Here is a 288358-nt window from a genome sequence, read left to right on the forward strand (position 1 = left end):
AGGCCATCAAAAAATAACACCAAAAACTTGGACTACTGTATAGGAACAAATGATTCCTCACTACTGCCACTAAATGCACTCTTATGCAGACATTTCTCTTACCTAGTCTTCTATATGCTTCCCCCATCCTTACCAATATCCAAACTATCTCAATGCAGAAACTGGAACAAATATACAACAAAATTGCCAGATTTATTCTAAAGCAATCACTCTCTTCGCATCACTGCCTTTCACTAAACGAACTTCAGTGACTGGAATTTCTGCACATTCTACAATTGCAACTCCACACTACCTTTTCCATACTCAACAACCCCACTGTCTGCCCTGCTCTCGCCTCTCTTGTTACTCTCTACCCCCCCGGCTTCTCCGGAGTGCTGATCAGCATCTTCTCTCAGTTTATAAACCCAAAAGAAATACTGGCAAACTACTTTACAAACACTCTGTCTCACTAAATTGGAACAAACTCCCTCTCCATATTAGATCCAACCTTTCCTTTCCCTGTTTTAAAAAGGAACTTAAATCCCACCTACTAAACTTGAAATTATGCCGTTTCCTTGACCACACGTAGCCTTAGTTTGTCCTACTGTATAACCTGTTGCATCTACTAACTTTCTTGCTCTGTTAATAACGTCTGCTTTAACTAACCTTCTAAACCCTCAGCTCTACTACTATAGCCTGACTATAGCCCCCTCCTTTCTCTCCCCCCTCCCATTCTCCACACTATTTATTTATCTTTTCCCCCCACTTTTTATCAATGTTTATACATTGTCCTTCTTTTGAACAACGATTATCTTTTTGCTTTTACTCTCATATGTACTAATTTTTAACTATCCAGTAGAAGTCCTTTTCCCAAAAATCAAATGAATCTTTAATATATGAATCTAATTTCACTACAAACTTCACTAAATATGAATGTAACATTATTCCAATATTATGTAAAAAATGCTTCTCTGCTGCCACTATTGGTCGACCTGGAGGAGAAACTAAACTTTTGGCAAGCAGTGAATTTTAGCCAGCTCACATCCTTCCACATTAAAATTCACTTCGATATCCTGTTTAGATAAGTAAGCTAACCTAAACCCCTACCCAATAATTCCTGAAAACTATTTATGGCTTGCTGATATTCCAAAAAACTAGAGATTTTATAAACTTCATTAGTGAAATGGTCCATACACATTTTCAAATAATAGTTAAAGTGTAATACCACTATTTTATGGCCTTATCTGATGGTTTACTTTTATCCCAAAATTTAAGTATGACATAGGTAAAATCCTGATTAATCTTAGACTGTATGTCAGATTGTTGAACTTGAAAATGTTTTTTGCTAATAACATCAGTCCTAGGACAGACGATGGATTATTGACACTAAAAAGAACAAGCACCTTATAAGCACCTTTATACCCCCGCAAAATCTCATGATACATTTATTTGAAATATTATGTGAAACACAAATATGTAGATGTGTTAGAAAGGAAATCACTGCACATGATAATTTAACCTCAGCAGAAAGATTCTGTCTAAAGGAATTAATCTCCACAGATAAATATAGAGTAATGAAAGCCGACAAGGGGGGGGGGGGGGTAGTGGTTATGTCCAATACAGACTATTTGAGCAAATGTCATTTATGTTAAGTGACAACAACACGTATGAAAAGGTTTCCAAGTTTGAGGTTTATAGGGCCTATACCAAACTGGATTGGCAGTTACATGAATTTTTGATGGAGGGTGTATTGAACAAAGATGAATATGATTATCTCATGGTTGAGATACCGACCACACCATCTATCTTTGGTATCCCCAAAATCCACAAAGATGTGAACAATCCACCTTTTAGACCCAAAGTTTCAGCCAAAGGTTCCAAAACAGAAGCCATGGCCTCATATGTGGATTTTCACTGCAAGGGTATTTTGAGTCAGCTACCCCATATACTCAAAGATTCCTGGCACTGCCTTGACGTTATGAGACAACACTCATCTGATATTAACTCTAATACAATTATGGTTACAATAGATGTTATCAATTTATTTTCTGTTATACCACACGTCTTGGGATTAGAAATGTTTGAAGCATGTTTATCCAGATTTGGAAACATGCACAGTTAAATGCAAGCTCATAGTGGAACTTACTGAAATGGTTTTAAACAATAACTTTATCTTTCTTGATGGTGAGTACTATAAACAGAGCACAGGAGTGGCTATGGGTGCTAGATGTGCCCCCATATATACAAATTTGGGTTTAGCATTTTGGGAAACACAGTTCATTTTCACTTCTGTTCATTGGTCCAGAATAGCATTATATTTACGTTACCTGGACAACATACTCATTTTTTGGAAAGGTAATAAAGAAGAAATCCAGGAATTTGTGGAGTTTTTAGGTATGACCACCACCTTTTTGAAATTTACTAGTAGGATTTATGACAACAGATGTGAATATATTGATATAGTATTCTATAAAGAAAAGGATAGATTTGATTCTAATATATTCTGTAAGAAGACTTACTCGAACTCATTCCTACACTATGAGAGTTGCCATCCCCAATTTCAAAAAAAGAACTTCGTGAAAGGGCAGACGGTTAGACTATCTAGAATAGTGAGTGATGACTGAGTATTTCAAGATGAAATTGGTAAACTAATTAACATGTTTTGTGGCAGAGGATATCCTCAGGAATTATTGAATAATACTAGAAATGAGGTGATGGCTAAAAGAAATCAAATTTATAAACCCATTATTAAATTTGGAATGGATAGCATTACATCAGTTAATGAAAAGAGAAAGAAAAGGGATGCTTTGATAAAACAGACTCACCGACTCACCGACATTGTTGGTAGTTACTCTGAGATAACATATAGTAGGGGAATGAACGTGAAGCAACTATTGGAGACAGGCACCAACAAGAACATACACAAAATGTCAAAAATGAGTAAATGTGGCCTATGTAGTACTTGTAAGTTTATAAACGATGGACCCTATGTAGTAGTTCAGAACTATAGGAGAACTATTAGATGTCCTGGTTATTGCAATTGCAATACCAAAATGGTGGTTTATATTGCGACGTTCACAAGTTGTTCCACCTATTATGTAGGGAATACCATCAGCAAACTTAGGGAATGAATATTGGAACATATAAGGGACATTAAAAATAAAAAACAGTGAGTTCATTATATGCACACAACCAGAAATGTAATCAATTTAAGAGATTTATATTCTTTGTGATTGATAGAATTCCAAACAACATCAAAAGGGGTGATGATAAAAATTTATTGGAAGCTAAAGAATGTCTATGGCAATTGAGATTGGATGCCACCAATCCACCTGGAATTAATGACCACATTTCTATTTCAAGCATATTAAAACACAAATCGTACTGCATATGATTAATTCGATAGCAGATAAGTCTTTGCTACATCTGTAATGTTTTGTTTTATGCGGATATACACACATTTATATATGTGTTTAATCTTTAATGGTTAATAGTGTTTTATTATTATATCAATTTTTGCAAATATTCACTAGTTTCAAAATGTTATATGCATGGTGAAACAATATTATTATATTATACATTTTCACACAAAGTAGGTCAAGTCATTGTTAATGTACATAGGTTAAAATGTCTAGCTACTGTATTTTAGATTATTTTATTTTATTCTATTCTATTCTATTTTAATTAAGAATAAGTTAAGTTTAATTAATTTACTTAATTACACTAAATTAATTGTAGTCATTCATTGGTTTCAGCATTAGGGCGTTGTGTTTCTTACTGTGTATATTAGGAAGTTGCTTTTTATGACAATTGTACTCTGAAGATGCCCACTATGGTTATGGGTGAAAGCGCTTAGTATATTTTATTTATTTTTTTTTACTTTTTAAATTAGTCTGAATAAATGGGACCCTTCTTGACACTGTGTTGCCTTCATTTGTGTTACTAGTAGTTGTTTTTCAGTGTCATTAATTACTATGTCTTGCCTTTTACTCAGATTTTGTAGGGCCTTCCATTCCTGTTTAGTTAAATTAAAACACACTTTGCCTCTCTTTTTACAAAATTCTTGAAAGCTGTTATCCACCACAAAATTGACCATAGATGAAAACTGTTGTATCCCTTCATGCACCAAGGCTGGAATAAATTTACTTTTACAAAGAACATTAGAAGTGTCAAGTAAACAGTATGCATTAACATAATTTGTATCATAAGAATTCTCAAATGAAGAATTACAAGAAAAGCCATATCCCCTGCATCACTTTACTAGTAATAAAATTCCTGTTTGCATTTTATTTGGACTGCTTCTTTTTCATCATTGGTCTTGTTGTGGATTTTTATAACTTGTATGCCAGGCAAAGATCACAGAACTCTGTATGATACTATGTAAAGAAGGGGCTTTGAAGCGATCAGTGTAGGACACTGTGTTTACTTCCTGTATTCTTCTTGTAAGGAACCTTTGTGGATGTTCCAGTTGCTGCATGTGTCTAGTCAGGCACATACCAAAGGGGGCATTCTACTCTATGATGGGCCTGATGAGGGACAAGTACAGTGGTTTGATGACCTGTCTGAACTTAGATGCCATGCCATTGATTATAAGTTGAGCAACACAGAAGGATTGTCTTATTTCCTTGGACATTTGGTGGTCAAAGGCTAGGTTACTATCTACATTAGTTTCTAGATCCATGAGTACTGAATCAACTTTTAGGGGTATTTTAGTGATCACTTAGTTACCCATGGTGACAAACTTCCAAAAAGGTACTATAATGCATTTTTTGATACTGAGTTTTAAGCCATGGCTTTGGTACCAACGGTTGTCTGTATTACACCTTCCTGAAGGGTGTTCTCATCTTGGGGGAGTTCAGTGACTGCTACCAGTTTGCAATCATCTGCAGACTTGTTTAGCCAAAGGCCTTTGACATTGGCTTTGACATCCAAGAAATAGATACCAAAGTGGAGTGGGCCTAGCACATAGCCCTGGAGGACTCCACTGGTGACCAGCCTCTTTGTTGAGGTGGCCTTACCAATTCTAACCTCCTGGATCTTGTCAGTGAGCCATCTAGCTATCCAGTGTGTTATAAAAAGGGTCTAGACCTAGTTCTGTAAGTTTGTTGACAATGCCCAAGTGGGGTATTGTAGCAAATGTCTTAACTAGATCTAGGTAGGCAGTATGCACAGTCTTCCTCTCATGCATTGCCTTAGTGATCTTCTCAAAGAAGCTCACCAGATTCAATAAGCATGACTTTCCTTTGACAAAGACAAACTGGGATGGATCCAGTATCTGGATGTTTCTTTGTCCTTGTTGATAATTTCCATGATAGTTCTTTATATGGCTTTGCAAATAAGACTAGTCAGATTAATGAGTCTGTAGTTTCTCATTGAAGATCCTCCCTTATGAAGGGGGATGACTGTCACGGTCCTCCATTGAAGTGGCACAAACCCTGTTTTAAGACTATAGTAAAATAATGACTACATGGGTCCTAATAAATCATATTTTAGACTGTTCAGATAGCATCTGAGATGTTACCAGGGCCTACGGAGGCTGTATTCTTGGCTTTAGTGAGTGCATCCAGTACATGCTCCTTAGCTATAGCTGGACAGGGAGCTAAAGTTGGAGCTGAATTTATCAGCTAACAGGTTTGCTATATCTCCAGGCCTGATGAATGTGGCAACATTAGCCACTAGTTCAGCACATTGTTGTGTGCGGTCCTTGAGGTTTCTGACATAGCTGTAGAAGGCCTTTTAGTTATATTTCGCCTGGGAGGATATCTTAACCTCAAAGTTGGTTTTGCTTGACCTAATTAGCCTTCTTAGTTGCCTTTTTACTTTGATGAGAGTTTTTATTCTTATGGGAATTACCCTTCCTGATTTTTTCCATATTTTTTTCCTTTTATTGTATGTCCTAATTAATGTGGGGTGCCACCAGGGCAATTTGTTTCTAGGGCTAATTCTCGGCTTACTTCTGGTAGGTACAGCAGCCTCTATGAAGCCATTGGTCTGGTTGTACAGAGTTTCTGTGAGCAATTCAGCATAGACTGATGTGTTTTCTGTGTTTGGAGGGACATAACATTTAAAAAAACATCACTTATAACAGGTAATTTGCCTTGGAATAGTTCTGTTACTGACTTTAATGGGATAATGGAGTTGATTGTGATTTTGAAGGTGACAGCTTCATGGTTGGACTTTACCAGAGAGGATGAGACATTGGGGATGCAGTGTTCTCCCATATTTGTGAGCATGAGGTCCAGTATGTTGGAGCCTATACTAGGGATATTCACGGTCAAAGGAGTGCATATTTTTTATAAAATCCAGGGATCTCTGTGCCTGAAGATCTGAGGCTGTGTATGAGTCCTAATCTACAGAGGGATAATTAAAGTCACCAATGAGTAGGGTGTTAGGTTGGATGGTAAGTGTCTCCAGTAGGTCCAAGTATGCATTGTGAGCTTCTTGGGACATGGAGGGTGACCTATTGCTGACTAGGATATGGTACGGGATTTTGATTATGATGATCTGCACATGGAGGAACTCAAGTATATAATCCTGTTTAACCACCCTAGAGATATGTTTGATGTTCTTCGTCTTCCCTTGCTGCAGTCCTGACAATTGGGGTATAGTCCGCGTCCCAGTCGGCCCGAATACCAGAGTATAAGGCTGACGTCGGTCATGGCGCGCATGACCAACGTCATTTCCTCAGTCTTTTTTGCCGCATGGTCCGATGCAGAAGCAGTTTTGCGAGTGCAGGTTGGCGTTCTGAGATTTTCAGTTTCAGACCGAATACAGAGTTGGCTAAGTAACCCGTTGGGGAACATTTTGGTTTTCTTGCCTCAGTATTTAAGCGGATGTCAGAAAAAGTGAATAACTGTATTTCTTGTGGGAAGCAGATACGCATAAGGATTTTCATACATTGTGTATGCGTTGTTTAGGGCCTGAGCACGACGTTGTTGGTTGCCGCTCTTGTGCTAGATTTAACAAGCGCACTATTAAGAGGAGGCTTGATTGTGCTAGGTTAGTGTTTGGGAAGCGTTGCAATTATAATATGCCGTCGGATGCTCTGACGCCTGCTTCATCCAAGAAGCGCAAAGATAAAACAGTGAAGCCTAGGGAGAGGAACCGGCAGCCCGGATGTCGGTCCTTTGGAAGGCTCAGGGGCGGAGGTTTTGCCAGGAGTTTCAATGGAGTCTCAGGCAGATACTTTACTGTTACAGGATGTGCCCTCTCAGGAGGCAGGCCAGGCTGACGGGGCTTCTCAGGCAACTGTTCTTCCCTCTCTTCCCAAGGTAATTAGGGCCTCTCCTTCTGTTGCCAAAGCTTCTTTTAGAGGTAGGCCAAGTTCAGTTTCTGTGGGGGCTTCTCCTAGCATTTCGGGCTCTGTGCCTAAGAAACATATGCTCAAAATGGCAGAAGATTTGATTACTCTGATTAGAGGTTCTATGCCCCCACCTGATAAGAGGCCTAGGGTGGAACAGGAGTTTGATAGTTTTGAACAGTGTTCACAGGCTTCGGAGTCTTCTGGGAAGACTTGCAAGAGTTTCCTACTTATTCTGATTCTGATGTGGATGATTCCACCCTTGACTTCTCCTCCTGAGGATTTTTCATTTTCAGAGACTCTTCACTCCATGAGGGAGCACTTTAAATGGGAAGGCCAAGATTACTCTGACTCTAGAAAAGGCTTAGGGAATTCTTGTTTTGCCTCAGCATAGGCCCTTAGCTATTCCTCCTGTGTTGAATGTGGTGGAGGATGTTTTGCAGAGGCTTCTCTGAACCCTGACTCCTTGCCTCCTGCTCCTGTTAAGCCTGATAGGTATTATAGGGTGCCCAAGCTCATAAGTATTTGTTTAAGAGTCCCAGGGCGGACCCGAAACTGTTTCTCAGGGGCCTAAAGGTGTTAAAGCTTCTGTGGTTAAAAATCCTGTACCCTCTGATAAAGAGGCAAGGGCTTTGGATAGGTGGGGTAAGAAAGTATATACTTCTTCCACTTTGGCCATGAGGCGTTGAATTGTCAGTTTCATATGCTGAAATATCAGAATTATCTCCTTAATTGAAATCTAAGGTGGATGCTTTGGCGGAAGGTATTGAGTGTAAAGAATTGCTGGATTTGGTTCATGTGTCTGAACAAGTGGGTAAGCATTCTTTGCAGTGTGGTTTTGATGCTGTTCAGGCCTCCTCGAGGGTGGCTGCTACTAGTTCTGTTCTTCGCAGACATGCATGGTTGAAGGATCAGAATTTAGCTGAGCATGTTAAGACCAGGATTTTGGATGCTCCTTTACAGTCTGATGTGTTGTTTGGACAGCCTGTGGAAGCAGTTTTAAAGAAAATGGAGGACAAAGCTAAGTCTATGCAGACTGTTAAAGATTTTGCAGGTGCAGCCTCCGAAGTTTAGTAGAAATTGGCCTGCTAAGGGGTGGACATATCCTGCTTATGGTGCCCAGTCTAGGGGTAGGTCTAGACGTGGTAGGGGCAGGGCTCAAGGTTTGTTTAGGCCTAGATCAGACAGTTCACCTGCTCAGACTTCTGGTGAGGCAGGGGTCAGTCCTTTCGTAAGCAGAACCAATGACCTGCCTTTTCAGCTGCCAGTGGACTCTCGTCTGGCAGCTCCTTTAGGAGGAAGATTGTCTCTTTTCAAAGAAAATTGGGATTTAATCACTCAAGACAGATGGGTGCTGGATATCATTCATCACGGTACAGATTTTATTTCCACACAATGCCCCTTTCAAAGGCATGCCAGATGTTCCTCCTCCACAAAGAAAAGAGGCTCACAAGCAAGTTTCTCAGTTACTCCAGATAGGGGCTATTCAGCCAGTCCCTGTGTCAGAAAGGGTTTTATTCTCGCCTGTTCCTAGTGCCAAAGAAGGGGAACACGTGGAGACCAATTTTGGATTTATCTATCCTCAACACTTATCTGGACAGTCCCAAGTTCAAGATCTTGGCGTTACACCAACTGTTACCTCTGCTGGGCAAGGATCACTCGATGGTAACTTTGAATCTCAAGTAAGCTTACCTTCATGTGCCTATAAGGCTAAGTTGCAGAAAGTATCTAACTGGAGATTTTCATTATCAGTTCTCTGCATTGCCCTTTGGCTTATCTACTGCCCAGAGTATTCACAAAGGTTCTGGCTCCAGTGATAGCTTACTTCAGGCTTCAAGGCATTCAAATTTATCCTTACTTGGACGACTGCCTGATTCTGGCTCAAGAAAAGGAACACCTTCTACAGCATCTGGAATATGTCATAGCAGTGCTAAGATGCCTAGGGTATTCTGTGAACGAAATAAAGTCCAGTCTAGTACCCTCTCAAGACATGTGCTTTCTGGGTGTGAGACTGAATACAGCAGCCCAGATGGCCTTTTTAACCCCGGACAAACAAAAGAGTCTGTCACTTTACTTCCATCAACTATCTCATCAGTCCGTGCTGACTGCAAGGACAGTCCTTCAAGCATTAGGGTTCATGGCATCTTGTATTCTGGTGCTTCCCAATGCCAAACTGCATATGAGGAAGCTGCAATGGTATCTCAAAATGTATGGACACAGCACTGCCAAGATTTGGACACTGTCATTCAAATAATACCTTGCCTTCAAAAGGAATTCTTGTGGTGGGCTCAGGAATGTCACCTAAACAAGGGACTCTCTGTGACCCGGCCAGAGGCGAGTCAGATTTTAACGACAGATGCCTCGGACACTGCTTGGGGAGCTCATCTAAATGGAAAGTGGATACAAGACAAGTGGCCTGCCAGACTACAGCATCTACATATCAACATGAAGGAGATGTTAGCAGTCCAGTTTGCATTGATGGCGTTCAAGGAGTTACTTCTTCCAGGGCAGGTGTTGATTCTGACAGACAACACAACTGTCATGTGGTACATCAACAAGCAAGGGGGAACACATTCTTATCCTCTATGCAGGCAAGCAATGATTTTATGGGAGACTGCGTTAAGCCTGCAACTGACTCTTCAGGCAAGGTTTCTGCCAGGAGCACAGAACTCCCTAGCAGATGTATTAAGCAGACATATCATGGATCCCCACAGTGGAAACTGGATCTTCATGTATTTCAGAAATTGACAGTGTCATGGGGAACTCCAGACATAGATCTGTTCGCTTCTCCACTAAACCACCAGCTGCCAAAGTATTGCACAAAGGGGTTTCATCACACAGCTTGGAAAGTGGATGCTCTGTCTTTCAGTTGGAAAAACCTTCATGTCTATGCCTTTCCACCTCTACCTCTTCTTCCAAAGGTATTACTAAAGGTCAGACAGGACAGGCCAAGGATGATTTTGATAGCTCCAGATTGGCCTCGGCAACACTGGTACCCACTTCTAAGGAGTCTTGTAAAGAAGCCTCCATGGCCTTTACCTCTGATTCCTCATCTGTTATCTCAGAAGGACGGTCATCTGCTCAATGTCAAGCTTCAATCTCTTCATCTCACAGCTTGGCATATTCTGTGTTGAAGCATGGTAGGTCTCAGCTTCCTCAACAAGTTTTAAATGTGATTATGGAAGCTAGAAGGCCTAGTACTAGGAGAGTGTACGAGAAAAATGGAAGAGATTTTTATTTTGGAGTACAGCAAAGAATTTGGAGATTTCAGAGCCTAATTTGAGTGTGGCTCTTCAATATCTTACTGAATTATTGGACAAAGGTTTGTCTTTCTCTTCCATAAAGATTCATGCTGCAGCAATTTCAGCTCACTATGATTGTGACCCACCTTTGTTTTCGCATCCTTTGTTCAAGCAGTTTCTTAGAGGGGCAAAGAATATAAGACCCGAGCTCCTACTCCTGCTTGGGATCTCAATTTTGTGTTGGAAAAACTTACTCTACAACCTTTTGAGCCTGCAGCTACTGCTGAATTGAAATATTTGTCATGGAAGACTGCTTTTCTGTTGGCTATTACTTCTGCAAGAAGGGTGTCTGAGTTGCAGGCCCTTATGGCAGTAGAGCCCTTTTGATTTTCCATAAGGACAGGGTATCATTACGTACTAATCCTTCCTTTATGCCTAAGGTGGTTTCTAGTGTGGCTTTAAACCAAACTATTCATTTGCCTACTTTTTGCAGATCCTCAAAATAAAGGGGAAAAGATTTTGCACACTTTAGATGTACACAGGCAATTGCGTTATTATTTGAGCAGGACTAAAGATTTTAGGCAGTCTCAGCAGTTACTTGTTTCTTTTGCTTTGAGTTCACAGGGCAAGCCGGTGTCAAAACAAACTATTTCTAGGTGGATTGGCTTTGCATTGCATTTTGTTATTCCCATCATGGCAAACAGGTTCCAGCTGGGATTAGGCCTCATTCCACTAGGGCTACTGCCACTTCAACAGCATTTCTAAGGGGTGGCAACTAAGGATATTCTGGAAGCAGCTACTTGGAGTTCAGTGCATACTTTCTCTAGGCATTATCACCTGCCTATATACTCTAAGTCTAGAGCTGGTTTTGCCACAGCTGTTTTACAAGGCATGTTGACAGCTCCTGCTACTTTATAATTTGCCAGCCACCCTTACCTCTGCTTTGGGATTCTACAATTGTCAGGACTGCAGCAAGGGAAGGCGAAGAACATAGTACAGTTTTGTACCTACCATAAATGTAGATGTTCGAGGATTCCCTCCCTCCTTCCCTCTGTGTTTCAGGGTGGTTGTGTAGGTGAGTTTACATGCTTATATTTTTGTATATATTACTGTATATATTGTACATGTTTTTGGTGCAGGTTGTTTTGGGACTTGTCTTTTGGGTCTTCTGACATCTGGGGCAAGAAAAGACTGAAACATCTACATTTATGGTAGGTACAAAACTGTACTTTATTGATGTATATTGCGACACTTCCACCTTTAGCCTTTGTCTGTGAAGCTACTCATCTGAAAGTGTGGAAGGCACTGAAACCTTACACAGCTGGAGTATTCATTGCCAGTTTAAATTATGTCTTGGTAACTGCAAATATCTGTATTCTTGAGTGTGAGGAGGGCTTGGAGGCAGTGTAGTTTATTTTATTTAGGCTCCTGGCACTGAGCAGTAACACCTTGTAGTGAGTTGATTTTGCTATGTCGATAGATTAATCAATTTGGCATTGCCTAAAAAAGGCAATATTAGGGTGGACAAAACCTTAGCCAATATTCAAAAGCCTAGAGGGGAAAGGTGCAGACTAACCTTGGCAAAGCAATGTGGTCTGTTGACCATGTCCTCCCAAGCTGACAATAACTGGATCCCCTTCAAATAACATCAGAAAGACAGGCAATCGAAACCAGTGACTTTTTGCCCATATTGAAGCATCATCCTTGGTGATGGTAATATGCTGCACAGTGTCAGCTCATGCCAGCCTGAGACACATAATCAGAAGGCACCATAAAGTCGCTCTCTACATATAGTCTAGGGAGATGCATTTCCAGTCATTTACAACTACGTGGATTATGATGACATAATGGCTTGAATGCATGTGTGATTTGGTGGATCATGGTTCTAGATAAACAACTAACCAGTCTCTTCTCCTCGTTCAGCCTCGTTAGAGGGGAAGCAGTATATCTTACAATGGAGTCCCCTATGATGGTAATACTGGGGAGTGTGTTTTGCTTGCTGTAGGGGTTTAGTGTTTGGGGCTCCAATGAAAGTGACAGTATGTTTAGCGTTGGGTGTTTTTTATTTATTTATTTTTTTTTTTTAGTGCCTTTGGGCTTGCTGAGGCATAGCTTTGAGAGTGGGTGGCCTAGGTGAACATTGTTGTTTAGTATGATTGCTTTTAAGTGCCTCAGTATATGACAGTCTGTGTGTGTGTGTGTGCTATGTGTGGTCTGCATTGCTCTGAGTATCACTCATCTCTGCATTTAATTTTGATTTGAAGCTCTTTATTTAAGGTTTGATCACTTCTATTTTGTATCTTATTCTAGTATTACATTTGTTTTGTTTTAAGTTTTCTGTTCTGCTGGAGTTTTATATAAATCTCATTCTGGGCACTCCTCCCAGTCCCATCTCAACTTATTCGACTGAGTAGAGTGAGATCATTTGGGAAGGCCCACCCCCTTAGTTTCTCAACCTTAAATTATTGTGTTCATCCCTTCCCACGTAACTTAAAGATAAATCACACTTTATTTATTTATTTATTTATTTATTTCAGTTTGGTGACCGGGGAGGTCCACTGGGCGCCCGTTTTCAGTGGAGGCCCGGGGAGAAAAGCTCCACAGTACAATGGTAAGTCACATAATTAAAGATAATAGTAAAAATACACTGAACTATTATTACAATCAAAAATAGGTGGGAATTCCACAAAACAGTTAGAAAAACATGTATGAATTCATTTAAAAAACAAGCTATTAGGATTTTCAAGAGGAATTGTCCTGGAGGGTGAAAGGCATAGAACATAGGTTGAAAAAAGAAAAAGAAAAGGTTTGTTAGCTATAATAACAATGTGTGAGTAAGTGGCAGAATAGAGGGGTATGAAGTTTAGCCAGGAGAGAAGGAGGAGGGGAGCTTGGGAGGTATAGAATGAAGAGTACAGTTACATTTTCTTTCAGATTGCAGGTAGCAGTGGAGTTGAGTTTTGAAGGAGTGTAGGTTGTCACACGTCTTTAGTGTAGCGGGCAGGACATTCCATTTTTTAGCTAGGGTAAAGGAGATTAGAAGCTGACCAGCTGGGCGCTTAGGTTTGTGGATGGAAATAAGATTTTGGTGGGAAGATCTGAGGGGTCTGGGGGGGGTATAAGGTTGAAGAATATTTGATAGTGCAGGGCAGCTGCTAGGTTGGAATATAAGTTTGTGGGCTGAGACAATTTGGAGGTAGTCTAGTTGATTAGGGAGTTCAAGCCAATTTAAAGTTTGAAGGGAGGTGCAGTGATGAGAGAGGGAATTTGACTTGGTGGCGAATTTGGAGATTTTATTGTAGCATATTTCCAGTTTGGTGGTTAGGGTGGATGATAGATTTGTAAGTAGAGGAGCACCATATAGAAGAGATGGGAGGAGATAGGTAGTGGCCAAGGTCTGTCTAGTAGAGGGGGAGAGAAATTGATTATTTATGTATCGTAGGCCATGTTTTATGTGGGTTTTTTTAATGTTAAGTTGGATGTGGGTATTGAATTTTAAGTGTTCATCAATGGTGACCCCTAGGAGTTTTGCAGAGGGAACAATGTCAATGATGGAGTTGTTAAGGCTTGTAATTTGAAATGAGTTTTTGACAGAGGGGGGTGGATTTAGAGAGAGTGAATTGGAGAATCTTAGTTTTGTTAGCATTTAGTGAGAGGTGGTTTTGGTGCATCCATTTTTCAGTGGTTGAGAAGGCGGTTTGGGTTAGAGATTTGAGTTCTGTAAGGTTAGGGGCATAGCAGATCAAAGTAGAGTTGTCTGCTTATTGGACAATTTTGGTATTGAGAATAGCTTTGTGGAAGTCGATTACAAAGATGTTGAATAGCAGAGGGCCAAGTATGGACCCTTGGGGAACTCTTGTGGGGGTAGGAAGGAAGCTGGAGGAGGCTTGGCCCCATTTTACAGCTTGGGACCTATCTGAAAGGTAGCTGGAGAACCAGGTTATAGTTTTTGGGGAGATGTTAAGGTTAGAGAGATGGTTTAGTAGATGGGAGTGGGAGATGGTATCGAAAGCTTTAGATAAGTCTAATAGGACTGATGAAACTAGATTCCCAGAGTCTCGAGCTGAATTGACAGAGTGTAGGAAGGAGATAAGGGCTGTGTTGGTATTATGTCCAGGGCGGAAGCCATGCTGGGTAGGAGAGAGCAGTTGGTGTTTGGTTAGGAATGGCATGAGTTGCAGGTGAATGCATTTTTCAAGAATTGTTGAGATGGGTGAGAGGATGGCTATGGGGCGGAAGTTGGAGTAATTAGAGTTTTTGCCACCTTTATGGCGTGGAAGGATGAAAGCAGAGCACCATAGTTTGGGTACATAGGATTCGAGTAATGATCTATTTATCAGGATGCTGATGGGGAGAGCAGTACTTTCGGAGGCAATTTTTAAGAAGGAGGAGGGGATATTGTCAGGGGCATTGGTGCAAGGTTTGAGTTTGGACAGGAGTTTTTATGAGGTAGGTAGACACAGGTTCAAGTTCAAAGAGAGGAGCTGAGAGAGGTGTGTTGGAGGAAACTTGGGCAGAGGGGGGTGGGGGGTTGTTGTTGGGGGAGGTTTTGGTTAGCTCGGCAATAGTAGAGGTGAAAAAGGTATTGAATAGTTTGGCAATGTCTTGGTCAGATTTGCTGGTATCAGGGCAGGGGTTGTTGGTTGTGCCAGGTTTAAGGAGAGAGTTAATGGAGTTCCAGAATTGTTTGGGGTTTTTAGCATGATTTATTTGTAGATGGTTGTAGTAGGACTTTTTATCTATTATAACTTGTTTTTTGGCTTGGTTTCGTAGTTGTTTATATTTAAGTAAGAATACAGGTTGCTTATGATGGAGATAGCTTTCCAGGATTTATCTCTTTGCTGCATGATTTTCTTAGTTAGCCAGGGGGCAGTCTTGGCTTTAACTCTTTTAGTTCGTATTGGAGCTAGGGAGTTTAGGATAGTAAGGAATTTGGAGTTGAAGAAATCAACGGCTTCATCTAGGGGTAGTGTTTTTAGTGGGTTCCAGTTGGTGGCATTGAGGGAGTCAGAGAAGGTAGAGGGGTTAAAGTTAGATAAATTGCGAGTATGTAGGAGTTTATGGGAGAATGGGGAAGAGGAAGTAGTTCTATGGGTGAAGGCAGGGAGGTGGTCTCCTAGTGGGTTGGGAGTGAGTTGGTAGTTCTGTTAGGGTGTGACAACAGGATCCAGTCTAGGATGGAGCTGGTGAGGATGGTTTTGTTGGGCCTGGTGGTAGAGTTAATAAGTTGTGTGAACTTGAAGAGATTGATTGTTAAGGTGGGATCATGATTAGAGATTTTTTGCCAGTCAATATTTACATCTAAATAAAAAACAACCACCAGTACAACCAGCAAAAAACACAAGGCTGAAGATAGAGAACTCCGTTGGTTGTGTCAAGTATAAAAATGCAAATTACAGCTCCAAACAAATAGCGTAGTGTCTTTATTATACGCTTTCGTCGAATGACTTCATCAGAAAACACATACAAAAATATCAGGGCTCAATATATAGTCCAACACAAATCAATTAGTCAGTTCATCAATCATTCAATTACCTAATTAAGACCATTTTGGTAAAAAATATTTAAAAACAACAATATGGTGCCTAAACAAAAAAATTGTTAATGACACCTTTCTTAATACATAATCTACGATCCTCTAAAAAACACTTGATATTAATAGCGTCATTAAGACCAGGGGGTTGGTCAGCCCTTAGTTTAATCTGCCATAGAGTTTCTCTTTGTTCTATGTAATTTTTAAAATTACCCCCTCTTAGGTCCAAATTGCAAACCTCGAGGACATAAAACAAGAATTTCTTAAAGTTTTGACATTCCTTTGAGTGTTTGTATAAGGCATTGGTCTCATCCTGCCTTTTAATACTGTATAAATGTTCTCGAATTCGAGTCTTTAAGCTCCTTGTTGTCATTCCTATATAAAACCTAGGGCATGAAATACAGGAACCTATATAAACAACACCTCTAGTATTGCAATCAACATATTTAGGGACCTCAAAAGTGGTATCAAAATTATCAATGGCAATATAAGGACCAACCGCTATAAATCTGCACATGTTACAATTATTACATTTAAACATACCTTTAGTATTATGCCTACATGTAGTGCCAACAAAGTTCTTTCCTTGATATTCAAGGGCTTTTTTGAAATTGTAACTATTTCTAAAGGTAAATTTTGGTCTATCACCTAGTGCTTTAGCTATTTCAAAGTTACCCTGTAAAATTTTCCAGTTATTTTCTAATATACGTCTTATAACTGGGCTGTTTATACTCAAATCTAATGAACAAACCAACTCATTGTCACTTGGGTGACTACCATTCCTTTTGTTTAAAAAAGTCGCTCCGTTTAAATCAACCATGTTTAGAATGGCTTGAAACTGTATCGTACTTTTGTTTTTAACTTCTTGTAAAATATTATTTAGTAACAATTCGTCATAACCTCTATCAATAAAAAGTTTGATAACAAAATCAAATTCTAAACTAAGGTCACATTCCCTAGAGGTCATCCGACAAGCCCTGACTAGCTGTCCTTTGGGGATGTTCCTGATTGTGTGTTTACAATGTCCACTTCTGAAGTGGAGATAGCTGTTAGTGAAAGTACTTTTACGGTGTATACGACTGTGAAACCTGTGTTCACTGATATCCCACCACAGTTGTATATCTAAGAAGTTAACCTTTAGGCCAGTATCGCCAATAGTAAATTTCAAAAATTCAACTGTGGAGTTTAGTTCAGAAACAAAGGAATGTAGAGTGTCATTATTCCCCTCTAGGATAAAAAACAAATCGTCCATAAAGCGACAATAAAAAACAATATGAAACCTGTTTCTTAATGTTTCCAAGTGTACTCTTTCCCACCAAGTCATTACTAAGTTAGCATATGCAGGTGCTGTAGGGGAACCCATTGCCACCCCTCGTTTTTGTCTGAAAAAAGTTTCATCAAATAAAAAATAGTTATTATAAAGTACAATGTCCAATAGTCTACAAATTATTGATACACTATTAACACCATAATAACCATATTGAGTTAATAATGCTCTAATTGCTTCAATTCCTTCCTCGTGGGGAATACTGGTAAAAAGAGATACCACATCTAAGGTTAGAATAATGAACTTGTCAGGGTCAAAAACTGAAGTATCCATAAATTCCTTTATTCTTGCCAAAAAATGCCAAGAGTCCTGAACAAAGGGTTCTTGAATAGAAACTAGTGGACCTAAGGTAGCGTCATTATAGATTATATATCGTAGATTATGTATTAAGAAAGGTGTCATTAACAATTTTTTTGTTTAGGCACCATATTGTTGTTTTTAAGTATTTTTTACCAAAATGGTCTTAATTAGGTAATTGAATGATTGATGAACTGACTAATTGATTTGTGTTGGACTATATATTGAGCCCTGATATTTTTGTATGTGTTTTCTGATGAAGTCATTCGACGAAAGCGTATAATAAAGACACTACGCTATTTGTTTGGAGCTGTAATTTGCATTTTTATACTTGATACAACCAACGGAGTTCTCTATCTTCAGCCTTGTGTTTTTTGCTGGTTGTACTGGTGGTTGTTTTTTATTTGGTACGTTTTTATCCACCATGGCCGAAGATGGTGATGAAGCTCTGTTAAACTTATCTATTCATCCGACCCCAGGAGCGACTGTAGAGGGTCTTGAGAACGTTTTCCTATCCACTTTAATGGACATTAAAAACTCTTTGAAGTTTCTCGTAAGCAGGGCTGAGACTGCTAACAACGCGGCGAATGCCTCTAGTCCAACCGGGTCCTTTGTTGAAATGGACACTGTGGTCGACGTAACTGAAGGGGGACGGGTTAAACAACAACATGATCTTCGCACACAACATCCCGGTGGTGTTTATCCAACCCGTCTGATGCGGACAAACAACGGCGATGTTCCGGACTGTAATTTCAAATCTTTTTTAGACAACTTTCCTAATCCCTTCAGTGATGTTAAACAGTACCAGTTTGCACTTAATGAAGAGGGAATCAACAAGAAGAGAGACGTTCTGGTTAAGCTTCTAAAAAGGTACCGTTCCATCCATTTGGAAAATTGTTATTTCCAAAGATGCATTGAATTTAGAATTATACCTAAGGGGCTTAGATTTTTCAAATGCCCCAACGGCGTCAACAAAGGAGACGCTATGTTTAAGTGTTTAGTCGATTTCTTTAATGAAACAGGTTTAAAGTTTTTACAATTATTAATCGACAACAATATAGCTAAGTTATGTTTACTAAAAGATGAGATTGCTAATTTAGAAAATGACATCAATGGGGCTTTAATTGATAACCAGAGAGCCGATTTCTTTTCTGCCTTAACCGATGAAGTGGAAAAACATTCTATGGATGTCATTAATCGGAAGCACTCTAAACTGCTTCGCGATGTTACTGCATACGAACAAGGTACTGCCTTTGATAACTTCATCAGTGGTTACAATAAAAACAACAGTAACTATTCTACTAGTAACCAAAGAGTTTATACACGGAATTCTGGGGCTAGCCACGGTCAGAATTCCAAAGCGGTTATTCTCACGGGGGGTTTGGGAATTCATAGCAACAAATCGACTACAACTAAGGAATCCTTGTTCAGTAAAGGAACACTAGCTGATAAAGGCCATGTTTTTTCTGGACACAATACAGAAACGGCGACAGACAGTGGTTCTGTTTCTGTTCAAGCTGATAAGGACTCGACTGGAAATGATACTGATGACTGTGTTAATGTTCACAAGACTGATACTGTTTCACGAGGGCCCACAGCAGAATTTCCTGTTTCTTCTTTTTTAGGCAAGAAGAACCCCCTTCCGCCCAGAAAAACAGTATTCACCAGGAGCAGGACCTTCCTTTCATCCAACTCTTCAGGGGAAGAGATATGAAACATTCATTGTCCACTGCTAATGACAGCAATTTTGATATTATTAATTTAACTAATACAGTTTTTACTGACAGTGAACTAAACATTCTAAGGTTAGGCTTGAACTTTGTTCCTACTACTAGAGCTAACTTTAGTAGAACTGTCGTTGATATAAAAAAATATGTCAGAAAACTTAATTTATCCTATTTAATGCAAAGTGTTCCAGAGGTTAACACTGTTTTAAGAAAACCATCTACTTATAATCCACAATTAATACATACTTTGAAAGTTTTTGAGGATTTATGTTTAAAAGAGCTAGATAAGGTTTTTCTTAGTAAAAGACACTTTAACCACAATTTGACTTTTAATGAAAAAACAGCATTCCAACAACTTTGTGACAAAAACCATCTACTAAGATTTATGAAGAGCGATAAAGGTGGTAATATAGTGATAATGGAACAAAGTTTGTATAAACAAAAAATGTTAGATATTCTTAACAATAACGAAGAATATGAAGTTATTCCTCTATTTGAGATTAAGAAAAGACACCGTCTGATTCATTACCACCTATATGAGGCATTTATGTCAGGGGAAATTACCCTTGACATGTATAATTTTTGTGTCAATGAACATCCTAAGATTGGGGTCCTTTTTGGGATCCCTAAAATACACAAAAATATTACCAATCCACCTTTTAGACCTATAGTCTCTTCACCTCAGTCCATTACAGAGGGTATTTCTCTTTTATTGGACGCTACCTTAGGTCCACTAGTTTCTATTCAAGAACCCTTTGTTCAGGACTCTTGGCATTTTTTGGCAAGAATAAAGGAATTTATGGATACTTCAGTTTTTGAACCTGACAAGTTCATTATTCTAACCTTAGATGTGGTATCTCTTTTTACCAGTATTCCCCACGAGGAAGGAATTGAAGCAATTAGAGCATTATTAACTCAATATGGTTATTATGGTGTTAATAGTGTATCAATAATTTGTAGACTATTGGACATTGTACTTTATAGTAACTATTTTTTATTTGATGAAACTTTTTTCAGACAAAAACGAGGGGTGGCAATGGGTTCCCCTACAGCACCTGCATATGCTAACTTAGTAATGACTTGGTGGGAAAGAGTACACTTGGAAACATTAAGAAACAGGTTTCATATTGTTTTTTATTGTCGCTTTATGGACGATTTGTTTTTTATCCTAGAGGAGAATAATGACACTCTACATTCCTTTGTTTCTGAACTAAACTCCACAGTTGAATTTTTGAAATTTACTATTGGCGATACTGGCCTAAAGGTTAACTTCTTAGATATACAACTGTGGTGGGATATCAGTGAACACAGGTTTCACAGTCGTATACACCATAAAAGTACTTTCACTAACAGCTATCTCCACTTCAGAAGTGGACATTGTAAACACACAATCAGGAACATCCCCAAAGGACAGCTAGTCAGGGCTTGTCGGATGACCTCTAGGGAATGTGACCTTAGTTTAGAATTTGATTTTGTTATCAAACTTTTTATTGATAGAGGTTATGACGAATTGTTACTAAATAATATTTTACAAGAAGTTAAAAACAAAAGTACGACACAGTTTCAAGCCATTCTAAACATGGTTGATTTAAACGGAGCGACTTTTTTAAACAAAAGGAATGGTAGTCACCCAAGTGACAATGAGTTGGTTTGTTCATTAGATTTGAGTATAAACAGCCCAGTTATAAGACGTATATTAGAAAATAACTGGAAAATTTTACAGGGTAACTTTGAAATAGCTAAAGCACTAGGTGATAGACCAAAATTTACCTTTAGAAATAGTTACAATTTCAAAAAAGCCCTTGAATATCAAGGAAAGAACTTTGTTGGCACTATATGTAGGCATAATACTAAAGGTATGTTTAAATGTAATAATTGTAACATGTGCAGATTTATAGCGGTTGGTCCTTATATTGCCATTGATAATTTTGATACCACTTTTGAGGTCCCTAAATATGTTGATTGCAATACTAGAGGTGTTGTTTATATAGGTTCCTGTATTTCATGCCCTAGGTTTTATATAGGAATGACAACAAGGAGCTTAAAGACTCGAATTCGAGAACATTTATACAGTATTAAAAGGCAGGATGAGACCAATGCCTTATACAAACACTCAAAGGAATGTCAAAACTTTAAGAAATTCTTGTTTTCTGTCCTCGAGGTTTGCAATTTGGACCTAAGAGGGGGTAATTTTAAAAATTACATAGAACAAAGAGAAACTCTATGGCAGATTAAACTAAAGGCTGACCAACCCCCTGGTCTTAATGACGCTATTAATATCAAGTGTTTTTTAGAGGATCGTAGATTATGTATTAAGAAAGGTGTCATTAACAATTTTTTTGTTTAGGCACCATATTGTTGTTTTTAAATATTTTTTACCAAAATGGTCTTAATTAGGTAATTGAATGATTGATGAACTGACTAATTGATTTGTGTTGGACTATATATTGAGCCCTGATATTTTTGTATGTGTTTTCTGATGAAGTCATTCGACGAAAGCGTATAATAAAGACACTACGCTATTTGTTTGGAGCTGTAATTTGCATTTTTATACTTGATACAACCAACGGAGTTCTCTATCTTCAGCCTTGTGTTTTTTGCAATATTTACATCTCCCATGATATAGGTTTCATAATTAATATTTGGGGAGGTCCAAGAGAGGATGTCTTCCAAGGTACTGGTGTTGTTACCAGGTGGAATGTAAAGGGAGATGATGCAGATACATTTGTGGTCATTTAATTTTAGAATGCCAGTAACTATTTCTGCGTTATTAAAGGAAGGGATAGGATTTGGGAAGGGAGTGATGGATAAGTGATTGGCATAGATTAGAGCTACACCACCACCTATTTTAATTAGGCGGTCAGATCAGAGACATTGAAATCCTGGAGGAAAGAATTCATTGTCAGTTATGTGTGGTTTTAACCAAGTTTCGGATATGGCTACTATGTCGGGTGAATTTTGGTTAAGCCAGGCATGAAAGTGGGTAATTTTATTAGCTAAGCTTTGGGTGTTAATAGTGAAGAATTTGAGGTATTTACTATTTGCTTTGTTGTTGGAGGTAGTTACTTGTTTGAGATATGTTTGGTCCAGGGTTGGGATGAATGTCGCCTGCTAAGCAAAGGTAAGAGAGAAGGTGGATAAGTTTGTTAGGAGAGTGTTTGGTTAGGAATGGATGGTAGGGGGTTGGTTTGGGTCTGTGGAATTTGGTGGGGATTTGGAATAGTTTTAATGTTGAGAGAAAGGTGGGGTGAAAGGGGGTTAAAGAGGCCGAGATATTGTGGAAATGATTTGTAGGGAAGGGAGGTGGAGGTTGATGTGGAGGGGTGAGGTAAAGGTTAGTATATGAGGTGGTATGGTACAGAGGGAGAAGAAGGAGGGACAGGACTAGTGTAGGGGTGGGGACTATAGAGGGAAAAGAGAGCATTATAGAGAGTAATTTGATTAGAGGAGCAAAGAAGTTTGTAGGTTAGAGAGATTTGTGTATGAACTGGTGGGTAGGGAGGAGATTTGTTAAAAGAGGTTTGGTAGATGGAAGGGGAGGTAGGTAGAAAGAACGTTAGACTGGATGGAAAGTGGAAGAGCTTGTGCAACACTCGAGGAAAATATAGTGTATGGAAAGTGGAGAAAGATTAGGGAAGGTTTGGCTTTGAGGGATGTAGAGGCAAAGTTGGAAATAAAAAGAAATTATAGAGTAGGAGCAGGCTGAAAGGTGGAGAGATGGTGCCACCTAGTGGATAAAGGAGAAATGGCAGGCAGAGAAGGATGGGGAGAGAGATAGAGCAAATACTCTAAGGTAAAAGTAAAATAAATAAGTTTTAAGCAGAGAAAGAAAAAAAAAGAAAAAAAAAAACAAAAGGGGGGGGGCCTTCAAAGGGGTATAGAAAAGGATGGGAGGCCAGGGGTCACTGAGTACCAGTGAGAGGGAGGTTGTTGTGGTCTGCGGTAGGCTGCTGAGTCACACACACTGAGGAACTGGTTAACAAATATGGAAGTTCAGATATTTGAGATTGGGTAATAGGCTACATACATTTACTGAAAAAGGTATAGGGATTCCACGCAGAGGTTCTGTTTCAGGTGAGCCAGACTAGAGTGTAGGGAGGTCCAGGTAAGCCAACTGAGCCTTTGCAGGAAGTAGTCCGTAATTTCAGGAGGTAGAGCGGAACCTTCACGACGGAGTAATTTACTGAAAAAGGTATAGGGATTCCACGCAGAGGTTCTGTTTCAGGTGAGCCAGACTAGAGTGTAGGGAGGTCCAGGTAAGCCAACTGAGCCTTTGCAGGAAGTAGTCCGTAATTTCAGGAGGTAGAGCGGGACCTTCAAGAGGGAGTAATTTACTGAAAAAGGTATAGGGATTCCACACAGAGGTTCTGTTTCAGGTGAGCCAGACTAGAGTGTAGGGAGGTCCAGGTAAGCCAACTGAGCCTTTGCAGGAAGTAGTCCGTAATTTCAGGAGGTAGAGCGGGACCTTCACGAGGGAGTAATTTACTGAAAAGGTATAGGGATTCCACGCAGAGGTTCTGTTTCAGGTGAGCCAGACTAGAGTGTAGGGAGGTCCAGGTAAGCCAACTGAGCCTTTGCAGGAAGTAGTCCGTAATTTCAGGAGGTAGAGCGGGACCTTCAAGAGGGAGTAATTTACTGAAAAGGTATAGGGATTCCACACAGAGGTTCTGTTTCAGGTGAGCCAGACTAGAGTGTAGGGAGGTCCAGGTAAGCCAACTGAGCCTTTGCAGGAAGTAGTCCGTAATTTCAGGAGGTAGAGCGGGACCTTCACGAGGGAGTAATTTACTGAAAAGGTATAGGGATTCCACACAGAGGTTCTGTTTCAGGTGAGCCAGACTAGAGTGTAGGGAGGTCCAGGTAAGCCAACTGAGCCTTTGCAGGAAGTAGTCCGTAATTTCAGGAGGTAGAGCGGGACCTTCAAGAGGGAGTAATTTACTGAAAAAGGTATAGGGATTCCACACAGAGGTTCTGTTTCAGGTGAGCCAGACTAGAGTGTAGGGAGGTCCAGGTAAGCCAACTGAGCCTTTGCAGGAAGTAGTCCGTAATTTCAGGAGGTAGAGCGGGACCTTCACGAGGGAGTAATTTACTGAAACGGTATAGGGATTCCACACAGAGATTCTGTTTCAGGTGAGCCAGACTAGAGTGTAGGGAGGTCCAGGTAAGCCAACTGAGCCTTTGCAGGAAGTAGTCCGTAATTTCAGGAGGTAGAGCGGGACCTTCACGAGGGAGTAATTTACTGAAAAAGGTATAGGGATTCCACGCAGAGGTTCTGTTTCAGGTGAGCCAGACTAGAGTGTAGGGTGGTCCAGGTAAGCCAACTGAGCCTTTGCAGGAAGTAGTCCGTAATTTCAGGAGGTAGAGCGGGACCTTCACGAGGGAGTAATTTACTGAAAAGGTATAGGGATTCCACGCAGAGGTTCTGTTTCAGGGGAGCCAGACTAGAGTGTAGGGAGGTCCAGGTAAGCCAACTGAGCCTTTGCAGGAAGTAGTCCGTAATTTCAGGAGGTAGAGCGGGACCTTCACGAGGGAGTAATTTACTGAAAAGGTATAGGGATTCCACGCAGAGGTTCTGTTTCAGGTGAGCCAGACTAGAGTGTAGGGAGGTCCAGGTAAGCCAACTGAGCCTTTGCAGGAAGTAGTCCGTAATTTCAGGAGGTAGAGCGGGACCTTCACGAGGGAGTAATTTACTGAAAAAGGTATAGGGATTCCACACAGAGGTTCTGTTTCAGGTGAGCCAGACTAGAGTGTAGGGAGGTCCAGGTAAGCCAACTGAGCCTTTGCGGGAAGTAGTCTGTAATTTCAGGAGGTAGAGCGGGACCCTCACGAGGGAGTACAAGGGGTGAGTGAAGCAGCAGCACTACCGCGTAGGCAGCCAGTAGGGGGGAGAGAGGAGGTGTGTCCCAGCCTGCTTTTGCTTCTGCTTTTGCTGTATTTGTTTCTTCCTACCTTATTACTTTATTTTGCTTTTGCTGCCACTTCTTAAAATTATTCAATTGCATTTATTCTGCTGCATTTATTACTGCTTGTTCGTAGCCTGATTAAAGTGCGAGTAAGTGAGCTGGTTGGAACTGGTCTGGCATAGGGTGTTGAGCTAAGAGCTCAGGGACAAGAGTTGATTGGGCAGTTCCAGTGTTTCTATTTTACTTTAATTTTTGTGGTATTTAAACCCAGCATTTGCGTGGGTTTGTGCTTGTTTGCCCATTGTGCACTGCTGCTGTGCTGTTTAAAACTTTGTGAGGTATCTCAGCTGAAATTATTCCCTTACCAGCACTGCTGTGTGAATGAGGCCCTCGCATGCAGCTACTGTATTGATTTTATCCAGCCCTACGCACACCTATAAGTATCTCCTCAGATAGTACCCACTTTACTATCCCTAACCTCTTTTCCACAGATTCTGAAAACCATGGACGGACAATTTTCTATGGTTTCTTCTGCTAGTCTGGTTTAAACGGGCACCCTGAGACAGTGTAGCAACTGCCTTATGTATACAGACAACCCTCTACTACTACCACCTAGGAACACAATATGTGAGAGATGCAGTCACATTAAGAACCTAGAATCCTTGCTGTCTTTGGCACTGAGAAGGTTGTCTGTACAAACACAATAAACACCACCCACATCTGTGCAACACACTCCTACATATGCAGAGGTTCTCAACAAAAACATACCTAAACAAAAGAGACCTCAGAAGCAAAAACGCACACAAGCACATCACAATCCACAGCACCAAGCATCACACATAGTGTACACGTCTGTGTCTCACAGCCTCTATGGCCCAACAACAAACCCCACATACTAGTCATAGGAGTCTCTATCATGAGACACACAGATGTGCCCCTCACCCGGCTAGACAAAGAGGAAGTCATAGCAAGTTGCTTGTCAGGTGCTAGAATCTGCCATGGCACGCACTTAAGTCTCTTGACAACAGGTATTGTTATGACTCTGTCGTAGTCCATATTGGTGTGAATGACTTGGGACATACCTCTCTGGACTATATCAGAGAGACATGATTGAGCTCACTGAATATGTGTCAAAAGCAGGTATGTCCCTAGCCTTAAGCAGCATCCTACCACCACCCAGAATGATGCCTCAATACAAACAGAAAATGATTGACTTTAACAATTGGCTTAGTTTCTGGTGTCATTCCAAGGGGATCCAGTACCTGACAGCCTGGGAGGACATGATTGACAGACCACAGTGCTTTGCCAGAGATGGCCTTCATCTGTCTTCCCTGGGCTTTAGCCTTCTGGCAAAGGCTCTTGCCTCCCCTATAGTGCTTTTTTTAGGCAAGTCATGAGCACAAAATTACCAACATGAAAAATTCTTATAAATGAAATTTAAAGGTCATACTGCTAAATCCTAGGAGTCTTTAGTATGAAACTGCACTCATTGCAAGCATTCCTTGCCCTGGAGGATGCTATTTGTGCAGTCACCAAAACCTGGTTCAAAGCTGTGGAGAGCACCCCAACCTTACCAGGTTACTGATTCTACCATTCTTTCAGACAGCAAACAGAGGGCTACAAATCCAAAGGATGTGGAGTTTCAATATTTATCAAAACATACACACCTCCAGGTTGGTCAAACAGTTTGACACACAGGAGACACTCCAAGTGCAGTTAACTGTTGACAAAACACCTATTCAAATCATAGCTAGCTACAGACCCCCAACCATGACTCAGGATGCCCACTCCATCTATCTGGACTTACTTGAATCCATCAAGATTCAACCCTCTACCCTGATCCTGGGTGACTTTAACTACCCAACCATAGAGTGGAAGACCTATTCTAGCCCAAACATGAATCCCCAGAGATTCCTCGACTTCGTCAATGCCAATGCATTGGATCAGCTGACTAACACCTCTATGAGAGGTGAAAATATCCTGGACCTGGTCCTAAACAACATGAGTAGCCACTGTAGCACTCCTACAGTGTCATCTTCCTTGGTAAGATTTGACCATAAAGTGATCACTTTTTAAGTCACCATCTCCCCTGCCCCCCCCCCCCCCCTGTCAGGGTCAAATGAAAAAACTTTTCCAAAGCTGACTACAGTCTCCTCAGAGCAGGTATAAGGAGCTTCACAGCCACTGTCCCTTCAGTTGGAACTAGCACTAATGTCCAAGCCTATACCAAAAAACTATATGAGCACCTACATAGCTGTATGGACTCAGTGATACCTGAGAGGACCAAATCATCTTCCTCAAGGAAGAGTAAACCTGTCTGGTGGACAGCAGTAGTAAACAAACTCTATAATGGAAGGAAAAAAATTGCTGTTTAGGGCCAAGAAGGAGAAAGTGCCAAGTTGAGAGCAGTCTCTCCTTTGTCTAAGCAAGCAAATAAGGTCACTGGTGAAATCCTCTAAGGCTAATTTTGAGTCCAAATTGGCCACATCCACCAAGTACAATCACAAGGCCTTCTTCACATATGTCTGTAATCTCAAAGGCAAAACCCAAATCTGCTCTGAACCGATAACACCACATACACAAATGCCATGGATATAGCCAACATGCTGGCAGACAGGTTCAGTGAAAACTTCACCCCCCTGCCCTCCCCATCAGTAAACCAGGACATCCCCAGCACCTGCCCCCCCCCCCTCATCACTTGCTGGTCCTTAATGCCCTCTCAAAGGCAAAAAAATGCAGTCTCCATGGGACCTGATAACATCCCTGGCTGTATCCTACATGAACTCAGGCATGAGCTCTCAGCTCCATTAGACACCCTATTGAACCAAAGCCTGAGCACTGGCTTCATCCTAGCTGAATGTAGGACAGCCACTGTCACCCCTCTACACAAAGGTGGAGCGTCCACTAACCCAGGCAATTATAGGCCCATTAGCCTAACTAGCCTGATCTGCAACACCATGAAACGCATTATCATGGACCTTATAAACAAGGACATTGGCAACCTCCAAATGCTTGACCCCACATGGTTTGGTTTTGTCAAAGGGAGATCATGCCTGTTAAACTTGGTCAACTTCATTGAAACAGTCACCAAAGCCATGAATGAGGGGAAGACTGTGCACACCACCTACCTTGACCTAGCCAAAGCCTTTGACACTATTCCCCATTCGGGAATAATAGATAAACTCTCCCAGCTAAGCATCAACCCGTATGTTACCAGATGGGTAGCTAACTGGCTCACTGATAGAACCCACTCTGTCAAAATAGTAAAAGCCACCTCTAGTAGTAGACCTGTAATGAGATATGTACCCCAAGGATCGGTCTTGGAGCCTCTACTGTTTGGGATATACTTGTCTGAGGTGCAAGCCAAAACCAGTGGTCTGTGGCTGACCAAGTTTGCAGATGACTGCAAGCTGGGCGCTGTCTTAAATTCCCCTAGTGATGTGAACATCCTCCAAGAAGGCCTTACCCAAACTAATGACTGGTGCCAGAAGCATGGCCTCAAACTGAATGGCAAGAAATGCATCATTATCCCCTTTGGGGATAATAACAATGTACTAAGCATGCATTCAGTTGTGAGAGACTTGGGCACCCAGGTTGATAGCAACCTGACTTTTGACTACTATGTTGCCTCCATTGGTATGGAAGGCTTTCTACGTGGCCCACCTCATAAATAAGGGTATTTCATCCAGGAACAAGGAGGTCATAACATTCCTGTACTCCTCCCTTATCAGACCCATTATCGAATACAGTGCCCCCTTCGGCATATGCCTTGCCAAGCACATGCAGCAGTTGTAGAGACCACAGATGTTCCTGACCAGGAAAATCCAGGGTCTCAAACACCTATCCTATACACATAGGCTAAAAGCCCTGTCCCTATACTCAGTCTCATACAGACTGGTCAGAGGTGACCTGTGTCTGGCATACAAAGCCATTTCAGACCCAGCCTTGATGGAGTTGCTGCATATCTGTGAGACAAACTCTGCTCACACAACGCGCATGCATGACCTTAACCGGGTCTGTGACATTAATAGAACTTGTTGGTGGGATAGATTTGTGTCCCAATGACTCCTCCATCTGTGGAATAGACTCCATCTCCATGTCAAGCAGAGTACCTCTCTAGCCCTCCTGTAAGAGGAACCTGGACGACTGGATGGGAAACAGAAAATATACCACTGGGATCCCACCTGTATCCCTGCTGGACAGGGGAAATAGGTGCTGACTTTGAGGTAATATGGACAAAATTCTTGGTTAGACTTATAAGGGCCTCTAGGCCAATAGCCTAGCATCATTCTATGAACCTGTGTGAGGTGTGTGTTGTGTGGTTGGTTGCAACAACCTGATGTGGACTTGTATGCAAGAGTTCAGCCTCCAGTGTCACTGCATAATTACACCTCTCACATACTGTATCTGACTCTTTAAGGATTAAGTGGTTGTCAGTAAACATGAGACAATTACTACATTGTCTCAAGATGTCCATATCTGCCAAGCTGGCTACAGAGTAGTTAGAAAATTGCATATCCATAATGTCCAATTCTTTGATTTGTGAGCTACGAGGGGATGGTGCATTATGGTTAGAAGACTATTAAGGGTGCTTTGTTTGTGCAGCCTAATGAGGGTGCTTTATTAGGGCGGACTAAGCTAAACAGCACTAAGTTCTACTACCTTTATTGTTTACAGAATACTGAATTCTACTAAATCTGTAAGTATTCCCACTTGAGGTCCAACTAGCTGCTCTGAGCTTGTTGGCGCACAAGATATGTGCACTATATTGCTGCTTTACAGGTTACAGTTTTATGGATTGTTCTACAAAGAGAATCTGCTTTCTAGGGGTTTGCTACTGTACAGGGCACCAGTAATCCACACAAACATGCAAAATATATAGCTGCACAGAAATAAAACTGATAGCTAAATAATGACCTCCTGGCCAATAAAATGACCACACGATGAGTCCTTTGTGTATTTCCTGACTCAGATAGGCCAGGCAAACACTTCTATCCACCCCAAGATGAGTAAACCTAGTCCTCTTGATGGAAAAACACAGTAGAAGAGTGCAATGTTAACACAAACCACTTAAACAACTAGCTCAAAATCACTTGATGAAGGTAATTTCAAGACATTAACAGTGAGAGGAAGAGCAATTTCTTTTTAAAATTCAGTGAAATGCACACATAAAAGCAGGAAACAAATGTGATCACTGAAAATAAATTGTGTGGTTTAGCAGTCAAAGATACATAACATTACGTGGATAGCACTGGATACAAGTAAAATTCTTCTGCAATGCCGGCTAGGATTACAAGCTTTGCTGAGCTCCAGGAAAATGAGCAGGAGACAGTATATAGTAAAGGAGGCTTCCTACTGCTACTTTTATTTTTTTCTATCTGGAGAACTTTTTCTAATGCATAGAAATAATCAAGAACTGCTTCCTGTCATACGGATCCATTCCTTTATTTCTTTCTTAGTCTGAAACTTTACAGCATTAATACACATTTTGCCAGCTTCCCTTTTCCCCTCTATCTATTTCTAGCTCCACGATCACTGCAATGGAAAATGCTGGGGATTAAAGGATTGGTTCCCAACAGATTCTGTCGGTCTTTCTGTGTTGCTGTGTCATCAACCCCTGGTAGTCCTGGTTGTGCATATCATAGAATTATTTAAAGAGCCAGATCTTGCTTGTATGTAAAGCCATTCTGAACCTACAAAGATCTGAAAGTGTTATTTATCGTATCTTGCTCGGTCTGCTTTTCCCAATTCTTTTTCCTAGCATGTATATGTACTAAGCAATCACCCTCATTAAAGCACATGATATGTGATGCTCTGAGTTTGGATGTCCTCCCTAGAGCTCTTCACTCTTAATTTGAAATGCTATATAACTTTGTGTTCTATTATATGCAATCATCTAAACTTGCAGACAGATCAAAGGTACACACATCTTGTCTGTAGGTTGTAGTCTACTGCTATGGTCCCTAGACATCCATTAGTACCTAGCCCCTCTTCCTGACATCTCATAATTGCATGTCATATTAACTACTTGCTTTTAAAATCATGCAGTATAATTTCACAGATGTCTATTTGTTATAACATCTAGCCATGAGGTAGTCTGTTTCAGACATCTTATTACTCAGATGTATTTTCTGGACTTTTCTCAATAAATGTAAGCTGTCATTCATGTAATAGTTCCTCAGACAATGCATTCTGACATACCGTTGTGCTCATCTCCATTAACCATGGCTTTGTCAAGCTTCTTATTACCTTAGGACTAGTTAAGAGGTTTTTACATTAAGATTTATTGGCAGTATTTCTATTTGTGCTAATGTTTGGACAGTGAGTTCTGAATTTCAAATGGCCCTCCAAAATATCCAACCTGCAAGCAGCCATCTAGGTGAAAGACTAAACACAGGTAGATGCAGTTGTTTTTTTTTCCCAGATAATCCAAATATCTGACTTACATATTACGTGTTCTCAACATGGATGCCAAGATTGACCTTTCAAGTGTCACTCGAGGTGCATTTCTAGGCATCCATGTTTTGAACACATGATATATACGTTGTGGTCAGCAAACGGATCAAAATCCTATATGTAATGCGTTTGCAAATGATAATGAATACCATCCTTTGTCACATACAGGACTCCCTCCAAAATATACAGCAATATAAGCAGTACACCTTGTGACTCATAGTATTAATTGTTCCTGATACTGTTATCTATAGGGCCATTGTTTTCCTTAGCCTATAAGCAATAGTCAGTAGATTTCCTGGCCCAAAGCAAGAGCTAGCTCCAGCCTGTGAACAGCTGACCTTAATAATTAAATATCTTCCAAAACACCTTCACTAACATAAACCATGATCATGTCAGATGCTGTACTAATGCCCTGTTATATTTCTACATTGGTTGTTCTGGGTGCTGGGGCAGTAGTGCATCGTGGATAACTACAGGATGCTGAGACAAGAACACATCTCACCATGAATAATGGTTGGTTGTCATGGAAATATACTGAATGATGATGCAAGACCACATTGTGGATAACTGATGGATGCTGAGACAAAAGCAAATCAGGGACTGGGAAAAAGCACATCATGCAGCCATGCTGGATGCTGGGGCAAAGGCATCTCTTAGACAGCTACTGTATTCATTTGTATATTTCCTTGAAGAACTCCAGTCAACCTTTTTGCTGTTTTGCACTTTTGTGTGAAGCACTGCCACCAATAAGTTCTCATAAAAATCCAAATTTTAGACAATAAACAGAAAAGTTATCAGGAATGGAGTATGATACAAATCTGTTGTTGTTTTGTACAGTATCTGTAACTCTGTATGCAGTTCAGGAGGAACAGTAGTTCTCAACAGTAGCACTTGAACATTACTTATTTGTATAAATTTGTCAGTAAGGGTAGAGCATCCATATGGATCATTTATTGATCAACCCAAGATAAAAATCGAAAACAACTATGAGTTAAAAAGCACTGTAGTTAAATTATTAATTGTCATATTTAAGGATTTAATGGCAAATTAGAAGGAAAAAAATCTCTCATGTGACTAATAGATAATACAGACCATTGCAAAATATAGTTTGTACAATATTTATATTTATGAGAGAGGCAGAAAAAAGGGAGGGTAGTTGGGATGAGAGGAGAAGTGGGTAGGGGAGAAGCTAGAAGAGTACAGCTATAGGTGGCATGGAAGAAAATCATGTCACACCATTCTGGTTAATATATAAGACATGGCCTAAACACAGCATGAACCAAAGACTCAAATTAGGGGGAGAATTTACAGGTGCGGGAAATATCAATTTAGTGATCTGTTTCTGAAATAGGGATTAGTAAAGAACATGTTCTGTAGTTGTTCATTCACTTTGCACACATATTATTATTATTATTACTATTATAGTGAAGGTTGAAATACATCTCTTATTACTGGCCTCATACAGGTCAGATGCAGAGTTGTCATATGGACTTATGCAGTCATTTAGCTAAGCAATGGTGAGTGCTCACAGAGTAGTGTGGACTGCGCTCTGCAGAGTACCACCAGAAGTCATAGCAGTTTTCTCATAAGTGTGCAGCTCTGCCTAGTTGTGAATGCAAGGTACAGTAAAAGCAATAGTCCTTCCCAGATTATTTTGTGCACACTAAAGAATAACACTGTCCAAGATGCAGAAACCTTTACAAATTCACTCTATGAGCACGTACAAGGATGCATGGATCGTGCCATCCCTAGCAAAACCAAGACTCACTCCTCTAAGAGAAGGAAACCAGTTTGATGGACCTCTGCAATAAACAGGCTACACAATAGAAGGAGGAAACTAGTTCAGAAAAAAAGCAAATCCCAAGAAGGAAAGACATCCCTGATCAGTATCAGTAAGAAACTAAGGTCCGTCATGAAATCATCCAAGGCTAAATTCAAAAGAAAAATAGCCAAAGATTCAAAAGATAACCACAAAGCCTTCTTTAGCTATGTTAAGAATCTGAGTGGCAACTCACAGATATGCACTGAACTACTGCAAAATAGCACAAAATATACTGAACCTACTGATATTGCCAACATCCTGGCAGATAGATTCAGTGCAAACTTCACCCCCTCTCACCTCCAAAAGGGCCCACAACAATACCGTAAAAGTGTAGTGTCCCAAAAATCACAGACGCACAGGTGAAAACAGCCCTTTCAAAAGCCAAAAACACAGCGTCAATGGGACCAGATGGTGTCCCAGGCTGCGTCTTGCACAAACTACAGAACGAACTAACCCCCCACCTAAACACGCTGTTCATCCTCAGCCTCTCCACAGACTACATGCCCATAGAATGGTGCACAGCAACGGTTATTCCTCTCCACAAAGGAGGGGCCACAACTGACCCTGGTAACTAGCGCCCCATAAGCCTGACTAGCCTGGTCTGCAAGGCTATGGAGTGCATCATCATGGAACTCATTAACAAAGACATTGGGAACCTCCAAACACTTGACCTGACCCAGTTCACCTTTGTTAAGGGCAGGTCATGCCTACTAAACCTGGTTGACTTCTTCGAGACAGTCACCAAGGCCATAGACAAGGGAAAGTTGGTTCACACAGCCTACCTTGACCTCGCCAAGGCTTTCAACACCATTCCCCACTCAGGTATTACAGAAAAACTCACCAGCCTGAACATAAACCCCTACGTCATGAGATGGGTTGCCAACTGGCTTACAGACAGAACTCACACGGTAAGAATAGCAGGCTCCAGGTCCGACTCTAAACCAGTCACAAGTGGTGTCCTGCAAAACTCGGTCCTAGGAACCTTACTCTTCAGCATATACTTCTCAGAAGTACAGGCATACACAGGAGGACTATGGGTAACCAAGTTCGCCAATGACTGCAAACTGGGAGCCATAATTGACTCTCCGGCTGATACGGACATCCTCCAAACGGGCCTTACTGAGATGGACACCTGGTGTCAAAGTCATGGCCTCAAGATAAATGCCAAAAAAAATGCAGTCATCCCATTTGAGAAAAAAAAAACACCCACGAATTACCACAAAGGTGGCAGCTCCCTTAATACAGAAGAGGTAATAAGAGATCTGAGTACCCAGGTAGATAGTAATCTCTCCTTTGAAAATCATATTGCCAAAGTAGTTAGGAAATCCTTCTTTGTGGCCCATCTAATTACTAAAGGGTTCGCATCTAGAAATAAAGAGGTTATAGTGCCCCTCTACTTGTCACTCATTAGAACCATCATAGAGTACAATGCCCAATTTGGGATGTACCTCACAAGACACTTCCAACAGCTGGAAAGACCACAGAAGTACCATACCAAGAGGATTACTGGCCTCAAACATATATCCTATGCAGCCCGACTGAAAAAACACCAGCTGTACTCAGTGGCATATCGCTTACTCAGAGGTGATCTCTGCCTGACTTACAAAGCCATGTCCAACTCAGAATTGATGGACATGCTCCACCTAAAGAAATCCAAGTCATTGCAAGCCACACGCACTAGTGAGCTAAACCCCGCCACAACAATAAATAGAACATGCTGGAGGGATAGATTCCTGTCAAAGATACTCCCCATGCTTTGGAACAAAATTCCAAATGACATCAGGCAGAGCCCCTTAGTAACACTCTTCAAGAGAAATCATGACAAGTGGATGGGTAACAGAAAATACACCCTGGGATCACTTCATTGGCTCTGCTTGACAGAGGATCAGTTAATTAATCAATGGGGTGGCGAAAGCCGACACATTCTGGCTAAGCTTATAAATGCCCTCGGGCAGATAGCCTAGTACCTACCTATGAACCTATGTGCTCCATGCTCAGTCAGCACGGGCAGATAGCCTAGTACCTACCTATGAACCTATGTGCTCCATGCTCAGTCAGCACGGGCAGATAGCCTAGTACCTACCTATGAACCTATGTGCTCCATGCTCAGTCAGCACGGGCAGATAGCTTAGTACCTACCTATGAACCTATGTGCTCCATGCTCAGTCAGCACGGGCAGATAGCCTAGTACCTACCTATGAACCTATGTGCTCCATGCTCAGTCAGCACGGGCAGATAGCCTAGTACCTACCTATGAACCTATGTGCTCCATGCTCAGTCAGCACGGGCAGATAGCCTAGTACCTACCTATGAACCTATGTGCTCCATGCTCAGTCAGCATGGGCAGATAGCCTAGTACCTACCTATGAACCTATGTGCTCCATGCTCAGTCAGCACGGGCAGATAGCCTAGTACCTACCTATGAACCTATGTGCTCCATGCTCAGTCAGCACGGGCAGATAGCCTAGTACCTACCTATGAACCTATGTGCTCCATGCTCAGTCAGCACGGGCAGATAGCCTAGTACCTACCTATGAACCTATGTGCTCCATGCTCAGTCAGCACGGGCAGATAGCCTAGTACCTACCTATGAACCTATGTGCTCCATGCTCAGTCAGCACGGGCAGATAGCCTAGTACCTACCTATGAACCTATGTGCTCCATGCTCAGTCAGCACGGGCAGATAGCCTAGTACCTACCTATGAACCTATGTGCTCCATGCTCAGTCAGCACGGGCAGATAGCCTAGCACCTACCTATGTGCTCCATGCTCAGTCCGCACGGGCAGATAGCCTAGTACCTACCTATGTGCTCCATGCTCAGTCAGCACGGGCAGATAGCCTAGTACCTACCTATGTGCTCCATGCTCAGTCAGCACGGGCAGATAGCCTAGTACCTACCTATGTGCTCCATGCTCAGTCAGCACGGGCAGATAGCCTAGTACCTACCTATGAACCTATGTGCTCCATGCTCAGTCAGCACGGGCAGATAGCCTAGTACCTACCTATATGAACCTATGTGCTCCATGCTCAGTCAGCACGGGCAGATAGCCTAGTACCTACCTATGAACCTATGTGCTCCATGCTCAGTCAGCACGGGCAGATAGCCTAGTACCTACCTATGAACCTATGTGCTCCATGCTCAGTCAGCACGGGCAGATAGCCTAGTACCTACCTATGAACCTATGTGCTCCATGCTCAGTCAGCACGGGCAGATAGCCTAGTACCTACCTATGAACCTATGTGCTCCATGCTCAGTCAGCACGGGCAGATAGCCTAGTACCTACCTATGAACCTATGTGCTCCATGCTCAGTCAGCACGGGCAGATAGCCTAGTACCTACCTATGAACCTATGTGCTCCATGCTCAGTCAGCACGGGCAGATAGCCTAGTACCTACCTATGAACCTATGTGCTCCATGCTCAGTCAGCACGGGCAGATAGCCTAGTACCTACCTATGAACCTATGTGCTCCATGCTCAGTCAGCACGGGCAGATAGCCTAGTACCTACCTATGAACCTATGTGCTCCATGCTCAGTCAGCACGGGCAGATAGCCTAGTACCTACCTATGAACCTATGTGCTCCATGCTCAGTCAGCACGGGCAGATAGCCTAGTACCTACCTATGAACCTATGTGCTCCATGCTCAGTCAGCACGGGCAGATAGCCTAGTACCTACCTATGAACCTATGTGCTCCATGCTCAGTCAGCACGGGCAGATAGCCTAGTACCTACCTATGAACCTATGTGCTCCATGCTCAGTCAGCACGGGCAGATAGCCTAGTACCTACCTATGAACCTATGTGCTCCATGCTCAGTCAGCACGGGCAGATAGCCTAGTACCTACCTATGAACCTATGTGCTCCATGCTCAGTCAGCACGGGCAGATAGCCTAGTACCTACCTATGAACCTATGTGCTCCATGCTCAGTCAGCACGGGCAGATAGCCTAGTACCTACCTATGAACCTATGTGCTCCATGCTCAGTCAGCACGGGCAGATAGCCTAGTACCTACCTATGAACCTATGTGCTCCATGCTCAGTCAGCACGGGCAGATAGCCTAGTACCTACCTATGAACCTATGTGCTCCATGCTCAGTCAGCACGGGCAGATAGCCTAGTACCTACCTATGAACCTATGTGCTCCATGCTCAGTCAGCACGGGCAGATAGCCTAGTACCTACCTATGAACCTATGTGCTCCATGCTCAGTCAGCACGGGCAGATAGCCTAGTACCTACCTATGAAACTATGTGCTCCATGCTCAGTCAGCACGGGCAGATAGCCTAGTACCTACCTATGAACCTATGTGCTCCATGCTCAGTCAGCACGGGCAGATAGCCTAGTACCTACCTATGAACCTATGTGCTCCATGCTCAGTCAGCACGGGCAGATAGCCTAGTACCTACCTATGAACCTATGTGCTCCATGCTCAGTCAGCACGGACAGATAGCCTAGTACCTACCTATGAACCTATGTGCTCCATGCTCAGTCAGCACGGGCAGATAGCCTAGTACCTACCTATGAACCTATGTGCTCCATGCTCAGTCAGCACGGGCAGATAGCCTAGTACCTACCTATGAACCTATGTGCTCCATGCTCAGTCAGCACGGGCAGATAGCCTAGTACCTACCTATGAACCTATGTGCTCCATGCTCAGTCAGCAGTGCCTAGTTAGTTTTGCAATTTTTCCTCTAAGTTTCAGACATATCTCTCAACCTCCTACCTCCAAAATGAGTAACACGACCTCTTATAATGTGGAAAAATGGGCAAAATGTGGAACACTTACTAGCAGCTTACTAACAGCTTCAATTAGGAAGCTCATAGGGTGGTTAAAATGTGCTACTTTATGCTTACAAAAATCTCTTTTAATGAATTAGTATGATAAATTATTATGATTCAGTTTTATTTACCATGAACAGCAGTTAAAAAAATCACGAACAGTGAATGTGTCGCAGAACCTTTCAATGACAAACTATGAGGAACACGGACTTTTAAGACCTAAAATGACGAAGGTGCCTCATAATGAGGTATACGTTAGAGGTATGGTTTCAGTGAGAGGCAAAAGGAGTCATTTCCCATGTCAAAAAACATAACAAAAACATTCTTCATCTTTTTTCAGTTGTCTCATCTGTTTTATGAGGCAAAGGGGTAATTCAGCAATTATAGCTACTTATGATCATCAACTTCATCTGCTTTCACTGCAGAGCTACAGAAAATTTCCCCATCTAGTACCATCGAAAATTAGTATCGGTCTGAATGTTGGTGTGTTTGTTCACTCACACTCACAGATGGGGGTTGGCTGGTGCCTCAAATGTGAGAGAAAGCAATTATGCCTCCTGATATATATATATATATATATATATATACATATACACACACACACACACACACACACACACACACACACACACACACACACACACACACACACACACACACACACACACACACACACACACATGCATATTAACATTATGTCTAAGAATGGTTGTCTACATCTTTTTGTCACCATGCTACTTAACCAAGCTCCAGCACCCTGTTCTTTATTCTGAGATATAGGGCAGTGTGTTTTTGGTGGTAGTAAAAACTAAGTTAAAGGTATGCCCAGTTCCTAGCATGTGCAACAGAAATATAGAAAAAGTTTATTTTCTGTGCTTAGAATCTAGAAAACAGGATCTGTTTGTTAGTATTGGTTACTGTGACACAGTTGTCCTATTGAGAACCTTACATTTCACTTAACCTACCATGGGTGCAATGCTGTTATTTCCTCTAAATGTATGTTGTGTCATTTTTTTAATTCATTGACATCAGTCATTGAACTGACAAAAACATGTATGCAGTCATCTGGATTTCTATGTCCTTTTGACATTTTCTATTCACTTTTTAATTCCACGGTATACTCTATACTCCCAATAGTTGCATTTCTTGTGAGCCTCAGGAAGCATGACGGTTTAATTATGCACTGACAGTGCTTCATTCTCCATCATTTTACAATTGCTGCATGAAATGATTGCTCAGGCTAGTTTCCCTAAGCATGCTCATGAGGCAGAGTCATGTAAAGACCTGAATAAATAATGGAAAAATATAGCCATGCGCACTTCCGTGCTTTCAGGCTTATTTTAGAGCTGCCAGTCATTCATAGTACCACTTATGCATAATGACTACAGTTTGTACAAAGGATGACTAAATTCATTTTCTAATCCTAGCATTCAAAACCAACTTTCAGCCAGCCCTGGAGATTTTCTTTCTTGTTCTCATTAGTGGATTCATGCAAAAGCCATGTTGGTACATTAAAAACTGACATGAAAATTAAAGCTAAATGGTAAAGCAGAACACCATTGAGGATGAAATAGGGTCATTAGCTCATCTAATATCATACAGAGGAAGGTTGGCTACTTTTCTTTGAGAATTCACTTTTAGTATAGGGAACAAACTGGCTTCAGTTTCATGCAATGTTGCCTTTTGGCATAATAAAACTGAAGTTAATACAGTGGGTGAAATATACTTATGAGTAGTTGTGGCTGATGGAGACATCACTGTCTTTGAATGGAGTTATTGCAGCACAGTAGTGTACTCCATCCATTTATGTATGGATCCATTCATCAGTCCATTTTCTAAACTGCTTAAATTGTAAGAATTACAGTGGTAGGTCAGACATTCCTATCCACAGTTTCCAGATTATCATGTGAGATATCCATGTGCTCCTGTGAAAGTTGGGAGATGTAATACGCCAAACATATCCTAGGTCTGCACTGGAGCTTTCTCCCAATGGGCCATGCCTGAAAGACCATCTGTAAGAGACACTCGGGGACATCCTCACAAAGTGTGTAAACTACTTCAAATAACTCCCTGTCAATACAAATATATACTCTTAAGATCATTCCAGACTGATAAACTCCAAACTTTCTTTGAGTGAGCCCAGCTGCCCTGAAGAGGAACCTAATTTCTGCTGCTTGTATCAACAATCTCATCCTATCATTCACTACTCAAATCTCAAGGCTGCAGGTGAGAATAGGGAAAATGTTTAACTGGAAAACTGAGAGCTTTGTGTACCTTCTCAACTAGCGCAATAGTCCAGTACAATAGTCGTGCAATTCCTGCAGTACCGCTGCAACTGCCCCATCTGCAGGTCAATCTCCCAATCCCATCTACCTTCATGTGTGATTAAGAACCCCCCCAACATACTTAAAATCGTCTACCTAAGGTAGTTGGTCACCCTCACCTACAGAGCAGTGTGCAGTAACATGCAAGAATATGGAATTATGTGCCTGCTCTCATATAATTTGCTGGTCATGTATGACATAGTGTCAGTGGGCAAGACTCATTCTAGGTCTGTGTGTCTCTATCCTCTCCCAAACAGTGTGATTCTTGTCTGTCTGAAGTCACTTGCATATTATTCAAGTTGCATGCAGTGACTGTGGAGTAGAAATAATGCTGCATAAGATTTCAGGGCTCTATCTGCATCCATGGTTACCAATATAGTTTGATCATCAAGGTGCAGCAGTACCAGTGTAATATCTATTTATTATTTTATTTTTATTTAGGTTTTCCATAATTAACTGTACTGTCATTCTTTGCAGGATTATAATTTCTGTAACAGACCTAAAGCTTTACTGCATATTTAAATATTTTGTGGCACACTCCTGCTTAGAAATGTATAAAACATGGACCCATGTTTTCAATACTGCTGGCAGTCTCCACCACTAAAGAGGAAAGTACCTTTAATTTTCTTCAACAGCAGAGGTAAGAAGCATATTTAGAGAAGAAGGTGTCAATTTCTGCTAGGCAAAATCATAAAAAAGGAACAGTGAATAGCTATGCTAAAATATTATAACAAAAACTGCATTATGAATGTACACATAAATATTCATTTGTATACTTTTGCTCAGCATTTGCACATCATGGTTTTTCACTGCTTTTGTTGCATTATTTCACAAACTTAGCTGTCATTTTTTTTCAAATTCCAAATGAAAAAAATAAAGCTTAGTCTTGTGGACTAAAATAAAACTTGTTTCTTTATCCTCAGTACCCCCATTTCAGGTTAATAAACAAAGAAATGGCTACATCAAAATGCAGTCTACTACAACTGCTGTAGTTCTAAGCTCTTGAAAACCACTATCTCAAAACCATGGACTCTGATGTCTTGTCTGGTGTAGGCTGCGTCTCATGCTCAAACTAAAATATGAGTTTGGGCAAATAGTTGCAGCAGATCACCCAAACAAATTATTTGAGGCTGAATGAAGTAAGTGTGCAGTCATGAGAAGGGAGCAGGAGAGGGATTGTAGGATCAGGGCTCAGAAGGGGGATTTTAGGGTTAGGGAGTGGGAAGGGAACTTTTGGTTTAGGGAAAGGGGGTTAGATTTTTAGGTTTAGAGAATAATCAGGGACTTTAGGTTAATGGGGGGGTTGGAGTTCTAGAGTAAAGGAGTGAGGAGTCAGGTTGGAAACTGGGTGGAAGTTTTAGGGTTAGAGTTAGGGGTCTGGTAGGAATATAGAGATTTATGGGTTGGGGTGTTGAGAAGGCTACGAAGTGACAGGTGATCTGGCTAGTGGGAGATTCAGCACTTTTTTTCATGCAAGTGATAGTGAGCAAGTATGTTGTGAGCTATTAGCACATGAACACATGAAGCAGATCCTCAAAATGTTGAAGGCTAATTGCTCATAATGTTTATGTTGTTGTTACTGCACTTTTTGAACACTAATACTTTGCAGCTTCCTTCTTTTATCTCTTATTGTTTTCATTCTGAGTGCTCATTTTGCTTACTTGCATGCCTTACAAGCCACAGATTCTTTCTTTCTTTCTTTCTTTCTGCTTTCATTTAGTTTGGTAACCGGGCTAGACCACTGATCCAAATGGACCTATCTCAGTCTCAGCCAGGACAAATCTAAATGACCATAGACAAGAGAGTTAACAAGAATTATTATGAATACAAACAAAATGTTGTGCGCAGATAAACATGAATCAATGACAGTAATAATAAAGTGCACAATACAATGGATAATAGAAAGGGGTGGTTAGAGTAAGGGGGAAAAAAGAAGAGAATTCAATAGTGAAGGGACAGAGCACAAAGTATAAAAGATAGCAAAGGTTAGGACACACAGAAATTAACTGTACAGAATATATACAATGTGGAAGAGATGTCCTATATTAGTGTAGGGAAATAACGTGAGAAAGACAAATGTGCTAGACTGGTAAAGAGAAGAGTGGGAGATTAGTTGACGTCTCCAGAGGGAAAGTATTTGCAAATTGACTCAGATTTCAGATGAATTTTAAGCTGTGCACAAAATGATGGGTACGCTGTAAGGTCTTTAGGATTAGTAGGGAGGGATTCCCACAGTTTGGGGCCATGGCTGGAATGGAGTCTCGGACATTGAAGAAGTGGGCCAGAGTGGTTAAGGCTTCATAGATTGTAAGTAGGGAGTCATCTGAAGATGATGGAGGAGCCTGTGGAGTTGGGATCCAAGAAGTGGGTTGGGACATTGTTGGATGGGTAACCTATTGGCTTTATTAAATGAGATACATTGATGCTCATTTCTAAGGGAGTGGGTAGTGAAACGGCAGATAGAATTGTTTTTAGTTTGGATGGTGGAGGAGTTTTTCTTGGATGCTGCTACAATCAATGAAAGTCCATATTCAAGCTGGCCAAGTAGAATTCCTCTGCCTGTGGTATTCCTGGTTGGTTTGGAGAGAAAGGGGGACATTTTATATGACAGAAATAGCAGGGAATTAATTATTTCCATATTTGTTCTAGGTAAGGGTGAAAATTCAGCTCTGGATCAAGCCACATAGCACTGTATTTGAAGGAGAAAACTTTATCAGTGGGGTTGGGTTGTCAAGATGGTCATGGAGAAGAATTGATATAGGAAGGTACCAAACAGCATTACTGTAGTTTTGGAAATGTTCAGCATTAGCTTTTTTGTTATTAAGGTATCTGATAAAAGAAAGTCTGCTTGCAGTTGTTGCATGGCTGGGAAGGTCAGGTTTGAATGAAGTAAGACGATGTCATCAGCATAATGTAGGAGAGGGAGGTGAGGGAGGTCATGTGGTACTTTACTAATGAAAATGTAAAAAAAAAAAAAGAGGAGGTAGAATGTAGCTCTAGGGACTCTTTTAAGGAGAGGGGTAGAAGCAGAGAGGGTGTACTGAAACTAAACAGAGATGTAGCAGTTGAAAAGATTATTTATTAAACCGTGGAACTGTGTTTGGGTTAATTCCAGTTACAGTTAGGTGATCTAACAGACTGTTATGGTCAAACCGATCGAATGCTCTGGTGAGGCCCCAGTGAGGAAACCTTTGCCCATAGCTGGGACAGTGTTATCAGCAAGTGTCCAGAGTGCTGTAGAAGTACTCAATCCAAAATCCATGCTGTTTAAGGACACTAGATTATATTGGGAGATGTAATGGGTGAGTTGATAGTAAACTAATTTTCAAGGATTTTGCCAAGTATGGGAAGAATGGAAATGGGACATAGGAAGTCAGTGGTGGGGGTAGGTTAGTTTTTGAGGGAGGCATTTAACCATGGCTGCTTTCCAGATATCAAGTATGATGTTTTGAATTAGGCAGACATTATAAATGTGAAGAAGGGGTAGGACTATGAAATTCTTACGTAGGAATAAGAACCATGGAAGAAGACTGTCAGGCCCAGCAGGTGAGCTGTTCTTTAGTTCCTTAAGTAGTGGTACTATATATTTAGATGTGCTTGCTTTCAAATGGAAAGTGGGAATATAGGTGGAGGAGAAGGGTTAGAGGGAGATGATGGGTTATTAACGGAAGCAGAGATGGGAAGTGTACTTTAGTGGAGGCTGAAATCAACTGCTGTGAGGTAAGATGAGGTCTAATGGGTGTTAGCTAGATAAATACGGCCTGTCAGGTGGTTGACTCCTACTCAGAATGTTTTAGGTGAGATGAGAAGGGATGACTGATGCTTTTTCATAATATGACTTTTATGTCACCTGTTTAGCTAGATTTCTTAGCTTAGTACAGTGTTGCCTGGAGGTTGAGGATGGGTTGTTTTTTCTAACTACGCTAGGCATTGTTCCTGAGACTGAGGAGGCATTTGAGTTTGTATGTAAGATCGTTTGTTTTGGGGGGTGTCTAGAGCCATGTGATTTTAGGAAAGAGTGAGTCCTGGAGGATAATGAGAATTTCTGTGAGGAGAAGGCTGCAGTCATCGGGGTCAGTAGAAGAATGAATAGGAGACCAACTGAATGAGGCTAAAATTGTCTTTAGTTTGAGAAAGTTGGATTAGGATTTGATCTGGAATTATATGAGGAAGGGATTCCATATATTTGGGAAAACTGTTAGGATTATTAGTAATAATAAGATCAAGACGTGAGTAATGAGAAGAGTTAGGGCATGGTCTGATGGGTTCACTGACCAGTTGTGTGAGTTTAAAGGCATTATGGATTTCCAAGATATTGTTCTGATTAGGGCCAAGAAGGCTGAGAATGAAGTAGGATCCTAGTAAGATAAGGTTTTTGAGAGTTTTCATTGAGGAGTTAATTTCAAGTAGAAGGGTTTTGAATTTGGCTAAGGAGGCTGGAGGAGGGAGGTAAGCGACAGCAAGATGAATAAGAAAGTTGACACGTAGGGCACACAGAGACGTAGCAAGTTATGAGAGAGTCTGAGTTAGTGTTGGTTTCAGCTAAGAGCTGGACTTGTAAATCAGATTTAAAAAGCTTTAGTGTTCCACCACCAAGTCTAGAACCAGGTCACTCATCAAGATAATAGTTTTACTCAAAGTTGAAGTGGTGGATGGAAGGATCAGTGGGTTTGAGGCAAGATTTGGTTATAGCTATGAGGTCAAGGTGATGGAGGGTGAAAAAGCTGTTTAGCTGGCCTGCTTTGTTCTTGATACTAAGATGAAAAAGATGGGCCAGCGTTAAGTCACTGTTGCTATAAAAGAGCAGGAGGAGTATTATAAGGATGAACTTACAGAGGAATCTGGGTAGTTTGAAGGAGTAGCTTGTAAGGGGTAGTTTGGCAGTATAAACAAGTAAGAGTGGATGTGACATGCAATGAAGAGTGTGTACGTGGGTAGATATGGTTGGTGAAATGTGCATACTTGGGTATACGAATAGGGAAGTTGAATGGAAATTACTAAGATGAGAGAAAAGGATTTTGTTTAGGTATGACACGTATTTCCACTCCTTAGGAGCGGAAACTCAATTACTGTGAGTGGAAGAGTAAGACGAACAGCTAGAGAGTCTATGCTGAGATGAAAATAAGAGAGGATATTTCAAAAGAGATGAAATTCCCTGAGGGTGCTTTTTGGGGGACACACAAAAGAGTCTTAAAAGATTGAGAGGTGTAATGAGGTGTAGAAAGGTGCTTGGCAGACAGTGACTATGGATAAGAGAAGGGTGGTGGCAGGGTATATGTATGCTTACTAGTGTAGTTACATGCTTTGTATGTTTACTAGTGTAGTTATGTCCTTTGCTCCTTCAAGGTACAATTATGATATAAGCAAAAATGGGAGGGGATAGAATGCAATAAAGGTGTGAGTTTGGGGGTGTGGCTGGGGAGCTGGGGAACAGGAAAGCAGGAGCCTTCCAAACCAGGAAAAAATGAGTAATTGTGTCTCATTCCTTCAACATGCAGTTATACTTACCCCAGTTTTCTAAATCCTTGGGAGCTCATAACTCAAAACAACAACACTCCTAAAATGGCAAAACATAAAAACTTTTTTTGTATGGGGCAAACCCTCCTGTACCCATTTATATAACCATATATATGTGTGCATATGTGTGTTTACCACCTCCAAGTTCACCAAACCGAGAGAAGAGGGAGAAAGTAATGACAATATAGTACTGACTTTCTCACTCTTCTTCAAGTCTGATTACCATGATAAGATGCTGATCTTTCAGTGATGGTGTTTTAAGCGCTGGACATTTGGCAAGGACAAACAGTAAAGCTCCCAATAGAAAGAGTACTATGGCTACCATTGGTGCATCTAATCTGAATAACTGGAAATCCTCATTTCTTCCATTACATCCTTATCTTTCTTTGTCCCTAAGCGCACACACACACACACACACACACACACACACACACACACACACACACACACACACACACACACACACACACACACACACACACACACACACACCAGTGATACTCACAAGTGTCCTGTTTCCCAATACAAGAATCTGATGTTGCCTAATAGGCTACTATTTGCCATCTGTTTAGTGTGTCCGTGATGATCATGTCGAGTAATTCCTGATGCTGTCTCTGTCTGAACTGAATATTAATGAGTGTCCTGCCTGCTGTCTTTCTAAACTTGAATTCAAAATCCATTTTATACAAGGTGGTCATCAGCCAGCAACTGTCACTTTCTTTCTATCAGTCAAATCAGACTTTAAGGAAACGTGGGGTGGTCAACTGTCAGTTCCATTTTCTCCATTCAAAAATATTGGTCAGTAACTGTGTAGTGCTTGACATCCAGAAAAAAATCACCTTCGATTTGCAAGTGGTACTACTGTTCAGTTGCTGTGATTGTTTTACACCCTATCCAAACCAATATATATTACACTGACAGGGAAGCATCATAACCTTTAACCTCACTCAAAACATCAATGGTACACATGCTACAATGTCTTGTATATGAAATGAAGAAAATTAAATTTCATAAACCTCATTTGAGGTTTAAGTATACAACTAAAATACACACTGTCGTGGTTTCTACCCTCTTTCCAAATTACACACAACTCCAAAGGTTTGTCCCATATCTCTCAGAAAACTTTTCTCCATTAGGGACCTTATAATTAAAAGGCCCACCATTGCCTTATTCCTAAAGTAAACAACACTATCCCCTACAAAATTTTAGTTTAATTTTTTTATTTCTATCTTAATAAAAATACTGAAAACAATTAATCTGCCCACTAAAAAGTCTAATCAGAGCTGTACCATTTCCCCATTCACTACATCTTTTTTTGTTTCCAGAGGACAGTCTCAAAATGAGTGTAAATGTCTTTACATGGAGGCTAATACTTTTCAACTCATGGAAATAAAATGATTACATTCTGCTAATATTTTGATTTATACCTCACAGCTCATCAGCTCTAAGACCCTACTTTCTTCTTCTTCTTCGCTTTCTGCTATTGTTGTTGTTATTATTCTTATTATTACTATTATAATGTTGTTATATAGATAAGTGAACTGTACCATTAGGACCCTTTTTTAATTACAGTCTAGTTCCTGATATGCGAGTATTGTCTCTGAATAACACAGCCCCAAAATTTAGTGTGCCAGAAAGTCACAAAATTAATGCAGTTGTGTTTTTTAGATACTGCATATTTCAAACTGGCACTGTTTTGTTAACATTTTTCCCCTAACATTCAACCCATCAGTAAGACCCCTAAGTTATTAGTATTATTTTTATGTTGTTTTACAGGTAAGTGACATTTGCCATATGGCCTGGCTTTACACTTAATCTACTTCCAGATATGTGTACATTGCTACTGTATACTTCAGTGACATACATTACTATATAGCCTGTGTATAATTACTTTTCAGTCTGTTCATCATCTCTATTACCTTAGGTCAGCACTTTTAAGTCCAGCCTCATTGAGGAGGCATGACCCTCTTTCAAGAGAGGATCATTCAAGTCTAAAAATGCTGCTTATTTGAAATGCTAATTATTCTGCATTATTTTTATGTAGGAGCAGGCTAAATGCAGAAGGAAAATAACTGATAAAGATTTTTTTGTTGCAAACAAAATAGTAAAAGAATAATGTTCTAAGCCATCTGATGATTCTTTTCTTTTGTAAACGTAAATTGTTGGAGGTCTACTTAAGTATTGTCCAGTATATGCTTTTCATTGTCCAGTATATGCTGACAAAGTTTGCAGACGACTGCAAACTGGGCGCCATAGTGGAAAGTGCATCGGACACGGATATCCTTCAGAAGGGACTCATGGAAACAGATAGCTGGTGCCAGAGCCATGGCCTGAAGTTAAACGCCAAAAAATGTATAGTCATACCCTTCAGGAAAAACAAGGTAACCCCAAGCTACCATATAGGTGGCAATCCACTAAGCACAGAAGAGGTTATCAGGGACCTGGGGACCCAGGTTGACAGTGGCCTTTCTTTTGACATTCACGTTGCTAAAGTGGTTAGAAAGACCTTCTACATTGCCCACCTGATCATGAAGGGATTCACATCCAGATCTAGTGAGGTCATTGTTCCCCTGTACTCTTCACTTATCAGACCAATGATCGAGTACAATGCCCCATTCGGGATGTATCTCACCCGACATCTGCAGCAATTGGAGAGACCCCAAAAGTTCCTCACCAAAAGGATAAAAGGACTCCAAAATCTGTCATATGCTGCCAGATTGAAGAAACTCCAGCTCTATTCAGTCGCATACCGTCTGCTCAGAGGTGACATGTGCCTGACATACAAGGCCATGTCCAACCCGGAATTAATGGACATGCTCCACCTCAAAAAATCCAAATCCACCAAAACCACTAGAGCAAGCGACTTAAACCTTAACACGGATATAAATAGGATGTGCTGGATGGATAGATTTATCACTCAGAGACTCCCTATGCTGTGGAATAAAATCCCGGTCCATGTGAGGCAGAGCACCTTGCTGGCTCTGTTCAAGAGAAATCTTGACCTGTGGATGGGAGATCGTAGGTTTACCCCGGGAATCATCTCTGTGTCACTGCTAGACAGAGGCACAACAAACTAATGGGCACAGTATTTTTTCATATAAGGGGTGGCGTAAGCCACAAAACTTTGGGCTAGGCTTATAAATGCCTTAGGGCAGATAGCCTAGTATAAACCTATGAACCTATTAACCTATGTAGTGCCCAAAGTATATGAATTTTTATGACTTTCAAAGACTTTTCTGAGCTTTGAGTGAATATCAGTGTGACACATTCCAAGAACCCCTGCCTTTGGTTTGAGCTTTAAGTGAATATCAGTGTGACACATTCCAAGAACCCCTGCCTTTGGTCAGCGCTTTAAGTGAATATCAGTGTGACACACTCCAAGAACCCCTGCCTTTGGTCTGATCTTTAAGTGAATATCAGTGTGACACATTCCAACAACCCCTGCCTTTGGTCTGAGCTTTAAGTGAATATTAGTGTGACACATTACAATAACCCCTGCCTTTGGTCTGAGCTTTAAGTGAATATCAGTATGACACACTCCAAGAACCCCTGCCTTTGGTCTGAGCTTTAAGTGAATATCAGTGTGACACATTCCAAGAACCCCTGCCCTTGGTCTGAGCTTTAAGTGAATATCAGTGTGACACACTCCAAGAACCCCTGCCTTTGGTCTGAGCTTTAAGTGAATATCAGTGTGACACACTCCAAGAACCCCTGCCTTTGGTCTGAGCTTTAAGTGAATATCAGTGTGACACACTCCAAGAACCCCTGCCTTTGGTCTGAGCTTTAAGTGAATATCAGTGTGACACATTCCAACAACCCCTGCCTTTGGTCTGAGCTTTAAGTGAATATCAGTGTGACACATTCCAACAACCCCTGCCTTTGGTCTGAGCTTTAAGTGAATATTAGTGTGACACATTACAATAACCCCTGCCTTTGGTCTGAGCTTTAAGTGAATATCAGTATGACACACTCCAAGAACCCCTGCCTTTGGTCTGAGCTTTAAGTGAATATCAGTGTGACACATTCCAAGAACCCCTGCCCTTGGTCTGAGCTTTAAGTGAATATCAGTGTGACACATTCCAATAACCCCTGCCTTTGGTCTGAGCTTTAACTAAATATCAGTGTGACATACTCCAAGAACCCCTGCCTTTGGTCTGAGCTTTAAGTGAATATCAGTGTGACACACTCCAAGAACCCCTGCCTTTGGTCGGAACTTTAAGTGAATATCAGTGTGACACACTCCAAGAACCCCTGCCTTTGGTCTGAGCTTTAAGTGAATATCAGTGTGACACATTCCAAGAACCCCTGCCCTTGGTCTGAGCTTTAAGTAAATATCAGTATGACACACTCCAAGAACCCCTGCCTTTGGTCTGAGCTTTAAGTGAATATCAGTGTGACACATTCCAAGAACCCCTGCCCTTGGTCTGAGCTTTAAGTAAATATCAGTATGACACGCTCCAAGAACCCCTGCCTTTGGTCTGAGCTTTAAGTAAATATCAGTGTGACACATTCCAAGAACCCCTGCCTTTGGTCCGAGCTTTAACTGAATATCAGTGTGACACACTCCAAGAACCCCTGCCTTTGGTCTGAGCTTTAAGTGAATATCAGTGTGACACACTCCAAGAACCCCTGCCTTTGGTCTGAGCTTTAAGTGAATATCAGTGTGACACACTCCAAGAACCCCTGCCTTTGGTCTGATCTTTAAGTGAATATCAGTGTGATACATTCCAAGAACCCCTGCCTTTGGTCTGAGCTTTAAGTGAATATCAGTGTGACACACTCCAAGAACCCCTGCCTTTGGTCTGAGCTTTAAGTGAATATCAGTGTGACACACTCCAAGAACCCCTGCCTTTGGTCTGAGCTTTAACTGAATATCAGTGTGACACACTCCAAGAACCCCTGCCTTTGGTCTGATCTTTAAGTGAATATCAGTGTGACACACTCCAAGAACCCCTGCCTTTGGTCTGAGCTTTAACTGAATATCAGTGTGACACACTCCAAGAACCCCTGCCTTTGGTCATAAAGCTGAGTTAGAAGTACACAGTTTGAAAATGATGTAAAATATTGTTTCTCAAAAACAAAGTAATGTAATGTTTCATTTTGGGGGGGAAACAGCTTTGTATTTTTTAGTTATGAAACTTAAAAGCCCATTCCCTGACTAATAATACTGCTTTTTAAATGAATTTTCTACCCCAAAGCAGAATTTTTACTCTTCTTGTACAAAATATTCTTCCATGTCAGATATAAAACTCTTTGGTGTCTCTAGTGAAAAAGGAACTTCAAAAGAAACGCACCAAAATGTGTATAGTGTACCTGCAACTGACGTTACACATGAGAATGAACTACTTTAAGAAATACATATTTTGATTATTTTCATCCAAAAACTAAACACCATAACCCTTTCTTTAAGAACATTATGAATGCATTAGCTGTTATGTGTCACATCAGGATAAAATGTACCTAATCTGCTCACTTTGTAAGCTCTCCTGTTACATCATTTATGAAATATTCAGTGTTTACATTTCATGAAACAAGATGATATGCCATGTTAATTGATGCTGTCTTTATTAAAATCACCCATTTATGAGCCTACACTTAAGTAGTTGTCATCTGGTTTGTATCTGGCATAGTTTCTTACTCAAGACTCTTGAATGTGGTAAGTATTTATATCCTGAGCTGAAATGAAAATTCCCTGAGCAAATTCACTTTTCAAGCCAGGCATAAACATGCTCTCTACTTTTCAAATAACATAATAGAAACAGAATCATTTCATTCTTGACGTCATCAAATGCAAACTAGTAATGTTAAGCTCATGCACTTAATTTTAATGATACAATTTCGTAATCATTTTTCAATGTGCAGGTCATCAACATAGTAAAAATAATACTTCAAACCACAGTTGAAAAAGCATGTGTCATACTTACAGTTAATGGGATAATCTTGTTCTACTAGTGATTAGTAAGTAACCTGGAGAACCCTTGTGTGGGATACATGCCTTTAAATGTGTGTGCATGGGATATATGCCTTTAAATAACTTGTGGCTGCAAAATTCTCATAGTAATTTAGAAATGCAATTTATTGTATTGGGTATTTGACAGAAGATCACTTGCTAACTAGTGGTGTAGGAAAGGCTACAGCCTGAAGGAGGAAAAAAGAAGTTCATTTTCTGAGAGTCAAGTTCATTGTGTGGTGGAGTAGGAGTTCTACACAAAGGTGTGTGATTCTTGAAGTTTGATTGTCAGTTCAGGACATATTGTGGATGTGCCCCAAATTATGTTCAGGTGAAGAAATTTGTGGAGCTATAAGGAACGTCTAGACAAGGCCAGCAATGTTGACCTTTACCTGAAGCATGTTGCAGGAGGAGCTGTGTTGGAAAAAGCATACGTGGTGGAGTTATCCCCAATGAACAGTGAATCTTACTTATAAGTTAGTGTAAGTAGTTCAAAAAGTTTCTTGAACTGACTCAGAAAAGTCGAGTTTCCTATTATTTCATTTGATTGTTAATATAAATGTGTGTTTTCTTTTACATATTTTTGCCTTCAGTGATTTTCAACACTTTGCATTGGTGGTGTGTACATTAGCAGTTTAGCCAGGGACTTAACCAATAACCATTCTTTTGTGTTACTCTGCTGCCAAGTGATTAACCCATTTGAGAGAGTTTTCCTGCTAACTTTTTGGAGCCAGACGCATATTTGCATCTGTTCATTGGTGTGTAGCAATGATTTGACAACAGTTTAATTTTCCTGCTATGTATTTTTACTCCCATGACCATGGAGATATTATTAAAAGCATCAACAGTGTCTAAGGTGGAGACTAATAGGTAGTGAAGCTGCAACAGCAATTAATGGGCCTAGCTAGCTTAATTGCTTTCTCCAGATCCACACCTGCTCTTAGAAAGCTAAGCAGAGAGGAGGAAGTACATTCTTATTTAATGGCAATTTAAAAGTATGTCACCCAAGAAAACTGGAACAAGTCAAAATTCTTTCTTCCGAGTTGAAAGGGGGAAGTATTAAAAATCTACATGGACACAGAGTAATCACTCTCCTCTAAGAACAATTTAAAAAGAAACTATAAGCAAGGGGTGAGGTAACTTTTGAAGTAAAAGCTGTAAAACTTCAGAACTGTTTTTTTAATGCTGATAAAGTGGCAAGATCTTAGATGCCCTCATTAAAATGTATTATAAAGCACTGGTTAGATCTTGACAATAATAGTAAAATTACATTTTTATAGACTTCCAAATCTTGTAATGATTTTAAGAGATTTTGTCAATTTATAATTTCATTGTAGGAAGCAGATATTGACATTTTTTGTGGTGATTTGAATGTTCCTGATAATGATTGGTTGTGTGCAGATTCTAATAGCAGACAATTTTGGTGAAATGATTAATATAAGTAAAGATCTGTGCCATTTACAGAGAGAGAGAGAGAGAGAGAGAGGTAGAGTTATCTTTATACTCTAAGAACCACTTACTAAGTTGACCACTGTCCTTTCTCTTGATCAGTAGATTATACTGTATATGCCAGTTACTTAGTCTTCCTGGCTGACAGGTTTCTGCATTCAGGGAATGAAAGAAAACCTATTCTACTCTGTATCTATCTGCTAACTGGTTTGTACTGGCAATAAACTGATTACTGTCTGTTATAACTTGACCCGTGGGTATTGAAAACTTCAGAATGCTCTGCAGTCGTACTAAAAAGCAAATTAATGAAGACAAAAATATACTATAATAACTTTCAAAGTAATAATAAATACAACCCTAAAAAAATATGGACAGTCATTAAAGAAATCTTGCATCCTGGCCATGAATTCAACCCTAAACCCTCTCCCAGTAACTCATTGTCCGAAACAGCAATACAGTTCAACTTTTATTTCATAGATATTATAGGATTTCTAACCAGTGATTTCTCAACATCTAATCCTAACCCTACCCAGCAGCCATGTATCACTACTTCCACTTTCAACTTCAAATCTATGGCCATATCCCATATAAAACTATTCTTAAACTCAAACCATGCTGTATTTCAGCTGATGACCTTCCAAGTGAATATCTTAAAACAGCAGCTGATAGCATTGCCTGTCCTGTCTCAGTCCTTATAAATAGGTCAGTCCAGGAATCCCACATTCCCTCTCTCTCTAGAAAAAGTGACACGTTATCCCTCTGCACAGAGGAGGACATTCAACCGATATAACTAACTTTAGACCTATAGCAATCTTATTCCCCCTCTCTAAAATACTGAAAAATGTATTCAAAAACAATTGCTACGCTATCTCCTGCAGAAAGAACTCCTATCCCCCATACAACATGGCCTCTATCCTTCCCATAGTACTAACACTGCACTTCTAACCTATATAGATATCGTCTATAGAGATAATGGCAAACTAGTCTCCTCTTTATTTATAGGCTTGTCTAAAGCCTTCAACACATTTTGTCAAAGCAAACGTTTGCTTAAAATATCCTCATTAGGTCTTTCTCAGTCCACCCTTTTATGGTTCAAAAGCTACTTATCCAATAGATATCAGTCAGTAAAATGGCACTCCACCCTCTCTCCATATCTCCCAGTCACCACTGGTGTACCACAAGACTCTATCCTTGGTCCCCTCCTCTTTAACATTCTCAACACCTTCCACACAGCACACCTGCCTAATGCAGTATGCAGATGACTCCACACTCATTTATACAGCTGACGATGTGGCACACTTCCAAAAAAATTATTCAGGAAGCTTTAACAGCAACTGAAATATGGCTGCGTAACTAATAACTCATGCTCAACCCTAAAAAAAAAAAAAAAAAAAATACTACTTTTTCCCCCAAATCCCTTTCCTATGAAAAAAAAATTTAAAGTCCTCTCTCGATAGTACAGCCACTGAAGTCACTTCCCATAGCAAACTATTAGGCATGACAGTAGGTGATAATCTTAAATTCGACCCACATATGCAAAATTGTATAAGAAACAATTATCAAAAACTAGGGATGCTTTACAGATCAAAAAACATTCTCACTGACGCATTTTTTCATACTGTGAGTTCTGTTTTTGTCAAAAAGTGGTTAATCTGTGCTTTTTCGTGGGTTTTACTGTGTTCTTAATCCTTAAATTGAGTAGCATATTCTGATACACGTTTGCTGCATTCAGAGCTGCAGCTGCACTGTTTTTAACCCTTTACAAATTTTCCGTTAGTAGCACTTGTGTGATCACCTAGTAGCACTACTCTTAGACCTTCCACCCTTTACCCTCTTGGCTGTCTCTGGCCTCTCTCCCTCAGTTTCTGACAAATACGGATAGAGAATTTCCTGTGTTTTCTCCTGCCAGTCTGGTTGATATGGGCATCCTGAGACAGTGTAGCAACTGCCTCATGTACACGGACAACCCTCTACTTCTACCACCTAGGAACACAATTTGTGAGAGATTCAGTTACATTAAGAACCTAGAGTCAATGCTCTCTCCCTCACAGGCCAGTATATCTGGCACTGAGAAGTTTGTCAACACAAACACCACACCTCAAACACCAGCCCCACCTACACAACACACACCCACATATGTGGAGGTCCTCAACAAAAACATACCCAAACAAGGGAGACCTCTGAGGCAAAAACACACACAAACTCCACTCCCCACCACACCATACATAGTCCACACACCTGTGTCTCACAGCCACTAAGGCCTAAACATAAACCCAACATATTAGTCATAGAAGACTCCATTGTGAAACACACACATGTGTCCCTCACAAGACTGGATAAGGAGAAAGTCACGGTTAGTTGTTTGTCAGGTGCCAGAATCCGCCATATCACCCACGCTCTCAAGACTCTCAACAACAGGTACTGTTATGACTCTGTCATAGTCCATGTTGGTGTGAATGACTTGAGACATACCTCCCTGGACTATATGAAGAGAGACATGACTGAGCTCGCTGAATATGTGTCCCAGGCAGGTAGGTTCCTGGCCTTAAGCAGCATTCTACTGTCACCAAGAATGATGCCTCAGTACAAACAGAAAATGATTGACTTTAACAATTGGTTTAGTTTCTGGTGTCTTTTCAAGGGGATCCAGTACCTGACAGCCTGGGAAGACATGACTGACAAACCACAATGCTTTGCCAGATGGCCTGCATCTGTCTCCCTTGGGCTTCAGGCTCCTGGCAAAGGTTCTTGCCTCCCTCATGCAGGTCAAAACTACCAATGTGAACATTTCATCAAAACGCAAATTAAAGGTTATGCTGCTAAGTGCTAGGAGTCTCTGTATGAAACTGCACTCATTGTAAGCATTTGTAATCCTGGAAGATGCTGACATTTGTGCAGTCACAGAAACCTGGTTCAAAGCTGCAGAGAGAACAATAGCCATACCAGGTTACTCATCCTATCATACATTCAGACCCCAAACTGTGGGCAGCAAAGCAAAAGGAGGTGGAGTTGCAATATATATAAAAGACATGCACACCTCCAGGCTGGTCAAACGGTATGATGCACAGGGGACACTCCAAGTGCAGTTAACCATTGACAAGATCCCTATTCAAATCATAGCTAGCTACAGGCTCCCAACTTTGACTCAAGATGCCCACTCCACCTTATCTGGACCTCTTCAGATCTATCAAGATTCAACCCTTTATCCTGATCCTGGGCGACTTTAACTATCCAACCATAGTCTAGAAGAACAGCTCATGCCAAAACACAAATGCCCAGAGATTCCTTGATTTCATCAATGCAAATGCCTTGAACCAGCTAGTCAACACGCCCACTTCTTCTTATTTCGGCTGCTCCCGTTAAGGGTTGCCACAGCAGATCAACTGTTTCCATTTCTTCCTGTCCTCTGCATCTTGCTCTGTCACACCAACCACCTGCATGTCCTCTCATACCACATCCATAAACCTTATCTTAGGCCTTCCTCTTTTCCTGTTACCTGGCAGCTTCATCCTTAGCATCCTTTTCCCAATATACTCTGCTTCCTTCCTCAGCACATGTCCAAACCAAAGTAATCTTGCCTCTCTGGCTTTGTCTCCAAACCTTCCAACCTGGGCTGACCCTCTAATATACTTATTCCTAATCCTGTCCACCCTCGTCACACCCATTGCAAATCTTAACATCTTCAGCTCTGCCACGTCAAGCTCTGACTCCTGCCTTTTTGTCAGTGGCACTGTCTCAACCCATATAACATAGCTGGACTCACTACCCTGTTGTAGACCTTCCCTTTCACTCTTACTGGTACTCATCTGTCACAAATCACTCCTGACACTCTTCTCCACCCACTCCATCCTGCCTGTACTCTCTTCTTCACCTCTTTTCCACACTCATCATTACTCTGAACTGTTGATCTCAAGTACTTAAACTCATCCACCTTCGCCACCTCTACTCCTTGCATCCTCACCATTCCTCTATCCTCCTTCTCATTCACACACATATATTCTGTCTTAGTCCTGCTGACCTTCATTCCTCTTCTCTCTAGAGCATATCTCCACCTCTCCAGGGTCTCCTCCACCTGTTCCCTACTCTCACTATAGATTACAATGTCATCTGCAAACGTCATAGTCCACGGGGACTCCTGTCTGATCTCATCTTTCAACCTGTTCATCGCCATTGCAAATAAGAAAGGGCTCAGAGCTGATCCTTGATGTAATCCCACCTCCACCTTAAAAGCATCCGTCACTCCCACCGCAGACCTCACCGCTGTCACACTACCCTAGTACATATCCTGTACCACTCTTACATACTTCTCTGACACTCCCCACTTCCTCATACAATACCACAACTCCTCTCTAGGCACCCTGTCATATGCTTTCTCTAAATCCACAAAGACACAATGCAACTTTTTCTGACCTTCTCTGTACTTCTCCATCAACACTCTCAGAGCAAACATCGCATCTATAGTGCTCTTTCCTGGCATGAAACCATACTGCTGATCACTAATCATCACCTCCCTTTATAACCTAGCTTCCATTACTCTTTCCCATAACTTCATGCTGTGACTGATCAGTTTAATCCCTCTGCAGTTACTACAGCTCTGCACATCACCCTTATTCTTAAAAATCGATACCAAAACACTTTTTCTCCATTCCTCAGGCATCCTCTCACTTTCCAAGATTTCATTAAACAATCTGGTTAAAAACTCCACTGCCATTTCAGCTAAACACTTCCATGCTTCCACAGGTATGTCATCTGGACCAACAGCCTTTCCGTTCTTCATCCTCTTCATAGCTATTCTTACTTCCTCCTTGCTAATCCACTGCACTTCATGATTCACTATCCGCACATCATCCAACCTTCTCTCCCTCTCATTCTCTTCATTCATCAGCCCCTCAAAGTACTCTTTCCATCTGCTCAACACACTCTCCTCACTTGTGAGTACGTTTCCCTCATTATCCTTTATCACCCTTACCTGCTGCACATCTTTACTAGCTTGGCCCCTCTGTCTAGCCAATCAGTACAGGTCCTTTTCTCCCTCCTTAGTGTCCAATCTTTTATACAACTCTTCATACGCCTTATCCTTAGCCACCTCTCTCATTGCCATGCATCTCATCTCCTTATACTCTTATCTACTTTCTTCATCTCTTTGACAATCCCACTTCTTCTTCACCAACCTCCTACTCTGTATACTCTCCTGTACTTCTTCATTCCACCACCAGGTCTCCTTGTCCTCCTTCCTCTTTCCAGATGTCACACCAAGCATCTTTCTAGCCATCTCTCTTACTAGCTCTGCTGTAGTTACCAAGCTGTTCGGTAACTCTTCACTACCACCCAGTGCCTGTCTTAACTCTTCCTTGAACATCACCTCACAATTACCCTTTTTCAATTTCCACCATTTGATCCTTGGTGCTGCTCTCACATTCATCCTCCTCTTCTTGATCACCAATGTCATCCTACAAACCACCATTCTATGCTGCCTAACTACACTTTCCCCTGCCACCACTTTACAGTCTCCAATCTCCTTCAGATTGGCCCTTCTACATAAGATATAATCCACCTGTGTGCATCTTCCTCCACTCTTGTATGTCACCCTATACTCCTCCCTCTTGTTAAAATACGTATTCATCACAGCCATGTCCATCCTTTTTGCAAAATCCACTACCATCTGACCTTCTGCATTCCTTTGCTTAACACCATACCTACCCATCACTTCATCATCCTCTCTGTTCCCTTCACCAACATGCCCATTGAAATCTGCTCCAATCACCAGTCTCTCACCCTTGGGTACAGTCATCACCACTTCATCCAACTCACTCCAAAATTTTTCTTTCTCATCCATCACACACCCAACCTGTGGAGCATATGCACTAACAACATTCATCATTACACTATCAATTTCCAGCTTCATAAACATCACTCTATCTGACGCTCTTTTCACCTCCAAAACACTCAGCATACTGTTCCTTCAGGATAATGCCTACACCATTTCTCCTCCCATCCACACTATGATAAAACAATTTGAAACTGCCTCTGATACACCTACCCTTGCTCCCCTTCCATCTGGTCTCTTGCACACACAATATACCAACCTTCCTTCGGTCCATCATATCAGCTAGCTCTCTATACCAGTCATACTGCCAACATTCAAAGTTCCAACCCTCACTATCACAGTCCTAGCCTTTACCTGCCTTTGGGCATGCCTTCCCCCTCTTCTCCTCCTTTGGCCAACAGTAGCCCAATTTCCGCCAGCACCCTGTTGGCCAACAGTACTGGTGGCGGTCGTTGTTAACCCAGGCCTCGACTGATCCGGTATGTATTTCTGTACTGTTGTCTGCATGTATGATTTGGCAAAATTTTATGCCGGATGCCCTTCCTGAAGCAACCCTCCCCATTTATCCAAGCTTGGGAATGGCACAAAGTAATGCACTAGCTTGTGCAGCCCCAGTGGCTGGGTTTGGTCAACACCCCCACAAGAGGTGAAAATACTTTGGACTTAGTATTAACCGGCATGAGTAACCACTGAAGCATCCCTGCAGTGTCATCCTCCCTGGTAAAATCCAACCACAAAGCGATCACTTTTGAAGTCACCATTACCCCTCCCCCCCTGCTAGGGTCAAACAAAAAACTTCTCCAAGGCTGATTATAACCTCCTGAGGGAAGGTATAAACAGCTTCACAGCCCTCTCCCCCCTCCACAGGAACTGGCACATGTGTACAAACCTACACCAAAGTACTATATGAGCATTTATATAGCTGCATGGAATCAGGAATATCTGACAGGACAAAATCCTCCTCCTAAAGGAAGAGTAAACCTGTCTGGTGGATATCTACAATAAATAATAAAAGGAAAAATTGCTGTACAGGACTAAGAAGGAGCAACTGCCTAATTGGAAGCAATCTCTCCGTAGCCTGAACAAGCAAATAAGAGCATTAGTGAAATCCTCCAAAGCAAACTTTGAGTCCAAACTGGCCACACCTACTAAAGACAGTCATAAGGCCTTCTTCACATATGTTTGCAGTCTCAAAGGAAGCACGCAGATCTGCTCAGAACTGATGGTCATGGACACCACATACGCAAATGCTGTAGATATAGCCAACCTGCTGGCAGACAGGTAACTTGACCTCTCTGTCCCCCCAATCAGGACATCTCCAGCACATGCCCCCCTCCCCTTATCTCTAGGGAGCAAGTCATCACTGCCCTCTAAAAGGCAAAAAATACAGCCTCCATGCGACCCGATAACATCCCAGGCTGCATCCTACATTAACTCAGGTAGGAACTTGCAGCACCATTAAGCACCCTATTCAACCAAAGCCTGAGTACCGGCTTCAACTCAGCCAAGTGGAGGACATCCACTGTCATCCCTTTGCACAAAGGTGGAGTATCCACCAATCCAGGAAATTATAGACCCATCAGCCAAACTAGCCTTATCTGCAAGGCCACGGAACGGATTATCATGGACCTCATTAACAAGGATATTGGCAACCTCCAAACACTGGATCCCACACAGTTTGGTTTAATCAAGGAGAGGTCATGCCTATTAAATTTGGTCGACTTCTTTGAGACAGTCACCAAAGCCATGGACGAGGGGAAGATGGTGCACACCACCTACCTTGACCTGGCCAAGGCTTTCGATACTATTCTGCACTCAGGTATAATAGATAAACTCTCTCAACTAGGCATCAATCCATATGTTACCAGATGGATAGCAAACTGGCTCACTGACAGAGCACATCTAGTCAAAATAGGGGAAGCCACCTCAAGCAGTAGACCCGTAACAAGCAGTGTACCCCAGGAGTCGGTCTTGGGGCCCCTATTGTTTGGGCTATACTTTTCTGAGGTGCAGGCCAAAACCAGTGGGCTATGGCTGACCAAGCTTGTAGATGACTGCAAGTTGGGTGCTGTAATCAATTCCCCTAGTGATGTGGACATCCTCCAAGAGGGTCTTACCCAAACAAATGACTGGTGCGAGAAACATGGCCTCAGACTGAATGCCAAAAAATGCATTATCATCCCCTTTGGGGAGAGTGATGTCCCCACAAATTATCACATGAATAAAAAGGTCCTAAGCATGCAATCAGTTGTGAGGAACTTGGGCACCCAGGTTGATAACAAACTGACTTTTGACCACCATATTGCCTCCATTGTATGGAAAGCTTTCTACATGGGCTACCTCATTCATAAGGGTATCTCATCCAGGCACAAGAAGGTCATAACATCCCTGTATTCTTCCCTTATAAGACCCATTATTGATTACAATGCCCTTTTGGCATGTACCTCACAAACCACATGCAGCAGCTGGAGAGATCATAGAGGTTCCTCACCAGGAGAATCCAGGCCCTTAATCATCTACCCTACACAGATACGCTAAAGGCTCTGTCCCTCTATTCAGTCTCATACACAGTCCTCAAAGGTGACCTCTGTCTGGCATACAAAACAATCTCAGACCCCACCTTGATGGGACTGCTGCACATCTGCAAGTCAAGCTCCACTCGAATAATCTGCACGCATGACCTCAACTTGGTCTGTGACATCAATAGGACTTGTTGGCAGGACAGATTTGTGTCCCAGAGACTCCCCCTTCTGTGGAATAGACTTCCTCTCCACGTCAAGTGGAGTACCTCATTAACCCTGGATAACTGGAGGAGAACAGAAAATACATCCCTGAGATTCCACCTGTGTCCCTGCTGGACAGGGGTTATTGGGTGCTCACATGTAAGAACATGAGCTAAATTCTTGGCTAGGCTTGTAAGGACCTCAGGGTCAATAGCCTAGTAACTTCCTGTGAACTAAAGCTACACTCGCCACTACTTATCTCCTCCTCACACTCCTTTATGGTGCTCCCATCTTTGATCACTTGATCGATGCTATAACAAAGTTGCTGAATTTGCAGCAAATACCCCTTTCAGAACCCAGCAATGTATAGCACTAAAAAGCTTAAGTCAGTTAGAACTACCTCATCAAGTAACATATACACAGCTTCTTGCCACCTACAAAACTATCTAGAATCCATCTGCTTGTGAAGCACAAAATAACAGTCTACACAACTATGTTCCTAGTCGGTCTTTATGAACCAGTGACCAAAAACTTATGTTTTTCCACAAACCTATCAAATCTGCTGGACATTATCTGTACTCATACTATATTGATAAGGCCTGACACCCCTTTTCTCTATCCATCAGGTCAACATTTTGAAAGACTTCCTAGTCAAAAGCTGGCTCTGTTCTTGCTCAACACTAGGATGAACTATGTTTCTAAATGTAAACAAATACCTTTTTATACCTTGAATCTCCATACTCTCCCTTCTTCACTCATTTCTTTTGTTTGTGTCTTTTGGCTTTTCCCGGTTAAGGGTCGCCACAGCGGAACTCCGGTCCGCTAATGATTGGTAGTGGATTTTTACGTACCGGGTTACCAGCCCTGACGCACAACCTTCAATGAAGGCACGCCCCATTCATGTATGCCTCCACACAGAAGACGCTCTAGCTGAGAATCGAACGGGACAATGTCTTGCTATGAGGCTACAACGCTACCGCAGCACCACCACCGCAGTGTCTTCACTCACTTCTTTACTTCTCTTAATTTTTTCCCATGGCTTTCTCTCTAAGTATACCATACACCTACTTTTCTGTCTCTTTATATTGCAATTCAGGTTGTATTATACTAACTTTTAATTTCTCTAGAAACTGGCTAAATTTTCTCTATTAAATCATTGTCCTATAAAGTGTACCTGTTCTTAACCAATGTTTTCATATTATGTATAATTTGGTATAATTATTCAAACTGTATTTGCTTTTTGTATTATTTTTAAAGACTGTAAAATTATTGCTCTTAAAATGTTTTGTAATACTTTAAAGCTTCTTTCCCCTGGCCTCCACTGAAAATGAACTCCAACCCAGTTGGAATTTCCCAGCAATCAGATATCGATAAATAAATAAAAATTCACAAATTGTGTTACAACCAACAATAGGAACACATATCTTGGATACAGTGTGGGGTAAGAATTATTAATTAATTGGTGAATGTAAGATTTGTAAGGAACTAATTGGCTCCAGTCATTGTTGTATTTTAAAGACTCATGAGAATTTAAGGTCTCATAGTCAGAAAATAGGTCAGGAGATGAGATATGCATATTCTACAGTAGATTACATTAAGATGAGACAAGAAGTAATTGGACTTCAAGAGAATTTGTGTGTTGTGTCGATATAAGGGAATGTTGGTATAGATTTTATATTTTTTTGTATTTGTTGATTCAAAGTGCTGTTCCTGTGATTACTAATACCACCCAACCATCTTTGGTCGAATTCATCTTTACAAAGGCTGCATAATCAATCACTGAATTTATGGAAAAGGTTGAAGAGGAAGCCTAGGGAAAGACAATTGTCTAAATATAGGAGAATAAGAAAAAAGCTGAGAAAATCATCTAGAATGAGGCGAGAGGTTTATGAAAAAAGGTTAGCTAGTAGCGGTGTTATTAAAAAAGCTGTTTTAAACATTTAAAGAGTTCTGGAAAGATGCCTGCACTGTATGTGAACTTCAAATTGGTGATGAATTAATCGATGCTGAGTCATATCTAACATCTTTATTGATTATTTTGTTGGACGTGGTGATGGAGTGAGTAATCAGAATTTAACTTTTAATATGTTTGCTGACTGCCCAGAATATTTACACTTAGGTTTGACGTATTATTGCATGATATGGTTAGAACGACATCTGTAACAGGGCCTGATGGTATCAGTGGTCTGTTTCTATCTTCTATTATTAGAGACATTTCACCTTCTTTTATTATTTGTTTCAAAAAACATCAGAGGTAGGATATGTCACTCCAGTTTGAAAAATGGCTTATATTGTTCCAGTAGCAAAGTATGGTACTACTCATGTTGTTGAAAACTATAGACTGATCAGTCTTACAAGTCTTATTGGGAAATGTTTTGAGTGGGTATTATCCCACTATATTATTAGTTCTTTAGGTGATAAATTTGATTTAAAGCAACATGGATTTGTTGTGGTTAGATCCTGTGGAACTAATTTGTTAGTTCTTTATGAATACTTGTGGAGGGATTTGGATGATTGGAATATAGTCGATGTCATATATTTAGAAATGTCCAAGGCTTTTGATAGTATGCTTCATTACAGAGTGTTAGATTTAATAAATTAACTAAATATATTGGATATGTAGTTAAGTGGACTGAAAATTGGTTGGATGGTAGGAATAGTGGGGTGAAAATCTTTTCAGATAAGAGTATGATTTATTAAGAGTGTCCTACATGGTTCAGTATTGTGTACAATGCTGTTTGGAATCTTTATGACTAGTTTTGTTTCTTAGGTTCATAGGTTCATAGGTAGGTACTAGGCTATTGGCCCAAGGGCCTACATAAGCCTAGCTAACAAGGTTCCCTGGCTTACACCACCCAAGAAAGCTATGGCAATAAGATCTCCCTTCTGATGATAAATTTTGGTTGACAAAATATGCTGATGATGCTAAACTCAGCTGAATTATCTCAGGGTTATCTGATCAGTTTTCTCTGTAAGCTTATTCAGATACCTTATTTAAATGGGTCATAGGGAATGAAATAAAGTTTAATACTAATAATTCCAGTTATCCCTATGCATTGGATAATATTGATATTCAAAAGATTAATGTTATTAGGGATTTGGGTGTAAAGGTAGATGATAAATTAGATTTTAATCAACATTAATATGTGTAGCCTCTTCAGTCAAACAGTTCCAAGATGACCTGCAGCATTCCTTTACAAAAATTGGCAATTTTAAACTATTCCAAAATAAATAAAAAAAAGACTAAGCTAATGGTATTTTCACGTCCAACCCAACAATCAAACTACTGTGACTTAAACATATTATCAGGTGATAATACTAGAACTGAGCTAATAAAATACAAAAAAACTACTGGGTATACTAATTGACCACCGATTAAGATTCGATCAGAATATCCAATATGCTGTTTGAAAAATTAACCATAAATTAGGACTTCTTTATAAAGGCAAACCTTTTCTATGAGATCATGTATGTAAAACTGTAATTCAGTCCTATCTAGAGCTAGATCCAGCACACGGTGATGTAGGCAGCTGCCTAGAGCCTGGTGCAGGCTGGGGGACCCAAAAAAAAGGGCTCCTTCCAAAAATAAAAGAACAGGAGATTTCTTCTCCTCAGGTTATGCTCCTTCTAAAGAGCAGAGGTCAGACCTTACACATACTCTTTCAAGGACCAGGAGACACACACATACTCTTTCAAGTGTCTGCATGTATGCATTCTTTCACACTGTACCAAGAAGAAGTTTTGAATCAAATCAACTAGAGGGTTCAGAGGTCTTGTATCAGCGTGCGCACACACACACACACACACACCAGTCACACTGTACTGAGCAGGGAAGTTTAATCAACCAGAGAGATTTTATAATGATTTTTAGTATCCAGAAGCCCAAGCAAGCATCAGTTACACTGCACTGAGTTGGGAAGTTTTATCAGCTAGAGAGATTTTTAAATCATTTCTAGCAATCAAAAGCACTCCCAGTTGAGAAGGACTTTGAATTAGCACTCCAGTACGCACTAAATTGAATCTTTGACCATCCCAACAATTGAGAGATTCTCCCAACAATTTGAGAGATTCGTGCTTTGCAGGTGTACATGTTTGCATGTATGATGCATGTGTGCATGTGTGCATGAGATGATTACTCCATTATGGATATGATGATTGCAGTATGGATTAACTGCCCTCTGATGATCACAGGAAATTCAGTTAATGTAAATCATTGGTGATTACAATTTAAATATAGAATCAGTGCTAGCACATTTTTCTTGGTGTGCCTGTCATTTAAGTGTTGTAACACCATTGTGTGTATCTTTGTCTGTTGTCTATGTCACTGTGTCTGATTAATTTTATATACTGAGTTTCGTTATGCATAGCAATAGTTTGATGGTTATATTTTATATATAGATCAATATGTATTACTGCAAAGGTAACATTAGTAAAATAGACATTGTCTGCATGAGATTTAACATAGACACATAGCAAATAGATAAGTAAATAAATAAACTAGTTAAAATGATCTTAGGACCCACCTTTGCCTATAATAGTGCTTACTGTCTTTTTCACTTCTTGTCCATCTTACCTTTAATGCATTGAATTTTCAGCACCATTGATATGCTGCAGTGAAATGAAAAACAGAGAAAGGATAAGAGACATTGCCTTAGTGTTTTTATAACAGTAATTCCAACTTGGATTTTGAGACTATGACCTAACATAGACTGATGGTATATGTGTAACTTTTTTGTGATGCCCTCAAGAAACAGCTGTTCTTAAAAGGTGCAAGAGTTATGTTAAACCGCAGTTCATCAACTAACCTCCATCACAATTTGATATCTTGATCCCCAGTACTACTTGTATTGTTTAGGAAAGAATTTACGAGCTTATTTAATTTCTGGGTATGTTGACCAGCAGGTCCATTTTACTTTACTTTACTGCAAGCGTGCTCCAGTTTTGTAAATCAAAACAACAACATTAATTTGATTATGTAAACATACTTACTATTGTGTGTATGTGTGTGTGTATGTGTGTGTGTGTGTGTGTGTGTGTGTGTGTGTGTGTGTGTGTGTGTGTTTGTTTATGCACATGCACGTGTGATAATTACTCCACCGTGGATATGATGACTGCACTACGAATTAACCATCTGATGACTGCAAACTTTCCAGAAAATTTAGATACAGTAACTCACTAAGGATTACAATTTACTTGTAATACAAGTCTTTAATGTGCTGTATTTATTGCTCAGAAAATATGTATGTGTATCCCCACCACTACCCCCCAGGAGCACTGTCTGCTTAAGTAACTTGCTCAAAGTCACACAGCAGGGAAACAGAGCAAGAAGGGATCAAACCCTTTATCTCGGACTATATTAAGCAGCTTATGAAGAGCTAACAGCATTAATCTTCTCCATTAATTGCCTGACCTTCTTTAACTTCTTTATTTTCTGATAAATCACTTGGGGTAACCAATATTGCAACTCATTCGAGTTTCGTAGTTATTGTTCAGAAAATACATTTCAAATTAATTGAAGTCGCCTGGCACTTGAGTCTCTGAGCTATTAACAAACTGCTTCATGATATCTAAAGTTTAGGGTTTGAATCCTTCCATAATCTGTAAAATAATGCTAAATGTTCTTTAGATATGTATGACTTTAGCATACCGTAAATACTAGATAACTTCCTTAGCATGGTGATCAGCTGTTAAACTGTATATATAGCTCATTATACAATGACCCCCCATTAATATTCCAAAACATGCATGCTGATTGGTCAGCATGCACGTTGTAAATCAGACTTATTTGTTTGTTTGTGTCTTTCGGCTTTTCCCGGTTAGGGGTCGCCACAGCGGAACTCCAGTCTGCTAATGATTGGCAGTGAATTTTTACATGCCGAGTTGCCAGCCCTGATGCACAAACTTTAACGAAGGTACGCCCATTTGCGCATGTCTCCATGCAGAAGACGTTCTAGCTGAGAATCGAACCGGACAGCGTCTTACTGTGAGGCGACAATGCCACCGCAGCACCACCAGACTAAAACTAATGGAAAAAGGTCCAGTCGCCCGGACTTTTTCCATCAGTATGTCTTTTTTTACAGCAACGGAGAATGCAAGATCTCTGTTGCTTTTTAGACCCTGTCTCGCTATGTTAAAGGAGTTTAACATAGTGAGAGAGCTTTAAAAAAGTAACAGAGATCTTCCTTTCTCCATTGCTTTTTTTTTAAAGCTGTCTCACTATGTTAAAACTCCTTTAACATAACAAGACACTTTGTAAAAAGCAACAGAGATCTTGCTTTCTCCGTTGCTTCCAACCACAGCTCTGATGTACTGCGTAAGCATATGCATGCGCAGTACATCAGAACTGCCACAGAATACCAGACAGCTGCAGAAGGGCAGCAAGGAGGCATTATACAATGCCATTGTTTAAGAAAAGTAAGTATTTTTTTTCTTAAATAATGTCATTGTATAATAGCAATAACCCACTTCTGGGTGTGGGTAATGCTGGATGTACCCATGGTTGTCTTTGTTTGGCCACTTGGGCTTCACCCTCGTGACCAAACCACACCAACCATGGGTAAATCTGGCATTACCCACACCCAGGTGTGGGTTATTGCTATAATTATACAATGACCCCCCCATTAATATTCCAAAACGTGCACGCTGAATGGTCAGCATGCACATTGTAAATCAGACTTATACTAATCGAAAAAGGTTCGGTCGCCCAGACTTTTTCCATTAGTATACGTCTTGCTATAATGTTATGTAGTATGTGTTCATTGTTAGCTCAAACTAATTGACTGTGAAAAAGCATATAATGTATAGTTTTTCTCCCCAGGATTTCTCTGTAAAGAGGCTTTCCCTATTTGGACTTTCCTGGTAATCAAAGGCAAAGAAAGAAATATGTAAGCACTCTCACACACACTTTTTTATATATACATGTCTGTGTGTCAAAATATATTTGTAGATGTAAATGTTTGTGTGTGTGTGTGTGTATGTGTGTGTGTGTGTGTGTGTGTGTGTGTGTGTGTGTGTCTCTATAGAGAGAGAGAGAGAGAGAGAGAGAGAGAACTGTAATTACAAAAAAGACACAGAATTATTGAAAATCTATGGGTTGGGAATGATTGTCATTGCTCAGCAAAATGGAACTTAAAAGGACTGCTGGTAAGGATTCAGGGAATTCTCATCACTGCTAAAATTATTGATGTAGGAACAAGAAGGCAACAGCTGACAAACCATAAAACATTGTAGTAAATGATATGCATGTTTTTCACAGAGACACTGGAAAAAAGAGAAGTGAGGAAAAGGAGGGGTGTGGATAAGGTGGGACTAGTAAAATAACTAAAAGAACAATGAGACATTAAGAAAGAACCCTTAATGCATAGTCAGAAAAGATAAGGTGTACCCAAGAATTTAAACTAAAAAGTTATTTGCCATTCAGTGCAGAAAGTAAACTGACTGCAATCCATCTGTAAATGCAACTTTGAATTGAAAATATATATTTCCATGAATTGTACTGAGAGGCACTTGTTATAAAGCCTCTTAGCCATATCTTGAACAGTAGCAAAACTACTTTTAAAGGACATCATTACTTAATATATGTTAGCTTCTACTGAGTAATTCATCTATAGGAAATTACTTATAAAATAAAAGTTGAATAATCCATTACTCATAAATCCATTGTTTAAAACTACAACCATAAGAGTAGACAACAGAGTCACACTCTGAAATGTCAGATAAACCAATTACCTTTTCTTGTCTCTTCATGTTAATTATAGTAAAATAATCACTGACTTAAGGTATGACAGGGCGCTTTAACTACATTGCCTGATTATCTCTGCATCGTTTAGGCAGTCTTCTACCCTAACTCCTTTTCATTCTGTTCCCAGTATAGAGTCGAATGGCAAACGCATGAGATGGTGACATTCAAGATGTGGTCAAACCTCCATGATGTTTGTATTTAAATGAGCTCTAAAATCAAAGTGACCCACAACACATGCAATTACTTGTAGCTAACATATTAACATTTGGGTAATGCCTGGAATGTTCTTTCTTCTGCAGCCACATGTTAATCTCATTTTTAAAGCTACAAAAGGTATATCTGTACTATATATACTCAGTGAAATAGTATATACTAGCTCTGTAGTAATCATGTCATTGCTTATTTACATCAAAATAATATGTTATATGTATTCAGAAACATTTTTTTTAAATAAAATGCAATCTCTTTTCTAAGAATATTCTATATCTGAATCACTTATTTATACTATTTACATTGGGCATTTGATTATCCTTTTTGGCCAGTTCTTATAGCACTACAGTTTTGACTTGGAGGCATAACTGAGGAGTCTGTTTAAAGTTCTTGGAAACCACAGTTCTCATAGTTTGTTTAATTCCAGCAGGACTGTTGGGGCACTCCTGGTTGTTCATCTTCCTGGAACTTTGATTTCAATGCATTTGTCTTTTAAAAATGTATGTAATTTTTTTCTTCAGAGTTGTCTATCTTTTCCCCAATCAGCATAGGAGCTTGAGTCATCTGCTTTATCAAATACTTCAGAAAAACAGTAAAATTCCTGTGTGATTAAAATGTTAGAATGTACTTGACATCCCATTCATACTACATAGCCTGTTCAACATCTGACTGTCACCTTCAGCATCCCTCATTTGGCTTCAGACATGTTGGTTTAAATCCTCAATAACATTAGTATACCATGTGCATGAAAACACCTCACTTTTAAATGTATGAAGATGTTCTCCTCCTTCTGCTCTGTTTTTAAACAATGTAAAGAGCTATATTAAAAATAAAATCAATAATATGATATTTTATTAATGGGAGATCAATGAACCACTTAAGGAGAAGAATTTGAAGGGGTGCTGTCAGTGTTTGTTTATATACATGATGGTGCATAAATAATGGCAATGGAAGCAGTAACCACAAACAAAATCAGCATATTTTGAAAAGGGTATGTGGGAAAGACGGGAGGGAGGGGAGAATTCTTCAAGACAAGGATAGGTCACAGCTAGAACCAAGTAATGGACTCTTCCCTCCACAAACTATAAGTTAACTCTACATTCTCAAGTAGGATAACCCATGGCATGCAACTCGTGTATGCAACACCCACCCAACCGACACAGACAGACATATACACATGGGTGCTCACACACACACACACACACACACACACACACACACACACACACACACACACACACACACACACACACACACCAAGAAGAAAGCACCATATACCTTTTATTCCTTCTTCTGTCATTCACAAAACATAAGCAGTCTATAATAATGTCTACATTCTCCTTAGCCGAAACAAAGTTCATACAGAAGATTGACCTTCCTAAAGCTCCAAAATTCTTTCTTAACAAATCCAGCAGTCATTTCACCTTCATACACAGTCCCTATCTGCCAAGACTGTTGTATACTGTAAAAACACAGCAGCTAGATCACCAGAAAAGGGGAGTCTGAGACCCCACAAGCTGTGACATAGCAACATTTCTAATGCTGTCACAAATCCAAAAAGTGCAAATCGGGCACACACAGTACAAAATAGTGCTCTGTCAGTAGTACATTATCAGAAAAATAACACAAATGAAGTACAAAATGGAGTGGGATCCATACAACCAAAAAAAAAACAAAACAGGCTAGCACTAAATTCCACCAAAATACTTTAATAAAAGTTTAATGGGCTAGAATACGCATGAATGAATAAACAAAAATAATGACACCCAAAGGGTGACAAAACATACCGGTTTCAGCAAACATCTTTATTAAATTATCACTTCTGACCTAGAAAATCATACACTTATAAATGAAAACAAACCATATTAACACAGTTCTAGTTGCAAGTATTTTACATCACAGACTGTATTGACACAATTTTAGTTGCAAACATTATACATCTCTTATAACCTACCCAGTCATTGCTAGTAATACATTACATAGCTCAATCAAGTCCTGCCTTCTTTTAAATCACATTCCTACCCTGTATGTATTGTTCCTACAGTTCCCATTTTTTTTTTCCTATTTAATTTGTTCCTACCCTTTTTTAAAGATCCCAATTCCAGTTGTTTATCTCTCTTATTATATTTACTACTTCTAGTACACCTGGTTTAGTGTTTGATTTCCATTTTCCAGTAATTGCTTTTTTGGCAGCAACCATAATTAGACTCAGCAAGGCTTTACTTTGTCTAGGCAATTTCAATTTTGTATCATAGCTCAGAAAAAATATTTTCATAGTTATACCAGTTTGCTCACCCAGTATCTCTGATACAGTAGTCTGCAGGGAATCTTTTAAGTCTGACAACTCAGTACACTCTCAGAGAATATTATCCCAATTACCTCTTTAGTAAACCATCAAAACTCCAACATTTGCTGTCTACCTAAGGAAAAATTCTCTGGAGTCTACTTGGGGTATAAAAATATCTATGTAAATGTTTCCAAGCAAAAATCCTAAATCTTCAAGATGTTGTTGCATATTTGGAAGATATACATGTATCCCACATTGTTTCTTTGTGAATTGCTTATCCAATCTCAATTCCCAATTCTTTCTAACCTCCTCTGATGGATTCTTATAGTTATTATGCAATATTTAATATGCTGTACTAATTATTCCTTTTTTAATGGCAACGTCTATTCTAGATTCTACTAAATACTCCACCAGTGACTGTGTTTTGTTTAGGACCCCCCCCACCCATTTTTTTTCTATTTGCCTATACTCTGATATCAATCCTAGATAGGAAGGGCACTCTCTAACCTACAGTCCAAATAAATTATTGGTGTCTTCCCATTCTATTACCTTTCCCTCTCTAGCTATTTGCTCCCAATACTTTGTTCCTTTGCCAGTTTTCAGCAATAAATTCCAGCCCCCTCTTGTCTATTGTCTGTATCCCTAATTGCAGTCATCCCTATTGGCAGAATCTCCTTTCTCCATTCCCATGTTGGCTTAGTTCTTAGAATACTTTCTGCTACTTTATGCATATAATAATCTGTATGATTATTGTTATTCTCCTTAAAGATCTGCATCCAAAATCCCAGTCTCCACTTGTTTCTTGAGCTTCCCCCTGTTTCATCATCATTCCTTTCCACTTTGAATTATAGGTTTCTGCTTGTACTATGCATAGAAGCCTTAACTGTGTAGCTCAGAAATACCCATTCAAATTGGGTAATCACAATCTGACTTGCTCTATTGGAACAGTCAACTTATCTCACTCGACTCTTGCAGTCTTCCCCTACCAGATAAAATCATTCAGTTCTTTATTAGTTGCTATCCACAACTTATCTGCTGGTTGATAAAAATATGCTTGATATGTGTATAAGAGTAAAGGGGCTACAAACATTTTAACTGCTTGTATCTTACTATCCATATAGCAGTGCTTCCAATTTCTCAGTTTTTATATTATCTTTTGTTTAGTCCCTTCCCACATATCCTTAGCTGCCACATTGAAATAATTTTTAATCCATACTCTTAAATATTTCATTTTATCATGTCCCCATAAATATGAATATTGATGAACCAATATGTGTGTTGGTGCATAATTTATCCCTGTTGCCTTTGTTATAGCTTCAATAATCTTGTATCCCAAAAAGATTTGAAACTGTCTCAAAATGTTCCACAACACTGTAATGTCCTCTGGTTTTGGCAGGTATAAAATAATATCATCTGCAGACAGAGCTAGCTTTTCTTGACTACCTGACCAATTAGATCCTTGAAATTCTGAGTCCCTTATTTTCTTTGTCAGTGGTTCTAAATATACAAATAGCAAAGAAAGATGACACTCTTCCCCAGTTATCAAAGAGGATCTCACCCACTTTAATTTTTGCCTCTGATCCCTCATATATCCTCCTAATCAACCTTATAATTTTTCAGGAAATGCAAATCCTTCCATTGCCCTGCTCATAAAGAACCAGCTTACTCTGTCAAATGCATTCTCTGCATCAAGACCCTCCAACAACAGTGGTATTTTCTTACATTCTGCTTCCCTCTGGATAATCAGTGTTTAGTAATGTCAAATGTTTGCCTCCCCTCTACAAAACCATATTGATCCATATCTATCAATTTTTGCATCATGTTTGCCATTCTTCTAGCCATTATAGACATAAACATTGTATAATCATGGTTTAACATTGAAATGGGCCTGTATGAAGATGGATTTGATAGATCTTTACCCTCTTTAGGTATTACAGCTACCACTGCTTTCTTCCAGGATGTTGGTACTTCTCTTCTTAAAATACTGTTAAACAAAATCTTTCAGATCTTTTGTCAGTTTTTTCCCTCCTAGCTTTCATACTTACACAGGAATACAATATGTTCCTGGGGACTTTCCTGTAAACTGGTTATGCATCACCATTTTTATCTCATCTCCTCCTATCCTAACTGTTAGTAATTGAATTTCATCTACCTCTAACCATGGCATATTTAATTCTTCCATAAACATTCCCATTTGTACCTTTTCATGATTTCCACATGTCTCTGCTTTATACAGACTTTCATAGAATTTATGAAATACTTCTAATACCTCTACAGGACCTCCTGTTAACTTCCTTGTTATAGGCTCCTTAAGCTTGGCGACAACCCTTTCTACTCTCTATTGCCTGAGTTGCTGTGCTAAAAATTTCTGTGCTCTACAGTCATCAAAAAAAAAACAGTTGTTCAACAGCAATCTTTCTAAACTCATGCATATTATCAAGGTAATCATTTATTTTCTGTTTAGCATTATGCAGTTGCACCTCTGCTTGTTCTGTGAGATTCCCCCTATTCTGCAATAATTTAACATTTGCCAGTCTCTCAAAATAATTCATATTTATTAACCATATCTCCCTTTCTTTCATTTCCACCCCCATTTTAAACTCCACTTTAATTTTATCCCACTCCCTAGATATATTTTCAGAAGAAATTTCTAGCTTCTGCATTAACTCCTGAATAATTCCACTACCTATTCCTTAAATTCCTCTCTTTTCAACAGATAGGTGGGACAGCTCCACTGTCTCATTTTTATTTCATTGCCCTGTGTTTGTATTTTAGTTATTATTGGTGGATGCTCTGAAATAGTTATTGGGTACATATCAAGACCTTCAATTAAATGCACATGTTCTTGTGAAATGTAAATTCTGTCTAGCCTAGCCCAGTTTTTGTATCTTCACTCCGAACTCCTAGTACTGAATTCACATCTTTCATGCCAAATATTTTCATACATTTCTTCAAAAGTCTACCCTCCTTTGGGGTTTATATTATAACATCGAAGTAGTAAAACGTCGAATGTTATAATATTGAACCCAAAACAGTGAACGCTGAAAATAGCAAAGCTGCAGAACATCAAATTCTTTCCTAAGGAAAGAATTTGGTGGGCTGTTTCTGCCGCTTCACTATTTTCTCCACTGTGGTGCGAAGGTTACGGACCAGGTTAAGGTAATTGTGCAAACGGACCGGGTTAAGTTGAGTGTGGGAATGGGATAGTTAGGGACCTTAGGGTTAGGGAGTGGGGTAAGGTGAGTATGTGATAGTTAGGGGCCTTAGGGTTAGGGAGCGGGTAAGGTGAGTGTGTGATAGTTACGGTCCTTAGGGTTAGGGAGCGAGTAAGGTGAGTGAGCGATAGTTACGGACCTACGGTTAGGGTTTGGGTTAAGGTAAGTGGATAGATAGTAGTGTATGTACAATTTAGTGTAGGGTAAGAAGTAGGATTTTAAGTGTATATGTGTGGATTACTTTTTTTGGTGTGCTTGTGCTGTGTGTTTCTCAGAACAGCAATTTTTTTCCCTGGGGAAAAAATTGCTGTTCTGAGCTTTCAATTATATCACATTTTGACATTCCAAGTTCGAGCTTATGGTGTTCAATATTTTGGGATTTTGTTTATGTGATATACACCCCTCCTTTGTTATACTTTCCATTGTGGGCTTCCCAGACACTTCTTCACTGCTGCACATCAAATTCCTGTCCCTGCCTATAAGTAATACTCCTTGCTGAAAGCTAATTACTTACCCTAGAATTTTCTTAAGCTTCACTGTAGCAGTTTTAGGTGGAATATAAATACATGTTAATGTAATCATCCTCCCTTGTCTGTAGCCACTTAATACTAAAAATCTACCATTATTATCTTTTTATCCTCTTCTATCACTGTTGGAGCTCCTCTTGCAATTAATATAAGTATGTCTCTTTTCTTTGTCCCAGGTATTCCACCAAATAACAATCCAGAAAACCTTTCTTTATCAAATTCACATGTTCAGTTCTTTCCAAGTATGTCTCATGTAGCATAGCTATTTCCACTCTACATTTTTTAGTATACTTCACTACTCTTTCTTTTTTGTATTTATCTGTGAGACCATAGACATTTAAAGACATCATAGACAGCATCATCATACTAAAAATCTATTATTCCCACCTTTTATGTATAGCAGCTTTTTTTTTTTATTCTAGTTTCAGCCTTTGTGTTATGTGCATAAACTTTTTGGCAGGTTATACTTTTATACAGTTGTTTCGTGTCATATCCATATGAGCCTATGTCACATCTTACAAAACGTTTCGTTTTATTGAAAGCCCTCAAAAAAAAACACACCCAATACCCCCATAAATTCTATTAATTTAATACTAACACACAAAACTATGTACATCTTCAAATATTGAAGTTTAACCTCCTAAAATGAAGGAATGTCCCAAACTGACAGCCATACTCACAAACTTGAGGTAGCCTAAAAAAGGGTTATCCATGCTAAGTTGCATTGTGCAGCCTGTGCTTCTACTAAGTGCTGTATGTTTTTTTGTTCTTATCTTTATAGCTTTAACAGCTGGGAAAACACCTGAATGCTTTCATAGAACATCATCTCCTAGCCAATTTCTCTTTATCAGGTTGCATCCATGTAGATATGAGGGCCAGATACAGAACTGCTATTAAGCATACATTTATTTGCTGGAAAAAAAGCCTTATAATATTCAGTATTCTTTTTAATTTACTTGCTTTCTCTTAAAAATTGTTGCTAAATCATGCTAAGGGCCTTAATCCAGTCATTCCCCCATGCAATAATGAAAAAAAAATCATAATATTTTTTATTTATATAAAATAATGAGACCACAATAAATAATTTCAAAACTTTTCCCACCTTTAATGTGACCTAAAACCTGTACAATTCAACTGAAAAACAAAAAAAATCTGTTAGAGGAAAAAATATAAAAAATGTAAAATAAGCTGGTTGCAAAGCGTGCACACCCTTAAACTAATACTTTGTTGAAGCACCGTTTGATTTAATTACAGCACTCAGTCTTCTTGGGTACACACCTGCCATCAATTAAAGAGACTCTGATTAACCTCAAATAAAGTTCAGCTGTCCTAGTAGGATTTTCCTGACATTTACTCAGTTGCCTGCTACAGTAAAAGCCATGGTGTGTAGAGAGCTTACAAAGCATCAAAGAGATCTCATTGTTGAAAGAAATGAGTCAGGAGAAGGGTACAAAAAATTTCCACAGCATTGGATATACCATGGAACACTGTGAAGATGGTCATTAAAACGTGGAGAAAATATGGGACAACATTGACATTGCAAAGAACTGGAAATCCCTCCAAAATTGATGAAAAGATAAGATGAAAACTGGTCAGGTTGGCTGCCAAGAGACCTACAGCAACACTGAAAGAGCTGCAGGCATTTGTGGCAAGTACTGGTTGTGTACTACATGTGACAACAATCTCCTGCATTCTCCATATGTCTGGACTATGGGGTAGGGTTGCAAGACAGAAGCCTTTTCTTACACAGAAAAACATCCAGGTCTGGCAAAAATTTGCAAAACAATATATCAGGTCTCCCAAAAGCATGTGGGAAAATGTGTTATGGTTTGATGAGACCAAGGTTGAACTTTTTTTCCACAATTCCAAAAGGTACGTGTGGTGCATAAACAACACTTTGCATCACCAAAAGAACACCATTCCCACAGTGAAGCATGGTGGTGGCAGTATCATGCTTTGAGGTTGGTTTTCTTCAGTTGGAACTGGGGATTGAGTCAAGGTGGAGGGAATTATGAACAGTTCCAAATACCAGTCACTTTTGGCCCAAAACCTTCAGGCGTCTGCTAGAAAGCTGAAGATGAATAGGAATTTCACCTTTCAACATGACAATGAACCCAAGAATACATCCAAATCAACAAAAGGATGGCTTCACCAGAAGAAAATTAAAGTTTTTGAATGGCCCAGCCAGAGCCCAGACCTAAATCCAATAGAAAATCTGTGGGGTAACCTGAAGAGGGCTGTGCACAAGAGATGCCCTTGCAATCTGACAGATTTGGAGAACTTTTGCAAGGAAGAGTGGGCAAATATTGTTAGGTCAAGATGTGCCATGCTCCAGAGAAATAGTGCCCAATTGGCAAAATCACCATAAGCTCCACAGAATTCATCCACGTTGCAAAATCACTATTCTTTGGATTATGGGTTTCTACTAGTACTCTTTAGAAATGGTGCTTTATATATTCAAAGATGCACCATGCTGATAGACTCCTACCCAAGAAGACTGAATGCTGTAATTAAATTAAAAGGTACTTCAACAAAGTATTAGTTTAAGGGTATGCACACTTATGCAACCAGCTTATTGTACATTTTTTATTTTTTATATTTTTCCCCTAACAGATTTGTTTTTCAATTGAATTGTACAGGTTATACATCAGATTAAAGGTGGGAAAAGTTTTGAAATTATTTTATTGTGGTCTCAGTTTTTTATTTCATAAAAATTTGGCATTTTAACAGGGGTGTGTACACTTTTTATATCCACTGTATTTACAACAGTATCTCGATTACACTTAAAAATAACTGAGAAATGTTACTGTATAGCATGCAAAAAAATCACACACTATGAAAATAGTACTGTTGAGGTTGGGTTATCCATCCTGAGGCAGATCTGTGCCAGCAATGTTTTCATCTGAGCTTCACCAATACTTTGTCTCACTCATAGTGGCCTGAGAAGCTGTCAGTTTTGGAGCAGGCACAATTGCCAGCACTAACATTGTCAGCATTCAGCTATTTTTTTAACATCATCATCACCATGAAATAAGTGATGATTCTGTCATCACTTAATTTTCTGTGTTTCATCATATCTAATTATTGGAGAATTCTTGCTTAGGATTTTTATTGTATCTTTTAGACAATGTAATACATTTTTCTGATACTTGTTCTCTCCCTCTTCTGGGGCCTAACTAAGCCTGCTCATCTTTTAGATTTCATCCTTTGGTAAGTTTATCTGTACAAACATGGACAAAACTTCAGATTTTTAAAAATGCCAAAAGTGTTGGCATAAAAGTACAGCTCAGGACTGTAATTTGCAATACGTTTTTTGCTTGGGCATGGTGCTTTTAAAGTCAGACTGTGATATTTGTGCCTTATTCAGACAGGGAAATCTAAGTTAATTATTAGGGGGTTTCTCCCTGCTATAACAGGAGATTTGACCATATGTTCATTGTCTTCAACATCTTTATCTCGACAGAATAAAGAAGGTGAGAAACAGAGTACTAAATATTCTGACAAGGACAATGCTAAAAGACTGAAATATTGAAAAGGAGAAAATAAAGAGATCAGCCAATGCCCTGGAAGACTCTCTGAAGCCAAAATTTCCAAGCCTACTTCATCTACTTGACCTCTGACAATCCCTAGACCATCAACCACTACTATGATGATCTCTGAACCCATTTTTATTTCAGATCACTCCTCCAAGAAAGCGAGGTCTCCTGGATTGCAATCCTCTGAAAGGGTGGTCTTGAGGTTCATTGGCTGTGGCCCTCCTTCTGTGACATCTGTTAGGTCTTTCAGATCCTCTTGGTGAATTCAACTTGACTTAGACAGACAAGGGTGTAGTGTCTTTTCCAGGAGGCAGACAGAAGTGGCCCTTCCACTAAACTTAATTTTTCTCCTTCCCAGATGCCTCTTGCTGCTCATGTAGCTTCAGAGTCTAAAGCTGTCCCAGTCAGTCTCTTTGTCAAATCTGACTGCTCTAGTGGTTTTAGATCCAACATTTTGTCCAACCCACTTAACTCCAAAATTTTCAGAGCTGATTGACTCTTGTAGCTGAGCAGTCAGCATCAAGGTCTTGGACCCAGCCCAAGATCAGACTCTTTTGGGTCTGTTTCTGTTATCGATTGCTTCAACCCTTGACTCCTTGACATTAGTCTTAGCCTAGGAGCTGACCAATGCCTTGGTACCTTTGGTGCAGAAAATACAATTTTAGCCCACCAACTGGCTAGGCAAGAGATGAAACAGTTGCCTGAGCTCCATCCAGAGCCCCTGATTCATCTGAAACTTTATACTGTAATCATTTGTGCCAAGCATAGTCCAGCCCTGAAGGCCTTGACCCATCCCTTCTTCCAGGAGCTAAGAACACTTCTGAATCTTCAAAACAAGTCCTCACCTGAAGTTCATAAGAAGTATAAGTACAGGTAGAGGCATCTTGAATTCCCCACAGGAATCCTTCACTAAAAACATGGACCCTGAAAAAAGGGAAGGTTCATGTCCTACTCCATGAGATAACACCATGTTTAGTGAACTTCTGGCACTGTTGAGACAGAAGTGGAATTGCCCACTGACACAATTTGCTTTATGAGGAAGTATTTTATGAAGCTTTTGAGACTGCTCTATCTATTATTGGATAATCCCTCTTGCTAACTGCTTGATAGATGTGACGGCTCAGAGAGCATTGCAGGAACCTGATGTTTTGGTACCAGTCCTTAGGAAACCAAAAAAAATCTGGTCCCAACTAAGGATTGCTCACATTGGAGCAAATGGTTTCTTGTGGATTCCACTGTGGTTCCAGCAGCCACTAGAAAGGAACTGTCAAAGGAGAGTCCCATGTTCCATCTCCTAATAGAGAATCCCATGTTCCACCTCCTAACAGAGAATCCCATGTTCCATTTCCTAATAGATAATCTATTGCATCAATTGCATTTATTACATTATTATATTTCGGAGGGAACTGGCAGGTCAAGTTTTGGAGTCCCTAAAAAGAACCAACTACAACAGACAGAAGAAACACTTAAGAGTCCTAAATTGTGACTGTTATCTATCATAAACTCCACCATTTTGAATACAGCATTTTGAATATAGCAGATGGTGCAGTCAAAGCAGCAGGCATGCACATTGCTGCTCATTGTCATGTCTGGCTGAGACTTTGTGATTTTGTGGATAACTTTAAATAATCCTTCTTTAATGCCCCATATGATGGATTTCCTCTATTTGGTCCAAAAGTTAAGAATAACTTGATGAAGAGTGAGCAGGAGGGAGAATGCTTTCTGCCATTGGAATCCAGTTTTCTACCCCTCAATGAACCTTAGCTGTGAATCAAAGGGGAGAAAAACAACTCTGATTTAAAAATCCTAGACCTTTCCCTTTGACTGCTGTTCAGACAAAGCTCCCACAGCTGAGGGAAAACTCTAACAGACAATACCCCATGGGTAGAGATGGTCCACAGAACCAGGGGTTTAGGGGTCCTTTCCCTGATAAACCTTTCCATTGCTTCTGACAGATTGCACATCTGCTTCTCTCTGGAGGCAGCTTGGGACACTTCTCTCTTCACCTTCAAAGTCGGATGGTCATCACTCAAGATTCCTGGGCAAATAGAATCCTACCCAGATGCTACACTACTCCATTTTCATTCAGACCACACTCTGGCTTTGAAGACTCTTTCAGATGATTCACCCAGTAACAAAAGAGGCATGGTTCAAGAAATTATTTAGCTGCTTCAGAAAAGAGCCATCCAGTATGTCCCACCACACCAAGAAGGATCCAGAATCTACTCAAGGTTATTTAGTCCCCAGAATGAACAAGGACCTCAGACCCCTACTGAATCTCAGTTGTATGAACACTCGCATAATAAAGACAAAATTCTGAATGGTCTATCTGTAGCCCATTCTTTCACTTCTCCAAGAAAAAGACTAGATGTGTTTGATCGACCTTCAAGATGCCTAGGATCATATCAGGATTATGAGGTAGTCCAGAAAGTTTCTTCACTTCCATCTGGAAGCCAGACACTCCCAGTTTCTAACCTTGCTTTTTGGTCTCACCAACAGCACCACCTAAGTGTTCACCAAGTGCATGCCAATGGTAGCAACTCATATCTTATTGCAAGGGTTCTGGGTGTTCCCATGTTCGAATAACTGATTCCTAACTCAACCACAAGAGAATTCCTCATTCTAGTAACAGAATATTTTCTACACTTGTTTCAGTCATTGGGTATATTTCAATGGATTTTAAAAAGTCCCATTTGGAGCCAGCACAATGTCTGGATTTTATAAGCTGCCATCTGGACACCATTTCACAGATAGCAAAGGTTCCAAAATCAAGGATGAATTCTCTTCATCTTCAGACACAAGACATAATTCAGTCTCAAAGTCCTCCATCTTATCTTTTCCTGAAGCTATTAGGTTCCATGGTGGCTTCAATTACCTCTTTTTCTATGCCAGATTTTACATGAGGGTATTTTATTGGACTGTTCAATGGTCCCAGTCCACTCACCCTCTTTGCCATCCAGTCAGACTTTAATCAATGTGCTGTCAGCATATTCGTTGGTGGATAACCTCACATATACTATCCCAGGGATGTCCTTTTGTCCTTCCTGTACTGTCAGTCATGGCTACCACAAATGCCTCTCCTTTAGGGCTGGGAGGCATTTCAAGGGGAGGACAGTCCAAGGAATGCAGAGCCATTCAGGGACCCATCTTCACATCGGTGTTCTGGAGTTGAAGACTGCCTAGCATTGTACACACTTCAGGACTTCTTCTCCAGTGTGTGATTTTCATCCAGAGATGCAACAGCTCTGTGTAATGGTATATCAACATGTTTCCCAGTTCATGAGAGTTTGTCAATGGGTGATGTCTTCATGGTGCTTTCTGACAGCAATGCACATTCCAGGTCAAGCCAATATGCTAACAGACAAACTGAGACTGTGCATACTCATGCCTCATGAAAGGCCCCTCAACATGGCAGTCACAACAAGGATATTCAACCTGTTTGCTACTCTCTCCAGTACAAAATGCATCAGCTAGTTTGGCCTCCTCCCTCTACAAGAACAGTCACAGAGGGATGCTATGGTGAATCTATGGCCTCCTAGACATCTATGCACCTTTTCAGCTCATCCCCTGATAAAAAAAAATACAGAAAGCAATTCAGTTCAAAACTAAAGTTATCCTCATTGCCCCTTTCTGACCCAGGCAAACTTGGTTCCATTACCTATCTTCTATAACATCCTTGGTTTCTATATCCCCATCCTGACCTCCTGTTCACCCATCCAGCTAATGTCAACTGGACATCAAATCTGTTAGACTAACAGCATGGTTTCTCCAGTTCATATGCTGGCCAGTGATTCTTCCTTGCCTTCTAGAATTGTCTGCCTCTCAAAACTTCCGCATATAAAGTCTTTTGTTCAAGACTCCAAGAGGTGTGGAAAGCCCCAAAGTGTATGATACAAATGTTTCATCAAAAGGGAAGAAAAAAAGCTTTTATTTAAATTCTACTTAAATATTTTAAGTTGCACTTCTAGCGTCCTGTGCGGTGATACTTTTTTTTTACTTCTCTGCATTTTGTCTGTTTTTTTAACAAAAAAGTTATCTGTTTGCATACTTTTAATTTGTTCTGGGACCTTAGTCTTGTAGCTTCATTTGCAGTTGTGGGAAGGTTGTGTATTGCTGCAAGATTTTAGCATTGTTTACACATTATACTACACTTTTACTTCTATAACTGGAATCACATGTGAAAGGTGGCTTTTTTTTATTTTGAACCCAGTCTTGGGCCTCAGTCTTCTAGCTTCATTCACAGTTGTGGCAAAATTGTGAATTATTGTCAGACTTTAGTGTCATTTATTCATTTATTAAAGCATTTCCCATAAACAGCATTACTGGTAATTTTCTGAATAGTCTGGTGCCTTAGTCTGTGATGGGATTGCAGTCATGGCAGTACTGCAAATTCTGTTCCAGGATTTGTGCTTCAGCACTTGTTATAGCTGTATATACCTGCTTAAAGTTGTATTCCAGTACCTTTCCATTTATTTTGCTACTGGCCTTTCCCCTTGTTTTATAAGTCTGCCCCGGCCCCCACTGAGGTATTAAACTAAAAGTTTCTGAAATTTTAATCATAGGAGTAGAGATTCAGTTTGAATTGTTTCTCAACCCTCCCACCTTTCTCTTGTTATGGTTTTAAAAGGCTATGTTTCTGGCTTCTGCCCCTTATGATAATTTGATTTCCAGAATCCCTTCCACCCCTCTTTCATTGCTCATCTGTTGTAACCTATTTAACTACTTTCCTACCAATTGTTTTCCATACATCCATAATACTAAGCACCCACCCACCAATCCAGAACTGCTGTTGAGTCCAGTATTGCACGTGAGTACTCCCTTACAAATTGTCTCCTGCTCATTTTCACAGAGCTCCCATCTGCTTGGCACCCTTGCCATACTCTGAAGGGGTCCTTGGCAGATATTTATTTTATTGTTCTGCACTTCAGTTAATTATTTTAGAATGCTACTCTTTTATATTTGCTTAATTTGTTGATTGTGCCTTTAAATAATTTAATGGTCCCTAATACTTAAAATTGTCTTGTCAAGGTAGTTTAAATTATTTTGTTGTAGCATTACATTTTTGCATCAAGAGGTTAGCAGTGCCTTGCACAGACATAAACACCTAGAAAGAAAATTGTATCTATAAAAGTACCATCAGAACTGAAACCTCTAAGTTAGTGTGACTGAAACAAAGCCCTTGCATTCAGACAAGCTTAGAGCAGCTAGTTTGCATCTTAAACAGTACTACTGACAAACCTTAGCACAATCTAACCTAGTTTAGTGCCAAACCCCAGGGACCACTGAAGGAGACCTCTGTATAACCCAGTCCACAACCTACAGTAGTCCAACCGAATACAGGTCCAGACAACAGAGATATTCAATTTCCAAATGTCTTTGTTGCCAGCTTAGTAGATATGGACATCCTGAAACAATGTGTCAGTTGTATCATGTTGACAGGCAACCATTTAATCCTTAAAGAAACATATGCGAGAGATGCACATACACAATTTCACTGGAAGGAAAAATCTCACATGCAAACAAGGCTGTCAAGAACACACACACAGTAATTACATCCACCACAAATAGTGTCTAGCACACACACATTGACTAACTTACGCTGAGGTACTAAAAAACAATCTTTACAAACTTTAAAGACCTCCTAAGCTGATAAACAGCAACATCTGTCTGGCAATTCACCAAGGATAATGCCATAGTACAAACAAAAGATGATTGATGTCAATAATTGGCTTAGTTTCTGGTGTCTTTCCAGGGATTCAATATTTGTCACCATGGGAAGACATGGTTAACAAACCACACTGCTTTGCAAAGGATAGTCTGCATCTGTCTCCCCTAGGCTTCCAAATATTGGCTAAAACATTATCCACCTTTTTAGAGCCTTTTTTAGGCAATGCCAAATTGACAAACCTACTGGCATAGAAAATAAAACCCAAGGAAACTTAAATGGGTTACTGTTCAATGCTAAGAGCATAAACAAAAATTCCACAGCCCATAAGCTCTCCTCACTCTGGAGAATATGGATATCTGTTCTCTTACCAAGATGTGATTTAAATCTGAAGGAAGTACACCAGCAGTGCAAGGCTTTAGCCTTTTCACATATATAGACCATCAGCTGCAAAGAGAGGGACAAAAAGTTGGAGGATTCTCAATTCTTTATTAGCAACAGGTGTAATTCTAGGTTGGTTAAACAGAATAATGTCCTTGAATGTAACTATGTGAAAATCACCACAGACAAAGTCTGATACCATAGCCTAGCAAGCTATAGGTCACCTTCTATGTCCCTGGAATCTCATAGCTCATACCTAGACCTACTGGACACACTCACCATTACATCTAATATCCTATTCATGGGAGACTTTAACTACTGCATTATAGCCTGAGAAACATACACTGCCTCAAACTCTCAGCCTCAATGATTCCTGGACTTTATTAACAAAAATACCCTTGACCAGATAGTGCACACAGCCACTAGAGGTTCAAACATAGTGAATCTAGTACGAGAGCTGCACCCTCCCCCCAGTGTCACATCCACATCAGACCACAAAGCTGTCTCCTTTGAAATAAAAATCAAGTTGTTAACCCTAGCAAACCATGTAACAGTTAGAAACTATTCCAAAGCAAACTACATTCTATTAAGCAATGGTTTGTCAAAATGCAATGCCCCTCCAACTCTGAGTTTACCAACTTATGCAAGATTGTTCACATACACCCTCTACAACCATGCAGATGGCTGTGTAGAGACTGCTGTACCTACAAAATGGAAGCCCAAAGCACTCTAAAAATTAACCACACTGGTAGAATCCTAACCTTAACAGGGCATATAACAAAAGGGAAAATGTCATGGCTAAAATCAGGAAAAACAACTCCCACTAAAGTATTGGAGCTCTCCAATTAAACTAAATAGAAAACTAACAAGACTAATTAAGTCCAACCAGGCCATTTAGGAGGCCAGTATACCCTCAGAGGCTAAAAACAAACACAGGGCCTTCTATTCTACAGCTATGCCCAAAACCTCAAAGGCAGCACACAACAGTGTGCCAAAATGGTGGTCAGTAGTACCACCTTTACTGAGCAGACCAACAGCAAATTTCACTCCCCACTTTCCCACAGCCTCCCCCATGAAATACCTACTAGAACACCCCCTCCCCCAACTGTTAACAGGGAGAAGATCCTGGAGGCACCAAAAACTGAGCCTCAGTGGGGCCCCAACAATATCCCAGGATGCCTCCTAAATAGCTTGAAACATGATATGACATGGTCTCAAACTAAATGCAAAAAATGCAGCATAGTTCATTTTGGTAAACAAAACAGTTTCAGTTACCATTTAGGAGATGCACCCCTCCAATCAGACACTGTTATAAGGGACCTGGGTACTCTTGTTGATCATTCCTTATAATTTGACCACCATGTATCCACAGTAGTTCAGAAAGCCTTTTATCTGTCCCATTTCATTTCCAAAGGCATCTCCAGTAGATCCAAAGAAATCTTAATTCCCCTTTACTCGTATCTTCTCAGACCTATTATTGAATACAGTGTACCTTTTGGCATGTATTTATCTAAACAAATTACACAACTTGAGAGACCTCAGACATAGAGACCTATGTCTAGCCTTTCATGCCATGTAAGATCCAACCCTATTTGATCCCCTGCTCCTTCTATGAACTAATGGTTTATCAAATATGCAGTTAAAGGTACTAAACCTTCATCAGCAGATAAATAAGATACACCAGTGAGATAGATTCATATCCCAATATCTCCCTTACCTCTGGAACAAATTTTCACCATATATCAAGCAGAGTAGCAGTCTTGCCATTTTGAAGGTTAAAGTAGATAATTGGATGGGCAGCCTCAAATTCTCTCCCTGTCTATCTTGTCTTGCCCTCCTTGAGGCTAGATGGAAATTTTGCGCAGGTTTTTTTCGCTAGGCTTGAAATGGTATACAGACCAATTTCCTAGTACTTACCAATGAATCTGTCTGGACTGCTTGAGTCACTTTTCAACTATAGCCTCAAAACAGGCTTTGAACCACAAGAATGGAGGACTTTAATGGATATCCCACTCCACAAGGGTGAACTGTCAACTGACCTTGGAAACTACAGACCCATTAATCTGACTAGTCTACCATGCAAAGCCATGGACTTTTTTGTTGAGACCTCCATTCAAAGGCCCTATCCTTCCATGGTACTTTACTTTTGCCTTGCAGGCCTAAACACATCCCCCATTAAAACTGACTTCATCTGTATCCTTGAAACACCTTTCCTGGAAAACATTTCTCAGCATTGTCCTGCCGATAACCTTATTTGATTTTTCACAAAAGATAGTGTTGCTCTTAAACCAAATCATTCCTTTGTGCGTAAAATAGACTTGGAGTCAGCTTTGAACCACTCTATTAACCTGTTTTCTTCCCCAATCATTCTAATCAAGGAGGCCATACCTTGTTAACCTTGGATGTTCCTTGCTAGCTGATATGTTACCTTCACAAAACTAAGTCTGTAAATAAAGATAACTAACTTGTCATCTGTAATGTCTTGTAGAAAGCATTATAGTACAGGAACCAGAGACGCTGACTTAACCCTTTTTCCACTATTGTGTGAGTGTGATATGAGTTGTGATGTTAGTAAAGGCCCCTCCATGGGTTCACTCAACTTATCCAATCCCCTACCCGAATCAACAAAAACCCTAACAATCATACCTTACTTGACTGGATCCTAGTCAACAAAGCCCCTCACTCTTACCTAGCAGGCTGCTTACCTGACAGTCTTAGTGACCACTACCCCACTTTCCTAATTCGGCAACACACAAACAATCTCAAGCCCATTATTCACAGGAAAATACGGAACAAGTCCAACTTCAATCCCAACTCCTTCATCTCCTCCCTGCAAAAAATTAACTGGTCACCACTAAAATATCTCAACCTAGATGAGGCTGTCTCCTTCTTCAACAGTGCCTTCCTCTCCATCCTAAACACCCATGCTCCTGTAAGAAATGCCAAAGTCAGATCCAGGCATGCCCCATGGTTACAAAAGACCACTAGAACTCTAATGAAATCAATAGATAAGGCCTGGGAGCACTGGCAACTAACAAAAAATAACTCCGATAGGCAATCATTCCTTGAAGTGTGCAATAAAGCCAAAAAGCAAATACAATTAGACAAATCCCTCTACTATAAATCCACCCTAAACTCTACCAACCACAACCCTAAGCAATTCTGGTCCACTATTACCACTATCCTCCACCCAGGGAAGGTTGATACCCCCAGCTGCCCATTGCCCCCTCCACCATCAGTATTGCTGAATCCTTCAACAAACACTTCACTGAAACTATAACATCTCTAAACAAACACTTCCCTACAATAGCCGCCCCAACTCCTAACCCTAAACCCCCACTCCTCCTTTCTGCTTCACCTCAGTATCTACCTCCAACATAAAAAGACAATTGTCAAAACTTAAACCCACCAAACTCACAGCTGACAACCTCCCCTCTGAATACCTGAAAATTGCAGCTGATATAGCCTACCCAATTTCAATTCTAATCAACCATTCCATAATAGAAGGCTATGTTCCCTTGATATGGAAAATATCCCACATCATTCCCTTCCACAAAGGCACCCCTCCACCGACCTCTCCAGTTACTGCCCCATAACTATTCTCTCCCCTCTCTCCAAGATACTTGAAAAATGTATCAACACCCGGGTCTCCAACTACCTCCTAGTTAATAATCTCCTCTCCAAAACCCAGCATGGTTTCAGGCCATATCACAGCACTACCTCCACTCTGCTCTCCTTCACCAACACTATACTTCATCACAAAAACAATGGCCTCTTCTCTACTGCCGTATTTCTAGATCTCTCAAAGGCCTTTAACATGGTATCTCATAAGTTACTACTCTCTACTCTCCCCAACCTCTCCTTCTCACAATCAGCCTGCAACTGGTTCCACAGCTATCTACACGGACACCAGCAATCAGTAATCTGGGATGATAACCTATCACCTCGCCTCCCATTACTCTCTGAGTTCCCCAAGGGTCTATCCTTTTGACCCTTTGCTATTCTCACTTTTCACTAACAACCTACATACTGCCACCACACAAGCATCTCTTATACAGTATGCAGATGACTCTACTCTCATCTGCTCTGCCCCCACTCTACCAGAACTACAACAAATCACACAGGAATCATTCTCTTCTGTAGAAAGCTGGCTATCCAATGCTCAGCTCCTACTCAACCCAAGTAAGACAAAACTTCTCCTGTTCCAACCTTCCAAAGCCACCCAAAACACCCCCCACTTCAACATTCTCACCAAAGACAATACCAGCATCTCTCCATCAGAACACACAAAATTACTCAGTGTGGACAACAAACTTAGATTTGACACCCACATAGTCTCGCAATAAAAAAAAGTTCACAAGAAACTTGGTGCATTATATCGAAGCTGCTAATTCCTAACCAAGGTGGCTAGAATCTCCATAGCCAATTTTCAGCTAATCTCCACCCTACTCTTTGCATCCCCCATACTTACCAAACTTGGACGGAAAGAGCAAAATAAGCTGGATGCTTGTTGCAACAAAATTGCTAAATTTGCCACTGGAACCTCCCACCGCAGCCATCATTGTATCTCCCTTAAAGAACTAAACTGGCTAGAACTCCCACAGCTCCCTCACTTTAATCAACTCACCCTCGCTCATAAACTTATTAACCACCCCCATAACATCCCTTCCCTTCAAACCCTTCTCCATCCCTATCACTCCACTAGGCCCAATCAACTCACTGTTATCAAATCCAAAAATAAGCAGAAGAAACCATATTTTCATGTACCATATCTAAACTTTGGAGCAATCTTCCACCCTCTATAGCCTTTTCAAGACTGCGCTCAAATTCCACTTAAATTTGCACTGGCTTTGCCCTTGTTCTAATGCAGACTAACATCCCCACCCTTACCCCCCCCACCTAGACTCTTAACCCAGCTATACTACCACCACTACTAACCACAGTCAGAATTAGCTAGTTGTCTTTACATACTTTAAAATCTTGTCTGACAACTTTGTTACTAATATTATAAACAACAATAAACTATCTTAACTTGCAACATTTACTGTATATACTGTTGATAATCAATATCTTGTTATTGTATTAAAGCCAACAACCTGTAATGTTGTTTACTATTGCTGCAACTTTGTATCTCTATTTATCATGTACATGATGTGGAGCTTTTCTACCCGGGCATCCGCTGAAAAAAGACCTGCGTCCAGTCGGAATTTCCCAGTGAACAGATGTAAATAAAATAAATAAATAAAATAAAAATCAGGTTCTCTGACAGCATAGCTGTCTCATACTTAGTGACAGAAGAAGGAGTTCCGCAAGCCAGGAAGACTTGAGGTTGTAGCCAGTGGTCCTCCATGTTTAGGGAAGTCAGTTGTGGTTCTTTGGATACCTTACAAGGATGCCCCATATGCACCTCTTATGGAAGGTAGGCCAGGCATACCCAGCGGGAAAAATCCTAAGGCAGACTCAGGACACATTAAAGGGATTCTAATTCTCAGGTAGTCTAGGAATACAAAGAACTCCCATTTTTAATTTCTCCAAATCTTTTGGGTTTGTAATACCATGACAGGAATGGACCCCATTCCTAAGTCAAAGTATGATTAAAGTTCATGAAATTAGTACTGTTTCACTCTTTGATGTCAGATAAAACTCCCACAGAATGAACTGGAGAATGTTTCTGGAGATAGGGGAGTCTGATCTATCCTGATCGTCTTGCTACTCCTGTAACCCTCTTCAGTACAAACAGTTTAGATATTGAATGGTTCATAGATTCAAAGGCAGTTGCTAGACTTGCAGACCAGGAGACCATCGAGGAGCCTGACTCAATTTCTCATGAGCACTGCCTAGATAAGTGGCTTCTTTGACGCACAGTAGGCAAATGTAGGTTGAAGGTATCAAACCACTGACTACAGAAAGCAGCTTCTTAAAAATCAACAGCCTTAGTCCTATGCACTAACTGCCATATTTATCCATATCAGCTTTCTTCATTATCATTCACAGTGACCATGGAATCCACCAAAGCAATCCAATGACAATGCAAGCAATCCAAAGATGAAAATAAATGCATTTGCTTTTGAGAGCCAGGCTGTTTGACTAAGTCTACTAAGTAATCAATACGACCAAGTCTTTTTTATGCATTACAAAGCCCTACTTTAATCCCTTGTCCAATATTACACAACTCTTCACTCAACTCACTATTTTCTTATATCAGGACAGAATCTATAGGTAGTGCATTTAATGCTATGATTATGCTCTGAGAATCGGGAAAAAACAAGCTTATTAAGCACCCCCTTACCAATGTTAAGCTTTACACTCTCTGTCATTTAACAGCAGTCAGTAGCCATCACAGCAGAGTAATAGGAAGCTGTTGATCACTTTGTTCAGAATTTATTTTTTAAATACTCAAAAAAGTCTAACAAAGACTTTAAACAGCTTGCCTTTCCTTTCCTCAACATTAGTTTTGAATTAAGTTAATGACTGATTTTCTGATTGTGTAATGGGCTTCTAATTACCTAAGTTATTTTATAAGGCATCATTTTTTCTCTGATACTAATATTTATTTTAGTGTTAAGTTTCCTGATCTGGTGTTAGCTCCCCTGCAGTGCATTCCAGCCGTAGACATTCATATAGAACTAGAGTAGACATTACTTTATAGAACAGACAGTTCTCACCTTTAAATAAAAAAGAATACAGTGGCAATTCATGAAGTCTTTTTGAACATTTCAGGTCATTGAGCCATGTTTTTCTGGTAAAGAACAGTGCCTTATTCAAGTTATTTCAGCTGGCATGTTTAAAAGTTACAAATGCAGTATTTTATTCAATAATGTTTGTATCAATGCGATATAAAGTGGTACACTGATCTCTCTGAGGTGATGTGACATGCTCCAGAATATGTTTTTTTGATGTTAGACAAACTTGACCAGTGTGTATCTGCTATCATTGTCCGTAGATCTATAATGATTGTATTTTGTTATGAATTAGTCATTTATTAGTAATCATGTCATGTTTGCCAAGTGTCAGGGACATTATTATTGTCTTTACTACACCAGATGTGTATGTTTTGTAGACCATCTTGGATAATGGACTTCAGCATCTTTGACTAAAGTAATTTTAAACTGGTTTTGCAGTCATCAGCATATCTGACTACCCATAGTCCATTTATTTCTTTTATATCTGAGGAAAGTTCAGAAAAAAGCAGTCTTAGTATACAGAGCCCTGTCAGACGCCAGTGGTAACTCCCTCAAGAGTGGCAGTAACTCCCTTAATTTGACTTTTGTTCCTTTGCCAGCATTTTACCCACTGAATTCAGAATGCATTGACATGTATTGCTTTTAGTGATTATTCCATTATAAGGAACATTACTGTAGGCATGTGGTGTGTTTTCTAGAAAACTGTTGAATTTTCATGCCTGTATTTCCATGAGACTGGTGACAGTGCAGTTAGGATATTAGTGTGAGGGCTTAGAAGACACAGCCCCAATAAAGACCGGATCAATGAATTTTACCACATATTACTTAGTAAACTAGTGTGTGTGTGTGTGTGTGTGTGTGTGTGTGTGTGTGTGTGTGTGTGTGTGTGTGTGTGTGTGTGTGTGTGTGTGTGTGTGTGTGTGTGTGTGTGTGTGTGTGTGTGTGTGTGTGTGTGTGATTTGTGTACATATCTGATGGATGCTATGCATGTGTATACACCATAAAGGATTTGGAGTGAGAGAAAAGGTACAACTTCACTTTTTATAACCCCTTACTCAAGCGGTGCACTTGTGCATAAAAAAGTGACTAAAAGAGATGAACAGCGGTGCAGGTAATGGTGATTATTTCACAGTTAAATTACAGTTTTTCTTGTTTCTTGGGTGGTGTTGCAGAATTGCAATATAGAGATGAAACTCCACGGATCTAATTTTTGTTAATAGAGTTTAAAGAAAGTTGTCTCGCGAATGCATAAGCAGATTGAAGACAGTTGCGATATGTTTAAGCAGAGCAGTTTGTCATGACAGCTTGTCCTTAGACTGACTGCATCATCTTGGGTAGTAAAGAGGAAAATTCCAAGAGCACAGCACCTGTGTCTGGCAGTTGATACTACAGAGGAAGACATTACACAGCTGTTTGAAGGTTTTGCTGTTGAGCATGTCAAAGAGTGATCAATGAACAGAGATGAAGTGAAGTGACAGGATAGTACTCGACAGTGTAACTGAGTGTGAAAAAGCCCAGGTCCGTTGCTAGGAATACAAAGGTTAAGAAGCCAACTAGGGCAGCAGGAGCAGCAAAGAAACCAAAAAAGGTAGCAAAGCCCAAAGCCAAGGCAATGAAATCCTTGAGGTGGGCTGTTTGAAACTAAATATTGTTTAAAGAAGTGCTTGCTCTAATGTACAGTGTATTAGCATAGAAGTAGACTTCCTTTCGCTTTTTTTGTGGTGTAGACTGACTTCGAACACTGTTGTGGACTGAAAAGGGACACTTTTTTTTGTTGGTAAATTATATTATAATCCTCTATAAAGACTTGCTTGGTCCACATTTTGAAATGCGTAGCAGATTGCTGGTCAGGGGAGCCATTAGTCATTTTGAATTTGAGGCCACGCCCCCTTGTTATTAAAACTATCTGTAGACTTGCAAGGAACCACCACGAAACACTATAAACAGTTGAGCAATTTATTAGGAGAGAGCAAAGCGCTTTTCACGACTAACCTATGCTTCCTCCAGGTTACAATACAAAAGGCAGATCCTAATCTTTATATATAAAATATCCACCCTAATTAAACAATTAAATCAAGCAATTAGAGAAAGTTTATCAGCATTTAAAGAGATGGCCAGATTTAAACACCATCAATGTTATTTCAGACAATGCTTGAAAATATAATTAAATTAATAATATATTACAAATATTCACAGAAACATGTATATTAAAACAACAGCCTAGTTATATACAGAACCCTAAAAATAAGGGATCCAGCATGTTTAAGTAGATATATGAGAAATAAACAGATAAAAAATAAAAAGAGACAGGAAGAAATGTGGAATGAGAGGAAAATGGAAGAGGGAGGAAAGAAGAACCATAAAGGAACAGCAATTAAGGATAAAAACCATATGTAAAGGCCTATATCTGACCATAGCATAATAAATAACAACATCAGGCATGTTTAAAAAAGCCAATAAACAACAGTATAAAATAATTTCATGTATTACCCAATAGGGCAGGTTTGATACTTCGGGCTGAATTCAAGCCTGGTTCTATATGCGCCCTAAGGTTAAGTATCCATTTTAGCTCGTTCAACTCTAGAGCACCCACTATATCCCCTTCTCTTCTATTATGATGTAACTGCTGCAGAACTCTGAATTTAAAAATATGTGACGGAAACTGTTGGCAGTGTCTGGCCAACACATTGGTAGTATTTCCTTTTCTAATGTCATACACGTGGTTATAAATATGGTCCTTAAACCTCTGGGTGGTCATGCATGCGTGTAGTAGGGCCAAGCTTCAGCATAAAGCTAAATAGATAACATTGACATAGAACTTTGGCTCAAACACTATGCCTATATTTGTAAGTTCAAGTCTTTGGACACTGGAAATATATTTACACACACAACATTTCCTGCATGGAAAGGTGCCTTGTCTATAATTTACCCTGATGTCTATGGGTTCAATCTCCACCTTCTCCTTGCACAATAATATTTTCAAATTCAAGCAATTATTGTATCTGAAACTTGGCCTATCCCCTACTATTTTAGATAGGTCCTTATCCATGTTTAATAACTTCCAGTTATTTTTAATAATATTCTCTATATACCCTATATCACTAGTATACCTAATGTCATATTGGATTTTCCTTTTATTGTTTCTTGGCGTACCAAAATAACGACATTTCTTCTGTGCTGGCCTGGTTGCATCTAAGATGTTATTTCTTTGGTTAGAGACCAATTGGGGTGGATATCCCCTATCAATAAGACAACTTTCCTGGAAGTCCATCTGGTAACTCATATCCTCTGGGCTACTACATAATCTAGCTATCCTACACATTTGATTTTTAGCCACATTTGGAAAAATATGCCTAGGATGCATACTCTCAAAATGAAGGATGCCATTTCTCCAACAGGGTTTCCTGAAGAGTGATGTTGTAATTTCACACTGGTCATCCTTATTGATGGTAATGTCAAGAAAATTAACTTTACTAGTGGAGCATTCATATGTAAATTCTAGAAAAGTGGTTGTTGAGCCCATGAAGTCAACAAAATCATCTAGTGATTTAGCATCTCCATTCCAAAAAAGAAGAATGTCATCTACAAAACGTTTGTATAGAATGACATTATTTTTGTATCTTTCATCATTAAAAATGAACATCTTCTCCCATTGATATACTGCCAGGTTAGCATAGGCATTGGCATGGGGGGTGCCATGCGACCCCCCATGTCTGCCTATATATTCTTTCCTGAAACAGAAAGATATTGTTGTTCAGTATTATATCCAAAAGGGTACAAACCGTCATCTGATCATCGTTTGCCAAATTACTAAGCTCAATCAAACAGCTCCTAACTGCATCAATTCCAAACTCATTAGGTATACTAGTGAATAAGCTTTTTATATCCAATGTAACCATCAGCGTATCATGTCTTAGGTATTTAAGTAACGAAACATCATTCAAATCCGTCAACAGATTAAAAGAATTTTTCAAAATTGTGGGTATGTTGCCGACTAAAGGGCCTAGTTTCGATTGCACAAATAGGGAGGCATTCTCCGTAACCCAGAGTTTCCCAGACACTATGGGGCGCAAAGGTGGTGGATGTATCCCCTTGTGTATCTTGGGAAGCCCCTTGATAAGGGGAATCAGTGGGGTTATTAAAACTACCAAGCCAAGGCAGAGTATTTCGTGACGGATACGTTTCCTATTTTGGGACTAGTCTCAAGTGTGTTCTTGTGGGAAATGTTTATTTTTTATTTCTTGTGTACAGTTTTCTTAAAATGCTTGACTAAGTATTTGCTTGTTTAATGTTAGACCACAACCATTTTTTTATGTGTTTTGTTTGTAGGTTACACTTTTTAGAATAGTAAAGCCCTCTTTTTTCCAAAGCTTACGCTATAATTCAGTTGCACTTGAAAGTACATTTTCGGTGTGAAGATAGCTATTTTTAATTTACATTTTCTTGTGTGGTATTTGTATGTATATATTTTTTTCAGTAATGGTGGGAGGATGAAGTCTAGTAGGAACTGATTCTAAAGTTTATTATGCACTAATGCATTTTTTGATTGTGGACGCCTTTACAAGTGGTGGAGTGACATTTGTTTTTGCTAGAAGCCATATTTCTGACTTTTTGTTTTGAATGTGCCTGATTTTTTTGTCAAGTGTATTTTTACTTACATTGATATTAGAATCTTATCTGCTGTATGCTTTTTAACACTTGATCATTTATAACTACAGTGATCAGTCTTTGGTGTTATCCTAGTTGACTTTTATTTATCTTATGTTTGGTGGGATTATACTGTTTAATAATAGCTGAGTGTATTTGGGGTTATTGGTTGACACTAGGTACTTCACCCCTACACCATGGTATCACCATCTCAACCCTCCCACACTCAACTCCTACTATATACCATTTGCATCACTTCCCTCACTCTGCTAACCACCATTACCAGTTACCAAACACCACTTACCTACACACTATTCATTCCTTATAAAGGAACATCCCCCAATACTCCAAACTCCATACCATATTTACAACTAACCCCATACAACTATCATACCACCATAATTCACCACCTCAGACACAAGCTATACCCATCAAATAGCCAATCCCACACCACTCTTAATTACACAAAACTCATCTACAAACTAGTTCATAGGTTCATAGGTAGGTACTAGGCTATTGGCCCTAGGGCCTATACAAGCCTAGCCAAAAATGTACCCTGGCTTTCGCCACCCAAGAAAATTATTTTCCTGTGCCCCTGTCAAGCAGAACCACAGAAGTGATCCCCGGGGTGAATTTCCTATTACCCATCCAATCATCAAGATTTTTCTTGAAGAGTGCTAATGAGGAGCTCTGTTTGACATAGATAGGTAGTCTGTTCCAGAGTATGGGAAGTCTCTGGGACAGGAATCTATCCCTCCAGCATGTTCTGTTTATTGTGGTGACAAGGTTTAGGTTCCTAGAGCGTGTAGCTCGGAGGGATTGGGATTTCTTTAAGTGGAGCATGTCCAACAGCTCTGGGTTTGACATAGCTTTGTATGTTAGGCAGAGATCGCCTCTGAGAAGGCGATGTGCGACGGAGTAAAGCTGGAGTTTTTTGAGACGTTCTGCGTAAGGCATCTGTTTGAGGCCAGTAATCCTCTTTGTGAGGTATTTTTGCGGCCTTTCCAGTTGTTGTAGATGTCTTGTGAGGTACATACCAAAAGGGGCGTTGTACTCTATAATGGGTCTAATGAGTGATGAGTAGAGGGGAACAATGACCTCTTTTTTTTCTGGATGAGAAACCTTTTATGATGAGGTGTGCCACGTAGAAGGATTTCCTGACCACTTTGGCGATGTGATTATCAAAGGAGAGACTACTGTCCACCTGTGTCCCAAGGTCTCTTATCACACTTTCGGTGTTAAGTAGGCTACCGCTTATGTGGTAGTTCACGGGTACAGAATTTTTACCAAAGGGGATGACAATGCACTTTTTGGCATTGAGCTTGAGACCATGTCTTTGACACCAGGCATCTGTCTCAGTGAGGCCCTTTTGTATGATGTTCACATCGTTAGGAGTTTCAATTATGGCTCCTAGTTTGCAGTCATCTGCAAATTTAGTTAGCCAAAGATCTTCTGTGTTAGCCTGTACTTCAGAGAAGTAGATACCAAACAGGAGAGGATCCAGGACTGAACCCTGTGGTACTCCACTTGTCACTGGTCTGAAGTCTGATTTGGAGTCTGCTACTTTCACAGTGTGGGTTCTTTCAGTAAGCCAGTTGGCAACCCATCTTGTGACATAGGGATTTATACCTAGTTTAGTGAGTTTATCTATAATTCCAGAGTGGGGGACGGTGTCAAATGCCTTGGCGAGATCTAGATAGGCTGTGTGAACCACCTTACCCTCATCCATGGCCTTGGTGACCACTTCAAAGAAGTCTATCAGGTTTAGGAAACATGATCTGCCTTTTACAAACCCAAACTGTGTGGGGTCCAGGGTTTGGAGATCTCCAATGTCTTTGTTTATGAGTTCCATGATACGTTCCATGGCCTTGCAGATAAGGCTCGTCAGGCTAATGGGGCGGTAGTTCCCAGAGTCTGTTGTGGCCCCCCCTTTGTGGAGTGGGATAACTGTTGCTGTGCGTCATTAAATGGGCACAAAGCCTAAGGTGAGGCTATGATTGAACATGGTACTTAGGTGGGGTGCCAGTTCATTCTGTAGTTCATGTAGAAGGCAGCCCGGGATGTTGTCAGATCCCATGGATGCTGTGTTCTTGGCTCTGGAGAGTGAAGTTTTTATCTGTGCAGCCGTGATTACAGGAACTTTGCATTCTTCCGGTATAAAGATGGGCCCTTTAGGGGGTGAGAGGGGGGTAAATTTAGCACTGAACCTATCTGCCAGGATGTTGGCAATATCAGTTGGTTCTGTATATTTAGTGTCATTGTGCTGTAACTCAGAGCAGATCTGAGTTTTGCCATTGCGATTTTTAACATAGCTATAGAATGCTTTGTGGTTGTCTTTAGAATCAGTGGCAATTTTATTTTCATAGCTAGCTTTGGAGGATTTTATGAGGGATCTCAGCTTCTTACTGAGGCTGACCAGGGAGTTCCTCCAATCGTGGGATTTTACTCTTTTTTGCAACAGTTTCTTTCTTCTGTTGTAGAGTTTGTTTATGGCAGAAGACCACCAGATTAACTTCCTTTTTTTGGAGGATAGCATCTTGGTTCTGTTAGGGATAGCACGATCCATGCACTCGTGTAAGTGCTTATAAAGTGCATTTGTGTAGGATTCAGCAGTCGTACCTCTATTGTCCATCTGCATGGGTGTCAAGAAGTTTGCCACTTCTGTCTTAAGAAGCGTGAAGTTGGCTTTAGAGAAATTTTTTATGGTTGTTTTCCTAATGGGGGGTGGGAGAGGGATGTGGATGTCTAGGGTGATTAGCTTGTGGTCGGATCTGACCAACGAGGAGCTGACCTCTAGTGTGGAACACCGGTCACCCATGTTGGTGATGACCAAGTCTAGGATATTGGTGCCTCTGGTGGGGGTGTGGATAAGTTGATCCAAAGTGTTGGAATTGATGATTTCCAGAAAACGTTGAGCAAAAGAGTTGGTACATGAGTAATTGTCCCCGTTAATGGTAGGGTAGTTGAAGTCACCCATTATTAGAGTGTTGGGTTGTACCTTAATATTTTCCAATGTATCAAGAAAAGAGGAGTGGAAATCCTGGGGCATGGTGGGGGGGTCTATAGCAAGCTACAATCTGGATTGTGGTTTTGCCCACAGTTAGTTGAACTTGGATAATCTCGGATGCATTATGCTGAGCAACTAGCTTGGAGGTGTGGATATCCTTAATGAATATGGACACGCCTCCACCTTTAGTGTTTCGGTCCGGGTTTGGTGGCCAAAAGGTGTGGTATGAATTATAGCCTGGTAATGCAGGGGTGCTGTCTGGAGCTTTGAACCAGGTCTCTGTCACTGCACAGATGTTAATGTTCTTCATTTTAAGGAGTGCCTTGAGTGAGTGAGTGCATGTTGAGGTTTAGACTTCTAGCATTGAGTTGCATTACCCTCAGATTTTGCTTGCTTGTACCCGTTACGGTGGTGAATTTGTCATTTGAACCTTGCCTAAAAAAGCACTATAGGGGTGGCAAGAGCCTTTGTCAGTATCTGGAATCCCAAGGGCGACAGGTGCAGGCCATCTCTGGCAAAGGAGCGTGGTCTGTCGATCATGTCATCCCAGGCAGACAGATACTGGATTGTCTTAGAATGACACCAGAAGCTTAGCTAATTGTTAAAGTCAATCATTTTGTCCTTGTACTGTGGTGTCATTCTGGGTGATTGCAGGATGCTACTCAGGGCTAGGGTCATACCAGTCTGGGCTACAAGATCAGAGAGCTCCTCCATGTCTCTTTTCATGTAGTCCAGGCAGGTACGTCTCAGGTCATTCACACCAACATGGACAATGACAGAGTCATATTAGTCCTTGTTGTGGAGTGACCTGAGTGCGTGCGTTATGTGGCGGATCCTGGCACCTGACAGGCAGCTGACAGTAACTTTTTCCTTGTTTAGCCTGGTGAGTGGAACATCAGTGTGCCTGACTATAGAGTCACCTATGACTAGAGTGTTGGGTACTTTATGCCTTATGGGCTGTAGTTGAGTGGCACACTGAGTATGTGGACTATGTGTCATTTGGGTTGTGTTGGGGGGTGGAGGTTGCTTGTATTTCTGCTTTGGAGGTCTCTGTTGTTTGGGCAGATTAGTACAGAGAGCCTCCATTAATGTAGGTGTGTGTTTTGTGGTTCTGTGTGTGTGTGTTTTGGTGGTGTAAGTTTTGAGGGACTATGTGATGAGTGTGTTGTGGTGCAAGTGTTTACCTTCTCCTCTTGACTGTCTAGGCCTGTCTTTGGTAAAGAGAGCTTTGCTTCCAGTTTGGCTATATAAGTGCATTTCTCACAGGTCGTACTGTTGGGTGGTAGGAGGAGAGGGTTGTCTGTGTACATGAGGCAATTGCTGCATTGTCTCAAGATGCCCAGATTCATCAGATAGACAGGAGAAAACACCGGGAGCTGACCTATAGACATGCCTGAATAGGTGCTTATTTATTAAGTACTAAAAACTGTTTTCCTCTAGACAAGTGAGGAAAGTTGAGTGCTATAGTAATTTGTAGCTTATTTAGTGCTTACAATGAGTTCTGAACAAGTGCTGAGATCAAAGAAACAGATGAGTGCTAAAACTAAAAAGCTGGCTAGTTGCAAGGGAAATTTTGAAAAACAGACTTTATGGCACCAGGAATAGTTTAACCCCAGTTAAGTGGGGTGGGGGCTTAGTCAAACTTTATGTACACCTGAAAACAGCACTAGTATGCTGCGGTGATATACACCCCAACCCAGGCCCACTCAGTCCAGCTAGACCACTCCCAGACCTAAATACAACCCTACACCAAAGGCCCACAAACTCACTCCTCATCATAAATCTAAATATTAGAAGCATCTTAAATAAGGTCCATGACCTCCATGCCTTAATCTCCATTTACCATCCAGATATTGTCATTCTGACAGAGACCTGGCTTAAGCCCCTAATTCAAGATAATGAAATCACAGCACCAGGCTACAATATAATCAGAAATGACAGAGAAGGAAAAAGGGGTGGAGGAGTAGCAATACTATATAAAACTCACCTTATCTTAGAAAATCTAAACATAACCCCAGACTTAGATAACACTGAACTCATCTTCACTAAACTGAAACTTAACTCACATAAACATATCAACATCATAGGATGCTACATCCCCCCAGGGAACAATATTACCATCACAGAAAAACTACTAGAATGGATGACCAACACCCTCCCCAAGAAAACATCCTATTAGGCGACCTTAATATTGACTGGGATAACTGCTCCAGTCTAAACCCTATCTCCCATATCAATCTACATGGACTAACCCAACTAATAACTTCCCCCACCAGAACAGACAATAGAACCAAAGATCAGTCTATACTAGACTGGATACTAATATCTCATCCTTCCCATATATCTCATGCAGGTTGCCTGCCAGACGCCCTCAGTGACCACCTAGCTATATTTCTAATAAGAAACAAAACTCCCTATCTGACCCAAGAAACTGTCAGTGAATGTAGGAATAGAAAAAACTTCAACCAACTCAACTTCAATATTGACCTAAAACTATGTAACTGGAGCCCCGTAAACATTTTGGACCTTGATGAAACTGTACTATACTTTAGTTCTACTTTCATTAACATACTTAACCACCATGCCCCTCCTAGAACTACAAGAATCAGAACTAAACATGCACCTTGGCTAACTTTAAATACTAAAACATTACCCAGAGATAGGAACAAAGCATGGACAAACTATCATAAAAGCAAATCCCCAAATAGACAAACAAACATACCGTCAGTTACGTAACAAAGTCAAACAACTTATTAAAATAGACAAAATCTCCTACTACCAAAATATGCAGAATAAATATATTAACAACCCACAAAAGTTCTGGGCTGCTGTCAACACTGTACTGCAACCAGGGAAAAACAACCACCCCCGCCCTCAAAATAGTGAACAACCATGACAACATCCCCACTCAGCTCAACAAATTCTTCACAGAAACTATCCAAAACCTAGCCAACAACCAACTAAGCCCCAACAATCCATCCCCAACTAAAACATCCTCTTCACCCAAAACATGTCTTAGTTACCCCATCTTCACCTTCAACCCAGTGCCAACCAAAATCATACAAAAATTACTCCTAAAACTTAGGCCAGCCTCTACAGCTGCCGATAATATACCTTTCGAATATCTGCAACTAGCAGCTGAAGCAGTAGCCTACCCTGTCTCCATATTAATAAACAGATCTATCTCAGAGTGCAAAGCACCCCATCTTTGGAAAATAGCATATATTACACCACTGCACAAAGGTGGTATCTCTGTAGAACTTAGTAACTATCGACCCATAGCTATACTATCCTCCCTATCAAAACTTCTAGAGAAGGTTGTCCACATGCAACTGATGAAATACCTCTTAGAAAACAAATTACTATCCACTCAGCAACATGGTTTCAGACCCTTTCATAGCACCACCACCACACTTACATCATTCACTAATACCGTCAATAACCACAGAAACAATGGACTAATAGTATCTGCAACTCTCTTAGACTTATCTAAAGCCTTTGACATGGTCAACCATGAAAAACTGCTTCATACACTAACCACCCTAAATCTCAGCTTCTCTACTATTTCTTGGTTTAAGGGCTACCTATCTGGTAGGCAACAAGCTGTAAAATGGCTAAATCAGCTCTCTCCCTTACTGCCTATCTCCCTAGGGGTACCCCAAGGCTCCATCCTGGGTCCTCTACTCTTCACCCTATTTACTAATCAACTACCATCCACCATACCCAAAGCCTCAATAGTCCAATATGCAGATGATAACACCATTATCTGTGCAGATAACTCCCTTGACCACCTCCTCTCCCTAACACAAGAATGTTTTTCAATGGCAGAAACATGGATCACTAACCAAAACCTCATTCTAAACCCAGCCAAAACTAAATTACTCCTCTTCAGCCCTCACAGATCTCCACCCTCTTCATCTAACTTTTCAATCTCCTCTCATAACAACACCACCATCACACTGAGCAGTCACACCAAACTGCTAGGCCTTGAAACTGACAATAGCCTTAAATTTGACATTCATATCTCCCAGACCATAAAAAGAGCCAACAGAAAAATGGGCCTACTCTATCGCAACAAACAGTTTCTCACCAGTCACTCTAAGGTTACCACAGCCAGGACACACCTCTTATCGACCCTACTTTACACCTCCCCCGTGCTTACCAATCTCCAAAAAACTGAGCTCAACAAACTAGATTGCTGCTACAATAAAATAGCCAGATTTGTCACAGGATTACCTTCTAGAACCCACCTTTGTAAAAGCCTCAAAAAATTCAACTGGCTAGAACTCCCCCGACCCTTCAAGTCAACCAACTAGCACTTACTCACAAAGCACTACATCATCCTGGCAACACACCAGCCCTGCAGCAACTACTCCAGCCTTACACTGCTACCAGATCACTGCGATCAAGTTCCCAGCACCTCCTTAAGGTAACAAACTTTAAAAATGAGGCAGGTAGATCTGTTTATAGCCACTTCATCTCTAAAATCTGGAACTCCCTTCCAGCCCACATAATAAATAACAACTCCACCACCCAATTCAAAAAACTACACAAAACACACTTCATGAATCACAGAGTATGTACCTGTACTACCCCTGGATAGTAACTCATATGTCTATATCTCTAACAACTAGAGTAACAGCTTATCTACTGCTTTTGTAATGTCTGCATGGGGTAATAGTATCACTGAACACTGTAAATAAACCTAAAGGACAGAGTATGTCTCTAATGTGTAGAAATGAGCTATGGAAGTTATCTACTCTATCTTCCTGCTATACTTGCTGTTAAACACCTCTATAACATGTATATATTAATGTAGCATGTGAATGTTGATAAATACACTCTTTGGTTAACTCACTATCTTATATGTACTATACTTCTATATGAAGTATAAAGATTGTGTACTCTACATTTTGTTTAATTGAACCTTTTGGTTGACATGTCTTTCTCTTGTTAATGATTTTTCTGCTCAGGAGCCTTTCTCCCTGGGCCTCCACTGAAAATGGACACATATCCATTTGGACTCTCCCAGTGAACAAATAAATAAATAAATGAAAGGTGAACAACATTATTTCTGATGTTATTTTTCAGACATGTCACAGGCTCTGTCATGAAATGGTTTCTTTCCACAACATCCATCAGTTAGTTACCTTCCTCTAGATATATCAGATCTGCAGAATATCCTTTATGCTGGTGACATGATTACATGCTGTTCCACTTCCTTCTCCATCACTGTTAACAAACAGTTGTAAGAGGACCTTATAGCAGCAAACAGCTTCTGTGCATACAGGCAAAGGTTTATCAAAAGCATCAAGTAAATAGCATGTTATTTCAAAGAGCTGTATGACTAAATGTTCCATCAGACCAGGATATCCACTGTCCTGATAGGCAGTTACTGGAGAAGGTGATACACTTCAAATAGTTGAGAATGTGGCTACAGCTCCTGTATTCAGCATGTAAAAACCAGAACTAACATTAACAACCAACTAAAATATTGTTAAACTTTTCTTACTATTGTTGTCCTCAAGTCAGTCCTGTGCTAGGTAAAGGAACCTTTACTGCTCAGTTAGAATATGTACTGCCTTTTATTTATTTCACCATCTACAAATGCTTACAAAACTTATAGGTTTTATTCAACAAAATGTACCACTTTATTACTTTCACCTCATACAAAACTCCACTGTGGTTCCCTAAGTAAACAAATTCATTTCCATTCACAGCAGCAGTTGACCTCTATCCTCCATATGACAACATGAGGTACTGCCAGCTATGCCAGGAGAAGTAGGGCAGTGGATGTGTAACATACATCACCAAAGCTAGCTGGAATTTTGTAAAGAATTATATGTCATTCATGTATCAAACTGATTTATACAGATGCTTGTTTTGAAAATTGTATTTGTGAAGTTGCTTGTGTTAAAAATGTACCAACAGTGGGTCCTGACTGTATTGTAACCGAATAAAATATATATGTTAACAGAGGATATTGAAAGAGAAGAGGTTAAGCTCAGCTCTAGCTAACTTTGGAAAATAGTAAAAAATTTAATTACTGGGCCTGGGCCGTAAAGATATTACCTCACAATTTTAAATTAAGCCAGATATGCAATATCTGTAAGAAGTATGGTTTATTAGCTCCTGTAGGAAGAGTGCAAGTGTTTTATGGTTTTATGACTTTCAGGAGCTATAGCAGATCTCAGCAAGCCTGTGTGTGTATATTATTGACACCTAGGTGCTAACTCCTGGCAGTTTTTAGCAATGGGGGTTGCATGGGAACCAGAAGTCAGATGAACAGATATATGTGATGTAATTCTAGAATCCATCACTAAAATCATTTTTAATACCAGTTGAGACTGAAGCCTCATGGCAGCATGTTCTTAGAACATGACATCAAAGGATCACTCACCTACTTCATCTTGCCTTGCTCTAGTAAGTCACCAGGGAATATTAACTCTTGAGATCAGTAAGGAAAGTATAGTGAGATTAGTTGAGTATTGTTTTTCTGTAACTGTGTGAACCTGTTCACCTGTGTTATTTTTAATATTTCCTGTGACTGAAACTCTGGTGTTTATTATAAATAGATATTTCGTATTTTCATGTTATTTTATTATTTAACGCCTCACAGTAAGACACTGTCCGGTTCGATTCTCAGCTAGAGAGTCTTCTGCGTGGAGACATACGTGAATGGGCTTACCTTCATTGAAGGTTGCACGGCAGGGCTGGTAACTCAGCATGTAAAAATCAACTACCAATCATTAGCGGACCAGAGTTCCGCTGTGGCGACCCCTAACTGGGAAAAGCCGAAAGGCGCAAACAAATTATTAAATATATTTAAATTTTTCATTGTGGCTGGTCCTTTAGAGAATATTTTAAACTTTGAGAGTATTCATATCTGGTGACACTATGGCCACTCCTGAAAGCCTTCCTGCATTTGTCAAACTACAATTCGTATTAATATTACATTCACTCAGTATAATTTGGTACCATTGTATGAGCCTTAGAGTAGCAGGCTTGGGAGTGTTTGGTGGCAGTAACTACCTTATAGTCTTGGCAGAAGGAGGCATAGCTAGTAAGTCTGTGTCAGCCTTTCCCAAGTGTGTGTGTGTGTGTGTGTGTGTGTGTGTGTGTGTGTGTGTGTGTGTGTGTGTGTGTGTGCGTGTGTGTACATGTGCAAATCAAATCTCCAAGAGGGTGCATGTCAGTTGTTTGGTGGAGGGACACAAAGCACTGGTTTCACAAAAGAGTGCTGGAGGACTTGGTGTGGACATTCGGCTTAACTCTACAGCTGTGCCAATGGGGAGCCTTATTGAGGATCTGGGAAGAGACAGAGAGAGTGAAACCCAGATCCTGGCCTGAGTGTGTTCCCTGTGTGCTCTTAAGGGGAATTGTGCTTGATGCAGAGAGCTGCATCTGGAAATACTGGGTGTATCCATTTTTGTTCCAAGTGAATGTCCCTCTCCAGTGTCAGTGGTGAGGATTCACCCTACACTCTGTTCTTTAAATTGCAGTACTTATACTACTGACCCCCCCAGCCTACAGAGGGGATGCTCATAAGGACCACTACCATCTTGAATCAAGTATTAAGGGTGGTATCGAACAGAAGAGATTCAGCACAAAACTTAAATGTAGATTTCATGCTGTTTATTAGTGAATGTACCACACAGGATTACCTCAATAGAGCTGTAATGGAAACTGATGATCTGCCCCAGTTAAGCAAATAGCTGTTGACTCCACTTTACAGATAGACCAAATACCACTGCACATATCTACTGTATCCTGAAAACTCCACAATATATATGGCCTTCACTTGCCTACTGCAACCTAACTCACAACATGACTTTGTAGTGTCTGTTAAATGGCTTTTACTTATAAATAAAGCTTTCCAAATACAACTTATCAATATTTGCACCCCATGCTCTGGCTTCAACTTAATTATTTCATAATGTCACACTAACCACCTCAGAAATAAAGTCAGCAAGTGACTTATTTGTCAAAGGAACAAGTAGGAACTTACCATGATAGTGCCATTTTCAAAAACTTTATAGTTAGAGTGTGTGGAATCAGCTCCATATCCACATAAAAGAATGCAAGGCATTTTTACTTTTATACTCTTTATACATACCTTACTGATTTTTGTTCACAGACATCTGTAAATAACTAGTGCAAACATTCCTTACACTTTATACCTAATAACCATTTTGTATTGTTCCCTGATAGCTGTAAGTTTACTGTTCTAAAATATTTCATAGTTTCTCTGGTATGGAGAGTATGAAAACATGTTTGTCTGTTTTATCTATAGTTTTCCAATGGTCACATAGTTTTGTAGCTACATTTTCTTTTCCTGTTTTGCTTATATATCTATGTGCTCAGTAAACTTTTTATTTTGTACTAACTCAATTTTCTGACAGTATAATTAGAATTAAACATCTATCAGAGTAAGAAATATGAATCTTTTTTAGAAATAAATTAAATTTACAAATGTGGTTGGTGTATATATAGAGGATAATGATGAAATATGAATCTTTTTAGAAATAAATTAAATTTACAAATGTGGTTGGTGTGTATATAGAGGATAATGACTACATTGCCAATTACAACCAGTTTGTTATAGGCTTGACAAATGGATTTGAATAAATACACTGACAGTGCAAAACTCAAGAGGTGAATTTATGGAAATCCATTTGGGTAGGATCATAATTCTTTGATTTTTTTGTAATGCATGAACATAGTTGATGGCTCTGTCTATAACAGCATGAACACTCTAAGACTGCTAGCCTGGGCTTACCTTCGTTGAAGGTTGCACGGCAGGGCTGGTAACTCAGCATGTAAAAATCAACTACCAATCATTAGCGGACCGGAGGTCCGTTGTGGCAACCCCTAACTGGGAAAAGCCGAAAGACGCAAATAAATTATTAAATACATTTAAATTTTTCATTGTGGCTGGTCCTTTAGAGAATATTTTAAACTTTGAGAGTATTCATATCTGGTGACTCTATGGCCACTCCTGAAAGCCTTCCTGCATTTGTCAAACTACAATTTGTATTAATATTACATTCACTCAGTATAATTTGGTACCATTGTATGAGCCTTAGAGTAGCAGGCTTGGGAGTGTTTGGTGGCAGTAACTACCTTATAGTCTTGGCAGAAGGAGGCATAGCTAGTAAGTCTGTGTCAGCCTTTCCCAAGTGTGTGTGTGTGTGTGTGTGTGTGTGTGTGTGTGTGTGTGTGTGTGTGTGTGTGTGTGTGTACATGTGCAAATCAAATCTCCAAGAGGGTGCATGTCAGTTGTTTGGAGGAGGGACACAAAGCACTGGTTTCACAAAAGAGTGCTGGAGGACTTGGTGTGGACATTCGGCTTAACTCTACAGCTGTGCCAATGGGGAGCCTTATTGAGGACCTGGGAAGAGACAGAGAGAGAGAAACCCAGATCCTGGCCTGAGTGTGTTCCCTGTGTGCTCTTAAGGGGAATTGTGCTTGATGCAGAGAGCTGCATCTGGAAATACTGGGTGCATCCATTTTTGTTCCAAGTGAATGTCCCTCTCCAGTGTCAGTGGTGAGGATTCACCCTACACTCTGTTCTTTAAATTGCAGGACTTATACTACTGACCCCCCCCAGCCTACAGAGGGGATGCTCATAAGGACCACTACCATCTTGAATCAAGTATTAAGGGTGGCATCGAACAGAAGAGATTCAGCACAAAACTTAAATGTAGATTTCATGCTGTTTATTAGTGAATGTACCACACAGGATTACCTCAATAGAGCTGTAATGGAAACTGATGATCTGCCCCAGTTAAGCAAATAGCTGTTGACTCCACTTTACAGATAGACCAAATACCACTGCACATATCTACTGTATCCTGAAAACTCCACAATATATATGGCCTTCACTTGCCTACTGCAACCTAACTCACAACATGACTTTGTAGTGTCTGTTAAATGGCTTTTACTTATAAATAAAGCTTTCCAAATACAACTTATCAATATTTGCACCCCATGCTCTGGCTTCAACTTAATTATTTCATAATGTCACACTAACCACCTCAGAAATAAAGTCAGCAAGTGACTTATTTGTCAAAGGAACAAGTAGGAACTTACATGATAGTGCCATTTTCAAAAACTTTATAGTTAGAGTGTGTGGAATCAGCTCCATATCCACATAAAAGAATGCAAGGCATTTTTACTTTTATACTCTTTATACATACCTTACTGATTTTTGTTCACAGACATCTGTAAATAACTAGTGCAAACATTCCTTACACTTTATACCTAATAACCATTTTGTATTGTTCCCTGATAGCTGTAAGTTTACTGTTCTAAAATATTTCATAGTTTCTCTGGTATGGAGAGTATGAAAACATGTTTGTCTGTTTTATCTATAGTTTTCCAATGGTCACATAGTTTTGTAGCTACATTTTCTTGTTCTGTTTTGCTTATATATCTATGTGCTCAGTAAACTTTTTATTTTGTACTAACTCAATTTTCTGACAGTATAATTAGAATTAAACATCTATCAGAGTAAGAAATATGAATCTTTTTAGAAATAAATTAAATTTACAAATGTGGTTGGTGTATATATAGAGGATAATGATGAAATATGAATCTTTTTAGAAATAAATTAAATTTACAAATGTGGTTGGTGTGTATATAGAGGATAATGACTGCATTGCCAATTACAACCAGTTTGTTATAGGCTTGACAAATGGATTTGAATAAATACACTGACAGTGCAAAACTCAAGAGGTGAATTTCTGGAAATCCATTTGGGTAGGATCATAATTCTTTGATTTTTTTGTAATACATGAACATAGTTGATGGCTCTGTCTATAACAGCATGAACACTCTAAGACTGCTAGCCTTTTTACAGCAAGTGTATTTTTTTTCCAAGAGTTGCATGTGGAGTTCAATATAGTTGAAGTTTGGAAGTGTGAAGCACTTCTCCAGCAGTAGCAGCTGTCCCCCTTCTCTCAAAAAATAAAGTAGGAAAATTAAGAGGAGGTTGAAAAGCATTTAGTATGTCCCTAAATGGTCCTCTAGTAAAGTGCTACCGATGAGCACATTTTTTTAACAAGTCATTCTTGTGATGCTCTTGAGTGATTCCATCTGCTCACAGATAAAATAATGTCAAATCAGAAAGACTGAGTTCTTTTGAAACCTACATCATTAGTTTAGGAGAACATTTTTCAAAAAAATGCATAGTTTAGTTTTGCAATAGTTTTTGTGGTCAGCTGACCACAGCTGATGCTTGCTATAGTGAGTTTCTTAAGTCTGACCCTCATTATAATATGTTTGAAATAGTAAAGTATATCATCTCATAGTTTTTGTAGTGTAATAAGGGTGCTCTGTGTATTATTACACTGTTATCATCATGCTGCTATGCCATTTGCTGTCTTTTGTAATGTGTAAATTGTATGGAGATATTTTCCTCCATCACTACAAATTAGTTACATCATAGCTGGACAAATGGTTAGCAAAAAATAAACAAAATAGCAGTGTCCTCCAATTGTGCTTCTGCTAAAATAGTTTATTCCATCTTGTTCTGTTCTTTGTATTACTTCCCCCATCTATTCTGTGCCCACCCCATGACTCCCCTGACATTACCCATGTACTGCTTTAACTCACTATATTTCCCTATATTCATTCAGCTTTAATTCAGTGAATATTCACTGTGGTGTCACATTACATCTATGTTTTCCAGCTGCATGACTACTTGTTTATCCCATATCATACTTCCTGTCTCACTTGTTCATGTTATACTTAACTACTGCATCCAGCAAATATTTTTATGCCATTTATCCTACAATGTTTTTAATATATGCTGCATCCTTACTGACATCGATTTAACTTCATAATGCCGCCTCATATTAATATACTTTGAAACAACAGATGTGTACAGGGGATGAGTAGCAGTACATATAAATATTACATAACTGCCCTTTTCTGCTGTAGCCAATATATAATCTATCAGGGCTGCCCTTAACCTTTGTTTTACTCCTATTCCAGACATTCTAGAAGGAATCTGTGGGAATACAATCCACAATTCCCTCCAGTAGCCTGTTCAGCATACTTGCTCCTTCTGATAAAAAGAACTTTCAAATGTCCTTACTTTCTTCCAGTATGAAAAGCTTAACTTCTTCACTTTCTCCTCTTGTCCTTTATCCTCACACTAACTTTTTAGTTTATTTGCTAGCATTTGTGTGTGGTCCCTCTGGATGATCTCAGTTTCCTTTGGTCTGTAAGGATTGCAGAACTGTGCACAGTACTTCAGCTGCAATCTGACAAAGTAGCTGAAGAGTGGTACAATATGTTGCCTTCCTTTTCCTGTATGTTTCATGATGACACCATCCAGTTGATATTTCGGGTCTATATTATGTCAGCGAAACGGCATTACGGCTAATTCCGTTTTGACGACACATATTGACCGAACTCCAAAAAGGGAAAACAAATCGCTTGGCCTGAGCTGTGACATTGCCCTTTACTCCATTGTAGTGCGCTCTCGAAGGTGGTATATTTAGTTAAGGGGGGGTGTGGGGGGCATAGTCCCCCACTTTGTAATGTTTTAAATCTTGTGTTTTGTTGGTCTACAGATTTTTTTTCCCAGGGAAAAAAATCTGTGACCTGGGGTTTTGCTCTTTTAGGAGTTCGGTGTATATGTGTCAGCAAAATGGCATTCGCTGTAATGCCGTTTTGCTGATATAATATAGACCCGATATTTTATCTTGGAGTTTTTGTTCCTTCACCTAGATAAAACACTTTACACTTTTCTGCATTAAAACTCATTTGTCATTTCTCTTCCTTAAATGCTAACCTTTATCTGTTTCTCTGCAGTCTTATCTCATCCTCCACAGTCTCATCTGCATACCTCTCTACCTCTTAGAGCAAGAAATCTGGAAGGTGCAAAACATCATGTGGGACAAAGGCTCAAAAATAGAGACAGATTCTAAATATTGCTTTTATAAACTTAGAAAGTTGATAGAATGATATGATTTGTCTTAGTATGCATTTTTGAAAGATATGAAGGCTGAGACTCAAATGTATGCCATTATTTAATGACTTCAGTCTTCAGTAATTTGCCAAAAAACACAAATTGTATGAGGAATAAACCAAAAATATGATTTAAAAATTTGGACAGTTGAGAGGTATGCTCATCTATCTTAATATGTCTTACCCCAACCCCCCATTTATTACCTAAATTAGTATATCTACCCCATCCCCTACATTCTCACCTATCTTAGTATCATCTAGGAACAGGCTAATTTCATTCTCAGTACACTCATATTGTGTGACTCAAAGTCACAGAATAGCACTGGAAACAAGATGAACCCAGGTAGGAACCTACTCATCAACTCATTCTACTTCAAAATGATCTCCCAAATTCCCACTCTTTGTTTCTTGGCACTCAGTCACTCCTCCACTCATGTTGTTATTTTTCTCCCACTCAGATTCCTCCAGTTATCTTCTTCTGTTTGGGACTTAAGTCAAAAGCCTTACTGAAATGCAGATATACCAAATCTACAGGGCAGACTCCCTTAGGCTGTAGTGTAACTGGATCACAATTGGCTATCATGACCAGTCTTTCTTAAGCTTTAAAACTGGGGTTACTGACCTAAAGTATGACTCCATATACTACACATGACTGTTGCCCAACTCAAACTGTACAAAAGTAGCAGCACGATACTGACTGGAAGTTTTTTGCCAAGTCATTCACCACATTAGCGTGAGTCACAGTACAGTTTATAACAAAATACAAGTAAACGGAATTAAAAAAAAAAAAGTTATGTTTCTCTTCTTGCCACCATACCTCTATAAAACCGTTACTTTGACACCAACCCAATTACTTTGTTCTTCACAGCAGCGCAAAGTGGTTAAAGGTTTAACGGAAAAGTACTATATATACATACACACACGCAGTCATACATATATATGTGTATATACTGTATGTACATTATATATATATATATATATATATATATATATATATATATATATATATATATATATATACACACACACACACACACATATGTGTGTGTACATGAGATACATAAAGACTTCATGTTGTTGATTTTGAGGAGAGATACAAATTTAGCAGTGTTACATTTTTGGGATCTGTATGAGGCGAGGTCATTTCAAATCAGTTTTTGTAGATAATGGCAACACCACCAGCACATGTGTTTTTCCTGTTGACTCCCAGCACATTTTTTTTTTCCTGTCGAGTTAAATATGGGGTAGATGGACTTATTATCTAATGTATCTTTCTTTATCCAGGTCTCACTAGTAACTACTGTATCAGAGAAGTAGGTAGCTAGATATGCATGCATGTCTTGTATTTGAGTGCATATACTTCTAGTAGCAGGAGTGTGGATTCAGCGGTAGATAGGTAAGTATATCTAGAAGCAGTTGTTGTGTAGGCTGGGTTACTAGGTTTTCATTTAGTGGGACTAGGGTTAGGGTGAATGTTACCGCTGAGTTGCTGGGAGGAATTTTTGTGTATAAAAGTGTATAGCCATTTACATTTTTGCTTTTGGACTTATTGTAGTTTTTGGTGCCAAGTACGTTGGCTAGATGTATCTGTAGTTGAAGAAGGCAGAGAAAATAGAATGGTAGAGGTAATGTGATAATATTGTGAGATATCTGAGGTGACTTATGATGTGGTAAATGTGGGTATTGAGGTAAAATTTATCAGTATGGTAGAGCAATGATGGCGAGTGAGGTGGGTCCGTACAGTGAGTACACAACATTGCGGCATATTGGATAGAAGTTGGTTAGTTGTGGTGATACTAGAGTTAGATTAAAATTAGTCTGCATTAGATGAGGGAAGATTGATGGGATGAATGGAGAAGGGAGTATTGCTAAAGGTTTGCTTAGAGATACTGTGAGAATGAGGGCTGAGAAGGAGTGAATAAAGTGCAGAGCAGTATGGGAGGAAGAAAGATACTTTAAATCATGCTACCTATTAGACATAAATAAGGAACAGGTGAGTAGGCAGAAGAATGATTTTTTGATATTAGTAAAGTAGTTTGGGGAGGTGTAGAGATTTGGTGTCACAAGTGATTGGTGGAGATGGGTAGTATAATGCTTGAGTTAGGTGGGTTGGGGAGAATTGGCAGTAGGGTATGGGAGCAAAGGAAAGCTGAGCATAATGTGGGAGGACTTACCTGACTTGGGAAGCCCTTTACTTCAGAAATTAATTTGTTTTATAGTTGATGCTGAGGCATTAGTATGGAAACAGAAAGTAAAGCATGTTTTCTTTTAGTTACTGAAGGCAGAGACCAAGGAGCTAGGGAGAGGATGTCACTAATATGGGTGGTGCAGTGGTTAACATTGTTACTGCACAGCAGGATGTTCTCTGGTTCAATTCTCAACTGGGGTGCCTTCTGTGCAGAGTTTGCATGTCCTACTTGTGTTCATTTGCGTTTCCTCTGGGTACTCCAGTTTCCTTCCACATTCCAAAGACATGTGACCTGGAATAGGCTTCACAGCAAACTAACATCTCTTACATCATTACCACTCTTCAAAAGGCAACTAAAAATACTCCTTAAATCACAATGGCTATGCTCATGTACTAATCCAGACTTACACCCCCCTGTACACCCTTACTGCTTTTCCTTCCTCCCAATACCCTTACATTGTGATAGTAAGCCTCCTTACTCGGATATCTAGTCTCGCCTCTTCAGGTAACTACGTCAGAATATGTATTCTGTAATAATCAACTTGCTGTGATCACATGTGTTTCTACTTTGTACATATACTAACATGTTTGTGTTTCTTTTTTCACTTTGAGCATTACTTTTCAAAACTACCATAAATATTAGTTTAATCTGTCCTTTTTTCCTTGTCTTCTGTATAATTGTCAAACCCTTCCTATGTAAATATGTTTCTAGTAATACTGTATTTGTTTTTGTAAACCTTGTACTCAAGTTCTTGATGTTAATCTCTATTGACAATGTATTAAATTTATTTTCTTGAATTCATAGTGTAAATGGAGCTTATCTCCCTGGGCCTCTACTGAAAATGGACATGTATCCAGTTGGACTAGCCCGGTCAACAAATGTAAAATAAAATAAAAATAAATAAAATAAAAATAAATGTGTCTGGAGAGTTTCTCTCTGGGCCTCCGCTGAAGATAGGCTCTGTCATAGTTGGACTTTCCCAGTTAACAATTGTTAAATAAAATAAAATAAAATAAATGAATAAATAAATAAAATAAATATAGACAGTGTAATGTAATGTTACTAGACAGTGACCAATTGGGTCAGTAGTCTTTAGAGTGTATGGACTAGTCCCTTGGTGGGATATCATAGTCATGGTCCAGCAAAGAGCAGGAAATATCTGACTACATTAATATATAGCTAGGATCTTCTGTGTGTTTTTTATGCCTTCCATAGCAATGAAACAACTTATAAAAAGACATATAAGAAAAGTAGAAAATTTCACTGAAATAGTTAAATGCATCAGATAGCGCAAACCAAAGTAAAAGATTGACTTTGCACATGAATGGACAGTAAATTAGATAAATGCTAGAAATAAAGGTGAATGTAACCTTACAGAACTGGAAAGAGAATAAAATGGATACAGCAACATCTGTGACTGTTGTGAGTTATGACACTAAGAAAACTATCATAGTTAGTGCTTTGAAAAGCATCACAAATATATCTACAAGCATTTCAAAGGAGCATGTGCAGCTAAGTTACCCTACCACAAAGGTATTAGCTCCTAATGCAGATAAAGCAACTCATAAATGGTCTAAGCAAAGGCAAGACAAGAAGAGGCCCAGTATTGAGTATGTACAGTTAGGCAACAACAAGCTGAAAATCAGATCATACTCCATATAGACCATTTAGTCCTGTTGCACAACAATACAGAATCTTGAAATTGAGCTGAAAAGGTTAGAAGAGTAAGACATAACTGAGACAGTTTCAAGATCAACACCTTTCGTTTCCCTAGTTGTGAGGCTACCCAAGTCCAAATGCCCAACTGAAGTGAGACTATGCATGAGCCCAACAGTACTTAATCAGGCTTTAAAGTGGAAATGTTACACACTAATAGTAGCAGACATAATCACTGAACAGAATCAAAAAACGTGTTCAGTAAACAGATCTCAAAGTCCTAATGTCATCAGCTTGTGTTTCATCCTGAAAAAGGCATATAACAGTTTTTTCTAAACTTTAATCCTTAAGAAAATATAAAATGATTGCCCATTGTAATTCACCTGCTAGAATGTTCCAAGATGCCTTTCAACAGATAATCATAGGAATATGAGGCAGGAAACTAAATCAGTGGTGACATGAAAAATGTTGGCAAGGATTTAGTATAACAAAGGCTTGCAAAGGGTACTTGACAGATAAGGTGTGTGATCTAACCTTGAGAAAAGACAAGTGTGATTATAACAAGAGTAACCTTACATTTTATGGTCTTATCTTAACTGTTATGACCCCCTGATGACAGTGTTGTCAAAGAGTACTGCATTACTTAGTTTCTCCAAACATGTCAAGGATATCTGCAGTTTGTTTGGCATGGTAAATAATACTCCATGTTTCATAAAACATGTTATCATATTGTTTGCTCCATGATAAGGAGAATTGATAAAGAACAGATGTTCATCATATTGATCACTGCTGCAATAGTCTGAGCTATGTGGGGTTATAGCCTGCCAAGGATACAACAGCCACCTCACATCCAAAGCTTTAGGGAACCCTCCATGTGCTTAAACCATTAGGCAACTCAAGCTGAGGTGGCCAAAAGACAGGTTTCAGTGCCGAGCCCTTCAGAGCTTTCATGTCAACTGAGAAAGGGAGGCTAAACCCTGGGAGTACATAGCTATCAGTAAAAATATATTCAGTTGTATATATACACACACACACACCCTGGCAAAACAACATACTCAAAAAACTAAGGGGGGTGGAGGGAAGGAGCAGCTACTGCAGCAGTGATCATTCAGACATCTACTGTTAAAGTAAGTTTACTTGTTTACTTACACAACTGTACTATGTTCATCATACTGATCACTGCTACGCTAGCCTTAACTATATGGGTTGATGATCCTAGCTTACTACAATTGTGAAGTGAAAGTGGAAGGGTCCAGGTTCCACTAGAGAATGGTCCTGGGAAACCTGATCCAGACCTAGAGAGGGATGCACAGGTTCATGAATAGTGAGTCCAGCCATAGTCAAAACATAAGCTGTTGTAAAGGAGAACATTTGGTTCCCGCAAATTGGTCATATGAAAACTATTTTCAAAAATCTCCTGCCATGTCAGTCCAACATTGATAAGGCTGTGAATGTACAACTGTAAGCATTTAAGTGACAACAAGACTTATGAAGGAAGGCAGCAGTGATTCATTTTCATACTCATACTGAGTATTTTGGCAGTATTGCCATGAAATTAGATATTATTGTTTGTAATATGTTTCTTAGAGATAAACGTTTAAAATATAGTCACAGAACATGACAGAGCACAAGATATAATGAACTGTATATACCCTGCACTTCATAAACCAAGAAAAACACTGCATTCCAGCATTATAATAATTTTCTATTTCCTGATGCCTTTGTTTTCCCAAATGTAACAAACAGAACTATAGTTGAACAAGGTCCATGGGTCTAGGAACAACATTCTTTATCAAGTAGTTTTTATTTCCTTGTATTTTTCTTTAGCCTAATTTAAACTTTTTTTAGTTTATCATGGTAACAACCAATATATTATACCATGACCCCCCATTAATATTCCAAAACATGCATGCTGATTGGCCAACGTGCACGTTGTAAATTGACATATACTAATGGAAAAATGTCCGGTCACCCGGACTTTTTTCATTAGTAATAAGTCTCTTTGAAAACACTGTCTCACTATGTTGAAAGAGTTTAACATAGCGACACAGGTTTCAAAAAAGCAACGGAGATCTCCGTTGCTTTTTTTAAAGCTGTCTCGCTATGTTAAACTCCTTTAACATAGCGACACAGTGTGTAAAAAGCAACGGAGATCTTGCTTTCTCCGTTGCTTTTTTTTAAACCTGTCTCGCTATGTTAAATGGGTTTAACATAGCGAGACAGCTTTAAAATAAGCAACGGAGATCTATGTTGCTTATTTTAAAGCTGTCTCGCTATGTTAAACCCATTTAACATAGTGAAATAGTAAAAAGCAATGGAGATCTTGCTTTCTCCATTGCTTTTGGCCACAGCTCTGATGTACTGCATAGGCATGCGCAGTACATCAGAACTGCGGCGGATACCAGACAGCTGCGGAAGGGCAGCAAAGAGGCATTATACAATGCCATTATTTAAGAAAAGTAATTATTTCTTTTCTTAAATAATGTCATAGTGTAATAGCAATAACCCACTTCTGGGTATGGGTAATGTGGGATTTACCCACAGTTGTCTTTGTTTGGTCCCTCGGGACCAAACCATGCCAACCGTGGGTAATTCCTGCATTACCCACACCCAGGCATGGGTTATTGCTATAATAATACACTGTGGGGTGGGAACATGCCAGTATGACCAGATACATAAAAGTGCATCCCTAAGTTGATCTTTTTTATCTCCTTGTGCACATTGAGTAATAGTCCATATAAGCAGCAAACTATCCAAATGCAGCTTCCATTTTTATTAGGCTAATTCTAATACATACAAATACTGTCTAATCTTTTACATTCCAGAAAGTGTCTTCAATATTTTTTTATTTGCAATGGCAGCACTGAACTTTACAGACCTGTAATTAACTCTGTCTTGGTTATGATAGATGAACATTCCATGTTTTCTGCTATACTGACAATGATTTCTTCATCAGCAAATAAATTCAGTCCTGTGCTGGATAACAATTTCTCCATCTTTGGAGTACAAGAATTAGTGAAATCTGACAAGGTATTTCATTTTGCAATGTGCATTAAAATCTAGGGATTTAACACAAGAAAAGAATGCCACTTTGCCCACAGGTGAAGAGTGTGTTAGTATATTATGACTATTACCATCAAAGATATCAGGATTACCATGGTGAAGAGAACTCCCTGGAAAGAGTATGTCTTCACAAGCCAAGAGGCTGCAGGAGCTCCATTGATGTTAGCACAGGAAAACTCCCGCAAACCTCATGCATGACTACCAGTTCAACAACAGGATTCCTAATGCTTCAGAGAATGCTTAGAAGTCACATCTCAGTGGGAGAGATTCATCAGAGAGAGGGACTAGAAACATAAGTTGAAGTTTATGCTGATACCAGAAGTGAAGCAAGAATACATGACTCCCAGAAGGGACAGGTTGTTTCAGTCAAAAAGCTGCAAAGAAATAAACAAACTTATTGATCCATAGTAAATCCCTGTTTGGTACCAGAAATTAAAAGGCACATAATCATTGCCTTAAACGGGGGAGACACCCTGAGAAGACACCTTTGACACATTTCCTCTCTGAAGCATTTTACTGATAACAATGATTTTAGAGACATTGATAAGCTTCCAAATGCTAGTAAAAGAAGTGTGTCAGTATGATCATTTCTAAAGAGAGATGCATACATGCTGATAATTTGTTTCTTTTAAAAGGGGAAAACTGGCATGACTTTCTTCATAGATTCCACTGAACTTTTCCATGACTTCTTTTCTTTGAAAAAATATTGTGAGCTTTACATTGTAAGCGTACTGTTTTTGCTAGTTCATAGTGCAGTGTTATAAGACTGTTTACAGAAAGTATAAGTACAGAAAGCAGAAAGCAGTTCACAGCTGTCATCTTGTTATGTGGATACTATAATCTTTGGCAGTATTTTAGAGGAAGGGTGGTTCCACTGAGTTATCCATGGATTGCTAGTCTAGCAACTGTGCATCATTCCTGAATACGATTTCATCAAGCTACTGTTACTGCCCTGTGTCTTTGTTGTCATTTTGAACAGGAATAAAGTAATCTAATTAGTTCACAGTCCTGTCATGGGAAAATAGCGCACAACTCGGTTTACGTGCTGTTGCTCAATACGAGATAGTTTGTATCTCATCTGCTAGAGTTTTACAGCTTGAAAGAACTAGTTGCATGTTTTTGTATGCTATGTATGGTGACAACTTGTTTTGCTTGAGTGTATAGTGTTTCTTATGCTTTTTGATTTGGTAGCCTCCTGGAGAAAGAGTGAAACAGTTTTTCTTTGTTTGTTGCTGATTACTGGTTTTCTGAGATGTAACAACTGCAGAGTGACCATAATAAAGAAACAGGGTGTGGGAGGCAGAACTCCCCATATTCTTCACATGGGGCATGGTCGGGTTTCTCCTGAAAAAAAAAATCTTTCTTTATTGTTTTTTTTTTTTTGTTAATTTGCTTGTAAGCTTCACAGTTTCCAGTACACATGTAAAGAGTACGTACATTATCATCATATGTGTACTCGAGCTTTGAGTCTTTGAGTTATGTTTGACATGAGGTCTGTGAATCAGGGTGTGTAGTATTAAGTACTCTTATTAGAGTTTCATACCTCCATGAATATTAATGTATCTCATTAATGATGCAGTCTTACCGGTTATCTTGTAAAAGCTCAAGATTAGAGCACTGGGAAATTTTCTGCCATTATGCAGATGCAAAACTGCCACTTGAAGAAATAAGTGAAAGAGATATATGCTACCTGATGACTAGATTATGTATCATTTTTGCACTCTAAAGTATGCAGTTTTAAACAAGATATGTGTCAATCTTCAGCATCTTACACTTTTGCCGAAATTAGAGTACCAGGTGATTACCCTAATGTCCTCATCTTTATGCTGTCTGTAACCAGGTTAGTGTCACAATATCTCTGTTCCAAAATCAGACCAAATTCTCAGGCATGGTAGCTGCAACCCGTGCTCTTCTCAAACAAAGGTTCTGTGATGCTTATGTTTGTAATCAACCAACAAGAAGGCACCCTATTCCAGGGCACAGCACTGCAGAGACAAAAAAGAAAAAAAATAGGTCTAATAAAAGCTCTACTCAAAGTTCTTTCCTCCTGCCTCCTCCTCCTTGCTATTTCTGGATTAGTTGTGTACTCTGATGAAGTTCCGTTTTGTTATGGTGAATAAAGGGAACGAAAGTGCTAATTACCTTACTCTGCCTTGTGTCCTGGTTCTTTGCCTCATTTAGGAGTCTTGTGCCTTTTGTTTCCAGTGTGGTTACAGAGTTTTTATCGTTTTACAGGTTTAGTTGTGTGCCTGTTTCTTTATGCCTACTGACCCTTTAGTGATACTTTCTGCTGCTAAAAGGCTGGTTCTATTCCTAAACTCTCCATGTAATGCTGGTCTCTTATGGTCAATACAATTGTATGCTGGTGACAGGCTCATGTTTTATGTGCACTACATTGCTTGCTATACCTATATGCTATCTGCATTGTGTCTGTTCTCCTCTACTTGTTTTTTTCTTGTTTCCGTCTTTAGACCTTACTCTAGCATACGTTTCAGTTGCACTTCTTTGCCTACAATGCAAGCAATATAAAGGAATTGTATGTGTGATCTTGTCATTGTACATTTTGTCCCTAGTGCATGTCATGAATGACTGAATAATACTTACAGGCAGACAGTTAGGGGCTGACAAAGACAGAGAGAGACAAAAAGATGGACAGCAGCAGCACTCCAGTTTAGAAACAAAGGTATTCCGCTATGAAAAGTGTTGAAGACTATGTAAATTAAATCAAGGGCTGCAAGATGTTTCTTATTCAGAATTTAACACCTTCATCAGTTCTGTCTTCTCCCAGGCAAATTATGCACTTTTATAAGATTGCCTTCTATATCTGGTATCATTTAGATAAATGTATTTTTAATTTTTAAATATACACTGAATGACTCAGTAATTCAGAACCACAGTACTGCAAGAAAACGCTATGGATTATTCTGTTGATAATACCGAATGAATTCCAGTAAATGTTTGGCTCTTAAGAAACTGAGGAATACACATGCATTATTATATAACATGAAACTGGCATGCTCTCTTAATGCTTTAAAACTGATGCCATTTTATTTTTCTTCTATCACTAGGTTACATGTTGTGGTATTTTGAAACAGGTAGCTGTAGCTTTATAGTACAATGAATACAATGCACAGATATTTTATAAGTGAAATGCCTAGGAACTGTGGAATATTTAATTCAGCAACTGTTAAGTAAATAGATTACTTCATTCAGTTGCACAGACTGGTTCACTACAGATAAATACTTCTAGAACAATTAATTAAATCTTTCATTCACTGAAAATGGTGAGAGTGTGGGAAGGAAAGCAAACATCTGATCCCATCCCATGCATGTACTTAGCTCTGAGGATACAGCACCTTGAGGGAATGTTATACCTACTTGAGGGACATGCTTTCAGTGATTAACAGATTCACTGAGTAGGAGGATTTTGTGAATCACCCTTCTCGGTCAGGTGCTTTTCAGTGATTCATCATGCCCCCTTGTACAGGCATTGGAAATGATAGATTTCACAGTACTGTTTATGCAGTAAAATAATCATTCTGTACTTACATTGTTAAGCCATTAAACTGTTATTTAACAGACTGGTGTCATTAGGGCTTGAAACTACACATGAATGCCCGAATAATGAAAGAGAAACTGGCACAGCTAATACTGTTGTCTTTTTTTTCAGTTAAAAATCATATACTTTCCCAAGCTATTGGACTTTGCTAAGGTCATCATACAGACTGGGATGCAAGTCTATAAGTTGGTACCCTGAGACAAGCATATAGCTCTCTCTCTATATATAGAGAGATACCAAGTAGCACATTATGATCTGATCACCAGTTGAAGGAAATATCAATAAAGGCAGAATGATTGGTCATGCCTGAGTTGACAAAAAGGGATGAACAGCTGTATCTCTTATGGGTTTCTTTTTATAGACACTAAAAAAAGCAAGAGTGAAATACACTGATTATATCTGACTACCCATCAAGTAGCACTTTGTACAGTCTATGGTTATGACCTTTACATGCATTGTGATGTATTCTATTTCATTACTGGTTTGCTGTAGTTTTATGAAACAGGTTTACATATTTTAGAGTAGATCATATGACCTAGATTATTTTTTCTTAAAAAAAATCAACACAGCATTACACTAGCAAAATGTCATATTCATCTCTGCCATGCAGCTTCATGACACTTTTACCTAAAGACTGCTCTTTGCCAAAATCCATATGCCATTGAGGTGTACTTAAGAACTGGTAATAATCCCCTCTTTAGAGTTTTGCAAAATACACCTTGAAGTACTGTATCTATGTGTACCAGATGTGTCTTCATTTGTAATCTAACCAAAAATAAATTCATATGCATGTGTCACACTGCAGTCTCATACAAACTAAGTATATAATCAGTTTATACATGCACAAGCTGTGGAACCTTGACCTATAGGTCATTATTACAATACTGGCTATACAGAAGTTTCAATGAATAAATGTGGGGTGAGTTTATTGTTGAACAATACACAAATAAAATGTAATCCTGAATCCTGTAGAATATAAAAAGTATGACAAAATTATGATTCTAATGAAATCTTTTATTAAATAAAGACAAAAGTACTTAATTACATTTGTTCTAGTAGCTGTGATTCCTTCAACCAATGTTTATCCTAGCCACTATTAAAGTGTATCACCAAGATCAGCAATACACATTAACATTTCATACATACATACATACATATATTTCAACCATGGGCATTAATGCCCTTCTAGTCTGTCAATATGCCAAAACAATTCTTCCCATAGTAAATGTCCAGGCTGTTCTTAAAAATCAAAGAGAAGAAAACGCCAGCCACAGTACCACACTTTAATGAAACTGTCAGTATTAATTGTGTGTTAAAAATGAGAAATTTGTTGGGATGAATGTGTAGTATATTTTAAATTGCAGTATAGGTCAATATTTAATTTTAAAATGTAGCATAGGTTCTTTTTGATATAGTTTATTAAGTGTTTAAATTGGTTTATTGGTAATCATGTAATTATGTGATTGGTATAAAAGTGCTGGGTGGAATTCATGTGATCTGTTCTGAGGAAGTCCCTATCATTGTGGGATGAAAGCACTTAACTGTGTTCCTGAATAAAGTGTGGCACTATGGCTGGCATTTTCTTCTCTTTGGTTATTAAGTATGTGCGTGTTTAGTTTGTCTGTTCTTAAAAATATCTAAACTAGTGCTTGCTGTAATGTAACTTAGTAGCCTGTTCCATGTATCAGCTACTTTCTCAGAGAACCAAGTAATACAATTCTTATTCCTATAGAATATTTTACATAGGTCATCTGATGATTCTCTACTACTTTTTGATAACCCCCAACATTCGCACAGGTAGTGGTCTCTAAACACCCAATATACCAATAAGATCTCCTCTTACATGTCTATAAGAGACACTGTACAAGTTTAGATATTTTAGTCTTTCATGATAACTTAAATTTGCACATCCATGGATGCCCTTGGTATGTTTCTGCTATAATCTTTCCAGTTTACTTATGCTTATTTTCTTATAAGGTTTCCATATTGTTATTCCATACTCAAGTTTGGGTGTAAAATGTAATTAACAATCAATGACTTCATCTTTTCTAATTTCCGAAACTTTATAAATCTTTTTATACAACCTATAGTTCTATAACTATTATTAACAATCCTAGGTATAGACCCAAAAGCAACTCCTTACAAGATGGTGACATCCACCCAAATCCAGGACCAGCCAATACATCAACATCTAACCATCTTAACCCTACTCCCTTTATCTCATCTACCCCTACTACACTCACTAACTCACTATACGTTGCACAACTCAATATATGCAGCGTTAATAACAAACTTGCACACCTCCATGCTCTATTGGATGTGCAATCGTTTGACATACTTTGCCTAACAGAGACATGGATAAAACCCTATACTCTAGATACTGTAATCACCCCACCTTGATACAACATTATAAGGGCTGACCGCAAAAATAGGAAAGGTGGGGGAGTAGCTATCCTTTTCAAAAATAGCCTACAAGTTACCGCCTTAGATTATACACCACCCCCAGAAAGCAATTTGGAAATCCGTGCTTTCAAACTTCAGCTAAATTCTAGTAAATCCATATACATCATCTGTATCTACTTACCTCCTGGTAATAATATTAGTATACTCAAGGATATCCTTAGCTCCCTGTCACAATACTTCCCACAAGAAACTATTATCCTAGGAGATTTCAGTATCGACTGGAAGTATATCAATGCTGAACATCCCACTTCCCATATTAACCTGCATGGCTTTTCACAAATCATTTCCTCCCCAACCAGAATTAATAAACTAAACAAAAAAGAAACCATCGTAGATTGAATTCTCATAAATAAACGCCACCATACTTATACAGTAGGAATTTTCCCAGACAATATCAGTGACCATTCATTAACCTACCTAATCAAACAAAAGACTAATATTCCCCTTATAGCCACATACAGGACAATAAGGTCCAATAAGGACTTCAACCCTGAACTATTTCAAAATGAACTTAGGGCATGCAATTGGTCCTCCTTAAAAAGCCTCTCAATAGAAGAGGCTGTTAAATACTTTAATACAAAATTCTTAGCCATCCTAGACCAGCATGCTCCAAAACATACTATAAGAATTAGGGCTAAGCCAGCCCCCTGGCTCTCTAAAAACACCAGACAAAAAATGCTACTCAGAAACAAAGCTTGGACCAGGTGGAGAATTACCAAAGGTACTTTAGATCACCTAACTTTTAGACAAATAAGAAATTAAACAAAAAAAGCTATTCTCTCAGATAAAAAACAGTTTTACAACTAAATGCAACAAAAACACCAAAGTAACCCATAAAGGTTTTGGACAAGCATCAATAGATTGCTTCCCCCAGGCCAAACTAGGACACCAACCCCACTAGGTAGTCAACAGGAAAACCCAAGGCAAGCTGCTAATGACTTTAATACCTTCTTTACATAAGCTATACAATCTCTTTCAAACCAACTTTCTCCTAACAGCTCAACCCTTCCTACTTCCTTTACTAGCTCTCTCCCGACATTTCAACTACAACCTATTCCAATACACTTCATCTGTAAACTCATCCACAAACTAAAACCTTGCACCCCATCAGCCGACCAGCTACCTGCAGAATACCTGCAGAAAGCAGCTAGAGCTGTTGCCTATCCAATAGCCATCCTCATAAACAGAACCATAAATGAGAGAACAATTCCAGCAATCTGGAAAATCTCTCACATTATCCCCATACACAAAGGAGGGAACTCTAATGAACATTCTATCATCCTATAGCTCTACTATCCCCCTTGGCAAAAATAATGGAAAAATGCATTCGGAAACAACTACTCAACCATCTAATTCAAAATAACTTACTTGCTGAATGCCAACATGGCTTTAAGCCATTCCATAGTACCACAACCACCCTCCTGTCCTTCTCTAACTCCATTAACAAAAACAGAAATAATATTCTTACATCTGCTCTCTTTAATGACCTGTCAAAAGCTTTTGACATTTTAACCACTCACTGCTAATAAATATTCTCATGTCTCTTTCTCTTGATTCTCAGGCCATAAAATGGTTCAATTCCTACCTCAGCAATAGGCAGCAAGCAGTTCTCTGGGAGAATCACCTATCCTTCCACCTGCCTGTTACTCTAGGTGTCCCTCAGGGCTCCATTCTAGGCCCTCTCCTTTTCTCAATGTTCATCAATGATCTATACCTAGCTATTCCACATGCCACTTGTATACAATATGCAGATGACTCGACAATAATTTGCTCAGCCAGTTCCTCATCTGAACTGCAATTAAAAACTCAGTCAGTATTTAGTATAGTTGAAACATGCTTTCTTCAATGTTGCCTCCTACTGAATCCTAAAAAAAACAAAGCTCCTACTATTTACTCCTACCCGTAAGTCCACCCAAATTAATTTCTCAATTACATCTAGAAATGGAACACTCGTATCTCCCGATATAACAACCAAACACCTAGGAGTAACTATTGACAACCACCTCTCCTTTGATACTCATATAAACAATACAGTAAAAACTGTCAACAAAAAAATGGGCTCCCTCTACAGGAATTAAACAATTCCTTACTCCATTGGCCAGATCTACTATCGCCCAGTCCCACCTAATCTCTACACTTCTTTATGCCTCTCCTATCTATACTAACCTGTCTAAACAATCTCCTGAAACTAGCTAAATCCTACAATAATATTGCCAGATTTGCCACTGGACAACCCATCAGAACCCATCACTGTCAGAATCTATCACAGCTAGGTTGGCTGGACCTTCAGAATCAGCTAATTTTTAACCAGCTTACAATTGCCCATAAGACGCTTTACTAGCCTCAGAAGACTCCAATACTATCTTCCCTGTTCTGTCCTTACAAAAATCTAAACACCTTATGCACTTCTAATAAACTACTAGTTTGCACAACCAAATCCAACAACATGGCAGGGGACTCTGTCTTCTCAAATACAGTTGAGAAAAACTGGAATCTACTTCCTAGTGATCTTACATCACTTTCCTCCCTATCAATTTTCAGACAGAAACTTAAAATATACCTCAGAAAACACTGGCTATGTCCTAGTTGTAACCTCACCTAACCTTTACTTGTTTGTTACACTTTTTCATTTTTTCTACTTTCTCTTCTTAGACCAAGTTATTTACTTCTGCTGAAATGATAAATACAAGCTAAGTAATCAGCTATAAATTACTTTGGAAGAGTGTTAACCAGATGATATTTCCTACTCTAGATTGGAATAGGAAATTAACTCTTTTGTCATATATTTTTAATTTGTACTTTGTCATTTTGAAAAGAACTGTATCAATATGCTAAAAGTTATCCTTTGTAACTGTCAAATGAATTTCTTTTTTAATAATTTATTTTTATTTTGGAGCTTATCTCCCCGGGCCTCTATTGAAATGGACATATATCCAGTTGGACTAGCCCAGTCAACAAATGTAAAATAAAATAAAAAAAAATAAATAAAAAAAACAATTGGTTGATATGATTAAAAAATTATATCTGGATCTATCCATATACCCAGGTCCTTAAATGAATCTACAGTTTCAATCACCGTGTGCTGTATTAAATATACAGCATTCAATTTATGTCTCCCAAATCTGATATGCTTAGTTTTTGATGTATTCATATGTATATTATTCTCCTGTGCCCAAATAGTCAATTTAATCAAGTTCTTTTGCAGACATGCCCTATCTGTAACACATGTGATTAGTTTACCCAATTTCAAGTCATCTACATACAAACTGTAGAACACCTCAGATGAAAAAGATGCAATCTAAACAAGTATGGGCCTAGGAGAGAGCCCTGTGGAACACCCTAACTATAACCAAGTATTTCCTATGTCAGGACTTCCGAGACAGCTGCGCATTGAGTAACAGCTTAATTCTAGCTCTCCCAGCGTGAAAACAGAAACATGGCAAAAAAAGCCAGTGGACTTATATTTTTGTGTAAATTACAGTAACTGGCTAGTAAGTGCACTGTCTGGATGCCAGAAAAAAAGAAATAGAGGACCTGAAAGAAAATTAGCTGCTAAAGGTGAGGAAAAAACACTGACTGGGAAAAGTACAGCAGCTATTCAGCAAGAAGCCATGCAAACTCCAGACATGACTTCTAGTAATCTAAAGGAAAGTATGACAACTCCACATAGACCTAATTAAAGTAAACAAAACACTGATGGAGTATATCAACTCAAATATCAAAAGGCTGGAAAAATGGAAGAAGCTTTAAACAGATATTCAGATGAGGTGATAAAACTACAAAAATTAGAGGTCAAAATGAAAAAAAGGCTTGCTGAATATGAGACTGCTCAAGAAGAGATATTTCAAAAAATTAATAGAATTAGAGGGCAAAGCACATAGGAAAAACCTGAGATTTTCTGCTGTCCCAGAGAAGCTGGAAGGAACAGACTGTATTAATTTTATGAAAGCACAAATAAGCAACTGGACTGGTATTCTACAGCAGGAGTTGTTAATTGAAAGGGCATATCGTGTGTATGCTCCAAACCTGGCTAAAAGAAAGCAACCTGGACCTTCAATAGTAAAGATGCAATCCTACTATCAGAATGAGTTGATTCTGACAAAACTGTGGCAGAAGGACAAAGTACTAAAAGTTGGAGACAGCAGAGTGTTTATGGAGAATGATTACTCACTTTATACACCAGGCAGAAGCAGAGTAAATTTATTTCACTATTCAGGGAACGTCAAGAAGCAGGCATGAGATTCAAACTGCTGTACCCAGCTATCTTCAAAATATTTTTTTCTAGAGGGACAAAATTATTTTTATTTTGTTATGCAGTACATGCTAAGCAGTAAATACAAAAGTTTGTCCAACAAAAAGTGAACTGTGACACAGAAGAAGATTCTGCTTCTTGTTACTTTGGTAATAAAGACCACAAAGTGACTGTGCCAGTGAAACCTTTTCCAGTGTTTCAATGGAAAATACTTGAGAGAAGGAAAAAAGAGCAAAGTTGACTAGCACAATCGAGAGTACTTTGGAAATGAAGCAGAAACAGGACCTGAGAGATGGAGATGAACAGTAATAAAACTAGTAACTTGGTAATTAACAAATGTGGGATTACAAGGCAATACTTATATTTGTGAAATATGACAGATGACAAATCTGGAAATATTTTTGACTTGTTTAAACTTGTAGGGAACTCTAAAGCATATGAACTACTTTGTGTCATTAATGTTCAGGAAATACTTAGGAGAGGGGAAGAGGAGAGAGAAAGTTAATGAAGTAAAGCACATTTTTTTCTTAAAAATAATATTTTATAGTGCATCATTTTCTTTGCATGCTATAAAGTAAAGTTTTAAGTATGATGGGGGTACTCATGTAAACAGGTGCTCCTTTTTCTTTCTTCCTTCTTCTCTCTTTCTCCTTGTTCAGTTTTAAGAAATGGAGGCATTGCAATGTAAAAAAAAAAAAAAAAAAAAAAAAAGAAGAAGAAGAAAAGTCTGGTCAAAACAGCCAAAAAAAGAAAAACTGATGTACTTTTTCTAATTATTGCATACGGGAATGACTGGATTAAGGCCCTTAGCTTGATCTAGTAACAAGTTTTAATTAAGAGAAAGCAAGTAAATGAAAAAGAACATTGATTATTATAAAGCTTTTTTTTCTAGAAAATAAATGTATGCTTAGTTGCAGAGTTGTATCTGGTCCTCTGATAAAGAAATATTACTAGGAGATGATGTTTTCTGAAAGCATTCAAGTATTTTCCCAGCTGGGAGCACTATAAAGATAAGACAAAGCCAGACAGCAGTTAGTAGAAGCACAAGCTGTACCATGCATCTTAGCATGGATAACTTATCTTTTAGGTTAATCCAAGTCCATGAGTGTGCCTGTCAGTTTGGGATATAAGTTCATATTAGGAGAGTAAAACTTCAATATTTGAAGTTGTACATAGTTTTCTGTGTTAGTATTAAGTTAATAGGTTTTAGGGAGGTATTGTGTGTGTGTGTGTGTTTTTGAGGGCTTTCAATAAAACAAAAAGATTTGTAAGACTTGACATAGGCTCAAATGGATATGACAAGAATCAACTGTATAAATGATCAACCTGCCAAACAGTGTATGCATGTAACACAAAATCTAGAACTAGACACTTAACAAAAGCTGTTATACATAAAAGGTGCGAATAACTTTTAACACAATGATGCTGTCTGTAATGTCTTTAAATGTCACTGATCTCACAGTTAAATACAAAAAAGAAAGATTAGTGGGCTATATTAAACATGTACAGTAAACTCTCAGTTAACCGGAACTCGAGCAACCAAAACTCTCAAGCAGCCAGAGGGAAAAAAAATCAAAGAAATACGGTACAATTTTCATGTGTTGCACTTTCTGCCACACCCCCCCCCCACCATAGAAACATACCTTACATTTTTAGAGTTTTAGAGTTGTAAAAAGGAAGATAGGAATAAATTCCCTCTCTTCTCAACCTAAGAACAAGTCAAACCAAACAAATATTATAGGGTACAGTATTAGTCAGGCCTATTTTTAATAGCAACTCTCAAGCAACCGGAAACTACAGTTATCCAGCATCTACCAATCCCAAATACCAAAGATTATTCAGAGAAATATCTAGGACAAAGAAAAAGAGAAGTACTTAAATTAATTGCAAGAGGAGCTCCAATAGTGATAGAAGACGATAAAAAATTATAATGGTAGATTTGTAGTACTAAGGGGCCATTAGCAAGGGAGAAAGATTACACAGGCATGTATTTATATTCCACCTAAAACTGCTATAATGGAGCTTAAGAAAATTCTGGGTGAAATAATCAGATTTCAGCAAGGAATATTACTTATAGGTGGGTATTGGAATTTCATTTGTGGCTGTGAAGATGTGGCTCGGGAGCCCAGAATGGAAAATATAACACAGGACAGTAGATTTTTTAAGAAATTTATGAAAATATTTGGCATGAAAGACGAGAATTCAGTACTAGGAATTCAAAGTGAATTTGCATACAAGGTACACAAACTGGGCTAGGCTAGACAGAACATATATTTCACAGGAACATGTCCATTTAATTGAAAGTCTTGATATGTACCCAATAAGTATTTCAGATCATGCTCCAGTAATAACTATAAAAATAGAAAAAACTTCGAAAAGTTTAACAAACCAACAAAACAAAAAGGTGAGTCCAACGAACCACAGTAGCCGGTGTAAAATCCAAGATCTTTTTTACTATAACTTGTTAGCGCTTTCGTGTAATAATATACATACACTTCTTCAGACAAGTTGTTGTAAACTAAGCTATGAGTATAAGTATTCTCTCAAGGTTGCACAATTGTTTAATTAGATTAAATTAAATTATTTAATCAATTAATTAATTACTTTCAGCCCTAATTAAAACCAGTTGCATTTTAATTTTTACTATTTTAAAAACAAGTGCAATACTGCAATAAATTTGCAACCATAAAGCTACATTCACAGTTAAAAACATCGAATTATATGTAATACATTCCCTTCATGAATTTTATAAATTCAGTAAGCCTTATAAACTATACCAACTCTGTAAACTCAGCGAGTTACAAAACTAACTTTGGTGTTGTGAATTTGTGTGTTCATGTCTATATACATTTTCTTGAGGCATCAGAAAACAAGTACATAGATATACATACACAATAAACAATAAACACGTACAACTTTGTGTTCATGTGTCTAATCTAATTCATTTTCCCCCAACCTTATTAACATTACTAATATTTAGAATAACTTCACCTAGCAAGGGCTTTTTGTTTTAATAAGCATTTAATGGAGCATGTCTCATTAATCCCTGGGTGAACATACGCATTTGTTTTAAGTTGCCACAGCAGTTCACATTCTTCTAATTTTAGGTGCCATGGTCCACCTCTGGGGTTAATTTTAATTTTCTGTACCACGTTAAACAAAAAACTGTGGTTACTATTTTCTAAAATGTGTTTTGCCAGGGCGTTAGACATTGTTCCTCTAGATATTGCGTACATATGTTCTAAATATTAGTAATGTTAATAAGGTTGGGGGAAAATTAATTAGATTAGACACATGAACACAAAGTTGTACGTGTTTATTGTTTATTGTGTATGTATATCTATGTACTTGTTTTCTGATGCCTCAAGAAAATGTATATAGACATGAACACACAAATTCACAACACCAAAGTTAGTTTTGTAACTCGCTGAATTTACAGAGTTGGTATAGTTTATAAGGCTTACTGAATTTATAAAATTCATGAAGGGAATGTATTACATATAATTCGATGTTTTTAACTGTGAATGTAGCTTTATGGTTGCAAATTTATTGCAGTATTGCACTTGTTTTTAAAATAGTAAAAATTAAAATGCAACTGGTTTTAATTAGGGCTGAAAGTAATTAATTAATTGATTAAATAATTTAATTTAATCTAATTAAACAATTGTGCAACCTTGAGAGAATACTTATACTCATAGCACAGTTTACAACAACTTGTCTGAAGAAGTGTATGTATATTATTACACGAAAGCGCTAACAAGTTATAGTAAAAAAGATCCAGTAATAACTAAACTAAAAACACAGGGTAATGAAATAAAAATGAGACACTGGTGCTTTCCCACCTATAGGCTGAAAAGAGAGGAATTTAAGGAATTGGTAGTGGAAATTTTTCAGGAGCTATTACAGAAGATAGAAATTTCTTCTGAAAAAACAGCTAGGGAGTGGGATGAAATTAAAGTGAAGTTTAAAAATAGGGTGGAAATAAAAGAAAGGGAGATATGGTTAAGAAGTACCAAGTATTTTTAGAGGGACTGACAAATGTTAAGTATTACAGAATACTGGGAATCTCACTGAACTGCAGAATGCTAAACGGAAAGTAAGGGATTACCTCAATAATATTCATGAGTTTAGAAAGATTGCTGTAAAGCAACTGTTTATTGATAATGACTCCAGAGCACAAAATATTTAGCACAAAGTTTCAGGCAACAGAAAGTAGAAAGGGCTGTTGCCAATGTAAGAGAGCCTATAAGAAGGAAGATAACAAGAGATTTTGTAGTGGTATTAGACATATTTGGAAATTCTATTAAAGTCTGTATAAAGCAGAGGAATGTGGAAATCAATAATAGGTACAATGTTTATGGAAGAAGGTTAGAGGTAGATGAGGCTCAATTACTAACAGGATAGGAGGAGATGTGATAAAAATGGTTATGTATAACCTGTCCACAAGAAACACTCCAGGAATAGATGATATTTCTATGGAAGTTTGGAAGCTATGAGGGAAAAATTGATAAAGATCTGGAAGGTTTGTTTAATAGTATTTTAAGAGGAGGAGAAGTACCAGCATTCTGGAAGAAAGTGGTGGTAGCTGTAATACCTAAAGAGGGTGAAAACCCATGACATCCAGCTTCATACAGGCCCACTTCAACACTTAACCATGATTATAATGTGTTTATGTATATAATGGTAAATATAATGGCAAAAGTGATGCCAACATTGATAGATATGGACCAGTGTGTTTTTCTGGAGGGGAAGCAAATGTGTAACAAAATTATCAGAACACTGTTGATCCAGAGGGAACAGAGGGGATGAGGAAGTGATGGGTAGGTATGGTGTTAAGCAAAGGAATGCAGAAGGTCAGATGGTAGTGGATTTTGTGAAAAGGATGGACATGGCTGTGATCAATACGTATTTTAACAAGAGGGAGGAGCATAGGGTGACATACAAGAGTGGAGGAAGATGCACACATGTGGATTATATCTTATGTAGAAGGGCCAATCTGAAGGAGATTGGAGACTGTAAAGTGGTGGCAGGGGAAAGTGTAGTTAGGCAGCATAGGATGGTGGTTTGTAGGATGACATTGGTGATCAAGAAGAGGAGGATGAGTGTGAGGGCAACACCAAGGATCAAATGGTGGAAATTAAAAAAGGGTAATTGTGAGGTGATGTTCAGGGAAGAGTTAAGACAGGCACTGGGTGGCAGTAAAGAGTTACCGAATAGCTAGGTAACTACAGCAGAGCTACTAAGAGAGATGGCTAGAAAGGTGCTTGGTGTGACATCTGGAAAGAGGAAGGAGGACAAGGAGACCTGGTGGTGGAATGAAGAAGTACAGGAGAGTATACAGAGAAAGAGGTTGGCGAAGAAGAAGTGGGATTGTCAAAGAGATGAAGAAAGTAGATGAGTATAAGGAGATGAGGTGCATGGCAAAGACAGAGGTGGCGAAGGCTAAGGATAAGGCATATGAAGAGTTGTATAAAAGGTTGGACACTAAGGAGGGATAAAAGTACCTGTACCAATTGGCTAGACAGAGGGACCGAGCTTGTAAAGATGTGCAGCGGGTAAGGGTAATAAAGGATAATGAGGGAAACGTACTCACAAGCAAGGACAGTGTGTTGAGCAGATGGAAAGAGTACTTTAAGGGTTTGATGAATGAAGAGCAAATTTCTCCCACCCCCCCTCACCACCTACAGGGCCTATTACCATTCTAGGGGATTGTGCAAGTCCAATTATTACTGATACATTGGTTAACAAGGCTCTATCTAAAGCTAAAAACACTGCCTCCATGGGACCAGATGGTGTCCCAGGCTGTGTCATACGTGAGCTCCAAAAGGAATTAACCCCGCAGCTTAATACCCTGTTCAGTCTCAGCCTCTCCACAGGATATGTGCCCATAGAATGACGCACGACAGTGGTGGTCCCGCTACACAAGGGTGGGGTCACAACTGACCCTGGGAACTACCGACCAATAAGCCTGACCAGTCTGATCTGTAAGGCTATGGAGCGAATCATTATGGAACTCATAAATGGAGAGATTGGGAGCCTCCAGTCGCTGGACCCCACACAGTTCAGCTTCATCAAGGGCAAATCATGCCTCCTGAACCTGGTGGATTTCTTTGAGACAGTTACTCAGGCTATAGATAAGGGAAAGGAGGTACACATGGCTTACCTTGACCTTGCTAAAGCATTTGACACCATTCCCCATTCAGGTATTATTGATAAGCTCACCAGCTTGGGCATAAACCCTTACGTCACAAGATGGATCGCAAACTGGCTCTCAGATCCCATAAAGTAAGAGTAGCGGGATCTATGTCCGAATCCAGACCAGTAATGAGTGGTGTGCCTCAGGGCTCTGTCCTGGGGCCCCTCCTGTTTGGCATATACTTCTCAGAAGTACAGGCAAGCACGGAAGGGCTGTGGCTGACTAAGTTTGCTGACGACTGCAAACTGGGTGCTATAATAGAGTCTCCAACTGACATGGAGATCCTCCAGAAGGGCCTAAATGAGACCAATGCATAGTGTCAAAGCCATGGTCTCAAGCTAAATGCAAAAAAATGCATAGTAATCCCCTTTGAAAAAACAGAGTACCTGCAGACTACAACATAGAAGGTAATCCCCTGAAATCTGAAGAAGAAATAAGGGATCTAGTGACCCAAGTAGATAGTCAGCTTTCCTTTGATAACCATGTTGCCAAAGTGGTTAGAAAATCCTTCTATGTGACCCATCTGATCACGAAAGGGTTCACATCAAGATCTAAGGATGTAATGGTGCCCCTCTACTCTTCCCTCATCAGACCCATTATTGAGTACAATGCACCAATTGGAATGTACCTGGCTAGACATCTCCAGCAGCTGGAGAGACCACAAAGGTACCTAACCAAGGGGATTACTGGCCTCAAACAGTTGCCCTATGCAGCACGATTGAAAAAGCTAAGACTGTTCTCTGTTGCATACTGCTTTCTCAGAGGCGATCTCTGTCTAACGTACAGAGCCATGTCCAACCCAGAATTGTTGAACATGCTCCATCTTAGCAAAACCAAATCTACTCGAGCTACATGCTCTAGGGATATAAACCTCAACACAACAATGAATAGAACATGCTGAAGGGATAGAGTCCCTTCGCAGAGACTTCCCTTACTATGGAACAGGGTCCCGATCTACATAAGACAGAGCCCCTCACTATCACTCTTCAAGAGGAACCTTGATGAGTGGATGGGTAACAGAAAGTTCACACCGGGGATCACACCAACAGCACTACTAGATAGGGGCCAAGGGTACTAGCTGCTAGTACAAGGGTCTAGGGAACTACTAAAGGGGCGGTGAATACCGCACAATGTGGCTGGGCTAATATATGCCTTCGGGCAGATAGCCCAGTACCAACCTATGAACCTAAAAGAATGAGAGGGAGAGAAGGTTGGATGATGTGCGGATAGTGAATCATGAAGTGCAGTGGATTAGCAAGGAGGAAGTAAGGATAGCTATGAAGAGGATGAAGAACAGAAAGGCTGTTGGTCCCAATGACATACCTGTGGAAGCATGGAGGTATGTAGGTGAAATGGCAGTGGAGTTTTTAACTAGAATGTTTAATGAAATCTTGGAAAGTGAGAAGATGCCTGAGGAATGGAGAAAAAGTGTTTTGGTACCAATTTTTAAGAATAAGGGTGATGTGCAGAGCTGTAGTAACTACAGAGGGATTAAACTGATCAGTCACAGCATGAAGTTATGGGAAAGAGTAGTGGAAGCTAGGTTAAGAAGGGAGGTGATGATTAGTGATCAGCAGTATAGTTTCATGCCAGGAAAAAGCACTACAGATGCAATGTTTGCTCTGAGAATGTTGATGGAGAAGTACAGAGGAGGTCAGAAGGAGTTGCATTGTGTCTTTGTGGATTTAGAGAAAGCATATGACAGGGTGCCTAGAGAGGAGTTGTGGTATTGTATGAGGAAGTCGGGAGTGTCAGAGAAGTATGTAAGAGTGGTACAGAATATGGATGAGGGTAGTGTGTCAGCGGTGAGGTCTGCAGTGGGAGTGACAGATGAGTTTAAGGTGGAGGTGGGATTACATCAAGGATCAGCTCTGAGCCCTTTCTTATTTGCAATGGTGATGGACAGGTTGACAGACGAGATCAGACAGGAGTCCCCATGGACTATGATGTTTGCAGATGACATTGTGATCTGTAGTGAGAGTAGAGAACAGGTGGAGGAGACCCTGGAGATACTGAGATATGCTCTAGAGTGAAGAGGAATGAAGGTCAGCAGGACTAAGACAGAATATATGTGTGTAAATGAGAGGGAGGATAGAGGAATGGTGAGGATGCAGGGAGTAGAGGTGGTGAAGGTGAATGAGTTTAAGTACTTGGGATCAACAGTTCAGAGTAATGGTGAGTGTGGAAGAGAGGTGAAGAAGAGAGTACAGGCAGGATGGGTGGGTGGAGAAGAGTGTCAGGAGTGATTTGTGACAGACGAGTACCAGTAAGAGTGAAAGGGAAGGTCTACAAGAGGGTAGTGAGACCAGCTATGTTATATGGGTTGGAGACATTGGCATTGACAAAAAGGCAGGAGTCAGAGCTTGACGTGGCAGAGTTGAAGATGTTAAGATTTGCACTGGGTGTGATGAGGATGGACAGGATTAGGAATAAGTATATTAGAGGGTCAGCCCAGGTTGCAAGGTTTGGAGACAAAGCCAGACAGGCAAGATTAAGTTGGCTTGGACATGTGCTGAGGAGGGATGCAGAGTATATTGGGAAAAAGATGCTAAGGATGAAGCTGCCAGGTAACAGGAAAAGAGGAAGGCCTAAGATAAGGTTTAGGGATGTGGTGAGAGAGGACATGCAGGAGGTTGGTGTGACAGAGCAAGATGCAGAGGACAGGAAGAAATGGAAACAGTTGATCTGCTGTGGCGACCCCTAATGGGTGAAGCCGAAAGAAGAAGAAGAAGACTGTTGATCCAGAGGGAAGCAGAATGTAAGAAAATACCACTGCTGTTGGTGGGTCTTGATGCAGAGAAACCATTTTCAGAGAAAGCTGGGACTTTATCAGCAGGGCAATGGAAGCATTTGCATTCCCTGATGAAATTATAAGGTTGATTAGGAGGATATATGAGGAATTGGAGGTGAAAATTAAAGTGGGTAGGTTCCTCTCTTATACTTTCTGCTTGAGCAGAAGAACCTTGCAAGGGTGTCCTCTTTCCCCTTTGTTATTTGCATTATATTTAGAGCCATTGGCAAAGTAAATAAAGGACTCATAAATTCAAGGATATAATTGGTATGGTATTCAAGTAAAGCTGGCTCTATTTGCAGATGATATTTTATATCTGATAAAACCAGAAAAGGACATCTCAGTGTTGTGGAACATTTTGAAACAGTTTCAGATCTTTTTGGCATACAAAATTAATGAAGCTAATACAAAGACAATAGCTGTAAATTATTTACCCTCACACAAACTTGTTCAGCAATATCCATATTTATGGGGGCACGATAAAATTAATTACTTAGGAGTATGGATTAAAATGATTCCAGTGTGGCAGCTAAGGATATGTGGAAAGAGACTAAACAAAAGATAATACAAAAACTGAGAAATTAAAAGCTCTGTTATATGGATATGGATATTAAGATGCAAGCAGTTACAATGTTTTTAATCCCTTTATCTTATACACAGATCAGGCATAATTTTATCAACCATAGGAAAAGTTGTGGATAGCAATTAATAAGGAGTTGAAGGACTGGGATTACCCAATTTAAAGAGGGATTTCAGAGCTACACTGTTAAGGCTCCTATACAAAGCACAAGCAGAAACCTATAATTCACAGTGGAAAGAGATGATGATGAAACAGGGGTAAGCTCAAGAAACAAGGAAAGGCTGAGATTTTGTATTCATATCTTCAAGGAGAAAAACAATAATCATACAGAATATTATATTCATAAAGTAGCAGAAAGTATTCTAAGAACTAAGTCAACATGGGAATGAAAAACTCAATGTAACAACAACGTAAATCCAACAATACGGTACAGGACGGCACAACAACTCCTCGGCTTGAACAGGTCACAATTTATTGACAAAACCCAGTAAAATCACGAACTAAGATGATAAAATCTCGATGTTACAGTTAAGCGCTTTCATCTGACCAAATGCAGACTTCTTCAGAACTGCCATCTTTGTTACAATGTCAGTCTTTATACATGCTGTTTTGGCACCAAAAACTGTTTGAAAATTTTTTAAAAAGATATCCTCTCAAAAACAGTATTCAATGAAAAATCAACAACAATAATAAAGTGCACCATGCTTCATAAATACCTAATGCCCAAAAATATGAATATTGCTAAAATACAATAAATGCAAAATTAATACTCAGAATACCTAATAAAATGAATAAATAATAAAAATACATAAATTACCTAAAAACTAATGTATTGCTTGTACCCTTATGTACACAACTAATGATGAACGATGTAAAAGTATGATGTATACTATCATTAATAAATTGATATATAAATAAATAAATAACATGAGAATAATATGAAAATAATGTATTAGGTACAATATAAACTTCTGTAAGAATCCCTATGCCAGGCATAAAAATGGTTTTATACTAATGAAATCATTAATGCCTGGAAATCTAGTGGCATCTGTTAATATTTGCAATCTGGTAACTACAAAGCCATTTCCCTTAATGAAGTTAATATCGGGTACAGGCGTATAGATCTTGCCTTAGAAGAATATTTCATAGATCATAGAATCACCTACGAGACATATCAGTTTTTGTAGGTGGAATATCCTACTTTAGCTACGATTGTAGGAATTCCTAAGATACATAAGAACTTGGAAAATGCCCCATTTAGACCCATCATATCTGGAAGCAAGTCCAAAACCTTCCCTTTGGGAGTGGCTATAGATAGATGGGTAAAACCAGTGTATAGTAATGTACCTCATTTAATCAAGGATTCCTGGATTTTTCTTAGTAAACTAACACCGCAAATTTGGAACAGGAACCTCACTTTCATCACTATAGATGTGATAGATCTTTTTTCTTGCATTCCTAAGGAGGTTGGTCTGGAATATTTTAGTAACAGCTTAAGGAAATTCTCTAATTTGGTATCGGACAAGATTTGTCTCATTACCGATATGATGGGCCTGGTACTAGACCATAACTACATTTATTTTGAGAATGAATTTTTTAAGCAGACTACGGGTGTCGCGATGGGGGCCTCTTGTGCCCCTATTTTTGCAAATTTAGTAATGCTCGAATGGGAGACAGAATTCTTATTTAACAGTAAGTATTATGAACATGTAAAATATCATTCCAGGATTTTGGACGATTTATTCATATTATGGGATGGGCCCATTGACCTTATAGATTCCTTTATTACATATCTTAATAATACAACAGATTTTTTAAAATTTACATACAAGTATAATGAAAAGGGTATTGCTTATCTAGACACTTACATTAGTCATGGGGATGACGGCTTTGTTTCTAGTATACACAGGAAAGAAACATTTTCAAACGATTACTTGGAATTTAGTAGCAATCATCCTAAACATGTCTTTAAGAACATATTTAAGGGGCAGTGTATAAGGGCTGCAAGAATGTCATCTACTAAGGATATTATGTTTCATGAGATACAGTTTATCAGGTCAACGTTTAGTACAAGAGGCTATCCTGATTACTTACTTGAGGATGTAGTTAGGTATATTAGCTCAGAATGGGGTAGGAAGTACAAACCTTTATTAGGTAATTCTACATATGTTTTTTCCTCACAGAAAAACAACGATATACAGGATCATACTAATAGGGTGTGTGTATTAATGTATTCACCAGGAGTAAAATATATAGAGAATATTATAAGACAACATTGGCAGTTGATTATGATGGATGATAGTTTAGTACAGAAAGTAGGTACATTTCCCAAATTTATTTACAAGACAGGTCCAAATTTGAAAAGGATAATGGAACGTAACACACAAGATGTTAGAAAAAAGAAAAAAGGAACCATGAAATGCGGAGCATGCAAACAGTGTAGTTCCATAAATGAGAAAGATGGATTTAAATTAAAAAATTTGTGAGACAAACATTAAAAGTAGGACAGGAAACTGCAATACTAAATTTGTGGTCTATAAGGCAACTTGTGAAGCATGTTCCGCGTTTTACATAGGAAAGATGGAAAGGCAGTTAAGACGTCGCATTTACGACCATTTGTATTCCATTAGAACCCAAGATAAAAAGAATGCTTTATGTAGACATATTTTACAATATGGGGATCAACACATTTTTAAATTTATTATTTTGGATCAGGTGGACATCATGATAAATGGTGGTAATGTGAAGGCTATGTTAGCCATGAAAGAGAGCAAATGGCAAATATTAACAGATGCCACTAGATTTCCAGGCATTAATGATTTCATTAGTATAAAACCATTTTTATGCCTGGCATAGGGATTCTTTACAGAAGTTATATTGTACCTAATACATTATTCTCATGTTATTTATATATTTATATATCAATTTATTAATGATAGTATACATCATACTTTCACATCGCTCATCATTAGTTGTGTACATAAGGGTACAAGCAATACATTAGTTTTTAGGTAATTTATGTATTTTTATCATTTATTCATTTTATTAGGTATTCTGAGTATTAATTTTGCATTTATTGTATTTTACTAATATTCATATTTTTGGACATTAGGTATATATGAAGCACGGTGCACTTTATTATTGTTGTTGATTTTTCATTGAATACTGTTTTGAGAGGATATCTTTTTAAAAAATTTTCAAACAGTTTTTGGCGCCAAAACAGAGTGTATAAAGACTGACATTGTAACAAAGATGGCAGTTCTGAAGAAGTCTGCATTTGGTCAGATGAAAGCGCTCAACTGTAACATCGAGATTTTATCATCTTAATTTGTGATTTTACTGGGTTTTGTCAATAAAGTGTGACCTGTTCAAGCCGAGGAGTTGTTGTACCGTCCTATACCGTATTGTTGGATCAACATGGAAATGGAGAAAGGAGATTCTGCTGATAGGGATAACCACAATTAGGGATACAGACAAAAGGCAAGTGGGGCCTGGAATTTATTGGAGAAAGCTGGCAAAAGTATCAAGATATTTGGATCAAATAATTAGAAAGAGAAAGGTAATAGAATGGGAAGATATCAAAAATGTATTTGGACTGCAGGAAAGAGATTGCCCTTCATATCAAGGACTGATATCAGTGTATAGGTAAAGATAAAGACGTATGGGGGTTCTAAATGAAAGACCAGCACTAGCAGAGTTGGGAACTAACATTGGGTGGCACAGTGCCAGGGCACGTCTATGGGCTAGGCTTGTAAAGGTTCCAGGGCCATTAGCCTAGTACACACCTATGAACCTATGAGTTTAGAAAGGATTGGGAAGAGAGATTGGATAAGCAATTCACAAAAAAAACAATGGGGGGGCTATTTTTATACCCCAAGTAGACTCCAGAGAATTTTTCCTCAGGTAGACAGCAAATGTTGGAGGTGTGATGGAGAAGAAACAAGTATTTGGGAAGCTATTTTCTGGGAGTGTGGGCCTGTATCAGCATATCGAAAGCTGATAACACTGAACACTAGTTGATCGACCACTAAAGGTCGAACAACCAAAATAGCGAAGAAATGGAAGACTGATTTTTTTTCCCAGGGATAATTTCTTATACAGGTCATGCACACTTCTTCAGCAAGTTATGTTTATACATATCTAGTGAAAGTCATATTCTTGCAGAACAATATTCAAACAATTGGTGTCCCAAGTTTCATACTCAAAATATATTGCATTATTACTGAATTATTCTAAGACGAAATACTGCTTAAAAGGAAAGTTACCTTAAATACAGTCATCATTGTTTAGTTTAATTTTCCTTAAATAACTTTCTTTTCACACCATTCATCCTCTGCAACATAATGCAATACATAAAAATAAATTTGCAAGCATTGCTACCCAGAACACTATATCTGTATAATGCCTTAACAGAGTTTTTTGTTTGATGGCATAACCATGTTCGTCCATTTTGTTTTTTAGCTCTCTTTCAGTCTTGTCTATCTAAAATCCCTTGCCTGTAAACACTGTAGTGGATAAAACACAAATTCAAAAGCACAGGTGAAAAAATGATGATTTATAGGACTTGTCTGTGTTGGCACAAGAAAATCTGTCCCCACTTGAGGGATCCATATTACAAGATCGAAGCTTTAGTTAATCGAATAACTAAAGCTTGATCTTGTAATATTGAAACCGTAAAATGTCACCGGCCGATTCAACCCAGGGGAAGCACTTCCCTTGGCCGTTATGTGGATTATGCCCTTTTCTCTAATTTGGAGTGATCTCGGAGTTGGTATATTTAGTTAGGGGGGTGTGGGGGGCACAGCCCCTCACATCAGAGAGTGTGGGGGGGGCAAAGCCCTCCACTTGATTTTGGGTCTACAGTTTTTTTTTTATGCGGCCAAGAAAAGTGTTTCCCTGGGTTGAATTGGCCCTTCGACATTTTACTGTTTCAATATTACGAGATCAAGCTTTAGTTGTTCGATTAACTAAAGCTTCGATGCTGTAATATAGACCCCACTGGAGACATATCCACACATGTTGCAGTTAAAACATTTGTTAAGAACCACACCTCCCCTTAACTTTTTTCTCTGGTACCCTTATCACAAACTCCTTTAAATCGCTGCCTGTTTTATTAATAGCATTGTGTTTTTCATTAACTATTTGTAAAGCATCAATTATTTAACAATATATTTTACTGCACTACTGCCCTCTGTGTACGTTAAAATCATGCTTTATTTCATAGGGGATAATGGTAAGGGAGCTGGATGGAGGAGAAGGGTTGATAGTAGCAAGGCCTAAGGCCATAATTCTTCCCTCATTATCTGAAACCACACCTGTGTTCTTTCAAAAGTTCTCACAGGGATAACCCTTTATTATGAATTTTTCTGTTGATAGTGAAATAATATTGTTGATTAGTGTTGGGGTCCATAACGAGATCCTGTAACCTTATTCTCTGACATTTTAACACATTCTTCTTATACCATTGTATAGAATTACTGGCAGTATTTTTACAGTTTACACAAGCGTTCATTCTCTGCCACTTAATATCTTTAGAAACACTTGTGTCCAAAAAATCTATATCATTAGTTATTTTGCCCACAGATTCTAAGAACTGATTACCTTTGTTTAAATTCTAGAAACATCTGTTCAGTGACATTCTTGTGCCAAAACATGTCATCAATAGTGACAATAAAAGAGGAAATGTGTGATAGAAGTATTGTACAAAAGTGAAGCTGTGACGATTGATGGTCCCACCAGTGCCAGCCAATATGTGATGGTCCCCACGTTAAGCCAGCAATCAAGGAGCCTGAATACTCACCACTGTCACTGGAGAGGGACGTGCACTTGGCATACAAATGAATACACTCAGTGTTTCCAGATGCAAACCTCTCTGCATCAAGCAGCATCAAGCACAATTTCCCTTAAGAGTACACAGGGAACACACTCAGTCCAGGGTCTGGATCTCTCTATCTGTCACTCTCCAGGTCCCAAATAAGACTACCCACTGGTACAGCTGTAGGGTTAGGTCCTCAGCTGAGTGTCCAAGCCATGACCTCCAGCAGCCTCACTGTAAACTCAGTGCTCTGCTTCTTTTCCCCAAGTAGCTGACACACACACACACACACACACACACACACACACACACACACACACACTGAGAGATTTTATTTTTCACACACACACACACACACACACACACACACACACACACACACACACACACACACACACACACACACCTGGGAAAGGCTGGGACAGATTTACCTGCTGTGTCCCCTTCTGCCCAGCCCAGAGTACAAGGTAGTTATCATCTCCACCAGACACTTCACAGTCATCTGTTCTAACACCCTTAACTAGGGCTGTCCAGTTATACTGTGTAATATTAATACTAATACAAATGGTAGTAGCAGTTGACCAAGATGGCTAGGCCTTCTGGACTGGACCACACATTGTCACCAAATAAATATAAGCACTCTCAAAGGTTAAATACTTTCTACAAGGACCAGACACAATAAAAGTTTTAAGTGTATTTAATAATACATAATAAAAGAACATGAAAATACTGACTATATATTTACAGTAAACTGCAGAGTTCAAATCACAGGAAATATTGAAAAGAACATTGATGGGCACACAATGACAAATAAAGAAAAACAATATCTAAACTAAGCTTCACTATATTTTCATGACTGAATCTTAGTATTCCCTAATAACTTAGTTGATAGAGCAAGGCACAATGAAATATGTGAGCAGTCTTTCTAGTCAGGTTCCCCAAAAAGAATACTCCATTCTCAGAGATTACTCCCTGTAAAATATAATATCCAAGATGGCTTGCAGAATGACCTCATCTGGTCACCTGACTCTTGGTTCTCACAGTAACCCCCTTTGAAGCTGAGACATGAATTTAGCATAGATGGATACAATACACATCTTAAATGTTTATGGCAGTGCCTGGGGCTTCCCCTCTATTTACTCAACTAATGAACAAAGGCTTCTTTTAGACCCACTGTCTCACGTCCTATTCAGCACTATGGGGTGTCATTTTAATGGTTTAACAGCTCATTTACATTTCCCTTATTTGTTTTAAAGTAAGCTAGCTGCTTAACCTATGCTGTCCCAGTGTCCTCTATTAAAACATTTACATTTAATTCAGTTGCGATGATACATTTACATTTCTTTTCATTCCAGCAGGGTGCACTCTTCATCCATTTTAACACAAGCAAACCTCACAAATACATTTTCAGCGCAAGCATTTGTACAAATCAGTTTGGTATACAAATGACATATAATTATTTACAAAATTCCAGCTAGCTGTGCTGGCACAAGTCATACATCCACTGCCCTACTTCTCCTGGCATGGCGGGCAGTTCCTCGTATCATCACAACTCCATTCTCCCAATAACCTATTAATAGGTTAAAATTAGTGGGTACCATCAGCACCCTTTGCCACTTCAATCACCTATTGATAGTACTTGTGCTTAAAATGAGAATGTTGTTGATTAGTTAAAACATAATGCACTCTGTAACAAATATTACTTCATGTACTATCACTTTGTCACCTTCTTTCAGCATAAAATATACAAAATCAATTCCCATTTCCTGGTGAGTGAGGGTGTACAATGATTTGATATCTGTTGTTGCTAACAATTTATTTACTTCTGTCTTAAAAGCCTTGATCTTATTTATAAAGACAAATACATCCTTAATATATGATGGTTGTTTAAAGACCAACTCTTTCAGTACTAAATCAATAAAATGACAAACTTTTTCAGTACTATGTCAATAAACATAGATACTGACTGGCTTAGTGCCACTGTCACTATAGGTTATAAAGGATAGAGGGAGAAAAGAGAAGGAGCAAATTACATATAAATAAATGAAAACTGTAGGAACGATACATGCAAAATAATGTTCAGGAGGAAGAGTGAGGTTTAAGGGACAGCAGGAACTGAGTGATTTATGTAAAGCCGAACTGATGATAGTTGTAAAGAAAGAAAGAAAACATGTGGTGTGTAACTAATGTAAATGAAACAATGTTAATGAGGTTTGTTTTCTTTACTATTAATATATGTTTTGCCCGTGTCTTAAATGATAATTTAATAAAGGTGTTTAAAAAAATAAAGGGGGTGTCGCTCTCTTTTATGTATTTTGGGGAAGTCAGATATTACCCCTAACTTTGATGTTGGCAGTAATTCTATCAGAGCATGCATCCATGTGCTCAAAAGTCAGATCATAAGGTTTGAGGATACCACTATGGACTCTGAGGTTAATCAACAATATATTTCATTACTGGAAGAAAAATGCATGGTATGGGGTAATCCTAGTGAGGCCATCAGAAAGAACATATGTGAGGTTTTAGATAGTGAGGGATGAGTTATGACTTTAGATCTTGCCACCAGTAACCCCCCCCTTGCATCTACCTCCCAACTATTTCCCCACTGAATCTAGAGACTGGAAAGCAATCATGATGTTCGTCATACTGACTACTGCTACAGTAGCCTTAGCTATACAGCCAGCCTGCTTCCAAAGCTTCAGGGCACCTTCCTGTCAAGCACCATGAGAAGCTGACTAAATGGCAGGTATGGGCGTGAAGCACTTCAGAGCTTTACTGCCACCTAAGAGTATGTTCCTCCGAGGCTTTTCAGGATCGACTGTTGGCTTGTGCTTTTTGATGCTGGGCATATAAGTTCCCTTTGAGGTAAAAAACTTCTATGTTCTTAATTTTGTTGAAGGTCTTTCCTCTTTAGGAAATCTATTTTAAAGCTAGAACTGTTGTTTTAATTGACTATCTTGAGAATGTAACATACTTTAAAACAGAGCGCTTATTTATTCTGACAGTTTAAAAGTGGTGTAAAGTAAATGAAAACATTTTTTTCTGTGGTGAAATTGTGATTATTTTACTTTTGTGGCAATGGCATAGTGTTTCAAAGTGTTTTTTTTTTACTGTGTTTTATATCAAAAAGTAAATTTTGTGGACTGGTAGTGTTGTTTGGCTTCCCCTGGGAAAGAGACACCGTTTTCTACTTGACAATGGAACAGACTACCAGTCCCATGGTTGGTCCTTCTTCCAGCCACAAAAAGAAAAAAAATAATAAACATCCTTTGGCACCACAGTAGACTAGCATTTAGCCTTAGTCACAGCTTGGTGACTCTGCTGTGGTCATTTATTGTACATCATACCCCTCTTTTACCCAGGATCCTTCTGGTGTAGCACCTACCAGGATCCCTCTGGTGTAGCACTTACAGCCACCATGGACCAGGGGTTAGCCACATCTTCTGTGTGTTTTTTGGGGTCCTCTCAGTGGGTAAAGGAGAGCCACTCTTGTCGGTACTGTGAAAGGGAACAGGAAAGGTTTCCCCTGTTGTGTCAAAATGTTGTACTCATCTCTGGGGAAGCTGCTGCTGCCACTTGAAACATAGTTGGACCCATTTTTCTTGTCAAAAAGAAACAGAAAATGAAGTGTGTATATACTCCTCCTCTATTTTCTTTGGAAAGTAGTTTACTGGGCCTGTTTTAGCACTTAATTCAGGCTATTGATCCTTCTTGTGAAGTATTTTCCGGTAAAAGAAACAGGGATTCCTCTTTTGCTGAAGAGATTCAAGATTCTGAATCTGAACATGAAGATGCAAGGACAGATACATTTTGTCCCTCAGATTTATGATTCAGATGCAGAGGAGAGCTCAGCTTTGATTCTCCCTTTGGGGTTTTCTCTTTCTCTGAGGCTATTGCTAGAATGTGCCAGTGTTTTCATTGGGAGAACAATGAGGTTTCTCATTCCCTCAGAAAATACTATAAGTTGTTACAGATTGATTTTCCCGAACCTCAACTCATTCATCCTGTTTTGTCTGCTTTAGATGATGTGTGTCTTGCCTGTAGTTTTTCTGTTAGTCAGCCAGAAAGGTTAGAAGGCAGATAGGATGTCTAAAGTCTTTTAAATTTTTATACACTATTCTCAAACCTGACCCAGCAGATATATCTTTACCTGATCTCACTTCTGCTAAGTACTTAAATAATCCCAGTCCTACTCTTTCTGATAAGCATGGGAAAATTATCGATAGACATATTACAAAAGAATATACTTCTGCAGCTTTGATTTTGCAGAATTTTGAAGTGTCAGGCCCATATGTTAAAGTTTATTCTGACAAATTGTGAAAGTATGAGGAATGTTTTATCTGCAGTTTCCTCTTTTGAGGAAAAATTAGTTTCTTCTGTTGAACAGGTCACTGCTTATTGTTTACACAGAGAGATAGAGAGAGTGTGTGTGTGTGTGTGTGTGTGTGTGTGTGTGTGTGTGTGTGTGTGTGTGTGTGTGTGTGTGTGTGTGTGTGTGTGTGTGTATATTACTCTGTTGATACTTCTTCCAGAGCTATTGCCGCTGGTACTCGTTTGAGGTAGTTTGCAAGGCTGGATACTCAGAACCTCCCAGATGATGCTAAAAATGAGATTTCACATCAGAAGTGAAGCTGTCCTACACCCTCAGCTCTTGAAGTGAAGTGCAAAAAAAAAAAAACACTTCACTACTTTACTGTAATATATTGTAGTGATTGGCTTATTACATTTAAATTCACACACCCCATAGCCATTAAATATATAAAAACAAAGTTCTTTCTATTGGCATACCAACCAGGTGGCCAGATGTATGACACCTCCCTTCTCTCCTGTCCCAGTCATTCACATCCCATTTCTGTGCCCTGCCTTGACCCTCTTTTCCCACATTTTATATATAAAATCACTTTTTCTTCTTTTAATCTGTAGTTGCTGCAGTTTATACCCTGCCTGCACAGAGAGCTACAGCACTTGGGTTTTAGTTTAAAAAAGAGATACAAGAGAGTTTTTTTTTATTTTTTTTACTTTTAAATTGTAGTAAACTACTTGCTACAGTTTAGATCACACACAGAGTGCTACAGCACTCAGGTTTGACTGCAAATGCAATACCGCCTTTAAAAGCCAGCATTGCCAACATTGATTAACAGATATTGATCTCTTTAATGCAGAGATGGGTTTGCCACAGTAGTTAAGGCCTTTACTTCATAGACACAAGATACAGGGTTTGATTCTGACCTCATGTTATAGGCTAGGCTTAAAATGGCCCTTCAGGGCAATTATCCTGTTATTCACTTATAAACCTATGCCCCCTTTCAATACTTTGAGTCCAGGGCAGTTACTTATATGACCCTGCCCTAGCTACACTACTGTTTTAAATTCTCCCTCAGATCGAGGATTAGTCTTTGGCCCCTCTGCAGCACAGGCAAATTTACATTCATATAAAAGTAATAAAACTATATTAACATAAACATTATACCTCAGATATATAATCTTTCTTGACTCATTCATACAGGATTGTGTTCCTGTGATGTCATCTAGACACCTCAGTTCAAAGAGCTTCTAAAGGAAAAAAAAATCTTTATCTAGATCTTCTAAGGTTTTCCACTCAGTGTTTGGTCACTGCAACGGAATACCTCAGGATTTTGGGTCTTATGGTAACTATGATTCTTCTGATACCCTAGCAAGACTTCACTTGAGAAATATTTGGTGGTATCTGAAATTTCTTTGGTCCCAGCATCAACAACCTTTTTCTTTTCAAATGCCAGTGCTGGGGATTGTCAGAACAGAATCTTTTCATGGAGACAACAGAGACAAACTCAGGTCTCCTCTTTTTCCTCCCTGCTCCAAAGCAGTCAGTCATCACAGATGCTTCAGACTTGCTTGGGGAGCAGTTTCAAGAAGGATAAAAGTGCAGGGGAGTGTGGGACACTGAGGACAGATGCAAGCACATAAATATTAAGGAAATGCTTGTCTTGATCAAGGCACTCATCTCTATAAACCATATTTAATCCCTGGGACCTCTTCAAGTGATTACAGATAATACTGCAGTCCACATGGTACATTAACAAATAAGGGGAGCCAGGTCATATCCCCTTTGCAGACTAGCCATGTTAGCTTGGGATATAGCTTCATAGTACAGTCTCACTCTACAGATAACCTGCATTCTGTCACATCAAAAATGTGTTGCAGACAAGCTGATGAGTACCAGCGTAGACAGACCCTCAGTAATGGAAACTAGATTGGGGGACTTCCAAGATTTGATCCATCTGTGAAAGTTCAAGTAGACCTTGTTGCCTCTTCTATGAGCATTCAACTGGCAAGATTCTGTTCCAGGACTCCAAGCAAAAGGCCCTGAAGACAGATGCCTTTTCTTCAATAGTTCAGGAATGTTCCTGTATGCTTTTCTACCCTGTCTAGTAATATCCAGGGTACTTCTGAAGATTCAGTAGGAATCTCCAAGATCATTGTGGTGACTCTTTTCTGGCCCAGACAATGTGGTTCTCCCTTCTTTTGTAAATTCCCAGGGGCAATTACTACTGCTTCCTCTTAGATCTGCTTAGACAAGGACAGGGGTGTTTGATATACCCCAACATCAATCAACTTCATTTGACTGCCTGGATGATAGGGTCTTAGTTCCTTTTAGGTACCTGTTTTTTGAGGACTTGCAGCAGGTACTATTGGAGCCAAGAAAGTCTGTTATTAGAAAATCCTATATTAGCAAATGGAAAAGGTTTTCTAGTTGGTGCCAGCAACATAAACAGCACCAATTCGGGGCTAGTTGTTCTCTGGTTCTAAAATATTTGTGTGAGTTACTATCCTATGGCCTTTCTTATTCCTCTGTCAAGGTTCATTTATTAGTCATTTCAGCATGTCTGTGCATGGATCCCCCTCTTTCAATACAGTCTCAAGTCAAAATGTACTTGAAAGAGGGTTTGCATGAGAGGCCTCCAAGAAAAATCAGTGGCCTCTCCTCGGGATCTTAATTTTGTGTTAGAGGAGCTAATACTTGCTCCTTTGGACCAGCTAATCTGGCTGACCTGAGGTTCTAAACAGTTTTACTGAGTGTTCTGATCTCTGCAAGAGTGTCTGAGCTGCAAGCTGTTATGGTGAGTCAGCCCTATCTCATTTTTCACAGGGAGAGGGTTTCTTTGAGAACTAATCTTTTTTATGCCTAAAGTGGCATAGACGTTTACTTAAAGCCAAACTATCCATCTCCTCATTTTCTTTCCTGAATCTAAAAATGAGGGAGAAAAGATACTTCATATCTTGGATGTCCACAGTCAACTCAGGAACTATCTTGGCAGAACTACATCTTTCACATCTTTGGATCAGTTGTTAATTTCTTGTGAAGGTAGAAGACAACCTATGTCAAAACAGACTATTTCCAAATGGTTGTCTAAAGCTTCTACCTTTTGTTATATTCTTCCAGGCAGTATCAAGGCCTGCTGTACTACTGTACCAGGGCCTACTCTTCATCTATGGCTTTTTAGAAAGGGTTGGATTCTAGGAGTATTCTAGAAGCTGCTACTTAGTCCTCTGTACATATTTTTACATAGCACTACAAGCTTGATTCCTTCTCCAGGTCAATATCAAGCTTTGCTAGGACTATTCTCCAGGGGCTCCTATACTCTTCTCCTTCCACCTCCCAAGTGTAGTTAGCCAAGGTAATATACCTATATAGCTAAGGTTACTGCAGCAGTGATCAGTACAATGAACATAATACAGTTGCATAAGTAAAACTTACTATAACAATGGATGTTTGAATATTCACTGCTGTTGTAGCTGCTCCCTCTCTCTAAACTCCTTGTTTTTGGTGTGTTTTTATGCCCGAGTGTGGACATTTATTTTTTTTTTTGTTCCTAGTACTGTCCTTTCAGGCCTCCCTCTCTCTGTTAGTATGGAAGCTCTTAAGGCCTACGCACACAAACTTGTCTTTTAGTCAGCTCAGCTTGAACTGCCTTACAAGGCACAGGGAAGGTACCTTGAAGCTTTGGAAGCTCTCCAGCTGTTATATCCTTGGCAGGATATAACCAAAATAGCTAAGGCTACTGCAGCAGTGATCATTTGGATATATACTGTTATGGCAAGCATTACTCTTGCACAACTGTACTATCTTAGCTTGTACAGTGGACATTGGTGCAATAAAAAATAATCAGTGAAGAATGAAAGCAAATTCTGGCATTTTGGAAGTAACTGATAATCAACCCAATTTATTAATAAAAGGGTTAGTAACTTCAAGGGTTTTTTTGATAAAGGTACCAAGAAACAAGTTAAAGGGAAGTGTGGTACATAACAAATGTTTTAACGCAATGTATTTTAGAATGTGTCTAATAGGGAGAAGTTTGACTGTACTAACACAAACAAGTATTTATAATCCCCCAAGTTTTTTCACCTGTGCTTCAGAATATGTGATTTATGTCGCACAGTGTTTAACATGTGAGGGATTTTTACATAGACAAAACTGAAAGAATGTTAAGAAACAGACTGTATGAACACAGTTATTCCCCTCAAACAAAAGCTCTATTAATGCATTATACAGACATAAGACCGTGTTTAGCAATTTTAAAACATTTTTTCCATGTATTAGATCATGTTGCACATGAACAAAGTATGGATTCTGGGAAAGAAAGTTAGAATACAGAGTATAAATGGCAGGTAATTTGAAATACATGTACGTTCCCTGGTCTTAATATTAATGTGAATTTTAAAAGTTACTTATAAAAATATAGGAAACTAAAGCATGGTGAATGTTTTTACGGTAACCACCTCTTTAAGCAGCATTTGGTTTTATAATGTGATAATGTGATTTTATTATGTGCTCATATGATTTCTTTGTGGAGCATTTTTGCTTGAAAATAAGTCCAGTTAAGTTACTTATTATTTATTTCTTGATATTTGTTTACCGGGAAATTCCAACTGGATGATTTTATCTGGGAGAAAAGCTCCACAAATAAAATAACAGAAAATACACCCACTTTTCTGAGAGTTAAAAAAGTTCAGTTACAGGCTTGCTGTTCCTGAACTGTTTCCTGTTTTCTTGAAGGCCATTTTTGCTTGGGCTGAAAGAGGGTCTCTGTGTTCTGTTCAGTGGCAGTGCAGTGACTTGAGAGCAGCTTCCCCCCCCGGGAGAGGTGGTTACTGACTTGAAACTGTAGTTGGTTTCTTTCAGTCTCCTTGGGCTTGTTGTTGGTTGTTGGAAGCCAAGAAAGCACGCTGAGAAGAAGGGAGCCACTTTGAGATTTTAAGTATTTTTCTACTTTTCTGAGAGTTAAAAAGAAGTTCAGTACAGGCACTGCCTGTCTGTTGTTGTTCTGTTTCTGTGAGGCCATTTTTTTTGCTTGGGCTGAAGGAGGGTCTCTGTGTTCATCAGTGGCAGTGATTGCATTGAGCAGCCCTGCCCCCGAGGTGGTTTACTGACTTGAAACTAGTTTTTTTGGCCAATTAGGGGTCATTCCCACTAACCTTTCATTTGTCCTCAGAGGAGTGGTTTAGGCCATTTTGGGTCATTTCCTGTCTTCCAGCCCCCTGCCTATAAGCTGCAGCTTAGCGATTTAGCCGATTTAAGCGGAGTTGCTACACTCTTGTCTGAATGGGTACCCCTTAACCCCCCATCCAAAGTTTAACCCCATTTCCCGTCTCCTTAAATCTTTTTTTTTAATATTTCTTTTTTGTCCCTTTCCTTCTCATCAGTGTCTCTCCCAGCTCAGCTTCCTCATGAAATAATGAGGTGAATGTGGCAACTGCCTCATGTACACCTCCAACCCTCTCCTCCCTGAACAAAAATACATAGAGATGCAACTATGCGGCCATGCAATTGAGATGCAACTGCAACATAAACTGGGCAGAAGACCAGTCAGGAGAAGTCTACCACACACACACTATAGACCCAGTACCACACTCACATATTACAACCTCATCAATAACACATACACACAAACACACACACATAAGGCTCTGATCAAAAATCTACCAAAACTCACATCCAGGGCCACCAAACAGACACCCAAAAAAACACACACACAAACAAACAACACCTGCAACACACAACACCACAGTCACATAGACCTCACAGTCAGACAGCTAAGGCCAAACACAATGCCAGACACACTAGTCATTGGTGACTCCATGATCAGACACACACATGATCCCTCACACTGGCACTGGAGTAAGGGAGAAGGTCACAGTGCCTGGCACAGTAAGCAGAATCCGCCACATAACGCGCATAAGCACTCAGGTCTCTCAACAGCTCTCAGGTACAGCAACAAATGGGTGTGTCATTGTCGCGCTAATGTAGCGACCTGAGAGCGTACTGGATGGACTACATGAAAAGAGACCTTGAGGGAGCTCTCTGATTATGCCAGCCCAGACGGTAGTCAGACACTGACCAGGCTACCTCCATACTTCCACAAGAATGATGCCACAATACAGAGATAAGAAGATGGCTTTAACCGTTGGCTTAAGCAAAGGTGTTCCTCAAAGGATCCAGTGGGGTCACATGCCTGATGAAGCCATGGACGCAAGCCAAGGGACGGGCTTGCACCTGTCACACCTGGGATTGGGGATATTGGCATTGGCAAAGGCTCTTGCCACCCCCCATTTTTAGCTTTTTTACAAAGGCCAAAATTCACACTTACCTACCTGAGAAAAAAAAAAAAAAAAACTAACTAAAAATGTGCTCAATGCTAGTCTAAAAAATCAAAATGCGAGCTCAGGGCCCTTCTCAGTATGGAGAACATCCGATGTCTGTGCTGGACAGAAACCCTGGTTCAAGGCTCCCCCAGGAAAGGAGGACACCCACACCTCAAGACTGGTGGCAACGATGATGCATCGTGGAGTGCCATCCACCAGCAATTAACCATGCAGCACTGCTCTAGCCACTGGCAAATTACGTTAGCATGCCACAGGCCAAACTCAGGAACCCTCACACACATGGCCTTCCTGAAAAGGATAAATGTATCACCAATATCCCTTCCATACACCACATACTAGGTGACCCTAATATAGACTGGGAAACACTACCTACACTACTCAAGCCCAAAACCCCCTAGTTCCAAAAATTCATATTCAATTCATAAAACTGGAACAACTAGTCACTCATCCCCACAGAGGAGATAACATACTGGGAGCATCATCACGAACATGGGAGCACAATGTTCAACACCGGAGGTGTACCCCTCACTGGTGAGATCAGACCACAACTAATCTCGGGCTGGAGGTCCCTCCACCACCCCACCTGAAATAAAAAAACTACAGAAGAAAGGAGCCGACCACTCACTTTTCAAGACTGGTGTGGTCTCTCAATGCCCCCGAGCCGGGTGGGAAAACAGTACTCAAGGACAATCATAAGGCCTCTTTAGTTATGTTTCAAAGAACCTGGGAGGAAATCCTACAGACAAATGATCCTAAACTCAATTGAGTACATACTGCATGAACTGTCCCCCAAAAAGGAATCTGACAAATACCAGTGCAAACTTCTCCCCCTTCCCAAAAGGAGAGATCTCCCCCAACCAAAGAGCATCCAAAGCCCAAACACTTGCAGCCCCACAAATCTCAGCATAGCCCAAAGCAAAATGGTGTCAACTCAAGGACCTGATGGTCCACAGCTCCTGAGGATCCAAAATGACAAGTCTTACCTAACTTATCGCACTCCCATTACCTCTGGATCTGCTCTCCAGGGTGTGGCGGTGCAGCTGAGGGGCGTGCCCCCACAAATGGTACTGACACCACCGCCCCCTAGCCTTACCGCCATTAGTTTGACAAGCCTTATCTGCAAAGCCATGATATGGATCATAATGGACCCAGCATAAATAATGGACAGCAGAGAATGGATCCCCTTTGGATCCCAGCCAGTTTGGCTTTGTCATGGGCAGATTTGGGCTTTTAAACTTGGACAGTCACCAAAGCCATTGATGAGGGAATTGATGAAGCAGCAGCCTAAAGACAGCCTACCTCGATCTGGCTAATACCGATTTACACATCATATCATAACTCATCAGGAAAAATGTCAACCCATACATCACAAGATGGGTTATGGGTTGCAAACTGAAACTGGATGGGTGACAGAACCCACAGGGGCAGAGCTGCCTACGCCAGCTCAGCCTGTGAGCCTGTCACTCAAAGGGCGTCACAAGTGGTGTCCCCTGTGGCCACCGTGTTTGGCATCTACTTTTGTTTGGCACAGTTACATACAGGAGGGTTATGGCAGGACAAAGTTTGAGATGACCTGCAACTTGCAGATGACTGCAAAAACATCATACACATCTGACATCCAGGACTCTTTCAGAATCAGAAAGGAGCCACGGCCACGGATAACTTAAAAGCCAAGCCTAAAGTTAAATGCCAAAAAATGCATAGTCATACCCTTCAAAAACAAGGTTAAATGCTAACCAATAAGCAGGTGGCAATCCACTGAAGACAGAACCACCTGGGGACCCCTGGGGACCCAGGTAGATGGTGTCATTCATTCCCATGTAGCTAAAAAGTGTTAGTTAGACCTTCTACATTGCACCTTATCATGAAGGGATTCTCATCTAGATCAAGGGAGGGTCATAGTCTCCCTACTCACTACTCATCAGACCAATGAGATTGAGGTACAACCCCCATTCGAATGTATCTGACCGACACTTTGCAGCAGCTGGAGGCCACAAACCTATACAGAGGTAAAAATTGATGTATTGCAATGTACTGTAAATGCATAGATTAATAAAATAATACACATATGGCATATAATAATACAAATATGCCATCATTAAAACAAGATAAATACAGTATCCTGTAGTACTGAAATGTGTTGACATGTTTTAAGTGCAAGAGTGTACTATTCACTCAAAGCAAATGTCAGAGTGGAAAAATTCAAACAGTAGATAATGAAGCGAGAATGACTGAGAAAAGTATTTAATATGTGGGGTAGATATGGGAGGCAGGAGAAATAACGAGGAAAGGCGAGATTAAGAGCAAGGGAAATTTTAATAAGTGCAATAAAATGAAGTCTCAGTATTCATTTTGCAAATAAACAAAAGGATGTACTGATTTATTAACATTTGTGAGTATCCTCAGTGATCTTTGATCCCTCTTTTCTTATATTTTCTTGGAAAGTATTGCTTCCCACATACTGAACATTTTAAGTTCATAGTCTGTTCCACCTGACAACAAAATATGTACTCAAAATAAAAATAAACATATCCTGGCTCTTGCTACAAATTCATTAGACATTAAAAGTGCACACAAGCATTTGCATGTGCAAAACAATCCCAAAGATGCTCTATCTAGTTGCAGTGTCTTTCATTTGATGATCGCGTATTACATCTCTGCCAGAATTGTGTTAGCTGAACCAATAAATGAATAAAGCAGTACTATAGACAGTTGACAGAGTAATGATTCTTTTACAACCTCAAGACCAAATTCTTGAGTGTCTGAACTATTGCTAGAGATCTTATGATATCTTTGGTTATAAATAGCGTACTATAAGGAAAAATGAATGTTCAACATTAGATCACTGTTAAAGTAGCTTTAACTGTATGAGTTATATTCTGCCAAGGATATAATAACTGGTCAGCTTCCAAAGCTTAAGGGCACCTTCCACACACCATAATTGCTGAATAACTTGAGTAAAGCAGTATAAAACAGTGGTTGGAGCACTCAATCGTCAGAACTTTCTTGATGTCACAGAGTGTTCATCCCTGCTTTCAAGTGATCAATGATCAGCTTGTGTTTCTCCAAGACTGGGCAGGTAAGTACCTCCAATGAGATATACCTTCCTCTTAATAATTTTTGTGAAGGCAAGTTTGCCTTTTATATCAGAAATGACTGCTAGATGCTAGGACTGGTGTTGGTGTTTTAGTGATGGTTACTAAAAATTAATACATTAAAAACAACATTTTAGTCAGGGTCTCAGATTTGGAAATGGTTTTTAAATTACACTTTTTTTGCGAGAAAAAGTTTTACTTTTATGTCAAAATGTATAGCTAGGGGCTAGGGCTAGTGGTTTCTGTGGTTGTCACTTAAAAGTTTTACTTCAAAACTTAACTTTTTCAGTCCGATTGTAACAATGACTGTCCTAGGCTCTTCCACCTGCTTGTCAGATACTTTTTTGAAACATGAAGTAAGATTTGGGCTCTTTGTTTCTTTCCTTCCCGGTTCACAAAAAGAAAAATAGTTTTATGGCAGTCATCAGTACTGAAACTGGCTTCTTCTTTGCCTGAGCCACTGATGAGAGACTCTGCTTTAGCCATTGTAAGTACCTCAGACTACAGATGGCTTTCTGTCGATCCCTCTAGTGCTGCTTCTCGGGAAGCCACTAAAGATCATGAAAAGGCATGTCCCCTGTGGCTGTGGCAGGAGAGAACTATGCTGTCCTTCAGGTTGGTCTTTTTCTGGGGGGGGGGTTCTCCCAGAAAATGATAGCAGAATATTATGTATTTTCTTCTCCTGTGTCACATAGGATAAACATCTGTCTGTGTTTTGCCAAAGATTTATTTCAAGCCTTTCAATCTTTACATTCTGAACCTTCCTTGATCGACTGAGATCTGAGGAAAAGGAATTAGATTTAGATTGTGTTTCTCAAGTCTGTTTCTAACCCGCCATCTGGTTTCTTTTTGTTCCAAATGATTTTTAAAATCATTTGAAACAAAAAGAAACCAGATGGCAGATAAAATTAAAAGCGGATCAGCCGCCTGGCTTAAATGATGCTATAAATATAAAATGTTTCTTAAAAGATCAGAGAGTATATGTTAAAAAGTAGTTTAAAGAATGTTTCATGTTTTGAAGTATTGCCCCTTTTAGATGTTTGCATTTTATTATGGTGTCTTAATTATCAATTATTTTCAAACTGCATTTCATTGGTTCTTGTAGCATTCAAATATTGTATTGTATAGCATGATTTGTATTTCTGAAGAAGTCTGTATTGATGAAAGCGGAGATTAAACAGTTTTTTACGCTAAAGTGTTTATTGTGGTGTGTTCCAGCATGGTCAGCTTTGCAGTTATTTGCTTATTTGGTTTCTCAGTTTGTGTTTCTTCTGTTTCTAACCCACAGGATGTAGAATCTGACATCGAGGAAAGTTTTTTTTCCCTCTACATACCCCTATTGAGTAGTTCTCCTTTTCTGATAATGTTGCCAGAATGAAGAAGTTATTTCAATGGAATCAAAAAATACCAATGTCCCAGCAAAGATATTATGACTTGTTAGAGGTAGAGTTTCCTGTATATGTTACAATTCCTCTTGTTTTGCAAGCATTAGAGGATGTGTTCTTTGCAGCTAGCACTTTGCCTGACAGTCAGCCACCTGCCACCAAAAAGTCTGACAATTTATGTATGGCTCCTCAGACACACACATATTTTTTTCCAGACTATAGATCAGATCTTGCAGTGATTACTCCATCAAAACCAGCTTTTGCCAAACACCTTCTGGCAGCTAACTCTATTCCTTATGACAAAAGATGGGAAAGCATTTAATAGGTTTGAGAAGAAGGTCTTATATTTCTAGCACCTAGGCTTTTAGAATAGTGAGCTGTCAGCCTCATATGTCTAAGTTTCTGCTGGATTCCTTTGACAATATGAGAAAGCTGATTGCTGAACTCTCTTTTTTATAAACAAAGACATCTCTCAATTCTTTAAAATATTCTCTGTTTCAGGTAGCCAAACACTTTCTAAAATGTTCTTATGGTGCAGCTGATGTTTCTAGAGCAGCTGCCACTGGGTCAGTGATGGAAAAATTTGCCTTGCTCCATTCCCAGAATCTACCAGAGGATGTTGAAGCTGAGGTTCTGAATGCCCCCCCCATAAAGACATATCATTTGACCTTTCCTCTGATTAAGTCATTAAATGATTTGATGATAGGGGAGAGTTAATTCAGGGGTTGCCCATTGTTTGCAACTGTCCGTGCAAAAATACAATAGAAACTTTCCTTACAGTTCCGGTTCCTATGATGGGAAACAAAGCAGACAACATTTTGTTTCCAAATTTCAAAAATTTGTCTGGCAGCTGGTGCAGAGGATTAAGGAGCTGTTGTGATTCTGTCAGCCTCCATTGCCTAACTGTGTAATGCTAAGCAAGTCATTTAACCAGACAGTGCTCTTGGCCTGAGTCTGAAATAGTCCGTGGATGTCAGTGCCCTAACACTGTCAACAAATGCAAATAAAAATAAAAGCAATCTCAGAAAGGCACAGGTAAACAAAATTTAGAAAGCGATGGCAGTGATGTTCAAGAAAGAAAGAAGGATCTTCCCAGAACCAAGGACTGTCTAGAAAAGTAGACAAACTACTTGCCCCTTCATGTTTTCACCCTCTCTGCCCTGGCATTCCAGTAAAGCATTCCAAAAGTCTGAATCTTCACTTTCCTTCCTCAGACACTTACTTCTGAAAACCATTCAAAAAGGCTACAGCTGGTAGTATAACTCTTATCCTTCTTTTCAGTGGATTCTCCTGCATCTTTCTATTCATCCAATCAAACTTTCCTCTTTCCTTCTACCCTAGATCAAATGCTTTCTCAGGAAGTTCTAGAACCTGTTTCCCAAGATCAAATTGGCAAAGTATTTTGTTCAAGAATCTTTATGGTGCCAAAGAAAGTAGGAATTTGGAGATGTGTCCAGGACCTTTATTGTCTAAACTTTCAAAATCCCAAAATTTGAAACACTTTGTCTACATTGTCTTTTACCATTTTTTTTCCACCTGTTTTCTAACACCTTTGGATTTAAAAGACACTTACCATCACATTCTAATTCTCAAAGATTTCTTACGCTTTTTACATTTTTCTGTCTCTGGTTTATATTTTCAATTTTCTGCCTTACCCTTTAGCTTGTCTAGAGCTCCAATGGTGTTTACTAAATGTCTGGCTCCTGTAATAGCCCATTGCAGGGTGTAGGGCATTAACATTTTTCTATACCTAGATGACTGCCTTATATTTGCTGATTCTTTTGCAAGTTGTCAAGAATCTCTGCATTAGGTAAAGAACCTTTTTCTCGGTATGGGATTTCTGTCATGAGGTCATAGAGAAAGCTTTTCTAATTCTTTTTCACAGTGTGGTGTTTTCCTGGAAACATTCCTAATGATGGTGATTTTTCCTCAAGACAAAGTAGAAATTTTCAAGAAACAGTTTCTGGTATTTTCCAACCAGTCTTTGACATCTGTCGGGGAATATCTCAGGATTATGTCCTTCACAGCATCTACCATTCTCACAACTCCTTTGGCCAGACTTCACATGAAAAAAAATTCAATGGTTTCTCAAATAATTTTGGGCCCAACACCAACACTCTATCATTTCAGATTCTAGTACTATGATTTGTAAAAAGGAAGTTACTCTGATGGATGGATCATATATCTATCAACCCAGGCCTCCCTTTTTACCTTTCAGCCCCTATAATAACAGATGCCTTGGACAGTGCTTGGGGAACTGTATCCAAGGGAATGAAAGTTCGGGGTCTATAGAACAAGCCAGACAGATTGAAACACATAAATGTCAAAGAAATGATGGCTGTAACAAATTTTCTCAAATCTCTAAATCATCATTGTTTTCTTGGGCCACTACTACTTGTAATCAGAGACAACATCACAGTAATTTGGTATGTGACGACCCCTCTGCTGGATCAGTAATCAAGGAGCCTCAAACCTCACCACTGGCAACAGTGGGGGATGTCACATTTGGTTGGCAGTGGTGAGATATCCACATCACATTTGGTTGGCAGTGGTGGGATCACCACATCACATATTGGGATCCAGTGGTGTGGATATTGAACTCCTGTAGCCTGTAAACAGTGGTCGCTAAAGAAGGTGTTTGTCTATACATGTGGCTGCTTGATATTACATTCAGAGTTTCATATCACAAAAGTTTTATTTATTTTTTGTTAGCTTAGTTAGGGAGAGCAGGCAAGGATGTCAGCAGAGGAGTATGGCAAGCTGAAAAGAAACCAGTTGGCTGAGATGTGCCAATCCAAAGGACTGTAGCATGCCAACTTGACTAAAGGAGAAATGATTGCAGCCTTAACCACAACTGCATCTCGGACCAGCAACCAGGAGGACAACCAGACTGGCCTTGGGGATGTACAACTCTCAGAAAATGGACAGTTTAACTTTGCCTCAGAGGACTTAAAAATCCATCTGAAGTTAAAAAGATGAAGTGGAGGCCAAACGTATAGAACTAGAATCAGCAGCGAGACTGTGATGTTTGGAGGTTAAAGCAGAATCAGCAGAGAGACTGAGACATCTGGAAGCCAAAGAAAATGAGAGGTAGAGGCAACATGAAAAGGAGATGCACACTCTTTGCCAGGGTCATGGAGGTAATGGGGAAGGGAGTAACCAAATCCCAGAAGAAATAAAGGTCAGCAAATCTCTTCCACAATTTACAGAGGGTGATAATTTTGATAGTTTTATTCATATATTTGAAAGGGTATGTAAACAGTATAATGTTGACCAAGGGTTCTGGGTACGGTTCCTGACCCCCTTACTCCATGGTAAAGCTGTAACTGCTGTTTCTAAATTGTCTGATGCTGCTTAAATTATAATACAATTAAAAATTGTTTATTAGAGTGTTTTACATTAACACCTTAAGTTTATAAAAAAGAGTTTGGTGAGCATACACACAAGACAGATGAAAGTGTGTGTGAATATATTGCTGGGATAAGCACTTATTTTTATAGATAGGTGAGTGGGTGGATGAAGGTGTGCTTGAATATATTGCTGGGTTAAGCACTTATTTGTATAGCTGGATGAGTGGGTGTCAGGTCAACACTTTTGAAGGGCTGGCAGACCTTTTGGTTAGGGAACAAGCCCTTAGCACTTATCTGAGGACATGAGAATCTGGTTGGCAGATGTAGAATGTAACACCGCAGATGAGTTGGGGAAAAAGGAAGACCTATACCTAGAAAGCAGAGCATCACTGCACAGGAAAGGGATACACAGTGCTACACACAGGTCTAAGGGAACTCATGGTGGGTAGTCTAAACCACCCCAACAGAGTCTGCCAGTAACAGGGGAAGCCACTAGTTCAGGTAAATGGCAGGATCCAGGGTTAAATGTTTTAGATGTAACCAGTGGAGCTATGTAGCATATAGATGTCCACAGAGGCAAGGTGGGGAAGCCAGCAAGTAGGAATGACAGAATGCCAGTGGTAAATTGTCTGGAGACAACAGGGGTACCAAACTACCACAAGAGGTTATATCCTATCTTAGTAGATGGGAAACAGACCACTGCTAAGAGAGACACAGCCTCTGACCTAACTATTGTGAAGCCTGCAGTGGTTAAAGAGGAACACTACTTCCTTGGGGAGTCTACTCCAGTCAAAGCTTTAGGATGAATTCCATTCCAAAGGCCTTTGGCCAGGGTTCACCATGACTGGAAAAGTGGAAAAGGAAGCAAAAAAGTAGGTGTGTTTGAGGATATCCCTGCAGATGTCCTGATAGGGAATGATTTTGATAATGCAGAACATTCTGTGCATGCAGTGACATGCAGTCAGGCTTAGAAACAGGCATGTGGGTCTGGTAGCCTGGGGGGAACCAGAAAGACTGCACACCTGAAGCCAGGACTGGTGATGTGGCTACTTCAGGGAGGGAGCTACCCTGTAGCAGTGAGACTGAAAGTGAGCCACAGCTGCTTGTGGGTACTGATGTTCCCTTGGAGAGAGTGACTGCAAGGGCAGAGATGAGTAGTAGTACCCAGGCTGATAGTGAGGCACCACTGTCACTGGATACCAGACTTCCTGTAAAGGGAAGCTGGGAAGGGTTACAAAGAAAGAGTTGAGATAGGCTCATTTCTCACACCCTACATTAAAGGCTTGAAAGAGGTAGCCTGGAAGGCACCTGATACTCAAGGAAAAGGGGAATCTGTATGCTGGGATAAAGGGTTAATGTATAGAGAGTGGACCCCTGAGGGAGGGCTAGAGGGTGAGAGAATACAGCAGTTGGTAGTGTCCAGAGCCAACCATCTGGCACATCTAACCATAGCCTGTGACATTCCTTTTGCAGGTCATATGGGCATAAAGTGTACCAAGAGACGTACTATGCAGAACTGTTATTGGCCTGGGATTGCCATGGATGTAACAGGGTACTGCAGGACCTGTGAGCAGTGCCAAAACGTAGGCAAGGCAACAAACAAGGGGAAAGCTCATTTGATGCCTTTGCCTGTGATTGAGGAGCCATTTCAGAGGGTAGCTATGGATATTGTGGAGCCTCTGAGTACCCCAAGTTCCACAGGGAACAGGTATATTCTAGTGGTAGTAAAGTATGCTACCAGATACCCTGAGGCAATGGCTCTGTCCTCCATTGAGCCAGAAAAGGTGACAAATGATTTGTTAGAGATTTTCAGCAGGGTAGGTTTCCCCAAAAAAATACTGACTGACAGAGGTGACAATTTCATGTCAGACCTGCTGGCTTGTCTTTGGAAGCACTGTAGTTTGAAGCACCTAAAGACCACCCCTTACTACCCCCAGACTAATGGAATGGTGCAGAGGTTAAATTCTACACTAAAGACCATGCTACTGGCATTTGCAGAACAGTTTAAGAGGGAGTGGAACAAATATTTGCCCATTTGTTCTTTGCTTACAAAGATGTCCCCAGGAATCCACAGGTTTCTGACCTTTTGAGTTGCTGTATGAGCATAGGGTGAAGGGACCTCTAGATTTGATTTGCTATGAGTTGAAGGGTGAGTGTGAATCCCACAAGGAGTTGGTTGTGGTATATGTCCTAAACCTCAGGACAAGGCTCAGGGAATTCATGGGCTTGGCCCAGGAGAATCTGGCAGAAGCCCAACAGCAGATAAAGATCTGGTATGACAGGAATGCTTGAGCTAGAGAGTATGCTGTGAGGCAACAGGTCATGGTTCTCATTCCTGTCAGACACAACAAGCTGTAGGCAGCTTGGGAGGGACTCTTCAAAGTGGTAAGGAAGGTCAGTGATGTTAACTACATGGTAGAACTAGGCAGGAAGCAGGGGCACAAACTGTATCATGTTAACATGATGAAACCTTACCATGATATGGAGGCCCTGGTGCTAAGTATTTTCAGTAGAAGGCAGGATAAGTCTGAGGAGGATTTATGGCTGTAAGGATCCAGCCAGAAAAATCCCAAGTTACTGTGGTGGAGCCTAGGGCTGAAGGCATATGATGTGACAGTGCAACACTGTAATGGGGTCAGCAATGCAAAGACAGCTGGGGTCTCAATACAGGGAATGTGGTAATGTATTCCCAGATAGGCTCATCTCTCTCAGGCAACATTTCTCAAGGATCACTTGAAAAACTAGCTTGAGTCTTTGAAGGGTGGAAGAAGTGTGACAAAAGGAGATACTGCCAACATAGCTAGCTGGAGTTTTGTAAATAATTATATGTCATTGGTGAATATCAAAATGATTTAAACATGATGCTTGTGTTACAAATGTATTAGAACTGCATGCCATGGATATATCAAACTGCTTGTACAGACCTGTGTGTTGAAAAGGTATTTGCAGAGTGCTGTGTTTGAAATGTAACCACAGTGTGCCCTACTGAAAGAGAACATAAATGTACTTGCGCTATTGTAACTGTTTAAATGTGTATGCTTAATAGAGGAAACTGGAGGGTTAACCTTAGTCCAGCAAACTTTAGAAAAATATCTGAAATTAAATGATTTATAAGACACAATAAATAGGCTATCTCTCAAGTTTTCAATGCAGCTAGAGACATAAGGTCTGTACTAGGAAGCTTTCTGTATTGTCCTTGGAGTTAACTAATTGCTACTTTTGATCTCTTTGTCTCCATTCACAATAGACAGTTAGAAATCCTGCTCCAAAAGGCCTGGAAGACAAATGCCTTTTCATTCTCATGGATAATCCAAAAGTCACAAAAGACTGAAAAAGACTGACTACTGGAGTCAAAAACACTACACAAAAAATAAAACACCAAACACATAGCCTCCTTCCTGGCCTCTGCCCTTCATCATAAAGCTTCAAACATAGTCCAAACAATTAAAAACCATAACCAATGAAAAAAAGTTAAAAATAATGAAAAACCATTTTTTTTGGGCGGGTTTCATAGGAATGACTTCATTGAGCCCAGGACTCCTATGTGCCATAAGTTCAACAACATTGTTGTTTGTGACACATTCTCATGGATAGGCATGATTTTGTATGCCTGTCCTCCCTTTCTTCTGATAATTAGCAGTCTTTTAGACATTCAGAAGGACTGTCCCAGGATAATTATAGTACCCCTGTATGGCCCTGGCAACAGTGGTTCTCCCTTGTTTTGAAAATGGCCTAGGGCAATTACCACAAGCTTCCATAAAGGATACTCTTTCTTACACAGGACTGTGTTGTTTGATACACCTCAACATTCGATTTCTTCCACTCACTGCCCGGATGGCAGAATTTTAATACCTTTTATGCACTTGTTTTCTAAGGATGTGCAGCAGGTATTAAAGGAGGCTAAGAAACCTGTTACTACAAAATCAAAATCAGCTAACTGAGAAAGATTTTCTAGTTGTTGCCAAGGTACGAATGAGGATGCTTTTCAGACCTAGATGTCTCTGATTCTACAGCGTTTGTGAGGTTATCATCTTCTGGCCTTTCTTACTCTTTTCTCAAAATGTTTGTCTTGGCCGTGTCTGCTTGTCTGGCCATGGAACCCCCCCTTTCTGCCAAACCTCAATTGAAACTGTTCTTGAAAGGAGGGTTTATATATATGGCCACCTAGAAATCAGATGGCTTCTTAATTTTGTATTGGAGAAACTTACACTTTTTTCCTTTTTAACCAGCTCATGAGGTCGATTTGAAGTTCTTATCTTAGAAAACACTGTTACTTGTCGCTCTGACTTCTGCAAGAAGAGTAGAGTTTGCGAGTTACACGTTCTTATGGTGATTTAACCTTATCTGATATTTCACAGCGATAAGGTAACTTTGAGAAAGGATACGTCATTTATGCCTGAGGTGATTTCAGAGTTTACATTAAACCAGGCTATACATCTCCCTTCTTTTTATTGAGAAGCAAAAAAAAATGGGAGAAAAATAATTACACACTCTGGATGTCCATAGACAGCTCAGATACATAACTGACAGGACAAAAGCCTTCAAGAATTCTGATCAACTATTTTCTATGAAGGTTAAAAAAAAGGACAGTGTCAAAACAGACAATTTCATAATGGTTGTGACATGCTATTTTTTTGTAACTCTCACCATAACAAGACACATCCAGGCAGGGTCAAGAACCACTCTGTCAGGCCTTTTGCTACTTCTCTGGCATTTTGGACAAGAGTGGACTCTAGAAATATGCTAGAGGCAGCAACTTGGTGGTGTGTGTGCACTTTCACCAAGCACCACCAATTAGACTCCTTCTCAAAGTAAACTCTTATTCTACAGGAGCTGTTGGACTCTGATCCTTCTTCCTTCCCTCTTTCTAAACTCTGGTATTCAACCCATATAGCTTAGGCTACTGTAACAGTGCTCTAATGATGAACATATTTTTGGCAAGGAAATTTATGTCTCTGTGTCCACAGATATCCAGCTTCCACTGTATAGCATACAGAATCAAGGCTAAAATGGGTCACTGTCTTCCTGAGCAGGAAGCCACAGTGGTCCTTGGAAGAGCTTGTGGACAATGTTCTTTACCTTCGTATTTTCAGGTGAGAGTCATTCCAGTAACTCTTCTGTAAAGAGTAAAATTATCCTACAGTAAGACCTGCACTGAAATACAAGCACAGTCTTTTGTATGGCTCTTGTACTTTAAAAGTGTTTCTTTGTGTGTCTGTGTGTCTGTCTGTGTATTTTATTTTAAACTTAATTAGCTTCCTTTCTTATACACTCCCACTTGGCTATAATTTTCTACCAAAATAATTTAGTCTTAAATAAGACAACACTGCCAGCTGATCAGACCTTTTCAGTACGGTTGATATCAACAGTCACAAGCAAACAGAGATCCGTAAAGGACTGTATGCACTTAGTACTAGCATACTAAGATCTACAGCTTTCGTAGTTTAACTGCAATTAACTTGATTTCAAATGAAAACTTGGTTATGTGATATTTCTACCTTAGCAAACACTCTGAAAGAAAGCTAACAGAAACTACTGTAATGGTCATGCCAATAGAGAAATTCAGCGTACACAGACTATACAGGCCCTCCAGGTCTGTACTGTTACTCATTCCAGAAGTCAGAGAAAGCTGTAACTGCAAAGAGCAAAGCTTAGTAGGGATCACTATGCTTCCTTGACTCTGTCACTCTATCGCTCTCTTTTTCTTTCTCTCTCTGTCAGTCTATGCATGTGTGTGCATACATGTGTTTTATATATATATATATATATATATATATATATATATATGTGTGTGTGTGTGTGTGTGTGTGTAGACATAAATACACACACACACACAAACAGAAGGTGGAATAGATCAAAACAGCAAAATCATTTGCTATTTTAATCATACATAGAAGAATATAAACTATTTTTAAGTTATTACTGTTATTCTGAATTACTAATTGTGGTAATGTATTCCATTATGAAGGAATTCTAAAGTAATATGCAAAAATGTGCTCTAGAGACTTTCCATCAGTATATGTAATATTGTTTACTTGCAATGGCTTCAAAACTAACTGCCATGATCACTGAGGCAAGACAGGTATCATTGCCAGCAGCAACGTTGTAAACTAGCTGTGCTTGAATAATTTACAGGATAACAACAAAGGTGTTGATGGAAGTCTGTTAGGAGATCACAGTCTGATCAGTACTGGGTTTCAAAAGAAGAAAGAAAATGTGAAGTGGCAAAAACCACAGCTCACAAAGAAAGCCCTGATGAAATGTTGCCTAGTTAAATGGATTCTTGCCAGCACTGCACCCCAAAGCCAAGGTAAGTCATGTGTTAATCATACCATTACAGATTAAGTGCCTATATTTCATACACAGCCATTAAGGTAACAGGGTGACTCAATATACAATTTTGTGTGTTAACTAGAGAATTGGTTGTATATTTTTACAAATTGTGTTAAAATGTTAGATAAATATACTGTGCCTGCACCATAGAGAGTACAAGTGTTAACATCTTCTGTCAACATCACTTTCAGAAATAACTTAAGAATTTCCTCCCAAAAAAGACACTTGCTGTCAGATACAGTTCTTCCCCTACATTATAGTGGCACTAATCCTTTCACCAGGCCATGACAAATGCAAATATAATATTCTGTTCTTAACTCATAAGGGAACACAACTGTAGCATACTGTTGGTGGAGAAAGCACACTTTACTGAGTTACATTGTGACATTACTTAGACAGTGAAGGTATACAAAGTTCTGAGTGACAGTCTGCACATTTTCTGAATATGTGTAAAAAGTAACTCCATCTTAGAGAGTTATGTATATGAATTAATGCATAGTTGTAGTTATGGCAAGATTTGCGTGGAAGTCTGCTTCCTGTGTAAATCATTTGTATGTTGTACCTGTCAGCAATGATAATGGTGAAACCCAGCAAGTTTATTCCGTCAGGAATTCATCTTTACTACTGTATTGACAGATAATAGTTATGCTTCTTTTGGGATTGCTTTGGCAGTGAGCTGTTGCCCAGATCACCAAAGCCTGGCTCCCTGTCATGCTTCACTATTCTGTCATCCTGTCACCAGCCCACTTGCTTGCTGTTCAACATCTTGTCCCCTTAGTGGGGAACCATGCAAGATTACCTGCCTTTGTGATGGGCATCTGTGCTGAAAAGGTGCAGGCATTCCAATTGACTGGCAGCCTAGCAATACGTCCTCACATTTTCCAATGCAAAAGATGGGTAGGCTGAGTTTTTAATAGTTCCTTACTTCATTTTTTCACATGGTACTGTTACCCTGCTTCATTGGTCTGTTGCAGTATTGTCAGAGGTAACAGCTGTACTGCCTGATGTAGTCTTCATGGGGAGCTACAGCTGCAAAAATTATGGAATGGACATTGGAGAGCTCTATTATCTTGTAAAGGTCAATTTCATGACCTTTGGGAATTGACACCAGCCAGCTCAATTATAGGTTATTTACTGTCAGGCATTTTGTCCTAATCCATTTGCTTGTACGTTGTTCCCATTTACCTTAGATGAATGCTATGTCATTGGTATAAAACCAACCTAGTGATGAGTCTTAACACTATCTATAATAGGACAGCACAATTTAGCTAATAGCTAGTTTGCAGATGCCCTGTGAACATACCTCTCAACTGTCCAGATTTTCACAGAATGTCCAGATTATTGCCTCATATTTTGGGTCTGTTCCTCATAAAATTTGTTTTTATGGATTTTTGAGGAAAATCAGTAAGGATCAAATTCACTAAATAACGACAGGCATTTGCGTTTCATAGGTTCATAGGTAGGTACTAGGCTATCGGCCCAAGGGCCTACGTAAGCCTAACCAACAAGGTGCCCTGGCTTACACCACCCAAGAAAGTTATTTCCCCTGTGCCACTGTCGAGCAGACACAGAAGTGATCCCTGGGGTGTATTTCCTATTTCCCATCCACTCATCAAGATTTTTCTTGAAGAGTGCTAATGAAGAACTTTGCTTGACATAGATGAGTAGCCTGTTCCAGAGTATGGGAAGTCTCTGGAATAGGAATCTATCCCTCCAGCATGTCCTGTTTATTGTGGTGACAAGGTTTAAATCCCTAGAGCATGTAGCTTGGAGGGATTGGGATTTCTTTAGGTGTAGCATGTTCAACAGCTCTGGGTTTGACATAGCTTTATATGTTAGGCAGAGATCACCTCAGAGTAGGCGATATGCTATGGAGTAAAGCTGGAGTTTTTGAGACGGTCAGTGTAGGGCATTTGTTTGAGGCCAGTAATCCTCTTTGTGAGGTACTTCTGTGGCCTTTCCAGCTGCTGCAGATGTCTTGAGGTACATTTCAAAAGGGACGTTGTACTCTATAATGGGTCTAATGAGTATCGAGTACAGGAGAACAATGACCTCTTTTTTCCTGGATGAGAACCCTTTTATGATGAGGTGTGCCATGTAGAAGGACTACCTGACTAATGTGGCAATGTGACTATCAAAGGAGAGACTACTGTCCACCTGGGTCCCAAGGTCTCTTATCACACATCCGGTGTTAAGTAGATTGCTGCCTATGTGGTAGTTCATTCAGACTTTATATCCTTCAGATAATGCATGGTAACACAAGTCCTTTTGTTGTAGCAACTTTCTAAGTTTCTAACAGCAATATTTAAAATTTGCTGCTATTTATGGCGCTTTGTCCCACCAATATTTTTGTCTTTGTCCAGATTTTTTGTGCTAACAGGCTGAGAGCTATGCCTGTGAATCCTGATATTTTTATCCTTTATTTTATAGTTCACAGCTGTCCTGCTATTATTGTATTACACTATCAGCCAAACACCAAATGGTCAAATAGTCTATCTGCACACATTTTTTAATTTAGTGTGTGGATCAATATTTATACTCAGTCAAATAAGGACACTTAGGTGTAAAACAGTTCAGATCTCCCAGTATAACACATCAGTGTGTTAGAATGTAAGATGTGTGTATTGTGTCGTATAGAGCATATGAATTTACAAAATAACATTATCTGGGCTTTAGCCACTCCTATGGCACAGAGGGACAAAGCCCAGCAACCTGAGTTTGCTTAATAGCTCAGGCAACTGACAGAGTGGTAGAGAGGAATGGCTTGCCTATAAAGTGGAGCGGGATGTGCTGGAATGTTACCCAGTGGGCTCTGGTGGAGACTGCAATCCTTAAAAATGACATTGGGCTGGAGGCAGAGGAATAAAGTAGGATGGGGCTGCTCAATGGTGGGGAGTAGAACCCATGTTTATTGTGGTCCACTCATTGCCTGCCTAGATATATAAGGGTGGCATCAGCATGTGGGCTGGGGTGTTAGTCCAATAAAAAATCCTCCACACAGACAGATGATGGCCTTTCTGGCAGCAAGTCTCAAAACTCGCCTGGCAAGGAACTTAACCCACCAGGGACTGCCTTAGAACGTGAGTCTTTCCATTCTGGAGACACTCCTGACAAAGGGAACATTGGGGACCATCAAAAAGGACTGGTGGGGGAGGGGAGATGATAAGGCTGTCAAAGGTGGCTTGACTGTCAACCCATGGCGGAGCCAAAAATATTTAAAACATAAAGTATATGCTAAACTGTGCAGTGATCATAGTTATGCACTTCATGTGAAGAAGCAATTGAGCACAATATCATTGCATTGATTTATACAGTGACCCTTTTGTATCCTGTGTATGCTAAGCACAAATCTTTTATTAGCACATTCCATATACATCAATGCTAATATGATTTGCATTTAGTATATGAAATATATGACATGACAAATAACAACAAGACTGTTGTGGTCTGGCAGTTGTGCCATTGACAAGAAAAGGGGATGGGGAAGCATGAATAAGAAGTCAGGTTTTAGAGACCCGGGCAGCAGTAAATCAAAGGAATCCTTACTTTTATTTATACTTTGCATGGAAGTGCTTGCACCCCTTTAATCCCACAACAGCACTTTATTGAAATGCATGGAAAGAACAAAGTTAAGGACTGCTCCTTTAAGAAGAAAGCAGCATTACAAAACTTTAACATAACACTGTGCTGCTCTGCTTTTAAAGAAATTCATTGCACGTCTCACAGAATACATTTACATCTAGCATGTGACATCAGAGCTAACATTAATGTAGTACTTTCTCCTCAGTTTATCATATGTAATAACTATAGCCACTGTATTAAGGTCATGAGGTGTATAGTCACTTTTGTAAGGTTATAAGATATACAGATGTCACCCTAATTTGTCTAGGTGGAGTAAGGGTTCTTTTCGCCAGCTGCATGGATTAAAAGTAGTATCTTTTCCATTGTTCATGGGATAAGAATTTACTGTTCACTGCAGTTCATCAGAGGATATTAACTATAATGCGATGACTTTAACTTGTGTACACCTGTTGTGCATGTTGTCCTCATCTCAGTATCTAAGGACAATAAATGAAATGACATTCTTCAGTGTTACTCCCCAAGTAGATAGCTCCATTCTCCCAACAAACGACTTCTACTTATAACCATATCTAATAATGCTGCATACTCCCACCATGTATCTAGGCTCATCTCTTCTATCACTTAGGCAAAATGACAATAACAAACTTTTCAAACTAAAATCGCTCTTACTGGTACATGCTACTGCTTGTGTTCACACAGGCAAACCCTACACTGTTTCACCTTTCTAGACAGGCAAACCCTACACTGTTTCACCTTTCTAGACAGGCAAATCCTACACTGTTTCACCTTTCTAGACAGGCAAATCCTACACTGTTTCACCTTTCTAGACAGGCAAATCCTACACTGTTTCACCTTTCTAGACAGGCAAACCCTACACTGTTTCACCTTTCTAGACAGGCAAACCCTACACTGTTTCACCTTTCTAGGCAGCTTTTCTTCCCTCTTCTGTCTTCAGTCCCATGATAATTTATGAAACTATTATATTTAGCATGTTGTAGGCCTTCATTCTCCTTTTTCTCTATTTTTAACTTTTAGTGATATTTCTACACTCAGGACGGCCACTGTGGTGTAGCGGTCAGCGTTGCTACCTCACAGCAAGAGGTTCTCCGATTCGATCCTCAGCTGGGGTGCCTTCTTTGCAGAGTCTGCATGTCCTCTCTGTGGTCGTGTGGGTTTCCTCTGGGTGTGCTGGTTTCCTCCCACGTCCCAAAGACATGCTGTAGGTGTATTGGCCACTCTAAATTGGCCCTAGGCATGTGTGTGTGTGTGTGTGTGTGTGTGTGTGTGTGTGTGTGTGTGTGTGTGTGTGTGTGTGTGTGTGTGTGTGTGTGTGTGCGTGTGTGTGTGTGTGTGTGTGTGTGTGTGTGCCTTCTGTGGAAGGTTGGGCATCGGGCTGGCAACTCGACACCATAAAACTCCACTGACAATCATGAGTGGACAAGGTGATCCGCTGTGGCAACCCTTAACTGGGAAAAGCCGAAAGAAGAAGTGATATTTCTACACTCAAATGCTTCTTGACTACTTTACTGTGCCTCTCTTTTTCCCTCCTCTCCAGCTCTGCTGTCTTGCTCTCTGTCTTTCCCTAAACCTTCTCACTCTATTTCTCCCCTTTCTCTTTCACAGATCTGGCTGATACTGGAAAACTCATGTCAACTACTATTTATGCTCTATCTTGCACTGAACCTACTATCTCTAATGTGCCCTGATGCTGATATGCAACTGTATACGAATGTGACCAGTTTTTAAATTTAATTTACCATGAATCTGCATTATGTTATTATGACTACTAATTGTCAATATAGTTTATTGTAAATCTGTAAGATTAACTCATACCAGCTGTTTACTCTTAAGATTACTTTATAGTATAATGTTAGCTTACTAGTAAAATTATTGCAACTTTTTTCTCTTTTTTGTACCTTGTCTATTTTCATATTGATGTATGTGGCTTTTCTCTTCTGGCCTTCACTGAAAATGAGTTACTTTGCTGACCCAGTCAGATTGTCCTACTAACCAACTGTTAGTAAATAAATAAATACTTATCTAATGAGAAAAAGTAACTGTAATAATTGCATCTGGTTTAAACATCATAACTCTGATGTCCTCAGTCGGGTACCTCTCAAATCTTCAAACGCTCAAAATTTCGAACGTTACATGGTCGAGACCAAACATTCGAAATTTTGAGTGCTCAAAGATAGACTTTCAATGAACTGAAGCGTGGTCTCGGAGTTGGTATATTAAAGTAGGGGTGTGTGGGGGTGCAGGTGGGGCTTGCCCCCTGCCTGCACTGGTAAAGTGTTTTTTTTTTGTTTTTTTTTTGTTATGGTCGAACATCCAAATGTCGAACATTTGGTCTCGACCATGTAATGTTCGACATTTTGGATGTTCAGACATTTAACATAGACCCCCTCAGTCCTAAAGATGTGAGTATCTTTTCTTCATTTTTGAGCTGTGGTAATTCTATTAATACTGGGAATATAAACGATAATGTTCTCTAACCATTCGTTGGCAGGAATATTGTAATTTCTGTAAATATGCTTTTCTAGTGTCTTTAGGAAAAGTTACTTTAACAACAGTTTTCCAGGTTCTGAAGATATAATTGCCTAATAGTTACCTAACATGTTAAAAGGATTCATGTCAGTTAGTGCCAGCCACTATAAATTAATACTGTAACCTCAAAGGAAAAATACATAAAAACAGAAATATGGAAAAGCTTAAATCAAAAATATTTTTACAGGGGACAAGCATCCCCATGTGGGGCTTTTGTCCACATGCCCCCTTTACTTAAGTATAGTAACCTCTTGGTCACGCTACCAAGGAAAAAAAAAACAGTCCTAGTATAAAAAAATGAAAATTTAATCACAAAATGCTTGAACTTAAAACGTATGCTATACAAATACAATTATAGTGAAGTGACATTCTATCTATAATATAATCTTGTGTACAGTACTAGCTCAGTCCAAGTCGATTAAACAGGGTCTCAATAAATTAATTTTACTAATACTGGTTTCCACTGAAATGCTAAAAATGATGCTTCATGATCCTGTTTCAATGATAACGGTTATAGTTACTTACAATAAATATAATAGTTCCCTAGCTTCCATAAATATAATAACTGTAATGATTACTTTATAAAAGGTTGATTACTCATATTCAGTGGGTATAGTAAGTGCTGTATCTCCCTGATTTGCAGATATGTGACTACAGAAGTGTAGTATATTTATTATAGTAAATGCAGTAATATACAATGACTGGCCATTAACGTTCAAAACTGTGCACGCTGATTGGTCAGCCCAACCGGCATGCCTGTTGCAAAATCCAGCATATATCAGTAGAAAAAAGTCCGGTTGCCCAGACTTTCTTCTATATTAATGTATGCTACAGCTTTGAACCAATTTAGCGAAAGGCAGACAAAACTCCAGCAAGTTAAAATGATGCTGCCATACACGTCCAGTGAACCAAAATAAATGTTTATTACAGCACTGGTTAAGCACTTTCACCCAGACTTTCTTCTGTATTAATATATGCTAGAGCTTTGAACTAGTTTGATAAATGACAGATAAAACTTCAACAAGTTAAAATGATGCTGCCGTACACATCCAGTGAACCAAAAGAAAAGTTTATGACAACATTGGTTAAGCACTGTCATTCTTGTACAGTATTAAAAACTTCATTAATACCGTGTAAGGAAGAAACCACTTAACCAATGTTGTTATAAACTTTTCTTTTGGCTCACCAGACATCTACGGCAGCATTATTTTAATAAGATGTAGCTTTCCAGGTCCAGAAGTATGAAATCTGAAATAGGGACAGTTTAGAGAACAATTACTAGAAAATGGAAATCAAAGTCTAAACCAGCTTTACTAGAAGTAGTGAATATAGTAACAGAAATAAAACAACTGGAAATGGGATCTTTAGAAAAGGGTAGGAGCAAATTACATAGGAAAGAATGGGAATTGTGGGAGCATACAGGGGAGGAATGTTACTATTTTATTATAGTATTTAAACTGAGGATACACTGTGTTCTATGTATACGAAGAAGTTTTAAAGATTTGTAAAACAAAAGCGGTTATACATTTTATTAAAAGGTCTGTTTTTAAAGGGTTTGTTTTAAAGTTCTGTCCTGTTCCTGGTTTTGTGATTTCATCGTTTATACCTATTTGTGGAGTGGTTTTTAGTTTGTCTTTACACCATGGCTACAGGCTTAGAGCTTTCTTTGCAACTGTTTTTTTCTGGCATCTCAGAGGTTAATTTTATTCATGAATTGTCGGTTTTACAACAAACGGTCGGGAACCTTACCCTTCTATCATTTTTGGAGTTTCTAAAATTCACAGATTGGTAGAAAACCCACATATGAGACCTATAGTAGATAGAAGGGGATCTATTACTTTGGCTTGTGCCCAGTACATTGACCACAAGTTCAAATATTTATTGGGAGATGAGCAGCCTCTTTGTATGGACGCATGGAATTTCCTATATAAACTGAACAAAGTCACTGACTGTGAAATGGACTTGAAGGTCACGATTGATGTCCATGATTTATACATGGTTATTCCGCACATTATAGGTTTAGAATGGATACAAGAATACCTAGATAGAAGGGGAGTGGACCCGGGGAGTATTAACAACTGTATTGAGCTATTAGAAATCATCTTGAAAAACAATTTTATTTTTTTAGAGGGTAAATTATATGAACAAAAGGAGGGAGTAGCAATGGGATCCCCCGTGGGCTCACTGTTAGCTAATATTGTTATGCTTCAGTGGGAATTTGTACATATTTTTAATCACTCATATAGGAAGTCCATCAAATTTTATTTACGTTACCTTGACAACATATTCATGGTATAGGGCGAGGGGGAAACTGAATTATTAAAATTCATAGACTATATTAACGCCAGTACAGACTTCTTTTTTTTTATACACTCCCACAACTTGGAGAGAATGGCCTATCTGGATGTGTTGCTAGAAAAGGATGGAATTAGGGAAAAATATGTAGCTAGTGTATATCGGAAACCCACATACTCAAATATGTTATTGCATTTTTCTAGTTCCTACCCCTATAGACAGAAAAAGGTGGTTGTAAAAGGACAACTGGTCATGGCACCATGTATGAGCACCCTAGATAGGGATTTTATATGGGAATGTGATATTTTAATGGTAATGTTCACTAAGAGGGGTTATCCCATGACTATGATTCAGAACTGTATAGAAGAATTCTCGATGAAAAGGGAAATTGGTTATTTTAAACCCATATTACAATTAGAGAAGGGAAATAGCAGTACAACAATGGCAGCGGCGGTAAACATGACAAATACACAGGGGCTATGGTTACCTGCTTTAGTATAGAGAGCTTGAAAATTAATTGGATTTTGAATAAAAACTGGAATGTTTTTAGGGAGAATAATAATGTGCTGTGGATTTTAGGAGATAGACCTACTATCATACATAGGAGAGGTTTAAACTTAATGAACATGTTAGAAAGAAAAAAATAGAGATGTCATTTTACACCCGAGGATGTCAAAATGTGGTAGGTGTAACATCTGTAAATACATATTGAAAGGTGACAGAAGTAACATAATGAACAGAGATTTCTTTTTGTTAGGGAAATATAACTGCAACACCACAGGAGTAATTTACGGAGCCTGCTGCCAATTTTGTGAGGCCTTTTATATAGGCAAAACTGAACGAAAACTCCATATGTATGATATAAGGAAGAAAAAGAGTACTAACACCCTATATAGACATTTGGAACAACATTATGATCATGGGTTTAAATTTAATGTATTACAAAAGGTAGAAAGAAACCAACGGGGGTCCACATACTTGGAAAAACGGGGCTTAATTTGGCAGATGAGGTTGGTATCCTATAGGTACCCAAGTCTTAATGAGGCTTTGGATATAACCCCTATTTTGAAACTAAGATCACTGGATAAGTAGGAAAACAATGAGCGAGATTGTGTTTATATATGAAAAAAACACAGATTTGGGAAAGTTATTTTATATGTTATCAGAGAACATGAATATTCATTATTAATAATGCATTATTTGTTGGTGCCGTTTACTATATATAAGATGTTCATTAATATATTTACATGAGTTTGATTGCAGTGACATACAATTGTAAGTAGAAATCACATGACTATGACGGTTTGTGGATCACATGATTTTATTATAGTATTTAAACTGAGAATACACTGTGTTTAAGTATCTGAAGAAGTTTCAAAGATTTGTAAAATGAAAGCGCTCATACACTTTATTAAAAGGTCTGTTTTTAAACTAGTTTGTTTTTTGAAGTTCTGTCCTGTACCTGGTTTTGTGATTTCATGGTCTGTACCTGTTTGTGGAGTGATTTTGAGGAATGAGGTTTAAAAGAAGGCAGGATTTGAATGAGATATGTAATGTTTGACTCACAGTGATTGGGTAGATTATACAGTAAGTGATGTATGATGTTTGCAACTAAAATTGTGTTAATATGGTTTGTGATGTATAATGTTTGCAGCTAAGATTACGTCAATGTGGTTTGTTTTCATTTATATAAATGTATGATTGCCTATGTCATAAGTGATAATTTAATAAAGATGTTTCTTGTTTAAAAAAGAAAGATCCTCTTTGAAACACAAAAAGACAATCATTACCCACACAAAATATAATGGGCCATTTAAAAACAACCCCCTGTGGTGGAATACACATATAAATAAACTATACAACATAAAAAATGAATGCTTATGAGAGGTCTCATTCTTCCCACCTTAAGAGCATATTTAAGTACTTTAGTAAAGAGCCTAAGAGTACTATTAGAAAGGCCCAGGCTGAAGATGAACTTAGACTAATCACTGAAACCAAAATTCATTGCAGATCTTTCTTCAGCTATGTCAGGAAGTTTATAACTAATACCCAGTGCTGTCTGGAGCTAGTTTTCAGTAATATTGGCCTCTCAGGCTCAGAGGAAATAGATAATATCCTAGGTGACAAATTTCATTGCAAATTTTACTCAACCCATAATTATACCTTTTGCACAGATTCCAGAGTCCCAGTTACCCACAATAGTCACTCTGAAACAAGTCCATTTAGCCATTTCAAAAGGTACGAGCACCACATCCTGGGGCCCTAATAATATACTAAGTTGCCTGACTATTGATATCAATTATGGCCTATCTGAACCCTTACATATTTTTTTTAATTTAAGTCATCCACTGGTTATATTCCTATAGCTTGAAAATAGTTACTGTAATACCATTACACAAGGGTGGCCCATACACTGATCAAGGTAGTTGCACACATTCTTATTATCTTGGGCTTAATCAGTCTGGACATTAAAAATCTCTTATTAACCCTGGATGTTCATCAGTTTAGGTTTGCCAAAGAAAAGCCCTGGCATCATACCTCTCAACCTTTTATCGCAAGGAATCTGGACAAAGCCACAATTAATGGGGGAACAAATGGCCAAAAATTGTGGCACTTTTTAAATATTGCTCTTACAAACTTAGAAACTTGATAGATCAACAGGTTTTGCATTAGCATGAATTTTCTGAAGGACATGAAGTCTGAAACTCAAATGTCTACCATTATTTTCTGACTCCAGTCCTCAATGATCTGCCAGTGATTTGCCAGAAACCACAATTTTATAAGAAATGGGTCAAAATATGAATTAAAAAATCTGGACATTCTGTGAAAATCTGGACACCTGAGAGGTATGCCTGCCATCATAACTTCATTAATTGCTTTGAAAAGGTCACTCAATCAGTGAATAGTGATTATGCAGTGCATACAGAATATCTGGTTATGACCAAGATCATTTACAGTATCAATGTGTAGGTATTATTCACAGGCTTGTAAATCTGAATAAAAATCCACATGTTGTGTAGTACATAAACACACAAACATACATACATGCAAATATTTCAAGCATGGGCATAAATGTCCTTCTAGCCTGCCATCATTATTTACCCCATCAGTCCAGTCATCGATATATGTAACAACAGTTCTCCAAGCTGTGCCAGCTAACCAAGTGCAACAGTCATCAGTAAGTCTGAATTTAGTAATAAGGGTAAGCAAATCATCCAACGTTTAACACGAGGATCGCAGACCACCAGTATTATCAGGTGTCACCTTTAAATACACATGGCATTTATTACACTGAATAAATATCTGTGCTTTAGCAAATTTTTAATGGCATACTCGTTTAAAGAATCCATATTCAGCTTCAGATAAATAAAACATTATAAAAGAAAAGGATAATCAAAATCAGCTACCACAGAATTCAAAGAGAATTTAAATCAACTTCTATGATAAAAATTACGTAAATAATATACAACGGAATATTGTTGTAGCTCTGACTGTACAAGTTGTGAAAGTCGCACAAAATCAGGAATTCCATTACATTATCATTATCTTTCTAAGTCACACCCCTTTAACAGTAAACATCAACAAATCACAAATCAAGACAGGATTATTTAGATAAGCTCTGGACTGTTCGCTCTGCGGTCTTTGAAATTTATAGCAGACTAGGCCACTTGGGAAGGCTAGAGTTTCCCTTTCTAACAACAAACAATGAACATTAAAGGTAAAACAACAAAATATAAATCAAAGTAAATGTTGTTCTCTGCACACTATCCCTTCCTTCCCACAAATAGTGAAGATCAGTAGTAAAAAATATAAATTCAAATAAAAAATTCTCTTACCAGGCTACTGCACAGTCAATCAAAAACCAAGACTAGCTATCTGATTGTCTGAGAACCCATGTGCTTAGAATCAAAGGTGCCCCTTTCAAAATCATAAAAGTTAGCAGTGATGTACCACGGGGTTCTTCTATTTGACATCTGTTTCTCACACCATCAAGCTAACACTCTTTGCCCCAATGATTATCTAAGCAGAGTAGTAGCTAGGTAAATTGGTGCTGCTGGACAGCCCCTTAGACTGGTGGCCCCTCAAACTAAAGTAGAAGAGCAAATGAAAAAGCTCTTTCAAGTTATTTAAATACCCCCAAATATGTGTGAGTGCTTAAATTGCTTTAATGAAAGAAGACCAGTATCACATCAGTGCCAAATTGTGGCACGGTTTGAAATGTCTTTTTTCATGTTGGCATTGAGGATTGTATCTCCTGACAGCTTGCTGCCAGGGCAGTCATACCCTTCTTACTGCCCTAACTACAGCAATGATTTAAGTTTGTGGACAACTATAAATCAGATTCATAGATATTTTGTAGACATGCAGTTTGGGAGACTATTAAGAAGCCTAGCCTAAATCTCTAGTAATCCCAAAGCATTGTCTGGTTAGTGACTTTCCCAAGGTCACACAACAGGCAAATGAAAGCTGAGAGGACTTCTTTGAGAAGGTCACCAAAGCAATGGATGAGGGTAAAATCGTTCACACTGCCTACCTTGACCTGGCCAAGGCATTTGACACAATACCCCACTTGGGCATTGTTGACAAACTCAAGAGTTTAGATACAAACCTGTATGTCACCCAGTGGATAGCCAACCAGCTTGCATACAGGACCCAGAAAGTTAGAATTGAATTAGGGAGTCCACCTCTATAAAGAGGCCAGTCACAAGTGGAGTCCTCAGGGATCAGTCCTTGGACCTCTCCTTTTTGGCATTTACTTCTCAGAAGTCAAGGCCAATGTCAGTGGTCTCTGGCTGACTATATTTGTAGATGACTGCAATTTAGGAGCTGTCATTGAATCTCACACTGACACAAATGTTTTACAGGAGGGGCTGATGCAGACAACTGGTGTCAGAGCCATGGACTAAAACTGAATGCCAGAAATGCATAATAATATCCTTTGGGAAGTCATCCATCCCTGGTAACTATCATACTGACAACACACCCCTTAGAGTTGACCCAGTAGTCAAGGACTTAGGGACACACACATAGATAGTAATCTAGCCTTTGATCAACATGTATCTACACTGGTGAGGAAATCATTCTATGTTGCACAACTTATAAACAAAGGTATGGCATCCAAGTCCAAATAAGTCATTCTTCTACTGTATTCAGCATTCATGAGACCTGTCATTGAGTACATTGCCCCCTTTGGTATGTACCTAACCAGGCATATCCAACAACTGGAATGTCCACAGAGGTACCTCACTAAAAGAATGCGGGGCATAAGTAATATGTCCTATGCAGACCACCTCAAGGCCCTATCCTTGTATTCTGTCTCCTACAGGCTTTTGAGGGAGATCTATGCCTGGCATACAGGGCATTGTCATACCCCACTCTGATGGACCTACTGCATATCCACAAAACAGACAGCACCAGAAATACCCATTCTAAAGACTTAAACCTTGCCTGTGATATAAATAGGACCTGCTGGAGAGATAGGCATGTATCCCGGAGACTACCCCGTCTATGGAACAGGCTCTCCATCCATGTGAAGCAGAGTTCCTCCCTAACCCAATTCAAGTGCAACTTGGACAACTGGATGGAAAACTGGAAATTCATCCCTGGTTTGGCACCTATGCCTCTAATGGACACAGATAACCTGTAAATGGTTAATCTCCCAGGTCCATGCTTACACTTATCAAGGGTAGCAGAACTTGTCAGAAATTTGGGCTGCATGGCTAGGCTTAAAAAGGCCCTTGTGGTCGTTAGCCAGGTAAACACCTATGAACCTATGGAAGAATCAAATATTGTACTATAGAAAGTAGTTTGTCAGCAGCTCATAGCCTTAATCTTCTTTGCCACCTGCCAGACTAAAATTATATTATTTTAACCTTTGCCTTACAATTGTATCCACTGATGGTTGGCATGGAGTTTTGAACTGTACATCTTTTGTGCTGGAGTCTATGACCCTAACTACTAGGCCAGTACATCACCTTTGTTGTTATGGGTATTGTTATTCATTCCTGCACTGACCCACAATGGCAATAACATGGGTAAGACTGTTAATGGTTGCTTCACGGATAACACATCTCAAACTAAATGTGAAAAAGTGTAGTATAGTTCATTTTGTAAACAAAACATTTCCATTTCATACCATAAGTTGACTCATCCGTCAAGTCAGGTACTGGCAAAAGGGAAATAAACACACTTGTTGCTAATTCCTTATTTGTTGACAATGATGATTTTCTAGTATTTCAGGAAGCCATTTATATGTCTTATCTAATTTCCAAAGGCATTTCCTCTAAATGCATGGGGGTCTCAGTTCCCCTTTGTTCCTCTCTTAAGACCCATTACTGGATATGATGCACCTTTCACATATATTTGTTGAAACATCACTCAAACTGAGAGAGCTCAGAGGAACCTAAATAAAAAGGTCAATGGCCTAAAAATCCTCATTTATCAAGCAGACTGACAGTCCCCTTCTTATACTCTTTCTCTTATAAACAACTCCATGATGAGATGTGTCTAATTTTTCAGCTATGTAAAACTTGACCCTCCTTGACCTATTTTTTCACAGAACAAGTAGCTCCTCAATTTCTTGACATAATGACCTTTATCAACATCAACAGAAAAACAAAACATGTTTGCATGGTAGATTCATATCCTAGTGTATCCTCCACCTCTGGAACAAACTTCCGATATAGAGTAACACTCTTGCCACCATCAAGGTAAACCTAGATAACTGGATGTGTTGCAATAAATTCTGCCTTATCTGTCTAGTGTTACCATCCTCAAGGCAGGAGGAACATTTGTACAGCTACAAGTGGCTCTCCATGGTGGTATAAGGAGACAATGAATATCCAAATGAAAACATGGACAGCTAACTGCACTTAAGGGTATTGAACCAGGTACTAAGTATGTAAGTGGACCTAGTAAAGCAGTGTAACTGGGCAAGAAGAGAATACTATGCAGTGAAATGTATACTCAACATTAAAGTTAAAGTGGCAGCACACAGCAAAACATGATCTCACGAGAAGAGAAAACATGAAGTCATATCACACGCGCGCAGACACACACACACACACACACACACACACACACACAGATAAATGTAAAGTGCTTCTAACATGCAGATTGCACATGCTATCACATCCCTTGGCGGTACAGTACGAGACTCCACATACACCTAAGACACCATGTACCATGAGCAGCTATGACCATGTATGTACCATGAGCAGCTATGACCATGTATGTACCATGAGCAGCTATGACCATGTATGTACCATGAGCAGCTATGACCATGTATGTACCATGAGCAGCTATGGCCATGTATGTACCATGAGCAGCTATGGCCATGTATGTACCATGAGCAGCTATGCCACTGTGATGGACATTTATGGGAAAAGGGTGCAGAAGAAAGTAAGAAAAGAGGAAAATCAAGCAGAGAGTCACACAGAAGGGCTATATATAGGACTATACAATATATAGGAGGCTTCTTCCAGGAACTGGCACCATTCTTTTATTTTATTTATTTATTTTTTTTAGAGAGAAGGAAAGAGAGGGAAGGCTGGAAGGAAAGTTGGGGAGATCACCAAAACAGTGCAAGAAAGTTTGCAGTGGAGAGCTAAAAATTATATCAGGGGGAGTGGGTGGATAGGATGGCTAAGAAGATATACTGAAGGTACTGGATGCATGTATTGTGAAGGAAAGGAAGAAATATAATATGGGTTTACCACACTCTGGGCTGGTCAGAGGGGAAATGGAATCAGAATGGAAGAAAGAAAAAGGAAAAATTGTGGGTAGGAGCTAGAATATGAAAGATTTGCATGTGATTTAAGGAAATATTTTTACAAAGAAAAGAAAGAAAGAGATGTGGGACCCTAGAGCAACCTATGAGAGAGAGTGGCTAAGCGTAGGTCAACAAAGTGATTCATTATAGTACAACGGACAGCAACTAAGACCTGTATGCTGTAAGCCTGGGTTTGAGTTTGCCAAGCTCCATTTGTGCAATGTGTGACTCTAAGCAATCCATTTAACTACTTAAGTCCTCTTAGGTCATCCTTGAAAGAGGCAGGTATGATAGTTGGCATTACAGATTTAGAATAAAATAATAGCATACAGTAAAATACAGAGAGGCTATAACAAGGGATGGTGGAATAAGACAGTGGGAAGGGAGAAGGAGCAGCTCCACAGGCATAACTATAGTAGAAAGACAAAAGTAATACCTGTCTTCCTCTATCAGCTTCTTTATATGTTTGAATACTCTTACTGGCTTGTGTACAGTTTTCCAAACATTTAGTAGATTATGTATTTATTATCTTTTCTCATTGGATATGCATTGGTAGCGTATTGTATTTTATATATTTATCTAAGGATTTCTTAACCAGGGAAGAAACATGATCTTTATGTGCCATTTATAGCCAAAGCTTGGAACTTCATCAAGTGAAATCTAAAATACCTACAGGGAACCCCTGCAGATGTGAGAACAAATAAATTCAGTGCAGATGATGACTAAAAGTTAAACTCAAGCCCCAGTCACTGAAATTTTGAAAGTAATAATAACCACAGTGTCATTGCGGATTGGGAGATTGGGGAGGAAGGTCTGTTGGGTTTTGTCTGTGTATGGCAGTACAAGAGCCATGCTTTAGAGTTAGCCCAGACAATATAGTGGGGTTGGAGCTTCAGCTGGATCAGGTCCCAGAAACATCTAGACAACAGCCAGGAATATTACGGATGCCAGTGCTAATTGCAATGCATTTGGCTCCTTCACTTAGAGGATGAGAATCGAATACACTACTTAATTTAGTATGCAGCCTCAGTACAGGCATCCCCATTTTTCTAAGAAAATAAGTGTGTCTCATCTTCCCATTTCATGGAATCTGCAGGAAGCCACGTTGGCAATATAATCACCTCTAAGCAAGGAATGACCCCAAGCGGAATGCACATCTTTAAAGTATGTTCTAATTTACAGATATATTGTAACCTCAAATCGCTGTACCCCACTTGCTATTAATTATTATTAGTTTATAAGTGCACAGTAGTGGTGGACTCCTGCTCCCTCCCCCAACACCTAATATAATTCTCACTTGCACTGCATTATCAAAAAAAATAACTTACTAATTCAGAGGTTGCATTGCAAAACAAACAATAAGCAATGCAGCTAATTTTAAAGCCCTATAGCAAATAACCATCTCTGTTCTGCAGCTCATTTCACCTTTTCCTACTGTCATAATTCATACTTTTTATTGTTGATTAATGACTGCATCATATATAACTAATCATTCTTTTACACAGTGTTATCTCACCTAAACAAACAAAAATACTCCATAATATTGGCCTTTTCTACCTCTTTGTATTAGCATAAAATGTATAAACCTCCTCTATACTTACTCTAAAACATACCTAACAAATTGCATGAAATACAACTACATCTGTGTCACTATTTCTTACCTTAACAGAATTTAGTACTTTCCACTGATAGTTTTGTTGAGAAAAATACGGCAGTCCGGTATGGGCACTGCTCGGTTCCTCTATCTTACCCCTAATTTCCACCCACCTCCACCTGATTTGTATTTATACTATCTTAAGCACCTTTCCATCTACCAAAACAATATCCCACCCAAATTAGCAAACCAATTATATTATAATGTCCCTTACTTCTAGCTCTCTGCTATACAACATTCACTTACAAACCACACCATTAACTATAATTATAGCATCTCCCTGTCACTGTACATGACTTCCAAAGTCATCACATATAAAAGCTCTCTTATCCTCCTAAATTATCCACACATAATATTCCAATAGTACCCAAACCATATTTGAACTTTCTTTTCTTTTTATCTATCGCACTACTGATAAGAATGCTTCAGCTAACCCTTAGTGTAAACTACTATACCTTACCCACCTTACTAGTTACCAAAGTCTCCAAATTACAAAGATTACCTCACCAACTCAGAATTGACCAGACAATCCTAGTCTTCCTACAAATGACTCTACTATAATACTTAATATCTAATAACTTTATTCCAAGTTTTTAAACCACTCACCTTACCCTCAAAATAGCTAAAAATAATACCTCTTAGTAGAACATCTCCAAAAAAGTATCTTGAAATACTATTTTATTTTAAATTAATCATAGCCAATGGCAATATTCACCCTAACTTTGGCCCAAATAACCACCACTCACATGTAAATAACACTGTAAACGAAAACCAAACACCACCTTCCCTATCCCCTACTAACCAGCTAACTCTCATTACTATAAATGCTTATAGTATGAGAAATAAACTTCCAGAGGTCCATGTAGGGGTTGCCCTTTAAAAACTCAGTATCTTAGCTATAACAAAACCTAGTTAAAACCAAACATTAGTGATAGTGAGATATTGCCACCTAGCTGTAATATAACAGGAAAAACATGAAATGATCACTGGAAAAAGAAAGGTGGTGGTATTGCAATTATGTTCCCAAATTCCTACAACTTAACCCCATACTATGCTCCCATACCACAATTCAGTAAAGCAAAACTCCTTATCACCTACCTAAGGCTAAACAAACATAAAAATATATGCATTATTACATTATAGATTCTCCCATGTGAAAATATTAGTAAACTAGAAGAATTTATACACTGGACATCTACTTCCATCCCTCATGAAACAATAGTATTAGCAGATGCCAATATAAATTGGCTTGGTCTTACATCCGCTACCCCCAAATCCAATATAAATCTGTTTGGCTGCAAGCAACTTATAGAAAGTCCAACATACTTTAACAAAAACTCAAGTTCTTTACTAGACTGGATTCTTGTAGCAGACCCTGCCAAATTTATCTCACCAGGCACCCTATCAAACTTCCTCAGTGATTATCACCTTTACCAAGTGTTAAATTCAAACCCCCCAAAACATCAAGCCTTTAATACTACTCACAACCTAAGTTTAACCCATATGTATTTAAAACTATGCTCTCCTCAATCAATTGGAATAAACTAAAAAACACCCCCTTAAATGATGCTGTAGAAAAAGTTAACTCATTTTCCTTAATATCCTAAACAAAATATCACTCCCTAGAAATAAGAGAATAAAAACAAAATATGTACCAAGTTAACCAATACTAAGAGAAAACATCTGCAGATTAGAGACAAAGCCTGGAAAAACTGACTGACAAACAAAACTCCACAACATCTCCTACACTAAAAAAAAAAAAAAACGTCACAATCAGAAAAAAAAAAACCCACATAATCTCTGACAATAAAATATATTATAATAAATTCCGAAATAACAGCAAAACTGATCCAAAGAAGTTCTGGTCAACTATTAAAGAAATAATGCAACCAGGACAATAAATATAACCCCAAGCCACCGCCAAATAGTACACCACTAGACACTACTACACAGTTTAATACCTACTTTATAGATAGCATAGCATCTATTATGTATAGCATGCCGATGACTCACTACTTATATGTTCACCTAATGACTGAGTACATCTTCAGAAAATTACTCAAGAATCTAACAAATGGCTATATAACTTCCAACTCAAGTTCAACCCCAAAAACTCCAAATTATTACTTTTCTTCCCCAAAGCTCAGTCCCATGAGAAAAAAACAACTTTAAAATATTTTCTTTCAGTTGTATTGCTAAGCTTATAAAGGCCCTGGTGGTCGTTAGCCTAGTAAATAACTATGAACATATAAAACTAACACCAAAATGGCCTATAATACTAATTAGGTATGACATTAGACATAGCCTATCCCTCAAATTTGTTTTTCGTGTATAAAATGCCATTAAAAACACATAAAATCTAGGCATTTTTACTCTGTAGAGCCAGAAACTTCCTGACACCCCCACATCTAGAAGCACCCTAGCAAAGAGTTATCTTCTGCCTTCCCTTTTCTGTCGAGCTCCCATCGTCATGCACACCTCCAGATGTCACTTATGCAGAAACTAGAGAATGTTATAATAAAATTGCCAAATTTTAATCCAGTTTTCACTTCTATACTCATCACTGTACTTTACTGTACTAAAGACTTTCAACTGGCTTGAACTACCCCTCTACCTAAAATACACACAGTTAATCACCCAATATAAAATCATTTATTATCCTGCTTCCTGTCCTGCCCTAAATACAATCTTACAAAAATACTACCCTAAATGTCCACTGTGATGAAATGACTAAATACAACTCACTGCTCATCGACCCTCCAAATCTGCAGGATATTGTTACACTCTTGCACTGTCACTAAAACTTGGAATACTATCCCTATATCCATCAGGACAGACCCTTCCTTCAAATCCTTCAAACTTTATGCCAATGACTACTTAATACATGGCTTTGCTCATGCTCTACACTGGGATAGATATAAAGTACCATCAAAAACACAGCTATAATTCTGTCATAGTAGTCTCCCCCTTTCCTGAAAATTCTCCCAGCAACTTTTTGCAGAAACATCTTGAGTTCCACTCTGTCATGTACAGCATATAGGCCAGAATCTCTTCTACATTTTTCACTCCAAGTACATAATAACAAATCTTTTTCTTATATATAATAAAATATATAGCCATTATTTTAGTCTTATAACTTAAATATCTGTCTATCATGCTTGTCATAATTACTACATATGGTTTCAAACACTCTTAGCTCATACTACTCTGTAAATTGTCTGTGTATATATAGTTGTGATGCCCGTGCACTGGCCCAGCAATCAAGGAGCCTCAATCCTCACCACTAACACCAGTGAGGGGTGTCCACATAGGGGAGGATAACAAATACACAGTCCAGATCTCAGCCCCTCCATCACCCTCTCTGTCCAACCAGTGCTTTGTTTCCCTGCCCAAGTAGCTCACACACACACACACACACACACACACACACACACACACACACACACACACACACACACACACACACAAGGCTGATACAGGTTCTCCAGCTGTGCCCCTTTTGCCCAGACTATAAAGTAGAAATCACTGCCACCACCCACTAATATGTATCAGCTACTAAAAAGGCCTTTATCAAAGGGTGTCCAATTCTACTGTGCAATATTATTATCCAAATGGTAGGTGCAACTGAACAGCAAGGCTTATTTGATGTGGCTTTGTACAGTGTTACTATATATATGCAATGTACTCTAGAGCTTAAATTATCTCTACACAAAACAGCTACAGTTGAAAGGTTTAAAAATATTTAATAATAAATAATAAAAACACAAGACAATACTTCTTACTACATAGTGCTAGTCAAGAGTTCAGAGATCACAGAGAAATACTTAAAATAATACAGTAGAAAAGTTCTGACATTAATGCAGAAAAAAACTAATCTAATCTTCCTATTTCCTAGCTATAGCTAAGAGAAAACACAGTTCTAAAATAAACTTACATATAGGCAGAGTACTTACATATAGATCACAGGCAGAGTGCTGGTAATGCTATTTGTTCTCAAGTCAAATGCAAAATGCTCTGAGTCTCCTGACTCATTTCAGATTACATCATTATTTTTTGTTTCCCAGGCTAATGAAAGCTCAGAGTGTAACACCCCTTTGGATCTTGCAGCTGGTCAGGAAGTCAGAGCAATAAAATGCATTATACATGCAAATTCTAGCAATTAATTCTAGTCTCAAAACAAAAATAAGAATTCCTTCATCCAGACATCTCAGCTCCAGGTTTTGTGATCAAACAATTACTCAATGCTTGACTTATCATCTTTCCTACAGCAGAGTGCACTGTTGTTACATTTTTGCAGTTTCACATTTAACACCATTTTTTCTATTTAAGAGAACAAGCCTGTGGCTTATATTAATATTTACAAATGAGAGAATTATCTATAAAATTCTATCTGGCTAGGCTGGCAGCCTTCACCTATCTTCACAATAGTCATAATTAGTGTATATGGTTATCAATCTTGTCTGCTTTGTATTCTCTGTAAATATTTTTGTATATATGTATATAGTATTAGAATCCTATCTGTTACCATGATATTTTTTATACTCTATAAAAATGCTGTTTATCAACCTGTGCTGAAATTGGGCACCTACCTAGTCTGCCCTTTCCAGTAAACAAATGTCAAATAAAATAAAATAAAATAAATTAAATTATGGTGTCCATGATCCCAACCCAGCTCATGATAGATAATGCTTAACCTGTACAGGTTAAATAAGTGTAGCTACTCTTTTAGGTACATGCAGAAACTAGCATCTGCTTTATGCTCTTCTATTGATTGGCCCTAAAGTACCTTTTCCATTTTATTCTCGGTTCATATGAATATTGTAATAATAACATCATGTCTATAGCTTGGGTGTTACAGAAATGTTAATATTTGCTTGCCTCCAATCCATATGGAAATAATAAACCACACAGTAAATGACTGAAAACAGCTACATTTCTGGAGCTCACTGCTGGCTGGTGGCTGTACTCTCCCTTGCTTCAGCTTGTGGGAAGGAAGCAATTGTAACATACAATCTGAATGCACTTTCCCTATACCGTGGTAGAGAAAGTAATAGGAAATGTGGTATCATCTCCCATCATTTTGGTTTGTGAGAATAGTACAGTATGCCTTCATATTTTAGAGTCATTGCAATCCTACCCACATCCAAGTAAAGTAGTAAGATCTAATTAACAACCGATATATTCACCACACTGCAACAGAACAAAATGACTGTTAACATCTTCTCAGCACATGGAGGGAAAATGTAATATGTTTCAGCTTGCAAACGAAGTGTAATATATTGTCTCAGCTTGTAGGTTAATAATTACAATAAGTAATTAGTCCCATATTTAATGGAATATTAAGTATACCATGTTTCTTCAGCTGGAAGTGGACAGTAGTATTAGTTTGTGCAAGCTCAACAACTGCAAAACACTGCTCTCTAGTGGTGAAGGAGAGTATTATCCTCAAGATAAAAAATAAATGTAACAAAATAGCAAGGAGGCTTAAGAAGCAGTTTATTATCAAGAATCACTGCATAAAATGTCTAAAGCTTTCTAGATAGCAGTTCGCAAATTTATTGCAAGTAGGTAAAACAAAAAACTTCATAATAAGAATTTATATTTCAGCTTCCAAAAAGTCTAAATATGGGATATCACATACCTCAATGCAGTTAATAAAAATGTATCATAGTGCATTCGACTCACTGCATTCACAAATGAATGTATATTTAATGTGATCACAACACAAAGTGCAAGGGGGATTGTGAACTGCAAAATGCAACAATGCAGAAATATAACACTTTATACCTACCTTTTTATAGGGAGACCACCTTCTCATGGCCCAAAACTTTATTATTCTCACCTTGGGGGCCACTGCACCTGGGGCAAAGAGAAATTACTGATAGGCATCATAAAGCTTGTTTCACTCTTTCTCTGTATGATTAGAGAACCTGTTCAGAATATTCATGTGAGTATCCATATCTTGAAAATAAGTGGCATGAGCAATTAAAGTCTCACAGTGTTTTACTTGTGTAAATACAAGTTCAGACAATCGTAGCTGTGATGTTATGAGGTAGTGCCATCTGTGCCAGGGATACTAGGGCAGTACATGTGTACATATGCCAGCACAGCTAGCTGGAGTTTTGTAAAGAATATTACATTATCTGACTATCCCACTGATTTGTACAGATGTTTGAGTTAAAAATATATTTGTAAAGTTACTTGTGTTAGAAATGCATCAGCAGTTGGTCCTGCTAGACAGAAAGAATGTATGCATGTATATATTGTTGTTGTAACTGATCAAATGTGCATGTTTATCAGAGAACCCTGGAAGGGTGGAAAGTTTGAAATTGTGTTATAGCTTTCAGATGCTGTCACAGATCTTAGCAAAGCTGTGTGTGTAATGTACCAGAGTCAGGTGACCAGAGGTGATGTCATCCTCTAACCAGCATCTGGTTTCTTTGGAACTCTCACAGCAGCACTTTGGAACCTGACAGGAAAGATGTCTGACGAGATATATATCTCACACATTCACAAAGACAGACATTATCTAACTTTTGCAGTGGTAAGACACTTTTGGAACCTGACAGGAAAGATTTCTGACAGGATATATATATATATATATATATATATATATATATATATGGGTCTACTTCTGTTGGTCGACAACCCATATCACTGACACTCATTTGGTCGACAGCTCATTTGATCGACAAAAAGTATTCAAGGCAAAAACCTGGGATTTGCCCCCTCCCCACTGTTGTGCGACTGTGGAGTTGTTATATATAGTTGGGGGGGGGCACAGCCCCCCACATTGGGGGTGTGGGGGGTGAAGCCCCCCACCTAGAATGTTTGTCGATCAAATGAGCTGTCGACCAAATGAGTGTCAGTGATATGGGTTGTCGACCAACAGAAGTAGACCCATATATATATATATATATATATATATATATATATATATATATATATATATATATATGTCACACATTCACAAAGACAGAAATCATTTGACTTTTGCTGTGGTAAAACACTAAGCACACATCAGCTTGCCTTACTTTAGTAAGTAGTCAGGGAACAGTAATTCTTTAGTCAGTCAGGGACATTTAGTGAGAATAGTTTAGTACTGTTTTCTGCATCTGTAAGAAACTATCCAACTGTGTTATTCTTTATATCTCTGTGGTTGAAACTCTGTTGTTTATTGTGTTCAGTATTCTCCTGTTTTCTGTTTTATTATTTATCATTAAATATTTTGATACTTTTCATTGTGGCTGGTCCTTTAGTGAATACTTTTAACATCTTGAGAGTACTTATGCTTGTTTTAGTGACATTGTGACCACTTCTGAAAGCCTTGCTGTTTTGGTCACATCCTGCAATTTGTATTAGTATTAATTTTACACAGTATATTTGGGTACCCTTTGTAAGAGCCTTACAGTAGCTGACTGGTGGCAGCGTGATTTCCTCAGAGTCTGGGCAGAAAGGGGCACAGCTATTAAATCTGTGCCAGTGTTTTCCAGGTGTGCATGTGTGTGTGTGAAACTCAAATATCCAAATGTGTGTCAGCTACTGGGAACAGGGACACAGAGCTCCAAAGTGGTCAGTGTGAAGTTTTGCGTGGGCTTGGAGAGAGAAAGAGAGTCCAGTCCCAGGTCTGGAGCATACTCCCTGTGTGTGCTCTTAAGTAAGATTGTGCTTGGTGATGCAGGAAGCTGCATCTGAAAATACTGTGTAAATCCGTCTTTTCTCTTAGTGACTGTCCCTCACCAGAGTCAGTGGTGAGGATTGAGTCTCCTTGATTTCTGCCTGGAGTAGGAACGTGTCACAGTAGCAATGGAATGTAAACTGAGAAGAGCTAAATATCAACAACAAAGCAATCAGAATAAATGCTTTTGCCTTGACTCACTTCTCTTAATGATAGAATAAGAAAGGAGATTTTCAGATCAAGCTCTGTGGCACTCAGCATACAAGTGAGTTGCCACCAGATGAATTAGTACTTTTAAGATACGACAGCACAGTTTATGTAAGCACAGAGTAGGTGCACAAACAGGTGATCAAAATATCATGATCTGTAGTATCAGATGTATCTGAGAGATTAATGAGGACTAAGAATGTATATAACCTCTGAACTCTTGCCCTCAAGAGTTCACTACCTGCCTTTAATAGGGCAGCTTAAGTGTTGTGTGCAGATCTAAAATCAGACTAACATGGGTCTAGAAAATCATGAGAAATTAAATACAAATATAAAGGAACATAGCCCTCTTTTTAGCAGCCTTACTAAAAGAAAGATTACAGATAAGGCAGGATTTAGCCAGACTGGACACAACCACAAAAGGCTTTCTGTGAATAGGATTCAATAAGGCTTCCTTAAGACAAGATAGAAAATGCCCAGTCTATAAAGGGGATTTGTACAATGTAATAGATCACTGGATGCAAAGAATCTGAGATTTTTTTTAACCCTCACTCCTGGCCATCAGACATCCCTCCCAACTCCCCCATCATTCTTTCCACTTCCAGAGCAAGATGTTAAAATATATACATTTACACAGCTACAATAGTTTATATACATTTTTGTTCTTTTCCAGTAGGGTACACTGTGGATATATCTTTAAGCTCAGTGCTTTACAAACCCTTTCAACACACACTTCTGTACCAACAGTTTGATATACAGACAGCATACAGTTCTAATACTTTTGTAACACAAGCATATGAATCATGTCGATATTCACAAATGACATATGATTATTTACAAAATTCCAGATAGCTGTGCTGGCAGTTCCTCCTTTTGTCACACTTCTCCCACCCTCGAAGACTCAAGCTAGTTTTCCAAGTGACCCTTGAGAAACGTTACTTGAGAGAGATAACTATCTGGGAATACATTACCCCATTATATGTCTTGAGAGCCCATCTGTGTTGGCATTGCTAACCCCACTGAGGTGCTGCACTGTCATATCATATGCCTGCAATCCTAGGCTCCACCATAGTAATTTGGGACTTTGCTGGCTGGCTCCCTGTAGCCGTAGATCCCCCTCAGATTCCTCCTGTCTCATGCTGCATATACCTAGCACCAGGGCTTCCCTACCATGGTAAGGTTTCATCATGTTCACATGGTACAGTTTGTGCCCTTGACTCCTGGACTAGCAGTTCTACCATGTAGTTAACATCACTGACCTTCCTTAACACTTTGAAGAGTCCCTCCCAAGCTGCCTGCAGCTTCCTGTGTCTGACAAGAATGAGAACCATTACCTGCTGCCCTACATCATACTCTCTGTCTTGAGCATTCGTGTCATACCAGACCTTTTTCTGCTGTTGGACTTTTGCCAGGTTCTCCTGGTACAAAGCACATGAGTTCCCTGAGCCTTGTCCAGAGATTTAGGACATATGCCACAACAGACTTCTGGTGGAATTCACACTCACCCTCCCACTCATCTCAAATCAAATCTAGAGGTCCCCTCACCCTATGCCCATACAGCAACTGAAAGGATGAAAAACCTGTGGATTCCTGGAGCCCCTCTCTGTAAGCAAGCAACAGATGGGGCAAATATTTCTCCCACTCCCTCTTGAACTGGTCTGCAAATGCCTGTAGTATGGTCTTTAGTGTAGAGTTTAACCTCTCCACCAGACCATTAATCTGGGGATGTTACGAGGTGGTTTTAAGTGCTTCATGAAACTGGCACCTCTGTTAGTCAGGATTTCTTTTGGGAAACCTACCCTGCTGAAAATCTCTAGCAAAGCATTTGACACTTTTTCTGTCTTAATGGAGAACACTGCCACTGCCTCAGGGTATCTGTTAGCATACTCTACTATCACTAGGATATACTTCTTCCCTGTGGAACCTGTGGTACTCAGAGGACCCAAATTATCCATAGCTACCCTTTGAAATGGCTCCTCAATCACAGGCAAATGCATTAAAGGAGCTTTGACCTTGTCCCCTACCTTGCTGACTTGTTGGCACTGCTCGCAGGTCCTGCAGCACCCTGTTACATCTCTGGAAATTCCAGGGCAGTAAAAGTTTTGCATAATGCATCTCTGTGTACACTTTATGCCATATGACCTGCAAAGGGAATGTCATGGGCTATGGCTAAAGGTGTTAGACAGTAGGCTCTACACACTACCAACTGCTGCATTCTCTCACCCTCTAGCCCTCCCTCAGGGGTCCACTCTCTAGACAGTAACTCTTTGTCCCAGTATACAGATTCCACTTTTCTTTGACAATCAGGTGCCTCACTGGCTGCCTCCCTCTGGTCTTGTAATGTAGGATCTGAGAGCTGAACTTGTCTCAGCTCTCTCTTGGTACCCCTTCCCAGCTCCCCTTCCAAAGGAAGTCTGGTACCCTCCGACAGCGGTGGCTTACTTTCAGCCTGGGTACTACTACTCATCTCTGCCCTTGCAGTCACTCTGTACAAGGGATCAGCAGTACTCACAAGCAGCTGTGGCTCTTTCAGTCTTACTGCTACAGGATAGCGCCCTCTGTGAAGTAACTACCACACCAGTCCTGGCTTCAAGTCTGCGGTCTGTCTGGGTCTCCCTCAGGCTACCAGACCCTCATGCTTTTGTGAACCCTGACTGCATGTCACTGCATGCTCACAAGGTACTGCATTATCAAAATCATTCATATCAGGACATCTGCATCGATATCCTCAAACACACCTACTTGCTGGCTTCCTTTCCACAATCCCAGTCAAGGTAAACCTTAGCCAAAGGTATTTGAATGGGGTCCCTTCTAAAGCTCTGACTGGTGTAGACTGCCGAAGCAAGTAGTACTCCTCTTTAACCATTGCAGGCTTCACAATGGTTAGGCCAGAAGCTGTGTGTCTCTTAGCAGTGGCCTGTTTCCCATTTACTAAGATAGGATATAACCTGTTGTGGAAGTTTGATACCCCTGTTGTCTCCAGACAACTTACTGGTTACATTATTTTATTTCCACTTACTGGATGTCCCACCTTTTGTTCCCCACATTGCCTTGATGGACATCTATATGCTACATGGCCTCTCTGGTAACATTTAAAACATTTAACCCTTGGTCATGGACATGAACCTGGACTAGTGGCTTCTCCTACTACTGGCAGACTCTGTTGGGGTGGTTTAGGCTGCCCACAGTGAGTTCCCTTAAACCCATGAGCAGCACTGGGTATCCCTTTCCTGTGCAGTGATGCCCTACTTGCTAGGTATTCTTCTCCCCTTCTTCCCCAGCTCATCTGCAGCATTGCATTGCCTATCTGCTAACCTGATTCTCATGTCCACAGGCAAAGTTATAAGGAGTTGTTCCCTCACCAAAAGGTCTGTCAGCCCTTCAAAAATGGTGACATGACACCCACTCACCTACCTATGAAAAAAAGTGCTTAACTCAGCAATAAATTCACACACACTCTCATCTGCCTTGCATCTATTCTCATGAAACTTGTTCCTATAAGCTTCAGGTGTAACTTAAAACACTATTATAATTTAAGCAATGAGTATCAGACAATTTAGAAATAGCAGTTACAGCTTTACAATGGAGTAAGGAACCGTACCCAGAGCCATTGGTCAACATTTTATTATTTACGTAGCCATTCAAACATATGAATGAAACTATCAAAATTATCCCCCTCTGTAAATCGTGGAAGAAATTTACTGACCTCTGTTGCTTCTGGGGTTTGGTTGCTCCCTTCCCTATTACCTCCATGACCCTAACAAAAACTCAGCATCTTCTTCTCATGTTGTCTCTGTCTTTCATTCTCTCCAGCTTCCAGACATTGCAGTTTCTCATTTTTCTCAGCGTCCAGACATCTCAGTCTTTCTGCTGCTTCTATTTCCAAATGTTTGGGTTCCAGTTCAAGTCTCTTTAACTCCAGATGGATTTTTAAGTCATCTGTGGGAAGGTTGAACTGTCTGTTTTCTGAGGGTTGTACATCTCCAAGGCCAGTCTGATTGTTCCCCTGGTTTCTATTTTGTGATGCAGCTGTGACTAAGGCTAAAACCATCTCTGCATTAGTCAGGTTGGTATGCACCAGTCTTTTGTCTTGATGCATCTCAGTCAACTGGCTCCTTGTCTGCTTGCCATACTCCTCTGCTGACATCCTTGTCTGGTCTCCCTGACTAACTAAACTAACAAAAAAAAACTGTTGTGATATGAAACTCAGAATGTTCACTGTGTGGCTGATTGAGAGTACAAACACTTTCTTTAGTGAGCACTGTTTACAGGCTACAGAAATTCAATATCCATACCACTAAATCTTAATATGTATATGTCCCACCACTGCCACCAATTAATACGTGATGCCCCACCACTGGCCCGGTAATCAAGGAGCCTCAATCCTCAACACTGGCAACAGTGTGGGGATATACACACTGGGAGGATGACAAGTACACACACAGTATGGTGCAAGTTCCCTAAAGAGCACATAAAGACCACAGTCAGTCTGGGTCTGGTTTCTCCCTCTTTGTACAAATCCCCAATAAAACTCCCTACTGACACAGCTATAGAGTTGAGATCTCAGCTGAGTAGCTAAGCCAAGACCTCCAGCACCCTCTCTGTCTAGCCAGTGCTTCATGTGCCTGCCCATGTAGTTGAGACACACACACACACACACACACACACACACACACACACTCTTTGAGATTTGATTTATACACACACACACACACACACACACACACACACACACACACTTGGGAAGCGCTGGCACAGGTTTACTAGCTATACCCCTTCTGCCCAGAGTATAAGGTAGTTTTTCTGCCACCAGCCACTCTTTATCATCTACTTTAAGGCCCTTAATAAGGGGTGTAATGTTACTATCAATACAAATGGTAGTTTGACCAACAGCCAGGCTATTAGGAATGGCCTACAGTGTCACCAAATAAATATGCAAATGCTCCCAAAACTTAAATATGTCTCACAAATATCAGACACAATGAAAGGTTTAAATATATTTAATAATAAATAATAAAAGAACAAGAAAATAATAAATAATCACAGTAACATCAGAGTTTAAAATCACAGGAAATATTTAAAACAGCATTGCAGGGCAGTCTTAAATACATAAAGCAAAACATCTAAATTAAGCTCAGCTGTATCCTGACTAAATCTAAAAGAAATTACTGTATCCTAGTTAACTTACTTACAGAGTAAGGTAGGACAGATATGGTGAGGGTTTTCCAGCTGATGCTGTTAGGTCAAAGACAAAGTACAACATGCTCTGTCTCTCTTAGAGAGTTCTTAAGTTAATATCTCAAATGTTACTGCTGGGTTAGCTTGCAGGATGACATCACATCTTGTCATCTGACTTTAGTTCCCAAGCTAAACCCCCATTGCTAGAAACTGCTAGCTTTTAGCATCTGCCTGTGAAAAATACATAGCCTTTAGATCTTTGCAACTGCTGGAAGACATAAAACAATAAAACATTTACAAGACAATGCAGAAGTGTTTTTAGTTTTAGAGATTCTGTCTCCTTGTTGCATTGAAACCATATTTTATGGCACAGCTATAAAATAATTTAATTTCAACTATTTTTTGAAGTTTTGCAAGTTAACTTTCTATGTTCAAGTTCCCACTGTAAATATATATGCATTTACACAGTTACAATAGTTCATATACATTTCTTTTCTTTTCCAGTAAGGTACTATATGGATACATCTTTAAAGGGAAAATCCCAGTGTTGCTTTGTTTACATGTTGCAATGTTTACCTTGAGCAGTGTGCAATTCTGAGCATGCTCGAGACCTGCCTGTGTAGGGTAGGGGGAGGGCTACCTACAAGAAGCTTCAGCCTTTTAATCACAGTCCTTCTTTTTTTCCCGATCTACTCACAACACCTTTTAGGTTGAGACATTCATTTATTTTAGCTTGTAGCTTGTTATTTTCAAAGAAAAGTATATTCTAAATGTTTTTAATGACCTGTCTTCTCCTGACTTCTAGTTTCTGTGGAAAGGATAAGAAAACAAGTAACACCTTTTTTGAGATGGTAATTAGCTTAGCCAGTGGCTTTTGTCTTTGCCAAACCATAGTACTTTATGGATTTTGCTGCATGTTGCCACTTCTGTAGAAAGCATGTGTGATTCAGCTCACAAACATTAGTACATGGAGTTCTCTATTTCTTGCATTTCATGTTATTTGGTGCCTACTTTGGAATCCACATCGAATGCATTTTGTAGTACAGGCACTGCATCTTGCTAAATTACTGGATTTGTCCATTGTCATTTTCCTTTGCTCTATGTATTTTAACAATCTGTGCATTTTTTTCTCATTCGAAATGAGAATGAAATCATTTTATGTGTCTGCTAGTACCGTTCTCCAAAGAAGTATTATTTATATATTTTTCTGTGACTTTCATTTGACCTATACTTTTTTGTGCTGAGTGCTGCATTTCCAAATATAGCTGCAGCCTGTTTCATTAGTTTAGCTATTAGTCCTACAGTCTGCAATCTAAATTTATGTGCCGACAGAGAGTATACAGTAAAATGACACAACTGCCACTTTATTTGAGCTGTGTTATGTACCTCTCTTTCACATCATCTCAGTACAACAATGAAATCAAAATGTAATATTTGATTCAGTACATGCTCTTTGGTGACTCCTCTACTTGCTTTTCAACAGTTTCAAACAGTGAGATTCCCATGATTGATGTTTTCATGCCTTGCCTTGCATGCCTGCAGTTCATTTCTGATGCTTTTTCTGCAGCTTTATCACCATTATGTTATGCAAAACTGCCTTTCATTTTGTCCTGATCAAAATTCACTGAGTCTTGACTACCTTACCAATTATATCCTTTAATTTCTGAGTCCCATACTTTCTTTGCCAGTGGTTCTAAATATAATGCAAATAGCAAAGGGCAGAGAGGATGCCCCTGCCTGGTTCCTCTGCTCAAGCAGTGATTATCAGAAAAGACCCCTGCCCATTAAAGTTTTCACCTCCAGTCCCTCTTATATCCTCCTAATCAACCTTATAATTGTATCAAGGAATGAAAATGCTTCCATTGCTCATAGGTTCATAGGTGTGTAATAAGCTAATGGCCCTGTAGCCTGTACAAGCCTAGCCCATAGGATTACACTGGCATCGTGCCACCCGACCTTAGTTCCTAGTGCCTCTGTCGAGTAGAGCCACTGGAGAGATCTCTTGGGTGAATTTTCTATTTCCCATCCACTCATCAAGATTTCTTTTGAAGAGGGTCCATGAGGTGCTCTGCTTGACATGTATAGGAAGTCTGTTCCATAGCATGGGCAGTCTCTGGGTTATGAATCTGTCCCTCCAGCATGTTCTGTTGATTGTGGTAATGAGGTTGAGGTCTCTGGATCGTGTGGTGTGGTGGGATTGGGATTCTTTAGATATAGCATTTCTAACAGAGCTGGGTCAGACATGGCTTTGTAAGTCAAGCAGAGATTACCTCTAAGTAGGCGATATGAGACAGAGAATAGTTGGAGTTTTTTGAGTCTGTCCATATAGTGCAAGCATTTAAGGCCTAGGATCCTCTTTGTGAGGTACATTTGCGGCCTCTCCAGTTGTTGCAGATGTCTAGTAAGGTACGTGCCAAATGTGGCATTATAGTTGATGAGTGGCCTAATGAGGGAAGAGTAGCAGGAGACAATGACCTCTCTTCCTGGATGCAAAACCCTTGATATGTGCCACACAGAAGGACTATCTGACTACAGTGACAATGCGGTGGTCAAAAGAGAGGTTACACTCGAAATCGAAAATCCATTGTCTGTGTACTTAATAAAGGATTTTCGACTGGATGCCTGCCTTGATTAGATTTCTTTTGAATACTTAGTAATGCTGTAGAATTATATATTTTCTATTATTACTTTTTGACTTGACGAGTTTACATTCGCTACTTCTACTACTATTGTCTGATCTGATTAATATACAGTGATTAACTAGAAATATATGGACTGAAAATCTTCCACACAGAGAAGTTTCTTACACTGTTTTGTTTTTAGACCCACTGCACTTTAGTGGGTTGTTTTGAGACTTCCGGGATACCACGGAGATTACTTGGATTTGCCATGCAGCAATTCAGTGCTATAGCCAATTTCCAGTGCATCCTCGGTGCAATAGACTGCACCCTTGTTCGTTTAAAATACCTGCTCTACCTTATGCATTACTATACATCAAAACCAAGGGGTGTCAGGTGGTGAGCTCAGCAGATCCCTCATTCTCATTATTAATATAATGCTGGCACACTCTGGTAGTGTCCATGATGCTGCAATATGAAGGAAAAGTGGTCTGAGGGCTGTTTCCAACATGGTGAAATACCCAAGGGACTACTAGTCAGTAAGGACAGAGCCACAGCTAGGATGTAATCAGAATCTACACCTGTCAACATTAAGCAGGAGGACAACATATGTCCTGGTGGTATGATTTCTGGCCAGTAACACTTATCTCATCTGGAGAGACAAGAGTGGCCCATCTCCAGTGGCATTCCTCACCCTCTCATAGCAGCAGTCTGTAGGCTGCAGTGAGGATCGTGCCACAGTAACATCACTGCCAGGCCTCACTGGATCTATTGTGACTGCCCAAAGCATTGATCATGTTTGGAAGGTCTGTTCACACTTCACTCCTCCAGACAGTATTGCCTGTTCAACCAAGAAGACTGCAATCATGCTCAGGAGGAACCTCAATTATAATTTCATTTTCTTTGTGCAAGAAATTGCCTTCCCTACTTCTGATTGACATCTGGAAGACAGTGTAATAAGCAAATGTTATACTTTATATTTAGGCTTGCATACTGATATGATGATGTTACAAACATATGTCAATTGACTATCTCACCTGTCATTTACAATGCAAAGCTGTGCTAAACAATCAGTTTCATTTGTATTACTGTTATGAATAGATAATCAGAATAAATATAAAAAAAATGCCTGAATATGTAATATACAAGATGTAACAACATCATCACATGTACAATCCATTAAAAAGTTGCATAGGTCATATATGGGATTTAAACCCATGGCAGTGAATATAATAACAAGTAAGTGACAACCACACAACCAATGTGCCATAGTAATGGTATTCTACAGTTACATGCACACCCAAACAGAATGAGCATGTGTACTCCAGACTGTCAGTGGCCTGTCATATACAGCCACAGTCAGTGATACACATCAAAGCAAATGTTACTTTCATAACATGGTATGCAACACACATAATGGAAGTTATATAGAAACAGTGCAGAAAAATGTTGACATATTAAAATGAACTGTTATGCACTCATGGCAACATATCGACACAATAAACAGTCAACCATCCTCATGTTGTTTCTAAAAGACCACATGCACTAACAGCTACTATTATATTACTAAGCATCAGAAAGTCTTCCTAAACTAGTCCGTAAACATACAACTTATGGAAATCCTCAAAAGTCATTGGTTTCCATTAACATACCACAGATATTCCAGGTTAGTCAGAAATAACACTACAGATACATTTTCATTATATCCATATTTATAGCTCACCAACACTGGTTTCTTTTTATCCATATGCTATTACTGCATATGGGGAAAATTTCCTTGTCAGTGGTGGTCTTTTACCCACCCTTGTATGTATATTGTTGAATTCTATCCCCCTTTTTCATGTCACAGACCGATTATAATGCATATAGTTTACCAAAAAAGGACTGACACCATGTACAAGTTGCTTTATACATATTAATGATAATGTGGGTATATGACAATAGCGATCTACTCCACCACAATGCCAGCAGGTGACAGGTTACCTTTGAAGCTAGCTGTACATCAGCTGTACCTTAAAAAGCTGAAGTTATGGAATGCATGCAAAGTGAAAGATTTGTTGTAGAAGGTCTAATGCTAGTTACATCACAGCATGATGGAATGAGTCCTCAAAGTAAGGAGAAACAGGAAGATCAGAAGACATATGAAGAAGAAATATGGACATGGGAAAGAAAGACAGATTTAATATGGTGTAACATTTATGACAAGGAGAAAGCAAAATTAATCAAAACAAAAAGCAACACCAAAGATATTTGACAAGAAATACAGGCAAGGGAATCCTGACATGGAAAACTTTACAATACCAAAAATAAGACAAAGGGGAAAAGTAGAAAAGAAAATTAGTAATAGAGAAGTTAAAGAAGAAACTGAGGTTATTGAGCACCTGCAAAGTGAAGGATTCAGTATAGAAAATTTAACTCAGAAAGCACCACAACAGGATACAGTAATGCACATCCAAATTAAGGAGAAACCAGTGCAACAAAAAGCAACTGGTCAGTTGCCATATGATGATATTTTGGAGCCTTCCACAGAAACGAATATAAATGTTCACTTGAAGCTGGACAACAAGGGAAGGAACAGGAAATTGTGGCAACTCTGACAGAGTCAATGTTGAGGAGTGACAGGCCTGTGAGTTCCCATATGACAGACAAATGGAAGACACAGGAAGAAATTGAAGATAATGTACCGCAGGAAGATGCTATAGAAATTTCTATGGAATGCCTGCAGGACGTGGAGAAAGATTAGTGCGTAAAATCTTACCATAACCAAAGATATCCTTCACTTCCATATTGCAGTATTCTCACATGTGGGATCTTCCCCCTCAGGCAACCCAAATGTCCAGCCCATCTACCAAAGCTTAAGCCTGATGGCTACAAGGTGCTTGGGACATCACATGCAAAGGCCATAAATGTGACATCCGCATGCACAAACCTCAGAACTGACTGCCCAGTTGGACAATAGTCTAAGGATAGACAAAGGATGCCATCCAGATAGAAAGAAAGCCCTCTAGGGGAGTAGGAGGGAGGGAGGGGAAAGAATACTGCAACATGGAAGAGAAGGACATCTATAGGTAAAGATTTTACACAACTAATATATGTCCTTCTGTCCTCATTTTGCAGTATTCTCACTGTGGGAGAGTACCACAGCTCATGCAGAGAAAAGGGTGGAGGAAGAGGTAGCAGTCTCCAGGAATCCATGGAGGATGGCTTTTGTGAATCCTGCCCTAGCTCTGGAGATGTTATCCAATTTATAGTGTTTAGTGAAAGTGTGTACAGAAGACCATGTGGCTGCCCCTAGGATAGAGGCTGTATCCAAGCCTTTGAGAAATGGCCCCTGAAGAGGCCATTGCTCAAGTGGAGTGGGCTTTAGCTGTGTGGGGTAACTCTTTACCAAAGAAAGAGTAACAGAAGGATATAGTTTTGCGGATCCAGGAGGGTATTGTCTGTTTGGATATAGCTTTCCTCAGGGCCCTGAGGTGAAATGATATAAAGACTTGGTTGGACTTTCTAGTGTTCTTAGACTCATCCAGATAACATCTCAGTTGCCTGTGATCATGTAGGGAATGGAGCTCTTTCTCACTGTCATTCTGTGGTGAAGGGAAGAAGGTGGGTAAATGGATAGATTGGTTAAGGGACAGTTCATTGACCACTTTGGACATGAAGGAGGGATTAGTATGAAGGGAAACCCTGTCCTTGTGAAAAATGGTGTAGGGTGGAGTAGCACAGAGACTCTTCTAGCTAAAGTAATGGCTGCTAACAAGACAGCTGGTCAAATGCACATCTTTCAAATGGCAGAAGCTGCAGGTTCAAAGGGGGCAGTGGTAAGTTTCTCAAGAACAAAGTTCAGGTCCCAAGGAGGAGGGATGGGTTTCCTTGGTGGTCTGATGTGGAGAACCCCCTTAAGAAAAAGTTTCACCTCCAGTCTTGATAATAGCAGGCTGAAATGGCTGACAAATGGACTTTCATTGAAGAGTATGAAAGTTCTGATTTTAGGGGCTCACACACATAGGCCAGCACTAGAGGTACATCTGCTTGGAAGGGGTCAGGCTGCCTTTGAAGACACCATCTGGAGAACCTTTTCCATTTTGATAAATAGGATCTCCTGCTAGTAGGTTTCCTGGCCTTCTGCAGGACAGATAACATGTTTTCTGAGTATAGGTGTCTGAAAGGGATCAGAAGTTTATCACCCACAGAGTAAGGCTGAGGGTTAGCAGATGAGGGTGGATGAGGGATCCCCTCTGTTGCGTGAGAAGGTTCACCTTGTGAGGCAACTTGTGATTGTTCCTGGCAATAGATAGAAGAAGGAGGAACCAATGTTGCCTTAGCCAATAGGGGGAATCAATGTTGCCTTGGCCAATAGGGGGTCACCAGCAAGAGTTTTGGCTTGTCCCACTGAATTTTCAGCAGGACCTTTTGAATGAGAGGGAAGAAGTGGAAGCATATAGGAACAGCCTCTTCCATGAACCTGAAAAGGCATTTACTTTCCACATTAGTGGTGAAGGGAGCCTGAAGCAGAATAGCCTTTGTTGTCTGCTCTGAGTGGAAGCAAACAGATCTATCTGCGGAGTGCCCCATTGGTGGACATTGTCTAAGAAGACATCTCTGTGCAACATCCACTCATGTTTTTGAGACAATGATCTGCTGAGGGCATCTGCCTGATGGTTGTCCTGTGATGGGATGTAGACCGCCTGCAATGTTACATTGTTTTGAGTGGCCAACTCCCATGCTTGTATGGCCAGCCTGCAAAGTCAGTAAGATCTGGTCTTTCCCACTTGTTGATGTACCAAATCACTGTGATGTTGTCTGTGAAGACTTGTAGGGGACCAGACTGTAGGACCAGGAGAAAGGTCTTTAGAGCAGGAGAAGAGCATTCATTTCCCTCACATTAAGGTGTTTTTTTTTTCTGGAGGGAGGGCTCCCATTGAGCTTGCCACCTTCAGACTGTTCATAGTGGCCCCCCATCTCTGACCCAAGGCATCTGTGTACATGAATTGAACTGCCTGGGTGGGCTGTAGAGGGAAATCTGGATTCTGCATTATTTGTTGGATCCATCACCCTAACTCTTTTTTCAGACAGGGCAGAAAGGGCACCTGAAAATCCAGATGGTGATTGTGTTGGGACCAGACATTCTTCAAGTACCACTGGAACTTCCTCATATGTAACCTGGTAAGGGGTAGCATCAGAAGAATAGCTGCCATTAAGCCCAGAATGTGGAGAAACCCCCAGGCTGAGATGTGGTTGACTTGGAGTAGGTTTTGGAAAACGCTGTTTAGTGAAGTGACCTTTTCTTGTGGGAGGAAATGCTTAATCAAATTCATCCTTATTCTGCAAACCAAGAAAATCTGGTCTTGGAATTGGTTAAGAGAGGACTTCATGAGGTTTAATTTAAACCCCAGACTTCCTGAGAGAGAAATAGTGAATTGCAGGTGTGCCTGAAGAGTACTTTCCTCTTCTGCTTGAATGAGGAGGTCGTCCAGGTAAGGGAAGATCTGTATGCTTTTTGTTCTAGAATTGGCTACTGCTGGGGCTAGACACTTTGTGAAAACCCTTAGTGCTTTAGACAAACCAAAGGGCAAGCAGTAAAATGCTAGTGCGAGGATGGCACAGCAAAAGGTAGAAATCTCCAGAAGTCTGGGTGGATGGGGATATGGAGGTATTCCTCCTTCAGGTCCAAAGTGGCCATGAAGGCCCCAAGTGTCAAACCTGGAAGAAGGGTTTACAGGGATAGTACGAGGAAAGGCCCCAGGTGTCAAATGTGAAAGAAGGGTTTACAGAGATAGCATGCAGAAGGAAGGAACATGCAGGAAGAGATTTAAAAGGAACAGGTCCAGTACTGGCCTCCAGGGGCCCTCCTTTTTTTGGGACCAGGAAGAGTCTGGAGTAAAACACATGACCCTTGTATCCTGTTGGAACCCACTCTTTGGTGCCTTGTGATAGTAATTCCTGAATGACCGGGGTATCAGATGGATTTTTTTTTTGGAGGGAGGGGTATGCCTTTTGATAAAGGCTTTTCCTGCCAGGTCATAAAGTACCCTTCTTCCACTATTGATAAGACCCAGCAGTCTGAGGTTATTTGTTGCCCAAAGAGGAGACAGTGAGAGAGGAGGGTGGAAAGGGGGAGAAGGTTGAGGGTATTTAGGCAGTCATGCAGTGCTTGGTCTGTCTGGAAAGGGCTGCCTGGGGGCAGATTGAGAGGAACTAGTTCTGGGTGATGAGGGCTTTCTGACCCCTTTCCTTTCCTTAGAAGAAGATGAAGAAAAACAGGGAGCAGGTGCCCTTCTAACAAAGCTTGGTTTAGTTGGGTATTCGTGTAAAATTTAGGAACTGGGGATACCAGTAGATGCTTCAAGTCCTGCAGTTCCTTACTTTTTTCTTGCATATTTTTGAAAGGTTCTGCAGATTGTTTGCCAAAGAGGAACTTGTTGTTCAGGGGGTGTCCAGGATCTTGTTCTTAAAGTCATCTGGCAGAGGTTGAAGTCTGAGCCAGGAATACCTGTGTAACACAGAGGCAGATGCAGCTGACCTAGCTGAGGCTTCAGCAGCATCATAGCTGCATTTTACGGAATGCCTGGCTACCAGTGCTGCTAAGGAAAGTTTTGAGGCAACTTGAGGCTTCGTAGGAGAGTCAGGCATAGAGGAGAGCAGAGCAGATGTCTGGAAAACTAGATCAAGGGCATACTTTACCATATGAGTCTGGTAATTAACGTCCCTAAAGGCCAGGGTCGAGGAAGTGTAGATCTTTTTTCCCAGACTGTCCATCACCTTGCTATCCTTATGTGATGGCAATAGGGAAGAGGATAGATTCTGCCTAGATTGCTTATCTGGTGCCACAGCAATGAGAGCTGGGTCTGCCATGGGGGGGGGTTTGATAAGATACTTGTAATCATCAGGAACTTTGTAGAACCTGTCTAGCCTATTTGTGGCTGGGGTTGAGATTCTGTGGTCTTGGAGGCAGAGACAAAGGCATCCAAGTAAGCAGGAATCACTGGGAGAATAGTAGAGGGAGAGGTGGACTCCAGCTGAAGAAGCTCAAAGTATCTTTTCTATACTTCAGATATTTGGGTGGAGTCCCACTTGAAGTATTCTCTCATTTTGGATATTGTCTCCTCAAAATTAATGTTGTCTGGTGGGGAGCCTCCTTCCAATGAGTCCTCACCTGGAGAGCAGTATTCTAGGAGAGAGGCCAGCTGAGAAGTATAAGTGAGAGACACATCAGAGGAAAGGGAAGAATATTCTTCCTCCAGAGTCTGAGGAGGACGGATGGAGCTAGCAGAGGCAGGCCTGGGACTTATGGTAGTCAGAGCAGGAGTATGTGAGGCTGTAGGCCTCAGGACCATAAAGGCCTGAAAAAGTGACAGGGAAAATGCTTGCCAGTCAGGCTGGTCTTCCACTGGTATAGATAAGTGCCTGGTCTTTTTTCTCTTGAGAGAAGGAGTCTTTTGAATAGTCTGACAGGCCAAAGGCCTGGTGTCAGACGTCAGGCCTGGGGTCAAACTGCCCTCCTTGGAAACTAAAGGCAGCTGTCTGAGTGTGCCTGGTTCTCCCCCAATATCGGCAGAGGCCAACATCGCAGAAACCTCTGTGGACATGCAGACTGAAGACACAAGGGCAGCTTTTAATATGGTACTCGCCATAGTCGCCAGTTCTTTCAAACGCTCCACAGCCCCTAGACTGGTACCTGGCTGGACATCTGAAGTTGGAGGGGCAGTACCAGGCCTAGAGAACTTGGCTCCACCTCAATGGCCAGTTTCAGGATCCATACCAAGGGCCAGGCTTTTCAGTCATTGGTTCTCTACAAACAATTTAAGGGCTGCCAGATGGCTGCACAAGGTCTTAGGGAAAAACGACTGACAGATTTTACAGGTCGTATGGTCATGAAACTGCCCTAAGCAAAACAAGCAGAGGTTGTGTGTATCTCTGTGTGGAATTTGATGACTGCACTTACATTTTCTCTTCCTAGATGACATCAGCTAACAACAGATAAACAGCAACCTAAACTCAGTCAAAAATAAAGAAGCTTCCCCAACAGGGTACTTATCTTCAGCATCTTCTGTAGCACAGAGCAGAATGAGCAAGCTAATGTTCGACTGTGGCTTGGAAGTTCTGAGGTCTGTACATGCGGACGTCACATTTATGGCCCCTGTATGTGACATCCCACGCACCTTACAGCACCAAGGCTTAAGTTGTGGTATATGGGCCAGACGTTCAGGTTACCTGAGGTGGAAGATCCCACATGTGAGAATACTGCAACATGAGAACAGAAGGAAATCAAAAAATGTGCCCTCAGTTTGGAAGAAAATGAGCTAAGAAAACAGTTACTTGATTTAATAGAGATAAAGTCAACATATTAAGATCACTGAAAGAAATAGAATGCAGAAGGTCAATAAAACCCAAAAAAGTTAGACGTTTGATGAAACAAGTGAACATAGTAATTAGGACTGCTCATAGAGAGCGATGCGATATAATAGAAGTAAACAGGATATATTACTGTGCAGCTAATTTAATAACAGATAAAATTTTACCACAAGAACACAGGGTAGTAAGGGAAAGGAAGGGGAGAAATTGAATACCATCATGGGAGTACTGAAATGAGAAAACTGTAAAGCAATTAAAACAAGAAGTGTCACTATTAGAAGAGTATAGAAGAGGGAACAGATCAAGAAAAGTACTCAGAAAGACAGATATGATAAAACCAATGTGCAGTATTATAATGGATCAGGATTTATCATGCATTATCGCAAATAATAAACTAAAAATATCAGCAGAGGCAGAAAAACTTAGCAGATACACAGATGAATATAAATGAAAAGTGCAAATTAAACAATTTACTGATGACCCTAAAAAGTATTATGGAGAATTGGAAAACAAGTTAAAAAGAAATGAAAGGCCACCAAAAAAGAAGACATATATATATATTTTGGAGAAGTACTTATGACGATTCTGTGGAACATAAGATGCTAAATGGATAGAAGAAGTAAAAGAAAAAATAAGAAATTCTAAGATACAGGATTTGAAATGGGATGAAGTAACAGCCACAGAGATTGAAACAAAGTTAAGAAAAGCCTCTAATTGGAAAACCCCTGGCCCAGATGCAGTACCTAACTTCTGGTTAAAAGTATTAACATCTTTCCACGAAGATTTAGCCATGATTAAGAATTATTTATATGCGCACCCCAAACAGACACCAACCTGGCTAACAACAGGAAAAACAATGCTCATAATTAAGAGTGAACATGAAAGCTATCCTAAAAATTATAAATCAATAACTTGCCTTCTGACAACATATAAACTTTACACTGGAATTAATGCTGTAAGAGTTTCTAATCATTTAGAAGAAAACTCAATTATGGCAATAGAACAAAAGTGCAATAAAAGAAAGTCATATGGAACAAAGGATCATTTGTTGTTAAATAAAGTCACAGTGGACAACTGTAAAAGGGGGAAGAATCTAAGTATGGCATGGACTGACTACAAAAAAGCATTTGACAGTATCCCACATTCATGGATAAAAGAGTGCTTAAAAATGTATAAGATATACCCTACACTGATAGACTGCATCACAGCAACCCTGAAACATTGGCAAACCACTTTGACGTTAAGCATGGTAAAGGGCAAATTATTATTCCAGGGATAAAAATCCATGGGGGGATATTCCAGGGTGACTCTCTGTCCCCATTGCTTTTTTTGCTTTGCCTTTACCCCATTAAGCTGTCTGCTTAACAGATTAGATCATGGCTATAATTTGGCTCCCAGAAAGCAACAAAGTGTAAAGACTTATCTTCTCTTTGTTGATGATTTAAAACTATATAGCTCATCAGATGAGGAACTGAAAGCACAACTGCAAGTAGTCAGAACTTTTTCAGATGATATAAGAATGTCATTTGTACTTGCTAAATGTGCAAAAGCAACCTTTAAAAGAGGAAAGCTGCAGCACCAAGAAAACATCAGTTTGGGACAAGAATGTGATATAAAAGAACTTGAACTAGAGGGAGTGTAGAAATAGTTGGGAAATGATGAAGGATCAACAATAAAACATGAACAAATGTGAATAAAACTTAGTAAGGAATATTTTAGAAGACTTACATTAATCCTACAAACAGTACTGACATCTAGGAACAACATTCAAGCTATAAACCAATTTGCTTTTCCTGTCCTAACTTACAGTTTTGGGTATAATATTAGAGAAGTACCTCACAGGATGCGCAGTAACAAATCACGCCCTAATCACGCCTCCAGGCCAACAATTCCTGCGGCTTGTTGAATCTGATGAATATTGATGAATGAATTCTGTTGGTAGGAGTGGCTTTTTGTTTTCCTCTGAGGTGCTTCCCTAATATTATACCCATTCTTTATTAGATATTCCAGGGGGGCATGCTGAATAAGAAGCATTTCTGCAGGCTATTCCACTGTAAGTTAACAGGGGCTGGAAATGTCAGAAGGCAGACAAGACAGCACTGAATTAATTTCAGCAATTCTACTATTATCTGCTGTATTTGCAACAGTGTATCCTCCTCCAGTATGAGTAATTGATTTAGCGACTGTAGTGGACTTGGTAATACTACCACACAGCAGTTGTTCAGGTTTGCTCAAGTTCCACCTCTGAATTAATTTCTGAACAGTGCCACACACTTGAAGCATTGTCACCTCATCAACAAAGAGTTCTCTAGTTCGATTTTTGGCAGGAGTGTGTTGTGGTCACCTGGGGTGTGTCTCGCTCACCTGTACTTAAGGCATCCACATCTGTAAAAAAGTGGGGGTGTGGGGGGGGTGCAGGGGGGCTTGCCCCCCTGAAAAAACAAAGACAATAATTAATAATTAGTTCCTGGTTAACTGTGCATTTAATAGCCTCTGACCATGCAACAGGCTTATTCACTAATGGCTGCTTTATGGGGTTGGGTTCGTGCATGAATATTACACAGTTTTCAGTAATAAATACATGACGTGACATGTGAATTACAATGCCTGCCAGTCATTGGGTGTTTCCATGCCTATTATCCCTGTCAATCATACCCATACCCGCGCAGAACTACGTGCGAGGTACTTCTCTAATATTATGCCCAGTTTTGGAGTGACTGACTTGCCTCAATAGGTGTTGGATACATTACACAGGAAAACAAGAAGGATGATTCATACTCATCAAATGATTTATAAAAATAAGTGCATACCAAGATTATATATTCCCTGTTCTGAAGGAGGTATGGGCCTCCTTGAAATTGATTACATGTATAGATCTACTGTCATGGGATTGCATACATATCTGATGACCTCACAACACCCAAACATGGTGAAAGTTTTAAAACATGAGGAGAAAAAAAATGTAAAATGACTTCCCTTCTTAGTCTAGCAGAAGCATATCCACGTCAAGCGAGAATGGAAATCAAACCTGAAGTAGATAAAAATCAGGCAGCAAATGAATGTGCCAAAAAACAATAGAATATAAGGTGAAGGATCAGATGAGAAGGCGGGAAATGTGGAAAATGCATAAATATAGTTGCAAATATAGAAAACTAGAACCTCATGTTGATCAGGATTGGGCACACCTGTGGTTAAGGAGAGGCAAATTCAAACCAAAAGATGAAAGGTTAATAATGGTGACCCAAGATAGTGGGCTTACGTACACATTGGTTTACAAAGTTCATTGAACATACGGGAGAATCAGACAAATGTAGATTTTGTAAAACAAAATTAGAAACAGTCGCACACCTCGTTGCTGGTTGGGACATACTAATGGCAGAAGGACTGTATACTGAAAAGCATAATAATGTGGCAAGACTGTTGCACTGGGCATTGTACACACATTATGCAACTGTAGAAGCTGAAATACACTGGAAACATGAGCCACAAACCATCACAGAAAATGATGATGTCTACATCACTTGGGATCACCCATTACCAACAGTTCAAAAGACAGATGCGAGACAACCAGATATAGTGGTCCATGAAAAGAAGACAAAACTAGCAGTGATCATTGAAATCGCTGCACCCAGTGACTACAGTGTCTTCCATACAGAGAGACATAAAGTCATAAAATATCAGGAATTGCAGGCAGAAATGAGAGTAATGTAGAAGAAAGATACCCAGACAGTTCCAGTAGTATGAGGAGCAATAGTTCTTATAAAAAATAATCTGCAATCGCATTTAGATGTGGCACCTATACATATATCCCCGACCATGACCCAGGACACTCACTCCTCGTTCCTGGGGACATTGGAAAAAATGAGGGTCTAACCAAATACCATAATAATGGGTGAGTTCAACTACCCCAACATAAACTGGGAAAACTACTCTTGTACTACCCCCCTTGCTCAACAATTCCTGGAGTTCATAAACTCTTAACGCCCTGCATCAACTTGTCAATGCCCCTACCAGGGGCAACAATATTCTGGACCTGGTCATTACCAATATGGGTGACCAGTGCTCAATGCCTGATATCAACTCCTCGCTTGTCAGATCAGACCATAAACTAATCACCCTAGATATGCACATCCCGACCCAACCCCCACACAAGGAAACCATCATAAAAAACATTTCCAAAGCGAACTTCACACTCCTCAAGAATGAGATGACTAACTTTGCGATGCCCCTGCAGATGGATAACACAGTCAATACAGTCACGACTACTGAATCCTACACAAATGCACTCTACAAGCACCTACATGAGTGCATGGATCATGCTATCCCCAATAAAACCAAGACACTATCCTCCAAAAAAAGGAAGCCGATCTGGTGGTCCCCTGCCATTAACAAACTCTACAACAGAAGGAAGAAACTGTTGCACAAGAGAGTAAAAACCCAGGTATGGAGGAACTCACTGACAAGCCTCAGTAAGAAACTAAGGTCTCTCATAAAATCCTCCAAAGCTAACTTTGAAAGAAAAATTGTCACGGATTCCAAAGACAACCACCAGGCATTCTTTAGCTATGTCAAGAATCTCCATGGCAACACCCAGATCTGCACCGGGCTACAACAGAATGGCACAAAATATACAGAGCCAACTGATATTTCCAACATACTGGCAGATAGGTTTAGTGCAAACTTTACTCCCCCCTCACCCCCCAAAGGGCCTATAACTATACCAGATGGTTGTAGAGCCCCAGCAATCACAAACACACAGGTAAAAATGGCACTCTCTAAACCCAAAAACACAGCATCCATGGGACTGGACAACATCCCAGGCTGCATCTTACATGAACTCCAAAATGAACTTGCCCCCCACCTAAAATCCATGTTCAACCACAGCTTCACCACAGACTATGTGCCCACAGAATGGCTCACAGCAACAGTTATCCCACTCCACAAAGGAGGAACCACCACAGATCCCGGGAACTATAGACCTATTAGCCTGAAAAGCCTGGTCTGCAAGGCCATGGAACATATCATCATGGAACTCATAAACAAAGATATAGGTAACCTCCGAACTCTGGATGCTACCCAATTCGGATTTGTGAAAGGTAGGTCATGTCTCCTAAACCTGGTAGACTTCTTTGAAACAGTTACAAAGGCCATAAACGAGGGCAAGGTAGTTCACACAGCCTACATAGACCTCACTAAAGCCTTTGATGCTATTCCTCATTCAGGAATCATTGATAAACTCACCAACCTTAACATAAACCCTTACATCACGAGATGGGTGGCCAACTGGCTCACTGACAGAAGAGTTGCAAACACCAGATCCGACTTCAAACCAGTGACAAGTGGAGTATCCCAGGGCTCAGTCTTGGGACCCTCCTGTTCGGTACATACTTCTCTGAAGTGAAAGCGAACATCAAGTGTCTATGGCTAACCAAGTCCACAGATTACTGCAAACTGGATGCCATTATTGATTCCCCTGCGACATCCTGCAAAAGGGCCTCACTGAGACAGACACATGGTGTCAAAATCATGGAATCAAATTAAATGCCAAAAAATGCATTGTTATCCCCTTTGGCAAAAACAAGGTACCCATGAAATAGGGGGAAGTTCACTTAACACAGAAAATGTGATAAGAAACCTTGGGACCCAAGTGGATAGTAACCTCTCCTTCGATAACCACATTGCCACAGTGGTCAGAAAATCTTTCTACGTGGCCCACTTAATTACAAAAGGGTTCACATCTAGAAATAAGGAAGTCATTGTTCCCCTCTACTCATCACTTATCAGACTCCGCATTGAATACAATGCCCTGTTTGGGATGTACCTCACAAGACACCTACAACAACTTGAGAGGCCCCAAAAGTACCTCACCAAGAGGATCGCTGGCCTCAAACAATTGCCCAGTGCCGACTAACTCAAGAAACTCAAACTTTACTCGGTCGCATACCGCTTACTCCGAGGAGACCTCTGTCTGACATACAAAGCTATGTCAAACCCGGAATTGTTGGACATGCTCCACTTGAAGAAATCCCAATCTCCCCGAGCTACACACTCTAGTGACCTATACCTTACCACAACAATAAATAGGACACGCTGGAGGGATAGATTCATGTCCCAGAGGCTTCCTATGCTCTGGAACAAGATTCTCATCCACATAAAGCAGAGCTTGTCACTGGCACTCTTCAAGAGAAACCTTGATAAGTGGATGGGTGATAGGAAGTTCACCCCTGAGATTATGTCTGGGGCACTGCTCGATAGAGGGGCAGGAATTTAACAATACACAGGTGGCGAAAGCCAATACACTGTTAGCTAGGCTTGCTTTGGCCCTCGGGTCATTAGCCTAGTACCTATCTATGAACCTATGTAACTCTGTATGAACTGCAGAAGGACTCGTTACTGGGCACATTGCAGGTGCTGCAAAGAGCAGTTCTGGCTGACATCAAGGACTGAAACAATACTAATTTCATGAACTTAAATCACGCTTTGACTGAGGAATGAGGTGCATTACCGTCATGGTGTTAAAAACACAAAAGACTTGGAGAAATTAAAAAAAATTAGTTAGAATTTTGGTAAAACAAATGAACACAGTAATTAGGACTGTCCATACAGATTCATGTGATATAACAGATGTAAATAGGATATATTACTGAAGTATATAGGATATATTACTGTGCAGCTAAATTAATAATGGATAAAATCTTACCACAAAAACATGGGGCAGTAAGGGAAAGGAAGGGTAGAAATCGAATGCCATCATGGAAGTATCGAATAGAGGAAAGCTGTAAAGCAAGTAAGACAAGAAGTGTCACTGTTAGAGTATAGCAGAGGGAATAGGTCAATAAAAATACTCAAAGATAGATGTGATAAAAGTAATTTGCAGTGTCAGAACAGATCCAGATCTATAGTGCACTATCTCAAATAAACTAAAAATATCAGCATAGGCAGAAATACTAAGGAGATATGCAAATAAATAGAAAGAAAAGTACAAAATAAGCAAATCGTCGATGACCCAAAACAGTTTTATAAAGAACTGGGAAACAAGTAGTAAATGGAATTGAAACACCACCAAAAAGAGAAGAAATAGATACATTTTGGAGAAATATCTATGAAGATTCTGTGGACCATAACAAAGATGCTAAATGGATAGAAGAAGTAAAAGAAAGACTAAAGTTCAAATGTACAGGGTATGAAGTGGGATGAAGTAATGACCAGCGTGACTGAAATAAAGTTAAGAAAAGCTCCTAACTGGAAAACCCCAGGGCCAGATGCGGTACCTGACTTCTGGCTGAAAGTATAACATGTTTACATGAGGTTTTAGCTATGAACTATTTATATGAGCACCCTGAACACACACCAGCCTGGTTAACAACAGGAAAAACAATACTCCTACTTGAGTGAACCTTCAAGCTATCCTAAGAACTACAGACCAATAACTTGCCTTCCGACAACATATAAGCTACACCCTGGAATTGATGCTGACAAGAGTTTGTAGTCATTTAGGAAAAAAACTCAATCATGGCAGTAGAACAAAAGGGTAATAAAAGAAAGTCATATGGAACAAAGGATCATTTGCTGTTAAATAAAGTTATAATGGAGAACTGTAAAAAGGGGAAGAATCTCTAGGGACATTAGCCTAGTTAACCGCCTGTGAACATAGAAATCAGTACACATATCTGTTATTTATATCCATAGGCGAGCACACATAGACACACACACACACACACACACACACACACACACACACACACACACACAGGTCAAATGGTGAGGTCAAAGTGATGTAGCTTAAAATTCGGCTCATTGTGCGCAAACCTCATGGGGCCACAATACTGTTGTTTAGCTTAGCAAAGGTTGGGTGTTAAGGTAGTAGGTAGCACATTTGCTTGAAGCTAACAAAGAAAATATCTGTCAGGGGGTGCCAAGGAAAGGCAGTGATCCCTGGAATGTAGTATGAGCAAAAACAGCACTTCCATCTACATAACCTGTTCTGTTATCTCAGACGCAGTACCTCCTTACATTCCAAATGTCTTCACCACATACCTGTAATAATGCACATCATAATTACCCTCCTTCCCCAACTTTTCTACATGGGGTCAGAGTGTCATGTGAACTTTCACAACCTCTTGATTCAATGCCAGTGTCCTACCTTGTTTGAGAGTCATGCCTGAGTGTTGCAGGTTTTCTCTCATATAAAAAAACAAAAAAACACACACCAACACTGTAAAAAACAGTAAATGAAGTCCAAATTTATTTGGGCAAACTAAACGTAAGGTAAAATTAAGAATGCTAGGACACCTAGGAGATATTAGAAATTCAAGGCTATAGATAGTCCTGTGGCTAGTCATTTTTATAAAGAGCATGGAGGTTCGGCTAAAGATTTAATGTTTAGTGTTATAGCCAGACCTTATGGGATGGGGGGGACAAACCATAGTTTTCAACAGAGGTTATTAAATATGGAATCTAGGTATATTATTAACTTTAATACTCTCTATCCTAATGGTATGAATTTGGAAATGTGACTGATATTTTCAATATGACATTTGAATTAGAGTAATAAAATGTTTAAGTATATGTAACCAATGGATTTATAAAAATAAGTTTTGCATTGGCAGCTTAAAGCTTTGTATTGGTGGCTTTGAAGTTTTGCATTTGTGGCTTTAAATTTTTGAAATATTGTTAATTGAATTCAATTAATGTAATTAGAAGGTGGTTCTTATAGACTTGCTTCTGAGCATGTAAACTACTCCACTGAAGGCAAAGGCCAAGGTACCAGAAACAGAAATTAAATAATTTTTTAATTTTTAGTCTGTGCTGTTATTTCCGTTGCTGTGGAATTTGGTATATTTCTCTCACATAATCCATCCCTCTCTTTGCTGGATGTTCTAATTTCCTCTTCCCTGTTTCTTCCAAAACCTCATCACCAAATTGACTTCTGTTTTCCTGCACATCTGACTGATAAACTGTAATCTGTTTGATTTTGACCTTCTTTGCAGCTGAAGCTACTTTGGCTTCTGCAATGATGTCATCATTTTATTCATGTGTCCCACAGTGTGCATCCAACCATCATCTAAGTCACTTCATCTCCCTCACTTTTAGCTTCCTCAACTGCTCAGCCTTCACTGCCCAGGTTTTTGTACCATAAAGAAGTGCTGGTCATAATGTGGGTTTGGACACCTTACTTTTCAGCTTCTTTGACGTTATTCTGTCACATACTACCCCCTCATACTCTGTGCTATTTGGCTGCAGCCCCCTCTGATTCTAGCTTTGACCTCCCCATTCATACTTGCCTTCTCCTCAGCAACCCTTCCCAGGTACTTGAAACTGTTATCCTTTTCTGCTATTTTTCCCTTCAGTCTCAATTTTCTGATGCTTCTTATTTCTTCATTTGCTGCTATAACAACTATCTTTTCTGTACTCAGTTGCATTCAGTGTGACTTCAGTTTTGTATTCATACTCGAATCGTTTGCTGAAGTTCTTGTTCATAGTCTGCTTATAATGTCATATCATCTGCATATATCAGCTTTATTGACCTGTCTCCTCCAACCAGTTTGCTAATGTAGTCTATCACCAGTAGCGTCTTCCCCACTATCTGTCTTACTGCCAACATTGGATTGACTTTGCCACTTCCTGATCTGAATCCAAACTGCCCATCTGCCATCTTACTTTCTGTTTGTCTGTCAGTCACCCTTTCCTGCAATTTTTGGAAGTGTGACAGGAGTTTGCTACCTCTATACTGCCTGCAGTTGTGAATGTGTAAGGTAATGAAAAAAAAAGCCATCAGGGAACACACACACAAACGCATATATATATATATATATATATATATATATATATATATATATATGTACACATCCATAGATGTATATGCATATGTGTGTGTGTGTGTGTGTGTGTGTGTGTGTGTGTATATATATATATATATATATATATATATATATATATATATATATATATATATATATATATAGGTTCATAGGTGTGTACTAGGCTAATGGCCTGGAGCTTTTACAAGCCTAGCCCATAAGATTACCCTGGCATCGTGCCACCCGACCTTAGTTCCCAGTGCCTCTGTCAAGTAGAGTCACTGTGGTGATCCCTGGGTGAATTTTCTATTTCCTATCCAGTCATCAAGATTTCTCTTGAAGATGGCCAGTGAGGCGCACAGCTTGACATGTGTGGGAAGTCTATTCCATAGCATGAGCAGTCTCTGGGTTATGAACCTGTCCCTCCAGCTTGTTCTGTTGATTGTGGTAATGAGGTTGAGGTCTCTGGAGCGTGTAGTGCGGAGGGATTGGGATTTCTTTAGATGTAGCATTTCTAACAGAGCTAGGTCAGACATGGCTTTGTAAGTCAAGCAGAGATTGCCTCTAAGTAGGCAATATGAGACAGAGAATAGATGAAGTTTTTTGAGTCTGTCCATATAGGACAAGTGTTTAAGGCCTAAGATCCTCTTTGTGAGGTATTTTTGCAGCCTCTCCAGTTGTTGTCGGTGTCTAGTGAGGGACATGCCAAATTGGGCATTGTAGTCGATGATTGGCCTAATGAGGGAAGAGTAGAGGGAGACAATGACGTCTTTCTTCCTGGATGCAAAACCCTTAGTAATGAGATGTGTCACATAGAAGGACTTTCTGACCACAGTGGCAATGCGGTGGTCAAAAGAGAGGTTTCTGCCAACCTGGGTTCCCAGATCTCTTATGACGCCTTCTGTGTTCAGTGGACTGCCATCGATGTGGTAATTCATGAGAACCAGGTTTTTCCCTAAAGGGGATGATGACACATTTTTTTGGCATTGAGCTTAAGGCTATGATTCTGACACCAGTCACTGGTCTCACTGAGGCCTTTCTGTAGGATTTCAACATTACTTGGGGAGTTAATTAAGGTTCCCAACTTGCAATCATCTACAAACTTTGTCAGCCAGAGTCCCTTTGTATTGGCCTGGACTTCAGAGAAGTAGATACCAAACAGGAGAGGACCCAGGACCAAACCCTGTCAGACTCCACTTGTGACTGGTTGACAGTCTGACTTGGAGTCAGTTACTTTCACACTGTAGGTTCTATCTGTGAGCCAGTTTGCAACCCACCTAGTGATATAGGGGTTGATGCCTAGATTAGTTAGTTTTGCTATGATTCCTGAGTGGGGAATGGTATCAAAGGCCTTGGCCAGATCAAGGTAGGCACTATGAACTACCTTGCCTTCATCCACAACTCTGGGGACTGACTCAAAGAAGTTGACCAGGTTGAGCAGGCATGACCTACCCTTCAGAAAACCAAACTGTGTGGGATCCATAGTTTTGAAGTTCCCTATGTCTTTGTTTATTAGGTCCATGATGATGCATTCCATAGCTTTGTATAGCAGATTTGTCAGGCTAATGGGGCGATAGTTGCCAGGGTCTGTAGTTGCCCTTCCTTTGTCATGAGGGATGACTGTAGCAGTGCGCCATTTGGTAGGGGCAAAGCCTGAGGTGAGGCTGTGATTGAACAGGGCACACAGGTGAGGTGCCAGTTCACTCTGCAGTTCATGTAGAGCACAGCCAGGGATATTGTCAGGTCCCATAGAAGATGGCCTTTGCCTTGGACAGTGCTGTTTTAACCTGTGCAGTAGTAATACTGGGTGTCTGGCAATTTACTGATATTGTGATTGGTCCTTTGGTTGGGGAGAGAGGGGTAAAGTTGGCACTGAATGTGTCGGCCAGTATATTGGCAATATCTATTGACTCGTTATAGGAGGTGCCATTGTGCAACAGCTCTGAGCAAATCTCGGTATTGTGGTGGAGATTCTTTACATAACTGTAGAAGGCCTTGTGGTTGTCTTTACTATCTGCTGCAATTCTGTTTTCATAGCTAGCTTTAGAGGATTTGATGAGGAATCTCAACTTTTTGTTGAGGCTGATAAGGGAGTTTTTTCCAGTCTTGGGACTTCACCTTATTTCTCATCAGTTTCCTCCTTCTGTTGTAGAGTTTGTTTATGGCAGGGGACCACCAGATTGGCTTGCTTTTTTTGGAGGAGAGCATCTTGGTTCTATTGGGTACGGCGAGATCCATGCATTTGTGTACGTGTTCGTACAGGGCATTAGTGTATGATTCGGCAGTCATGCAGTTGTTCTCCAATTGCATGGGTGCCATGCAGTTAGCTACCTCTGTTTTTAGGAGCCCAAAGTTAGCTTTGGAGAAGTTTTTCATGGTGGTTACCTTTGTGGGGGGGGGGGATTTCCAAGGTGATTAGTTTGTGGTCGGATCTAACCGGTGAGGTACAGAGCAATGGTCACCCATGTTAGTAATGACCAGGTCAAGGATGTTGCTACCCCTAGTGGGGGTAAGAATGAGCTGGTCCAGGGATTGGAATTAATGAATTCCAAGGAACATTGGACAAGTGTATTGGTGTACGAGTAGTTTTCCCAGTTAATGGAGGGGTAGTTGAAGTCGCCCAGTGTGAGAGTGTTAGATTGGACCCTAATATTCTCCAGGGTGCTTAGGAATGTGGAGTGTGAGTCTTGGGACATGGTTGGGGATCTATAGCAGGCTACGACCTGAATTGCTGTGTTACCCAATGTTAGCTGCACCTGAAGTATCTCTGATGCATTATGTTGGGCTACCAGTCTGGAGGTGTGCACATCCGTTATGAATATGGAAACACCACCAGCTTTGGGGCTTCAGTCCAAGTTCTAGGGCTGAAAGGTGTGGCATGAGTTATAGATTGGTACTGCAGGGGTGCTTTCTGCTGTCTTGAACCAGGTCTCTGTTACAGCACAAATGTCGATGTTCTCCATTTTAAGGAGTGCTTCGAGTAAGTGCATTTTGATATTTAGACTTATAGCATTGAGCAGCATGACCATCAGATTGCATTTGTTTGTAGCTGTTACGGTGGTAATTTGGTCTTTGGAACTCTGTCTAAAATAGGCACTATAGGGGTAGCAAGAGCCTTGGCCAGTATCCGGAAGCCCAGGGGTGACAGATGCAAGCCATCTCTGGCAAAGCATTGAGGTCTGTCAATCACGTCATCACAGGCAGACAGATACTGGTTCCTCCTAGCATGACACCAGAAACTTGGGCAATTGTTGAAATCGATCATTTTCTGATTGTACTGTGGTATCATTCTGGGTGATGGTTGGAGGCTGCTCAGGACTAGGGTCATACCCGCCTGGGCTACATAATCCGAGAGCTCCTCCATGTCTCTTTTCATGTAGTTCAGGGAGGTACATCTCCGGTCATTCAAACCCACATGTGCAATGACAGAGTCATATTTGTACATGTTGTTGATGGACCTGAGTGCATGCATTATGTGGTAGATCCTGGCACCTGACAGGCAGCTAACTGTTACTTTCTCCTTATTCATCCTAGTGAATGGGACATCAGTGTGCCTCACTATAGTCACTTATGAATAGTGTGTTGGGCATGCTGTTTTGTCTTTGGGGCTTTGGTTGAGTGGCACACTGTTTAGGAGAGTTATGTGTCTCATGATTAGTGTTGTGTTGTGGTGGTCAAATGCATTTCTGCCTTGGAGGTCTCTGCTGTTTGGGTAGATTATAATTGATAGCCTCCGCGAAGGTGGGTGTGTGGTTTGTGTTTTTATGTGAAAGCAGTGCTGGTGTGTGTTCTGGAGGGCTATGTGTTCCATGTGGTGTGGTGCAAGTGTTGACCTTCTCCTCTTGACCAGCTATTCCAGTCTTACCTGGAGAGTGCGTGGCTTCCAGTTTGGATATATAAGTGCATCTCTCCCAAGTCTAAGTGTTGGGAGGTAAGAGGAGAGGGTTGTCAGTGTACATGAGGCAGTTGCTACATTGCCTCAGGATGCCAAAGTTCACCAGGTTAATAGGAGAAAGCACAGGAAACTGACCTTTAGACATGCCTGGAGGGGTGGTCATTAATAATAAGTACTGGAGCTGTTTCCTTGAAGAGCGTTTAGTGCTGGTAGCACTTTTGTGTGCTACAATAATTGCTACAAGAAGTCTGGTAAAGTACTAGACTAATAAGCTAGTAAAAGTGCAGGAAAGGAGAGAACTAGCAGATCTAAGGGAAAAATGGAAGAGCAGACCTTTAGGCACTGCTCAGAAGCTTACAAACAGTCCTGGATACAGCAAATCTGTATCTGGACTAGACTAGTTACAAGAAAGGTGGGAAACCAGCACAAACACAAGCTTTTAAACCAGAAAGTTGAAAGAGATGGAAAAACTGCCCAAAAGGCCAATAAACTACAATTTCTGGGCTAGAAACCACTCCTCTTGTGGTAGATAGGCTACCTAGTGCTTACCACTCCCACTGATAAGCTAGAAGGCTTCTCTCCAACACAGAAAGGCTTGGGGGCTCAGAAGCTTACAAACAGTCCTGGATACAGCAATCTGTATCTGGACTAGACTAGTTACAGGAAAGGCAGAAAACAAGAGCAAATGCAGGCTTTTAAACCAGAAAGTTGAAAGAGATGCCACATTATTATACCTTTCAGTATACAGTCCTTCTGTCATTAATATGTCACAATGGGCAACAAGGTGTGCAACTGTTTCTAATTCTGTTTTTCAAAACCTACATTTCTCTGTTTCTCCCACATGTTCAGTGGACTTTGCAAATCAGTGTATATGTAGTCCACTATCTTGGGCCACCAGTATTAACCTTTCATCTTTTGGTTTGAATTTGCCTCTCCTCAACCATTCCTGCATTTGATCCTAATCAACACGGGGTTCTTCCAGGAGTTTTTTATACTTGGCAACTGTACTTATGCATTTTACACACTTCTTCCCTTCTCTTCACCTTGTATTCTTTCTTTTGGTTTTTGGCACATTCAGTTACTGCCTGATTTTTATCTACTTCTGATTTGATTTCTATTCCCACTTGATGCCAATGTATTCCTGCTAGACTAAGAAGGGAAGTCATCTTAGATTTATTCTCTTCATGTTTCAAAACTTTCACTATGTTTGGGACTTGTGAAGTCAGCAGATATGTATGCAGTCCCAAAACTGCAGATCTATTCTTGTAATCAGTTTCAAGGTGGCCCATATCTCCTTTGGAATAGGGATAAGCATGAAGCATCCTTCTTGTTTTCCTATCTAATCTATCTAGCACATTTTTTGGACTACTGTATCACTCCAAAACTGTAAGTTAGGACAGGAAGAGCAAATTGGTTTAAAGCTTGAATTTTGTTCCTAGATGTCAATGCTGTTTTCAGGATTAATTTTAGTCTTCTAAAATATTCCTTACTGAGTTTTTTCACATTTGTTCATGCTTTATTGTCAATCCTTCATCGATTCCCAAGTATTTATAAACTCCATCTTGCTCAAGTTCTTTTATATCACATTCTTGTCCCAAACTGATGTTTTCTTGGTGCTGAAGCTTTCCTGCTTTAAAAGTTGCTTTTTCACATTTATCAAGACTAAATGACATTCTTATATAATCTGAAAATGTTTTGACAACTTGCAGTTGTGCTTTCAGTTCCTCATCTGATGGGCTATACAGCTTTAAATCATCAACAAAGAGAAGATGAGAAGTCTTTATGCTTTGTTGCTTTCTGGGAGCCAAAATATAGCCATGGCCTAATCTGTTAAGAAGACAGTTTAATGGGTTAAGGGCAAGGCAAAAGAGCAGTGGATGACAGACAGTCTCCCAGGAATATGCCTGGAATAATAATTTGTCATTTACCGTGGCTTAACTGCAAAGTGGTTTACCACTGTTTCATGGTCACTGTAATGTAGGTTATCAGTCTAGGGTATATGTTATAAATTTTTAAGCACTCTTTTGTTCATGAATGTGGGATATTGTCAAATGCTTTTTGTAGTCTATCCATGCCATACTTAGGTTCTTCTCCTTTTTACAGTTCTCCACTATGACTTTAACAACAAATGATCCTTTGTTCCATATGACTTTCTTTTATTACCATTTTGGTCTATTGCCATAATTGAGTTTTCCTCTAAATGACTATAAATATTCGAGTGTATACTTTATACATTGTCAGAAGGCAAGTTATTGGTCTATAATTTTTAGGGTAGCTTGCAGGTTCTCTTTTAAGTACCAGCATTGTTTTTCCTGTTGTTAGCCAGGCTGGTGTCTGTTTGGGGAGCGCATATAAATACTTCTTAGTCTTGGCTAAATCTTTGTGCAAATGTGTTAATACTTTTAGCCAGAAGTCAGGTACTGCACCTGGGCCTTTTCTCAACTTGTTTAAATTTATCTGGCCGTTGATTCATCCCATTTCATATCCTGTACATTTGAACTTCTTTTTAGCATTGCCGCCTCACAGCAAGAGGTTCTCTGGTTCAATCCTCGGCTGGGCTGCCTTCTGTGCGGAGTCTGCATGTCCTCCCTGTGGTCGCGTGGGTTTCCTCCGGGTGCTCCGGTTTCCTCCCACATCCCAAAGACATGCTGTAAGTGGATTGGACAATATAAATTGGCCCTAGGTGTGTGAGTGAGTGAGTGTGTGTGTGTGTGTGTGTGTGTGTGTGTGTGTGTGTGTGTGTGTGTGTGTGTGTGTGTGTGTGTGTGTGTGTGTGTGTGTGTGTGTGTGTGTGTGTGTGTGTGCCTTCTGTGGAAGGTTGAGCGCCGGGCTAGCAACTCAACATCGTAAAACTCCACTGCCAATCATGAGCGGACAAGGTGATCCGCTGTGGCGACCCCTGACCGGGAAAAAGCTGAAAGAAGAAGAAGAAGATTCTTTATTTTACTTCTTCTGTCCATTATAATAACATTTGTAACCCTCCTCCATTGCATTATTGAAGCCTTGCTACTAAATATTTCATTTATTTATGTGTGTGCATATGTATACATATACATATTTATTTAATTTAATGAAACCAAAAAGTAATCAGATGTTCTTCGTGTTTCACTCTTGCAGTCATTACCTGTGGATTATCTCTACTGTGGTAGCCCTCGGCCGGCCCGAATACCAGAGTCAATGTTTTTCTGCATCGGCTGCTGTTGCATGCTGCCTGACATCAGGTCATCAGTGCTACAAAGGAGAGCAGCCAATGCCATTACATCAGTCTTTCTTGACATGGAGCCTGTAGCAGAAGCAGTTCGCAAGTGTGCTGGTCGGTCGCTACCAGAGTTTTGATTTACAGCTGAAAATGTCTAAAGCTAAGTACCCCATTGGGGACCTTTTTTTTTCCTTGCACTAACCCATGTCTGAAAAAGTTAACAACTGTCTCATCTGTGGAAAGCAAATACCACACCGAGACTTCACTCATACTGTGTCCTTGACTAGGCCCAGATCACAATGTCCCCCATTGCCGGTTCTGTGCACTCTTTATGCAAGAACCATTTGTCATAGAGCTCTTATTGTAGTCAGGGATTTTTGTCTTCCATATTCGTATTCCAAAATGGTGACAGTCAGACAACCTTCCTTAGACATTCCAAAGAAACGTAAAGATAAAGATAGAGACAGACGCACACAAGGCCAAGCCTTCCAATGATGCTACTGCTAAGCAGGCCATCAGTTCTCCGGGATTCAGTGAGGTGCTTTCACAGCCCCTGATGCCCAATTCGATACCTTCGCAGGCCTCTACCGAGACCCTTTCAGAGTCCAGTATGCCGCAGAAATCTTCTTCATCTTCCGAGCCTTTGCTTGTCTCTTCCTAGGTTGGGTCTGGAGTCGCGATGCAGGCACCGGCTTCCAAAGAGGCATTTTACACTACTGATTCCAGACAAAAAACAACGTTTTCTCTTTCAACTACTGTTCCTCTCAGACTGATGGATTCACTTAGGCCTAGAGGCAAGGCCATTCCCAGGAAAACTACCTCTAGCCACCATGTTACTCTTGCCCCTCCTCCCCAAACTCAAATGCTTAAAATGGCAGAGGATCTTATCTCCCTTATCAGTAGTAGTCAGGCCACAACTTCTAAAAGGAAAAGAGATCTTTCTCCTGATATACTCACAGAACAGGATTCTGAGGAATCTGATTATTCAGAGTTTGAAAAGGAACAACAACCTCTGACTGCTTATGAGGATTCAGATGCAGAGGAATCCATTCCTTCTGCCTCTCCACCAGAAGATCTTTCCTTTGGGGAAACCCTTCACACCCTCAGGGAACATTTCCACTGGGAATCCTAGGACTTCCCTCAGTCTAAGAAAAGACTAAGAGAGTTTCTAGACCTGCCCCAGCACAGACCCTTGGCCATCCCTCCTACCTTAGAGGTGGTTGATGATGTCTTCCAGGAATACAGTTTAACTCCTGACGCCCTCCCACCTGCTCCCAGAAAACCTGGCAGGTATTACAGAGTACCACATTCTCACAAATACCTGTACAGAAATCCTGCTGCAGAGCCAGAGGTCATTACACAGGGACCAAAAGGAGCTAAGAGTACTTCTACAAAGAATCCTACTCCTTTCAACAAGGACTCCAGAGCTCTGGACAAATGGGGTAAAAAAATATACACCTCTGCAACTTTGGCTATTAGAGCTTTCAACTGTCAGTTCCACATGTTAAAATATTAACAACACACTTTGGAACTGTTAAAACAAAACATTTCTACCTTTCCTAACTGTGCCAATTTGAAAGAGTTATCAGATTTACTGCACTCTACTTGTCGTGACTAAACACTCATTACACTGTGGATATGATGCCCTAGAAGCCTCAAGCAAGGCGGCAGTGTCAGGATCTGTCATTAGGAGACATGCATGGTTGAAGGAACAACCTCTTCCTGATCATGTCAAATCTAAATTACTGAATGCACCCTTGGATAAGGACCACTTGTTTGGAAAAAAAGCAGAAGAGGTGCTTAAAAAGATGGAAGACAAGGCAAAATCTATGCAAACAGTAAAAGATTTCCTTCAGGTACAACCTCCTAGGTTCAGCAGGAATTTTCCCTCAAAACACTGGTCCTTTCCTGCACCTAGCAGACAGGGGCAAGGTAAGCCCCGCAGGGACAGACCACCCAGACTACCACCCCAGGGACAGCAGAGAACCAAACAGTGGACCACTCCCACTCCAAAGGCAGGGAGTTCTAAGCCATCCCTCTGTGTCAAAAATTCTCAATGACTCCCTCTCCCCCCTCTGCCCTCTTTTCACTCACCAAAAACTAGGAGGGGGGCTCTCCCTCTGCAAAGAATATTGTCTCTGTGTAACAAAAGACTAATGGGTCTTAAAGATCATTTTTCAGGGATACAAATTCTCCTTCAACGAGCTCCTAATTCTAAGAGGGTACCCAGACTTACCTCCAAATCAGTGGGCAGAGGCATTGAAACAAGTCCAAACTCTCATATCCCAAGGGGCAGTAGAACCTGTCCCCTCAGATGAAACAGGCAAAGGCTTTTATTCCAGAATGTATCCTGGTTCCCAGAAAAGAGGGCACTTTGCTTCCCATCGTGGATCTATCCATTCTGAACACCTTCCTGGTAGTCCCAAAATTCAAAATGCTAATCTTAGAGCAGCTGCTGCCTATGCTGACAAAAAATGCCTAGTTAGTAACCCTAGATCTAAAAGATGCCTACCGCCACATCCTCATAAGGGAATCCTGCAGGAAATTCCTTCACTTCAGATCAGGATCACAACACTTTCAGTTCTCTGCGCTACCCTTTGGCTTATCTACTTCTCCAAGGGAATTCACCAAATGCTTAGCCCCAGCCATAGCCTTCTGCAGGCAGAAAAAATATACAAATTTACCCTTATCTGGACGACTGCATTATTCAGGAAGACTGCAAAGAAAAGCTCCTCCTTTTTGTCAAAAGCCTCCTAACCTCCTTAGGGTACACCATCAACGAGAAGAAATCAAAGCAAACACCATCCAGGAAGATAATTTTCTTGGGAGCACTGCCTTCCTATCCCCAGAAAAGCAGAGCTTCTTGACTCTCTATTTCACCAGGCTGGCTTCCAGAACTCACCTTACTGCCAGGAAGTTACTCCAAGCCTTGGGGTACATGGCCTCTTGCATCCTTCTAATTCCTCTGGCCAGGCTTCACGTGAGAAAACTTCAGTGGTACCTAAAGAACCTTTGGTGTCAGCACCGTTAGCCTCTAGAGACCTCTCTCCCTCTGATCCTTTGTATAAGGGCCGAGTTTCTCTGGTGGACAAGGGCCTGTGCTCAGAACAAGTGTCTTTCCTTTACCCTTCGCCGAACTGGGCAGACTATTACCTCCGGCGCCTCAGACACAGCTTGGGGTGCTCACCTAGAAGTCAGGTGCACCCAAGGTCTTTATGATGCCCAACACCTTCCCTTACACATCAACTCGAAGGAAATGATGGCAGTACAAAAGGCACTGACTTCCTTCAAACACCATCTCAAGCCCGGGGTTCTCCTTGTCAAAAAAAGACAACACCACAGTAATGTGGTACATCAGCAAACAGGGGAGACCTAATCTTACCCTCTGTGCAGGCTAGCCAAGAAATGGGACTACACCTGACAGCCCAATGCCTAACAGGGATCAACAACACCCTGGAAGACCACTTAAGCAGGAACTTACTGGATCCCTACGAATGGCAGCTCCACAGAAAAATATTTTTAAAGATCACTCAGGAGTGGGGCTAACCATCAGCTGAAAAAAATTCTGTACCAGGGAGTATCACCTCCTAGCGTGGAAGGTGGATGCATTGACCTTCCCCTGGAACACCCTCTTTGTGTACGCATTCCCTCCTCTGCCTCTTATTCCAAAGGTACTGATCAAAATAAGGGAGCAGAGATCGAAAGTCATCCTCATTGCTCCAGATTGGGCCAGACAACATTGGTAGCCCTTACTGTGCAGCCTGACCTTACAGCATCTCAGGCAGCTTCCCCTAATCTCAGACCTCTTAACAGGTTGGGGGGTAATGCTGCACCCAGACTTGCAGACTCTCAAACTATCAGCATGGCTAATACTCTAAAGTCAAACAAGGGGTCCCTGTTAAGCAAACAGGTCATAGACACTATCACAGAGGCCAGAAGGCCCAACACCAGAAAATCTTATGCAGGAAAATGGAAAAGATTTTGCTCCTGGTGCCAGTCCATTGGGGCAATACCTCACAACCTTCCATCCCTTTTACCCTGGACTACCTAGCATAGCTACGTAATAGTGGCCTCTCCTTTTTCTCTATTAAAATCAATGCCTCAGCCATTTCAACTCATTTTGATGCAGAACAGCCCCTGTTCTCCCATCCTTTGATTAAACAATTCCTCAGAGGGGCTTCTAATATCAGACCTCCCAGAAGGCCACCCACTCCAGCCTGGGACCTGAATTATGTTTTGGAAAAATGTACTTTACTACCATTTGAACCTGCTGCTTCAGCAGAACTAAGATTCCTCTCCTGGAAGACTGCTTTTCTCCTAGCTATCACCTCGGCCAGGAGAGTTTCAGAACTTCAGGCACTGATGGCCATTGAGCCCTTCATCATCTTCCATGCAGACAGGGTCTCCCTGAGGACTAATCTCTCCTATATGCCCAAGCTGGTATGTAATGTAACTCAATCAGGCCATACATATACCCACCTTCTTTCCTAACCCTCAAAACAAGGGGGAGAGAATTTTGCACTCACTAGATGTGCATAGACAGCTCATATACTATCTGGACCGTACCAAACCCTTCAGGAAAACGTACCAACTACTTGTCAGCTTTGCCCCGGAGCAGAGGGGAAGCCCATTTCCAAATAAACCATTTCCAAATGGATATCACACTGTATCCATTTCTGCTACAGATTTCATGGACCCCCCCCCCAAGTCTATTAGAACCCATTCCACTAGGGTAGTCTCCACTTCTACAACATTTCTCAGAGGTGTTCCCACCAAGGACATTCTGGAAGATGCCACCTGCACTTCTGTCCATACCTTTACCAAGCATTACCACCTACCTCTATTTTCTAAGGCTAGGACAGGGTTTGCCTCTGTAGTTCTGCAGGGCATGGTGACCCATTCCTAGGTATCTTACTAAGCCTACCACCTCTATCCTTAGCTTTGGGAATCCTCCCACAGGTGATGACTGCAAACGTGAAACATGAAGAACATAGTACAGTTGTGTACATTTACCATAAATGTAGATGTTTGAGTGTATTCACTGTTGCAGTCCTGGTTTCTCACCCTCCTTCCCCCTTATATCTTCTTTTTTTAGGGAGACATAAGTTTCAAAAGGTGGTTTTTAGCCACTAGGACCACTTTATCATATTTACTTGGGCCTCTGATGGGTGAGGGCAAGAAAAACTAATGTAATGGTGTCAGCTGCTCTACTTTATAGCACTGACAACCTGACATCGGGCAGCATGCGACAGCAGCCAACGCAGAAAAACATTGACTCTGGTATTCAGGCTGGCCGAGGGCTACCACACTAGGGATAATTCACAGGTGATGACTGCAACAGTGAATACCCTCGAACATCTACATTTATGGTAAGTGTACACAACTGTATTTTTTCAGGTGTAAACATTAAAGGTCCAGTATACATGTACACAAGCACCTCTAAGCTCTCCTGAATTTCGAGGATCGCATCTAATTTGTTCTCAAACTTTTGCTCCAGGCCTCCTACATAGAGAAATTATTTTGAGTTAATTGCACCAGTAAGAGTACCTAATATGGAAGTTTTTTCCTAATTGTTTTTTTTTTGTTACCCATAATTCCAAGGTAGAAGTTGAAAGACATGACACATACATACCCAAACAGATTGTGTTAACACATATGCAGCTATTTACCACATTAGAGGAGTGGGCCACTTTGTTCCTTTTTTTTGGACTCCAGCTTCTTACAGAACAAAAAAAAATAATAATGTTCACTACAGTCTTTTGCAAAACAATGCTTACAATTAAAAGTGAGTACACTCAACAAAACAAATATGTCTGCAGCTGCCTAAATAATAAAAAGGGATCTGTAGTCATGGATACGTCCTTTCCCACTATCTCCATTTTAACTTGGTGGATAAAGGAATCCTGATGCAATGTAGAAATTGTCTCATGTTTCCTGGCAACCAGTAAATTCTCAAACAAACTGATATGGTATAAGAAAGATGTAGTTACACAATGTCACTGGAAACAAAGCCCTAACATAAAAGCACTTCTAATGTCAGTACAGCTGTCAGTAGTATACATGCTGCACCCATCATACACAATTCAAACCAGACACATAGACCCACATATTCAGAGGCACTTAGATGTAACCTACCTAAACCCAAAGACCTCCTAGACAAAGTACACATAACAAACTCCCTCACCAACCATGAACATACTCTTTTAAAACATCCACATCGACACATACAGCCACATTTCATGGAACCTCTATTTCTAAGAACATAAGGCAAGCCATCACACAATTCAACATTCTAGTTATTGGAAACTCCATTGTGATACACACTTGATGTCCCTCTCACCAGGCTGAGTAAAGAGAAAGTCATGGTCAGTTGCTTATCAGTGGCCAGGATACACCACATTATGCACACACTCAGGACATTGGACCACAAGTTCCAGTATGATTCTGTCACAGTCCATATGGGTGTAAATGATCTGAGATGTACATCCATAGACTATATTAAGAGAGTCATCATGGAGCTCTTGAAATATGTGTCCCAGGCTGGTATGAGCCTAGCACTGAGCAGCATTTTACCTTCTCAAAGGATGATGCCACAATATGAACAAAAGATGACTGACTTTAATAATTGGCTTAGTCTCTGGTGTCATTCTAAGTGTGTTTAATATTTGTCAGCATTGAAATAGCTACTACACAGACAGGGACTAAAGGTGGAGATGTCTCGATTCACATCAAAAATAAATATATCACAAGGTTTGTCAAACAGGACAATTCACTTGAGCTACTCCACATTAAAATCCAATATCACTTCCTTGCAAGCTATATGCACCCCCTCTATGACCCCTCATCTTTTACACACACACACACACACACACACACACACACACACAAATACACAAACGCGCATGTGTGTGTGTGTGTGTGTGTATATATATATATATATATATATATATATATATATATATATATATATATATATATATATATAAAATCTATATATATATAAAATCTCACACCCACACACACACACACATATATGTACACAACCACCCACATACATGTATAAACACACACACACACACACATATTCACACACAGCGACACACATAAATATATATATATATATATATATATATATATATATATATATATATATATATATAGAATCACTACTAAATACCGAAGGCCCAAAATCCAGACGCATAAAATACCGAGACCACATGCCCAAAACCCCACAATACAGAATATGTAAAACCACGAAATTCAAAACCACAAAAGTTACACAACCAAACAACACAAGCCCCCCTGCACCCTCCATGTGGGAGGCTGCGCCCCCCACACCCCGCCTACTTTATTTTTCTAACTCCGAGATTGCACAAACAGACACACAAGGCAAATTGGCACCCATACATTACAGTCCCTCACACACACACACCACAGTCACAACACACACTTACACATTACACCCCTCACAAACATACTTACACACACATACTTACTTGAACCTCAACACCAGAAGCGCTAACGCAAAATCCCTTAACATCGGGATTTTGCATTTCGTGCTTCTGGTCTTTTGGTAATGTGGGGTTTCGGTTATCTGGTCTCGGTATCTTCACCGTCAGGATTTTGAGCATTCGGTAATCCGTAGTGATCCCATATATATAGCTATATAACCAACACCAGAAATGCCACTACAACAGAAAACTACAAAACCATACCGACAACACATCTGAACAACTAACAACTAAAATTATGTCCACCTTCCCACTTAACCACAACATTACAAACACTTACATCTCCATCAAACAAAATAAATTAATCCACCAGAAAAAGTATTCACTTTACTTTACAAATCTCTGTAGCAAACCAGGAAACACTAACACTACAGCTAACATAACACATAAGAAACTTCCCATAACTAAGATTAACATCATACAAAATCTTAGAAACACACTAATTTTATACGCAAAACTACATACAGAGCACTTACCCCATAAAAAAAATAATAATAAAGGATGGACGTCCCTATCTGTATTACACTAATGCCCTCATCTGAAAACAAAGTGGTACATTGATCTTCTGCGGTACGATCTTCTAAACTTTCACGATAATGTATTTTCATTATTGTGGTATTGACATTATGTGTTTCGGCATTGTGCTAATTCGGGAATGAAAAGAAAATCCATATATATATATATATATATATATATATATACACACACACACACACACACACACACACACACACACACACACACACACACACACACACACAAAAACATGTAGAGAGTTTTTATGGTTTGGTAGTTAATGGGTGTTTGGTTATGTATAAGTGTTGGGGAGGAGTGGGGATAGATTGCTATAATGTGTCAGGTAGTACTATGCAGGATAATTTTAGTGTATATTGGGAGTGAGTGGATGGCTATATTGTGTGTGTATAGATGTAGATCTGGTACAGTTTTAAGTATGGGATGGTTGGGAAGTGATGCTTGAAAGGATGGGGTAAAGAAGGATTGCTTCTGAGCGGGACTTCAGCATATGGATGAAAGTAGTAAAGTGATAGAAAGAGTGGTAGGCTATTTATATGGTAGCTCTGTGCCATTGTCAGAACCCTATATTTAATAACAGAAATGTAGGCACTTATAAGCACCAACTTATTAAAATAACTAGGTTTGGCTAAGTTATGAAAAATTAAAATAAAAAGGATACATAGTTTGTATTGGAAGTAAAATAAATGAAGAATAAAAGCAGTTGGTTTGTGTAGTATTGAGGAAGGAGGTTGAAAGGTTAGAGCAAATTTTCTAATACCTCCAGGAAATCTAAATAATATTAATTGAACGAGCACATGAAAGACATATGTGAATATCATGATGCATTTTGATGATACAAAGTATGTCTCTTGGGGTCGGGGTTAAAAGAAAGTCTTCACTGAAAGTGTGGTGAATGCATGAATATGGGATTTTGGACTATTGATAAATCTTTGGGTTTGTTTGAAGAGAGACTTGACTCAGAAACAGTGGCTGATTTCAAGAATGTATGGGACCCAAATAAGTACCTTGGTAACTGTGACCTTGCACATATTCTAAAGGATTGGCAGAATGTTGTGTATTTGTGAATAAAAATGTTATGCAGGTCACTGAATCATTCAGTCAAAGAGGTTACTAGCAAACATTTTAACTTGAGGTGTGATTTCACAACCCTAGAGTTATTTATACTGGGTTTAGAGTTCAGTGTATGGGTATCTCAAGTTCAGGTTCTCCTAGAAGACCTTACATAAATTTGTCAACATCTGCTTGAACAATACAGGATATTTAAAGAAGCAGTTAAATCTGTTTCGCTGTAACATATTTTTTGTTGCTAAGCAAGCAAAGTGTTCTGAGTTAGTTTGCCAATACCAGTTCCGGTACCATTCTTGTGAGACGCGCATATACTTCCATATGAGCACCATAGCAAACAGCAGATGAGAATGAAATCAAAGAAATGAGATGAAGAACTTTTCATTCAACATTGAGGGCTTTCCACAAAAAGTGGATTCATCAGTAGTGGCACAATTCATAATATAATGGAATCAAACAATTGACGACGTTAGAATACATGCATCAACACATGCATCACTATGATTTATTTCCATGTGATATGCAGTTGCACAGGTGGACAAGACAGGGCTATTGCTATTTCATGGGATTGTTTCAAAAAGTTTAGGAATGCTTGTTAGCATTTTACACTGTAGTGAACAATGGATGCAGTTTGCCTTGTGTAAACATTTTTGATTACAAAAATGTTTTTGAATGAACACACACACACACACACACACACACACACACACACATGGGTGCTATATGTGCTCAAGTCCCAAACATTTGAAAACCACTGTCTTGATGCTAGGGATCTGAGTGCCTTGCAACTCAGCTAGTGTGCTGTTCAACAAACTAGAGTATGATTTTGTGCAAGCAGCTGTGGAGATAGAGGAGAGAGAGGGAGGTTTTAAGATTAGAGAGCAGGAAAGGGTGCTTAGGATTAGGAAATGGGAAGAGAGTGCTATGGTTAGGGAACATGAAGGGAGATTTAGATTTAGGGAGTGATTGGAGAATTTAAGTTTAGATAAGGGTTGAACTTTTAGGTTTAGGGAACAATTGCAGATTTTAGATTTACTACGAGGGTTGGACTTATACATTTAGAGAGTGATCGTAGACTTTAGGTTTTGGGAGTGTGCAGAGGAGGTTTAGGGTAAGCGACCAAGGAGTCAGGCTGGGAATTGGGTGGGCATTTTAAGTTTAGAGTTTAGGTTTTGGCAGAGCTATGTAGGATACCGTATTGGGAGGAGGGCTATGTAGGAAGAGTGGATTGAGATAATACGGGTTAAAGCACTCTTTTTTTTTTTTTTTTGAGCAAGTGTAATGTGAGCTACTGATGTGATCATGTCTAGCAAACCTTACACACACATACACATACAAACCCTCTCCCCTCAAACACACATACAGGCACACAAGATATTTTTTTTCTACAATAAATATAGTTCAACCGGCACAGGCATCCCACACAGTGACACGCACCCACACACTGAAGATATTTTATAGAATACATGCAATTCTAAATTCAGAGGCTTTACTCTGAAATTTTGAAGGTAATATATGGAAAAATACAGTATTTTCCATTTCTGACTTGACATGACTGTACTTATAGCATGAGTTTATTTTTAGGGCTAGACAACTATTTAAAGAGAAACATTATATAAATATTCCCCGTGAATTGTCGGGAATATATTAATATACAAAGTAGTAGACAAGAAGTGAAACTGCACTTCACTGTTAGTAGACACAGAAGTGTATTACACCAGTGTATGTAACTTTTTCTTCTGCAGATTGGACTGTATATTTCTTGTGAATTTTAGTAGTTATAAAAGTACCATTTCATAACTAAAACTTGAGCATTAACAAAAACACATTGAAATTAATCTAGCTTCATATTTCTGGCACATTTAAAAAATTACTAAATTTAACAAAAGCTGTAAACAAGTGTTAACACCTGTTCCTCTTTTACTATGGACAGTCCTTATTTAGGCAACTGCATCCTGGCAGGGGGAATAAAAAATAGCAAATGCCTTGATAATTTAGGGACAAATATATTTCCAAAATTTCCCCTAATGGTTGTATAAAACAATCTGTACCTGAAATATCTTAATGTTAGATGAAAAACAGAAACAACTCAAACTCTGCAAGAAGGAGCTTTTATTTGTTTAAAAGGTGAAGTAGTGTGCTTTGCACTGGCTCTGTATATGGTTTATCCTGCCTACTCGTTTCCATTAAAAAAAAGACCCAATTTGTGTATTTGAAAAGGTGGCTACAAGTGCAAACACAATCAGTTACTGGCAAGGTTATTATACATTCCGTGCATCTTGTTCCTAGCCCTTGACAAAAAATACATTTTATTTATTTAACATTTGTTTACCAGGAAAATCTGACTTGGAACAAAGCCAGTTTTCAGCAGAGGCCTGGGGAGAAATGCTCCAGATGCATGTCTTTGTGACATGGGAGGAAACTGGAGTACCAAGAGAAAACAAAACACAAATGCAGGGAGAACATGCAGACTACACACAGAAGGCACCCTAGCTGAGAATCTAATCAGAGAACCTCTTGCTGTGAGGTGAAAACACTACTGCTGCACCACTGCGCCATCCATATTATTAAACACAAACCTCTCAACTGTCCTGATTTTCATAGATTGTCAAGATTTTTGCCTCCTGTTTTTGGTCTGCTCCTCACAAAAATGTGAGGTCTTCTGGCAAATCACTAAGGATTGAAGTAACTAAATAATGACAGACATTTGAGGTTCATCTTCTTATCCTTCAGAACTGCGGTGGTGGTGCTGCGGTAGCACTGTCGCCTCACAGTAAGACGTTGTCCCGTTCGATTCTCAGCTAGAGCGTCTTCTGTCTGGAGACATGTGTAAATGGGCATACCTTCGTTGAAGATTGTGTGTCAGGGCTGGCAACTCGGCACGTAAAAATCTACTGCCAATCATTAGCGGACCGGAGTTCCTCTGTGGCGACCCCTAACCGGGAAAAGCCGAAAGATACAGCTTCTTATCCTTCAGAAAATGCATGCTTACACAAATCCTGTTATTGTAGCAACTTTCTGAGTTCATAAGAGAAATATTTAAAATCTGTCCCTATTTTTGGGCTTTTGTCCACCTATTATTTTAGGCTTTGTCCAGATTTCTTGTGCTAAGAGGTATGCCAAACAAGCAACACTCTGCAACTGCATCCAAGAAGATAAAAATAATTGGTGTTCTGCAAATGCATTTAAGTAGTCTGCCACTGTTATCATCATACAAATGCATTCCACAACTAGCTTTGTTTCCATAAAGAAATATGCTGCAACATCTGAAGTGCTGGAAAATGCCATCAGTAATAGTCATGAACCTTACTAACTATAGATACATCTACAGTTAGATAAAAATGCATTACATTAAAAAGACATGTATAATCCAAAAGCAGGAGAACATTTTATTAAAATAAATAGTAAGTACTTTCATGACATCATGCATTTCATTGCATTTGTCATCAGAGTGAAGTATGTAAGGATTTCAAAGTACTCATTGATTGTTTTAATGTATTGAAGTGTTCCTGTATTTTCCTGTTACTAGACCTATTATTTGTTAGATCAAACCATTAATAATAATAAAAACGGTGGAAACATTAGCTTGATGTTAATAATGCTCCAGACTTACTTTTTATAAGGCAAAATACACTTGCGAGTCCTTGTTGCCATTTTGCCAGTAATGGTTGTTATGGAAACGGTAAACAAGAAGGGAGCGGCAAGCTGCTGTGTGCAAAGCCGATCATTGCACTGAAATGGTACCATTTGAACGTTTAAAGATTTAATGTTATGTTGTCCTATTTCGCCTTCATTCTTTTTGGTTGGGTTCGCAGCCGAATCTCAGCTCCGACTTGGCCGTATACCAAAGCTCAAGAGCTTCTACTGGCTCGAGGCTAACCTATCCCATGGTGCTTAGTGGCTGTTCCCCAGATCTTGTTTGCTGCTTGAAGCTTCGGGATTGTCTTCGGTGGCTCAGGCTAGTAACATTTAGTATTCTATTCTGTTTTTTGGATAACTTCTCCTAAAACGTACTGCTTCTTCTTAGTTTACCTTTCCCAGTTATAGTATAGTGCCTTTTTGTGCGATTGTATTATTCTTGGCTATATTTTCCTTGCAGCTGTCCTTTAGGGCCTTGTTTTTCTCTCTTCCCTTATCTAGTTAAAGAATCTGTTTCAGTTAGAGGATTCTTTCACCTTCTTTCCTCCCTTAAGAAGTTACCGTTTAAATTAGAGGCATCTCCTCAGGTTGGAGGAGATTGTCGTTTAATTTAGAGACTTCTCCTCCTCCCTATCCTTTCCATTTTTTCTTGTAAAAAAGAAAAAAAAATTCTGTCTTGCTTCTACCTTTTTGTAGTAGTTAGAATTTGCTGTTGTGTTAGTTTTTTCACAGCTAAACATGTCTAAAGATTCTGTTAAGGAGCACAAACAATCTGGATTTAAAAAGTGCGATTCATGCACTCAGAAAATGTCTGTAATGGACGGACACGCAAGTTCTGTCTACTGTCTAGGACCAGTCCATCTCCAAGACTCCTGCTCCATTTGTCATAGCTTCAGTGCAAGGGTCTTACAGGAGAGAAAAAATAAGCTCATTTTAAGGGGCTTGTTGAAAGTTGACAGTAAGCAGACCTCAAAACTGGATAAGTCTTAAAAGGCTGCTTCATCGGCTACTGTGTCTGAGCCGTCAAGCAGTTTCAAAGATACAGCATTCTCAGATCCGAAAGTTATTGGTTCTGACAAATCTGGTTCTCCCCCAGTTCCATCTGTCTCCTTGGAACTGTTGCAAAGCCAAAAAAGGAGTCAGTTACCATCCTTGGAACCTGTTCATTTGGTGCCCCATTCTCCTTTGTTGCAGTCTGTGGCAGGTAGCCACAAATTGTCAAGCCATTCCTCTTGATCCACCAGATTATCAGACGATGATGTGGAGTGGGTCATGAAGAGGTTGCTCTGGATCCGGGCCCTAGCAGAAATTCTCTTGAGCCCAGCCCATCAGATCATGGAGACGACACCTGCACCTCAGATATAGTCGATTCCTCCTCCAACTAGGGCAAGGACAGAGCCAGAGAGTATGGAAGTCATTGTGCTGGAACCAGCGGAGCCAGTAATCACTCCTGGTATCTTGGCTCCAATGTCTGCTCTCATCTCGTCGATGTTGTCTTCCAAGGGATCTAGGGTCGACACTCCCTGGTCACCTCCAGGGGGGAGTTGAGTTGGATCCATGTCGGAACTGACTCTTTCACTTGGCGCTTCTGCTCAGGTGAGTTTGGCTCCTACATCAGCCTCAGAGCTACTCTCCTTGGTGCTGGAAAGATCTCCCAGCCCCTCAGGACCAGAGTCTCTGTTGGCCCAGGATCATGGTGCCTTTGAGGTGATGCGGAATGTGCACTCCACTGAGTCTATTCCACCTTTGGCTCCAGTGTCACTTCCCCAAAAAGGACTGCTGTCCACCTCTTCATCATCCCTCCATCACCCCCAGAGTAGAGAGTCAGTGCCCCAGGAAACCCCAATGGGTAGAACCTCCTCTTCCGATACCTCCCTGGAACATCTCCCCAAGGAGGCCTCTCGAAAGAGACAGTGTAAGAGGAAGCATGTAGACTCCCCTGAGTCTGTCACTTCTGATGCTGACTTGGAGGATTCAGAAGGGTCCCCATGGTTTCCCTCTGAGGATGTCTCAGAGGGGTGGCTGAAAGTCCCTTTCACCTTCTGAAGACGAGTTTATACCTGGAGGCATTTGCCTCTCACCCTTCCACCTCTTGGGTGTCTCCACCTTTCGACCCTCTGCTGGGTGTAGTAAGTCAGAAGGTGTGGGACTTTCCAGAATCAGTGGACCCCGTTCTGCAGAGGCCAAATAAATTTATTACAGCCCCAGAGGACAGACAGTATCTAACTAAGGGAGTTCCAGTAGATGTGATGGTGGTGGCTGCAGCCACAAAGAAGGAGTTAGCTGAAACTTCTGCATCTGTCCATCCACTGAATAAGGAGTCTCACACGAAGGACAGGTACAGGAAGCATACTTTCTCTTCAGCAGCCTTTACCTTGCAGTCACTGAATTATTTATCACATTTCACCCGACTTCAGAGGGATCTCCTAAAAGAGCTGAGAGATACCCTACAAGGTGTTACAGCTCAGGATTTATCAGATAAGATTAATTATCAGCTTGCAACCTTAACCTCCATCACTATCTCCTCCATGCACCTCATTTTCTATGCAGCCAATGGAGAGAGCAGGGCAGCAGGCATAGGAATAGCTCTTCAGAGAAATTCCTGGATGTGACTTTGCAAGTTTGCTGAACCCTTCAGTTCTTCCTTCATTACTTCTTTGATGGCTCGTCCTTGTTTGGGCCAAAATTGAAAGAGACTCTCACCAGGAGCCAACAAGATGGTAAGACTCTATCTGCCATTGGAGTCCATTTTTCCACCCCTACCAGACCATAGTCTAAAGGTCAGAAGAGCGGAAAGATGTGGTTCCAGAAGTCCAAAAGAGCCTTATCTGACACTCGTGGTGATCCTTCCCCCAGGGGCAGAGGGGGAAATAACAATAGAAGACGCCACTCACGCGGCAGAGGGGGTCTGCAGAACCAGGGTGACAGAGATAGTTTCTCTGCTCTGCCCTTCCAGCTCTCCTGAAAGGAGGCCCGACTGTCTGCCTCTGGAGGCAGTCGGGGGGAGGCTATCACTGTACCCAGAAGCCTGGCTGAATTTGACTCAAGACAAATGGGTACAGTCCATTATATCCAGGGGTTACAACATTCCCTTTCACTGTTCACCTTGTCCGTCAAAGTTTATCCCAGACATTCTACCCGGTCAAAGGGATCAAGCAACATTAGAAATTCAAATGTTGCTAGAAAAAAATAGTCATCCAAGAAGTCCCCACAGACGATCTAGGATCTGGAATTTACTCAAGGTTTTTTTAGTTCCAAAAAAGACAGGGGACTGGAGACTGATATTGGATCTCAGCAGACTAAACAAGTTGGTGAAGAAGTCAAAGATCTGGATGGTAACACTGCAGTCTATACTATCGGAATTTACTCAAGGTTTTTTTAGTTCCAAAAAAGACAGAGGACTGGCGACCCATATTGGATCTCAGCAGACTAAACAAGTCGGTGAAGAAGTCAAAGTTCTGGATGGTAACACTGCAGACTATACTCCCGTTTCTGGGACCAGACAATTGGATGTGCTTGTTAGATCTTCAGGATGCATACTACCACATGAAGATGGACAGGCACTCCAGAAGATTTCTACACTTCCAGCTGGGAGCCAGTCATTACCAGTTCAGAGCTCTGCCCTTTGGACTCACCACAGCCCCCAGAGTGTTTACCAAATGCATGGCAATAGTCACAGCTCATCTGAGATGTCAAGGATTCCAGGTGTTTCCATACTTAGATGACTGGCTCCTAACTGCCACCGCCAAGCAGCTACTAATCAAAGCCAAGGACTACACCATCCATCTATTCTCAAAACTAGGCATTACTATAAATGCAGAAAAATCTGCCTTGTTGCCATCACAGCTTATTACCTTTATAGGTGCAGATTTAAACACAAATGACATGTTGGCAAAACTGCCTCAAGAAAGGATTCAAATGTTACGCAGTCAAGTGCTTATCTTACTCAACAAGAAAAAAGTACAGGCAAGATTTGTCCTCAAGGTCCTAGGCTCTATGGCAGCCATGGGCACCAGAAATATAGAGGGCAGGGGAGTGGAGCCCTGCCACTTTTGCAGATCATCCATACCTCTGTCCCTTTCGTTTTCCACACCCCCCAACTGCCACAATGACATCAGCATACATATTTCCAGCTATTTTTTGCAAGCAGGATATTCAGAAGCTGCTGCAGAAGGGATTTATTTCAGAAGCCATATTTCCGTCTGTTTTTTTGCAAGTGGGATATTCAGAAGCTGCTGCAGTCCTGCAGAAACAGAAGGGTTTAGAAGCCTGTAATGGAACAGATTTGCTGTGTGTGTGTGTGTGTGTGTGTGTAAATGCCCCCAGCAGGATACATCTGGTGGCTAGAGGTACTCGGGCTCAAACCTTGTACCTTGGATACAGATAAAAAGAGCCTAAAGTCCCTAGCCACCATCACTTGTGAATTTATGACTCACATTTTTGTTCTGTTCTTTCTGGTTTGCAGGAGTAATAAAACAAAACCTTTTATTCTAGCAATTTTCTAAGGTTATAAAATCAGTATTTGAAATGTGTCCCTATTTTGGGGCTGTATTCCCCCATTATTGGCTTTGTTCTGCATTTTTGTGCTAAGAGGTTGAGAGCTATGGTGAGAAGTGAGAACTGAATTCACTAAATGATATAATAGCCATTTAACTTTGTTTTCCTGTCTTTCAAAAAACTGCTGGTTTAGCTTAGTGGTATGTTGCTCTGACTGTAGTGCACAGTGTTCTGGGTTCAAGACTTGATAGTGAAATGCTTGGTGGTAACAACATTTTATGCAAGCAACTTTCCAAAATTATACACGCAATGTTTAAAATGTGTCCCTGGTTTTTGGCCTTTTGCCCCTCACTCCTAATTGAAAATAAGTTCAAGAAGCTGTGCAACATGCCTGTGGCTTACAGTCTACTGTGATTCTGTATTTATATATTGTGTGTAGAAGTAGACTGTTATCATGGAAATGTTCTGAATAGGGCAGTTTTGTCGTTATTGGTGCATGCATTTTGCTTCATTGCCTACTGGAAAAATGTTCAAACAATAAATTTAAAATGCAGTTGTGTGTGGAAATAGACTGTTATCATGGAAATGTTCTGAATAGGGCAGTTTTGTCATTATTGGTGCATGCATTTTGCTTTATTGCCTACTGGAAAAATGTTCAAACAATAAATTTAAAATATGCCCTACCTTAAGTCTAACAAGTGTGCTGTATTATACAAGGAATATAATTTAATACAATCAGGAAGGTGAAGCAAGGAATGCATACATGTATGCATGGCCCTAAAAATGTGTTTAAAACAGCCCAGAGGAAAGTATGAAAAGCTCAAAATCATGGGCAAATGTTAAGCTTTACTCTTGTTACCAAAGCAATGGATGAAGGTAAAACAGTTCACACCACATTACCTTGACCTGGCCAAATCTTTGGACACAATCCCCTACTCAAGTGTAGTACAAAAGGTGAATAATATAGGAGCAAACACTTACATCACCAGCTGCATTGCCAGCTTGGCTCACAGGATGCAGGAGATCAAAACAGGGGAAGAGACCAGTCACCAATAGAGTCCCCCAGGGTTCGGTGCTGAGACTTTTTCTGTTTAACATATACATCTCAAAAGTAAAAGGAAATACCAAAGAACTTTGGCCAGCTAGGTTTGAGATGATTGCAAGCTAGGAGAAGTTATTGAATCCCCAAATGACTTAACCATCACGCAGGAAGGTTTGTCCCAAATAATAACGTGTGTCAAAATCATGACAATGCCCTCTGAGAACTGATCCAGTTGTTTGGCATTTGGGAACTTGTGTGTACAGTGACCTAACCTTTGACCAACATGTGCCCAGAGTCATAAGAAAACCTTTCTATATTGCACAGCTTATAAACAAATTGATTGTGACTAGATCTAGAGATGTTGTTATCCCCCTTTACAAAGCTCTCATTATGTCAATCATTTTGTATATAATGCCCACTTTGGCATGTATCTGTCCAGCCCCATGCAACAATTGGAATACCTTCAGAAATACCTTACTAAAAGGATACAAGTCCTAAACGATAGGTCTTGCATGGACCACCTCAAAGATTTATTACTATACTCAGTATCCTACAGAGTGCTTAGATGTGACATGTCTGGTATACAAAGCATCCTCCGACATAATACAGATGGACCTACTGAACATCAACAGGTCAAATGGCATCAGAAATACTCAGTCCACGTCTCTAAACTGAATGTTGTGGAGAGATGGATATATATCACAGAGACTACCACTGTTCCGGAACAGACTATCCATAAAAATAAAGCAAAGCTCATCCATCCATATTCAAATGCAACTTGGATCTAAAGATGGGTAATAGAAAATGTACTACAGGATTTCCCCTCATGCCACTAATGGATAGAGGCAGTTCCTAAATGCTGCATCCATTACATGGCCCCCTCAAATTATCTATGGTATGATCACAGTTGTTTTCACTAGGGCTAATATACAATTATCAGCCATGGGGATAACCAAGACCAATCAGAAAAGGTTCATTCAAGCACCAAAAGGGAATTGGCTAAGCTTGAAATGTCCTCCAGGTGAACCTATGTTGTGATAGCAAATAGTTATAAAAAAAATTACCCTTTTTAGTTCACTAAGTGCCCCTGTCACCCTCCGCCCCCCAAGTCTTTAACAGCTTCCGGCACCCATGATGGCAGCGACTATAGCACTAGTTCCCCTGGCATGACTTCACATGCGAATATTACAGCGGCTACTCATCGCTCAATGGTCCATACAGGAGTTACCCATGTCTCACGAGATTCTCATTACAGACTCCTGCAAGAGGGACCTACTTTGGTGGAACCAGTCCACTCTGGTAATAATGGGCAGACCGTTTGTACTTCCCCAACCTGTCGTTACAGTAACGACAGATGCATCCCAGATTGGGGGGGGGGGGGTATTATCTGGGACAGATGGTCCAAGGAGTTTGTAAAGATCACAAGTACCATTTGCACATCAGTGTCCTAGAGATGAGGGTGGTGCTTCTGGCGTTGCAAGCATTTCAGAACTCTCTTCCCACGGGGACTATTGCAATTCAAACAGACAATATGTCAGTGGTATGGTACGTCAACAAATGGGGGGGAACCAGATCCTATCTCCTATATCTTGAGGCCCAGAGAGTTTGGCAATGGGTGATATCTTCTCAATGCTTTCTGACAGCAACGCACATCCCGGGGAAATCCAATGTGATAGCAGACAGGCTGAGTAGAGCTATTCTCATGTCTCATGAGTGGTCCCTGAATCAGGAAGTTGCGAATCGAATTTTTCGCAAATGGGGCCAGCCTTCCTTCCTTCAGTGCCAAATGCAGCAACTACTTTGCCCTCATTTCCCCTCCAGGAGAGTCACTGAGGGATGCACTTGCCCATATTTGGCCCCCGGGACTTCTTTATGCTTTTCCGCCATTTCCTTTGATTCCAAAAGTTATTCAGAAAACCAAGTTATTGAGTCACAGGTTAATCTTCATTGCTCCATATTGGTCTCGTCAGATTTGGTTCCCTTTCCTTTGGCCCCACCTTCAGGAGGACCCATGGATCCTGGACCCAGTGCTGGATCTTCTGACGCATCAGTCAGGTACACTCCATCCTGCCCTTCAGCGCCTCAAGCTGACAGCTTGGTTTCTCCACTTCCAGTCTTAGCCAGGCTTCCAGAATTATCCCCTGCAGTACGCCACATTTTGGTCTCCATGCACAAAAAGACAACTAGGAAACTTTATGCAAGAAAATGGAAGATGTTCTCTTGTTAGGCAGACAAAAAGCACATAGATCCTTTTAGAGCCTCTATACCTGCAATTTTGGAATTTCTGACAGAAAATTTTAATCAAGGAGCAGCGGCAGCCACTATTTGAGTTCAACTAGCCGCTATATCTAATTATCATGTGGGGGAACTCGGATCCAATGTAATGTCCCACAAGTTATGCAAGGCCATATTCAGGGGTACTTTCCAGTTAAGACCTCCTGTAAGAGAACCTCCTCCCCCATGGGATCTAAATTTAGTATTATCTGTGTTGATTATTCCCCCTTCGAACCAGCATCCTCTTGTTCTTTAAAATTTTTATCCTGGAAAACTCTCTTTCTAACAGCAGTTACCTCAGCTAAGAGGGTTTCAGAGTTGCAGGCCTTATCCATCCGTCCTCCCTATTTGATCTTCCACAACAATAGAGTTTCCCTCAGAACAAATCCCTCCTTCTTACCAAAAGTCTGTTCTGAAAAAAATTTAAACCAATCTATAGAATTGCCTGTGTTTTTTTTCCTAATTATAGCAACAAGGCAGAATATAAGCTTTAACAACTGGATGTACATAGATAACTGCATTTTTATTTACACAGGATGGAAGATTTCAGAAAATCAGATCGGTTGTTTGTGTCCTATTCATAAACAAAAAAAGGCTGGGCAGTCTCAAAAGTTACTTTGTCCAAATGGCTTACTGAGACTATCAAATATGTTTATCAATCTCATATTAAAGAACTGCCAGGGAAAGTGAAAGGACATTCCACTAGAGTGGAGTCTACTTCCATTGCCTTTCATTTCAGACTTCCATTGGATTCAATTTGTGCTGCTACTACATGGGTCAATCTTCACACATTTATCTCTCATTACAAAGAAGATGTGGCCTCCCAGAACAGGGCATCCTTCGGTTCCACTGTCCGGAAGAGTTTATTCCCTTGCGCCACCTAAGAAAAAGGTACTGGGGACTCTGTCCCAACCAGCAAGAATGAAGGTGAGATAGGACAACATAACATAATGAAGTTATGTACTCACCATAACGTTCCATATTTGTTGTCCAGTATCTTGGCTTCATTCTTGCATCCCACCCAGCCATCCTCTTCCTGGGGGATCTAGAGGAATTTTTACAATTGGCAAATATGGTCTGATTCCCATCTTGCCTTCCTTTTACCTTTATGACCAATATATTTCATATATTTTTTCTTTCTGTATGTTAATCATATCATAGGGAGCTCTCTCCCTCGACAAGATCTGGGGAACAGCCACTAAGCACTATGGGATAGGTTATAGCCTCAAGCCGGTAGAAGCTCTTGAGCTTTGGTATACAGCCGAGTCGGAGCCAAGATTTGGCTCCGAAAGCAACCAGCAAGAATGAAGACGAGATGCTGGACAACAAACATGGAGTGTTATGGTGTGTACATAACTTCTTTTTACCTACAAATTCACCAACAATTGTAATAAAATACACAGATACAAAAAAAACTTGTGTAATGTAAAAGTAGGAGAAGCACAATTAAAAGAAATAGCAAGTACTTTAGTCTTACATCTCATTGCAGGCATTTTCATCACACTGTTTACATTTGTTTGGAAATTAAATTTTTTTTCAGTATATGCTTGACTTTTGCGCAGTCTTCATTTTTTTATATTTGCTGGAAAAGCACTGTTGCATTGCAGTTTTATACTTGAAATTATTCAGAAAATGCATATAGACGCAAAACTTGTTTTATTAACTTTGTAAAGCAGATGGCATTAAAGTGAAAAAAAAAATGCCCGAGTCCAGAACTATTGAGTCAATAAGTTGAGAGCTAAAATGTGCTGAATGCAAACAAGTAAGTCTGGAGCATTAATGTGTTCATAACAGTGGTTCAGACCCTCCCAAGTCCTTGCTGCTGCTGTTTCATTGGCAAGCGCTGTGATCCCAAAATGGCTTTGGGAACAGTAAACAAGCCTTACTTTATCTTTTGTGGGCATAGCTACTGGCTGATTTTCAGTGACACAAACTAAACTTTTACAGCCTTTTAGCTATACATCTGCCCATGTTTTTAGTGGTCTACCTTAAAATAAGTAAGCATTTTGTGCTACGCAAAATAGTGGACCCAGTTTACTAGAACAAATGGTGAGCACTTTAGTTTTGCATTTAGGAGGCAGGAGTCCGTAAATAAAAAGCAAGACACGCACTCAGCATTTGTTTTGGTAAAGTCTTCAGTTTTGTTTAGCTTTATACAAGCTGCCTTTTTTATAGTGTACTGAACAGGATCACAAGCAAACATGAAAAAAATGAGTTAATGCTTTTAAACAACATTAGCTAAAAAGAAGATATGAGGACATCCAGTGAACATAAAATTGGGTAATAATAATATCTCAATATTTAATTATTTTTGCAGAAACTGACAGGGTAGAAAGTAGTAAATGCTTAGGTATAAAAGAATCTGAGAGGAACGCAAACCCAAGGATGCATTCACACTGGGGACTAAAACAAAATTGGAACTGTAGAATCACAGGATGTTCAAAGTAAAATGACAATGTGGGGTGGGAATTTATGTGACGTCATTGGGTCTATATTATAACATCGAAGTCTAACAACTTCGAATGTTATAATATCGAACCCAGTAGAACGAGCGCTGGAAATAGCGAAGCTGCAGAGCACCGAATACTTTCCTAGGATAAGTATTCAGTGGGCCATTTCTGCAGCTTCGCTATTTCTTCAACTGTGGAGCGAAGGTTACGGACCGGGTTAAGGTAAGTGTGCGAACGAAGGTAAGTGTGCGATTGGGCACAGGTTAGGTGAGTTAGGGTTAGGGCATGGGTCAGGTAAGTGTGCGATTGTGTGGACATGAGGGTTCGGGTGGGGTAGGTGAGTTAGGGTTAGAGAGCGGGTAAGGTGAGTGTGCGATAGTTAGGGACCTTAGGATTAGGGTTGGGTTAAGGTAAGTGAATAGCTAGTGGTGTATGTCTGGTTTAGTGTAGGGTTTTGTGAAGTGTATGTGTGTGGATTATTTATTTTGGCGTGCTTGTGTTGTGTGTATGTTTGTCAGAATAGCAAATTTTTTCCCTGGGAAAAAAAATTCGCTATTCTGACTGTTCGGTTTTCTGGTGTTTCGATTGAATGGGTTTGATATTGTAACATTCGAAGCTGTAAGACTTCAATGTTAATACATAGACCAGATGTCATTAAAGTGGGTGTTACACTGATCAGCTTAAACTCAAACTCGAATTTTAAACACTGGAATTGTCCCTTTAAGCTCAGTACTTTACAAACTCAACACATGCTTCTGTACCAGCAATATGATATATAGACAACATACAGTTCTAATATATTTGTAACACAAGCATATGAATCATGTTGATATTCACTAATGACATGATTATTTACAAAATTCCAGATAGCTGTGCTGGCAGTACTGCCTTTTGTCCCATGTGATATTTAAGCACTTTCTTTCTTTCTTTCTTTACTTAATAGAACTTCATCAGAAAATGATAAATTAAGAGACACACAGGTAATACACTATTATTGTGTTTATTTAGTTTTAGTTCTGGTTCTCAGTTTATTGTTTATAACATATATATTTATATATGTATTTATATCTATATCTAATATATATAGATATATACAGATATATGTATATGTGTGTGTGTGTGTGTGTGTGTGTGTGTATGTGTGTGCGGGTATGTGTGTCTATATCTATCTATATATATATATATATATATATATATATATGTGTGGATCTATGTCAGTTAATTGAGTTTTCAGAACTCGAAATTCATATTGGTGAGACAATATGATTGAATTTCCAAAAACTCAAACATAAAAAAAAAAACATAAAAATCTTATCTTTTTTTACATTTTGCAGGGGGGCAAACCCCCTGCACTCCCCCATGTGAGCACTGAGCACCCCACAGACCCCTGCAAATTATATATACCAACTCCGAGATCACACTACATTGAAAAAAAGGGTAAATTTCCCCATCCTCACTGTACTACAATCTTCATTCAAAACCTTTGTGTTTATGGAAATATGATCAAATCGTCTTATCAATATGAATTTCAAGTTTCTGAAACCTTGTTCAACTGATAGGGATCCATCCATATGGGTTCAGTATACTCTGTCGAATGCATGTCTTGTCAACAGATGCTGTCTTTTTATATTAAAAGTTACATTGGTTGATGGGAGGAGACAGCAAACTTCCCCTTGTTGACTCCTGTATTGTGTGTGAGGTGTGTTTGCATGAAGTTAAGTAGGGTTTTGCCAGTTATGGTTAGAATAATGGATAGGTAATGGGATAGTTTAACTGCATAGTCAGGTGTGTGTGTGTGTGTGTGTGTGTGTGTGTGTGTGTGTGTGTGTGTGTGTGTGTGTGTGTGTGTGTGTGTGTGTGTGTGTGTGATCTTACCTAACTTATGTAGTGGTACTGCAGGAAAGGGTTTTGGTAATGTAATGTGTTGGGGTGGGGCTAGGCACAGCAACAGGCTTAACCCTGCTACCCTGCCCTCTGTCCTAGCTGCAGCTCTATACACTATCCTACCAAAAACCCTTTCCCCATTCAGAAATGTATGTATTGTTCATCATTTTTGAACATTATTTATTCAAGTTGGCATCACTGATCATTTTATGGACTGATCTATGGCCTTCCTTTAATGGCCATGGCTATTTACTACATTTCTGATTGAAGCATTATTATTTATTTTGTGTTTTATTGCTACATCCGTTGTACTTGTATATTGTTTGCTTTATTGTATTCAGTCTTTTTACTTGGTTTATGTTTTATCTTACTGCTAATGGTGTTTGTTATTAAAGCACTACAATAAAACTGACGTTGAAGTCGAAGAGTTATTTTTTAAAGATAAGTAAGCCAAGCCTGTTAAACAGTAATATAAGGCACTGCAGAATTTGAGGAACAGAACTTCCATCAGTGTTAATAAGCCTCTTTTGACACTAAAAGGGAAACCATACCAATTTAAACAGGTAAGAATTTATTTGATTTAGGCTTTTGCTTTCTCTGAAAACAGGCAGAAGTAGTCAGAGCAGAGACAGCACTACGTAAACAACCTGATATCTTAAAAGCTGTGAGTCTAAGAACTTTGAAATGTGGGTGTAGTACTTTGCTTGTTGTGTTAAAACAGTTCTGTGGAGAGATTATTTCATGATTTTTTTCTACTGACATCTCAGTCAACAGGCTGAACTGTGGATGCTTTCTCAAAATGCTTGCTATCAGAATGAGTTTTGGGTTCTTTATATTCATCTTTAATTGTATATTAGTATTAAAAAAGTCAGCAGAAATGTATAAAGAAGGTTCTGAGTCCAGGCTATTAAAAAAAAAATCACTGCAGGTTCCAGTGGGTGAGGCAGTCTGGAAAAGAACACTGGAACTTAACTGTTTAGACATGGATTTATGAACACTATCACTCATTTATGTCCAACAATAAGTTTCTGCCCAGTTTCCACTCATGAGGGCTTTATTTTGTCTAAATAAATATTTAGTCTTTTTTTTTTTTTTTTTTTTTGCACCTTTTATTGCGTAAATGTACTGTAAATTGTAGTTTTCCTCTCCAGGACTTCACTGAAAGGGAGCTATTTTCCAACCCACCTGGACTTCCCAGGTCAATAAAAGCTATAAACAGAGAAAAATTATTTTCTTTTTTAAATTTATTTTGCTCTGTTTACTGATTTGGAGTGCGGATGGCTTGTTGAATTATGTTTATCAAGATTATCTACTCCCAGGCAAATGGTCAGAGTGAGTTTCTTTATGTACCATATCACTAATGTGCTGCCTGTGATTGCCTAAGGAAGTAAATGGAAAAATATTCTGAAGAAGATGAAGTGCCCTATTTTCCCTTTTTTGTTATTATTCATTTCATCTTTCTCCTAGGAAGGTAATAAAACCCATGTGCTTTCGGTCCTCGAAAGTGGGCTTCCTTTTCATAATGCAATTTGGGATATGAGGTAACAGACCCTGGTTCAGATATACATATTTATACTGTCAACAGTCCAGATTTTAGCAGAATGTCCAAATTTTCACCTCAAGTTTTTGGTCTGATCCTCATAAAATTTCGCTTTTTTTTGGCAAATCACTGAGAACTGAAGTCACAAAATAATAACATACATTTCAGTTTCAGACATATCCTTCAGACAATACATGTTAACACAAATCCCATTATTCTAGAAACTTTGTAATTTTATAAGAGCAATTTTTTAAATCTGTCCTTATTTTTGGGCTTTTGTTCGCACATAATTTTAGGCTTTGTCCAGATTTCTTGTGCTAAGAGGTTGAGAGGTATGTACATACTAGGTCTACTAGTGGAACTTGATTGCAAATGAAAGCATACGAGGAATGAAACCTAGTGGCTGTGACCTCTGGTTCAATAACATTTTCATGCAGCTGTCATCTTGCCCATGTGACATCTGGCATAAGTGACCATTGGAACAGCAAATGATAAATCCCTTAGCAACTGCAGAATGTTCTGGCTGATATAGCTGATACAGTGAGTGTCTGTCATAATTTGATGGAAAAAAAGTTTATCATCAGTTAAACTCTATGCTGTGGAAGGGAAGTTGTACAGGTTTTTATATTTTATGCTTGATGTACAAACATTTGTACATTTGATTTCTGGGGAGAAGGGACTATGCTTAGATTCAAGAAATAAAACACCATCTTTTTTATACCTAAAATGAATGCAACCTTAAAATTGCCTTGAATTGGGCTTTCATCAATATAAGAGAATATGCTAATTCCCTTCAAGTTTAGATGAGCAAATACTGGAGTTAATCTGTTTATAAAGATTCTGGTTATAGTGAAATGATCAAAATGCAACGTAGAAAAGTAAACCTTACCAAGATGTAATTTGCAGAACATTTGGTAAGAAGGTCAAAGGACAAGTCAGCATTTCAAATTTTGAATTTTATTTCTTAATGAAATTTTGATTCGGTAAACTGGTAAACTTAGAATGGGCCTATATATTTGTATTTGTTGAATAAAGAAAAAAATGCATCAATTAAAACCCTTTGCAGTGCACCCTACGTGCCAATCTGAGGTCCCCAGACAAACTAATTTGTAATTCAGAAGTAAGGGCAGCAACACAAAAAGAGATGGTCTTCATAGCCAGAAATGGTGACATCAGAGACATATTAAACCAGGCGAGCTGGGGACTGACATCCAGGAAGAGAGATTTCAGATTCAATCATTTAACCATGTGGAACTTACAAAGCACCAATAATATCTGGGTTTATTATTTATACCAATTTCAGTCCCAAGACAGTCCCAGCAAACTAATTTATAATCCAGAAGTAGAGGCAGCAACACAAAAATGGATGGTCTTCTGAGCAAGAACTGGTGTGACTTCAGAGGCAATGTCAAACCCACATAGCTGGGGACTGATATCCAAGGAGCGAGATTTCTTTTCAGTAATTTAGCAAGCTGGCACTTTGTTCGCTGAAACAAAGCACTACAAATATCTAGGTATATTACTTGATGAGCAACTGTCATTTCAATTCCATACACACCAATAAATTGACAAACTACTGAAGCAACTAAAAATTGCATAAAAAGTTTCCCATTTACTTACACTTGAAGATAGGCAAGCAGTTGTTATTGATGTTCTCATCCCTAGACTTGAATATGGCCTCTCAATTATATTTCTTCTCTGATCTAAAAATATTAAAGCTATACAAACTGCAAAAAAAAAATATTAGGGTTCATTAATATTTCTCTCTGCACCGAACACCATTGTACAGTGCTACTGAAAACTAACTGGCTTCTGGTCACAACTAGGTATACATTGCTGTTAAACTCCATAACTTTTAATGATATCATTGAGACATACTGTTCACCACTGAAAAATAAATTAACATGTAATCCTCTATTTGCATACCACTGAAAAAAAATAATATACAAGTCATCTATTTGCACCTTATGAAATGACACTGCATCTCAACTCACAAGTACTCCTATCCTGCTATCCATTACTGAAAAAGGCTTTTCCAAAATAACCCTTGCCTCTTGGAATAATATTCCCTATACTGTCAAACTTCTTTATAACCTAAAAACTTTTATGAACATTTTAAAACATACATGGAAGACCAATGATGTGTGTGTGCTTCAAAGATGCAAGATGATATTGTTAACTAATAGCATTATTTACTGCCTTTATCCTGTCTCCTGAATATTTATTCCATGGTGATCACCCCACTTTGCCAAAAATTATCCATCTTGATAATCCATTAGCTGTCCATTTACTGCAGTTATCGTGTCTTCTTCGTCTTTCGGCTGCTCCCATCAGGGGTTGCCACAGCAGATCAACTGTTTCCATTTCTTCCTGTCCTCTGCATCTTGCTCTGTCACACCAACCACCTGCATGTCAGTTATTGTGTATACATCCAAATCAGTATCACCAGTTAAGTCTCCTCTTTCCAATCTTTTACTGTTATACTCCTGCTCTTCTTCTAACTTCTACAGTTATCGTCTTCCTTGTCTTTGATTCTGTATTATTTATTAATGATTGCATATGACATATGTATGAGCTATCTTAATTAATCTTTTACTGTAAAACTCAGAAGTCTCTCTCTCTCTATGCACAGGCTATTCTTGAGCACTGGCTATTATTGAATGGTTTATATTGTAAATACTAACTTACTCCTACTTAATCACTCCTTTTTTATCACTGTACTTGTTATTTTTAATTCATATTTCTTCCCTCAGTTGTTTTTACCTTTATAGCCTTGGCCATGACTGAAAAGGGTCTCAAAATCAAGTTCATGTACTTGGAAAATAAACAGCAAACAAATAAATAAAACTTTCTAAGGGCCGAGTCTTCAAATCTTTTTCTAAGAAGCAGTTTATTCCAGAACCATTTATTTTGCCAGAGAGACAGTTTGCTTAAAATATCCATTGATGAGCAATTGAATGGAAATCAATGGGTTTCACATCTCAGACTGAGTAATCCTTAAATCCGGCAAATGATTGCAGGGGGACCCTGTTCATAATTGAAGGCCTAGGAATACCTATGACCTGCCCTCTGAAGACTGAACTAGCCATATCCTTTTTAATCTTTTTATGAGAAGGTTTTACTTTTTCAAGCATTTTGACAGAGGGAAAAAAGTACTGGGACTGGCAGAAGAACATAATATACCTAATAATTTTTATGATCTATAAATGCTAGCAAATGCTTTGCTCTCCTGGCTAAGGGTTGGACTTTATATCTTGAACTCAGTTCCTTCTGCATCCTCTGCCTTCATAGTTAATTGCTAGATGTCTAAAATCTTCCTTCATCTCAAATATATGCTACAGGTGAGTTAATGAACCTCCATATTGGTGTGTGTGTGTGTGTGTGTGTGTGTGTGTGTGTGTGTGTGTGTGTGTGTGAGTGCACGCGCACGCTTGCGTCCACGCGTAGTATTATTACAACCCTCCAGGGGGAAATGTTTTAGGACAGAGGTTACAAGGAAGCATTTTTAATAAATTAGCAGAAGAGATGCATACTTTGAGAAGCATTACAAATAAACCAATTTTGTCAGCTATTAAAAAACACTTTAATGAATGAAATAATAAGTGGGACTTCAATACAGTAATGATACTGACAGCAAATAAATTGTAATAACTTGAAGATAGTGGTGGTAATGTTGATTTATGTAATGCAATAGGAAGTGAAACAGTTTATACCTATAGAAATAGAATTAATATGAAAGTTGATATTAGAAAGAGAAAAATAATGTCTGTAGTTTGATGCCCGTAACATTTCTTAGTATGATGAAATGTAGAAGCTGAAGTTCATGTAGGTGCACTTTTGAAGGTCTGCATGTTACATTTAAAAATCTAGATAATTTAATACCTATTAGTGTGAGCTTTAATTGTCAAAGCATCTTTGTAACATTTGTTGCTATGTGTTTGGGATATTAGTCATTCTGTACTGGGAACACTAGTAGAAAACTACATAAGAGAATGTACAGACCTAATTATGCAATATAAATAAGGATAAAAACAATGCTGTAGCTAAGCACAATAGTGAATGTGAGAAACAGAAAACAAATCTGTTTTTAGTAAGAGACTGAGTAGCCCCCATGGTGACAGGAAGCCATGGACTATGTAATGTAATGACATCATCAAGTATAAATGACAGTATAGCTATATGCAGTGTTTTAAAGTTAAGACCTTTGAAATGACAGAAGTAAAAAAGCAGCTAAGTATCTAAAAGATATAAATAGCCCTGTACAAGAAAAGTTGCAAAACAGGTATGTATTACCTGTTCTTTTACATAGAAGTATTTTAAATAACTTGTATGTACATTTTTATATTTTACTAGTTTAGATGTATGTTTTACTAAACTTCTGACTGGATGTTTGGGGAGACTAGAAGGTTATGTGACTATTTTTTTAAATGGATAAATTATACTGGTTCCATTTTGATGAATTATCTACTCTGTTTGTGATACAAAAGCGATAATGTTTAATAATAAATGGTTTTGCTGACAAAAAGACTATTGATCCTGTCAATGGACTTTTTATATTTAATTTTGAGTTAAATACCATTTTTGGCTCTATTGTCAGTTTAATCAGTTTTTGCAGTTATTTTCCAAACTCTGTTTTATCTAATTCAGCAGCATAGGAAAGTCATAGCCTATCAGTATGAGCAAGGCAGAGAAAATTATCATTGTCTGTTACTGGATACACTGTGAAAGGAGCAGACTCCAAATCCGACTTCAGAGCAGTGACAAGTGGAGTACCCAGGGTTCAGTCCTGGATCCTCTCCTGTTTGGTATCTACTTTTCTGAAGTACAGGCTAACACAGAAGGTCTTTGGCTAATGAAGTTCTCAGATGACTGCAAACTAGGAGCCTTAATCAAAACTCCTAACAATGTGGACATTCTGCATAAGGGCTTCACTGAGACAGATGCCTGGTGCCAAAGCCATGGACTCAAGCTCAGTGCCAAAAAGTGCACTGTCATCCCCTTTGGTAAAAAAGCTGTACCCATGAGCTACCACATAGGTGGTTGTCTACTTAAAACTGAAAATGTAATAAGAGACCTTGGGACACAGGTGGACAGTAGTCTCTCCTTTGATAATCACATTGCCACAGTAGTCAGGAAATCCTTCTACATGGCACAACTCATCGCAAAAGTTTTCTCATGCAGGAAAAAAGAGGTAATTGTTCCCCTCTACTCGTCACTCATTAGACCCATTATAGAGTACAACGCCCCTTTTGGTATGTACCTCACAAGACATCTGCAACAACTGGTAAGGCCGCAGAAATACCTCACAAAGTGGATTACCTTCCTCAAACAGATGCCTATGCAGACCATTTCAAACGACTCCAGCTTTACTCCATCGCATATCGCCTACTCAGAGGCTTTCTCTGCCTAACATACAAAGCTATGTCAAACCCAGAACTGTTGGACATGCTCCACTTAAAGAAATCCAAATCCCTCCAAGCTACATGTTCTAGGGACCTAAACCTTGTCACCACAGTAAACAGAACATGCTGGAGGGATAGATTCCTGTCCCAGAGACTTCCCATACTCTAGAACAAACTACCTAGCTATATCAAACAAAGCTCCTCATTAGCACTCTTCAAGAAAAATCTTGATAATCGGATGGGAAATAGGAAATTCACCCCAGGATCACCTCTGTGGCTCTGCTCAACAAGGGCACAGGAAAATAATTTTCTTGGGTGGCGAAAGCCAGGGTACCTTTTTGGCTAGGCTTATACAGGCCCTAGGGCCAATAGCCTAGTACCTACCTCTGAACCTATGATACACACACACACACACACACGCACACACACAGCACAGGCAAACATGTAGTTTGAAGGCTCACCATTCATTACGATGCATTTGGGATTAGGGACAAAACTGGTGCATCCAGTGAAAGCCAATTTGGACACAGGGTGGACAGGCATACCCCATACACAAGACACCCTCACTGGTAACTGAACAGGATAACTAATACTAAAAGGCAAACATGCTAGTTACAATGCTATTGTGCCACCCTTTCCAAAAAAAAAAATATCTGTATTAACAATGTACAATATGACCAAACGCATCATATGCAACTATTAAAATAGAAAAAGATTTGTCCAGGTGCTAGTTCCAAAATATAAAGTGTTAGGGCTGTAAAAGATATAAATAGCCCTGTACAAGAAAGGCTGTAAATTTGGTTTGCATTACCCATAAGATTAGTTGTGGTGGCAACTTTAAGAAAATACAAGTTCACTAAAAGAATCAAGTAGAAGATTTCTGATTTGATTTACTATGTAGGCATTATTTACAAAATTCACAGATGACAATGACATAAATATGTCATTAGCATCAGGTAAATGGCATTTGCTTCAATACTACTACTCAGTTTTGCCAAACCACGTAAAATAGTCTAGACACAATTGGCTATTTAAGCACTGTATTTAACTCTACTTATGTAAGTTAACTCTACTGATGTCTTTTTTAAACTGAAAGCTTGGGTAATTGCAAAATAGGTGTATATCACAAACTCAACAGCTGAGAATAGTGAAGCTCCAAACCTTAAACTGGAAACCTCTAAACCAGAAAACATAGAAGCGTAAAGCGGAGATCACCATAGAGTGCGGGAAGGGAAGATTTCCCTTACTGCACTGTAGTGCGATCTTTGAGTTGGTATATTTAAGTAGCAGGGGTATGGGGGGGGTGCAGGGTGGCTTGCCCCCTCAGCATAGAGTGATTTTTGTGTTTTTGGTGCATACTATTTTTTTTCCCCACGTTCATTTTTTTCCAGTTTCGAGGTTTACAGTTCGAGGTTTGGAGCTTGGATATTATCAGCTTTCGATCATCTGATAAAACCCTTGCAAAACCTGTGTTGATCCAGTAAGAAGTATTACATCATCTCTGTGTTCTGGTATAGGTTCATAGATTAGTACTAGGATAAATGCCCCTGTGGGCCATTTTAAGCCTAGCCAATTACTGCATGTGTCAAACCCTGCACCTTGTGTTTGTAAGGTAAATACCATAACCATTATGGCAACCTCCAGTACCTTGGTGTTTTCCATTTTAATGGGCTATGAATACACTCTACATTCTAGGTAACAATTCTAACCATGCCAGTACCCTCTTACTTCCCACAAGCTGCCAGAGTTGCCTCTGTAGCTGACTGACAGGATCATTGGGTAGATCTTAATAGGCTGCCTACAGTCAAGTGGGAATTGGTGACTTCAAAGCATGAAGGGCTCTAAGAAGCAACTACATTTTTGGGACTAGCTGAAATTAGCAAAGCCATATTTAGGCATATCAATAATTGCTTAACTGTGATCAGCCATCAGCTGAGATCAGTCACTTTCATCCACAGACTGCATCAGTATCATTCACTATAGCCACTGTACTGAATGCATATACCTCAGATATCCAAATATAATCAAATAAATAATAATAATAATAATAATAATAAATAGTCATGTTAATGTATTTTAGCTTGTTTTACTCAGACACATACTACTACTGCCAAGCCAAATCAAAGACTGCTTAACTGTGATAAAACAATAACAGGGATTAGTGAGTTTTCCCTACAGACTGTCTCCTTGACTAGCAGTTTAGTGCATGTTATTGACTGTACAAACATTAGATGCTTCATTGGAATCATGTGAATGAATGAATAAGTATACAAATAAGGGCCATATTAATGTATTCAGCTTACTTCCGTCAAACACATGCAGTGCAGCCCACTGCAATCCCATAGTACGTACACGCACACAAACACACACACACACACACACACACACACACACACCGCGCGCGCGCGTGTGCACTCTCACACACAGACACACACACACACAGTTGTGTCAACCAATTATAACCACTTTAAAGATTCTAAATACCTCAGATGTCTGATTGTTATAAAATTAATGAATAAATACAGTACACAAATAATGGCCACAGTAAAGATTTCAGCTTGTTACTATGTGACACATACATGGAAACCCATAGCAACTTTGCTGCATACAGGCACACAGATGAGTCAATCAATTACAGCTCCTTAAAGATTGTGTATATCTTAGATGTCTGATTGTTATTAACTAAATGAATAAATACAGTATACATATAATGACCATAGTAATGTAGTTAAGCTTGTTCCTATATACAGGGAAACCCATTTCAACTTTTTGGCACACATTCCCAGACACACACACACACACACACACACACACACACACACACACACACACACACACACACACACACACACACTCTCTCTCTCTCTCTCTCAAACACACACACACACACACACACACACACACACACACACACACACAAAATATCCAATATTAATTGCATAAAATAAAAAATATATACTGTTCTGTCAGCTGGCAGTGACAGTGCTGAGCATCATAAGAGATCACAAAGTAGATTGGACTTCTTATTTAATTAAAACATTTCCCCATGTTTGCCTTTGTCAGAATCCAGCCACAGCTCTTGTAGCTTCACTTTCATTAAGGCAGTTTCAGGTACCAGTCACTGTACGCAGCTCCTTGTTCTGTCTCCTTAACAGTAAGAATTCACAGACACCCCAGCCACACTGCAAATATGGCAGCAACTAATACCCTAAAACAGTTCCCTTCTAGAAATACCCCAGAATCATCTTGCAGTTCCATAGCTTGCAGCTCCAGCCATAGTGCAGATAAGACAATAACCAGTACCCTAAAACACTTCCCCTTTTAGAAATACCCCAAATAACCATGCTACTCCACAGCTTGCCCACAGGAAAAAAACCCTTCCACCTCCCCCTCAAAGGGAAAATGGTAGGCCTTAACAAGAACACTAAAGATTGGATAAGACCACTAAAGATTGGATAACCAGATATCTTATGCCCTGCCTCCTCTTCTGTGATGTAACATGCTTCTGACGTCTTCTGAACTCCCTCACCTGCAAATAGAAACCTTCATAGACAGAGTAGCTCTCCAAGATCTGCAGCCCTGCATCGTCAACATATACATAAATATCTCCTTGTCTTCTATTATTTGATAGCATAAAATGTGGCAAAAGAGTACATTTCATTGCCTCCCCACAACTCTCCTACTTCAGTGCCTCCTCACAACATCCCTCCACATCAATATATACAGACACCCTACAACGAAAGGAGATACTGCCGGCATAGCTAGTTGGAATTTTGTAAATAATTATATGTTATTGGTGAGTATCGAAATGATTTATACAAGATGCTTGTGTACCAAATGTATTAGAACTGTATGCCATGTGTATATCAAACTGCTTGTACAGATGTGCATGTTGAAAAGGTATTTGCAAACTGCTGTTTGAAATGTAACCACAGTGTGCCCTACTAGAAGAGAACAGAAATGTACATGCACCGTTGTAACTGTTTAAATTTATATATTGTAACAGGTGAAACTGGAATACAGGAGGTTAAACTCAGTCCAGCAAACTTTAGAAAAATATCTGAAATTAAATTACTTTATTCACTATGCTATAAAGATGGTATCTTTCAGTTCTCAATGCAGCAAGAGACATAAAGTCTGCGCTAGGAAGCTTTCTGTATTGTCTTTATGGTAAAATAATTACTAGTCTTGAAAGCATGAAGGAATGCAATAGTTTTATGACTTCCAGCATCTGCCACAGATCTGAGTAAAGCCCTTGTTTATGTATTTTTACACATAGATGCTAAATGCTTCCAGCTGCCATCAATGGTTCTTTTGCTTGGGAACTAGGGTCAGATGACTAAAAGTGATGTCATTCTGCCAGCTATCCGAGCAGTAATATTTTGGATATTATTCTGAGAAGTCTGTTAGTAAGACAGAGCACTCTGCACTGTCTTGGACCTGACAAGGAGATCCATTAATCACATCTGCCTTGCTCTATTAGTATGTTCTTAGGTTATAGTATAATTCTCTTAGATTCAGTCAGGAATATAGTGAAGCTCAGTTTAGATATTTTTCTTTCTTTATTTGAGACTGTCCCCCAATGTTGTTTTAAATATTTCCTGTGGTTTTGAACGTTGATGTCATTGTAAATATATATTTAGTATTGTCTTGTTCTTTTATTATTTACTATTAAATATATTTAAACCTTTCATGGTGGCTGATCTGTATAGAGATATTTAAGTTTTGAGAGTACTTGCATATTTTGGTGACACTGTGTGGACCACTCCTAATAGCCTTGCACTTGGTCAAAGTACCATTTTTTATTAGTATTAATATTACACAGTAAAACTGGACACCCTTTGTTAAGGGCCTTACAGTAGCTGATAAGGGGTTCTGGTGGCAGTGGTAACTACCTTATATTCTGGGCAGAAGGGGGCATAGCTAGTAAACCTTTGTCAATCTTTCCCAGGTATGTGTGTGTGTGTGTGTGTGTGTGTGTGTGTGTGTGTGTGTGTGTGTGTGTGTGTGTGTGTGTGTGTGTGTGTGTGTGTGTGTGTGTGTGTGTGTGTGTCATCTGTCTGTGTAAAACAACTCTCCAAGAGTGTGTGTGTCAGCTATTTGGGCAGGGACATGAAGCACTAATTGGTTAGAGAGAATGTTGCAGGACCTGACTTGGACCTTGGCTAAGGACTCAATTCTATAGCTGTGCCAGTGGGGGGTCTTATTGGGGATCTGGAGAAAGAGAAAGAAACCATCCCTGGACTGACTGTGGTCTGTGTGTGCTCTTAAGGGAAATTGCACTTGATGCATAGATCTGCATATGGAAATACTGTGTGTGTGTTTGTCATCCTCTCAGTGAAGGTCCTCCCCACAGGTGCCAGTGGTGAGGATTGAGACTCCTTGATTACTGGTCAAGAAGTGGAATATCACATTTGGTTGTCAGTGGTGGGATCACCACATCCTATGGGATTCATTGGTGTGGATACTGAACTCCTTTAACCTGTAAACAGTGGTCACTAAGGAAGGTGTTTGTACTCTCAGGCAGCCACACAGTAGACATTCAGAGTTTCATAGCACAATAGTTGTATTTATTTTTTGTTAGCTTAGTTAGTCAGGGAGAGCAGGCAGGAATGTCAGCAGAGTATGATAAGCTGATAAGGAGCCAGGTGGCTGAGATGTGCAAAGCCCAAGGACTGGTGCATGCCAACCAGACTAAAGAGGAAATGATTGCAGCCTCAGCCACAGCTGCATCACAGACCAGCAACCAGAAGGACAACCAAACTGGCCTTGGGGATGTACAACTCTCAGAAAATGGAGAGTCCAACTTTGCCTCAGAGGACTTAAAAATCTGTCTAGAGTTAAAGAGACTTGAACTGGAAGCCAAACATTTGCAACTAGAATCAGAAGAGAGACTGTGGCAGGAGAAGCAAATGGAATTAGAAGCAGCAGTGAGACTGATACAGCTGGAAGCTGAAGAAAATGAGAGGCAGAGGCAACATAAAAAGGAGATGCTGGCTCTTTGCCAAGGTCAAGGAGGTAATGTGGATGGGAAGAACTGAACCCCAGAAGCAATATAAGTCAGTAAATTTCTTCTGAAATTAACAGATGGTGATAATTTTCATAGTTTTATTCATATGTTTGAAAGGGTATGTAAACAGTATAATGTTGACCAAGGGCCCTGGGAACGGTTCCTGACCTCCTTACTCCATGGTAAAGCTGTAAGTTGCTTAAATTATCATATAGTTAAACATTGTTTATTAGAGTGTTTTAAGTTAACAACTGAAGCTTATAGAAAAAAATTGTGACCATAGACACAGGGCAGATGAAAGTGTGTGATTATGTTGCTGAGTTAAGCACTTATTTTCATAGGTGGGTGAATTTGTGTAGATCACCACTTTCAGAAAGGCTGACAGACCTTTTGGTGAGGGAACAAGCCTTTAGCACTTTTTCTGAGGACATGAGAATCTGGTCGACAGATAGAGAATGCAACACTGCAGATGAGTTGGGGAAAAATGGAGAACGATACCTAGCAAGCAGGGCATCACTGCACAGGAAAAGGATACCCAGTGCTGCACATGGGTCTAAGGGAACTCATGGTGGGAAGCCTAAACCACCCCAACAGAGACCACCAGTAACAGAGGAAGCTACTAGTTCAGGTACACAGCCAGGATCAAAGGTTACATTTTTTTAAATATAAGCAGTGGGGCCATGTAGCATATAGATGTCCATGGAGGCAAGGTGGGGAGCCAGTAGTAAGTTGTCTGAAGAAAACAAGGGTGCCAAACTACCAAAAGAGGTTATATCCTATCTTAGTAGCTGAAAAACAGGCCACTACTAAGAGAGATACAGCCTCTGACCTAACCATTGTGAAGCCTGCAATGCTTAAAGAGGAGCACTACTTTCTTTGGCAGTCTACTCCAGTCAGAGCTTTAGGAGGGACCCCATTCCAAATACCTTTGGCTAGAGTTTGCTATGATCGGGAGGGTGGAAAAGAAAGCAAGCAAGTGGGTGTGTTTGAGGATATCTATTCAGATGTCCTGATAGGGAATGATTTTGATAATGCAGAACCTTGTGTGAATGCAGTTATATGCAGTCAGGCTTGGAGACAAGCATGTGGATCTGGTAGCCTGGGGAGACCCAGACAGACTGCACACTTGAAGCCAGGACTTGTGAGGTGGTTATTTCAGAGAGGGAGCTACCCTGTAGCAGTGAGACTGAAGATGAGCCACAGCTGCTGGTGAGTACTTATGTTCCCTTGGACAGAGTGATTGCAAGGGCAGAGGTGAGTAGTAGTACCCAGGCTGACAGTGAGGCACCGCTGTCAGAGGATACCAGACTTCCTGTGTAAGGGGAGCTGGGAAGGGTTACAAAGAGAGAGTTGAGATAGGCTCAGTTCTCAGACTCTACATTACAAGGTTTGAGGGAGAAAGCCAGGGAGGTACCTGATTCTCATGGAAAAGGGGAATCTGTATACTGGGACAAAAGGTTACTGTATAGAGAATGTACCCATGAGGGAGGGTTAGAGGGTGAGGTAATACAGCAGTTGGTAGTACCCAGAGCCTACCATCTCCCAGTTCTAGCCATACCCCATGACATTCTCTTTGCAGGTCATATAGGCATAAAGCATATCATGAGATGTATTATGCAGAACTTTTATTGGCCTGGGATTTCCAGGAATGTAACAGGGTACTGCAGGACCTGTGAGCAGTGCCAAAAAGTAGGCAAGGCAGGAGACAAGGTAAAAGCTCCTTTGATGCCTTTGCCTGTGTTGAGGAGCCATTTCAGAGGGTAGCTATGAATATTCTGGGGTCTCTGAGTACTCTAAGTTCCATATTGAAGACGTACATCCTAGTGGTAGTAGATTATGCTACCAGATACCCTGAGGCGGTAGCTCTGACCTACATCAAGGCAGAAAAGGTGTCAAATGCTTTGTTAGAGATTTTCAGCAAGATAGGTTTCCCAAAAGAAATACTGTCTGACAGAGGTGCCAATTTTATATCTGACCTGCTTGCTTGTCTGTGGTAGTGCTAAGGGGTGAAGCACCTAAAGACAACCCCTACCATCCCCCGACTAATGGTCTGGTGGAGAGGTTAAACTCTACACTGAAGACCATGCTACAGGCATTTACAGACCAGTTTAAGAGGGAGTAGGACAAATATTTGCCCCATCTGCTGTTTGCTTACAGAGAGGTGCCCCAGAGTTGCTGTATGGGCATAAGGTGAAGTGACTTCTAGAGTTGTTTGGTGAAGGGACCTCTAGATTTGATTTGTGATGAATGGGAGGGTGAATATGAATCCCACAAGAAGTCTGTTGTGGCATATGTCCTAAACCTCAGGACCAGGCTCAGGGAACTCATGGACTCAGACCCTGCCTTGATGGGACTGCTTCATATCCGCAAGTTAAGGTCCACTCGAGTAACCTGCACAAGTGACCTCAGTCTGGTCTGTGACATCAATAGGACTTGTTGGAGGGACAGATTTGTGTATATATAACTGTATGAGAAACAGACAATACACCCCTGGGATTCTACCTGTGCCCCTTCTGAAAAGGGACTTTGCCTAGTAACTTCCTATGATCCTTTGATCCAATGATCCTATGACTTGGCCCAGGAGAACCTGGCAGTAGCCCAACAGTAGAAAAAGGTCTGGTATGACAGGAATGCTCAAGCTGGAGAGTATGCTGTGGGGCAGCAGGTTATGGTTATCATTCCTATCAGACACAATAAACTGCAGACAGCTTAGGAAGGGCCATTAAAAGTGGTAAGGAAGGTCAGTGATGTTAACTACATGGTAGAACTACTAGGCAGGAGGCAGGGGCACAAATGGTTCCATGTTAACATGATGAAACCTTACCATGATAGAGAGGCCCTGTTGCCAAGTATTTGTAGTAGAAGGCAGGAGGAGTCTGAGGAAGATCTCTAGCTACAGGGAGCCAGCCAGCAAAATCCCAGGTTACTGTGGTGTAGGCTAAAGTTGCAGGCATATAATATGACAGTGCAGCACCACAGTGGGGTTAGCAATGCCAACAAAATTGGGCTCTGAAGACAGAAAATGAGGTAATGTATTCCCAGATAGGCTTATTCGTCTCAAGCAACATTTTTCAAGGGTCACTTGAACAGGTCTATGTCAAATATTCGAACTTCCAAAAGGTCAAATACCATATGGTCGATATTTGGAAGTTTGAATATTTAATAAAAAAAAAAAGAAAGAAAGACATACACTAACAGTGCAAGCAGGGGGGGGGCAAGCCTCCTTCAACCCCCACACCCCCCTACTTAAATATACCAACTCCTAGACCGCACTTCAGTGCAGAAAATGGAACTTCTCCCATTCTGCACAGTATAGCACCATTAAAAGTCAACATTCGAACACTTGAAATGTCGAACATATGGTCTCGACCATATAACATTCCACATTTTAAGCGTTCTAATAATTGACATAGACCCACTTGAACAACTAGCTAGAGTCTTCAAAGAATGGAAGAAATGTGATGAAAGGAGATATTGCCAGTACAGCTAGCTGGAATTTTGTAAATAATTATAAGTCATTGGTAAATATTGAAATGATTTATACAAGATGGTTTTGTTACAAATGTATTAGAACTGTATGTCATATGTATATCAAACTGCTTGTACATATGTGTGTTGAAAAGGTATTTGCAAAGTGCTGTTTGAAATGTAACCACAGTGTGCCCTACTGGAAGAGAACAGAAATGTGCATGCACTGTTGTAACTGTTTAAATGTACATATTTTAACAGTAGAAACTGGAATACAGGAGGTTAACCTCAGTCCAGCAACCTTTAGAAAAATATCTAAAATTAAATTACTTTATAGACTAGGGCACAAAATATGGTATTTTTCAGTTTTCAGTGCAACAAAAGACATAAAGTCTGTGCTAGGAAGCTTTCTGTATTGTCTTTAAGGTGAATTCATTGGTAGTCTTGAAATTATGAAGGAATGCAATTGTTTTATGACTTCCAGCATCTGCCAAAGATTTTAGCAAAGCCCTTGTTTATGTATTTTTACAGGTAGATGCTAAATGCTACAAGCTGGCATCAATGGTTGTTTTGCTTGGGAAGCAGGGTCAGATGACAAAAAGAGATGTCATTCTGCCAGCTATCCCAGCAGAAATATTTTAGACATTATTTTGAGACGTCTTTGAGTGATACAGAGCATTCTGCTTTCTGTGTTGGACATGACAACAGCTAGAAGATCCATTCACCACATCTACCTGTTAGTAAGTTCTTAGGTTCTAGTATAATTTTCTTAGATTTAGTCAGGAATATAGTGAAGCTTAGTCTAGATATTTCTCTTTATTTATTTGAGACTGTCCTGCAATGTTTTAAATATTTATTCTGGTTTTGAACTCTGATGTCACTGTAAATATATATTTAGTATCATCTTGTTCTTTTATTATTTATTATTAAATATATTTAAACCTTTCATTTTGGCTGATCTGTGCCGATATATTTACATTTTTGAGAGTACTTGCATATTTATTTGGTGACACTGTGTGGGTCACTCCTAACAGCCTTGCTTTTGGTCAAACTACCATTTGTATTAGTATTAATATTACACAGTAAAATTGGACACCCTTTGTTAAGGGCCTTAAAGTAGCTGATAAGGGGTTCTGGTGGCAGTGGTAACTACCATACAGTCTGGGAAGAAGGGGGCATAGCTAGTAAACCTGTGCAAGCCTTTTCCAGGTGTGTGTGTGTGTGTGTGTGTGTGTGTGTGTGTGTGTGTGTGTGTGTGTGTGTGTGTGTGTGTGTGTGTGTGTGTGTGTGTGTGTGTGTGTGTGTGTGTGTGTGTGTGTGTGTGTGTGTGTGTGTGCAAAACAAATCTCCAGTTGTGTGTGTGTCAGCTACTTGGGCAGGAACAGAAAGCACTGGATGAACAGAGAGAATGTTGTAGGACTTGGCTTGGAACCCTGACTAAGGACTCAACTCTATAGCTGTGCCAGTGGGCAGTATGACTGGGGATCTGGAGAAAGAGAATGAAACCAAACCCTGGAATGACTGTGGTCTCTGAGTGCTCTTAAGGGAAATTGCACTTGATGCAGAGAGCTGCATCTGGAAATACTGTGTGTGTACTTGTCATCCTCTCAGTGAACATTCCCCAGTGTTGTCAGTGGTAAGGATTGAGGCTCCTTGATTCCTGGTCCAGTGGAGGGTCGTCACACACCCTACCAAAGAAAAAAAAACTTTTTATTCACCTTAAATCTTAGAAGGCAGTTTGACAAATAACAGTAAATGTATTACACAATACCTCCAATGCAAATAAAAACTCCCTTGACAAGGTTATATCACATTGTTAACAATTCCCCCTTCCCATGTGTAAAAAAGCAAGCTTTGGGCATGAGCTTTAATTAATGCACATTCTCTTCTGGAGTCTAAAGGAGTAACCTCTGACTGCCTCATACAGATTGGTGTTCATGTCCATAAAAGTTCATAGCCAAAACATGCTTTAAAATATAGTTTTTCCTCTTCCTGACATCATACAGTTGCCCCACCACTGTTGGCAAAAATTGCACAGGTTTACAATAATAACAGCTTCCATTCTTCTCCCCATCTAATACGACATCTGTCCCAGAGGACTACATCAAATCATGAACACCCAGAAGGGAAGGGAGTGCTCTCCTTATTCCCCTTTTAACTTACTTGCAGCCATTTTCTTAAAATTGCTTTTCCTCTGATGCAAACCAGCCTAAATCTCCCCCAACCCAAACAATGATACAATTTCCTTAAAAAGCCCAAGCTGTTTCTTTCTATATCTGGCACACTGATGTTTAGTAAATGGAACTTGCAGCTTCTGCTCCAGAGGCACAGTCTTCTGACAGGTCTCTCCAGCTATCAGTTCAAACCACTAATGCAGAGGATGCAGGAAGGATTTCAAAGGAGCTCAGTGACAGATGCCCTCACTTTCCAATATAGGTTAATCCTTCCTAGCATTCATGTCAAACTAACTCGGTCTGCAGTACTTTTACAATGGCTCAGTTTCCTCTTATGCTATGTGAGCCTGCACCCTCACCATCACATCATAGCCATTCTTTGGTGATCTGTTGAGCCTCCAAATCCACAGAATACAGATCATTCCCGTCACCAAACATGTCCAGGCTACTTTGTTATGAACCAACAGTTTGAATTTTCAATACATCAGTCTATAGTCTTACCATTTCTTTGAGAAATTTGCACAGGTATGTCATAACTCACCAGATAATTCTGAAAGAGATCAGGTATACTGTTCTCATAACTGCACTTTCCTCTTTCAGATTCCACAAAGCTGGCTGCATGTAAACTCAAATTTGATAAACAGCAGTTGAGAAATCATCGTACAGCAATCTGAAGGCCCCTTTTTATGTCAGCTTGTCATACCACTCACTCTTCCAATGGACATGAGTTGTATTTCACACAGTGTAGCAACTGCCTCATGTACACTGACAACCCCCTCCTCTTACCCCCCAACATTCAGACTTGTGAGAGGTGCACTTATATATCCAAATTGGAAGCCATCCACTCTCCAGCCATGACCAGAATAGCTGGTCAAGGCAAGAAAGTCAACACTTGCACCACACCACATGGAACACATAGCCCTCCAGAACACACACCAGCATTGCCTTCACATAAAAACACAAACCACACACCCACCTTCGCAGAGGCTCTCAATAAAAATCTGACCAAACAGCAGAAACCTCCAAGGCAGAAATGCACTCGACCACCACAACACAACACTAATCAAAAGACACATAACTCTCCTAAAAATTGTGCCACGCAACCAAAGCCCCTGAGGCAAAACAGCATGCCCAACACACTAGTCATAGGTGACTCGATAGTGAGGCACACTGATGTCCCACTCACTAAGTTGAATAAGGAGAAAGTAACAGCTGCCTGTCAGGTGCCAGGATCTGCCACATAACGCACGCTCTCAGGTCCCTCAACAACAGGTACAAATATGACTCTGTCATTGTACATGTGGGTGTGAATGACCTAAGATGTACCTCCCTGGACTACATGAAAAGAGACATGGAGGAGCTCTCAGATTATGTAGCCCAGGCGGGTATGACCCTAGCCCCGAGCAGCATCCTACCATCACCCAGAATGATACCATAGTACAAGCAGAAAATTATTGATTTTAACAATTGGCCAAGTTTCTGGTGTCATTCTAAGGGGATCAAGTATCTATCTGCCTGGGATGACATGATTGACAGACCTCGATCCTTTGTCAGAGATGGCCTGCATCTGTCACCCCTGGGGTTCCGGATACTGGCCAAGGCTCTTGCCACCCCTATAGTGCCTTTTTAAGGTGGTGTTCCAAAGACCAAATTACCACCGTAACAGTTACAAACAAATGTAATTTGAGGGTCATGTTGCTCAGCGCTAGAAATCTAAATATTGAAATGCACTTGCTCGAAGTACTCCTTAAAATGGAGAACATCGACATGTGTGCTGTAACAGAGACATGGTTCAAGGCAACAGAAAGCACACCTGCAGTACCAGGCTACAACTCATTCCACATCTTTTAGCCCCAGAACTTGGACTGAAGCTCCAAAGGTGGTGGTGTTTCCATATTCATACAGGATGTGCACACCTCCAGACTGGTAGTCCAACATAACACATCTGAGATACTTCAGGTGCAGCTAACACTGGGTAAGACAGTGATTCAGGTTGTAGCCTGCTGTAGGCCCCCAACCATGTCCCAAGATTCACACTCCACATTCCTAAGCACCCTGGAGAATATTAGGGTCCAACCTAACACACTCATACTGGGCGACTTCAACTACCCCTCCATTAACTGGGAAAACTACTCATGTACCAGTACACTTGCCCAACGCTTTCCGGAATTCATTAATTCCAATGCCCTGGACCAACTCGTTCTTACCCCCACTAGAGGTAGCAACATCTTTGACCTGGTCATTACTAACATGGGCAACCGTTGTTCTACACCAATAGTCAAATCCTCCCTGGTTAGATCCAATCACAAGCTAATTACCTTGGAAATCCACATCCCTCCTACTCACACAACAAAGGTAACCACCATGAAAAAATGTCTCCAAAGCTAACTGTGGGCTCCTAAAAACAGAGGTGGCTAACTTCTCGGCACCCATGCAAATGGAGAATAGTTGCATGACCACCATATCATACACCAATGCACTGTATGAACACGTACACAAATGCATGGATCTCAAAACTAAGACACTCTCATCAAAAAAAAAAGAAACCAATCTGGTGGTCCCCTGCCATAAACAAACTCTACAACAAAAGGAAGAAACTGATGTGGAATAAGGTGAAGTCCCAAGACTGGAAAAACTCCCTTATCAGCCTCAGCAAAAGGTTGAGATCCCTCATCAAATCCTCTAAAGCTAGCTATGAAAACAGATTTGCAGCAGATGGTAAAGACAACAACAAGGCCTTCTATAGTTATATAAAGAATCTCCATGGCAATACCCAGATTTGCTCTGAGCTACTGCACAATGGTATCTCCTATACTGAGCCAACAGATATTGCAAATATACTGGCGAACAGATTCAGTGCTAACTTTACACCTCCACCCCCCCCAAAGGACCAATCACAATACCAGTAGATTGCCAGGCACCCAGTATTACTGCTGCACAGGTTAAAACAGCACTGTCCAAGGCCAAGAATACAGCTTCTATGGGACCTGTCAGCATCCCTGGCTGTGTTCTACATGAACTACAGAGTGAACTGGCACCTCACCTGTGTGCCCTGTTCAATCACAGCCTCACCTCAGGCTTTGTCCCTACCGAGTGGAGCACTGCTACAGTCATCACTCTCCACAAAGGAGGAGTGACTACAGACCCTGGGAACTATCACCCCCATTAGCCTGACAAGTCTGATATGCAAAGCTATAGAACGCATCATCATGGACCTAATAAACAAGGATATAGGGATTCTCCAAACTCTGGATCCTATACAGTTTGGTTTTGGAAGGGTAGATCATGCCTGCTCAACTTGGTTGACTTCTTGGAGTCAGTCACCACAGCTGTGGATGAAGGTAAGATGGTTCATACAGCCTACCTTGATCTGGCCAAGGCCCTTGATACCATTCCCCACTCAGGAATCATATAAAAACTTACTAAGCTAGGCATCAACCCCTATATCACTAGGTGGGTTGCAAACTGACTCACAGATAGAACCCGCAGTGTGAAAGTAGCTGACTCCATGTCAGACTCCCAACCAGTCATGAGTGGAGTCCCACAGGGTTTGGTCCTGGGTCCTCTCCTGTTTGGTATCTACTTCTCTGAAGTCCAGCCCAACACGAAGGGGCTATGGCTGACAAAGTTCACAGATGATTGCAAGTTGTGAGCTTTTATTAACTCCCCAAGTGATGCTGACATCCTACAGAAAGGACTCAATGAGACCAACGACTGGTGTCAGAAGCATGGCCTTAAGCTCAATGCCAAAAAATGTGTCTTCATTCCCTTTTGGAAAAATCCAGTTCCCTTGAATTACCACATTGATGGTAGTCCACTGAACACAGAAGGTATTATAAGAGATCTGGGAACACAGGTTGACAGCAACCTCTCTTTTGACTACCACGTTGCCACTGTGGTCAGAAAGTCCTTCTCTGTGGCACATCTCATTACTAAGGGTTTTGCATCCAGGAAGAAGGAGGTCTTTGTCTCCTGCTACTCTTCCCTCATTGGGCCAATCATCGAGTACAATGCCCCATTTGGCATGTACCTCACTAGACACCTGCAACAACTGGAAAGGCCACAAAAGTATTTCACAAAGAGGATCCTAGGCCTTAAACACTTGTTCTGTATGGACAGACTCAAAAAACTCCAACTATTCTCTGTCTCATATCGCCTACTTAGAGGCAATCTCTGCTTGACTTACAAAGCCATGTCTGACCCAGCTCTGTTAGAAATGTTACATCTAAAGAAATCCCAATCCCTCCGCACCACATGCTCTAGAGACCTCAACCTCATTACTACAATCAACAGAACATGCTGGATTTACAGGTTCATAACCCAGAGACTGCCCATGCTATGGAATAGACTTCCCATATGTGTCAAGCAAAGCACCTCACTGGCCCTCTTCAACAGAAATCTTGACAAGTGGATGGGAAATAGAAAATCCACACCGGAGATCACTCCAGTGGATCTACTCGACAGAGGCATTGGGAACTAAGGTTGGGTGGCACGATGCCAGGGTAATCCTATGGGCTAGGCTTGTAAAGGTTCCAGGGCCATTAGCCTAGTACACACCTACAAACCTATGTACCTAAAAAATAATAAAAATCAAATAGAATAATATTAAACATGTATCAGGAATGCTGCCTTAATAAAAAAAGGTGCAAAAAGTTGTTTTGAATTTATGCAGTTAAAAGTCCAAGTCCTTTGAAAGTCTTACTGACAGCCCTTGGATTCCTCACATCTAGAAACTGCAGATGTTCATCATGTTACCCTGCTGCAGTCATCACACTTGGGTTATCCTGTCGTCAGGTGGTCCCACAGTTGGCCGGAATTCCAAAGTCTTGGTCCGGCGTTGGTTGCTGTCGCTTCTTCCCTGACATCAGTGCGCCAGGGGTATATATAATGCATCCGACGCCATTTTCTTCAGTCTTTCTTGCCGCGCAGTGCCCGAAGCAGAAGCAGTTCGCAAGTGCCGGTCGGCCGACTCCTGAGATTTTTTAAGTCGAATTTCAGATCCGAAGTCTTCAATAAAGCTAAGTACCCAGTTGGGGAAACTTTTCTTGCCTCAGACCGATGTCAGAAAAAGTTAATAATTGTATTTCTTGTGGGAAGCAAATACCTCATAAGGATTTTCATTCTTACTGCATACCTTGCCTAGGTCCAGACCATGACGTCACTGGTTGTCATTTTTGTGCTAGGTTTAATAAGCCTACTATAAAAAGAAGCTTTGATTTTGCACGACACTACTTCGGTAGAAAATTTAACTACACTATGCCGTTGGAGAAACCGACTACCGGCGTGCACAAAAAATGCAAGGATAAGGACAGGCAGCCTAGACCCAAGCCAGACTCTGAGGCCTTGGCTGGTCTGGTCTCTGGTTCTCCGGTCTTCAGTGAGGCTCCGATGCAGCCCCTGACTACCGCAGATCTGGAACCCGAGACCGCTTCGGAGCTTTTGGCGGAGAGTACTAGGCTGACGCAGCCATTTTGTTTAGCCCCTACCGACGACACTGCTGATAAAGATGTCAGTGCTGAAGAAACACCTTTGGTTTCTGAAGGCGTAATCAGACTGACGACGCTCACCATAAAAACATATCCTAAGACTAAGACTCCTATTAAACCTAAAAAGACTGCACTTCAGTCGCCAGTTCAAGGCCCCATGCCTAAGAAACAGATGCTCAAAATGGCTGTAGATTTGATCTCTTTAATCAGGGGTTCCCAACCCCCACCCGACAAAAGGCCTAGACAAGAGGAAGATTATGCCTCCTCTGAACAAGTGTCTATTTCCTCAGGCTCCTCTGAGGACCAAGATTACTCCTTCTCCCCTTATGAAGATTCCGATGCTGAGGATTCTATTCCCTCAGCTTCTCCTCCTGAAGACTACTCCTTTGGGGAAACTTTACACACTATGAGGGAACATTTTCACTGGGAAGGTCAGGACTACTCTGACTCAAAGAAAAGGCTCAGAGAGTTTCTTTTACTCCCCCAGCACAGACCACTTGCCATCCCCCCAGTTTTAGACATTGTGGATGATGTTTACTTAGAATCCAGTTTGAACCCAGATTCTCTGCCTCCTGCTCCAGCCAAACCTAACAGATACTATAGAGTGCCTGATTCCCACAAATTCCTCTATAAAAGCCCTGTTGCTGATCCAGAGACTATCTCCCAGGGTCCCAAAGGGGCTAAGGCTTCTATGGCAAAAATTCCTGTACCCTCTGAAAGGGACTCCAGAGCACTAGACAGGTGGGGGAAAAAGGTTTACACCTCAGCCACTCTAGCTATGAGGGCACTAAATTGCCAATTTCACATGCTAAAATATCAGCAATTTCTAATGTCTCAGTTGAAACAAAAAATGAGCACACTCCCTCAACAGTCTGAATTGAAAGAAATGCAGGATCTGTTGCATGCAACTGAACAGGTGGGCAAACATAATTTACAATGTGGGTTTGATTCTTTGGAGGCTTCCTGCAGAGCAGCTGTCACTGGGTCTGTTATACGTAGGCATGCTTGGTTAAAGGAACAAACTCTGCCTGATCATGTTAAAGCAAAGCTTCTAGATGCTGCCTTACAGCAGGATGTTCTTTTTGGAGTTAAAGCAGAAGAAGTCTTAAAGAAAATGGAGGATAAGGCAAAATCTATGCAGATAGTCAAAGATTTTCTACAGGTACAGCCCCCTCGCTTCAGCAGAAATTGGCCAACAAAAAATTGGTCCTTTCCAGCTACTGACAGACCACAGAGGGGTAAATACAGACGTCCAAGAGGCAGAGGACAACCACAAGCCCAGTACAAACCTCAACAATGGGGCACTGCAACACAGAAGGGAGGAGAAGACAGGTCCCAAACTACCAGAAGGCAAACTCAATGACTTGCACCTCATCTGGCCAAGCAACACTCTCTTGGCAGCCCCCTTGGGAGGAAAACTCGCACTTTTTTCACACAACTGGCACATTGTCACAAAGGACAAATGGGTCCTAGACATAATTTCACGAGGATACAGATTCCAATTTCACACCTTGTCAATGAAAAGAGGAATGCCAAACTTGCCACAAAATCAATGGGCAGAGGCACAAAAGCAAATTACAGTTCTCATGGACATGAGAGCCATTCAACTGGTACCTACTCCAGAGCAAGGCCAATGATTTTACTCAAGACTCTTTCTAGTTCCCAGAAAGGACAATGCCTGGAGACCAATTCTGGACCTTTCAATTCTAAACACCTTCTTACAAGTAGCCAAATTCAAGATGCTAACACTACAGCAGCTTCTTCCCATGTTGGGCAAGAAAGCATGGCTAGTAACGTTGGACCTCAAGGAGGCATACCTGCATGTCTCTATCAGACAAAGTTGCAGAAGATACCTCCATTTCATTGCAAGTTCAACCCATTACCAATTCTCTGTGCTGCCCTTTGGCTTATCTACTGCGCCCAGGGTCTTCACAAAATGCCTGGCACCAGTAATTGCATACTGCAGACAAAGAGGAATTCAAATATACCCATACCTGTATGACTGCCTCATCCAAGCAGAAAGCTAGGACATCCTCTTACAACATCTGGCTTTTGTAAAACATCTTCTAAGTTGCCTGGGGTACACAGTAAACGAAAAAAAATCAAAGTTAGTACCCTCACAAAATATGACATTCCTGGGTGCCAGCTTGAATACAACGGCCCAGAAGGATTATCTGATGCCAGACAAACAACTACAACTGACTCAATATTTCAAAACAATGGCAACAAAGACCCAACTACCTGCAAGAAAAATTCTGCAGGCCTTGGGCTTCATGGCATCTTGCATACTACTAATACCATTTGCAAAGCTGCATATGAGGAAATTACAGTGGTACCTAAAAAGCGTATGGTCTCAACACAGCCACAGCTTGGACACAATGATATCTCTCATTCCCTGCCTACAACAGGAGTTTCTATGGTGGTCACAGGCATGTCACCTCAACAAGGGTCAGCCTTTCACCTTGCCCCCAGCCAGGCAAACTATAACAATAGATGCATCGGACTACACCTGGGGGGAAAATATGGCAGGACAGTGCATTCAAGGTGTATGGACTGCAGATCAAAGGAATCTGCACATCAATCAAAAAGAGATGCTAGCTGTACAGAATGCTCTGACAGCCTCCAAGAATGTATTACATCCAGGACAACTTACAATAAGGACGGACAACACCACAGTAATGTGGTACATAAACAAACAAGGGGGTACACACTCCTACCCTCTATGCGGGCAAGCAATGACCTTGTGGAACACAGCTCTGGCTTATCAAGTTCAGTTACAAGCTCAATTCCTGCCAGGAAAAACGAACACATTGGCAGACGACCTCAGCAGAAACATCATGGATCCCCATGACTGGAAACTGGATCCACAAGTATTTGCAATGATAACTCAAAAATGGGGCCTTCCAGACATAGACCTGTTTGCCAGTCCTCAAAACTATCAACTAACAAAATTTTGTACAAGGACACTTCACCATCAAGCTTGGAAAGTGGACGCACTCTCATTCAGTTGGAAAAACCTGACAGTATATGCCTTCCCTCCATTGCCTCTCCTCACAAAGGTACTTCTGAAAGCCAGAAAGAGAGACCATGACTGATACTCATAGCCCCAGACTGGCCACGCCAGCACTGGTACCCACTGTTGAGGAATATGGCCCAGGGCCCACCTTGGATTTTACCACAAATTGCCCATTTGCTCACACAGCAAAACAATCAGATTCTTCACAGCCAGCTCAAAGCCTTAAATCTAGCTGCATGGCAAATCACCTAAGCATCCAGCCAGCTCCTCTTTCCTAAGCAGTTATGGATGTTATTCTGGAAGCTAGGAGGCCCAGCACCAGGAAGGCCTATTCAGATAAATGGAAAAGGTTTTGCGCCTGGAACCAAGCTAAAGGCCAAAACACACTCCAGCCCCGCATGCCTCAGATTCTACAGTATTTAACTGAGATGTTGCACAAAGGTCTTTCTTTTTCTTCCATTAAAATCCATGCATCAGCTATTTCAGCCCACTACAACACGGATCCACCCTTATTTTTGCATCCACTTCTATGGCGGTTCCTCAGAGGGGCAAAAAACATTAAGCCCCCCAGGAGAGCACCTACACCAACATGGGACCTCAATTTTGTTCTGGAAAAACTTACGCTACCTCCCTTTGAACTAGCTTTCTCTGCAGATCTACAGTTTCTATCATGGAAGACTGCCCTGCTGCTAGCAATAACTTCAGCTAGAAGAGTCTCAGAGCTGCAGGCACTAATGGCAGTGGAGCCTTTCCTCATTTTCCATCAAGACAGAGTTTCTCTACAAACTAATCCTTCCTTCATGCCTAAGGTGGTTTCCAGTGTGGCTTTAAATCAAACCATCCACTTACCCACCTTCTTCCCAAATCCACAGAACAAAGGAGAAAGACTCCTGCATTCCTTGGACATTCACAGGCAACTTCGTTACTACTTGGATAAAACTAAGGCTTTCAGAAAATCTGACCAGCTCGTTGTATCCTATGCTACAGCTTCACAAGGGAAGGCTATATCAAAACAAACCATTTCCAAATGGATAGGACATTGCATTCATTTTTGCTATACCCATCATGGAAAACCAGTTCCTGCTACCATTAGGCCCCACTCTACCAGGGCGACAGCTACATATACATCCTTCCTCAGGGGGGTTCCAACCAAGGAGATTTTGGAAGCTGAAACTTGGAGTTCAGTACACACCTTTATTAAACACTATCACTTACCACTTTACTCTAAGACTAGAGCTGGCTTCGTCACTGCAGTTCTGCAGAGCCTTCTAGCCTCCTCTAACCCTCTATAACTCCTCCACCCATCCTTAGCTTTGGGATTCTACCCAAGTGTGATGACTGCAGCAGGGTAACACGATGAACATAGTACAGTTTTGTACCTACCATAAATGTAGATGTTCGAGTGTACACCCTGCTGCAGTCCAGGTTACACTCCCTCCATCCCCTCTGATCTAACTGGCTAAATCTCTACAATACCTTCCTTATGTATTTGCTTATAGCTGGAGGGATTTTGTGTTTGTGCAAAAATTACTTAATTTGGTACTAATTACTGACCAACTTTTTGGGGGCACCTGACATCTGGGGCAAGAAAAACTGAAGAAAATGGCGTCGGATGCATTATATATACCCCTCGGGCACTGATGTCAGGGAAGAAGCGACAGCAACCGACGCCGGACCAAGACTTTGGAATTCCAGCCAACTGCGGGACTGCCTGACGACAGGATAACCCAAGTGTGATGACTGCAGCAGGGTGTACACTCGAACATCTACATTTATGGTAGGTACAAAACTGTACTTTAGTTCTATTTCTGTATGACATTATAATGTAGGTAGAATATGCCCACAGACCAGCCATTGCAGCATGATAGTCATGTGTAGTCTTATGTTGCCAGGCCTTTTTATGCAGTGTGTTTTACATCCCATTATCATCCTGTTCTTTTCCAACAATTGAGCAATCAGGTGACTACATTTTGTAATGCCATTTTCGAAATAGTATTAAAAACCTGAATCTGTACATCCATTGAAATATTGTCTGCTTGAGCTGCCTGATACCACACTTGTCAAGCCTCATATATTGACCACAGTGCCCCACCTTCCCCTCTTTACAGAATTATGAAACATAAAATTAAAAACAACCCAAAACATTTTGCAGCTGTCTGCACTTTTTCCTCCACTCTCACTTTGGGACCTCTGCCTCCACAATCACCTTTCTCTATAATCGCTATATGTAGTACTACCAGTCTCTATATGTACAATATACAATCTCCATATCCCAAGTCTCTCTCTCTTTATATATACTGCCTTCAGGACAGTACCAACTCAGAAGACAGCTAAACACATTTTCTTTTCCTCCAGGTTACTGCATCTTCAGAGATAATACACGTATAGGTTAGAGTATGGTACTGAAAACTGAATAGCTGGAAAAAGGTAATGCTTGCAAACTACTTTGAGTGAGATACTGCCATTACCATACTTGTATACAGTAACAGAGTTACTGCAGTTAAAAAACAAACTCCCTAGATGACACTAAGACTGAGATACTCAGTGTACCACATACTAGAAATTGGAATGAGATATAGGATCACCACAGAGGAGCCAATTGTAAAACATATCTATTAAAATCTTAAAAAATCCCTTTCTTTTAAAATGTAATGAGATTTTAGGACAGCTCACACTGAAAACAACATTCAACCCCTAGCATGTTACAATGATAGAGCATGATTTATAAGTTTAATGATAAGGTACCCAAATGCTCATAAAAGTGCAGCATACATCTCCTATGTTTATTGTCTACTATTTTAATGATTTGCAAAGTATATAATGCTCACAATATTTATATGTTCTAGGCATAATAATAAAAAATAAGCTCATAAAAAAGGTTAACAAAGACAAATTTGAAAAGGAAGGGAATGTTTAAAAGTATATTAGTATGTTTTGCAGTTGCTTCTCTTGTTTCATGCTGTTTAATTTTATGTTATAGAACTCTGAGGAAGTCTGTTTTAAGTAGCTTGCTTACTTGTGGTATTTAAAATAAAATGACATGAATGCACTTTCTGGTTTTGTTTATTATTACTATTGTTTTTTTTTTTTTTAATTAATCAAAGTATTGCATATTTGGTAAGGTATTTTATTATTTAAAAACATATACAGATATAGTTGAGTTGTGTAAATCAGTTTAGTTATTGCTGTAGCATAATATAAATATAGACAGACCTATTTCAACAAATATGGAGATTACTGAGACCCATATAACTGCAAAAATAAAGCATCGTTCCTGTACTTTTAGAAACCCTTTCTATAAATGCTGTGGGACAACACAGTGTCTCAGGGGAATATTCACACATACTCAAGGCACAGTAATTAGAGCAGAATCACTTCCCGTATTGTTCAGTAAATCAGTTCAAAATGACATCACCATATTATCCCTAACATTTAGAAAATGGCATATTCCTTTTTAAGGCTGGCCTTAGGCCAATTGAACCTGTTTGGCCCAACAGGTCCCCGCTCCTACAGGGGACCGATAGGGTTATGTGACCTAGAGGTTTGCTTGAGAAACACTGTAGTAAAGTGCAAGGCATTTTAATAGTTACACCTACACATTTTGTTAGTAGAGTAGACATTTTGCATCATGCATTGCACTCACAGCTATTCCAGTATTATTATTAAATACAGCTTCAGACCTCTGAATGGCCCACAGTGCTAATTGCTCTTGCACCCATCGTAGTCACTTGCTAAGCTGAGTACTCAGGAAGGTTTTCTACCCTAAACTGTGGTCAGAATAACCATCTGGCTTGGCATAACATTCCAATGACTGCTGTGGAAGGTAATAAGAGCAGGTTTAATATGAAAACGGATAGAAAGGTACTGTGTTTTCTTTTGCTTCTCTTGCTGACATGGGCTGTATGAATGTTGTTGTGTCTTTTGGCTTTTCCCGGTTAGGGGTCGCCACAGCGGAACTCCAGTCCGCTAATGATTGGCAGTAGATTTTTACATGCCGAGTTGCCGGCTCTGACGCACAACCTTCAATGAAGGTACGCCCATTCACACGTCTCCACACAGAAGACGCTCTAGCTGAGAATCGAACAGGATGGGCTGTATGAATGATTGCTAATAAACACAATTATAAGAAGTAACTGTGGTATAGTCTCAGGCAGTATAAAACAAACAGTAGTAAGCTTAAGCAATGTAAATAAATAAATGATCAAATAAATAAATAACAGCTGCTGTAATGTGAGCTAACTTCTGTTCACTGAAATATGTAACAGAATGCTTCCAGATGTTCCCAGTTCAACATATCTAGGTCATGTGGCTCCCTGTACAGTTTCCTGAACTGGCACAAAAGAAAAAGGTCTTCCCAGAGTTGACAGCTAAAAACTGTAACAATCTACTTGCTACATATTTTACAAGTAGTTTTCTACAGCTTCAGTTCTTCAGCCATAATTGTAAATGTAGCATTGGCATTTATTTTTGAAACAGCAATGTGATATCCTGATGGATTCTTAAAAGAAATACCATCCATGTCCTCCAATGCCATTGTCACCTGCTGAACATGTCCACTGACAGCTTGTGCTTGGGGCAACTGCCCCCTTTCTCCCCGAGCCCCCAGTTATACGGTTATAGCCCTGATAACAGGGAAAATGTTAAACAGGAGCTTAATAATTGAAGAAATATGAGGTACATATGCTGAGTGGCGAGTGGCAGAAGTGGATAGAAAAACGATTCACTTGGCTGAAAGTGGAAAAACAGTGCTACTACTGTTTCAGTATTCCACACAAAATGGGGGCAAGCAGAAGCTTAATGCTAGAAAATGGCTGGAATGGACTGGGGAGGAGTTTTGAGAGGGAGCATATTATAGAAAACTAAACAAACTGAATGGGTTTTATGTAATCTTCCTAGATCTATGTGAGTTTCCTGAAGACATTCTGAATTGCTCCTACCTGCCAAAACACGATGCTTAGTGGCTACTCTTAATCATCCCTGCATGTAATCTTTATTGTTGCCCTTGAGACTTGGGGTATGACTGGAAAAGATTTGGAGTTGTTAGCACTCTTACCCAGCTTAACAAATAATTATATAAATAAAAATTAAACTTTCAGAAATATGAGTGAGGTGGTGTGTGAGCAATGCCATTTCTAAAGAGAGGCCTGAGATTAACATTCTGAGAAACTTCATCAGTTTTACTTGGTTTTGTGGAAACTCACCAATTTTAACAAGATATGAGAATTGACTGGGTAAAGGACCCTAGTAATTTTGAACAGATGAAGGAAGCAACTGGAAGCCAGTGAAGGACAAAAGGGGTGATATGAGATGAATATGTTTAATGGAGTTTAAAAAATTTACAAGCTCTTTTTGGCTACCCAGTCTTCCCGCAATCTTTATGCCCAGCTTCACTGATTCATTTGTCCTGCACTTTATGGCTTCGGAAAACGTTGGGCATGGGTTACAAGTTGAGGAGTGTGATGAGTCTGAAGATTGTACCAGGTTTTATGCCTCAAATGAGTTTAATTCTGAGTAACAAGTCCTGCATGGCACTGTTTATAGCACCTCCCAAAGACACTAATAGAGTATGTACAGTACTTAACTTAAAAAGATGGTGTTTTATTTATTTATTTAAAATTTGTATCCATGGTAGAACACCGATCGACTAGTACCATTTTCAGGCTCAAAATAGGAAAAAACAAAAAAAGAAGCAATAAGGTTTAACACTATGGCTGCACCTGTAGTAATATAAGAACAAGAATGCAGAGATATGCAAGTCAAGATAATATGTGGCATACATGAATACAATCAGTAGACATGATGCAAACAATTTAGTCAGTAAAATAGGTGTGAAGAGTACATTTGCACTGCCCTAACATCATATATTATAACGTTTCTGCGGAGAGATCAAAGTATTGACAGCATGTCAAATGTTGGACACAGGATGTTAAGTAGAGCAAAGCATGAGGCAAATGATGAGAAGAAGGGAGGGGACAAAGGCTGAAAATAAACAAAGAAGAGGAGAAAGAGAGAGAGAAAGAGAGAGAGAGAAACACACACAAAGGGGAAATGCACAGCTTTTAACCAGGATCAGGAAAAACAGGCACTACTTCAGTAGTTTGGGGACATGTTTACTGGTAATCCAGAGGGCTCCCACCTGATGAAGCACCATATAGACACACAGTCTCAGTTGTCTATCATACAGTCCCCTTAAAGGGTATCTGAGTGAGTTAAGCAGACCTTGAGAAAGTGACTACAGGAGATGTCAGATCTGAGAGTAATCCAGAAGTCCACTAGTTTTATTCTTTTTTAACATGGCAAAATGTAAGCTAATAAATTAACATATTGCTTTATTTTAAATATGCACTAATAGCATATATTTCTGATACTTCATCTGAAATAGCCTTAAGTCCTGAATGCCAGCAAGGGGATGGAGGGATGGGTGGTAGGTGGGGACATCATTGCATGCTTCCCGCAATAACATACCTTTTGGAGACCATCTTTAAACTGGACTGATTGTGTAAGCGTTAATATTCCATTTGACACCATCCTGTGCATCTTTAGCATTTTACCATCAATTAATTTCTAAAAGAACTGCATACAGTTTGGATATTGCACATTCTTATTGTCACTGAATGAACAGTGTTTAAATCTTGATGTAAAGGTGGCAAGACTAATTTTAGATTATGCTTATCTGCAACAGAAAATCTTGTTCTTGACATATATGCTGGTTATAAAACTAAAGCTTGGTTGTATAACTCTGCCAAAATTAAGATGCAGTTGATTTGTCAGCATTCTATTTGCTGCTGTCAGTTTGGTCAAGAATAGCAGAGTGAAGGGGAAATTCAGTGCACACGAAATTGACAACAGAGCAAATTACATTCAAAGCTGATGATTTCCACAGAAGCAAATCATCAGTGACTGATGTTTTGGAGGGAACTAGACGTAGATGTTCATGAATGTCAAAGTGAATTAATGACATTTTAGTCTTTCTTCATGAGTATGAACTGAGAATGAATCAAATATATTGCCCTGTTGAACAGAGTAGCTTTAACAGACACATTGACAATGCTGAAATATTGTACCAGAAAATTGAACTTGACCATATTATAATAAGGTGAGTGAATTCCCAGTGATTTATTGCACCTTAAAAATCCATTTTTAAAGCTGTCCCCTATTAGACAGATGTGTGTCAGACCATTTATGAGA

Source organism: Protopterus annectens, chromosome 9.part0 (assembly GCF_019279795.1).
Source record: "Protopterus annectens isolate FY-2018-M chromosome 9.part0, PAN1.0, whole genome shotgun sequence".
In the NCBI taxonomy this organism is placed as follows: domain Eukaryota; kingdom Metazoa; phylum Chordata; order Ceratodontiformes; family Protopteridae; genus Protopterus; species Protopterus annectens.